The 288,358-nt window shown below is 36.8% G+C and overlaps 9 protein-coding genes and 5 long non-coding RNA genes across 14 annotated transcripts in view; 6 read left to right on the top strand and 8 right to left on the bottom strand.

Moving 5' to 3' along the window:
• The window catches only part of LOC135071414 (uncharacterized), a 6,573-nt gene extending 599 nt beyond the window's left edge, over positions 1-5,974 (bottom strand). The window contains exons 1-2 of the mRNA XM_063965204.1: positions 5,921-5,974; positions 1,034-1,130 (exon numbers count right to left, since the gene is read on the bottom strand). Of these exons, the coding sequence (XP_063821274.1) occupies positions 1,034-1,130; positions 5,921-5,938 (115 nt within the window). The 5' untranslated portion in view covers positions 5,939-5,974. The remainder of the gene's footprint in view (positions 1-1,033; positions 1,131-5,920) is intronic.
• Positions 5,975-8,051: 2,077 nt separating this feature from the next.
• On the bottom strand, positions 8,052-9,146 carry LOC135071413 (uncharacterized). The gene is made up of 2 exons (XR_010257241.1): positions 8,913-9,146; positions 8,052-8,214 (listed from the first exon to the last, which is right to left on the bottom strand). It is a non-coding gene; the product is annotated as an uncharacterized LOC135071413 (long non-coding RNA).
• A 23,406-nt stretch (positions 9,147-32,552) lies between these two features.
• On the bottom strand, positions 32,553-49,304 carry LOC135088441 (neurotrophin 1). Its single transcript, XM_063983253.1, has 8 exons — positions 48,680-49,304; positions 39,541-39,903; positions 38,531-38,714; positions 38,053-38,242; positions 35,897-36,046; positions 35,114-35,284; positions 33,707-33,830; positions 32,553-33,617 (listed from the first exon to the last, which is right to left on the bottom strand). The coding sequence occupies exons 1-8, from the start codon at positions 49,163-49,165 to the stop codon at positions 32,571-32,573; spliced, it is 2,715 nt and encodes a 904-aa protein (XP_063839323.1). The 5' UTR covers positions 49,166-49,304; the 3' UTR covers positions 32,553-32,570.
• A 5,736-nt stretch (positions 49,305-55,040) lies between these two features.
• Positions 55,041-222,190, bottom strand: LOC135071317 (uncharacterized). The gene is made up of 8 exons (XM_063965110.1): positions 221,806-222,190; positions 62,811-62,964; positions 60,088-62,563; positions 59,402-59,588; positions 58,798-58,970; positions 58,130-58,355; positions 56,944-57,271; positions 55,041-56,570 (listed from the first exon to the last, which is right to left on the bottom strand). The coding sequence occupies exons 1-8, from the start codon at positions 221,969-221,971 to the stop codon at positions 56,192-56,194; spliced, it is 4,089 nt and encodes a 1,362-aa protein (XP_063821180.1). The 5' UTR covers positions 221,972-222,190; the 3' UTR covers positions 55,041-56,191.
• On the bottom strand, positions 72,275-72,985 carry LOC135088440 (uncharacterized). The gene is made up of 2 exons (XR_010261040.1): positions 72,886-72,985; positions 72,275-72,659 (listed from the first exon to the last, which is right to left on the bottom strand). It is a non-coding gene; the product is annotated as an uncharacterized LOC135088440 (long non-coding RNA).
• On the top strand, positions 150,208-151,058 carry LOC135088434 (probable palmitoyltransferase ZDHHC24). Its single transcript, XM_063983248.1, has one exon. The coding sequence runs from the start codon at positions 150,219-150,221 to the stop codon at positions 151,056-151,058; it is 840 nt and encodes a 279-aa protein (XP_063839318.1). The 5' UTR covers positions 150,208-150,218.
• A 1,608-nt stretch (positions 222,191-223,798) lies between the features above and the next one.
• Positions 223,799-225,599, bottom strand: LOC135071412 (THAP domain-containing protein 2-like). Its single transcript, XM_063965202.1, has 3 exons — positions 225,426-225,599; positions 224,951-225,131; positions 223,799-224,134 (listed from the first exon to the last, which is right to left on the bottom strand). Exons 1-3 carry the CDS (start codon positions 225,503-225,505, stop codon positions 223,865-223,867), a joined length of 531 nt encoding a protein of 176 aa, XP_063821272.1. The 5' UTR covers positions 225,506-225,599; the 3' UTR covers positions 223,799-223,864.
• Positions 225,600-230,050: 4,451 nt separating this feature from the next.
• LOC135088438 (uncharacterized) lies at positions 230,051-239,677 on the top strand. The gene is made up of 8 exons (XM_063983252.1): positions 230,051-230,930; positions 233,202-233,298; positions 233,507-233,611; positions 233,691-233,797; positions 235,786-236,020; positions 236,178-236,288; positions 236,639-236,824; positions 237,142-239,677. The coding sequence occupies exons 1-8, from the start codon at positions 230,140-230,142 to the stop codon at positions 237,886-237,888; spliced, it is 2,379 nt and encodes a 792-aa protein (XP_063839322.1). The 5' UTR covers positions 230,051-230,139; the 3' UTR covers positions 237,889-239,677.
• LOC135088439 (uncharacterized) lies at positions 233,908-234,473 on the top strand. Its single transcript, XR_010261039.1, has 2 exons — positions 233,908-233,979; positions 234,275-234,473. It is a non-coding gene; the product is annotated as an uncharacterized LOC135088439 (long non-coding RNA).
• A 684-nt stretch (positions 239,678-240,361) lies between the features above and the next one.
• LOC135071316 (histone H2A, sperm-like) lies at positions 240,362-241,842 on the top strand. The gene is made up of 3 exons (XM_063965109.1): positions 240,362-240,401; positions 240,608-240,830; positions 241,659-241,842. The coding sequence occupies exons 1-3, from the start codon at positions 240,362-240,364 to the stop codon at positions 241,840-241,842; spliced, it is 447 nt and encodes a 148-aa protein (XP_063821179.1).
• A 1,078-nt stretch (positions 241,843-242,920) lies between these two features.
• On the top strand, positions 242,921-263,768 carry LOC135071315 (pseudouridylate synthase 7 homolog). The gene is made up of 18 exons (XM_063965108.1): positions 242,921-243,437; positions 243,957-244,167; positions 245,081-245,222; positions 245,610-245,730; positions 247,276-247,464; positions 250,442-250,616; positions 250,925-251,113; positions 251,340-251,675; positions 251,915-252,026; positions 252,082-252,158; positions 252,778-252,919; positions 257,506-257,663; positions 258,665-258,837; positions 260,461-260,617; positions 260,698-260,926; positions 261,603-261,700; positions 262,577-262,736; positions 263,388-263,768. Exons 1-18 carry the CDS (start codon positions 243,139-243,141, stop codon positions 263,750-263,752), a joined length of 3,333 nt encoding a protein of 1,110 aa, XP_063821178.1. The 5' UTR covers positions 242,921-243,138; the 3' UTR covers positions 263,753-263,768.
• Positions 255,338-255,626, top strand: LOC135088475 (uncharacterized). Its single transcript, XR_010261047.1, has 2 exons — positions 255,338-255,392; positions 255,473-255,626. It is a non-coding gene; the product is annotated as an uncharacterized LOC135088475 (long non-coding RNA).
• Positions 263,769-264,416: 648 nt separating the features above from the next.
• On the bottom strand, positions 264,417-266,595 carry LOC135071314 (zinc finger protein 572-like). The gene is made up of 3 exons (XM_063965107.1): positions 266,334-266,595; positions 265,087-265,172; positions 264,417-264,563 (listed from the first exon to the last, which is right to left on the bottom strand). The coding sequence occupies exons 1-3, from the start codon at positions 266,593-266,595 to the stop codon at positions 264,417-264,419; spliced, it is 495 nt and encodes a 164-aa protein (XP_063821177.1).
• A 12,595-nt stretch (positions 266,596-279,190) lies between these two features.
• Positions 279,191-280,326, bottom strand: LOC135071411 (uncharacterized). The gene is made up of 2 exons (XR_010257240.1): positions 280,244-280,326; positions 279,191-279,698 (listed from the first exon to the last, which is right to left on the bottom strand). It is a non-coding gene; the product is annotated as an uncharacterized LOC135071411 (long non-coding RNA).
• Positions 280,327-288,358: the final 8,032 nt, after the last annotated feature.

Below are 288,358 nucleotides of genomic sequence, written 5' to 3'. Positions count from 1 at the left end.
TCAGATTATAATTAAGCTTTTGCTATTGATCTATTGATCTGGATACAGCCTAGACTGCACTTTGTTGCTATTACCAGGCCTGTTCATCTCCGCGAGTTTGCATCGAAAACAAAACACGCACGATGGCCCACCTACAGGATACTATTCGACAAGGCCTCACATACGAGCGAACATTGACTCACGCACGCGTATTCTTGTGTATGATGGAAGAAAATAAAGAAAATGGTGTACTAAATACTGTGCAGTATTTAACTGCCTGAATAATAATAAAAACACAGAATGTCATGTACTTTTTTAAGTTGCCTAAAGACACTGAGAGGTAAATAAGTAGTTAACATTATTCATGCTAAATCATGTATTTCCTCCGCCATTTTCCGCAGTTTCGCACTTCACGTCACATCATTTTACCGAAGTCAGCCCTATAGCTTCGGCGCAGTGCCGATCACTGGCGTTTGTCAACAAAATGGTGCTTGACTCTTGAGACAGGCTAAATTACACCATATTATTAATGACATTGAGCATTTTTTTTTAAATACCTTCGCGAAGTAAAACTTCTGTACGTAGTACTTATTATTATTCTGTGCTAGTACTTGCAACTCATCAATGTCACAGCCTTCTTCTTCTTCTTCTTCTTTCCTATGCAACCGCTTTCCCCGTAATCCTAGCCCTATTCTTTAGTTTTTCAGGCATTATTACTTAAGGGACGGTTCAGTTGATAAGCCATGGTCCTAAGCTCTAGCCTTTTTAACTCATAATCATTTATATTTCAGGGAGCTCTAGGCCACCATCATTCCCTTCTTGCCTTCCCTTATACATTCTCGTAGTTCTGTTTCAGTCGTCATTTCAGTCTCATAGTCTATCCGTAATACTTTAAAATGCCGAGCGACGACCTGATAAAGGTAACAGGAAGGCGCTGGATGCAGGCCGCTACCAACCGTGCGATGTGGAAGTTATTGGGGGAGGCCTATGTTCAGCAGTGGACGTCCTGTGGCTGAAATGATGATGATGATGATGACGACTTTAAAATGCTTACCATATGATAGTCCAGGGCCTGGCAAGGGTGGATTGCCAGCGCTGTCCGGCCTCGCCGAAGCCAGCAGCACCAAACAGCTGGCGCAGATTATTAAGATCTGAAACGGGACAGAATAATATTTTCTTATATCCAAGTTGATTCATGTATTTATCGATACTAATATTATAAAGCTGAAGAGTTTGTTTTAGTCCAGTCAATAAAGCATTATAGATGGAAAACTGTAGAACACAATTTCTGACTTCAGGACTTTATTTAGACTAGTTAGGAGGTGAACATAGCGAAAGTCCCCGCCCTTAGCCCTTGAGCCGACGGGGAGAGGGGGGTTTAAAGGTGCCACTTTTCGGTTTTTCGCTTAATCCTCGAAAACTATGCGTCCTAGTGACATGACTACTATGAACCAAAAAAAGCATATTAAATTTGCTACAGGTGAGATAGTCAAGTTTTTCTATAAATTGTATAGTTTTCGCGGCATCTGCTCTAGAAGGTCTGTAATATTGGAAATTTTATTTTTGTCTTACATGTTTCCATCAGGAGAAAATCGACTAAATCAACATTGAGCTAATATTCTAGACATGCGGGAGCATGTTAAGCCTAGTGCCAGGGAGGGGACTGCACCGTGCGTATATTTAGACGAACCAATTGGAGCCACTTTTGACTCCACATCACTCAAAAAGTACTGTGCATTAACACTTTAAATTTGGCTCATGTGTTGAGACTTGCAAGATAAACATCAGCTTCAAATTTCATAAATATACCTCAAACTGTTCTTTAGGTATTGACGTCTAAAAATCTACATGGCTGACCTATAAGACCAAATTCTAACCACTTCCAGATGACCTCGAAGGTTCAAATTTGGCATCCAGATAGGTAGTTGTGTAAATACAAAGGAACAAATAAAAAACCAGTAAATTTTAACATTTCACAGGTGATAGATAGATTTTAGTGGCTTAATGTCGATTTTTGAACGTCAATACCTAAATAACCGTTTGATGTATATTTATGAAAAGACAATGCCGGAAATTGGCGTCTTTTTTTTTTCGCGCGGCCATCGACCAAACCTTGTTTTTTGATTACAAAATAGTGTAATAAACCAAACTTACTATGACATGTATACCTCTAAACTCAGTCTGAACTGAGTTACGAGCATTAGAAGTTTGATGATTTTCATACTAGATTTGCTTTTTGCGCGCAAGTTTTGTAAGAAATTGCAACAAAATAGTGACATTGTATGTGTAAACAAACAATACCATCCATTAAAGGCTCCATATATCAGTATGCAGCAGAATCAGCGCAATAAAAACATAGCGCAATGTTTTGTCGCAATTTCTTACAAAACTTGCGCGCAAAAAGCAAATCTAGTATGAAAATCATCAAACTTCTAATGCTCGTAACTCAGTTCAGACTGAGTTTAGAGGTATACATGCCATAATAAGTTTGGTTTATTACACTATTTTGTAATCAAAAAATAAAGTTTCGTCGATGGCCGCGCGAAAAAAAAAAGACGCCACCTTCCATACAAAATCTGGCATTGCCATTTGAAGCTGATGTTTATCTTGCAAGTCTCAACACATGAGCCTAATTTGAAGTGTTAATACACAGTGCTTTTTGAGTGATGAGGAGTCAAAAGTGGCTCCAATTAGTTCGTCTAAATATACGCACGATGCAGTCCCCTCCCTGGAACTAGGCTTAACATGCTCCCGCATGTCTATAGTGTTTGCTCAATGTTGATTTAGTCGATTTTCTCCTGATAGGAACATGTAAGACAAAAATAAAATTTCCAATTTTACAGACCTTCTAGAGCAGATGCCGCAAAAACTATACAAGATATAGAAAAACTTGACGGTATCGCCTGTAGCAAATTGAATAAGCTTTTTTTGGTTCATAATATTCATGTCACTAGGACGCATAGTTTCCGAGGATTAAGCGAAACACCGAAAAGTGGTACCTTTAAACCCCCCTCTCCCCGCCGGCTCAAGGGCTAAGGGCGGGGACTTTTGCTATGTTCACCACCTAACTAGGCTAAATAAAGTCCCGAGGTCAGAAATTGTGTTCCACGGATTTCTCTCTACACCGTCGTTAAGGCATTCATTGACTGGACTAGTTTGTTTGTTTACTTGAACGCGCTAATCTCCGGAACTACTGGTCCGATTTGAAAAATTCTTTCAGTGTTAGATAGCCCATTTATCGAGGATAGGCTATACAACATCACGCTACGATCAATAGGAGCAGAGCGATAATGAAAAATGTGGCGAAAACGGGTTTTCACGCGTACGAAGTCGCGGGCACAGCTAGTTTAATTAATAATGCGCTACCGTTTATTCAATACACGTGGCGGTATGCTCTATCGATTTAGTGATACTCTACTTGTACTATTTACTTATCCTACACATACTTCTACACCATAAACATACATCAGTAGATTGATATCAAATGTTTGGAAAATATAAATATTAGAATAAATTAAGCAAAATTTACGCTTTTAAAAAATCGTTTGAGCCTTATTAGTGACATAAACCACTTGACCGTACAAAGGCAGCTTGAACGACTTAAAAGCTCTTACAAAAAGCTTTGTCCTTGACAGTTCCAACTGGAACTAATGTGAAGGCACGACGCTAACAATATAAACTTATTAGTAAACAGTTTCCCTATGGCATGGGGATAATCATTTATGCGTCTTATTTTTTAAGTTGTAAGGACTAATATCGCATAAAACATGTTTTCTGGGCTGTGGACATGTTTTGGTATGCGGTAGTGTAGAGAAACTCAAAATCTTCGCTTTTTAACGATTGCCGGAAACGCCTTGACATAAGTGATAAACCGGTTTAGTATAAATTGCAATAAAACTTGTGTCAATGTAAAAAATATGGGAAAAAATTAAAATTAAAACCTTACCTTATTTACAACAACCTTGCTGTTTGAATTTTTTTTTTTTTATGCATAACAAGGCAGGTATTTGACCACAATCGCACCTGATGTTAAGTGGGATGCGGTCTAGGATGGTACATATCTGCCCTGTAAGTGCCTATTCACTCTCGCCTTGAAAAGGCCCGGATTATAGTTTTCGGGAAAGACAGCAGCAGGCAACGAATTCCAGTCCCTAGCTGTTCGCATTATAATGCATCGAAACGCTTAGTGCGAGCTGGTGGAATGTCAACAATTTTATGACATTTCATTTTAGAAGCATAGAATAGAAGGCTTAGATAGAGATCTAAGCCTAGAAACCGACGCATACTTGTCAAATCAAATCAAAATCTTTATTTACTCACACCTTCACCACCAATCACACCTTTGGATTTGCTGCCGCGTACCTAATCAAAATTGTTAAACAATCGTTCTTATGTATCACATACAAATAACCTTCAAAACCTACTTCGTTAAAAGGTTCTCAAGGCCCAGTAAATGTCACTTGTAACTCAATAACTAGAGCACCAGTGCATATTGGGGTTAGGGTTGGTAAGATAGGAATTGTATAGGCATTGTCATCATAATAAATTCCAAGAAAAATATGTCACTTTAAAATTTTGTAATTGTAGTTTTCAAAGCTCTACAGAGTTTAATGAAACAGTTTTCGATGATGGCAAGCATATAGGAGACGTGTATGAAGATGAACTACATGAAAATTAAGAGTATAATTCAAATTGTTTATGCCTGGTTCCTTGTAAATACAGAACAGGTCCAGCAGTGGACAAACGATGGCACTCTTCAGTAAGATGGAACTTTAATATAGTCCTTGAGTGCATACGCAAAACTGACTTGAGATAACGATGACCATTACAGTCGTTGAAATACATTCTTAAATTAAAATAATTCCGTGAAATATTTGCGGTGAAAATTGCCCAACAGTTTCGGTATGCTGATACGAACCTCGCCATTGCTGGACTATTGTGGTACACCCATTCACAAGCATATTTCGCCCACAAGGGGTTAAAGGGACTATTTGTAATTTGTGCAATAAAAAATACTTTTTTTAATGGTTTTGCTCTTATTGTCATTTGTCAACCCTGCGTGGTTATTTAATACCATTGTCCAGGTTTGACCTCAAGCACCATTTTGAATGTACGCTGTTGCTAAGTCAGTAATAGTGCACACGAGTTCTGTGTGTCAGTGTCTGGTATCAATTATTTATTGGGCTTATTAAAGAGCCAAAGGCGTGTTGTTTTATAATATAGTGGAAATACGCCAGTTACTTGCGTTGGATATTAATGAGATTTGCAAGCAGTTAATAACCTACGGAAAATGTCAAAGATTAATATTTTGACTCTGATTGACATGCACTTATGACCGCATCATGGGGTGAGTTCGTAAGATTAAAAGTGTCAAATAAATTGACATTGTCAACCAGTAGAGTTCCCAATTTCTGAAAATAAGCTGAAAACATCGTTTTGGGATTTGTGTCAGAAACTTGACACAAAATTCCCAATACTCGCTCAGTTGTTAGTATTGGAAAGTGAAAATTACTTGTAATTTTAATGCAGGTCCAATAAGGAAAGTTGTTTTATTGAGCATGCTACAAAAGGAGGATAGTAAAGTTATGAAATGAGAGCTTTTTTTGGAGTAGGTGTAGTTCTTTATGACATAGTAAAATCATTGAATAATTCAATGTTTTAAGCTTGTTCAAAATAATGTTTGATAGCGAAACTACAAAAGTTTTACACTTTACAACTGAATAATGTAAACAATGCTGAATTGTTTTTAATTTCAAACCATTCTTGTCAGTCAACCACAACCAAATATTGTCAGTCATCTCTCCCTAAACTGCAATAGCTCTTATTTCATAAACACATTTTGTAACTGGCGTCATATGCGGATTTTTATTGACTTGCATCATACCACGTGTTGACTTAATTAATATTGATCAGTCGTTATTGTTATTGATAATTCACTGACCTGTCTCAACCGAAGCATGATGACTGCGGCGCGCGAGTGAGCAGGCCCTCGCGAGCGCGCCGCTTAAATCGATGGATCAATCGAGCGATTTATTTGGCGACCGATCGAGAAACAAACGAGTGATACGATATTATTCACATCGAAATTAACCTAAGCTGAATTATTCTTCAAACGATTCTATTTTTCAGCTTTAAATCCACCTGCAAAATTACAAGCTTTCATTGTAAGCTAATATAAAAAGTTATTTAACTTCAAATCTATGCATCATGTAGGGTAGAGTAAATTTTTGGACATAAAGACTACAATTTAGATTTCTGCGACATTCAAGTCGGTGTTTTATGTAGCAAAATGAATAACTGTTACATGCGAATGAGTTTTCACATTTTCAAATATACCAGCGCTCTACCTTTTCTAAATGTATGGACTATCGAGTTTTTGTTCTAGTATCGGCTTGAAAATATGTTAAAATGGTTTATTAGAATCAGCATAGCACAGGCTTTAGTATTAGGGAAATCTAGGTGCTTATTTTGAAACGAACGCTCAGAACTGGAGATTAGAACCTGCGATTGCTTTAATTTCAATATTTAGAACAATTATAGACTGCAGTCGGTGCTTGAGTTTCTATCATTTCATAATACGGTTCGTAAACAGCATGTAAAACTTCCTGTTGAGACACTCGCAAAATTAAAACATACTTTCTATTTACTCATAGATACATAAACGATATTTACTAATGTACACACAAATCTTCTTTCGCCACTTATTCTTAGCACCAGCCAATATGTTGTCCCGAAGTGGTGATAGGGCAAGGTATATTGGGACATGTAGAAGTACCCTGAAAAGGGCTTACATACTAATAATATCATCAGTTTCTGTCGATTCACGAATAAGTACCCGACAGTGAAACTGCTACGTCTAGATAAGATATGACCTTGAAAAGTCCGTAGCCTTTAATAAAACGTTTAAGTTCGCGATGTTTTTCATACGTTTGTATGATCTTCCTAGTAGGTACTGGGACGGCACTAAGAGGTAAACACTAAACGCCTTTGGTATCTTATGCTGCTTGCGTTGTTGATTTGCAACACAAATAGTGTATTTCTGATTTGCTACAACTTATACCAAATAACATGGGTTTGTAACTTAAAAAATTAGATATAATAATACTGTGCAAAGTAGGTACGTTTGTGTACAATTATAAGAAAAAAATGGGTTCATGAAATCCTGTTATAAATAAACGGAGAATTTCATTTACCTACATCACTTTATTATGTAGACCAATTAAAATCAATGTAAACTAACGGATAAATAGCAAATACATCGCGTTTTTAATGTTTTAATTGTACTCGTTTTCTAAAAATTTCAGTATTCAATAGCTTTTATGCTTCCAATTTAGTCTTATATTATCTTCTTAGCATAATTTCAAAAAATGTATCTTACTCGGACTTAAAGATTTAATTCAAATATATTAAATGCATTTAATACTGTTTTACTTATTTACCAAATTAAAATAAAGTAATCTAATAACACCCGCGCAGCTGTTCTTTCTACAATTTTGTGTGATTGATTGCTTCCTCAACTAATACGGACATGATCCATGGTGTAGTTTACTCTCAAATCCTATTCCAATTACAGAAATCAATGTGCATCACTCAGAATACAGAACAAACCAGAAGGAGTGTTCGATAACATTTCTACGCGGCAACTTGTGTCCAAAATACTTCCCCTCCCGCGCCCCTCTACCCCCTTTAGTGTTCCTAGCGCCGTGTGACACCCCCATTTTTGGGGTAAAATTATGTAATTTTTTAAAGAGATGTTAAACAAGTAAAAAATAAGTAAGTGAAATAAGTACACACGGCCAGTGTTAACTATCCATTTCCGTTTTTGCTCTCGCTCTTATCAAATGGTGATTCTTTGCGATAGAACGAGACGACATGACTGGCCATAGGCATAGATAGTACCTACCTACCTATGAATTTAATTTTTACTCCGAAGTAACTAAGTGTAAGATGATTATTTATTTCTATTAAATAGTGTAATATATGTACTATATTTTATGTAGGTATAATATGTTATTTAAAAGTCAATTACAAAAGTCGAATATAAATTTTAGAATGCCAAGTAAAACAAAAAAGAAACTTAAGGTTCTTTATTATGTAAACATATCGACAACAAAACATTTGTTTACGGCGCAGTAGTGCTTTTAGTTTAACTTTTCTTGGAGTCAAAAACAGAATCCAAATCAAAAACATCACCAATACTTAAATTTGATTGCGAGGCAACTCTGGCTGTGTATCCTGAAAAAAAATCAGAGTAAGTATGTAAGCAATAATTAATTACTTAAAATTATTATTAAATATACAAATATTGCTGCTGCTGATCTGTTGATACCAATGCCTTACTTTTGAATAAATGGGAAAGTATGAAATTCACGATAGTAATTTATTATCTCCTCATTATTAGGGAGTAATATTATAAATTAATTCAATATATTGAAATCAAATCAAAATCAAAAATATTTATTCAGTTTAGACCACAAGTGGCACTTATAATTTAATTAATCAGGTTGTCATGTCATGGATGAAATTACACTAAAAACTAATTAAAACAAAAAGGATGGGGAAAATATTCCATTATTCTGTGGTAACGCTAACAAAATTAACGCGTGAATTTTTTATAAGTAGACAAATGTAATCTATATATATAAAAATGAAACTCGTTTCGCGTTGTCACGGCATCACGTGTGAACGGCTGAACCGATTTCGATAATTCTTTTTTTTAAATGTTTGTGGAAGTCCAAGGATGGTTCTTACGGAAAAAAATATTAAGAAAATCTCTACGCTAAGGCGGTACGAAGTTCGCCGGGTCAGCTAGTTCAATATAAAAAAGTAGGGTAAAATATTCCGTTGACCTGTGGCAACACTTACAAAATACAACCGTGATTTTTTTTGAAAATTATTATTTAATTAAAATGAATTGGAAATGTGCTACTTACGGATAAAACATGATCCCATGCACTTTCTTCGTAATTCCAGTAGCATTCTTACATGTTGGAACGGCACAAGACGGCATAATTTAATTATAAAGTGTCAATCTGACGGATATGTAAACAATGCGCGCGCCGGCCATTGACTGATTGCTCTAAAGTCAAAGTAGTGCGATTTGGAGTACTTTATATGAATACACATTTACGCCCGTTGACGGTTTCTGGTTTGTTCCGTATTCTGAGGTGCATCACAGCACATCATCCTAAACATTTTTGTTGCAACATCAACCCTATCACAACTACATAAGATTCAACTGTGTTCAACTTGACGTGCCGTCACGTACATCAACGTAAACTGTATATGCGATTCGTTAGCAACGTCCCTGACCCTAGTTAAGCTTCCTTACGCAACAGATCGTTGCCTTTTCCGCTGGGGCCATAGCAAGTTCGCTTGTTATGTAAGCTTGATGGTTGATGACCAAATGAAGGCATGCTTCCTATTTTTGGCCAATGAGTGATATCAAATTCACAATAATAAGGAAAATAGGAGAGGCGAGAATAGCCCAATGGTGTCGGTGTCAAACTTGCTGACTCTGGATAAGTACGGGGGTTTGAAACCCACCGCTGCTGGATGAAACCACTCGTGACTGAAGCATATTTAGCTTAGCACGAGGGGTTAATGGGACTATTTTATTTTTAAAAGCCAACAAAGCCGAAACTGAAATGGGCTTTATACAGCTGTACAATTACATGTAGTCCAGTCAATGAATGCCTTAACGACGGTGTAGAGAGAAATCCGTGGAACACAATTTCTGACCTCGGGACTTTATTAAGACTAGTTAGGAGGTGAACATAGCAAAAGTCCCCGCCCTTAGCCCTTGAGCCGGCGGGGAGAGGGGGGTTTAAAGGTACTACTTTTCGGTTTTTCGCTTAATCCTCGGAAACTATGCGTCCTAGTGACATGACTACTATGAACCAAAAAAAGCTTAATTAATTTGCTACAGGTGAGACGGTCAAGTTTTTCTGTATCTATTATAGTTTTCACGGCATCTGCTCTAGAAGGTCTGTAATATTGGAAATTTTATTTTTGTCTTACATGTTCCCATCAGGAGAAAATCGACTAAACTAACATTAAGCAAACATTTTAGACATGCGGGAGCATGTTAAGCCTAGTTCCAGGGAGGGGACTGCACCGTGCGTATATTTAGACGACCCAATCGGAGCCACTTTTGACTCCTCATCACTAAAAAACTACTGTGCATTAACACTTCAAATTTGGCTCATGTGTTGAGACTTGCAAGATAAACGTCAGCTTTAAATTTCATAAATATACCTCAAACGGTTCTTTAGGTATTGACGTCTAAAAATCTACATATCTGACCTATAGACCAAATTTTAACAACTTCCAGATGACCTTGAAGGTTCAAATTTGGCATCCAGATAGGTAGATGTGTAAATACAAAGGAACAAATAAAAAACCAGTAAATTTTAACATTTTACATTTTTAGATAGATTTTAGTGTTCTAAATGTCGATTTTTGAACGTCAATACCTAAAGAACCATTTGAGGTATATTTATGAAATTTGAAGCTGATGTTTACATTGCAAGTTTCAACACATGAGCCAAATTTGAAGTGTTAATGCACAGTAGTTTTTTAGTGATGAGGAGTCAAAAGTGGCTCCAATTGGGTCGTCTAAATATACGCACGGTGCAGTCCCCTCCCTGGAACTAGGCTTAACATGCTCCCGCATGTCTAAAATGTTTGCTTAATGTTAGTTTAGTCGATTTTCTCCTGATGGGAACATGTAAGACAAAAATAAAATTTCCAATATTACAGACCTTCTAGAGCAGATGCCGTGAAAACTATAATAGATACAGAAAAACTTGACCGTCTCACCTGTAGCAAATTAATTAAGCTTTTTTTGGTTCATAGTAGTCATGTCACTAGGACGCATAGTTTCCGAGGATTAAGCGAAAAACCGAAAAGTGGTACCTTTAAACCCCCCTCACCCCGCCTGCTCAAGGGCTAAGGGCGGGGACTTTTGCTATGTTCACCTCCTAACTAGTCTAAATAAAGTCCCGAAGTCAGAATTTGTGTTCCACGGTTTTCCATCTATAATGCTTTATTGACTGGACTAATGTAGCGACACCAATAATAAAAATAATTGAACTATTGATAGGATTGCAATACACAGACATAGGTACTAAGTTATAACACCTTCGAATTCAGAATATTCAATGAGGATATAAATAAAAGGCAAAAAGAAGAATTGAGGCCTTAATGGGTTGGAAATAATGATATTCTTGTTCCATTCAAGACTCAAGATGTTGATGCATTTTAGACTTGATTTAGGTAAAGATAAAACCTTGTGCATCAGAGACGCCACAAAAAACCAGACGTTTCTAATCAAGCAGCTTGCAACATGCACTTTCTGGAAGTCGTTGCAACATGCAAATCGCATTAAAGAAAACACTGGTCAAGCGTAAACTGCTGATTAGCTAGTAGCTGGTATCATCTTGTCAGGTTAAACTAGCTTGATGACATTTATAACATTGAAGTATTATGAGTGAACTATGAATTAAATAGCTAGCATTTATCTACTACATCGATCAATCTAAGGCTAGGTTGCACCATCTTACTTAAACTTTAACAAACGTCAAAAATCTGTCAAACTCCATATAAAACACACCGGTTATTGTTATAGTTACGGTCAAAGTCAGGTGGTGAAACTCAGCTAATTTAGGTTTAATTTTATTTTATCTTGGCATCTATTTTATCTTGCTCAGTCTTTCCACGTTCATATACAGACGGTGGCACATCTAGAATTAAACACTGTAGCATCTTATTAATATTATTTGCACTTGCAACAAATGTATCGTATGCGTTAACTTCTTGATATTTTCACCTTTTCATATTTCTATTAAATGACAATCAGGTTACAATAATCCGATGTACCAATTCGTCAAATTTGAGTATCTTCGACGATTTTAAAACTCAATCATCTAGACTCAATCACTAGGTAATATATCAGAGATTATTGTTATCTTAAAATCGTTTACCATTCTGCAATGAAGATCCCTGAAATTGAAAGCGGATCAAAGTTAGCACGCGGCATACCGGACCTGACGGTTGCATTTCATGACTTAGCGCTTTGTTGCGCCAAAGAGATCGTCACGGTATACAAAAGTCAATGTTAACATTCGAAGCTGATAGATTCTTAGGCTGAGTTTGCTCACCTTACTTTGACCGTAACTTTAACAATAACCGGTGCTTTTTAGGGTTCCGTACCTCAAAAGGAAAAAACGGAACCCTTATTATATAGGATCACTTTGTTGTCCGTCTGTCCGTCCGTCCGTCCGTCTGTCAAGACCCTTTTTCTCAGGAACGCGTGGAGGTATGAAGCTGAAATTTATATCAATTACTCAGGTCTACTGTCCCTTGAAGCTGTGAAAAAATCAAACTTCTAAGCCAACGCAATCAAAAGATACAGCCGTTTATGCCGCAAATTTTCGACACTTGCAAGGGAATCAAAACCTACAGGGTGCTTCCCGTGAACTCAGAATCTTGAAATTTGGTACGAAGCAACGTCTTATAGCATAGATAAAGGAAAAATTACGAAAACCATAAATTTTTAGTTACATCACATAATATATTTTTTTTAATAATTTTAAACTTACTACCCATTTCCTCATAAACGCGTAGAGGTATTAAATTGAAATTCATACCAAATACTCAGGTCTATAATACCTTTAAGCTGTAACAAAATCAAACTTCTATGTCAACGCAATCAAAAGAAACAGCAATTTAAGCTGCATATTTTGAAACTCGCAAGTACTCGCAAGGGAATCAAAACCTAAAGGGTACTTCCAGTCGACCTAGAATCTTGAAATTTGGCATGAAGCAACGTTTTATAGCACACATAAAGGAAAAATTCCGAAAACCTTAAATTTTTAGTTACATTACAAAATATATATTTTTTAATAAATATAAACTTATTACTTTTTTCCTCATGAACGCGTAGAGCTATCAAGTTGAAATTCATATCAAATACTTAGATCTAATTGCCTTTAACCCGTGAAAAAAAAAACATAGTTATGACTCGATTGTCGTAATGAACGAACTTTGTAAACCTTGCAGGTTTGTACGGAACCCTCGGTGCGCGAGTCCGACTCGCACTTGGCCGGTTTTTGTATAGATTTTGACAGATTTTTGACGTTTGTCAAAGTTAAAGTAAGATGGTGCAACCCAGCCTTAGTGTAAAGAACCTCATTATCAAAAAAATACAACATAATCATTTAACTAGAGTCGGAATCCAATATAGGGTAAACCGACAGTCATTGGACGCTGCCAGTCATTGGACAAAACAACCCTTGAATTTTCTTAAAATGAATATTCCTTCAAATACAATGAATATTCCTTCAAAAAAACGCCATTTTATCTCCATCAGTCGGAATCTCTCAGTTGTTGAAATAGAAATGCTATTTTTAATTCAGTAAATAACTGTCCAATAACTTTCTTCAGTGTCAAATGACTGGCAGTTTACCCTACTTTGGCAATTTTATTTTGTACATTATTTAATCTTTACATTATTTCACTGTGCAATCAATCAAATTGATCGGTCTACTTAAAATAACTAGGGCATTAAAACATTCGTATCATATTAAGTTGGTCATATTCGGGGTGAATTTTGCCAAAATCTACGTCATTTTTCTTTAATCACATAATAGTAGGTACATTTTTTTAGAAAAATGTTTAGCCATTATCGATTCTCAACAGACCAATGACACCTATGGTCGTTGATGACACATATGGTATGTGCTGTTGACATAACTGCACCCATTTAGTAAAATCTACAATAGGACAATTCAGATGATTTGCTGTTATGCCAAGTGCACAGAAACTGTGTTTAAATTATAGCTGCAACTAGCACGTGTATTGGCTCTTTCCCTTGCGATTCATTATGATTTTTGTTTATAACTTACACATCGTAAGTTTAAAGGTAGTTCAATATATCCGACTATCGGTCGACGAAAAATCGATGGTCTGCGCCTAGGCTTACCCATTTGAATCGATCACAATCACAAAATAAATAACCGGCCCTTTGTGTTACGGCATCAATCTAATTTCGATTAAAATTCGAGACATGTCTAATCAATTTTACAAAGTTACAATGTTTAACTGACCTTGCATTACATTGCTAAAACCAATTATAATTTAGATTCACTTTTTAATAGTAAAAAAGCGATCATGGTTTCGAAAAGCTTTGCTGCCTATTAAAATTAAATCAGTGCGTTTGGTAATATTTATTAGCGTTCATTGTCGAAACGAAGGGAAAGTCTAAGCTTATCAACACTAACATAAAAGATATAATATCTATGAACTGTTCATTTTCTATAGTCCATGAATTCGCTTGGAAAAAATATGGTGAAATTTTGCCATGATTTTCAAAAGCGCTACTTAATTAGTCAAAAAATTATCTCTATTTAATTTATTTAGTGCTAACGTCGATGGCTTTTAAAATCTAACCTAGTAGGGTCTAGATTTCGAAACACTATTATTTCTCTTATACATGCTTAGGTCTACACTATTTCAACCTTGGTACCTATCGAGCTTTATACGCTGTATGTTGTCCGCTTTATTTATTTATGATGAATAGAACGGTAGTACCAAATACATGTATAAAGCACAGGTGCGCCTACGATATGGCTTATTGTTACCAAAATACAGGGTGATTTTGTTATCAGTATCTGGTGTGGCGTGTAAATAGCCACACCAGGCGGGATCTTAATCGGAAGTCCAAATTACGTTTCCCAAATAATTTTGCCTGCAGAGGAGAAATAGTTGGTCCCACTAACCTCTGAGCCAATCTCGGGTCCCCTTCCGTCAGCTCGACCACTGCTGGGCACCGGGACACTCCGGGATGAAGATGGATCGGCTTCACTTCCCCTGCAGGGGGTTCAGGTCACGAGCAATTTGGGCTTTGAATGCGTAGGTGGTTTGCGTAGATGCGTTGTGCGTTATGATGCGATTTGCGGGAGATAACAGTGCGGTTTTTTCACTCGCGAGACTGCGAATATGTGCGTTGCGATAAAGTTTTTACGGTGAAGTGTGTCAAAGCTTGACGTTCAGAAACGCCAAGAATGACCACAGAGATGTGGAAACCAAACAGTTTTCTACCTGCAGACAAAACTATTTGGGAATTAAAAATAAAAATAAAACTGCGTACATCTGCGTAACCATACTCCCCGCCTTGGAAGTTCGCAGAAACTTTCAAAAAACTTACTAATGTGAACTTAATACGTTGCAATCCTTGCAGTGCAACGGTGTAAATTCAAAGAAAACAAAAACAAATCAAAAGAACTCAGACCTCGAGTCTAATAACTTAACAATAAACAATTAAATGCGTTAAAATAAAATATATTATTGCGTAGGTACTGGGTACAACTTCACGACAGGACGTTTAAAGTTACCATATTTGGTCCTAACCATCGCTACGCGAGTGACACCATCTGTACCAGGGTACACCTCGGTGATAACCCCTAAAGGCCAATTAAGTGGCGGACTATCGTCTTGACCTAAAAGTACAACCGTGCCTACCTTGACAGGGTTGTCATGAGTAGCCCATTTCTGTCTGACTTGCAACGTGTGCAAGTACTCCAGGCGCCATTTTTTCCAAAACGAGAGGATCATATTGTCCAACAGTCGCTTACGCTGCACTAAATTTAGCCTGACATCCGTTAAATCAGCAGCGGGAAGAGACTGAAGAGGATTCGACATGAGAAAATGCGCTGGTGTAATTACCTCTGGATGAGGATCTGCCGAGATGACATTTAATGGGCGTGAATTCATGACACATTCGATCTGAATTAAAACTGTTTGTAACTCTTCGTAAGTGAGCAACTGACTACCAATCACCCTATATAAATGCGTTTTCAGAGTCTTAACATTAGACTCCCACATTGCGCCGAAATGTGGAGCACGCGGTGGAATCATCTTCCAGTCAATGCGGTGGCGAGCAAGTTCACCTTTCAATGCGGAATTAAATTCGTCTAATTGAGCCTTTGCACCGACGAAATTCGTGCCGTTGTCCGAATATAAACAGGAAACTGGACCGCGGCGCGAAATAAAACGCTTAAACGCGGCTAAGTAGGTGTCTGAAGATAAATCCGACACTAATTCTATATGTATAGCCTTTGTAACTAAGCATACAAATAGGCAAATATAAGCCTTTTGAGCATGCTGACCTCTGCGACGAGAAAGAGTAATGCGGATGGGACCGGCATAATCTACTCCGGTGTGTACAAATGCTTTGTTCTCTTGCACTCTGTATGAAGGTAGGTCAGCCATTCTTGGAGTCGGGTGAGCAGGATTGACTCGAAAACAAGAATTGCACTTCCTAAAGTTGCATCTAACTGTAGTCCTAGAGTCTAGAATCCAGAAGCGCTGGCGTAAAATAGACATTAATAACCCAGGACCTGCGTGGCAATTCAAAACGTGGTAATGCCTAATTATCAAGTTAACTACATGATCGCGTTTAGGGAGAAGGACTGGATGTCTAACTTCAAATGGTAAATCAGATTTGGAAAGACGCCCACCGACGCGCAGGATACCTTCTTCATCAATGAAGACTGCCAAATTACGCAGCTTTTTTGACGGGAGTTTATTATTTTGAAGAAGGGCTAGTTCTTCTGCGAAATGTACAGCTTGTACAGCGCGTACAACATACTTCTCCGCGATGATCAAATTATTGATGCCTCCATCAAGCGGAACTCTTTTAAGGAAGCGTAAAATATACGACACAGTCTTAAGCAACTTATCCCAGACAGAAATGCGTTGTGCTAATTCATATAACACTGGGACTGTACGTTGGACAGAAGAAGCAGTAAATGCGCTAGCCTTATGTTCAGGTAAATCCGTACATTCAGTAGGAGAAAAAGATGCGAGAGGCCACTCCGATGGTAGCGATTGCATCCATGTGGGTCCTTTCCACCATAAATCGTTATTAACGAGGTGAGAAGGTAATAAGCCTCTAGAGAGACAGTCACTCGGATTCTCTTCTCCTCTGACATGATGAAAATTATCTGGAGATATATTCTCCTGTATTTGCGCGACTCTATTGCTCACGAACACCGACCATCGATGCGGTGACGAGCGTATCCACGACAATGCGATCGTAGAATCAGAAAATGCGTATATATTTGCGATAGGAATGCGTTTGCGGTAAGTATCAGCCACAAGTTTTACTAACTTGGACATTAAAAGTGCTGCGCACAATTCTAGGCGCGCGAGCGTTTGAATCTTTGTAGGCGAGACCTTTGATTTGGCACATAATAATCTGACCGTTATATTTTCCTGATCTATCGTCTGCACGTAAACAACACAACCATAACCGTTCATACTTGCGTCGCAGAAAGCAACGATATTCACAACAGAACTATCAGAAACCCCAATATGACGTGGAATTTTCACAGTGGAAACCAAGGGTAGCTCTTGTATTAATGCAGAAAAACGTTGTACTATTGTTTCGGACGGTGTATCGTCCCAGCCTGCGTTACTAAGCCAAAGCTCTTTAATAAGTAACTTGGCGTATAATATAACCGGAGCTATCAAACCGAGCACATCGAACAGGCGGGCCACAACCGAAAGAATATTCCGTTTTGTACATTTCTCAATCATCTGAGATGCTTTAAAATGGAAGGAATCATTTACTGGATCCCATGAAAGACCAAGGATCTTAGAAGAGACATTGTTTCCTTCTGAAAAGTTTATAGGACTCCGGTGTGACTCAGGGAGATTCTCCAATAAAGTACGAGAGTTACTACACCATTTGACCAAGTCAAATGCACCGGACTTGAATAGCGAGATCAATTCTTGCGCCAAACAAGCGGCAGTCTTCTCATCAGGAACAGAATGAACGAGATCGTCCATATAAAACTTAGTCTCAGCAATACTAGCTGCGACAGGATATTCTGCGCTCAAGTCAGACGCTAGCTGTCGCACAGTGCGCATAGCTAGGAACGGACTTGATTTAAGCCCAAATGGGACGCGGTTGAATTGAAATGTGCGGATAGGCTCATTGCCATGAAAGCGATACAATATCTTTGAATATTTGCGATGGTCATCAATAACACCAATCTGCAAATACATTTGTTTAATATCAGCCGTAATGGCTATTGGAAAAAGTCTAAAATCAAGTAATAAAAGAAACAGATCGGCCTGTAAATTAGGACCGACGTGAAGAACGTCATTCAAGGACACACCAGTGTGCGTCTTCGCGCTCGCATCTAGTACTATGCGCGGCATGGGTTTGTCAGGTCTCACGACGGCGTGGTGTGGAATATAATATCCCTCATCAGCGTTATCAGAAGTAACCTCAGACAGGTAATCGTTATCAATATAATCCTGGATCACCTTATTATATTGCTCTTGCAACGAAGGATCCTGTTTAAACTTCCTTTCCAGGGCCATAAATCGTCGCTGGGCGGGAGTGCGAGAATTGCCTAAGTTACTAGGATCTTTGGAGAAAGGTAAAGATACGCAATATCTACCGGTGTCATCTCGCGAGACAGACGATGCGAATAAATTCTCGCAGATCGTATCTTCCTGGCTCAAATAACCTTTGACCGGTAACTCCTCTAATTGCCAAAACTTATGTACCATTTCATCTAGCGCCAATGCTGAGAATGAAGTTGCCATATTATTAACACCTTGACTACCTCCCATGAGCACGTAACCAAAAGCAGTAGATAAAGCTGGCGGAGCTTGTGAGCCAGAATCCACTCGATTTCCCAGATAAATATACGGAAATAGTTGCGCTCCTAGAACTAGGTCTATATTACCAGGCACATTCCAGGTAAGATCCGCTAACGGCAAATCATTCAAATACTCCATGCTACAATTCTCAATAAAGTGCGAAGGCAGTTGATCAGTTATAGAATCTACCACTAATGCCTGAATTCGGTATTTATTGTTCAAAACAATGCGCGACTGAATCACCATGTCCACGTATCCACGTATTGGTCTCGATGATGAACCAACACCCTTTACGTATGAATTCGTAAGTGGAATCCCACCAAAAACATTCTGTAAAAAACTAGCCAAGTCTCGATGGACCTGCTTGTTTATCTCTAAAAAGTAATGAAATCTAGACAAAGTCGTGCCAAGTCTATGGTTCTTTACTGCAATTTCTTTATTATTATAGTTAATGTTGTGTGACTTGGCCGTTGAAGGGTACAAAACCAGGTGGTCCATGACACCATTGCACCAATCTGTCGCCAGAACCGCTAGCCATTGACGATGGAAAATTGCCACTTTGAAAACGTTGATTCAATAACCAGTCAAGTAGGCTTGATAAAGCTGCGTATTTCAATAATACTTTATGTATGATTATCTTATAAAGATTGTTCAACGGCCAAGTCACAATACATTAACTATAATAATAAAGAAATTGCAGTAAAGAACCATAGACTTGGCACGACTTTGTCTAGATTTCATTACTTTTTAGAGATAAACAAGCAGGTCCATCGAGACTTGGCTAGTTTTTTACAGAATGTTTTTGGTGGGATTTCACTTCTTTTTGTAGAAAGTGGCATAATTATTTAACGTATTTTCTTTTCAAATTATCGACATTTTTTGTACGATATTAAACACAAATAAACTAAACGACCTTTAAAATTGACAACAAAGCAGAAGTTGTTTTAATAACTTAACCTTAGCCAACCTCACCATAAACGAAATCAACGAAATTCAAATATTTACACAACATTCAACTTAATCGACGGGGGGATCTAGAAAGGAAAAATAATCTGGACACCGCGGTGCAGAAAAATGACGCTCAAAGTGCTAGCGCCATCTAGCGGTGAGCGGTATAGGCGAACACCACGGTGCCGGTGTGGCGCTAGTAGTATTGTTTATGAATGTGGTGTTACTCCAGATCTTCAATTTTCCTAGTTTTTATAGTTTTCCCTTTATGTAGTCATTAAACCCTAACTCTGTACCAAATTTCAGCTCTCTGAGTTTATGGGAAGTACTAGTTCTATTTTGATGATCATCAGTGAGTGAGTGTCATAAATGCGAAACTTTGCTTTCGCTTAACTTTGAAACTAAATGACCTACAGACTTGAAATTTTGGATTTTAAGTATGTGATTATAGCTTACTAGATAACGAAAATTTCAGCGTTCTGGTCTTATCCAAAGGTTCTCAAATAGAGGCCTGAAAATGCGGCGAAATGGTTCCAGTAAAGGATGGTACGGCAGTGTTTGCTACGCGCTCGACTTGGCGGGGGCACTGCCGTGCCCCCAGATGACAACTAAATTCAGAGATTTGCAACAATCGATTGTAATTAAATTATTCTGAGAGCCATTATCTATCAAACATCGGATAATGCGTTTATAATTGTTAGCATTAGGCTGCATGGCATATACTTGCGCGGTTGAAAGTAAAATTGTAGAAGTAGGCTTTAATTTAACGCTAAAAGACAGCGAAGAACCGCCTTGCGGTGGCTTCTCATTCGAAGCTGCGCTCCCCGCAGTATGGGTAAGCTGCACGGGTTCGCGACTCACTGCGCTCAATTCCGGGTTCGAGTCCATTGCGGCGGAATAAACCGGTGCGGAGGTGCTCATGTGCACAGCATGCGTATGCGTATTTTTGCGAACATCATTACTCGTCTCAAAATGCAAAAGTGTATTATGCTTCTTACCGCACTGCTTGCAAACTGACGTGGATTTGCAATTAGTTAACGTATGCAATGCGCTAAGACAGTTGACACAACTATTTTTGGATTTAATAAAATCAAACCTAGCTTGCGGAGAACTTAAACCTTTGAATTGGTTGCAGTTGTAAATTCTGTGGTTGCTATCGTTACAATATAAACAAGAGCTGTTACTATTATTTGCGTTGGACATAAAAGATTTATATAAAGTCTCAGCTGGTTTGTTCGAGCCGCGTGTGTTCGACTGCGAATTCGAACTATTGAAATTATTAGAAAGCGTCATAATCTTAGTTTGATCTTGCATGAATTTTATAAAATCATCTGAGGTGGGCAACTCCTTATCTCTTACTGAAAATTCAAAGGCGTGAGCTGTTTGCCCATCAACCTTGCGTAGAGCACAATGGAGCAAAATAAAATCAGTCAAATCCTCTATACCTAACTGTTTTAGAGCTGCGACCGAAGAGGCATATCGTTGTATGAAATTATCCAAACTTCCCGCAGATGATGTACAAGTTTTGGAATCTAAGATGTTGCTTAAGTAATGGATGCCTAATCGACGCTTGTCCTGATATTTCTTTTCCAGACTGTCCCAAAGTACGCGATAGGTATCACCAGTCGGAATTATGCCAGCAGTAATTCTCAGGGCATTATGCGTAAGTTTCCCTACCAGATACTGCACACGCTGCGAGTCAGTCAGCTGGGGATTATGATGTATATTGGCCTTGAAGGATTCATAGAAAACCGGCCATTTTTCCATGCTACCATCAAATGACGGAATGTCAATAGGTGGTAATTTGATCTTATGAGTATGCGTTTCCGGTTTTGATGACGCGGCTGAAGAGGCACTCATCTTGTTCCTCATCCGTTTGATGAGAGTGTATAAATCCTCAAAGGCTATCATTGGGCTATAGTCAGGCACAGCCGATGCGTTTTCTAACAAGCTAAATTCGTTTATGCTGTCCACCATGGACCTATAAAAAAAGTCGGACGGATTCTCATCAACAAAATACTGTGACATTAGGATACACCAGCTTGCCTGTACGTACAGGCCGGCACGCACACATTCACACCCTGTTACACCACTTCGAGTGCAAACTTCACACAGTTGACACATTTAAGCAGCGAAAAAACAACACGAATACGACATGTCTTGTGTGATGAAATTGTGTAAAAACCGTTCTGTTCGAACAAACAAAAATTAAGGAATCACATTTCACAGGCAAAATAATAATCCAATCACTTATTTCCCGACATTAAAATATTGAAATTAATTTAAATCAAACGTCATTCACTCGAAAAAATAATACGTCAAAGACCAGTGTTCTCAGTTATTTACGTGGGAAAATTACCCGAAATATGGGAAATTAATAATAATTTTAGGACTTTTTAGTTATTTATTACGCATACTATGGAAATAAAATAATTTATCATAATAATTGTGTTTTAATGGGATATATTTTCATAGGCAAATTTGATCCTTCCCAAAAATGTGGAACTGCAAAATTCAAATTTTCTTACATTGATTTCAAGTCAGTGTCAGGTTGTATGTTAAAAAAAATCTATCAGAGATAATAATAATATATTGATGATGCATAAGATTATGATTATAATGTACACAAGATTCGTAATTTGTAACTGCGTGAATCATTTTTGATCAACATTATGTACATAACTACATACCCTGACACACTGACTTGCAAACAATGTAAGAAAATTTGAACATTGAAAATTTCGCGCCTACCTCATCGCATTCACCTTTCATCATTTTAAAATGGCACGGAATAATTCTGTCTACATTTCCAAGTAACATCTGCCGATCTATGTTTTTCTTAAAATAAATGGGTAAAATGTTTTGGCTAACATGGCATCCCTAAATTCACTCACACAATAGACAAACGCCAAAATTTTGCGTCACAGTTTTGTTGTAGCGCGAGTTCCGTCCGCCTTTTTTTATAGGTCCATGCTGTCCACAATAGCCTCAAATTTGGAATGTAATGCGTCAATAGATTCCGACTCGATCATGAAGTGTTCGTTTGACCGAGTATCCACAAATGATGTCACTTTTACAGAAAGCTCGTAAATGCTGTTCACTTTCTGAAATATCGCGTCTTTTTTTGCGTGAAGAATCTTCAATTTACGTTGAAAATCCTCCATTGTGCGTATTTATTAATTATAAAAGTGCGAAACAAAAAATAAAAATATCAAAATTATTTACGAATATGCGGAATTGCGAATATGCGGAATTGCGAACGTTCGGTCCAAAATTGTACCCAGAATAACCTCAGGTTCCTTAACCGTACCTATTGAAATTATAATGCGTAACAATAATGCAATAACCCCGAAAATTATTTGCGATAAAATTAAATTTTAAAATCTTAATTTGAAAATTTTCCAAAGATGTCCGACAGATGTCAAAATTTGGAATTTTCTAAAAGTTCACCAAAATTACGTGAATTTCATGAAAATTATGCTGCGAAAATTGCTGATGCAATATCCAAGCTGAAGGACCACAAAACTATGGTGTGGCGTGTAAATAGCCACACCAGGCGGGATCTTAATCGGAAGTCCAAATTACGTTTCCCAAATAATTTTGCCTGCAGAGGAGAAATAGTTGGTCCCACTAACCTCTGAGCCAATCTCGGGTCCCCTTCCGTCAGCTCGACCACTGCTGGGCACCGGGACACTCCGGGATGAAGATGGATCGGCTTCACTTCCCCTGCAGGGGGTTCAGGTCACGAGCAATTTGGGCTTTGAATGCGTAGGTGGTTTGCGTAGATGCGTTGTGCGTTATGATGCGATTTGCGGGAGATAACAGTGCGGTTTTTTCACTCGCGAGACTGCGAATATGTGCGTTGCGATAAAGTTTTTACGGTGAAGTGTGTCAAAGCTTGACGTTCAGAAACGCCAAGAATGACCACAGAGATGTGGAAACCAAACAGTTTTCTACCTGCAGACAAAACTATTTGGGAATTAAAAATAAAAATAAAACTGCGTACATCTGCGTAACCAGTATCCAATTTTTTTTAATAAGCTCTATAGAACAATTTAAAAATACAACTTTATCTTAATTACTGTTAATCGCGGTATTTTTCGCGAAAAAAATTATTGAAAATCTAATTCGTGGGTGCCCATATCTTAATTTTTCAAGGTTAAGGCTTATTTTCGCGTACAATTATGTCTATTAAGCTTTGTAGAAACTGTGTGTACGTATTTTTCTATTATCGAAGCAAGTTATCCACGTGAGCCAATTTTGAAACCGCGCGCAGCGGATAAAAATAATTAAATATGAAAAAAAATTTTTTTTTTACGTAAATCGATTATGTTATCGAGTCGCTCCTAAAAATTTGGATACTGATAACAAAATCACCCTGTATAGGTAGACCTCCTTTAATCGTGTCACTTCTTAGTCTTATGCCAATTCTCTCCAATGAGACCCGGAGTCAATGTCGTCCGTTCCCGGTTTGACAAAAAGTATGAAACGGTAAAAAACCTTCTAGAGTTAGATGCAAATTAAACAAACTGACCTAGACCCCACGTCGGAACCAATCTAGAGTCAATGACACAAATTGCAAAACGACAGGTTGAGGAAAAAATAATCGAGTTTTTCATATACTTAAAACTAAATATTTTTAGTAAGTAGGTACATTTATAAGCTCCCTTCTACAAATTACGGAAAAAATAAAATAGAATATTATTTCGATAAACAAGTTATTACGTATTTTGGTACCTACTTCATAGAGCTTTAACTTGGTAACTGATATGGACAGTGACCTTAGATGCCTATTCTAAAACTACACTTCCCCACTCAACGTAAAATTCAATGCAATTTCTTAATTTTACATTAACTAAATTCAGCCTTCCACAGTGAACATTCATTTCATCATAGAAGTCTAATATGCTCTACATCTAAAATAAATGATGCAATTGTCATATTTTTTTTATGCTAGACAAGGTAGGTATTTGACCGCAATCGCACCTGGTGTTAAGTGAGATGCAGTTTAGGATAGTACATATCTGCCCTCTAAGTGCCTATTGAACTAACAGATGATTTTCATCTTATCACTATCGACATACGTACACCAAATAAATGCACGAATAAAAAACACTGCCACAAAAAACAGTCTGCCGCTTGCGCTAGCGCCGGTCGTTACATCAACGGCGACAACGCAGCTGCTCCATTTCGATCTATTGCTGCCAAATTACATAAAGAAATACCCCCTCGTAGAGTTGCATAAATAACATTACCTTTGTTGGCGTTGCGTCAAATACAACCATTGGTTGTCCACAATTAGAACCGTGCAGAAATCATATTTGCTCAACTCTTTAATTATTTTACATTTCGAAAATTTGTCGCGGCAATTCGTTATTGATCACGATTCCTCAATCGGACGACATTTTGAAGAAGTCCAAGGTCTTAATGGAGTTTTGGCCCGAATATTTTGGCTATAGCCTTATTCCTTTTATACCCGGACGACAACTGTGGGTTCACACATCTGAAGAACTTAATTGTGCAGGTTTTCATAGATCTGTAATCTGACTCATTCAAAAGATAAGTAATATGTTTTACCGACCTAATGGAGCGGAAATCAGTTGTTGCCAAAGCCTTTCTTGCGAGACGCCTTTGCCTAGAAATTAGTCTAAAAATGTATTTTTTCTATTTTTACGCTGTATTGTGATCGAGTTTCAGAATACACGTTTCATCAGTGTTACCAATTTGAAAAATGATGCTATTGTAGCAGTCTCGCTAATTTTAAATTATCAAAACCATTTACCTACTGCAGATGATTTAGTTCATTGTTTTCTGTTTGTATTAATATTATAAAGAGCTGTGGTTTTCTGAATAAAGAAAAATCAAATAAAAAATGTAATGAAAAGCTGATTAATAGTTTTGTGTGTTTTTTATACCTCTGCGGCTGAAAACTTAGCGACAACTAGTAAAAGCTCCAGTATCTAATTACTCGCATTACCTACAATACAGGTACTCAAAGTACGGGATTTTTTACTAAAATTATCACTTTTAAAATATTGTTGTTCTCGACTGTCCAATCTTCTACGTAGTAGGTAGGCCTACTTCCTTGAAAATTACACAATAGCCCATATAAACCAACACACCTACGTATGCAACATTAAAAACTTTTCCTACAACCTGCTGTGACGTAAAATGTATGGGCAAAATCAATTAAATGGCGTGATAACCGCTTATCGTGGCGCGCATCTTAGGCCTACAGGTTTAAAGACACAATTTTAGATATTGGTTCGGTTTTTCACTCGAAATTCTTGTTAATTGCTTTTCTATCTGAAGTTTGTACTAGACTTCAAAATAATTGGCTCACCCTAATCCGCAGAGCTTAAAGCTGGAGACCTGACTAACGTTACTTTTATAAGTAACAAACACCCAGTTTACGTGCCCCCTTAATGTGTAAAAAGTATCTAAAACTCGAGTAAAAAATTTGCTTAAAAAAGCACCAAAACATTTTTTCCGTGTACGTAGTCGATGTAAGTAATAAAACAAAAACATATTTTGTAAAACGGCGCTCGCTAAGCAAACTACTGAAGTAATCGCTTTCTTCTTTCTTTGCCGTGGTCCATTCAACAGTTTTTAGCCAAATGACTTAGTGACCTGTACGTAACCGACATTGTATTGATATTTGTATATCTAGCTAACGCTCTGGTTGCCGTTTGACTATTTTGTTAATAGATCCAGTGTTGCACGCGCCTTCGTTTTTCAATTTCTCAGCTGCTCTAGTTGACCTGTCGGTGTAATTCACAAGCTTTTGCTATTTGCTTTCTTTGGGAAATATTTTACGTATTCGCACAATAGTTACAATCATAAATGGTGAGAATAACGGTACAAATATGTTCTCATTTTGATTGTAGATTTACTTTAAACACAATTTGAAAGAGAGAATCTTAAACTTCTTATAATTCACACAAGCAATAGATAAAGACAAAATAAATTATTTTTAAATGCAATTATCTACTAGCTGCCTAATTTGTTGTAACAACTGAAGATGAATAATTTTGCAGATAACAAACGGATAGATAAAATAATATAAATAAAATCAATGAATCCATAAAAATAAGCTCTGTTCCTCTATTTTCTTACAAATAGATACCGCTAAAACTTTCCACTTGGACCACAAGTAACCAAACAAAGCGGCAATTGCAATCGGCCGCAACGATCGACCGAGGAGATAAATACGATCGGCCGCCGCCTGGCCCGGTTCAGTCAACCGCGCGCCGTGATGTCTCTGCCACGATGCGCGCGACCGTAGCCCTCCTCGCAGTCCTCCAGTGTTGTGACATACGCGCCATCAAGGTGCCCGTCGTGTGGGACAGTGACAGTGCAGTGAATAACGACGACCACAAAACCTCCGCGGACAAAATCCAACCCCAAAACCTACAGCAACCTGTGCCCATTGACTACTTCCAGTACACAGCCAAGAAACCACAGTTCGCAGTCGATATCGCCGCCTTCCATGGAGTCAAGTCACCTGAAAACCATTACAAAGCATACCCTATTAGTCCCTACACCAATCAAGAAAAGCCTGAACTGGGAAAACATCTAATACAAGATGCAAAGAGACCTGTATTTCAGCAGTTCCAACAGTACTTGAATAACGATGAAGATACTAACAGTTACGTCACACCGGCCTCCACTAATTATGATGTGTTCCATCCGTATAAAGCTGAAGAACCAGGATTGCAAGAACTTTACAAGGACCCCGTATTAGATAAGATACGAAACGACATACGAGACAGTAGTCAACGATTGCAGACCTACGAAAACGAAGCTGGTAAGCCTGATATTGCGAGTGACGAATATTTAGAGAGTGCAGAAAAAACTGATCGTAAAAAAATACCTCAAAGGAATATCCCCGCGCCATATGAAATTCATAGACCACAACGCAGGCCTATTTACTACAGACCTTTCCCCAGAAATCCTCACAGGGATCATGTGTTAAATCAAAGGTTTAAGCATCCTTGGAATCAGAATTTCGTAAAAGTTCGGCCACTTCACTACCAACCATTACAAAATCATCTTCAAAGACTGAGACAGCACCACGCTCTTACATATGACGACGAACGAAATGAGTACCCACAAGTCCCCATTCAGCAACATTATGAAGAGCCTTCTGATGGTTATGATATTTATGAAAAGGGTAAAGCAAAATATGTACAACTCAGGAATAATCTAGATGAATCAATTAGCAATGCCGTAAGGGAAAGTCGGCCATCAGCGCCGCAAAAATTAGAACTTCAAGCGAATGACAGCGAGCCAGATGAAGAAGATGAATTTGTGCCTATTAAAAATTACGCCCAAGTGCGGAAAACTGAAACCACAAAACACTTACCTAAATCAGCTGCTTTTGATGATGCTGATAGTTTTGAGGAATTAAAAAATGCTCCTCGATTAAGAGAAGCTATTAAAAGTACGAAAGCTCAGACGGTTTATTCTGAAGAAGGATATGAAGATTCAGCATACGATCACGCCGGAGAGCAAAAGCATGCTTCTGATCACGAAGCTCATGCTGGATATCTCAAAGAAAAAGAGTTAAGTAGTGGGAAATACAAAACACCTTCAGTGAGTGCTAGCTATGAAGATGGACGAGGATCTGCTTATAAAGATCAAGTTTTGGATGGTAAACAATGGGAAGATGATAAAAAAGATAGCCAACAACAAGAAGAAGCTGAAGATTATTCTGAAGATGAACAAGAAGCATCCATAGAGGCTGATATTTACCGAGACGGGCCTGTGAGAAAAAATAACGATCAAAGAAATAAAAGAGAGGACGACTCCACTAGTGGCGTCGATGAAGCAGCTGATGATAAAACCAATAATACGTCTCAACACGATGTAAACAAACGTGAAACCAGTGATTTCAAAGTTCCTGAAATCAATCTCAATTCTACTTTTCTTACCGAGAAAGATATTTTAGAAATAGCCAAAGAAAAAATTGTGGCAAAAGATGACTTGTCTGAAAAATATCCATATTACTTCAAAGATTTTAAAGCTATAGGTAAGAATTCACCATTGAGGTACGCTGAAAACCTCAAAAATATGCCGAGAAAATCACAAGGTGGAACAGAATTTTATGATTCAAGAACACAATTTGAGTGTCCAGAAGTTGACGATGATGTTGACCCTATTCCTGAGAAATTAAAAAAAGGTGGGCACCCAGACGAAGAAGAAGGAGAGGCTTCCGATGACAATTTGCCAAAGAAAGATAAGAAAAAAGGGGATCCTCACGCAGAACGACCACGGCTTCAAGGCTTAGGTGACAAAATCGATTGTTTTAAAGCAAAATATTTTGGCGAAAATCCGCTTGATAGTCCATTTTTTAAAGAAGACATTATTGCAAATCCTGAGCCTATCACTCTGCCAACCACGTCGATTTTCAAATTAAAGAATAATAACAAATCGGATTCTATCCTGGGTGTGGCATCAAATAATATTCTTGTTGGTGCTGAAAACCTTCGAAAACCGAGTGCGGGTGATTTATTTACCCTTCTAGATAAAGTCAATGATAATAAAAGTAGACTATTAGACTCTATCTTTAAAGGATCAGAGGAGTTAAAATCTTCCATTTTACCTAAAAATATATCTTCTCTTATCAATAATACTTCAATCAATCAACAGAATAACGTGTATTCTGACGTACTACAAAATATAAAAAATAACTTGAACCTTCCATTTAATAACTCTGATGTTTTACACCATTTACAAAGACAAAATGCAGACCAAAATTCTACTGCAAATGTAACGTATGGTTCTTTCAACAATAAAGAAGATGTTACAAAACCAAATTCACATTCAAGAAAAAAGCGCGCAACTGCTCCTTTTGTATATGAACCGTATAAAATAATTAGAGATGTCCAAATCCCTGATTCTAAGAAAACAACGACAACGAGCAATATTAGTCCACTTATCAAACAACTACAGGCTAGTAAAGTAATTGATGCTGTAGTTAAAACCAACAGTGACAAAGATCAACCAGTAAAACGAAACATTCGTGGTCGTACTTATAAAGATATTGGAAGAAAAGATAGGGAACAACATACCATAAGTGATAATACTGAAACTGCTAGCTTTGTCGACGTTAACGTAGATAAGCGCAGAGGTGAACCAAGGTATGAACTCAGGCCCGTCAATCATAAATCTCAATATTCCCCAGTTGATAACAAAAAAGCAATGTCTGTTGAAGATTATGAAGCTCAAACCAAGGAAAAAATCACACTTAAAGTAAATGAAAACAATAATCAAGAAATTATAAGAGAACCAAAAAATAAAAGACCTTCACCGCGGGCTGTTTACGATATCTCCAGATTTCTACCTAAGAACGAAGACATACAAAATCCAGCCGCATCGAATACAGTACGAACCACTGTTGACCGCATATCTCCTCTCCCTACCAAACGAACTGTTATGGAACGACAGTCAGATGACGTAATAGATGACAGCGAGAGTGAAGAAGACTATGACGACGAATACGAAGATGAAGAAGAAGAGGAAGAAACTCCTATCTCGACAACATCTACGACTACGACTACAACAACTACGACAACCACGACCCCTAAACCTGCCTTTAGAAGGAGGATAAGATCAACCACTACAACAACTGAAAAAGAAGAAGATATAACAGAAGAACCTCCTAAATTAAGGTTGGTGACTAGGTTTAGGAATACACCTCGTCAAGAAACAAAACAACACACTACTGAACCACCTTTAAAACCTAAGAAATACATTGATGACGATGAACATCCCAAATATCGGGAAAAGAAGAAAAAAAGTTCGAAAAGCACTTTGGTGACTGATACCAAGCGATATGGTGATGGTGATGATGATATGCAGAAGGAAGAAATCGATGCATTAATTGGTGTTAAGCATGACATGGACGACTATATGCCACTCTATGAAAAAGAAGTTGCAGTTAATAAAAAAGTGAAACCAGATTCATCTGACTCAAGTGAAGAAGACAGTAGTGAAGAAAATGATGAAGATGATGATGATGAAGACGATGAAAATGAAGAATATGATGAAGATGACGATGAGGAAGAGGAAGAAGAAGATGTGAGACCAGATCCAAAACTGACTACAACAGAAGCACCGAGAAGAACACTTGCCAGAACTACCGATGCTCCACCTTCTACAACTGAAACACAGCTTTTAAAACAAGAGGTTAAACCTGTTGTAACTAGAAAGAAAATAGAAATTCATAAGGAGTTACCAGTCAACAACTCTTCCCCACATGTAACTCAGTTTAAACAAGACATCAAAGAAGTTGAAATTATTAAAGAAATACCAAGAAAAGCCATAAATAGACAGCCAAATAAAAATGTTGAATTATTAGATTTGTATAAAGATGACAATTTGGCTAGAGATATAAACAAACTAGGGGCAGTGGAAGTATTCAAGGAAAATTTAGACCTCGTAAATGGTCCCAAACATGGTGGTAACTACAGACTTGCGCCAGATTTGAAAGAAGAAATAGAAGATGTAGAAACCTCGTCTATCCCAACTGCTAGAAGAAGGATACCTAAAGTACCTAAAGATGCTGAAGCTTCTCAAACTGAGCACAAGAAGCAAATAGAATTGGATGAAGACATTCCCAATAAAAGTCTTCATGGTGGTAATTTAAAATCAGTGAGTGACTTAAAGCGGTCCAGAGGTAGGAGTGAAAAACTTGTGGAATTATCACCAACAGAAGCATCCCATACCAGATCCATGCATGGAGGGAATCTCAAATCTTTACAAGACAGAGATAGAAATCGTTCCAGAGGTAGAAGTGAGAAATTAATTGAACTTAATGATGATCGTGATGACGACGATGACAGCTCTATGCATGGTGGAGACTTCCAATCATACGAGCCTCAAAAGAGCGGAAATAGAGGATCTAGGTTACATGGTGGTAATTACAGAAGCGCTAAGTTAGTTGCGGCAGACAATGAAAAGGGGGAAACTAAACCTTCTCGGAATACCAATAGGGGTTATAAAAATGATAGGAGTAATGCAGCTGAATTACTAAACAGTTTTGCACAGGCTGCGCCAATTCTTACGACTCCTCCAGCGTACATTTTAGATCCCAGCAAACGAATGTACTACTACGTAGATGCGTAGTTATTGTTCTGTGTTATTGGATTTATATTTAGGTTATGATTATTAGAAAGTGCCACGACATAATAATTTCGTATGACTTTTATATGACAAAAGAATGTGAAAGTTTTTATCGAAATTGAATCGATTTATTTTTTTAATTTGTTGTAAAGTGCGAAAGAAAGCTTCTGTGATAGATTAAAATTTTAATTATAACTGTTTATATTTAATAATAATTGTTAATGTCTTATTTAATTTTGATTCGAATAAATGTTTTCTTATAAAATGTATTTTTTCTTCATTTTTTCTCGTATCTCTTCAGATTGTATTCGTTTTCTGCAGCTAAACAATGTATTAATTCATATTCTACCACAAAGCCAGCTTATTAGCTTACATAATACTTGTGGTGTTAGGCAAAACGTTTACCAATAAATTGCTCCAGAATACCACTTCATGATTCGAACATTCAACTCGGTAAAAAGTTCATTACACTTTCACTTTCGGTGGCTTTGTTGGCGCGAGATTAAACTAAATGTATTGGGTCATAATTAACTTCCAAACTAATAGTGGTTATGAAACTCAATAACAATTCTCATTCAGACAGTTGAACAGGAAGTTAAGAAATAGTCATTCTGAATTTCATAAAATTTATTTAACTGGCAAGTCTTTCATCCTTACACTATTTTTATTGAATTATCTTAAATAAATAAGAAATAAATTAAATTAAATAATAATAATTTACAATTTGGTTTGATCGTGAAAATCTTACAGTAAAATTCTTAAAGATGTAGGTATTAACTAAAATTGATATACACATGTTGTATTATAAGCTACTTAATATTAATAATAACTACTATCCATTATTTATGTTTCTTTCTACCAGCTAAATTAGCTGTTTGCACATTTCTGGGAGGTGGGTTGTTTATTGGCTTCCATTCAGACTGTACTGGCGAAATGTAACTGCCCTCGTTGTCCTCTCTGTCTATTGATTCGTTGTCAATTTCCTTTTCATCTTCACCGAAGAAATCTATTATTGGGTGGTAATTATAATTTACTCTCTTTCCATTCGATGTAAAATTTTCATTGATGACATTGGTTTGATCTTGAGGCCTAAATGTTGTCGATATTAGTTCAGTCGTCACGGATTGCAGCTTAGGGGCTATTGTGACTCTTTTTGGAGGAAGATTATTAACGTTTATAGTCGCTTGACCAACATCAGGCTCTTCTGACTCTTCATTAAAATCTTCCATTGTCTCCAAATGACTGTCCGTGAAAGATTCTACAGCTGACGTTCCAGATGACAACAAATCGTCAGGCCCTGAGATTTTCTTTCTAATCGGTCTTCGGCTTGGTCTTACTGGTCCCCTTTTAAACTGACTGCCTGTAATCTTGTATTTATTTGGAGTCTCCTTGAGGAAGGTATACGATCCAGGCCCAGATGGTGTGGGTGGTTCTAGGTAACTTGGCAATGTTATTGTTTCAAAATTATTTGATGCCGCTGGGCTTCTGGCTGATAGAGGTCTTTTTATATTTCTTACTGAACTAGCCTGATTGAAGGAGTCGGGAAAGTATGTGTTTCCGTAAGAGTCCATGGGGCTTGAAGGAGGGATACTGCCGTTGTCTTCGTTATCATTTAGTTTGGAATTGCTGAATGAAACTCCAGAGATTAAGTTATGAGTGTCGCTGAAAGGTGGGAATGTCTCTAAAGGCTTCCCGTGAGTAAACGGTGGGCTCTTGCTAACGCTTGGTCTGTGGATGCTAGATTGGACTGATTCAAAGGCGTGGTTTCCATGCTCTGACGACAAATCTTCAGGAACATTTTCAGCCGAGGTTTCATGTACACGGTGGCCCACTGGAGGGAAAGATACACTGTAGCCCTCTATGTGGCATGAGCAACACGTTGGCACCTGAAAAAAAAAAGTTTATTTAGTTTATAGGTAGATACCATAACCATGATGCAATGTGTTCTGTCAATTGCGAAAGATTAGGTATATACCTTAAAAATATCCATGTGTAGCCCATTTTGTTGATCCCAGGTAAGCAGTCGGTGGTAATTGTAAACTTGTACGCACTTAGATTTGAAATTGTCAGTTAAATAAGTGCAGGACTCTTTTGGCTTTCTGAAAAGAAAAAACATAAATAAATAAATAAATCCTTGGACAATGAAGAATGTTCACTAATTTTGTTTTTTAGCTTTCTGTATTCTCTGTTAAAAATAAAAAATACACGTCAAAGAATTATTTCGATACGTCAATTAGTTTCCAAGATATTGAATTTTAAAAGTGCGGGCGGCGGCCGTCCCGCCATTTTATGCGCGTGACGTCATATTACAGTGACTGGCTCATATTATTGTATGGGTGGAATATTGCAAGCTGAATTAAGACCCACTTCCAGGCAACCAATTAAGCTGAAATTTCGCTAACACGTGTGACTTGGATGACCATGCAATATTATGATGACATGGAGCTGATCTGATGATGGAGCTGGAAGGTGGTCATAGGAACTCTATAATAAAACGACTTAAATGCATCGAGTTTGGGCTCGTTCGTTTTGTATTGATGAGTATTTTCATTCTATATAGTAATCGGGGTCTAATGATGGAGCTGGAAGGTAATTCGCAATAAAACGACACAATCGCATCAAGTTTGGGTTTGGTTCAATTTTAATTTTTGTGATGAGTCTGGGTGTTAATATGTATGATAAGTTTGTATTTACAAAAAAAAATGTATTTAAGTATGTTTATATCCGTTTTCTAGTGAGCGGACACTGTGAATGTACGTCACGCGGGGTCACGTGACCGTCGGCGGGACTCAATATTTAAGCGAACTTTGAATGCCTATAAAATCATAACTACTGGGTATTTTTGAATGAAATAAAAACTAATGTATTTGTAAATGTAAAAGCTTAACTGTAACATAGGTTTCAAGTGATTTTGCATACCTAGTAACATTCTCAATTTCACACAGCGCCAGCTAGGTGCTAGCTTAATGGATACATATTATACATAGTAACACCCAGACCCGTCACAGGAATTAAAATTCATCATTTCAATTTCTGCCCGGCCGGGAGTCGAACCCGGGACCTCTCGGCATAGTAGTCCGTTCTGAACTACTACACCAAACGGCCGACAACATATTTATGATACGAGTTTTTTCATGCAGTCACTGCCAGTTTCTTAACGAAGCAAATATACATAAACTAATTGAGCCTCAACTAAGTAGTAACAGTACTCAGTGAAAACTTTTAACTTATTACAAAATTGTCTCTACATATTTTTAATTGGGAAAATAGTTCTTAACGAAGATACTTTTCAACCAAATACCGTTCATCGATGGATAAGACGGTATTGATCTTTTGCATAACAAAGCATCACAAAAATAAAGCCAGCACCACAAGTACTCACAAGCACTTCTCCAGCCTTAAAGTCTGGGTATGTTCCCCAGTGTTGACGATGTACTTCCATTGGCCAGAGGTGGCACGCGCTCGCTGCGGCCGCGCATACTTCACCGTGCTCGGGCACATGAAGCCCGCCTCGCCCGCGCTCGCGAAGTCGCGGTTGGCTGTGTCGCCTCGTCTGGAAAAAAGTTGACAAATTGTCATGATTATTGCTAGATAAAGTTACATTCCTGACAGTTAACCTCGTTCCGTATACTATTGCAAATTTTGAGGAGCTTGTTCTATAATACGAGTAGATTTCCAACAAACCGTTTAGAGAATGGATACCCATATCACTGATTTTAATTTTTGAAATCAGTTATTATAAGGTCCACGCTGTCCCCGGTAGTAAAAAAGGGCGCATCTAACACCAAATCAGGACGGAGAAAAAAATGTTAGATGCGCCTTTTCAACTATCGGGGGCAACGTGACAGAATAACGCAGTCTAGACTTTTTATTCTGTAATCACAACCTAATATTATGATAGTGTAAGGTCGTCGAATAATAAAACTAGATTCCGGAAAAAATGCTCTGTATACATTTAATTTGAAAAATCTGGAGTCTGGAGCTTCATTCTCAGTGCTCTTGGATACCTATCTTCCAATCCGACTAAGCCTACTCATTAACATCAAACTATCGTAAGGTTCATTAAAAGCTTCATGCTTTCTTCAAAGTTGAACTGCCGTGGTTGATATTTATAATCTTCAGTTCTCGCATCTGACTTCAGCTTCTGTTAACCAATTATATTCACCTATTGGACACCAAGTAGTGCTCAGCCGTGTACTTGGCCTCCTGGGCGGCGGTGACTCCGTCCACCGCGCCCTCTCCCGGGTCCCGAAAGTCGGCCAGCAGCGCGCCGGCCGCTGCCTTGTTGCGCCGGATGGACTGCACTATGGCTTCCCTGGAACAAGGACCAGATGAATGGACCCATTCGTACGAAACACAAACAGTAGTTTAGCTGGTGGGTTTAACGGGACTGTAATCCACGGGCCTCACACATCGCGATAACATTCGGGCGACAGCGTAACGAAGTCTTGTATCTATGAAAAAAAGCACCGAAGTATACGCTAATACTTGGCTACACATATCGTGATAGCGCGAATCTTCGGGTTATCGCGATGAGTGCGGCCGAGGCATTAGGAATTTGTGCAATCCAAATTCGAAAATATTGACTTGAGTATGATGTTTTCTTGGGAATTTAAATTTATGATTTTTTTAATGCATAACAAGGCAGATATTTGACCACAATCGCACCTGATCTTAAGTGGGATGCAGTCTAGGATGGTACATATCTGCCCTGTAAGTGCCTATTCACTCTCGCCTTGAAAAGGCCCGGATTATAGTCTTCGGGAAAGACAGCAGCAGGCAACGAATTCTTATTGCGTGCCTTTTTTTAACAACAAACAAAATCACATTATATCTAAGAATCCCATTGTTAGATTGCATACGTGTAACCGACTGTAGATTCTTCCTGCATTTTTTCTACGATAAATTGTTTATAAATTTTAATAAGCGTATGTTATGTAAAGCCACAAAAGTACTTCCTTTTTAACTTATTATACATACGTATGGTTCTTCCTTTTACTGAAATAGTAATTTTACGACAAACCAAATTCTATGCGTGTCTTGAACTTTGGTCGGTACCTACTTCATAAAATAAAAGTTAAACGTCTGCGTGACAATTCAAAACCACTTTGTCGTCCATTTTAGTAGAGACAATAAAATATGACTGTGTACTTTCTCACAAATACACTATAGACAGTCATTTACACGCCATTCAAGATATTTATCTCCGTGAGAAAGTAAATAGAAATAGTAAAGCTGTTTTTAAGCAAACAATAAGTTGGCAATGAAATTAAACGCTTTGTAAGACGCTTTTGAGCGCGATGACTGACCAAAATTACTGGACATTATAAGCAGTCACGAATATTGTTGTAGGTGGTATTATCGTATTATTCGCACTTGTGACAATCGTTTTCCAATCAATCGTTCAGTTAATCAACCAGAGTTTGTGAGCTAAAAGGGTTTTTTTTGTGCTACAACAACGGAAATAAAAACACTTGTTTCAGACTTTACAAAACGCAATAGGCGTCAATAGATATTACCCTAATCGAATCATATTTATCCTCAGACTGACGGTCTCCATCAAAGGACCTTACTCATGCATTCAAGAAAGGTCAATTGCTTACAGAAGAGAAAACCTTTTCCATTGCACTCAGAATGAGCCTCTATGTACAGTAAGTTATTGCCACAGTAAACACTCCCATAAACACGAACTGATCGCTTTGGTCTGATGATGCGACTCCTCAGTGCGATTCGAGTCATTTGCGAGCACTTTCGCCTCCAGTCCGGTGTTTATGCCATCATTATACTCGTTGCATAACGGTGACCTTCGCTTTTCATAGCCAATGAGGTTGAAGTCGTAAAATGACCTATTGTGTAGAGCTTAAAGCTTTTTTAAGTCGAGCTGGCATGTTGAAAAAAGAAGAAAAACATTAAAAAATGAAAGTTTCGTATAAGGAAACTATGAAGGCAGAGAAAGAGAGAGAGAAAGTCACGCATACGTTACTGTAGTCTAGAATAATATGCATGCATACATTTAATATTTTGGACATAACCTAAAGGAAGGAATGTGATCTATGAACCCAAGTTACTACCGCCACTATTATCCACAGCAGATAATATGACCCTCTCGAATTTAGCAGAATGAAAAAAGTCTATTACCCCATCAGATTCTAATGTGGCAGGAACATTATAAGTATTGATAGAAAAAAAAATTGGGTCTATTCTCGCCTTTCGTTCCCACCGCTGCAACTCCTGTGTAGCCAGGCTTGACTACTAATAAAAACCCAACCAGTGATGGTCAAATTAAACTGTTATGGATATAAAATAGTAACCAAAACTTACGTCGGATAGTCTTCAGCGTGCAGACAGAGTGTGTTAGTGAACAGCTCGCATTTGGCCTGGTCAGCAGGGTTGGGCAGCTTCCTCGGCGGGGCGGGCCGTCTCCTGCTGATGGGGTTCAGGGTCGGCTCCGCGGTGGTGCGCCGGGCTAGAGACGGCTTGGGCGGGTACGTGCCTCGGCGGATTAGGTTTCCTGAAATTATAGGAAAGTACTATCTAAAAAAGTATGCTAAAGACAATAAAACAGCATTCATTTTGGTCTTAGGCTCCATGTCAAAATATTTTCATATTATGCATTACGCCTTCAGGTGTTATAGCTTCCTAATGATAAGATCACCTAAGTAAATTGTGCCATTTTGATTTGGCGTTTCTTCCATTTATGGTTACTTAAAAAAAAGTAGGGACATAATAATATCATTGACACTTGTTTGATGCTAAACTTGGTGTTAATCTTCGTGACATTTAATTTTTGTATCCAAACCTTTTCTATCCACATATCTATTCAGAGCCCTCAGCTTCTCGGCCACCGGCAGGTCTTGGGCGAGGGTCTGGTTGGTAGAGTCCGCTGTCAGGTCCAGGGTGCTATTGTCGCTGGTAATCTTGCTGCCGACTGATCTTCCTCGGATTGTTGGTGCTTCTGTCGTAGACGACTTGGTGACGTTCTTCTGGAATGTTAGAAATTCATATGATAGATTTGGATGCGAGGATTGTGATAAAATTACAAATAAATAATGCTGGCAAATTTTATGTGTTGTATGAAATTGGATGTACTGAGCACAAGTAGAACAAATTGAAAAAGTCATAAACTGAGCCATCTTTTTTTGAAAAGATTATACCGACGTATTTATTACGTGTTTCTTAATTCTGTCAGGCCTGTAATCTGTAGAGAGCATGTCACTTTCTCAACTACTTTTGATTACCTATAGGTATTATTTACTAATGATCAAAGTCGCACAGCGTGCTATGGAGAGGGCTATGCTTGGTGTTTCTTTGCGAGATCGAATCAGAAATGAGGAAATCCGTAAACGAACTAAAGTCGCTGACATAGCCCGACGGATTAGCAAACTGAAGTGGCAATGGGCAGGGCATATAGTACGCAGAACTGACGGCCGATGGGGCAGCAAGGTTCTGGAATGGAGGCCGCGTACCGGAAAACAAGGTGGACCGACGAGATCGTAAGGGTAGCAGGGAAGCGCTGGATGCAGGCCGCTATCAATCGATCAACGTGGAAAGCATTAGGGGAGGCCTAGGTTCAGCAGTGGACGTCCTATGGCTGAAATGATGACTAATGATCTGTTGAACTGTATGATCCAGCAGACTTTGTAAACTACTACTGCAATTGAGATCCCGCTCAATGTTGACTTAGTTGTCATCTAAATCACTAAGCTGTACTGACATACCTAATGATCTTTACAGTACAATTGCCTTCAAAACCCAGTCGGTTTTGCTTTCAAATCACACCCGATCACCTGATAGATTCCTCATACTTACTTCATCTGTTTTATTGTTTGCTGTCTCAGTGTTGTTCAGTTTCGTGTCATTCGCAACTGTTCTGTTGTGATCGTGTGCTATATCTTTGGCTTGTGTTCGTGGAACGATTCTGCGGCTGCGTTTAATAATAGTATTAGGTGTTGATTTAGCTTTTTCTGTCACTGTAGTGTCCTCTTCGTCTGTGTGTGTGTCTTCTGTAAACGACCTGCGCAGGAGTTGTGCAGCAGGTGGCATGGAAATGCGGACCTCTCTAGACTGTTTGCCGGCCCTGTCAGCGCGACGAATGAGGTTCGCCATGTCTAGCAGTATTGGTAGCATGAGGTCTGTGGTTGTGTTTGCGTTGTTGCCGAACATTGACCTCACCTGGAATGATAGAGTTGGTAACTTCAGTATGATATGTTGTTTGATTTTTTTTTTTATGTAATAGGAGGCAAACGAGCAGACGGATCACCTGATGGTAAGTGATTACCGTCGTCTATAGACACGCACAGTCCCAGGGGCGTTACAGGTGCGTTAGCTATTTTGACCACTTAAGTTGAATGTACAGTCGCGGAATGAAAAGGTTCGTCACCTTAGTGTCGGTTTTCGCTTGCACTAGGTACTGTAAGAGTCAAACCTGCCAACATACCAGTGCAAGAAACAGTGCTGCTAACATTTAAATAAATGTGACGTTTGCTAACGAAGAAGGTTTTGCTTATTTTTCTGTCCCATCAGTGCAATGTTACAAAATGTATTTTTTTTATTTAATAGAAATAATAATGGCAGGTTGAACCAACAAGAAGGTTTTAGTTTATCAATCATAAAAATTTTCTTGACAAAATAAATGTCAAACAACTTTAATCTGAATAATTTTGAACTTTACTGACTAACAGTTAAAGATTATTTTGTCTATCTCGAGATTATTCTGTAACATAGTTTCAAAAGGTAATATGTGCTCGCGATTCGTTGAAGGAATCAATTTGAAAACTGACGAACCTTTTCATTCCGCGACTGTACATGTAGGTATTGATAAGTAGTGGGTTATGTTTTAAGTAGTAGAAAGGACGAACTGCTCGTAGGTATAGCTAAATATAAATATTTTAGCACTTTTAGATCGAAACACAAAGTTTGAGATTCACACATCACTCCTCAATTCAATTATGTAATATTATTATAACAGTATTCAAAATTACATGAAGTGAATTGAATCACATCATTTAAAACCACACAAGGGTCAAGGCAATGAGAAAACCTAGTCCTAGTTTAGAGATAACTCTTTACTCCGCGGTGCACAAAATTGTTCTTAGTGACCTTTGATGATATCATGTTAATTAATTTATATCTGCCATTATATTTAACTGTATTTTTAACATTTAATTGTAAAGACAAACACACGAGGCTGTAGACGTGGACAATTCATTAACACACGCACTTTAGTTATAAACAATTTATGTTATTTGAAAATTTTGTAACATCCTAGATGTACCTATTTAAAGATGCAGATAATTTTATAGGAAACCACACAATGTGGGAAAAACAAAAATAATAGAACACAAATAATCCATAATAGTCTCTACAAAAATTTGATTAATGTTACCTACACTAAGGCTGGGTTGCACCATCTTACTTTAACTTTGACAAACGTCAAAAATCTGTCAAACTCCGTACAAAAAACACCAGTCAATAGTCACGGTTAAAGTTAGGTGGTGCAACACAGCCCAAGTATCGTCCATTACTTATTCCAAAAATTAAGCTTAATTGGTGATATCCAAAACACAGCAACAGCAAGGAATGCAAATGATCTCTCACGCCGCGGATAATTTGATAATAACGTTATAAATGAAAGTGATGTAACTGTAACGGCCGCTCTGCATCTCGGAAACCATGACAAGGGAAAGTTTAAACCGAATTATCGCGAGTAGCGCCGAATTAATGTGTTAACGAACAAAATACTGCATTACCGGAAGTCTTATAACGTGTCCGTATCGAGTGAGATGTTAGATTGGCCATCTTGGAAATAACACAGCAATTTTTATCGTCTCGATCTAAGCAAATTACTTATACATACAATTTAGATTTAAAAATAGGTATATCTTTTTTATTCATCTGACCGTATTGGGATCTGTTGCGTTCAAAGCAATTTTTTTCTAAATAGACTTATTGACGCAATTCACCAATCAATTGACGTACTTTTTAAAACTGACAGAACGAAACTCTACCATAGATTCTGTAACATTTTTTCCATAGAGTTTGATTTTTGCAAGTGACACTATTTTGTCAACTTAATTAAACTACTTTTTTCAATTACAATGCAACCAAAAATCTTAATTTACAGGTAATCTAAAATTAATTAAGTTTTTAAGACCAGAATCAAGTGTCTTTTGGTGTGGTTTCGATTGTCAAATAGTCTATTCTATGTTAACAGGCTGCCACTATTATTTTAATTGTCTTGGTCCTAACTCCTAGTTCAGTACCTATGGGACAATGAAAGATATTTTCTGTTTCATTTACCTACCAGCATTTAAATCTTTACATTCGTTTCATCATCATCATTTCAGCCATAAGATGTCCACGGCTGAACATTTAGGCCTCCAATATTTACATCAGTTTAGTTCACCACATTTTAAAAAGTATTTAAATTGTATAAAAAATACGATTGTCAAAATGTATAATGCATTAAAATAAATTAATTACAAGCTCATACCCCAATTAGAGTTAATCGTTGAGTATGTTAACAACTTAACCAATAATTTGTTTCCTCTCGGAAACTGAGCGCACGCGATATGACATGCCTTCCGTCAATTTATAATTGACATGCTAAGTTTTTGTTGACAGGTTTTATCATCGACATTTTACCACTCAATTAAAGATAATTGCTAATCACGATTAGTTTAATTATTCACAAATCATAAAGGCGACTTTAATAACACAGTAAATTATGATTATTTTGTTGTAGTTGTTGCGATTTTAGATTGTTCAAAAGCAACTACAGCCTGTCACAGTTACGTACAGGAAATAGCAATTTCAATGATTCAAATGTTTAGAGTCGGAATTGTGATAGATAAAAAATAATTATGTCCATCAACCACTTCGGTAGCTCTATTATTACTTTATTTCATAAAGTTACGTGAAATGTAGCGAGCTAGTTAAGACCGGTTCATAATATAAGGTAGATTTAAAGTAGGTAAAATTATACAAAATAATAGTATTGTTCAAACCATAATCTTTATTGCACTCCACACAAAACCGTGAAATGAAAGGAATTTAAAATTGAAAGGACATAATTTTATTTATTTAGGTGGTCAAATAAAAAAATGTTAAGTAAAAAATGAGATAATTGAATTTTTATAGAGTTCACGGCACACAAGCTTACTGTACTTATTTCTCTTATGATTGAATCGAGATATCTGAATCTGGGCTGTTTTTTTGTCCCGCGTATATTTTCACGCGTATTCTTGGCGATATCGAATTAGAGCGCAGATTTGCAACATAATCGTGATACACTTTTTGTGGCCAGCATTGCGTTTGGGATGTTATGTTTTCTAAGCCAGGGTGACGATTCTCGAACAATAGACATCTTAGAAATAGTGTTTTTATCAGTAAAAACTACTTAGTAGTGACATCTGAACTTTTCATGACGATTTAGGCATCTAGTAATTAATAATATAATCTATTATCTTTTCGTCATTTAAGTAAATTATTTTGTAGTTTTGCTAAAAAATAACCGAAAATAATAATGTTGCAATCCTACCGATTAGTCGTGCTATTGGCAACTAGTCTAAAAACTGTCAGTTCGTTAGTATTTATTTACAAAGAGCGTTAAATTGTCGTGTTAAGTATGACCTATTTGAACCCCTATCGGACAAAAGAAACCGCGGACAATAAGCTAGCGAAATACACTGCGTGACATAAAAGAAACTCAATGTGAAATCAATGACGATAAAAAAAAATCTGTAAACAAACGCTTTTTATAGTTAAAAAGCTATTTTAGTATCATTTATCGTCATACACACTCCTTGAACCAGTAACCATTGATTTACCGGAGCAATTTTTTGTTACTGTTGTTGATGAATGTTTAGTGCACCACAAATAATATGTGCTAGTATCTATCTAACTAAGCTAACGTAATAATATGACTGGTAACGATTAGAGAAGATCGGTGCTTAGTGAGCTCGATGACGTGCATTTCATCTTCTTTTAAAACAAATTGAAAACTTTTGAGATAATATTGATATCTTACAATGGTTTAAAGGGTGGAATTTTGTAATGCCACCTGGAGGGAAAGTACTCTTAATATTGTATATAAAAAAATTACTCAAAGAAAACATTCCTTTATTATTTAAAAGAAATAAAATTGCATTCAAAATTCCCGATTTTTTTTTTTCGAAAATTCACTACCATACCATACAATTTTCTGTAAATAATTAAAATGATGTTAGATTTCATGGTTTTCCTTTCATTTGATTTATCAAGTTTGTTAGAGAGATTTCATCCTTATACTTAACCCTAACGATCGATGCAATAAAATTACAGGGTTTAATTTTTAACAGATTTTAGTTGGTTCGATTCCTGGGTATGGAAGGCAAATTTTTGAAAATCTTTAAATGCAGTTCTATTTCTTTTCAAAATAAAGGAATGTGTTCTTTGAGTAAAATTTTCTATCTACAATATTAAGAGTACTTTCCCTCCAGGTGGCATTACAAAATTCCACCCTGTATACTCCTCAAATACACCGTATGTTCCACTCTAGACTCGAATCCAGAATCTATGACTCGTGAGAGTTAGAAACCCGGAGAGAAGAGGAGCTGACATATTTCAATTTGAAACCAATCAGCCGGGCCAGGATGCGCGTGTGATAAAATCTTATCGATGATTTTAGACGACAAATGTATGGGCTTATCGCGTAAAATCGATAAAAAGGCGTGATAAACGCTTATCGCGACGCGTAACCTTGGCCTACAGATTTCCGAACCGAAGCTGTGCAGAGATGACATGAAAGTACCAAAATCTGATCTTCGTTCGTTCGTTCGTTCTTTTCAGCCGAAAGACGTCCATGCTGGACAAAGGCGGGAGGCCTTTGTCCGGCAGTGGACGTCTTGACCGGTCCTTCGCCGCTCGCATCCGGGCACCTGCCGCGACCTTCACCAGATCGTCGGTCCACCTAGTGGGAGACCTACCCACGCTACGTCTTCCGGCTCGTGGTCGCTACTCAAGAACTATCCTTGCAGCGGCCTGATTGGTTATTCAAACACACTTCTCCTCTTCAATTTGGTGCAAACTTGGTCTAGCTCTCTAACATTCGAGCATTGAAATGTTACGGAAGTGTAACGTTAACATACTTTAATTCCACGACATGCTGATTCCTAGACACGACTCCTACGGATATATTGTTACAAAGTTAACGGCGCGTGCGCATTGCAAGCCGATGATTTCATCGGCATTAATTATACTCAATAAACTAATTTTATTGGCGTCGTTTGAATCACGGGCATGACAATGTTCATAATTATTTAATTATCATTTGATCATAACCGGTGAATTCAGTTTATGTAAAATATTACTAGATCATTGCATATTTATGTAAAACAAATTACAGTGGATTAGAAAAACACTACTTTTATGCACTACACTAATTTGCCAACTATTTATAGCCCACTGTACAAAGTATTTAGACTGAAGATTTATTACTATTACTGTAGTCTAATCATAGTTGTTTTAGTGTGTAATTATTATAACATAATCTACCTATCATGCCAAAAAAGATCTAGGAATAAACAAAAATAAAAACTTAAGTATTAGAGCACCAAAATACTTTACGCAGTTTCAGTCTCCTATTTCAAACAGTTTAAACTGACTCTACAGTAGATGCACTTACATAAATTGTAGTTTTGCTTAGTATACAAAACTGCAGTTAAATTTAGCTCGCTTTCATCAGCTCGCGATGTAAGGAATCCGCTCTGACATAGTCCACTGGACATAAAGTATTTCTCGAGTAACTGAATATTTATGGGCCGCGAGAGAACGCGGCCTGTATCATTTCATTGGGCAATTAGGCTTCATACGATTACTTTGTTAGCTGCGTTTTCCGATGTAACAAATGATATTAATCTTCATTAGTTAATTACATCGAAGTGACTTTTCATAAACAAAATGCTGTCAGTAGTCGCGTTCTTCCAAAGGGCTTTCATTGACATGATTTACTATAGTACCTAGTTTATCTTATATAAGTTTTTTATAATTATAAGTTTGTGATGCAACTCATTACGCGAAAAAAACTACTTGCAAAAAGCATTTAATTTTAGTTTTATGACCTTGATAGACGATTATCGTCGTTGGAGATCGAACTAGGGTTCTCTTGAATCGGCAATTCGAAGCCAAAACCATTGGCGACTGTTACCTTGATCGTTTCAGTTGGTTAATGCGAGTATACCTACATAATAGTAGGTATACGAGTATTTAGGTACCCTACTTTAGAGCCAGTGATTTCCTAGATCTTTATTCATTTTATATTTTCTCATTAAAATCGTCTAATCACTTCAGCTTTACAAAGACACTGAAGCTACAATAAATTACATACTTAAAACGCATGTTTTTATCGCACGTAATTGTAGTTATAACAAAAGGTAATTTTCTAGTCTCAGTGAAAATTCTGCCGCTGATGCATTTAAAAAACTAATAATCCAAAAGCATTTTCCGTTCACATGGATAATTGCGACATCTTTTGAAGAAACAAGCAAACAAAAAGTTTGAGCCGTGAGAACTTTGTTTGCGGAGTTTGTAGAGAAATATTAAGTGGAGCATTTTTGTTGGCCTACAGTGTAGTACACTTTCATTAACAGGCTGTAGTCATGCGGTGTCAAAGACTACGTGTTATTTGTTTTCTCGGGGTTACACGTTTAATAAAATGTAACAGTCCAGTTTTTTGGTACAAACGTGAGGTCAGCATTTTTGAAGTCAAATCTTAGTAGTTTTTTTATATCTTTTTTTAAAACCATAATAATAACAGCAGTGGAATGAAAACGAGCTCGGTCTTCAAAATATCTGCATAAAATTTTTACAAAAAAAAAAAAACTCATCGTCTGATTTTGCGGTTTTGGTACCTGCTTTTCAGGGTACGAATTGGTAGGCATTAAAAAAATTCATAACTAACAACTGGGGATAAAAATAATGAAAATAACTGGCTCTATTATAATCACCAATAGTTACAAAATTTAATTATCTCTCGTTTTATATCTAGTCTCGATACCAAACAACTCTCTTCGAACCGTCGAAACCTACTTATTAAAATGGCTTCCGAGATTAATTTATTACATCAGTGTTAATTTAGTTGAGTGAGCTCTAAACTCGTTCTGACAAATTATATCAAAGTCATCTGTTACATCATTTTATACATAATAGTTTAATGATACCGTCGATTTTCTCATATCTACATAATAATTTGATCAGCATCCAAACAATGCTGCAAAAAATTTATGGCTTATTAATTACATTAATGATATTTTTTTATTAGAAACAAAAACTCTACCTACGTTTATATTTATGTTACTTACATAACTTACGATATTGCAAATATAATGATAAATTAGACATGGACTATACGAATGGATGGAAGTACACATTTGTGTTTGGATGTACCAGAACAGATTGCTTATTGATATTATCAGATAAATTACATTCAAAATACTTTACCAACAATCGAAACGGCTTAATAGACCAACATCGTACAGATAACTCTTGCAATAAAGATACTATAGCCCATCTTACATGGCGATTACACGCGACTTTGCGTTTACGGCCGATTACTTTCAAAATTTTATATGTTCGCGAATTTTATTTCCACGAAGTAAAAGCTGCTTACGCAAGCGGCTACTATGTGTCCTGTAGTTGAAAATATATACGGCGACATGCTCTCGGATTGTTTCTATTGTGGAGTATTACCTACCTACCTACCTACTTATGTAGTACTTACGAGTAGGTCTAGGTGATATGCAGTTATTTTAAAAAGTGGTTCACTTTAGTCAGCTTTATATTGCTAGATTGTCATGTGATTTTTCTGGTAGTTAAAATTAAAATTCGGGATAGTGTATGGTGAGAAAACATGATTACATGTAGGTTATTTTACCATATTAATAATTCTCCTACAAAAATTGGGACATTTAGCGTCCCTATAAAAGGTGAATTAGGACTCTCATCTTCTACCCTTAGATCCTTAGGTACCCTTCTATCCTGCGCAAATTAGTGCTAGCCATTTCACTGCCTCAGCAGTATGCTAATTGCCAATGTTTGATATGGAAAATTGGGGCTTTTAGCGTCCCTAAAAAAGATGATTCAGAACTGGCTATCTACTACCCTTAGATGGGTTCTGCATGTATTAGAGCAATTGGTTAGCTAACGCTAGCCAACCCCCTTTCACTGCTTCAGCAGTATGCCAATGTTGGATGAAATACAGTTTATAACGCGTTTCTCAGTCAAAATGGAAACTAGCTGATCGTCATTGTAACATCCAATGAGGGATATCAAAGATTGAGGTCACCATTGTTTATTGTTTGCATGCGATATAAGTGCTTTCTAATAGATAATGAAATGAGAAATTAGTAATTAGTTCTTAATCAAGGTCCTATAAAATACGTTTAACGATGCGGCTTACTGGAGACTTGGGCTTGATTAGAAGGAGGCCTGAAATACAGGGTGGCCCTAGTTTAAGCTCCAAATCGCACATTCAGAGCAAGAATTGTTATCTTTCTTTATTACTTTAATGTACCAGATGAGTGTCTAATAAAATATTTTTTTATTTTTTATTAGAACAGCAGACAAGTTCAAAGCGGTGTATTAAATGAACAGTTGTCAGATATTTACTGTGAAAAGCAAGTCAAAAACACATTTTTGTGCTTTAAACCTATGGAGTTACTCAATCAAGTCAAGATTATAAGAAACTAGAAGATCTTGAAACCACAAACGACTATTTCAACTGAACTATTCCCAACTCTCGTTTTTAATACTGCAAATTTTGTGTAGTCTAGATCTGTACTACTACTCGATTGCTAAGTAATAAATTCACACTAGAGAACCCTGTAATAGTCGATTTTCAGGATCGACTTGCTTAAAATGTTGAAAACTTGATGACAAATAACAATCAAAAGTATGAATAAAATGGTCTTACCTGTGCAAGATTGAGCGGCGCTCTGCCCGGAGGAGTAGTGACCTGGCTGGCCACAAGCGACGCCAGCGCCGTCCTCTGGCTTCCCGACATAGCCCTGATGATGGGCAGGATCTGTGCGAACTTCCCCACGTGATCCTTCCTCTCCAGCGCCCTCAGCACAGCCTCCTTTATCATGCTCTCCTTAGACCTTATCTTATAAGCTGGTTTGTACGCCTTCTTCGTCGTAGTCTCGAACAACTCCTCCAACTCCTCAAGGGCCACATCGTCCTCAAAGGAATCCAAGTTATACTGCGGCCGGTGAGAATTCGTGACACCAGTCGGCTTCACTATCCTCACCGGAGGCTTCACGAACGTCTGGTAATGCCTCGACTCCTGCGCGATCATCACCTCATCATCACTATCCGAAAATTCGAAGTCTCTCAAATCATCATCAGCTTTCAAACACGAAACAACGAGCAGAACTAGAACTAGATTTTTACACGCCATTGTTAATGTTTTTACTAATATTGTTTATATCATAATTTTTAAAGCACTAAAATTCACATGTTTTGGAAGAACCGCATTATTTTTCCGATGGTTTGTTTGAGGGCGATGCGCGCGGCGCTTTCCTTGCCTCGGCGCGGAGTGAGCGCGTGCGCATACTATACACGCACACAGGCGCACTCATCTCATATTTACAGGTGTCAGATGCTGCCGGAACTCGCGACTTTCACCGCTGGGTCACCCATCATCGGTCACATTTTGATAAGTCATCTACTTATCGTCATCATCGACAATGGCCCTAACAATCCCGTTGCGTAAAACTATTAAAGAGTTTATTAACTCGCAACTTTAACTTTGCACCTCTTCTATTTGCTTATGGACAAAAATGTGCCTTACCTCTTCGGCTACAATGCCAGGTATAATTTCAGCTGCAGCAAATAAATGTTTGTTTGCAAAAAGTAAGATGCGATGATACTACAGTTTTCGTACGAAGATGCTTTCACAGATTATAGGTGTTATGACATTGTTATGAAAGCTATAGAGGTCGAGTTACGGCACATTACATTTTCCAATAGATTGGACTTTCTTCGCTTTGATTCGGTATGACCAAACGTGTTTTTTGACCGCAAAGTAAGTTGGTCAGTAGTTATATCATGGCCGGTATTGTTCGGCCATGTATGCCTACGGACTTTGATGTGAATAGCAATGACTTGGCGATATACCATTATATAGTATAAACCTTTGTGTATAACGTTAACGTTATCGTTTTCTTTGTGAAGCTTTTAGAAAGCTCTATTATTATCTTCATATAATACGACTTTATCTATTTTGATTGACTTCTACTTACTTGTATAATTACAATATCTTTTTAGTTCAAATAAGACATGAACAACTATCTGTTTATTGGTAGATGTTATCTTTTCTTCATTTGCATTATGCATTGTGGAGCTCATTAAGACTTTATTATTCTGGGCAAGAATCGCTATCTACAGCAAATTATGAAAAAGGTGACTGTATTTCTTCCGCCACTTCTTCTCAACACCAACCCATATGTTATCCCGAAGTGGTGGTAGGGGCCTGTATGAGCGCGCTGGAAAGGGCCTCAGTCCAAAAGCTTTCGACTTTGTGTTTTTTTTTCTATGAAGGCAAGCAGTGTGACGTCCATCCACAATTTTTACCGACGACATCATAAAGGTAGCAGGAAAGCGCTGGACGCAGGCCGCTACCAACCGGGCAACATGGAAAGCATTGGGGGAGGCTGTTCAGCAGTGGATATTTCATAGTCCTGATTACTACCTGCTTCAAAAACATGGCTCGAGACAGAGAAATATCGCAGAACGGTGTCAATACTCGCACTAAATTGATTGGTTATTATTACTTTCATATTCTTAGTACTTAATGGTTTCTAGGTACTTTCATATTTTTAGTATTTTCTCGGGTTTATTTGTTTTCATCGTTTATCTAAACTTATAATAAATCTGTAGAGAGGTCAATTCTGTACATGAAATATATTTTCAAAATAACTATCAGGGGGTGATTAGTGATCGATACTGATGCCAAAAATGCAATCAAAAAATTTTTGTCTGTCTGTCTGTATGTTCCTTAAAGAAACAAAAACTACTCGACGGATTTTAACGAAACTTGGTACAATTATTCTTCATACTCCTGGGCATGTTATAGTATACTTAGGCATTTCCACGGGAACGGGAATTAGCGGGAAAATCCTTTTGTATGAAAAATCTAAACCGCTTAAGTTAGACGCTTGAAATTTGGCATGCACCTTAGTAAACTTAAAGCTTAGTTACAACAGGATATTGCAAAATTCCCACGGGAACGGAAGTTAGCGGGAAAAAACATTTGTATGAAAAAATCTAAACCGCGTAAGATAGATGAAGGGGGTAAAACGGGATCCACGCGTACGAAGTCGCGGGCGGCCGCTAGTACGTTATAAGTCCATTGGCTGACCACTTGACCAGTGTCACCGAGTTCTTTGATAACTGTAAGTATATTTTTGGTAGGTACATATTCATCAAGTCATGCAGTCTCCATTGTAGGAGCATGACCCTTTCTAATTTACCAGAGGCAAATTGAGGAATATGTTAAAACTGTATAAATATGTAGAAATGAAGATTAATGTATAATGCAAATAAAAATATTTTAACATTACTTGTTTCTGTTGTATAACTTTGAATGTAATTATTGGGCTCTTAGCTAATTAAAAGTAATTTTAATTTTAATGAGTTTAGTTTATCTTTAAAAATATGTCTGCTTATTTGAGTTAAAGAATACTGTTCTAATAAAGAATAACCTATTAAATTACTTTACTAACTGCTAAATTTCTCTTTGTTACACCGTTGGTTTTCTTTATTAGTAAATAAATAAAATGTTGTGATCCTATACTGGCATAGACACTGGTCATTTCCCACGAGAAATTGCTTCAATCGTAATCGTGTGTATTTCTTAAGGTTTGGCCAAACCAACGCGATCACACGCGATCAGCCGGCGTACAGCGATGGATACCAGACTGAAATGCATTGATCGCTATAACGCGTGCAGCCTAAGTGCGCGATGGCGATCAGATGTCGTGTATGAATTTGTAGCGATGAGTTCACATCAAAGCGTCCTGTTTTGGTCGCGGAGATCTACACGCGCAGTGATTGACATTTGCCATCGCCAACGCCGGCGCGAGCTGAACGCGCTGGTTTGGCCGAAGGTTTAATGATTCTTTAGAACATTACGAGTCAATCAGACCGTGGACACCGTACAATCGACGATAATGGTTCTTCTCGTTGCAGTTTATACAAGTGTACACTCAAACATGTAATAAAATTAATTAGATTTATTAATAAAGAAATGGTTACAATTCTGTAACTTATAAACACGTCTCGTCTCAATAGTCTTTGTTTGGTTCTGGGTTTTCTATATTAATGACTAGCTTTCCGCCCGCGGCTTCGCCCGCGTGGAATTTTGTCTGTCACAGAAAAACTTTATCGCGCGCGTCCTGTTTCAAAAATCGGGTTAAAAACTATCCTATGTCCTTTCCCGAGACTCAAACTATCTGTATGCCACATTTCATCAAAATCGGTTCAGTGGTTTAGGCGTGAAAGCAAGACAGACAGACAGAGTTACTTTCGCATTTATAATATTAGTATAGATTTGAGTTGACGAGTATTTAACAACAAAAGTCGAATCGCTAACAATACAAAAGACACTAACTTGTATGAGTATTTTTTACTTAATACTATTTTGCTCTACTTGCAGCCTCACCGTTCGGCTGATTGTTTTAAAATTCTATAAAAAAGAGAGTCCACCAATTTTATAACTTTTTTTATCAAGCAACAATACTTTGATAATAATATTACAGTTGCATGCTTTCCAAGAAATCACATACTACAATGCATACAGTACCATGGGAACTTCCGTGTGACTTACACATGGTATCACGCTTTCCTATCAATTAGAGCTCGTAACTTTTTGCCGCTAAAGCGCCATAAAGTCATAGACTTATACCACTGGCTCTTAACTAGTATTAATTGTTACTCGTAGCTATTCAAGTTTTGTCGCTATATCAATTAAATATTTGAAATAGTTTCACACAAATTTCGCCTACTTACTTGTCATATAATAATGTTAATATTTTACTTCTTAACTTGTTATTACCACCTATTTTATGATGCGAACTATACTGCCTATTTAGCATGATGCAGATTTCATGATACATCAATTAGTTCGTCACAATGATCATCACATATGAAAGAGTAAAAACTATCATCTACTTATGACTGTAACCTAGAGTACCCACTGAACGAGTGAACAACTGAATGTAGAGCATAAGTACTTACTCGTATCATTTTGATTTGTTTTAATAATCAAAATACAATTTAAAATTAACTGTGCCCATAACTTCCCTTGGCAGGACCTCCAGACCTAGATATTTGATATCGCACTTGCATATCAACACGTCGCACTGGACTATGGCGTGAAAGCTCCCATTCTTCCAAACAATCGATATTTACTCTCCAGTGGGTTCAATTGAGAAACGATATTTTCTAAATTCACTTACGTTTTGATGTGCTGAGAGCCCCCAACAACGCCAGGTTTCTGGCATGCATAATCACCTGTTATTTTCCAAATTTACTGAACCTAAAAAGTAACACACTTTTACCCATTCTACGGGACAGGAAAGTTCTTGAGTGGCGACCTCCCACTAGGTGGACTGACGATCTGGTGAAGGTGCCTGAATGCGAGCGGCGCAGTACCGGTCTTTGTGGAAATCCTTGGAGGAGGCCTTTGTCCAGCAGTGGACGTCTTTCGGCTGAAACGAACGAACGAACCCATTCTACGAATATGCCTCTAGGCATAACAATGTAACAGAAAACGCTATAGGTCCTAAACGATGCACTATGGTGCAACACTTTCATTGTGACCGCAGCTCCTGCGCAGCCAGACCGCGCAATAATCCCAAGAAGATTTGTTTGCTATCTTCACTATACAGGGCGTTTGCTTTCATTTTACCTACATAACCTAGATTTTAAGCAATTTCAGACTATTTTCGTCACAAAAAAGCACTATTTTAACTACAAAGATGCTGCAGTGCTTAGCTAGATGTCCCGTTAGCCGTACAAGCAGGTCACAAACGAAATTATGCTAAGATAGATGCTAAATTATTTGTTCTACACAACCTTAGGTCCCATAACTTTTATTCAAAATGTTTTAAGCCAAACAAGTTGCACAGCCTGTATCAGTAATTGCGTCGCAGCGCACAATGCTTCAATCACAAAGAAAGTAACTGTCATATCGTCAAACCGCAAGCTTTTAATATCAAAACGATTTCCTACTTACTGGCAATCAGCAGCTTGTGTAGTTTAAGAAAATCATTACAAATTCAATCTTGCGACTTCATAAATAAGAATCACAGACCATGTTGGGAAACTGAAATTGAATTGAGTAACAAGATGAACAGGAATTTCAATTTATTATTTGCCATAAGTTAAGAAATTATTAAATTCTCGTTTCGCAGTTACTGCATTCTTCCACGGCTTTTGCTGTGGCGGTTAGAATTATGTAATTTTTAAATTGACTAACAGTAACTATTTCACGTATTTTTTAAAGATTTTAATATAGTCTCATGTAATGTTACGGTAGGTTAAAAAACAAAATATCGGGACTATTCACACCTCTCGGTCCCACCACTGCAACTCCTGTGTAGCCAGGATCTACAGCTTGACCGCCACAAAAACCCAACCAATGAAGGTCAAGTTTGTCCCGGGGGAAAGTTAAACTGTCATTGGACCCGCAACGAAATTAATCAGAAGAACATAGGAGGAGTTCGAAATTAAGGTTCGACTTCCCTCCATTGCAAAGCGGATGACAGGTGACAAACAAAGGTTTAAAACCTTTAAACCTTTAAGAAAAAGATTATGCACCACGGACAATAAATTAAATTAAGGGGGCCTATCTTATGAGCAATTAGCAACTACCTGCCAATAATATTTTTCACAAAATCGCTTAAAAGCACGGAAATTTTTCCTTGTCGCGACAAGATCGGTGTAATAAACGGTAGGTTAGGCATTACTTAGTAGGTACTGAGTTACTAGAATGCGTGAATATGTCCTTGATTAGCCAACGGTGGGCCACTCTTGTCCTTAAGTCTCCTAAGGATCGAGTGACGATCCTATTTTTTTAACGAAAACTCCCACTGTCTACTTACCTACTTGAGGCACTTGAGGTTTTGTCCAATAAATAATAGTCGTTAGTGATAAGAGCAGTTTCTTCCTACGGATTGAAGGTATTCAATGCAAGTTTATCAATGTCATTCCTTTTGGGACGTAAATAATAATTGACATCAATTTGATAAGGATTTAATAATACACAAGTATAATTTTTAAGAAATCACTATATTTATAATAAAATAGATCTTTTACACTTATAACTAAATCAGGATACAAAATCCAATTATATCCTACATTTTAAAGACTAGAAAGTAATATTGAACTAAGACACAAAGGCTAAGAAAAAATATGGACGTGAAAATTGAAATTAAACTTTGATATTTACAATAACACTGTTTCATAGAATATAGCACCATTACGATCCCTCCATAAAAATACAAAAAATAAGTACAGCCGTCAGCACATCAAAGTTAACATTTTTATTGCAAAACCACACCTATCACAACTAAATAAGGTGCCCAGTGTTTACCTTGATGTGCCAGCCCATATATTTTAGGTATAGGTGTATTACGCCTTTTGGTTTTGTTACAAATGTGTTTAGTGAGGCAAAACGAAAGGCAATTAGTAAATAAAATATGTAGTATATCTTGCATTCAACATGTAAATAACTTTCTTTTACATAAACTATTCATACGTAAACAGTTCCTCAATATATACATTTAAACAGTTCTTTCATTACCTACATTATTTACAATACATCTGTGCGATAACATGAAACTCAATACTGTTATAAATTAACAAAATATGTACAAAAATATCAACACTAACTTGTAAGTTACAGAATTTCAATTCGATTGAAATTGAAACTTAAAGCCTAACTGTCATGTCGCACTGTGCCGCCAGAACGTGAGAAAATAATCAACTCTACACCAGTGCTTGTGTTTTGGGAAGTTAAACCTAACGGTGCGGCCATGCGACGCGCTGCGGTGAGGCGCATATTTCTAGGGATATATTTATTTATTTATTCAGATATACCCAGAAGCCTGCTTCTTCCTTTAACTAAAGTTAATTCCCAGTTCTCTAAATCGCTGGTCTTTTCTCAGCTGAACTCAGGTACACCGAAACACAACGCGTCAAATGGCTGCACCCAAACTTGTCACAGAGAACAACCAATCGTTCGCCAATCAACATCAAATCAAAGAATTATATCCCAATAAACGCATGGCATTCAACAATAAAATCTCTGAACAAACTGGTTTTCTTAGCTAACACACCAACTGCAAACGTACAGCTGGTAGTCACTCTTTCAAAAACCACATCAGGCGAACTTTTAAATACCGCAATTAAAGCAACCATACTAAATGTCACACTCAAATTCTGACACTCTCTTATTTCTACCATCCGGAGTCATTTGGAAATGGCTGTCCCTCGTCCCAATTCGCGGGAAGCCATTGAAACTGTTCCTACTGACTAAAGGGTTCTCTCGTTCCCTTTCTCTGTGAAAACTGGAGGTGGAAAGCTTCCCATCTTTTCTCTCTGTGAAGTTGGGGTCACTGAAGTTTTCGGGGAAGGTGCGTTCGTTGAACTCTCCGTCGGAGAAGTTTCGGTCGTTGAACGGGACGTCCCGAATGCCGAAGCCGCCCATCCTGGGTGTCCCGATGCCAAATTTGTTGCGGAGCTCCTCGTCCCGGAAGTTGAACGCTCGGTTCTCGAACTTGGCTGGGCCTTTGGTCAATCTGTAAAAAGGGAATTGTTTTAGTTTGTTTTGTAGCAGAGTTAAACGAGACGCAATAAATTACCAGCTTGAAGTGGTCTAGATTGCAAAGGCTACCTCTAAACCTCAGTACTTTTGTACTCGTAGGTATAATATTGTGTTCATCTTTTTTATTCTTGGTGATTTTATTTCTGCGCCATCTAGTCCTAAACTCACAAACTTGTGCTGTTTTGCAGAAGTGAGAATTTTTTTGCAGCACCGTCAAATCGTCATGTTCACCCCAAGTTATGACTTGCTCAATCTTACTCTTGCGGTTCAAACGCGTTACAGCACTTACAGCTCATTGGATTTTTTAAAATATGATTGACGACTGTACTAAAGAACTCAATACTCACTCTCTAAACACCCTCCTTTCCCTATCATACTCCGCCGACAGTCCCTCATCATCATTGATGATAGCCGACGGGTCGCTATACACCGACGACTCCTGGTAGAACGAGTCCAGGTCCACGTAGTTCCCTTCAGAGGGCTCGTTATCCAGCAGTTCTGCTAACTGCGCCTTGAGGGCAGCGAAGGTGGGTCGCTGGGAGGGGTCGGCGTGCCAGCAAGAATGCATAGCGCGGTATAACTGTGGCTTGCAGTGTGGAGGCCGCTCAAGACGGTAGCCCTCTGTTACTGCTGCTAGCACCTCGCGGCCAGACATGGCTGCGTAGGGCGTTGACCCTGGAATAGAAAAATCATAGAAATCAATATGTATAAATCATTAGGTCATTAAGTTTCCGCTGCAGAAGCACGACCCTCTCTAATTTACCAGAAGTAAATAAATGATGTAGCCTATATTCTTGACGCTAGCCATACGGTTTGGGGAGTCCTGTTGTTGTCACATATTTATCTGCTAATCGCCTTTTTTACGTTAATAATCCTCGGTATTTATTGAAAAAGGCTTTCCGGTCCTGTCAGAGGTTGGGTATGGTATTATCTTGAAGAGCGGTTCATCGTCATAAATAATGGATTGATGTTTGCATATTTGTTCCTTAGTCGTTTGAAGTGTCAATTTTATAGCCGTCATAAACTCTGCTCATTCATTCATCATGACACAGGTTTACAAACCCATAGCTGTTTTAGCACACAATCCCCCTTTTCATAAAAAGTTACACCTAGGATAAACCTTGGATTAAAATGACATTTCCGAACCAAATGACAATTCCGAAGAATAAGTTCTGAATGGGCTGCTAGTTAAGCGAGTTATACTAACCTAGCGTCACTATTTCCCACAGCAGAATCCCGAAGGCCCACACATCAGTATGATGGCTGTACACGTTATACAGCAGTGCTTCAGGCGCCATCCATCTGACAGGTAGCGCTAAACAAGCGCACAGGCAGGGCGCTACTTAATTTAGGAATACTCGTATACTAGCCTAGCGTAACTATCTCCCACAGCAAAATCCCGAAGGCCCACACATCAGTGTGATGGCTGTACACGTTATACAGCAGCGCTTCAGGCGCCCTCCATCCAATTGGCAGCGCTAAACAAGCGCACAGGCAGGGCGCTACTTAATTTAGGAATACTCGTATACTAACCTAGCGTCACTATCTCCCACAGAAGAATCCCGAATGCCCACACATCAGTATGATGGCTGTACACGTTGTACAGTAACGCTTCAGGCGCCATCCATCTAACAGGCAGCGCGGAGCGAGCGGCCCGCGCGGCGGCGCCGGCGCACCGAGACATGCCGAAGTCGGCGATCTTGCATAGCTTGTTGTGGTCTACTAATACGTTGCGCGCTGCTAAGTCGCGGTGGACGATCTGGAAGGAAATGAAGTGAGTTTCAGTTTTACAGCAAATGGTTTTGTTAATAAGAAAAGGTTTTTAGGGTTAGAAGAAAATCCCCATAGAAGCATAAAGTGAACCGTACGCTGGAATTTTGTAATCCAAAACCCGCGACAAAATGTATAGGATGTTGAATAATTTCAGCCTCTATTACTGACAGACTCAAGACTTTTTTTCCAAGCGGACTCTTCTGTATTTTGGAGAAAGTAAGAGATACTTTGGACTTTATTCCCATCCAGAAAGTCTTTTTGGTTCTTGAAAATAAAACATGGGGTCATCAGGTCATGACCATGCCATCTGAAAAAATGTAAATTTCAAAGTAGGTAGGTCTGAAATCTCCAATTACCAAAGACTCCTCAATCGTCTGAACATTAAATAATGTAATATTAAGGAAGTTTTAAAGGCAAATCCCACTAACCCCCTTAGAAGCGATGTAGTCCATGCCCCTCGCCACACAATACGCAAACACGGTGAGGTCCCGCGAGGTCAGTGCGCCGCTGCCGCTGAAGCGGTCGGGCCGCGATCGGCGCTCGCGCAGATACGTCAGCAGCTTGCCGCACATCACGTACTCCATTATCAGGAGGTAAGGTTCTGGAATGAAAGCAAATATCGGGGATAAAACGTTATAATCGTCATCAGGTCAATTAGGCCATGATTCTGAATTGAGATTTTTAGCTTGAGCGTGCTCATCTACTTCAAAATTCTCAATACAGAAACCGGGGGCTAGTCTCTCTACTTCAGTAATACGACCCTCTAATTTAGCAGATACAAATAGATAATACACTTTTTTATGTAACGTGCTAGATATATCTCAATGGATAAGTTATGTGCATTATCAGATCATTTAGTCTCCACTGCAGGATTTGACTAACACATTACGTTGGCCAGAAGAAAAGTGGCTTGATGTTTGCTAATATCTCCTTTATTCGGTCACCTTTTAGGATATCCACAGGGAATGTGCAGATGATCCAATGAAGTCTGGAATCACACGGCTACTACTACATTAATCACTTGATTAATACCTTGTTCAGTGCAGCAGGCCAGCAGCGTGACGACGTTCGGATGCGTGCCGATCTTCTGCATGATGTAGATCTCGTGCAACAGTTCCTGCTTCTCCTTTTGCGAGGCGGTCTCCTTGATGCTCTTCACGGCCACCAGCCGCGTCAGCCCGTCGTGCCCGCTCAGGTCGTCGGCTTCGGCTTTCCACACCTTAGGAGGCAAGGTTTGAAATTGTACACATAACATTTCGTAAAGTTACATTTTTCATTTCTCTAATGTTCAAAATTCAAGTGAATTATGTAGTTATTTTTTTATTATTACACTAGCTTTTGCCTACGGCTTCACCCGCGTGGATTTCGGTTTATCACAAAAAAACTTTATAGTGTGCGTGGGATTCGCACCGCATAAAAACCTATAACAAACCATCCTAACAAACGTTTCTTTATATAGTCTGGTCTGCGAGCACGTAGAATTTTGTCCAATGAACCCAAGCTACCCATCCTTATCGCTCGCATGTAATTATGTTGCTGTCGCGCTTGCACACTCACTGCGGGCGCCCGTCGCACAGTCGCGACAGCAATATAATTACGCGCGAGCGATAAGGATGGGTAGCTTGGGGTCATTGAACAAAATTCTACGTGCTCACAGACCGGGCTTTAGCATGATAGAATTAAGGATCTTAAAAAAATAATGTAAAAATTTGACTCACCTGCCCGAAGTTACCTTGACCCAGCAATGTTTGTAACCTCAACTTATTTCGAGGGAACTCCCACTTTTGGTCAGGCATGGTCGGCGTCGGCAGCGGCGGCCGCGCCACTGGAGTGATCTGCGACTCTTTCTTGATGTCTCCATCGTCGAAGTACCCTTCGTACTCCGTGTCTAGTTCTTTGGTCTTCTTATTCAATACATTTCTTAACACAAATATTATAATAGCCGCCACTGGAAGGAAACCCAGTCCAGCTAATACATAAGAAGCCGTGTACGTCTTCTCGGCTTCTATCACGACTTCTTCGTTCTGCGTGTTTGGATCTTCATCGGCATCATCTTTAGTTGTATTTACAGTTAGTGTTGATTCGTTAGAAGTAGTGAAGTCTTTAGGAATAAGGACTGGTTTGGATTTAGATTCAGATGATGTTCGGGAAGTGACAATAAAAGGTTTGAATGTAGTTTCAATTGTTTCTGTAACTTGAGTTTGAATTGTGCTTGGTGGAATGGGGGATGTGGAAGGTGGTAAGGAAAGTAAAGGTGTTGTATCACTTGAACTCAAAATTGGTATAGGCGTGGTCGATGTGGTCGTAGAGGTGCTAGTCGTAGTCGTAGGTCGTCGTCTTCGTAGAATATTCTTAGGTCTTATCGCTGTACCAGTCGAGTTATCGTAAACGTTTTGTCGATATAAATTAGCTAACCGCTCTGGAAGTTTAGTTGGTTCTCTTTTTAATTCAGTATTCCTAGTCGATAGTTCGCTTGCTTGGGGCAAATCTGGTGGTTTATAAGTCACCGGATTCGGACTAGGACTTGCATTGATAGAACTTTCGGTTGTCGTGGTTCGTATTCTGATTCTGTGCCTTTGCGGTCGAGCTGTAGTGGTCGTTGGAGCTGTCGTAGTAGTAGTTGAAGGTGATTGTGTGGCAATCGATTGGGTGGTTGTATCAGTATCATTTAATACAATAGCTTTAGGCGTTGTTACGTTCGTTTTTGTTTCAATACTTTCGGCAACCGTGCTGTTGTCATCTTTATTCAATGAATCCGTTAGATTTTTTCCTTTCATAGATGACGTGATCGATACTGATGTCACAACTGCAGTGTAGACAGATGTTGATGCTTTTTCAGTAGTAGTGTTCACGGCTACAAATGGATTTTCTGTGCTTGATGAAGCCGTTACTCTAGCTGGTCGCCTTCTTATATTGTAGTAATTTCTAGTAAAATTTCTGGGAGCAGGTGTAGTTGTTTTGTTACTTAAACTAATATCCTTTGATAATTGGGTAACATTTGTTTTATTAACTACATATTTAGCTAAAGTTGTGCTATTAGTACGATTACTATCTTTTGTTTTATCTAAGGTACTTGGTGTGACATTTTGTATTATAGGATCAGTAACATTTAGTTGCGCTATATTTTGAGCCTTCGTCGTTGCTTGAGTAGTGCTTGAATATTTTTTATAAGCATTTACCAAGCCTACATGTCTAGCTGGTGCTGGACCTTTGACTGTGTTTCTAATTTTGTTTTTCTCTATGATATTTTTTACTACAGAGACATCCATATCTTCATTTATTTCTTCTTCGTCCGCGCTGGTATTCCTATATTTCTCTGTAGCTGAGTACCTTGAGTTGAACTTTCTTTTTTCTGTAGGAGCTAATATAAAATTCACTGACTTTGTTGATGCTGATAGAGATGGTGAATTTGTTAAATTGTCATTAATTATTTGTCCACCAAGTTTTTGCCCAAAGAAAATGAATGGCGCCATGTCTTCAGCAGGCAGTTCAGATTCAAGAGGCCGAAAATGGTTATAAATCTCATCAGACATAAACAAAGTATGATTTTCTTTATCTTTTTCATTTTCAACTTTTATAAGTTTTGTATTTTTCGCGTCGGTGCTATTTGCTATTGTATTAGTTTCTGGCTTTTCTTCTGTGCTGACGTTTTGAATTTCTGTTGTAACTTCTTTTAGTTGGCTGCTGATTGGTGTTGTGGTTACTATATTGGTTATATTGTCACTCACTTCATTACTGCTTGTTGTTTTGTTGAGATTTATGTTTTGAGTAACATTTTCAGTATCTGAATAATTGAGTAAATATAGTCCGTGATTAGATTCATCTACTTGAAATTCTTCTTCAGGGTCTAACTCAACTTCTTTGTCAAGTCCTTCTAGTTTCTCCGGTGGTACATAAACTACTCCATTTTCGGTGACTGATTCAGATACTGGCGTAGTTTTGGTATTGTTAAGTAAATCTTTTCTTCGGTTGTTCATAAAACCGGCTCTGTTTCTGTTTTCTTGATATCCTTTGGGAACAAACAGATGCCTTATTTCGTGCGGTTTGACCGTTTGTCGGATCTCCTTCGAACCGTCGGTGGTGATCAATTTCAGCGTTGGGGTTGGTTCATTGTTTGAGTTGTCTAAAGTTATCTTCTTCACTGTAGAGCCATTTGCATCACGTATTTCTAACTGGGCAAACGTGGTGTTGGTTCTGGAAAACAAAAAAGCAGAGAGTTTGAATTTTGAAGACATATTAGACTATTTTAAAGAAGGAGGTATTTAGGTAACAAAATTATGGGGCTAAAATAATCAATTATATTATTACATGGCATCACATGAATCAAAATGTAGTTGGGCATAACAATGGAACATGATGACGTTAACGCTATCTGATTATACCTACATAGAACGTGATACGAACTCTTTGCAGAGAAAAGTTGAGGGGAACTGTTCCTTACTTATTAGCCTTGTGCGCCAACGAGGCCAGAGTGTTGATGTGTGTGGCCAGCCTGCCGCTGAGCAGCTGTCTCCTTCTGGCAGCGAGCACGGACAGCAGCTGTGAGTCTCTCGTCGCGTTGACGCTACTCTGGGTCGTGGTCCGCCGGACGCCTCCTGAAATTAAGAAAGGGTTAATATTACAGATTTTGTATTAATAGGTGAAGCTTTAAAAGAAAATACTTTATTTGCTATAGATGATTAACGTCTAAAAGATAATGTTTGCCATACATATACGAGTAATTGGAATAGATTTTTATGCATTAAGCAATGCGTAAAATTAGATTCATGGCCATCAGATGAAACCCTCCTTCTAAGTGTGTATTGCAATTCCTTCAGTTTTGACACCGTCAAAATAAAACTATGTTATTAATTGTGATTTTGCGCAACTTTCGTGCCATACCAATCAGCAAGATCAACAGTCAACAACCTCAATCATCGGAGACAATAGACGATAATTATCGAGTAATCGCTAATCCGAACGGATCGCATGACGACCGCGACATAACGAGCGCTGCGCTAATCGCCTCTAATGCGTACGCGCAGCCTTCACCCACAAAGGTGATTTTTGTGAAGAATATTTTCATGACTTATGGTAATGTATTTTTTAAATATAATTTACATACGAGACAAAAATAATGTATAAGATAATTGCAAAGCACATTATGTTAACGTGATGTCCAAGAGAACGGCAATTTTCGATTGTGTAATCTGTTGTCGAGGTTTACTCATTATTTAGGTACGAGCATCAAATTTTTCAAAATGTGTTTAGATGTGAAAAAGCATCTTAGATTCAATGTCGTTATCATGGCCGTCGTCACGTTCGCTTAGAAAATCATGTGGCTGGAAATTATATTATTATAAAATTTCTGTTAATTAACTTAATAATCAATTAAACTGGCTGCAGTTAATAAAATGCTTTTAGTAAATGAGATTCAAAATTAGCTGTTTATCTATGAACTCATTTTCTATTTACCGTTTGTGAAGTTAACATAAAAGATTATCTACAATAAATTAATAAATTAATTTTCAATTTCAATAATCTATAAACTCAGTACAAATTGCAAACCACATGTAATTTTATTATATTTTCTACTAGAATTAAATCTAACCGCAGCCCGACAGTTTCTCTAGCGTGCGCGTGATTTCTCTGCGCGCGCGCCGGTTTTTGCCGCAATTAATACTATCGGCGATTCAGATCAATTATTCGGTTCAATGTATGAAAAAAATATTGGGAATGAGGAATACGGTCTTCACTTTCAAAGCAGGCAGAAGCTATTTTCATTTTGGCTGTTAGCTCGTGGAACCTTAGGGAAACGTGGAACCTTCCACGAGTTCCTTAGTGGTCAAATGAGACCACGGTAATCGGTAACAATTGGTCGCCAACACCGCAAAGGGGGCGAACATCGTACAAACAGTCAAAAACTTTGATAAGTATACAAAAATCTTCCATTCTTCAGGCACCGTGTCGATATTTTCTCTCCTGTATAATTTTATTTAAAAAATGTTCGCTTCTTGAATTGAATATATTTCTATTGTATCTCGATTCGCGGGTAGTTGAAGGGATAGTTGAGCTGTGTAATTACTTTTTTGGTGGCAACTAAAGGTGTAAATTCAGTGGCATCTACAATGGCTCTTGCAGTGTCACAGACACAGGCAATAACTAGGATCGTTGATAACAGAGTTAAACGGCCGAATACTGAAACGCCATTTAAATATTTGACGGCTTCTCAAATAGTTAAGCAGCTCCTAAACTTACATTTCGCATACTCAAAACAATATCTGAGCAGTTCTCAATTTTTAAGCACCTCTCAAATTAAGTTGCACTCAAACGCCACTTAAATGAATTTTCGCATACTGAAACGCCATTCAACGCTAAGCATTACTCAAACAACTGTCAAATCGTCTTAAGCAGCTGTTAAATTTGAGAGTGCTTGCGCGGTATCTTAAATCCTATTCTTATACCTAAATCGACCTAAATAGTGGTAAATAATGTGTGTCATCGTTATCATTTCTTTCGAGCCTCGAGGAAATACCTAGATCTAATCGCAGGAACGCAATAAGGCTGAACGCTATTGAAAAATATTATTATAATGACATGCAATTCCGAGCGAGGTTCCGCGTCCCTAAAGAAACGGTGTTGTATCTGGATTCATAATTTGGAAGCTCTTTGAAACCCCTCACCAAATGCCATACAACCAGTGGACCAAATACTTATTATAACCCTACTATTCTACGCAACGGGAAGTTATGAACGTGTACTAGGTGATATCTTCCAAATCTAACAGCCAACTGTGCATCGTATAGTGCACGAAGTAACAACCAAAATAGCTGCTATGAAATCGCATTACATAAACATGCCTATTTCTGAGGAATAAGGGGACATCGCATAGCAGCATTTCCAAGAGTTGTTGAATTGATTTGTCAATTTGATGCTCTGTCAACAATGATAAATGTCAATTGTGGTTACGTTTCGGTCCACGATCGCCACTTAATAGATTTCAACAATAAAAAGTATCACCTTTAAAATTATTTTTTTAATTCAATAAAAATGCAAGCATTATTTTTTTTTATATGATAAAACAAGATTTATATTTAATAGAAACTAAAAATAAACTGTTCTATGTTAAGTTGATTGAGTATATTTCCATAAAAGACAATACATAACCAAACGATGCTGCGTGTAATGGATAAAAAACGTAAAGTTATCATTTGTGTAAATGAAAACATACTTTTTTTGGTAAATGTTGCCATTATGGAAACATTTGAGAAGATTTGAGAGCTGCTTAGCTGATCACGGCTTCAAATCCGTTGAGTGGCGTTTGAGAATACCATTTAAAATTGAAGGATACTTAAATTTAGGAGCCCGTCAGCTGAGTGACAGATTTGAGTAGTGTTTCAGTATTCGGCCGAAAGTCCCTTCTAATTGCACAAATCTACCAATCTGACAATCAATTACGGCTTATTTCAGTTCTGACATGTCGCTGATGAAACTAAGAATCATGTTGAAGTGATTTCAGCTACCAGTTTGTTTGCCGCACCTAGATATTTCGAAATTAAGAAGAGATACTAAAGTTACTTGTCTTAATACTTTATGTTATCTGTGCTGGAGTCTAAATGCCAGTAAAAGTATTTCATGTTCAGATTTTAATTATACAGTGTTGAACATACATTTAGATAAATCGCCCACATGTAAAGGAATGCATAAACAAATATCAAGGATACTTAAATGGTAGCAAGTAGATACTTAAGTATGCGCTTATGATTCTGATTTCTGGCCTTCACTTTCGTAATGAAACATCTAAATAATGATCATTGTTTCAATGTATCTGAACACACGTACCGTGTACTAATCGAATTCACATCAACAAATAACTGCCTGTCAATAATGAATAACGGTGTTCTTATCTAGATTCAGATAAGGCCTTAAATCAATTTTGAATCGATAAATGCGCGTCAGTTTCATCAGCTTATCTTAAGGCTGCCGTCCATCAACGCGCGAAATCGATGCGTAATCGTTTCGCTCTCATATTGAAGTATCAGGCTAGTGTTAGTGGCTTGCTGATTGCAACTAAAATTAGGAGTGAAGCGATAATGTACTCACTAATGGACGCCAACCTTTATGCAACAAGTGATGTAAAAATATGTAACCGCAAGTCCGCAAGTAACGGCAAATTTTATCATGGTTAAAGAAAACTTCGTGGTTTATTCGCTTAATTATAAAGGCACTAAATTACTTATTTATTGCATGACTAACTTCTTATCATCGATTGCTTTTTGGATCCGATAGCACGATCAATACCTTGATCCTGGATGGAACAGTTAGATAAAATCTACTGTTAAACTCCTGAAATTAAGATTTTGGGTTGAGAAAAGCGTGTGCCCAGTGACATTAATATTTAACAAGCTCAGTGTAAGTTAAGCCTAGGCGCAGACCACCGACTTTTAGTTGGCCGATAGTTGGGCCCGATTTTAATTTGTATGAAGTAGGTATCAGCCGATTTCAAATCGGTGTAATGTGCGCACTTTCATACATGTCCATACTGATTAACAGCCCAGGCTAAGATAACTGTTAATCATTATTGTCTTTATTTAACGTCACCAGGCGATCCAGTACAATGCAATTGTCTACTAATTGTAAATGCAATTGACATTTGAATAATACCTGTTTCCAATTCTAATTTGTAATGAAATCCAGATGCATTTCTTCATACCTATGTGCCTCTTTCTGACATTATTTATATAGTTAGACGTTACTATTATGACATAACGGGTTACAGTAATTTATACTGTTTATTGTTATTGTTTCACCGGCTAGCTAATGGGTGCGACGTGCAAATGGCTAGCGGTTTTTTGATAACGATTAATAACTGTATCTTGTTTGTTACCGTTGACCTTTTCGTTCGGCTTTGTGAGAAGTTAATAAGGCTTTAATTCAAGTTGTAAAAAAATTTTGATCAGATAAAATTAAGACTGGTAAATAAAATCCTTAAACAACTGATAAAATCTCTTATCGTTATCATTTTAGCCAATTGCTATCCATTGTTAGATGCCAAGCAATGCCAATTGCCATGATCTCCCGCTTCTTTCATCTAGCTACTGCTACTTCTATATTCTACACCGACAACATCTAAATGATTCTAGAAGTCATCTGTCCATCGAGATGGCTCTGTGATCATTAGCTAAAGCTTGTGAGAGCATTGGTCGTGGAATGTGACAAGTATCCTTCGCTAAGAGATTGTTATTCTCAAACATATTTGATGTTATCGTCCCAACGATCAAATCACGAATAGGGTTTCTGCTCGAGCTTTCTCGAACTCGAGAAAACTCGAGAAATTTGGCTTCATTCGAGACGAGAAAAAAATTACCGGAGCTCGAGAATTCTCGAGTTTCGATTTTGAAGCTTTAATATTCTTGAAAGCCTATTTTCTTAGACAAAAGTTAGTTTTTAATTATTTATTTAATAGGTTAACGTTGCCCTTAGACTGGCCTAGTCTTTCCTTTTTTAACTGATTTGATTTGCAAGTAATGATCTCAATCGAAACTAAGTAAGTATGTAATAATGTTCACCAACGACTATGCTATATTTATTATGTACTAGCTTTTGCCTGCGGCTTCACCCGCGTGGAATTTAGTTTGTCACAGATCGACAAAAAATATAGCCTATCTGGGTTATAAACAATAATACTGTAAAGTTTCATTAAAATCCGTTCAGTAGTTTTTGCGTGAAAGAGTAACAAACATCCAGACATCCAAACTTTCGCATTTATAATATTAGTAGGAAGTAGGATATTTAACTCTGACTGATTTAAAAACTGAAAAAATTGTTATAACTGTCTGTTAGGTTAGGTACTCGTGCCTCCTCGTAAAGTTTATTCAAGTCGTTATCTTTAAGAAATTTAAACATTTATCAAAAAGTTTTTTTGGTTTATAAAAAAAACTATTTATCGTAATTTTGCTATTTGGACTTGTGTTCTTTGGAAAACAAGTGATTTAATTGTAGCTCTAGACTTTTATTGTTATTTATCCTTAAAGTACACGTGACTTTATGACTTTTGTTATGATTATTAGTTAATATTAATTATGAAAGAAGATTTTTTTTTTTGTTACTTTCCTCACCAAAGTAAGTGGTACTAAATTGTAATATTGGTTGTTGAGCAATAAAAGTAGGTATATTAGATTAAAAACCCTCTGTTTTTATTAAATTTGAACCGCTTTCAACAGTTTTCATTAAAAGACTCGAGACCCGAGAAAACTCGAGACTTTGGCCTCGAGAATTCCCGAAACTCGAGAAAAAAAATAGGTCGAGAAATCAGAAACCCTAATCACGAAAGATAAACGAATTCAAATCAAACACCTCAAAGACAGGCTCATTTCGAAACCAATCTTGAGATCCATTCATGAATGTCAGCTGTTGTCAGCTCATATTTTTTAATTACCCGCCCCTAAGACATTTATTACTCGCGATATTAGTAGATTAGAAATAATTACAAATATAACGCCTTTTAATTACAATGTAATGTGTTGTAATAAATGATCATTGTTTAAGCGAAGCTGTCGTGTCAAGGTTGAGTGAAATTGATTTTAGTTGGTCTTGCGTTGATGATTTGAATGGCTGTAGGCAATTATGGTGTGTCGTCACATAGCCCCATGGTGCACAGTAGCGAGCATTATTAATCAGCCAGTACATTAGACGGCACAGATCGTATCGTCCATTGGTGTGAAAAAAGTATTAATTATTGTTATTGTTACAAAAATCCGATGTTGTTCAGCCACATCATTGACGTTAAAGATGACTGCAAAGCAAATCGAATGTAAAATAAAACGATGCAATTGTCCACACATCAAATTTTTCAGAACCAGCTGGTTCTGAAAGTTTTGATGTGTGGGATTAGTTATGTTTCCATGTTTAGCGGTAAAATCACTATAACTTGGTAATTAAGCAAGTGAGCTTTCGCGTTTATGTTTATCGTTGACAGTAGATAACATTATTGTTAGAAGTCAAAGTCAAAGTCAAAGTCAAAATTTCTTTATTTGTTTGGACTAATAAATAGTTCTTACAAATCGTCATTTTGCTCTTAAGGAGCCTCTACATGTCTCATAATCTTTTTACCCTACCAGCGCTTCGAGACCAACATTTGGCAAGTGCTGAGAAGAAGCGCCGCAACAAACTCAGTCACCACTGTCTGCCGGTTAATATAAATAAATAGAAATAGTAGTAGTAGGTACATTCGATTCAGGAGCAGTTCACTGAATTTACCATGCATTCTTGTATGGTGTATCTTATAAGAATGGGTATACAAGATTGCGTGGTATATTAAACAAGGTAGTGACGTGCTAATATCTAGACTTACATATACTAGTAGAAATGGCTCGCATACATAAATTTGAATAACTTGGATTGACCAGTCCCCGAAAGCAGCGCCTGTTCACAGACATGACGAGTGAACCAGCCATCGCTTCACTCGACCATATTAGAGGGAATGTAACGACCCGCCTCACTACGCCACCACCCCAGAGACATTTTAGTGAGAATGACAATTCCAAGTTATCTCTTTAAAATAAAAAACTAATAATAAAGCTAAGTAACAGTCCAGATTGAGAAGCATGACACTATAACATTTGAGAAATTATTATGAGTTTATACATTACTTTTCATTTTAATTCTTTTTAGTGCGAGCATGAGAGGACCATAATCCTACTCCCAGGATGACTTATCATTAAGAAAATCTCGAGTTGTATAATAGGCTTTTTTAAGCATGTGATCTTTAACTATATCTTTAAATTTATTATACGGTAGCTCTTTATATTTATCAGGGACTTTGTTATAAAAATGGATACCTTGTCCCATAAAAGAGGCAAACACTTTATTAAGTCTAAAAGCGGGTATAGCCAATTTATTTTTATTTCTAGTGTTAATTTGGTGAATATCACTTTTCTTTTTGAATTCAGTAATATTTTTTTGAATAAATAGAATACAGTTTAAGATGTATTGTGAAGCGGCCGTGAGAATGCCAATTTCTTTAAACAATTCTCTAAGGGATGCTCTTGCTTTCATTTTATACAAGTATCTTATCGCGCGTTTTTGCAAAATAAATATTGTTTCAAAATCTGCAGCTTTGCCCCATAGCATGATTCCATATGACATTAGGCTATGAAAGTAGCTAAAGTAGACTAAGCGAGCTGTTGAAACATCGGTTAATGACCGTATCCTTTTTATTGCAAAAGCCGCTGAGCTGAGCTTTCCCGCCAGAGTTTCTATATGGGGGCCCCACTGGAGTTTTGAATCCAGGGTAATTCCCAGAAATACAGTAGAGTCTACCAGATCGATTGCATTATTATTAAGTTCTATTTGAGTACTAACTGTTTTTACGTTAGGCAAAGAGAATTTTATACATTTTGTTTTCTTTGCATTGAGTTGTAAATTATTTGTAGTGAACCAACTTAAAACTCTTGTTAGTGCATTATTTACATCGTCAAAGTTATTTTTACTTCTGTCGATATTAAAAATCAAAGATGTGTCATCAGCAAATAACACGATTTCGCAAGAGTCCTTAACAAAATATGGTAGATCATTAATGTATATAAGAAACAAGAATGGACCCAGAATGGACCCCTGCGGAACTCCCATTTTCACAGGTGACCCAGAAGACAAAACACCATTTATGTCAACTTTTTGAACTCTAAAGTTTAAATAGGATTGTATTAAATCCAAAGCCGAGTCCTTTACCCCATAATAGTGCAGTTTGCGAATTAGCGTTTGATGTTCTACGCAGTCAAAAGCTTTTGAGAGATCACAGAAGACCCCTAGTGCATTTTGAGAATTCTCCCAAGCCTCGAAGATATGTTTAAGTAGTGCAACCCCAGCATCGGTGGTGGAACGACCCTTGGTGAAACCATATTGTTCACTGTGAAATAGTTTATTAGAGCCAAAGTGAATCATAAGTTGCTCCTGTATGATTTTTTCAAAAATCTTGCTCAGAGCGGGCAAGATAGAAATGGGTCTATAATTGCCAGGGTCGGTTTTGCTACCAGACTTAAATAATGGCATTAGTCTACTATGTTTCATGAGGTCGGGGAAGATTCCCTTCTCTATGCAATTATTGAATATTATCGCTAACTGTGGGGAAATTATATCAATAATGTGTTTGACTATCTTGACAGAGATGCCCCAGATATCAGTTGTACTCTTTACGTTTAAAAGATTAAAAGTTTTAGTGATATCTAATGGAGTAATATGTTTAAAAGAGAAGTGCGAGTCACAGGGTGTCACGTGGGTTTTCAATATTTCTTCGGCCTCGGAGGGAGATGACTTTAAGTTGGCAGTTGTTGCTGAAGCTATATTACCAAAAAATTTGTCAAAAGCTTCCGCTACATCTTTATCTGCAGATATCAAATTATCGTGAACTTTGAGAGAAAAGTCATTATCTTTTGGTTTTACTTTACCAGTCTCTCGGTTGATAACATTCCAAGTTTCTTTTATTTTATTACTGGCGTTCCCTATCTTGTCCCGAATATAAAAAGACTTAGCCATGAAGCAAACTTTCTTAAAAATTTTTGAATACTTTTTTACATGCTCAAGAAAAGATATACTATTATTATACTTTTTCATGCCATAAAGTTCATATAACGTAAGTACCTGGGTCAAATATGGCCACCTTAAGGTTTGGTATGCTTTTTTAATAATAATAAAGCTAAAACAAGAAAGTTTTAGCACTCATTTCTAAAGAGTGGTTATTTATCTTTACAAAAAAGGCAAAAAAATTTAAATACTTCAAATGATAAAAAAGTATTTGCAACATTTTTAAAAATATAGAAATTGGCCATATTTCCGACGGGGGAGGTAAATATGCCCATACATGTGGCCATATTTACTGTATGAATTAGTTAGTTTAAAAAACTTCTAAATAAAATGAAATAAAAATAGTTATTATATTTTAATAGAAGATTTATTTAAAAGATATTCTTTGGGCGATATTCATTACAAATAAGGAACTAAGTACCTTTACAAAAATTTAAATTAAAAGATAAAGTCAACAATGAGACTCAACAAGTCTTTCTTAATTTTAAACTTAAAATGCTAAGTATGCTAAAATCTTCTCTTGTTCAGGGTTAAGAAGCGGTTTCCGACCCAATGTAGATTTTGTCACCTCTTTCTCTAGTAAATAACGCCTGAAAGTACGTCTTGGCTTATAGTGCTTTGAAGCCGTATATATTTTCATCTTACCGCTTTTGATTGCAGTTAATGCTTGTTTCATTGATGCTTCTGACCAATTACCTCTAATCCCTTTAGATTTATAGCGTGCCATGGTCTAAAACAAAAAAAAGGTTACTACTTACTTAATATCGGAAATATGGCCACACGGTGGCCATATTTGCAGTCATTCATTTTTTACGTTTTCATATCAGGAATGAAAAACTCATTATTACTTTGGTAATTAAACAAAGAAATATCAAATTACAATCGCCACACAAAATCATAATGTGATTTACAAAGATTCTTAAATTCAAACTAACAAAATACAGGACAATACTTACTTGATGTTTTTATAACCTTAAAACTCGTTTCCATTTAATAAACACTGGGCGACTAGCGGGCGCGCGGGAGGAGTGACAGGTACGCCGTTCGGATACACGCTACACTAGCAACAATTTATGGTCGCGTTCAGGTTATTATAATATTTCGTATTTGAAATAATGGCATGTGGCCATATTTTTCGGCTGGCCATATTCGACCCAGGTACCTTATTTCGACTTTTGTATATTCCCTTGGTAGCCCAGTCACTAAACTTTGATTTGGTATTTGGTTTTAATGGCTTTACCGTAAAAACTTTGTCATGTTCGGTTTTAATACATTCGAAAAGGTTATTGTAAAGAGCATCTGGGTCTCCCTGCACATACGGGACTAACTGCAATTTATTTTCAAGATTATTTTTAAAACGTTCTAGACGACTAATGGTTACAGGTCTACATACGGCATTTTTTTTACTTTTATTATTCAAATTATTACAAATAAATTCTACTTTAATACCACAGTGATCTGACGTAAGATTGTGTATGACAGCTTTATTGTCAGGGACACAGCTAGAGAAAATATTATCTAGACAAGTAGCTGTGGTTTCCGTAATTCTAGTTGGTTCCTTAAATTGACTAAACAAGTTAAATGACTGAAAAAGGGAAAGTAGTCTTACAGAATATGATGATGAGCTATCTAGTAAATTGACGTTAAAATCTCCACAAACTAAGACCTTTTTGTTGCTGTTACAAGATTTATTAAGAGCATCCTCAATAGCCGCTTCAAAAATACCAAAGTCCCCAGAAGGGGGTCTATACACACATACAATGATGTAACTCTCAAGCTCGACACAGGAAATTTCGACAACACGCTCAACTGATAGCCCTACTACATCTTTGCGTTCTTTATATTTAATATTATTATTCACAAATATTAAGGAGCCTCCGTGAATGGCAGACTTCCTGAAAAACGCGCTACTTAGCTGATAATTATCTATATGAAAAGAGCTTTCATATTTCTTTAGCCAGTGTTCGGTAATACACATTACATTAATATCAAAACTTTTTAAGAATAGCTCTATTTCTAAGACTTTGCTGGCCAAGCCTTGAATATTTTGATGAACAATCTTGAATGTTCCGGGCTTGGCCTTTGTCGAGTGCCTCAGTTTAAACAACTAGTAGTAGGTACAGTCATAATATTGTTACTATTTACATACTGAGATATCAAATTATTAGTACCCTGACTATCAGTTTTATGAATATTACATTTAATATTGTATGCAAACAATGAGGCTAATTTATTCTTAAATTTTGTAGAGAGATACATTGTATCTACAGTCAACTTAAAGCTAGAAATAAATTTATTTACGTCAAAAAGTAAAAGTGCGTCGCTATGACGATAAGTCAAGTTATACATAAGTATATTTAAATCAAATATGTTCTTGTTTATCTTATTTAGATTATACCCTGAATTTACATAGGGTAAAGTACACAAAATTATCTTAAATTTTAACCTATTTTGCAAATTTAATAGTTGGTCAATATTTTGAATTATACTCTTTTTATCTACAGAGTAACTATTACCATACATTATAATTACATTGGAGTTCTCATCTAATTCTTGGTTTTTACCAATTTCGTGAATTATCTCTGTCAGAAACCTGCCTGGATAGCAATAATTCAAGACCTGTGTATTCAGGTGCTCCCTGAGCATAGAACCTAACCCCTGACCAAGCTGATCAGAATAAATAAAGGTTTTCCCTCCATTACCGGTATCACTAATTTTTTTAAACAAGGCAGTTTCATTAGTTTGGGATTCAATGTCCTGCGCCGGCTCAGTTTGAATAGACTTTGGTATTATAGTGGGCTGAATATAGAGAATATATATAGAATATAAGATGTGTATCTTTTGATTAAATTAATGTTTATTTAAGGTACATAAAAACCACCTTTATAGCAAACAAATTAATAGTGATTGTGACGAGGGTCTATGCATCTATTTTAGTATGAGTGGAATCCTGGACGTGACCAGTACCTATACATTGCAAAGTGAACTTTAGTAGGGGAGACCTAGGAGAGTTGTGACAGAGGTGAGTTGTGACAAGGACGATTTCTCCTTACTTAATATAGTTAGGAAGCTGGTAAAAACGTTTGTTTGTCGCTTTTAAGACGCTCTTCTTGACTAAGTACCTGTGGGCGGCGCTAGAGGCACGGTTACGTAAATATGATGTCTGTGTACAAAAAAATGCGAAAAGTAAGTTTTTCGTCAAAAATGTATATAAGTTTATATCATGTTTTAGTATAATGTGCACTGTTGTGTTATTTTTTCTCAAGCTGCATGGTTATTCAGGTCTCAAAATGTAGCACTGATATTTTGTGTGCGCATCGTGTTTAGAAAATAAAAATTATTATTCGAACCAAGTCGTCATTTTAAACACCTAGGAGAGTTGTGACAGCCTGTCACAACTCTCCTAGCTTACTTAATTTTTCTGATGGGCCATTTCCGCGATGTTTTTAGATGTTTTTTTAGTAGGTTCATAATTTGTATAATTTCCTGCTGCTACTTTTTTGATTCTGAATGCATAATAACTATACATTAATGCCATATAGAGGAACTGCTTGCTGGAGTCGAAATATAGGACCTAGCTTATTAGATTAGATTATTATTAGATTAGGTTAAAAAGGGTTAAAGTTTAAAATAATATGCTGCCTGCGACCTCTTACAATCTAAACTTGTCAAGATTATTAAGAAGAAAGAGGCTTATCAAGTAAACCCAGAAAGCGAAGCTCCGTCTATGGATTATACCACCGCCACTATTTTATTTTTACAGAAGAGGAAGAAAATATATTAAGTGACTATATTAGCTAAAAAATATAATTAGAAAAAACCAGGGTGGGAGAAAAATGAAAGCTGGAGAAATGTGGCTCAATCTGTGCAACGACATCCTATAACTATTTGTTTTAATTGTTACTAAAGGATGATTTAAGTACTTTTTTGCTAAAAAATCATATTCGATTGAGTATTATGGTATTTTTATATCTAATAGACGAAATACAATGCTGTAACAACTCACCTCGGTACCTGTCACAACTTACCTCGGTGCTAGGAGAGTTGTGACAGAGGGAGTGGTCTAAGATTTTGGTAATTTTCTTAGAAACCCTAATACTTTAGTTAACTTTGGTGATTGTTTTGAAAACAGAAGGAACGGCGCTACATTAATTTGTATGATTCATAGCTGTGGAATGTTTTTTGAGCGAGATATGGCCCCTAAAGTAAAAATTGTCACAACTCTCCTAGGTCTCCCCTACTTTATTGTTATTAAATGGGATTTGTGATAAAAAAAGTGTGATAGTTTAATGCTTGGCTTAGAAGAACAAACAGTGGTGAGGTTTGTGTGTTTTTTGAATAGTTTTGGGAAAATTGTCTGCATTTTCCAATCGGTTGTGGGTTTGCTTAGTTGACAAATAAGTAATGAAAAATTATCGACTCCCTTTTCAATTTTTTTTATTAAACACCTTTAGCTTAATTTGAACTTAAAAAAACTCAACATTAATTGTGTGTACAAACACAACAACCTGACAACACAAATACGACAACAAATTCGAACTGACCTTTTGCAAAAGTGATTTCTATTGAATAGACCCTCCGCAATATGGCTCAAACCGATTACATTGTTTCATATAAACATCAACTCCATTAAGTTTATCATCGTATACATCAGCTGCTTTTGCTTAACCGATTTAGTTAAGCATTTAGCAGTTAGGCATCTGGTTGCCCAACTAGGCCTACGTCTGGAGTAGGTAAGAGGTTCTAGTAAAAGGGTCCGAAGGCTGGGAAAATTTACATTTCGCAATCCGATCCGCTAGCCGGAGCGGTAAGAACGCGCTTTATCAATTAACTACAAAAAATATAGTCTATATACATTTACATAAAATAATGCTACATAAATACTTCTTTTGTGATGCGGTGATCAAGAATCACGAACATTTTTATTAATTTGCCAGTGATCATAATGAAGGACTCAAATTACATGAAAAATTAAGTATTTAGTACATTTAAGTATAGTCCTTAGGTCCACATACGATGATGCAGTTATTTCGAAATATCGTGCTAATTTTCACCCCGAACCTGTTCAATCATCAAATCATAAATGCATGTGAGGAAAGTAGCAAACGAGTTCTTTTCAACCGATGATAATGGGCGTTTGTGATATTTCCCCATGTTACAAACTCACATTTTTTTTTCTCAATATAGGTTATCCTGTCATTAAATTGGTCATAAGAAAATAATATAAACACTTTTGTAGCACAGACGTTCCGTGCAAGTAATTCAAAAAACAACGTTTCATATAAAAGTATCATGCAGTATTTTAGCCGCCAAAGGTTACCGTTTACGAACGTCTACCTAAGTCCTAAGTGGAGCGGATCCCAGATGCCTTTCGCTTGACCAAGTGACCGATGCATTGCTTTATTTACTCTCGCACGCTTACAAATACTACTCGTAACTTAACTGTGATATAGGTACTGTAGTAAACTGAGCCGTTAAGTCGCCTTTACTTGAGAGAAAAGGGTGTTTAATTTAGATTCTCCTTTATAACCAGTCTATTTTGAAGAAAAGGAGCGAATAAATATTGGGATCCTTGACAAACCAGAAAAGTTGCAGATATTTTCCTGCTCTTTTAATTTAAGAAATTAATTAAAAAATCTGTCTCTTTTATTGGGTCATTTCACAATAAAAGAGGCAGAGAAAAATAACATTTCCAAGAGGAGTTTGTATCATCATTATCTAAAATTTTCATGATACTCAACAGTTGCATTTGTTTAAAAGGTAGGTAATGATGAGCATGTGACTCTTCATTATCACTACATATTATAAAACAAAGTCGCTTCGCTGTCTGTCTATCCCTATGTATGCTTAGATCTTTAAAACTACGCAACGGATTTTGAAGCGGTTTTTTTAATAGATAGTGTGATTTGAGAGGAAGGTTTGTGCGAAGCAGGGGCGGGTCGCTAGTTTTCCCATAAAACAATCCCCAACACCTCGGCTTACTGGGCAAATCTGCATTCTTACAACATTAGTAAACGGTACAACAATAAAACGACATTCCCACACTGTTCTCCATAGCCTTTCCGTACAAAACAAAAACCATAGACTATTGCAGAACTGAGCATTGTCTGCGGGACAAAATAAACGTGATTAGCTTGGGCAATGACTCCAATCTAATTAGTAGATTTCTTCTGTAGTTCGATATCTAATGAGTGGATCGAACTGGTGGTAATGTCATAAATAGTGTATTTTCTAAAAAACAGTTTACTTTGTCTTGTTTTTTACTTGTGTAATACATTTTACAAATTCTAAGAGCAGATTTTTGTAATAAATAAATTGTTTCTCCTATTTTTCAAACAAACAGAAATGCTTGACGTTGTACTGATACTTATTGAGCATAATAACCTAACCAGTTTTTGTCCAAGGCTTCGCTCGCCAACCAATGACACCCCTCCTTCCCCTTTTCACCCTATTATGGGATGCAAAAAATTACTGAAGTGGCGAATGAAACTCATTCATTTTATGTCTTTCCCAGGGTCGCAAGCTACGTAAAACATCTTGATACCTAATTTAATTTAAACTGGTTCACTGGTTATGACGTGAAAAGGAACACGTTTCGTATTTAGAGATTTGCTAGCTTGAATCTAAAGTGTAAAAACTTTTCAGTTCTGTGGTGTAGACACATGAAAAGCAATCTAGTGCAACCAGTAATTAAATTATTCCATAGAAATTATAACAATATTTATTTTATTAATAGTTTATCACGTCATAATGTGCCATACGCGCAACTGTATGTGTGTATGCGCACGCGCCGAGGTCGTGTGGGGTAACACGGCCCCATTGCCGGTCACTGCACGCTGCAGTAGAGGCTGCAGGTGTTGCTAGTGAGGGAAGATTGTCGATATCGATTGGTGATCAGGGTAGCAGGGGTGTGCGTAGGGAGGAAATCAAAATAGTCGATAAAAGATGAAAATTGCACAGAGCTGTTAAGATGAATGTTGCCTATCATTTAGAAGGTAGGCGCACCTTTAAATACGAGTAATACTAAGCCCCGCCAGTGCAAAATACATTTAGTAAACATCAACTAATAAATCTAGATTCAAAATAATACATTATGCTCTCTATCAGTTATGATGTCAATAAGCGAATTTATATTCTAGGAAAGTATGTACAACAATAACCGCACACAATGATACATTTCTATGATCGATTTTGAAACCTTAACGTAAGAAGGTAAAGTTCGAAACTCATTGGAAAAGTTTTTCAGGATTTTATGATCTTTTCATTTAATCGATGCAATGTCTAATAATTATTTTTATCTTTACCGATAAAATTATTTCACATCGATGCGTGTTCTAATGCCAATTGGGCACTCATCACTAAACTAACGGTCCGCATGGCTGGCCACCATTGTGCGATTGTGCTCACTGAAAATGCACCGCGCATACCTATGCAGATCTTATCGCCGAAACTCATAGAAAAACCGCACAATCTCGACCTTACAGCACTCGGAATAGACGCCAATAAATATGACATTAAAACGAATCTGCCTATGACCAGACGACAGCACACCAACCTGAACACAGCAGCATCTTATTCCGTTTTAATAAGTACTATTTTGCTGCAAAAATGTATAATTTGATGTGCTATGGGACTGTCCATGACTCATCTCGCCATAGTCACGAATCACGAAAGGGTTTCTTGAATTGCAGATGGTACGTCCTTTGAAACAGACCCAAGGTGACTCGGCAGATTAAGTATAAAAGGTTGCTGTTTAATTGACCTAAACGATGGAACGATTGAAAACAGTAATAATTGAAATATTTATCATATAGACGACACGACTTAAGATCTAGAGCATTTTCTATAGAGAGTCCATAGGTAAAGTAAAATAATTACTGAACTTAACGCCTCTATGTCTAATGATTAGAAAATTGGATCTGATAGTCCTGGATTCTATTCGTATGGAGATACCATTTGTGATCTCTGTTGCAAACCATAAAATAAAAGGATATTAGGTTATAATCTTTCTTTGGATATTAGGTTATAACATTTGCACACCGGTACAATCCCCGGTAGAACATAATTGGAACTGACTCAGATACTGTATACCTGTATTATCATGACATTTTGTTCTGCAAATAAACTTATTTGATTTGATTTGATTTGATTTGCTTTATTGTTTTGTACATTATAATAATAATATTAACATCTTGAACTAACACGAGGAAACGAATTTAATTTACATCTCGACATATTTCACGATAATTGATAAACATGGATCCAATGTCATTGATAAATTCTTGAGCCTACCAAGATGTAATGTTTACACGTATATTTAACAGCATGAAATTGAAACCGTTCCATACATATTCATAGCGAATTCAGGAAGCAACATACACGTACATTTCCTGGTACTTCTTCAGGAAACACGCATTGTGTATACAATGATGCAAACGAAAACAAAAAATAAGCATACAAAGTCTCGCTAACAGTTGGCTATGTATGTTTTTGCTGGGCAAATAGAAGCAGACGGTGAATAGGCTTTAAAGATTAACTTTTTATGGCTTTTTACTAACAATAAATAATAATTTTAATTCAATAATTTAGTGACTTCCTGGTCCTTTTGTTTCTGGTCCTTTCCTTAAACGACATTTGAAAAAGCGTCACTTTATGATGATTGTATTAAGACTTTAAACCTAAGTGGTTATTCAGTCTAAATATAGGTACGCAATGTTCACTAATTCCCTAAAGTGCACCTATCACATCAAATTAATTGATCACTCGTTAAACTTTGAAGCCTGACCTACTTCCAGGATAATTAAGACATAAAATACCCACAATGTATTACCACGAAAAGCTCATTGACTTTTACGTCAATTGAACGTCAAGCGAAACGAAATGCGATCTCCTAAATGTCGGTAGAAACCTGCTTTTGCGCAACTACGAGTAACATTAGCATCAGATGCGGCTACTTGAACGCTCGCAAACTGGACTGGATCGAATCAGATGTTATCTTATAATTTATAGACTGAGCTGTCGATAAGACAGTAAAAGGAAAGTTTAATTCTTCTCAGTACTATCAGGGAGATAGTCTCGGCTAGCCAGCGCTTTAGTTTAAGCCTGCAGGTCTTTGGGAAACAGGGGTACTTTACGAAACAGTAAATCTATTAATACCACTTGTGTATTTTTGCAAATACTTAATTGTTTTTTAATAAATAATCCTTATTTATGCCTCAGCCATAATTAGAGTCATAATCAGCGTGGGACGTCCACCCACAAGGTGGACTGACGACCTGATAAAGGTAGCAGGAAGGCGCTGGATGCAGGCCGCTACCAACCGTGCGATGTGGAAGTCATTGGGGGAGGCCTATGTTCAGCAGTGGACGTCCTGTGGCTGAAATGATGATGATGATGATGATAATTAGAGTTCTTACACGTATTTCAAAGAAAGATGATCAGGCTATTAAACTAACCGCCAAAACAAATAGAGTTTACAGTAACACTCTCTTCCTTCATTTTCGTTTATGCAGCGTAGTGTAATGTAATTATTTTATTTTTATAATGCATGGACGGAAGCCTACCTACATAATTCCTAGCAAAAGTATTCGAGTTCTCATCAATTTTGAAAGTCTTGACTGCATCATACGTCAATTTGTTTTCTAGATAGCTTCCGCTATAGCTCGTTAATTACCTACCCACTATTTTTAATTTAACTATTTTTTCTTCATTCAAATGGCAAAGCATCATAAATTGCACAACTTTCGCGGAATCTTGATCATCAGAATATCAAATTTTGCGCGGTTAAACATTCGCAAATAATTAACAAAACAGTTAATTGCGAGCGATTCACCACAAACACGTCCAATTACTATAGTTACATAAACAATAACCAGACTGTGTCCAATTTGTAAGCAATCCGACAATTCTGGTTCGTATTTTAATTTCATGCTGGATGGTTTTAATCCTAAATATATTTTGCAATATCGAAATTATTCCTTGCCAATTATTTCTGTCGTTGCAAAAGTACGTGGCCATTTGCATCTACCGTCATCCGTTGCGCGGGTCTATATAGTAATCTAACAACAATTTGTACTTCCTCTACAGAACTATTATTACCATGGCCTGATGAGTTGTCGTTCCCAATATATTTGGGTTCAGGGCTATGTAATTAATGGAAGTACATATCAATCAATAAGTGGCATGGCACACGCCTTATCTACTGCATGGTTATTACTGATTTTCACGTGGGAAACTGAATGATAACGCAAATATGATCTATTAAATATACAACGCAATATCAAATACATAACTAATTGCTATGCTTTGACAGATAATCTAAATATTGTCTACGCTAGGAATTATAGTCAGTCTATGGGTTAAACTGAATCATTTTACACTGACATGAAACTAAATGAAAAAACTTTTGTTGGATCCTTTATTAGTTCCAAATCAAATCGGATGTCAAATGAAATCATTCTCATGTCAACCGGATTCGTACGTGATTCATTCATACGAGTACAACAATGGACATTCAATGGACAATAATGGACATCAACCTTTTATTGTACCAGTGACAAAATACTACATTCGGTACGTTTCATTTCGTTGTTATCACAAAGCTACATCTTAACTTTAAAATAATCAATAAGTATTTATCCTAATTTGAGCGCTTTAAATATGTTTTGCTGAACGATGCAAAAAGCTCCAAAAATACGTAAGGCACAGAAAATTTCACCGCTTCTTATTACTCAACCCAATCGTTTCATCGCAGTTATCTAATAAATCCATTCCCGAGAAAGTAGCTCTATGTCTGAAGCAAGCTCGGCCGAAAGTGATAGGTGCATCGATTGACTGCAGCACACGTAAGAGCTAAAGCACACGACACGATGCGATGCGGCGCCGCACCGCCAAAGATTTCGCCGTATCGCGCGACGCGGCGCTCACCACGTGCCCGCCACAGATATAGTTAAACGATTTTCAAACGTCAAATGGCAAAGATCGGAAATAGTACCCGGCATTGATGGCAGCGCCATCCTACAAATGACATGCAGTGTTTTCCAACGGGGTAAAATTCGGAACGAGCGGTCCGGTATTGACGGTGGCGCCCCCCTGTCATTGTAGGACATATATATTTTCTATGGAAGATGACGCAGCGACACCGCTCCAGCGTCCCACCGCCGCCGCAACGCATCGTGTGCTTTGGCTCTAAGACTTAGAGTCTAAGTGATCGGTGCATGGAGTGCAGCACACGTAATCCGGTGACCTCAACAAATAACTATCCGCCGACATATCCCGATAGCGGCGCGCGTGCGTTATCAGCACGAACAACTTGCATTAAGCCTTCTAGTAGAGTTCGCAAAACGGTCACAATATTATTATTTAATATTGTTTTTGCTACAACAGTTCTTTACGGTTTCGCGGTTTTGGGTAAAACTCTCTTAGATACTCAGAACAGAACACCAGAGTTAGATTTTCTTAGACTGAAATTCTGGAATCGGTCTCTTGCCACATAGGCAGATAGTGAAAAAAAATTTTTTTACTAAGTACCTTAAATAGTTTATACCTAAATATGTGTGGTACCTAAATATGTGTGTGCATTACAGGTTCAATCATACCGAATATGATTATAATTGCATTCTTTAAGTCACATCAAGCCATCGAGGTTTGATTAAGCTATGTTGGACGGCAATGACAAATCCGCTAATGGATAGAAGAAAATTCAGTTGGATTTATCTAAATTTCAGAAAAACGTTTTGTACCTATACCCTATCATTTGTTTTGTGACGTTTCTGCCGACGCTACGTGTAGGGTGGGTAGGGCAACATAGCGGAATGAGTGTTCTCCATGCCCTATCGCCTCTGTGGCACGAACTTCACGCCTGCGCCCGCGCAGGGTCTACTTACACGCTGTGATAAGTAACCTGTTGTTTTTAACTTACTGATGAAATATATAATGATAAAAACGTGTATTTTAATGAGAAATAGTCATGAGAATAAAACTATTTTTACAATCACACACGTCATGTCTAAGTATGCCCTTTGCGAATTATAACTTAAATTTTTGACTTGGTCATCACTTTCTATCAGTTGAATTGAGATACAGGCCAACCAAGAGTTCCCCCATTGTAGAGAAAATAAGAAAAACAACAGCAAAGGAGAAATTAATCAGAATTAAAGTTAAATATGAAAAATTAGGTAAGTAGGTATCTACTTTATTTACCAATGTATTTACGATTTTAAATGTGCTCCCAGCGGAACTCCAACCCCAAAATCAACTATAGATGCCGTAAGCGATCTGTAACTGTAACCAACCCATCAGGTGATCATTTGTTAACCGTATTACTTACAGAATATCCAGAACTCTCTCACGAAACTTTAAGCTCGTATACAATTTGTCGCCTACTGATCATCAGCTCCTAACTTTGTTTCTCACCCACAGCAGCTCGCACACAATAAATTAAAGCAATCGGGTGCGCAAGCGCTTTGCTTTCTGGTTCGCTTGCATAAGCCGACGCAATGTAAGGCATGTGGGCGCTGAAGTAATGCAGTTTAGGTATAGCATTAGGTAGTTTTTGTATTAGGAAGCTTGTAGTTTTGATTTTTTATGGAGCAGAACGATTAGCGCAAGTATTTATTAACGGCATAATTTAATGAGAAGTACCTACTAGTTGTGGTTGCACCTTAACAGTGGCGGAACTTTTTTTAGGCAGCCGTTTGGTCTAGAAGTTTGTGCCAAACTGCAATACCAATGAGTTCGAATATTTTTTATCAAGTTCGAATACCAATGGGTTATAAGTTTCTTATAACATGTATTTTATTGCAATAAATAAATAAATATTGCAGGGGTAAATGGTCAGTGTGATGAATGCGAGCTTTTTGTACCTATCTGGATATACCTTTTGTATTGTATAAAAACTATTATTCATTAACTATGAACATTGCGAAACTTCTGGCCCAAAGCTAAAATTACAAAATTACCGCAAAACAGCCTACAGTATTATCAAAATCCTCAGTTTCTGATATCAAATTACAATTACAACCGCGGCGAATGCAACTGTAACCTTTCGCATCGGACTAACTCCGCCCGGCTAGGGTGACCATCTGTACTGAAAAATCGGATAAAAGCCGGACATTTTACAACATGAATTATAAATCCTACACAAAACGCACGTTTTACAAATTACTATGAGCAAAGGGTAGATATTCACATATTTCATTCGCTAAAAACTGAATCAGTACAGAAAGTGGAAAGTCCTCACGTTATCATGTTCCTTAGTTATGTCCAAATCTGACTCTGTGTGGAAAGTGGAAAGTCCGCACAAGACATGTCCATTAGTTGTCCATGTCCTATTTTTCTGTTCTTTAAGTTATATTCGTTACAGATGCAAAGTACTTACTCTGCTTTCCTCCAGGACTAATGAACCTTTACTACTTGGGTTTTGGTGGTGGCTAAATTGTTGATCCTGGGTACAGACTACACAAGACAGTGTTAAGAACGAAACAAGAGGTGTGAGTAGTCCTATTATGTCCGGTTAAATCTCATCAGCTGGTGACCCTACGCCCGGCCAATATTCTCGCTTCAATAATTGAAAAGTGTCGAAACACACCCGACAGCTGTAGGGAAAGATCATCTTGAGGGGTCGGGAGGCCGCCATGGTTGTTTACAACTGAAATGTCTTGGCATTGATGTGTCAATACAACTACAAATAACGAAAAAAATCTTATTTGAAAATGCACAACTAAAATACTCATTAAATTGTACAGTAAATTCTATAGCTCTTTCTAGTCTAAGGAAATTGCACAAAATCTTATATCTTACACATTAGTTAAAGTAGTTCTTTTGTAAAATTAGTTATTAATTAAAAGCGGACAAAGTTGTTATTCTAAACACATTAATTTATGTCAGAAAAAGAGAAAAAATCCTGTAATATCAATTTAAGCTTGAAAATTCTTTTTGCGCATAGCAAAACCAGCATGTTTTAAATATCATTCTACATAACTACGACTACTCAAAAGTTCACCTCACAACCAATACAAACAATCCATTCTCTCTAATGTTCTTGAACTAATAAGTTCGCAATTGAACTTTTTACCTTAACAGATCCGTACCAGCAATAATTCCTATTATTAAGACGCATACTATTTGTACCGCAATTATTCTTATACATACTAAAAACACATTTCCGCTCTCGTGTAAGCAGCTCATTAGAATCTCAAGCAAATAACAACACAACTTTAAATAATTATTAGATATAACTGTGTTGATTTATGAAGCTAAGCGATTAGCGATTATCTTGGACATGAGAATATTATTGCCATGTGACCGGAAACTAGCCATTTCGAATTATTATCCACTCATTGTTAAAATAAAAATAGAAACATACAGACAGATACTTAACGTAAACTGACAAGCGCAGGCTCTGTTATAAATATAATTCAAATTGACTTAACATTATACCTATTTTTTATTCAATTAGATATGCAGGCAGGTTTTAACTGACATATGATGTTAAACGTACAAACAGATATGTTTTACTTTTGTAAGTGACCTATAAAGAATGCGTCATTTTATTTAAAGAAAATAAGGAACGAATGATAATAATTTGTTAAATTTTTTCTCACTTTTAGTATTTGTGCTGTAGTATAGACTTAGTTTTAGAGTCAATTTCAATGTTACAGTGTAGTTAATCCTACATTTTACTACACTTACAAAACTCGTAATGAGATGTCTTCTTTGATGTCAAAATACCAAACCCATGCTTATTGTCATCATAATAATTCAGTTTCTGAATTTTTCAACTACGTCATTCATCCAAGTCACTGATGCGGTACCAATTACACCTACTTAGGTGTTATTACACAGCCTCACAGTGACATGTGACATGTCAAGCGTCGAGGCTGCGCTCGCGCAATTGCCCGCGACCGGAAGTGGCTGTCACGCGATCCCGCTGCGCTTCCGATGGCCGCGGCTATTTTGGGCGGCCCAAAACTTTCCACGAGGCTGTTGTCCTCTTCGTTTTAAAAATAAACAAAGGATTGAATGTTTTGGCTAAAAAAACATTTAAAAAAAAGTTATTCTACTTCCTTGTTGTTTTTAAAGACGTTTTAGAGTTGTTTATTTGAAACTACCTACTTCTTATTCATGTCTCGCGTGAAATACTTTTGTTACAAAAGACATTAATGTTTTGGTTTGGATTTACAGCCGAATTGGTTACCCAAATCAGAAAATGACTATAATATTACGGAAATTACTTAGATGGGTCTCAGGACTTATTATGATAAAAGCTATGTAACTAAGAATACAACCAACTCTATCAAGCTAAACAACTAACCACGTATATTTTAAATGCTTTATTAAGCTCTTAACTAGTATTTTCAGACACTACAAACGTTTGCTAATCGTTGATCTAATACCTAATCTTAATCGATGCACTTTAAACGACAATAAAAATCACAATAAATGTGCTCTACATACATTATGCAAACGAGAAATAAATTAACTTTTTAATAGCCTCAGAATTGCGTATTTAACGAATTTAGATAGACTTAAATGTCTCTAGATCCGTGATAAGAGGCCAACATAATTCACTCAAACGTACTTCATTCACTTCTCGTATTGACCTTTAAATGGACATACAGACCGACAAATACGTATTTCATGGTGATTTGTCAATTACTGACATTATGTGTGAGCGGCTCTCTAAGACTGGGCAGTATCACATTCAAATAGATTAGAGGTGCGCCTACATTATTATAGTTTAGATTTGAGGCCCGTATTCTGAAACAACACCAAAGTATGAATCTATTCTCAAGAATGAGATCCAAGCCGGCAATTGGTCTATTGAAATTCAACCTTAAACTACATTAATCTATGAAATTACCACTTAGCTTTTCTTTAGAGTTTTCTACAAATAAAACCCAAATCACTATCACTTGATCCAAACCTTTAATATTTTCACCGAACTATTAATATTTTTTTTTTAATTTAAATTATAAGTAGGTAGTATTACAGAAAAAGATTCAATGTAGATTGCAAAGATTGAAGCTTATCATTGCTTAAATTTCAATATTTCGAGGATCGTTTCGTAATACGAGCCTTACCATCGAGTCGCGCTTAACACTTCGTAAACTATAATTTGATCAAAATTATCGACACATTCACTCGAAGGTGCCGACATAGCAATTAACAACTATATGCCCATTAATGATATATTCATGTTCAATGAATATTATATCCGTATTGTGAAACTATCTTTATTCATACCCAGATAGGTGTCAAAATTGTTTAGCACTGTTGCCGAGAGTGCATGATTTAACGATGGCAATTGAGTATGCAAAACGGTAGTGAATTCCTTGTTCCATGTTTATGATATTTCGCGTATATGATTGTTTATTATTGCATAAACAAGGTAGTTTTAAAATAATGGGTTACGGAAGAAAGGACATAATATAATTGAGGAGAAATACGTAGATGTAATAGATGTATGTGCACAGGTAATAAGATGTTAGAGTTATCATAATTACTCAGATCTTGTAGTCAGATTTAGATCTAAAAGTTAAATTAAAAATCTTAATTTTTTTCTGGGATGTGACAACTTTTTTTATTTTATTGTTCACAAAAAGATACACATCAATACATAAAGATACGCTCGCCAAACTGCATTTCAGTTTGTTGGCAATAGTTCTCGTCCTTATTTCTAAGGCTCAGTTGCACCAGCTTACTTCAACCGTTACCATAGCAGTAACTGGGTGTTTTTTGTATGGAGTTTGACAGATTTTTGAAGATTGTTAAAGTTACAGCCAGATAGCACTGACACTGAAACAAGCATGAATCCTATTCATATTTGAACCATTTAAAAAGGTATACCTGCAGCTAATAACATCCTTAACAATTACAGTGGTATTTTATTTCGTTAGATAATATTGAATTACTGCTGAATAACTTATAACAATTTATATTTGACATTACAACCAAATATATCGTGCGTGGTTATTTATTATTGCCATCAAATAGCGTTCGCATTAAAACCGAGTCGATATATCAAACGAATGAAATAAGCAAACAATATATTACGGCTGCTAATAGCTCATACAAAGCAGCCTTGCAAGAACAAAGGTTTGAATAAATATACATGTATGATTAACATACGGTTTGAAGGGTAGACGGTAAAGATCGCTGCATATTCGATCGTTTAGATTCCAAAGATAAACTCTGTAGAGTTTATGGTTCGTAAAGTGAGCCCTAAATAGAGGGTATGGTAAATCATTGCCAAATTGAGATCAAATGTTAGGGCTATTTGGTAACTCTATTTGTATGATGCAATGAGTTGAACCTTTTATAGAAAACGCTATTTTTTTCTGATAAAAAGTACCTAGTTAGTTTTGTTTTAGAGATTTCAATGTTTCAATAAACTGAGCATAAATTGTAATTTCAGTTTAACTCAATCATCTATTTTATGTATGTATTTATTTATTATATATTTTATATATTATTTATGTATGTAGCATATTTGTTTTTGTTTTTCTTTCCTGCACTAGAAGTACCGCCAAACAAATTTCTTTTCTGCTCAACCCAAAGGTAAACTGGTCGAGAATGCTTTAGTGCATTAAGTTCGCCTTATGTACAAATTTATTTTGGCATAAAAGTTTAAATAAATAAATAAATAAATAAGTAACGAAAAATTTAGCTTTTTTTAATAAAAATAAGTTCTTGTAAAAAAAATATCACCTATGCTTAAGTCATTGAGTTATAATGTACTACGTACTAGAGAAGACATGTCAACTAGACTGTTTCTGGCACGTAAATAGGTCCACGGACCGAAATTCAATTAGTATGTGCTCAGCGGTTGCTGTGACAACACGTTTGAGTGCAGTTTTGTTTTTTGAAATATGCCATCCTATAGACGAAAATACTGTTCAAATAATTCCAGATACATATTAAGTAAAAATCAAGGAATGACTTTTTACCATTAAGTTGTACATTTATGCACTTTAAAACACTCATTTAATTTTAATTTGTTAATTACAAGGCGGCAGCCATTTTACGAAAATTTCAAAGAATAAAAATCGCAGAATTGACACTGACGCATAAATTAGTATACGAAAGGAAGGTTAAATACAGCAATAAAAAGATTTTTTTAAAGATTATAAGCACTTTGTATTGCACAAATTACTAATAGTCCCGTCCAGCCCCTTGTGTTAAGCTAAATAAGCTTGGGTTACGGGTGGGCTCACACAATAGTCGTGCGGCATCATGGATCAAACTTGTTTGAATCACACTGCTGTTGTTCGTATGCGACTGGTTAGTTAGTAAATCACCCTAATTATTGACACCTAGCTCACGAGATAGGCTAAAATTATAATAATTGTACAGTGTGTCTGGTCACCAGTGTCCGACCCGTTAGGGCGCAGTAATATGATCAATTTAATCGACAAATTCAGTATTAAAAAATTACAGCTATTTTATTTTTTTTAGTTTCTGAGTCCGGATGGATTCATTTATTTACCAAATCTACCGATGTACAGGACCTATGAGTATAAAAGTGATTCGTTCGACAGCTGAAAAAGTAAGCAATACGTTGTCATCAAAAGCTTCCATTTAAATTTCTTAGAAACACTTGGTAAAAAAAAAATGATGCTTCTTTTTAGATTTTTCAATGTTACAAAAAACTAGAAAGTTTTACATTTTTAGATGCACTAAGTCATTACCTAAAAACTGATATACCTTGGCTTTAAATCAACTAGTCTAGGTGCTAGCTACACAGGAGATGCAGCGGTGAAAAGGAGAGGTGGGAATAGTCCCGTAACTTCTACCTCACAGCTATTATACGTGTACTCAACCACTGAGATAGTTAACAATAGAGACAATAAAATAACTGAAAGTTTCTGACTTTCAGTTATTTTATTGGTTCTGGAGTGAAGGCGTAGGTCATCCCTAGCTTTGTTCCTACCGTGACGAGTGGGAATTTTTCTAAAATCTCAAGATGGACTGACTGAAGATAGCAGGAAGACGCTGGGTGCAGGCCACTATCAACTGGGCGATGTGGAAATCATTAGAGGAGGCCTTTGTTCAGCAGTGGACGTCCAGTAGCTAAAATAATGATGACGATGTTTCCTTACAGTATCCAATTCAATAGGCAGAAACTAAACGTAAACGAAGTGTCGCCTCTGTAATGGTATCATTATCTATAACTCATAATATTTCGTGCGCTGTTGGATGACAGTTTTAAACTAGAGATGGGTAATTTTTTTATCGAATTAGAAAATACCAGTTAACGATTCTCAAGGCGATTATCGATTACATTAGATTTTAATCGGGAAAAAAATAATTAATGGCTTAAGAATCAGTATGAAGCCCATACGCACTTGTAGCACAAGTAACACGATTAGCCTCAGTCCCCTCAGTTGTGAATTCGGAATCGCCAGTTGTAATTTTAAAATCGCATCACAGAGTGAAGTAACTAACACCAAAAAACGGCAGAGCGAAGTGATTTCGAATGTTTCAACTGCTACGTTTTGTCACTTGTCTAGGAGGGCTAATTTTAGTCTAAGGGAGGGGTAGCTTAGATTACATTACAGGAAACGCACAATATAATAAAAGAAAATAATAATAATAATAATAAATACTCTTTATTGTACACCACATAAAAAGAAACAGAAAGAAAATAATAAGAGAATAATGTAAGTAGCTGAACCTTTTTGCTATTGAGCACCATGAAAATTTAACACAATTTAGCCGATTTGTTTATTTTCACAATCGTTTCACAATGTCTATGATGAGGCGACCGCAGGAACGTCACTATTCGTGCAATCCTATCAATGAAGTACGACATTTTCTGGTGCAGATTTTATCGCCATAAATTATGAAACTTGATAGTCATGGATTTGACTGACAGCTGTCCGTCAAATTCCCGCCCCGCACCCCGCACTGTACATATTTTGTTCGCGATGTCTGTTCTATACGTAGTAATATTACTTCAATGGCTTAAGTCTGGATTTTTTTTTATTTGGGTATTAAGTTAAAATCATTCAGCATCATAAATGTATATAAAAATCAAAAGTAATCACAAATATGCCTATTAATGGCCAAATCTAGTCATCACTTCCTAATAAAAGTTGGCATGTGCCTGAAATTAAAATCAACACATAGTACATAGTATGTACTACATACCTACTTAACTTTTTTGTGTTGCCATTGAGACTTCTTGTTCTAACTCCGGCCTTAACAAAGAGGTTAGCAAGAAATGCAAATGGTGGCCGTCAGATTGAAATGTAGATTGTGTTGGTTATCTAGACGTTATCCCTGGACGGAGGCACAGCTTCGGCTTGCGACAACCGTCATTGTTTGAAGGATTAGGCAAATACTAATACTAAGTGCAGACACTAACTAAGCATACGTGTCAATCAGTATCTAGGTAAGTATGAAACTGAAAATGTTTGACAGAATGAAAAGAAAAATCCATTTCCTGAAATGGGAAAAGGATTACTATGAAAATTACCAATGGTGAAATGATTTATTTATTCGTTAATGGCATTATCTGCCAGATAACCTGGGCTACACAGAAGATTGATGGACTTAATTGATTTTATTGGTAGATTGCTGTCTTCCCTGTGAGCAATACTTTTCTTACCCGACCTACAGCAACAATATTTTCCAAATATCCCAATTATACTATGTGACTGTCCCATAATTGTATTCATAATGGCATCATTTATAATGTAACAAGTACTCAATGTCAATCAAATTAAACAAACAACAAAGATAATAACATTATGGCATTACCGCCCACTGGCCTGCGGTCCCACGCCCACGCCCCAGCATTCTTGGCCGAAGAATTTGTCATTGTCATACAATCAAATAAAACGTGTCAAGTATCCCTAAATTAAAATTATAAGGCAGTAGCAATGCAGTGTGCGCCATTTTACATTATTAGTATATATTTTTATCAGACTTCGATAAACGAGGAAGTTAGTAAAAGTTATGTATGAGGTTTTAGGTATCAAATACTAGAAATTAATTTTAAACGATGAAACTGTCAAATAGGCCATACCTACCGACACACAGTGTGTTATGGGACTGTATAAACGGACATTCTCATTGATTTGATGAAACGTATAGAGCTCAGTTATACAAACATGATAGTAAAACTCCCGTTTGAAAATTCCACGTAGTTTTCGCGGTATCAAAATTCAAAGTTACCTTTTTTTTTACTTCAAAATTATGCAAAAATATTCTCACTCGTTAACTAATAACATTTAATTCAGAATTGTTATAATACTTCATAGAGCTCTTAAAACTACACGTAATAAGCGTATTAAGTGCTTCGTAAACGCATTCAGTTAATTAGGAGAAATGATTTTAGTGATTTTTGTTTTTATTTTTTTTCTCAATTATACCTTAATATATGCAAACATTTTTAATTGCAAGATATAGTCTGATATTTAATCTAATTGTATTAATAAAATCAGCTTTAAACTCCGTGATATATTTGAGAAAAAACATAAAACGTCTTTATAAAATTTTTACGAGTCTAGGGTCGACAATTTTGGAAGGAATAATTCATGTCTAAAAAGTTTCAAATCCCGCCTGTTATGTGCATAGTGTTGAAGGTTCTAAAAAGTCACATTCACATTGTTTTTAACCGACTTCAAAAAAAGGAGGAGGTTCTCAAGTCGAGTCTTTTTTCTTTTTTAAAACTCTTATATTAACTTAAGTTGTATGTAAGTAACTAACTAAAAAAGTATGTAAACAAATCTAGGAAGTCGAATTTATCCTACCTTTAATAATTTTCTCATCGATTTGAAACCTATGTAAATCAAATGTCAATACAATAATTTGGTACAATCGAGCTGATGATATTTAAACATCCAAAAGAAATATTGCTATTAAAAAGTGATGGGAAATTTACAATTCTATATGGCGCATATTTTCAGCTTCCGCTTTTAGACTTAATAAAGTGTTTGCCACCTTTATGGGACAAGGTATCCATTTTTATAACAAAGTCCCTGATAAATATAAAGAGCTACCGTACAATAAATTTAAAGGTATAGTTAAAGATCACATGCTTAAAAAAGCCTATTATACAACTCGAGATTTTCTTAATGATAAGTCATCCTGGGAGTAGGATTATGGTCCTCTCATGCTCGCACTAAAAAGAATTAAAATCGTGCTATGAAAAGTAATGTATAAACTAATCTAATTTTCTAAAATGTTATAGTGTCATGCTTCTCAATCTGGACTGTTACTTAGCTTTATTATTAGTTTTTTTTTTCTCTAAGAGATAACTTGGTATTGTCATTCTCACTAAAATGTCTCTGGGGTGGTGGCGTAGTGAGGCGGGTCGTTACATTCCCTCTAATATGGTCGAGTGAAGCGATGGCTGGTTCACTCGTCATGTCTGTGAACAGGCGCTGCTTTCGGGGACTGGTCAATCCAAGTTATTCCAACTTATGTATGCGAGTCATTTCTACTAGTATTTGAGTATGTAATCTGTAAGTCTAGATATTAGCACGTCACTACCTTGTTTAATATGCCACGCAATTTTGTATACCCATTCTTATAAGATACACTATACAAGAATGCATGGTAAATTCAGTGAACTGCTCCTGAATCGAATGTACCTACTACTGCTATTTCTATTTATTTATATTAACCGGCAGACAGTGGTGACTGAGTTTGTTGCGGCGCTTCTTCTCAGCACTTGCCAAATGTTGGTCTCGAAGCGCTGGTAGGGTAAAAAGATTATGAGACATGTAGAGGCTCCTTAAGAGCAAAATGACGATTTGTAAGAACTATTTATTAGTCTAAACAAATAAAGAAATTTTGACTTTGACTTTGACTTTCAATTTGATTTTTCTCAAATATATCACGGAATTTAAAGCTGATTTTTTTTATACAATTAGATTAAATATCAGACTATATCTTGCAATTAAAAATGTTTGCATATATTAAGGTATAATTGAGAAAAAAAATAAAAACAAAAATCACTAAAATCATTTTTCCTAATTAACTGAATGCGTTTACGAAGCACTTAATACGCTTATTACGTGTAGTTTTAAGAGCTCTATGAAGTATTATAACAATTCTGAATTAAATGTTATTAGTTAACGAGTGAGAATATTTTTGCATAATTTTGAAGTAAAAAAATAGGTAACTTTGAATTTTGATACCGCGAAAACTACGTTGAATTTTCAAACGGGAGTTTTACTATCATGTTTGTATAACTGAGCTCTATACGTTTCATCAAATCAATGAGAATGTCCGTTTATACAGTCCCATAACACACTGTGCGACATAATGATGTAAGTGTGTACTTACTTATAAAAAGACAATTAAATGGAGCACACATTTCTTTAAAAAAGGTGTAAACAGAAAAGGAATGTATTTGACTATTAAACAATTTCGCCACAAAATAATATTTTCCATAAAAACTCATTTTATTTATAAACCTAATAATTTCCACCAAGTTCAAATTTATTGTGATTTATTAGCTAGATTCATTAGCTAACCAGACAATAAATTATATTACTTATTAATGACAAATCACTGCCGATTAAGAAATAGTTTGAAACAAACGCAACGGATTAATTTGAGACCAGATTGCGGGTATCGTAAGAAGCAACCGCTAATCTGTATGTAGGCCACATAGTCCGCTCGAACTAGTCCACCGAAGGTTGCTTTCGAGAATTAGGTGCCTCATTAGCAAACGACACACCCAAACTAGTTAGTTTACTTAGTGGATTGATCGAAGTAAAACTTATCTTTATATGGACATGGGTAAAATGATTTGATATTGCAAATGCTCCAAAGTACACATTGACTGACTATGGAAACTAGTATCCAACCATACCAGACGGGCTAGGATGTGCCCCGTGATAAAATCTTATCGACGATTTTAGGCGACAAATGGGCTTATGGTGTAAAAACCCAAAAAAGCTTGTAAAATCGATAAAATGATCTGATAAAAGCGCATCCTAAGGTTTCAATGCATGGCTAATAAAAGAAGAATTTCTGAATTATTTCCTCTCTAGATCACCTAGTAAACTGAAGTTGGCTAACATTAAAATTAGCTTATTCCAAATTGCTTAAAGTAAATGTTGCGACTAAAATGGGAGCAAAACTCATCATACCGTTAATACCGTTATGCAAATACATGTCAGTAGCATTTTCGAACAATGCAGCCAGTTATGAATATGCAAAAACTTTTCGCAACCAAAGGGCACAGAACAAGGTCGGGTCTTAGACTACAACCTGGAACGGATAAAATCGAGCAGTCACGAGCGCTGATTGATTGCAATCCTTACTCGATCGTTTATTCGATCATCGATATTTCTTCAGTCGATTTGTCATCGCAATTGTTATGAATTGCATGATGTGAAAGAGAGCTATTACTTTAATTATCGCGCGAGCATATTTTAAACGTTACATTTGGTTTAGTATATAACATATTATGTATTTACTGTAACTGTTTTCAAAATAATTAGTAAACACGGATTTTTTTAAATTATTATAACAGTATTATTAACATTGTTGTTGTAGAAATCGGTGTTTTCACTTTAATAATTGATTCGCCTAATTATTTTTTATTATCAAGAAAGTAAGTGACAAAGACTGTAATAATTAAAGAAATAAATCGAACCAAAAATCATTCCCGCTTCCTTAAAAGAAATTTCGCATGACGTCGCCCGAAGCCGTGTGCAAAACATTCGTCATGCTAGATCAATATACATTATAATCATAGTGCCCAAACATGGATTGACCCGGGCTATTAGTGAACCAACCTCGTGAACCAAGCCTGGCCAAATTGGCCATAGACCAACACAAATTTAATTTAAGGTAACCATTTGTCACGATCAGCTGTGATAGATTAAGTTCTAACTAATCTTTGAATGCAGTTCTATTTCTTTTCAAAAATAAAGGAATGTTTTCTTTGAAAAAATTTTTCTATCTACAATATTGAGAGTACTTTCCCTCCAGGTGGCATTACAAAATTCCACCCTGTATATGCGTGGTGAAAGTATGTACCCGTTTAATATATTTTGGCCTAAGCCTAATCATGATATTGCATCAACACGTGTAATATTTAGTCGCCCACGCAGAAGTCACGCTAGTGTAAAGTCGATTAGTCATTTATATGCATGATTTAGTGGCACGAGTCTAAATCAGCTCGTTTAAATTATTCCAAATTGACAAAAAAACTACATGAATACCAGTTATAGATAAAAATCAGTTGATATCGGTTGCTTTTTTAAGTATTCTAGTATCAAAAATAGCTTAAATAAACAAATTATTTGGTTCAGTTTTTTTCCTCACTTGTTCAGTCAGTCACCTCTTACCGAGAAGAAAAGTCTCATAGCAATGTTTTCATCTGAACAACTCTTAATACCTACATAACTTTGCGGTTAATGTGGTATACAGAAATAACACAAGTTAAGACAGATTTTCCTTTCAGAAGATTTTTTGACAGCACGTGGCAGGGTCTATTCCGACCTCTCGTTCCTACTGCTGCAACTTCTGTGTAGCCATAATTCACATGTAATGGAGCTGTAGATCCTGGTAATCAAAAACATCTGCCCAATATTTAAAGCACCTCTTTTCTCTGCACCAAAATCCTCCAAATTATATTAATATTATGGTACTCTCTGTCCATAAGTGGTATAATGATGGTAGGGCAACAAGACGGTCTGATTGCCCTAACGCGTGTTTCTGGAATGGTGAAAGACGTTGCCTCAGATGTCGTTCCGATTGCGATAGGTGGTGGAAACGCTTACGTTAATTAGACCATTGGTATGACATCAGTTTAAAATAACTTGGAAGGTACACATAATTTGTTGCAATCATCATTAATGTATCAGTAATGTAACACATGAAACCAAGCAAGAGTTTTTACCTACGTTTGAGATGCATTCATACTTTACCGTGAAAGAGATATACTCATAAATTACCTACCTAAATATGGACTTGGAAGGGTTTGACACAGACCGTCCCATTCGCATTCCGTCATAAATGCAAAAATGGCCTAATTTGCGTTCAGTCCAAAATGAAAAGGATGCCATAATTATGGTAAATTAATTCGCCTTTTACAGTCAAATAACTATATTGTGCAATAAAGTTTTAAATAGATAAACAAAAAAATTAAAACACTTTTCCTCTCCGTGATAATAATATGAATATTATTCAATAGGTTACTTATTAGCTCGTCTTAGAAACAAGTGAAAGCTGATGACCATGATTGCTATATAAAGCTATTCCCAGGTAGGTAATGACGACAGTCGACTAATAAACACGCTACTCGTGTATTTGCCACCCACAGGTTATTATGCACTGAGAACACCAAGAGAGATCTTATGTATGTTTCAGAAGACTCAGCTATTCCAGACAACATACAAGTAGACCCTTATTATCTTGGTCATAAAGTAAGGAACCAAACCCTTGTGAATTTTGTTGAGGGCATGTCCAAGTGCACCCAAATTCTTCCATCGATTACAAAGCTATCCCTTGACCATATAATTTTTAGGTTACTTTCACACACATGCCTTCATGGAAAAACAAAACTTTCTTTCATGTTAATAAAAACAAAATGTTGTTGTATCCCCTGTATCTAACTGAAGAAACTTCAATAACTTAATTCGCTTTTATTATATGCTTGCGATGATATTTGATCCTTTTTTATAAAAAAAAATTGTCCTTGTTTATAAAAACAAAACGTTGTTGTATCCTCCTATTTCATCTTCAATGAGTTTATTCTCTTTTATTATCAAGGTGGTCTAATTGTGCGCATCGCATGCGCGGGTGACGCCGCCACCCAGTCTCGTTAAATATTAATTCGCAGCCCTGGGAACTCCGCACACGACGCGACTCCGTGAATGATGTTCAATGCGAGATTTATTTGTCCCTGTCACTATTAGGGCTGCCACATGTAGAGATTGTTGTGTTGTCAATCTTTATGCGGTATAAAACAAAGCCGTGCACTTAGATCTTTTAAAATACGCAACAGATTTTAATGCGGTTTTAGCACTAGTCTGATTCAAGAGGAAATAGTTTATTAAATCTGGAAATTAATTTAATACTTTACTGAAGATAATTAATAACTTACTACTGGTATGTTACAGAAATAATGTATCTATGTAAAATATTGTACATAAAAAATGAATGACAAACATACGCAGCTAAGGATAAAGATAGAGTAACTCAATCTACAGGAATCAAAGACTTTACATGTTTCAATTTTTGGGAGTGTAGTACGTAGTATGTACCTACCTAGTATTGACACACATTATGACACATGACCCTGCCCACTCTAGCAACTTGTAGAACGCATAATACCTACTTTACGGGTTTTTTTAATAGAAAAAAATGTGTCAATGGCCATCTTTTGAGGTCAATCAGATCAAGCTTTTACAAGCCCTTAGCGACGCACGCGCATAGATGGCAGGCTTCCAAGTACACACTGATATAGACCACTGCATATTTGTGCTTTGAGGAAAACTGCTCAACCCATATGTTCTAGAAAATAGCATTTGAAAACATGGCGTGTGTGGGCGAAAAGCTCAGAAGCGACTCAACAGATCTAAAAATTCACTAAACTATGTTTCTTCGAATTAATTTATGGTTTAGTACTAAAATAGTTAAGTGGGACTTCTTTTAATTGGCCATGTGTCCAGGGGACAAAGAAAATACTTACTTCCTAATGATTTTGAATAATAAATAATCCATTTGTCAAATGAGAAAAAACGTTATACCTAACTAGATCTTATAGAGTCATGGCGTACTTTGAAGTTGTATCTCACCCAACACAAAGATCTCAAACGAAATCTTTATGGAGACATCTATGGTTTTGTCATTCACAACATTAACAAAATGCAGATCAATAGATCAGAAACACGAAAGCATTGGTAAATCCCCATTTGTATTTTTTAACTTATTTAAATTGTTTTTTCCTCAACTTATCTTAATGAGTTTAATTTTATGCATAGGTCATTTTTATTCTAAAAGAATACTTTCTAAAATAGTGTAATGTAATAAGTATTTAGCTTGTATGTATACTGTAAAATTACCCCCTGATGAGTGATAAAGATGTGATTGAGTCCCACGGAAAATAAATTGTCTTCGAACAGATCAGAAGGTTTAGGAAACAGCCGAGGTACTGCCTAACTGGATGTTGAGATATTTCCGCACATTACATTCCACCCTAACATTCCGTTCCCGGTAATACTCCGGAATGTAGGAGCGCTCTGCGATGTGGGAACCCTCCGGGTAGAGGAAATTTATTGGAAATATCTACTGGTCAGAAAAAGACATCTAATAACACTATTTCCGATCAGAGGAGAGAGTTTGACAGATTTGAAAATACTGAACCTCTGCTTAATTCTACTGGTAGCATCTGTGGCAATTAGATTTTCGATGACACTGTAGGTATAATACTTAGTGTCATGTATAAATCTTGCTAGTATATTTACCGTGGATCTACCGGGCAGGGCTTGACAGTAGAACCCCGGGCAGTACAAGGAGTTAGGGATACTGAACTAACTAATGGATACAGGAGTAAGGAAAACAGTGGCGATCACAATAGATCGGTACCGGTACCTTCATAGAACCAGAATAGCCGCACAAAAAAAAGTGTTAGGGAGTAGGTACTGCAGATTTGACGCAGATATGAAATTAATTTGGCACGCGCTCACGTCGATCCGTGGTCGGTGTGACCGCACGACGACAGCTTCGTTAGCCAGCAGGCCTCAGGAATGGGGGCGTTTCGGGCTCGGCTTTCAAACACACGTAAACCGCAGACTTTGGACACACATGTTAAGTCACTCGGAAATGTAACTAGAACATTATTTTTCAATTGAAACCATCTACTATCTATGCAATATTTGCCCATCGTATGTACGATAGAATATGTTGGAAACTTACTCTCTCTCTCTCTCTATAACCATTTTTAACCGTATTCTGGCAAATAAATGATTTTATTTTATTATTCCTTGATCTGGCAACAGCCTTCGACACTGTCTCTACGCCCATCTTACTTCAAAAGCTTGAATCTGTTGGAATTCGAGGAACGCCGCTAAAACTATTCCACAGTTTTTTGAGTAACAGAAGTCAAACGGTGAAAATTGGTGACCTAAACAGTTCTGAGCGTCCAATCACTTGTGGAGTCCCACAGGTGATTGGACAGGCAGTGTCCTGGGGCCAAGCCTGTTTCTTATCTACATAAATGACTTATGCAACTTCAAACCTCCCAATGGCAGCGTTTTCTCTTATGCCGACGATACGGCTCTCATATTTAAAGGGAACACTTGGAATGAAGTGAAACATTCTGCGGAAACAGGCTTGGCTCTTATATCATCATGGTTACAAGTCAATCTTTTGACTCTTAATGTCCACAAGTCAAAACTCATAACCTTTGGAATAAGGAAAGACCACCTACCAGATTCAAATTTTAGTCTAAAAATTCATACTAATAATTCTTGCATAGGCTCCAACACCTGCCACTGCCTAAATTTGGAACGAGTGGGCCACATAAGGTACCTAGGCGTTCAAATAGACGAAACTCTATCATGGAACGAACAAATTGCCCTACTATCATCTCGTTCGCGCAAGTTAACGTGGATCTTCAAAATTCTTCGCAATGACCTCACCACAAAACTGATTAAGTCTGTCTATCTAGCACTGGCTCAATCAATATACAGCTACTGCATACCAGCGTGGGGTGGCGCAGCCAAATTAAAACTCATAAAACTTGAACGCGCCCAAAGATCGATCCTCAAAGTTATGCATAGGAAACCCTTCCGTTATCCAACCGAGACATTGTACCAGGACTGTGGAGTCCTCACTATCAGGCAACTATTCATACTCCACGCCACTCTTTACAAACATTCAACTCTTACTTACGATCGATCTCTCACCCTGCTCAAACGTAGATCAGACAAAGTTTGCAAATTACTACCTTGTCATACAACGTTCTCCCAAAGACACTTGGAATTCCTAGCATCACACTTGTATAATAAACTAAATAAGCACTTAAATATATACAGCAAATCAAGATACGAATGTAGAAATGTCATTCGAAACTGGTTACTTAAAACTAATTACAATGACACTGAAGCTCTATTAGTAATACCGCAATAAACAATTAATGATAGTAGTATCCAACACAACTAATGTTACACACACACACGAGCTCACGCACACACACACGCACACACACACACACACACACACACACACACACACACACACACACACACACACACACACACACACACACACACACTTATATATAAAAACTTACGCATGGGCACTTAGCACTTAACTTTAATCTTTTTGTATTGTAATATCTTATTGTGATCCGCGGGTGGGGGACCTGGAGGCCTGAAATACAGGGTGACCCTAGTTTAGGCTCCAGATCGCACACTCAGAACAACAATTGTTATCTTCCAAAATTTTTAATGTACTATAATGAGTGTCTGATAAAATAAACAATTTTTTTTTTATTATTATTATTTTATTTACTAGCGGCCGCCCGCGACTTCGTACGCGTGGATCCCGTTTTATCCCCTTTAAATTTTTCCTGAATTTTCTTTACTATAAACCTCACGGAGCCCGAGACCTTTCCATTTATTTACTAGCGGCCGCCCGCGACTTCGTACGCGTGGATCCCGTTTTATCCCCTTTAATTTTTTCCTGAATTTTCTTTACTATAAACCTCACGGAGCCCGAGACCTTTCCAAAGAAATGCAAAACCGTGGAAATCGGTTCGTGCGTTCTGGAGTTATAGCGTCAGGGAGGAAAACCCGACTTATTTTTATATAGTAGATTATATGCTATGAGGCGCTGACAAGTTATTTTATTTTAAGGCAGGCAACAGTACAGTCATTGTCTAATAGTTCGATCGTACTTCGTAACACCCAAAGTTTAGCGACGATGGCCAAACGGTGAAGGTGGCTCCTCAGATCACGAACGCGGGTTCGACCCCAGCCGCCGCTCGACTATTGTGGTGATCACAACTCGTACAAGCTTATCATGATGGGATACTGGGATTATTAGTAATTTGTTTTTTCCAAATTGCTCATTTTCTTTAAAAAAAAACAACATGACTCAGGTTTTTTGCCTAGGTATTTGCTGAGCATGCCTCAATGCGCCTGTTCTAGCAGCAACATCCACAGTTTTAGTGGTCAATAGGAGCATGTATCGGATTTCATGGTCCACGTAAAAACGCGGACAATACAGCCGGATGCCACGGACCAGCGGTCCAAAACGCTCACAATGTTCCATACGCGTAATGACACAAATGTCATGTAATCATCATAAACGGAAAGCGTTTATGTACACGTTTTTGTCTCTGTTTATTTCATACATTTTTGTGTAAAATTACTGTTAAATACAAGTACGTCTCGCAAATTGAGGGTTCAGTGCCCTACTCTCCTTATCCTAAAAAAAACTAAATTTTTGTAACTAAAATCATCATTGTTTAGAATCCATCATTCATTATAAACACATAAGAATATTATTTGTATCAAGGACACGCTAGTTATAAAAATGCAAATTTTGAATGATCTAGTTTAAGTATGCTGTATTATGCAGATAACTTAAGCAAATGCAAATATGAACTCAGTTTTTACATAATTCACCTCCTAAATATGAATACCTAAAAAAACTAAATCCGATCACTTCTGAGAATCACTTCATAGCAATTTAAGAGAACAGTTTCACAACTTCACTAAATATTACTGCGTTTTATTGGAACTTGACATTTTCAAATGCCAACAAACGCATAAAGATGCATAATACCTACTAATGAGTGGGCCAACATAAATATTCATTTCGCATTACAGTTTCGTTGTTACAAGTAGATAACTACTACAATGGTAATTGTTCTTTAGAGATAGAATGGTAATGGTTATTCATAAAATTATCCTGATATTTATGATATCACCATGAATATGATCAGAATTGTCAACAACTTCGAGTGTAGAGTCTCCAACCTTCAGAGGAGTGGGTGCAACACGGACATTAGACATGATTTTTGTCTTGTCCATGTTCATTCTGAGGCCCACTTGTTGAGAGGCTCTACTGAGGCCATCGAGCATTGTGCCTAGATCCTCCAAGGTCTCAGCCATGACTACGATATCGTCCGCGAATCGAAGGTGGGTGATGTGATCGAATCAGAAATGAGGAGATCCGCAGGAGAACCAAAGTAACCGACAAAGCTCGCAGAATTGCTAAAAATCAAGTGGCAGTGGGCGGGGCACATAGCTCGTAGAGACGATGGCCGTTGGGGCAGGAAAGTTCTCGAGTGGCGACCACGGGCTGGAAGACGTAGCGTGGGCAGGCCTCCTACTAGGTGGACCGACGATCTGGTAAAGGTCGCGGGAAGAGCCTGGATGCGGGCAGCGCAGGACCGTTCATTGTGGAAAACCTTGGGGAGACCTTTGTCCAGCAGTGGACGTCATTTGGCTGAAACGAACGAATGATCAGAAATGACACTTTAACTGTCATTTAAGTACCTTATTACGGTCGCCTGGTCTAATAGTAGCGGCATCGAATTCCATTGGAGGCAAATATTAATGTGTTGAGCACGATCTAATCTCTAAACTAAAGTCTGAAGATTCTAACTCGAAGTTACAAGATGGTTGAACCAATTACAGGATCTATCAGCACGGAAATTCATTTCAGTAAATGGCATTCCATAATAAGTACCGACGTATTGTTTTTTTTTCGGCATCCTTAGTCAATGAATATATTTCCCATTGAAATCAACTTCCTTGATTAATATAACTTTTCCGAAAAGGTTAAACTGTATTACCTAAAACATACGATTTATTTTTCCGGTGTACAATACACAACCAATTTTACTGTTTGTAACTTTGTAGATTTGACTGACGTTTCCTCGGGTATCCTGTTTTACAAAATTCTTTCAATCAGTAAGTAACTAAATATCGAAACATGCATAACCTGAACTTTTCGTGTTTTATTTTTATTGACCACGTTGAACAGAATTTATAATTACTCGTAAATAATAAATTCATCTTGAAAGCATACTTATTTTAATCTGGTTGAACTCTGATGCCGAGAATGCATTTAGGGTGACATTACAGTTAACCCGCACTCTGCTTTCAGTAGTTTAAAAATCTACTCTATCTATATGTGGGCAGGTCTCCCACTAGGTGGACCGACGATCTGGTATAGGTTGCGGGAGGTCCCTGGATGCGAACGGCGCGGGACCGGGCTTTGTGGAAATCCTAGGGGGAGGCTTTTGTCCAACAGCGGACGTCATTTGGCTGAAATGAACGAACGACCTCTATCTATAATCAAAGAAAACTGATAATCAAAGTCTAAAAGCGAGAGGCGATCTCACGACAGAATCAGATCTTTTCTCTATAAAGAAGACAGTTGTGAGCAAAGTTACTTTCAAATTAAAAGGTGAAGACGATGAAGAATAACTAGATATGATGGCAACTAGATGAAATATTTTTAGTTGTCTTTCTTTTATGAAAACACAAAAAACCTTTCGCAAGCCAATATTTAAGCTGACCAAAATTGTAAGCCACACTAAAGAGTTGAAAATACAATGGCATATTTTAGGGTCTCCTTACAAGCAACTTAAGCTCACAGTCACTAACCTAAGCCCAGAATTAACCTTAATCCGAGTGTCGTGTGTAGAACCGATACTATCTCGAAGACAACGCAACAACACATGTATTTTAAACGGCTGTTGACATTTGAACATCTATATATATATAAAAGAAAGTCGTGTTAGTTACTCCACTTATAACTCAAGAACGGCTGAACCGATTTAGCTGAAAATTGTCAGGGAGGTAGTTTAGAGCCAGGAGAAGGACATAGGATACTTTTTATCCCGTTCGAAATAAAAAAAAAGTCTGCTTATTTATTGCCATTAAGGCGGAACAAAGTTCGCCGGGTCAGCTAGTAGGCTATATTTAGACGTGTAGTAGGTTTATTTAGTTTCTATAGAACACACGATGTACACGTATGTTTACATAAAATAAGTGTCAATATTTGGTTAAAACTTTACAAAGGAACAGTGACCCCTGAGAGCTTACTCAAAACCGATAACAAGAAGAAATAAGGTGAAATGGTGGTGTGCAACTCAATCTTAGTGATTATAATAATTCTATTTACGGTAGCGAAATGGCAAATCTTTTAAGTAAAGTAATAAAAGTACAAATGTAGTAAACGGATATTAAACTTAAAGAAAACCGGATACCAACACATAATGGCGTAACACATCCTACGGTCTAAACGAGAAAGTTTTGTTTCCCGCCCACACTGTTTTCCCACAGACAAATAAATTAGAGGCCGCCCAATTAGTAGCACTGCGAAGGAAATCCTCCCCATTTCCGACCGAACCAAACGTGTCTAGCTTGAATGAGATGTAAAAGCACAGCAATAGCTTATCAGGCTTCACATTTTTGTTGCAGAATAGCATCTATTACAACCGCTTAAGATAGCAGTGTTAAGTTTGACGTGCTCGGTGTACTTTCACTACCAGAAGTTGTGATTGTTGAAAACTCACGTGAATGTTGACTTTTAATTTGCATCGTTTACAACGTACCTGTAACAAGAAAATGTAAATTAGTCATACTAATCGCGCTAATAATTTTGAACATTCGCTACTAAATTAGAGAATTGATAATAATCATCAACGAAAGGACTCTCTCTTTTAGTGTGTGGGATGTAACTACTGATGTAATCTATACTTATAATAAATCTGTAGAGAGGTCAATTCTGTACATGAAATATATTTTCAAAATAACTATCAGGGGGTGATTAGTGATCGATACTGATGCCAAAAATGCAATCAGTAAAATTTTTGTCTGTCTGTCTGTCTGTCTGTATGTTCCTTATAGAAACAAAAACTACTCGACAGATTTTAACGAAACTTGGTACAATTATTCTTCATACTCCTGGGCAGGTTATAGTATACTTAGGAGTATCCCACGGGAACGGGAATCAGCGGGAAAATCCTTTTGTATGAAAAATTTAAACCGCTTAAGTTAGACGCTTCAAATTTGGCATGCAGGTACCTTAGTACACTTAAAGCTTAGTTACAACAGGATATTGCAAAATTCCCATGGGAACGGGAGTTAGCGGGAAAAAACATTTGTATGAAAAAATCTAAACCGCGTAAGATAGATGAAGGGGGTAAAACGGGATCCACGCGTATGAAGTCGCGGGCGGCCGCTAGTTGTGAATAAAAAAAACACAAACGAATTTTTATCAAATCGTAAAGGATTCGTCGCCATTTACACAACAGTAGAAAAATAAAAACAAATGAACGATTGCGATAGAATGATGACGTAGTTTTAAAATTCATGTCACTTTTAATTAGGTAAACTTTTTTTTAGATTGTTACTGATTTTAAACGCATTTATTAATTTAAAGTATTGGAACTAGGTACCTACTTATAAAAAAAAGATTTGAAACAAGCATATAATCTATGCTTACCACTTAGATCATAATATTTATTTTACACAATGAAATCAAAATATCGCCATTCATCTAAGTGGAGCCCGCCACCTTTAGTCACGTTTTTCATTTAAGTTATTGGTTTCAATAACACTATTCCTTATCTCGACGATTAAAAATAATAATATAATTAATAGAAATACTTAATGAAATCTATTGCAATCGACTTGCAATATGAACTACCTACCTACTTTTAACTAATGCTAATAGCACCTAATGTGTTGATTTGAATGCGTTCAAGGTACAACAGAAATGTATACAGTAGGTTTAGATGTCAAGCAAGGCCAGCGTTGCCTAGGGTTGCCAACCGTACTATAATATATAGTATTGTACTATATTTCGGGTCTGCGTACTATATACTGTTGAAAAAATATATAGTACGCAAAAATACTATATTTTCAACACCGACAAATCTAACAAACAAATCCTTCATTTAAAAAAAATAAGAACGCGCCTTTAAAGTAACTTTTAACTGTTAAGATGGCTAAGTCATATAACCTATTGCGCACGTACCATTTCCTTTGATGAGGTCCGTGAACTTACCCGATAGGCGATAGCGTGTATCCGAACGCTTGCGTAACGAACTTCATCATTTCAGCCATAGGACGTCCACTGCTGAACATAGGCCTCCCCCAATGCTTTCCATGTTGATCGATTGGTAGCGGCCTGCGTCCAGCGCTTCCCTGCTACCTTTACGATGTCGTCGGTCCACCTTGTAGGTGGACGTCCCACGCTGCGTTTTCCGGTACGCGGCCTCCATTCCAGAACCTTTCCGCCCCATCGCACGTAACGAACTGGTCAATGTCAAATTGACAACGTAAATTTTAACGTCGTCAAACGATATTTTGGTCTGCTTTATTTATCGTCAGAATCGTTTTCAACTAGATGTTGTTATTTCTTTTGAAAAGTTGAAATCTTATATTTAGGTATGGAAAGTGGTAGTGTTAACGAAAGTGCGTCAAATTCTGTTGCGTGCGCCGCTAACGCCGATTAAAAAACGAAAAATACCAAAGAGACTCCAAATAAAATAAACCGGAGTGGGAAAGAGAGTATGACTGGATTACTGAAGATCCCCAAAATATACAGTGTGAGTCACGATAAAGTGCACATATGAAAATATGTGAAACTAGACCTATTTTTTTCAAGAAAAAAGAGGTCAAAAAATTTTTGAGATTTTTTTTCTTCCAATTACTTCTCGTAGAGAAAACGTAATAACTTTTAAACTAAGAGGTATGTCCTGATAAAATAAAAACAATAATAATGCTAAATAACAGGCGATACTAATAAAATACATAAAATACCCAGAAAATGCCAACAAATAATAAAAAATTATACTTTTTGAAAAAAATTCTGCTTTTAAATTCGTGTTTTTTTGGTTATTTGATCAATTTCTCCAAAAAATGCCCCTATAACAGGTGGTTTTTATTGCTTTGTATTATTCTCTATCGTATTACTTTTGTAAAACTAAAAATTGCATGTCTCTATCCTTATCACAACATATTATGTCAATTTTAAAATCGGCGCTAGAACAACGTAAAAAAGATATTTTTTTTGGTTACAAAACAAAAAAAATGTTGCATTAGAAGCAAAATCCCCCCCACAGAAAGTTATGGAATTCAAAAGATTTTTTTACTATTTCTTGATAAATGTTTAGACTATCTTAATAAATGGTTTGATTTCAGTGAAAGCAATTGGTTATTTAAGATCCAAAAATTAAATTTAAAAAAGGAGGTTTCATTTATTGACTGTGAGACAATATTAGAACTTCTAAATTTACAAGAAAAATTATTTGAAGTAATTTCATTCCTGCTCTCTATTCCCGCCACTTCGGCATTTACAGAAAAGATATTTTCGGTTATGAATTCGAAGTGGTGAGAAGAAAGAAACAGAAGTAGTAGTGTATCATTAATAAAAAATGAGCTTTTGATTTATATTAATTTAAAAATTGAATGTGACAAAGCATATGACACTTTTATTTTATACAAAAAACTGTTACACAGCGCAAGAACTGCAAAAAAATATAGTTTTTATAAAAATTAATGATTAAAAAATGTATATTTGTCTATTTTTTGTTTTTCGAATAAAATACTATATTTTTTTAAATGTACTATATTTTTCTACACCTCATTTTGGAAAATACTATATTTCGCTGATGAAATGTTGGCAACCCTAGCGTTGCCAGACGTCCCGATTTTTAAAACAAATTTAAATGTCCCGCGCGGGACAGGCTCGGTCCCGCTTTTCGGAGAGAGACACTCACTTCACCAGACTATTGTTTGAAACGCCATATTAATCTAAAGAATAAAACTTTTTTTTTTCTTTTTTTATTCTAAAGACCAATAACGATAGAGTAAATCTGATTTAAAATATTACTTTTTTACTAAAATACATTTTCTATGGCTACTTTTGCTATCTATTGTCACGTTAACGTAATTTTAAGTCAAATAAAAAGATAAATATTTGAAAACCTTTGATTATATAGGTACGTTTTTTTACTATGTCCCGCTTCTGACGGAAGAATCCCGCTATTTTCACTCAAAAAGTACCAAAGTCCCGACTTGGCGAAAAAAAAAAACTGGCAACGCTGAGCAAGGCTTATTGTCATACATAGGTAATTTCGTGCGTTGTTTCATACAATTTCAGTGAGTAAACCCATTTCAACAAGCAAATTAGTGAACTCTTCCGATCGAAGTTCTTAGATTCACTGTGTTGTTCCCGGTTTGACTTGGATATTTTTTGTTAAGCAGAACAAGGCAGTTATTTGAGCGCATTCACACCTAGATAATGTTAAGTGACATGCAGTCTGGGATGGTAGGTAGGTAAGTAAGTTCACTCCTACAACCTATTCACTCGTCTTGAAAAAGCCGTGCTCATCAACTCTGTGGTGGAAAAATATTCATCGATATGACTTTTTCGAAGATAGAAGTCGTAGTTAAAGAAACCAAGTATATCCAACTCTGTTAGTATGGTTCTACCATATCTACACCAATTACAATAAAGGCCTATCGTTAACGGCTGTCGCAGCAAAACAATGGGTTGTGACACGATGACGCAATGACGCAACGCGTGCGTGAGTTTATGCGCGCGCGCAGACGGGCCTACTTTTGGGAAATTGATGTCAATCTTTTACTTTGACATCGTCTTCGTTTGTTTATATTATGTCAACACCGATCGCCTGGGTTACTAACCTTTTGGATAGTGACAAAACTTTGAATATTATAACACAAAAGGTTTAATATTAATTCTATGGAGATCCATATCGCCAACATGATATTTTATGTTGGTTCAAAAATTTATAAACTAGGACTCCATTTATAATAATATTCTTTAATAGCTGACCCGGCGAACTTCGTACCGCCTTAGCGTAGAGATTTTCTTAATATTTTTTTCCGTAAGAACCATCCTTGGACTTCCACAAACATTTAAAAAAAAGAATTATCGAAATCGGTTCAGCCGTTCACACGTGATGCCGTGACAACGCGAAACGGGTTTCATTTTTATATATATAGATTGTCTGCTACTCGAACTAAAAAGACCGTCCAAACTACATAGTAATGTGAAAATGACCTGAAAAAAGAAAAAATCTAAGAATTCCTGAAATTAACTCTGACTTAATGCCCGTTACATCATCAAAGAAAATAACCTAAGTAAATAAGCACGATAAACATAGCACCTAATGACTAATATTGTTCTGTCTCTTATATTCATTGTCCCATAAGTTTCTTCATCGTTCTCAAACGAGTCCACAGAATATAGGTCATGTCAGATCCTTTGTTCCACCGTGTAAATGCAAAGTGCAAACAGAACAGTCCAGCTATCGTCGCGCTTGTAACGTCTGAATAGGCTGTCAGCGATGAGATGAGAGGTACGCCCCAATTGTGTACGAAGTATGCTGTGGAAAAAAATTAAGCAGTAGGCCCACTTATGGTTGTATTGGTTACGTACCTACCAGCCTTTTTTCCATTTTTTTTTGTATTTGAAGGTCCATTACAAAAATGATGGATTAATTATTTTTGATTTTTAAATAATCATATTGTCTCTGTAGTTATTGGTTAAATGGTCTACGATCTAGCAAGAGTAATTAAAAGTTCATTAAATACCTCTAGTACTAACATCTACCGTGTCTTTACTAGTGTAAGTTATCATCATAGCGTAAATCACGATTCACAAAATAACTTTATTTCAAACCAAAAGCATATTTTCAGATCCCTTACTAGATAATTTTTTTGTTCTTCAACATACTTTTAGCCATATTTCAACCCGTAAATATTTATTTTTGCGATAAAAGACCAGTCCTTTTAGAAAATTTCTTTTTGTATACCAAAATTGATTCCGCTGTTTAGGCGTGAAAATGTAACATACACAGATTAACTCTAAAATAATATTAGTCCAAATATTTAGGTATTGATAACAGCCTAATGTGCGCGGGAGTTGCCGCCGGCGCCGCGTCGCGTGACGCGCACGAATTGGGAAAGTGGCTCGCCGTGTCATATCGCGGTTCAGGAGTTTTATACCGCATTGTTGATGTGCACTATTCATTACTTAATATTTGTAGCCGCTCACTGACAGTTGCTCGGACAATGTAAGAACGTTTTAATGTGCCTAAAAACCAGAAAAAGATGATTGCATTTGCAACTAAGATCTTCACGGAAGTACTTCCTATATGGGGCACATAGTAAAGAAGTCTAATTAGAGGTGACTTTCTATTTTATTTCTTTGGGTGTGCGGTTCTGGTTTACGTGAAGACTTAAACTTCCTTCTAAAGAAAGTTGAGAATCAATAATTTTTATTTGATCTCCCACCAATGCAATGGGTTAAACTTGTATAATGTATGAAGTCAATTACTGATAAAAAGTAGTCTGCATGCTTCAACATCATAAATATCAGTATCGCAACTCTTGGTAGATAATAATCTTTGCACTACAGTAACATCTAAACAAAATAAGCATTGAGTAACATTAAGTCATACTTAAAAATATTACTTTCGTTGCTGATTGCTCCACTTGTAATTTGCATGCGCACGAGTGTCGAAAGGCGATGGATCATCGTCGCGATGATCCACATAGAGATCGGTTTCCATGATCGATGGCCAATTACTTTGAAGGTCAGTGTGCACAGCTGATTAATAGTTTGTTTAAGATCGTTTGCGAACAATAAGGTTTTATTGCTTTATAAACTGGTCTGAACAAGTTTTTTTTTTCTTTGTGTATTTTTCTATTTAGGATAATATTATAATGTTAAGTGATGGCATTTGTATTAAGGTATGTATATTTTATAATGTAGGCAAATACATTTAATTTATCGTGACGTCAATTTACCTACATGCAAATAATAAGGTGCCATTTCTCCAAGAAATACAGCATTTTAACAACCATTTCATTTTAACTTTCAATAATTATGTATTTATTTTGATTCAGCTTCTTAAAATTAGCAATTTGAAGATTTAAGTAAATAATTCGTAGGTTCTAATGTATTGGATCTACAAAATCTACATACAGTAGGTATACGGAAATTGGTATTTTTAATCCCTTAGCACGACCGACACACATTGCGAACTGTGACGTAGTTCAGACCTACGTATATCTTGGAGCTCTCATCTCAAATAATGGCGGCTGCGTAGATGAAGTAAAACGTCGTATGGCCATAACCAGAACTGCGATGGAGAAGTTAAGGAAGTTATGGAGGAATCGCAACATTACCAAAGCCACCAAAGTTAGACTTGTGCGAGCGCTTGTATTCCCCATCTTTCTTTACGCAGCAGAGACATGGATAGTACGCGACTTGGAAAAGAGGAAGATAGATGCCCTAGAGATGTGGTGCTGGAGAAAGATGCTCGGGATATCATGGACAGAGTTCCGTACCAATGTGTCCATACTCCAGGAGCTCGGTGTCACTCAGCGTTTATCAACCGTAGTACAGTCGCGCATACTGCAATACTTCGGACATGTCTCGAGGCGGGATGACAACTCCTTAGAACGACTGGTCGTCTAGGGCAAAGTCGAAGGAACCCGATCGCGTGGCAGGTCACCAATGCGCTGGACCGACCAAGTGAAAGCAGCAGTAGGAGACGGCTTATGTGACTGCACCAGACAGTCTGCCAATAGAGAGAGATGGAGGGAGATCGTGCGGAGAGTTGTATCCGCCTCTACAACCGATGTAAACAACGCCTCAACGTGACCACGACCGCTCTGCCAAGAGCGTAACGACTAAGAAGAAGCACGACCTAAGCATTGGCATATCAACGAGTGCGCCATAAGGATTTTAGTATTAATATTTGTCTTTCGTGCTTAGCTTGTCGGCTCATAGAAAAACGTCCTATAGATCACAGTCAAAGGTCGACCGATAGCTCACGACCAAATCAAATCAAATCAAGTCAAAATCTATTTATTTGCTTGATAAGCGGTACAGCAGATATCAATATAAAAATAGTTCGCACAAATCACCACAACTGGCATGCAAATAGCTTACAACTACTTAATTTACTCAATTTAATAGATACATGCAACAAAAACAGGAAACATGTGGGTACATACTACTGAAACTTGAAAGCATCAAAGTATTCCCTAATGGTTTAAAAACCCTTCCCAATCAGCCATGATTTTAATTTTCCTTTAAAAACATTTAACGGCAAAGATTTCATTTCTTGACCACCATGACCATTGCCACACCATGTAGGTAGTTGGTACCTGTTACTATCTTGTAACAGGCTATCAAAACAGTAGCCTTACCAATGTCAACACCGATTAACTGCAATAAATGCCACTTGCTAGCGACTGCTAACTGCGGCGTCGCTCTATCGCCGCATACCAAGCAGGTGTTAGTGGGTTACCTCTAATATATTGCTCAATGGATATCGGTTGCGAAATTGTAACGTAAATGTACTGGCTGTAACTATTGTACACATATCATTGCAATTAATTACCTAGCTACTTATATCTTTAATTTTCAGTATTTTTTGTGTAATTATTTGCAATATCGGTTGGGTATCTATTTCAGAAATATTTGATATAGTTTTGACATATTAAAGTTACACTTATATCGAGACATTAATTACAATCTGTTTTTATAATAATTGCCATATTTTCGTATTGTAAGATTTTTACATCATATAGAATTTACAAAAAATATTGTTACTGACCAGCTGACAATCTATTGTTTATTACACACACTGCTTAAAGTAAGTAACAAGAAAAACAATAAAGTTAAAGTACGGCTAATGAGAAGCGATACCAAATGTAAACAAACCCAATGTCATGGTCATTTGGAATAGCAGGGGTTTGATTTTGACATATTTTGGCGGGAGAACGAGACATTACGACAAATACACAAGATGGGAAGAGACAGAATAGATTGTCAGTTCGAGAGTCGAATCGACCTTTTGTATCGCTGCTAGTTGGCTGTACTTTAGTGTTAATTAACGACATTGTCAACCACTCGGCCTCTGAACCTTTTCGCGTTATCGTTATAACTCGATGACTTACGACCCCGCGAACAAACAAAGTAAACAAACCTTACACAATTGGTCACACAAACTTATGAAACTCTTACACATGTTATACAATCCACCGAAAATTCACACAAATTGATATAATGTCGCTGAAGGCGCCCGCGAGGCCGAATGAGCCACAGCCCGCGAGAAAACAGCCAGGACATATACATAAAATGGCATTCTATTTAGACTAGTTGCTTTTATTAGATTGAATACATTTCAAAAGGAAAGTGCCACTCTTGACAGGTACTGATTTAGACACAACACAACAGTCCTTGGTCATATGCACAGGAGATCTTAGCAGAAATACAACGAAGCATTTTGCTACAGATTTTTTGAAATGAAGGCCTCGGGACTATTTCCACCTCTAGTTCCCACCGCTGCAACTCCTGTGTATCCAGGATCTATAGTTTGACCGCCAACAAAAACCCAACCAATGAAGGTCACGTTTGCTCCGGGGGGAAGGTCTGTCAATAGCTCTACTATTTGCCTTCTCGGAAACTTATGCGAACCAGTTGTGTTAATACAACAAGTAACGTAGACGTAATGTGCTTACTGTTTAATTCTGGCTGTGCATGTGTATGCACCCTCAATGTCAGTCGGCGGTGTACTAGGAACGTTGATAAATAAACAATGGGATAGTTAGGTACGCTTTAATTATCGCTTTTGTTTCAAATTAAATCATTGTTCAAGACACTTATTGTTATTGGTATCTGCTGGTTCTTTGGAGAATTATGTATGGTATTAAGAATTAACCAATTAAGTAGGTAATCTGACATTAACTAAAATGCAATTAATAGAAACTTAGGATTCAGTTCCATCAGAGTATGACTAAGTCTAGACTAAAACCGTTACGTTGCATTTAATTTTAAAACCTTCTTTGCTCAATTTTTACACTTGTTACAATAATTTACCCGATTGATTTAAAATGTTATAATATAACATGATAAATTTCACAATCACCTTGCATGTTAATGCTCTCATAGTTAATTCAACCGTTCTTCACGAACCATATTATTATTCTCTTGAATACATATAATGCCTCAACTGATAAAACAATAAATGAATTAATGATTGCTCCCATGCCCGCTGGTCAATTGATTGTGATCTCGAGGCTAAACAAACATAATACTTGGCAATGAACACCCATAACCTGCCGGCTGACGCGCGTCGGAACAATCACTTACATCGTTGGGTGATTTGCCAATATTATCTCTTATCACGGCGATTATTTAAAATAATTTAACGTGGGAACTTTTATATATATGTTACGGTTAATGTGATAAATTGAAAATTATTAATAATAACCGGTTATTATGAATAATTACCGACAGTCACGGTAAAAGTGATAAATTAATCACATTTAACAGTGATTATTTAATAATTCAACCTTAGTACTAACAAATTTCATAAAAGAGAACAACATCTTGTGTACGTGCTCGTGTACAGTCAAACTTTTGAACGTTTTGATATCGTATATTAATATAATTTGGCATAATGAGTTTGGAATGTTTCTTGCATAATATTACTTTTCCATGGTGCCTATAACATAATGTTTTGATTTAAAGTGACAAATAGGTTAAGGTGCGGCGGGGGTGGCCCTTGGGCCACCCCTAAGCCGCCTATTTAGTTTTATACACACATAAATGACCTCATATTAATCACATTTACCAAATCATGCGGTAATTATTCATAATAACCGGCGATTATTCATAATTTTCACATTTATCACTTTGACCGTAACATATATAACTAGACACATATCCTAGCTATATGTTATTTATACGGGTCTTCTGCCCTACAATTTGATATACATAATATAACATAAACATAATTGAACATAATTCAGTGTATTTTATACTGCGTGACATGAGATGATGATGATGATGAGTTCCCATTTACAAAGTAAAATCTCTTCAACACAGCTATTACTTCAAGACTCATTTTAGACACAAAAGGTAGTTTACCTAGTTTACAAGACGCACAATAGGGCTTCGTCTAGACCCAAGGTTCAGCTCCAAGCAGTTACGGCCAACTCAGGCGAACAAATTGCTATACAGCGCTTTTACGACTATTAGCTTAGAAGTGTTCTCTATTGAACGGTTAGGTCGTAAATGGCGTAATAAAAAACATAAAATATTGCCAAATCTTTAAATAATTATATTTTATGTTATAAAGGCTTCCGTATTTGGCAATATGCTTTTAATAAAAAAGAAATCAACGCGCTTTATGGTAAAAAATGTTGTAAAATCCAATATTCATAAATCATGGCGGACGGTTTCACGTTTATAGCCTGACCAGGAACATAAAAACCCTGGCATAGAGGCGCGTCAATTGCATTTGATAGTGCAACACTGAGTACAGTCGTACCTGTGTTAAATTAATAGGCTAACTTTATGTATCAGAATTCAGGATTACGGGCTAATTTGATATTTTCATAAATTAACGAAAAAATATTATTATAGGTAACCTGGTTTAAATAAATTAAATGAAACCATCAATCGAGTTAGTATGATTTATTTTATTATTCATCAATAATCAAATTCAGAACTTGAATATTCAACTGCAATGTCTGCTCATGAACGCTTCAAACTCGGTACTTCTTTCCCAATTCCATAAAATTCAACACTTAGAAAGTGACAAAAAACTTTAAAATAGGTATTTGAAACAAACCACAGCTAATTTTCATAGTGGACTGTACTATATGATAAACATGTCAGTCAATTTGACAACCTTTGTCGGAAACATTATTCAATGAAAATATTGTCCGAACCCTTAGTATTTCTCTTCGATAAATACTTTAACACATTGTGAACCACTTTTCTTTCACGACTATAAAAATATTTTAGCAATTTAATTCACCAAATCAATTGCGCACATTTAAAATAAAGTTTGTTTACACTTTGACAGCAATAGACTGACATGCAAGGTGACATTTCAATGAAGTTTTCAGTTACTGTTGCCATTAAAAGAAATTAGTACCATTAGTTTTCCGCAACATGGCGAGGGTTTTTATGTTCCTGGTCAGGCTATAAAAGTAATTGTCATTGTGACCATGAGGAAGATGATCTGTAGGAAGAGGTTTTCGTATCTTAAAAATTTAAGAAGTAATTAGATTTATCTTGATATCATAAAGATAAGATAAAATAACAAAAACTTTATTAAACACAAAAGAAAATTAAAAAAATACATTTATTTTATCTTAATCGGGACTAAAACCTGCTAAAACTACAAGACCAACCAACCAGCCGTATCTACCAACAGACCAGTTTTCTAACCGCATTAACATCTCGGCCGGTTTTCATCGAGCACGACACTAATCAACCAAAGCTGGCGACCAGTGTCCTTAGCCCTTTTACTTCCTACATACGCCCTTACCATGCCAGTAGAATGCATCTATCGGTAGACTTAGCAAAATACCTTACTTTGTTGAGCGACTTAAATTCCAGCATTGCTCTACAATGTAGAGCCTACATTCTGAATAAAATTGTTAAAATATGAACGTAGTACCTACTTAAAATGTATGTAAATATCATACCTCATACGACTCATACGCATGACAGACGGGGTGGAATGATAGTAGAGCCAGCTATATTTTGGAGGTGTATAAGTGCTTTGTAAAAGGCCTACAGACGATGTAAATCAATTTTTCAAAATGTGTAAATGAATCCAAATATACTTACGAGCAAAAGTGTGGAATCACTCTATTGTCTTAAGAACTGAATGACTATCATATGGTAGGTACCACTTTTATTTATCTTCTATTAGTTCTTACGATCGCTCGAAACGCATAGGGTGATTCCATACTTTTGCTCGCGAGTGTAATTTCATGTGTATTTCATCTGCTTTTAATTTCCTAACACAGAACATAACCTAGATAACTGCTAGAACTATTGAATGTATTAAATACTGGACAACTTGTCATCGCGGCTTTTTTATACATCGCACATCACATTACGCACATTTAATCTACCCATTCATCTGATGAGAAACCGGAGATCAGACCAACACAATTGAATGTCCTTTGCCTTTCACTTCCTCGCCCTTCCGACCCTACGCGGAATGCTAGGCGTATGTCGAGCAAGGTGTGTGGCTAACCTAGGGTTACCATCTAGACGTTCGAATAGTCCTGCGGATATTCGAAAGTTTCGGTTACGGTGACGGATATCTATAACATCCCTGGTCCTGATAAAAAACAATATCTAATACCTAACATTTATACCACTACAACTACGCCACAACGACTAAGAGTGCCCGACTAAGGGTGGATTCAACCAAACAAGAGTAAATATTAATCTCAGAATAAATCGTCAGTTATTCGACATTATGACATATTTCCCATACTGAACTGTCAATGTTATACCAGGAGTTATTCTCGGATAAAAGTTTGGTCGAATCAGGCCTAAGAAGAAGAAAAACATCTAGGTAGGTACCTATAATATAGCTTGTTCTACTATTTGAGGACTAGATGTTGGTTGGTCTGGTGATGATAAGTAGTTGTAATAAATAAATCGTTGTATTGTATGTATAGCAAATTATTTTTTATAATAAAAATTATGACAAAAATAATTTGCTAAAAATCTGTCATTTTAACATGCATACCTACGATAAGGAATTTTACAAATTAATAAGATTCAAATTAGTAAGATTTTTAGAGAGCATGTACTATTTTATTTTTTATCGGCTGAAATTCGGAATATCCATAAAGCCCGGAAAATTCAGAAGGAATGGTAACCCTATGAAGGATAGAAGGGATTGGCGAGGTCACATACGACCTAGTGTTTATGATTGAGTTTACGTTAATGGAATTGTGTGCTAGTTTAGATTCTAGTTCTTATAACATGTTGGGAAACACGTTGAGGTAAATTGCCTTGTCCGTTAGCAATTAGTTAGTTAGCAAATGTTAAAAATGACACCTTTTAACGGATATGAGTTATCGAAATAAAAGTGCACGTTTAGGTAACGTTTTGTAGCAACAAATTAAAACCAGTAACAAGTTGCATTGTCTAGACGTTTTAAACATTTTTAACTTGATAGAAAAAAAACATTTTATTGCCACTTGTTCCTTATTTTCTTATTATAAACCTGATTCTCTTCTGTTTTTCCTGGAGTGTTCTCCAAGAACCTAGATCATGTTTTTTTTTGAAAATTTAGGTTGAATACTTTAACCAAACGGGAGGATTATGTATTCAAAGTGATTTTTCGATTTAAGTCCAACTGTCTAAGTTTTTTTATAATAGTATTGAGGTAAGAGTATTATGCAGCTTGTATAAGTAGTAATAAATATTATTTTCTATCACAATTGCCTAAAACAGGAAACATGTAACAGACGATGTTTTGTTATTGATTAACTTGAATAATGAGTCTAGATGTAAGTGTGTACCAATTAGTGTAAAAATAAAAATAAAGTATCCATCCGAATAGAAATGATATCATATTTAATATCAGCTCACTTTAGTGGCACGTTAAATGGATTTATAGACCATAATCAACAGCAATCTACAATCTAAACCATAAATTGGAGGTGAGCGACCCGCAAGATGGCGCGCGGATAGACTATCGCATTTCTAGACTTTCTGTAGACCATAATATAAAGATATTGAATACCTACTATAATTTAGTTTTTGTTACAACATATTAAATCTACATTATGAAACAAAGTTGCTCCGTTTGTAGGTACGCTTAGATCTTTTGAATCACGCAACGGATTGTAATGCGATTTTCATAAAATAATTATTGAAGTCCTACTTAATGACAAAAGTAATTACCCTAAAACTAAAAGCAGTTGCTTCAATGGATGTCAATCCTTATTTTTAAAGATTTAAGATGAACAAATACAATCAGCATCAAATACCTACTTCTTGATCAAGAGTGGCCAAAAAGTTCAAGCCAAAAACTCATATATACAACCTAAGTCTCTCAACAGGTTCATTTCCTAGGAAATGGAAAGTAGCCCTGATCACTCCCATACACAAAGCTGGTGATAAGACTGAGCCATGTAACTATAGGCCAATTTCTCTTCTGTCTATATTCTCCAAATTATTAGAAAAGCTAGTAAACAAACGAATTGTCAATTACTTAGAAGACAATAATTTCATTCCTGAAAGACAGTTCGGTTTTAGACGAGGAAAATCTACAGAAGACGCTGTACTGTTATTAAGCAACACGGTGTCTGCGGCTTTGGATGAGAACAGGTCATGCCTTGGTGTGTTCCTGGACCTCGCCAAGGCCTTCGACACCGTGTCCATACCAATTCTTTTACAAAAGCTGAACTGCTTAGGCATCAGGGGAATACCTTATGACTGGTTTTGTAGTTATCTTTCGGAGCGTTCGCAGTGCATTCGGGTTGGCATGAACTTCAGTGATTACCTCCCGGTAGAATTCGGAGTTCCTCAAGGAAGCATCTTAGGTCCGACGTTATTTATAATTTACATGAGCGACCTCTTGGACCTTCCTTTAGACAGAGCTGACATTATATGTTACGCTGACGACACAGTCATCCTCTTCCAGGGTTCGTCCTGGACAGAAGTATACAAAACAGCAGAGCAAGGTATGACGGTGGTTGCCGACTGGCTTTGTAAAAATTTACTGACTCTTAACGTTACCAAAACTAATTATATAGCATTTTTTAAGACAATAGCATCGCAACCTCCACAATCCATAGTACTAAAATTGCACACCTGTAACATAGCTTCACAAGTAGAATCAACAGTTTGTAAATGTCAATTAATAAAAAGGTCCGATAGCATGAAATATCTTGGTGTCATACTTGATGAAAACTTATCATACAAAAAACATATTGCAAACCTGTCAACCCGAATACGAAAGTGCATACACATAATGAAAATTCTCCGTCACTCAGCGCCAAAAAGGATTATATTTCTTGTCTACAAATCACTATGCCAATCGCTGATGATTTATTGTATTAGAGCCTGGGGAGGAGCATCTAAAACTGTCATAATTGAACTCGAAAGAGCCCAACGTGCGGTATTAAGAGTGATGCTGCGCAAGCCTTTTAGATACCGAACAGACCAGCTGTACAAAGAGTGTAAAGTTCTTCGAATCCGTCAACTATATATTCTGCGCACCGCAATATCCATGCACAGCACCACTTTGAACTCTGACAAATATGAACTCTTAAACAAACAACGCGTATTCAAAGTTCCAACCCCAATCATTCACACTTCTTTTGTAAGACGCCAACCATTGTTCCTCTATCCCCACATCTATAACACCATTTGCCACCAAGTAGATATCAGAAACACAATTACTAGCAAAGCCAAACGGTTAATAGAATCCTGGCTTTTAGAACTGGACTACGACCAAACAGAAGAAATCATAAACGCGTCATACTAGCTAACTATTCTAAAACACACACACACACACACACCACACACAAACACACACACACACACACACACACACACACACACATATTCGTTCGTTCCTTCGTTCTCACTACCATGTTGGATTATATAATTTTAAATAATACAATTTTTATGTTATTATTATTAGTTTTTCCAAACCAAAGCTATGTCATGTCATTAATATTGGTTTAGAACAGTTTTATATATTTTAACACATTATAAATGTTAAGCCTAATTAACTAGTATAAACATGTCCGTCCTATTAAGACCGATGTCATTATTTTTAAGGTAATTGTTCGTATTGGCCGCTGCGATACAAGCTTTGTGCAGAGACCGCCAGAATAATTTGTACAATGTGACATCTTTTAGTAATAAATACTTTTTTACTTTACTTTAAAGTTGACAACACAACCTCCAATTGTAACGAACACGTGTTGCGCACTTTTTGACTCAAAAGTGCGCAACTTAGCCACGAATATTTGACGCTGACTGTAGACGTCAGCACGAATTTTGATAATAATTTAAGAACCCTAATAATCATACTCGTAATTCTATGTTATTGATCACTTCATACCTACATAAGTTATAGCTAATTTGATCACAGTTCGGAGAACGGAGGTAATGGGCGGGCAGTAGCAGGTCGAAAGGTCGGAGGTAATGGTGCTAATATTCCTAAATAATACACCGAGGCTGATGCAGAGCGTCCTATTGTGTAACGTGTTATTTTGCTTCGCTTTTAACAAGAACATTTTACCACAAACTATAACAGTAGTGATAAATGGTTAAACGCTTACGTTCTTCTATTAGGTAAAAGTTTTAATATTTAGTCTTTAAATAGCATTGTTACTTTTATCAAAACTCAGTAGCACTGAATGGCACAGAAATGAGGCAACAATGCTATTACTAAATACTTCTAAAAGGATGACATAACTGTCCGCAATCGGCCGTAGCTCGTGGAATCGTTAACCGCGCCGGCTCAAACATTGGGGCACGTAATAAAACAAAAGACGTCCTAGGCGAAACCGCAAAAGGCGCTGTAGTCGTCAGCTAAAGTACCCGAAAGGGTGCGCGTACGTTGAAATCTAGGTGATTCAGTCCAGCAGGGTTAGGATGTGCGCCATGATAAAATCTCATCGACGATTTTAGAATTTTCGACGCTACGAAGACTAAGTTGCAACATCTTACTTTAACTTTGGCAAACGTCAAACATAAATGTCAAATTTCATACAAAAAGCACCGGTTGTTACGGTTAAAATAAGGTGATGCAACGCCCTATCTAAGTGTACCCCGATAAAAGTGTATCGTGCGTGGCGCGCATCCTAAACCTACAGACCTACCCCGGAGATGTATTTTTTGACGAATGAATTGTATACTATATACTAAGACTTCATCGTAATTCGATTGACTTATTACCTATTTTATATTTAAAATTAAGGTGGGCTATGGCTAATATTTTGGGTTTTCTAAGAAGCACATTTAGCAATATTTTATCACTTTCATGTCGTAATAAAAAGCCATTTTTTTTTATGCTATAAAACTTCTTCACCATCATATCGCCAAATATACTCGCACCCTAAGAGTCCCGTAAGCACGATTACGATTCGTGCAGCCGAAGACTTCGAGCAAATGCGCCATTAGGCAGAAAACCGCGAACGCTAAAAAACCACACGCAAGGTCTATGACCCGTCTATGGCCAGATTATGAAAGTTTTTGTCTATCTGCGACCATCCATCATGTTTTTGCTCGCAAGATAAAAAGTATTGATTATAATACTATCAGCATCAAATAGGTTTTAAGTAAAACGTGATGAAAAACGGTGAAGGGAAATCTTGTAAGGTAAGAATTTACGCAGTCAACCTTTGCTTACTTTTTCCGACTGTTTGTTTCTTTTTCATTTCTAAATAGATTTTTTTATTGTTATAATCAGGTACCTACTTGATAAGTCTTAGAAATCCTCCCAAAAAAATTGTTGGTGCATTAGTTTATGATATTATTATTGTTGATACTACTTGATACCACTGAAGATGTGTAAGTAGATATAGGCTAACTAAATCCTCCATTTTCCTCTGGTAAATTAGAAGGCTGTGCACCTAAAGTAGAGACTAAATGACCTGATGATGACGCCAGAGAGATACGATTGATGATGGTTGTCACAAAACAGTCCTTATTATTGTGTCTATTTTTTTTAATAATAACCATTCCCAGGAACAAACAATAAAGTACAATAAATAACCCTTATCTGCTATCTAGATCAACGACACTTAAATCAGAAGCTGTCAACATCAATTAGCTCTTGCACTTTCCTTCCGGAACACATTTAGATAAAGTAATGTAAACTCCAAATTGGGTTAATTGTGCTAATGTTAAAGACATAATCGCTAACACTCATGTAACTGCGATTTTGCGGACATTCATGACGTAATGATTTAATTTGGGGCAATTTTATTAGCACTTATTTTCATTTTAGACTGAATTCTTTCACTAAGTCTGTAGCGTCACAGTAGAAATGACTCACTTATGAGTCAGGCGAAAGGAAGTTTGATATTATGAACGATATTACCGATTATGAAAACAAAGATTGATTTGATTTAGTAAAGAGCATAACAACTTGCACAGCAATGTAATACAGTCGATATTGAACATTTGCCTCTACTCTTGATGACAATTTAGATTCTGCTGCAATTTAATTCACTGTCATACTAACAACTATTTATGAGAAAAATATATTGTTAAGTCCCCAAGAAAGCTATGCTTGTGATTTATTTGATGTACTTTTTGTTATCTAAATTATTTGTAAAAACTAATTTGTATTTTGTTGCTGTACCTAAATAAATAAATAAATTTGTAAGAGTGGGTTTACAACAATAGTCCAAAGATCTAACTAACATCCTCTCGAATCAATTGTCCCATGCTTGCACGGTTATTGACGCCATAAATTATGGTTGCTGGTTTTCAGTAATCAAAATAGAATTGCGACGTAACTAGAGTCAAGTCATCTCCATTTCTTCAATTTCGCCGTCATTCAACCACAACAAACGATTACACGCAGGCAAAAAGTTGAAAACCAGGAGAAAGCCCCATAACTCACGTAACAGTAATTTTGGATCCCACAGATTTGCGGTTTAGAGCTGTTTTACTTTAATCCAATTTACTTCTTTCTTGTTGTATTCATTAGACCTGCTAACACTGTAAATAGATGGCGCTGTACGTCTTCTATTTCGCGTTAGCGAATTATACACTGGTCATCACAAAAATCGACCCACCTACGTTTTACAGGAAAACTCGTTTTTACTGACACAATCATGGTGCTCCAACAATATTGGTGTTATTTGAAAGCCCAATAAATATCCTTAAAGAAAAACACATTTAATTTCCTGATAAACGATTAACATATATCCCAACTAATATTATAAATGCGAAAGTAACTCTGTCTGTCTGTCTGTCTGTCTGTCTGTCTGTTACGCTTTCCCGCTTAAACCTCGCAACCGATTTTGATGAAATTTGGCATAGAGATAGTTTGAGTCCCGGGAAAGAACATAGGATAGTTTTTATCCCGGTTTTTGAAACAGGGACGCGCGCGATAAAGTTTTTCTGTGACAGACAAAATTCCACGCGGGCGAAGCCGCGGGCGGAAAGCTAGTGTACAATAAATGTGACTTGAAAAACTTGAAAAAAGACCTCACTTTGGGCTCACCTCTGGAATCAATTAGACCAATTTTTATTACAAGGTTTATATTGACTTCACTTGTTAGTATGTGTGGGACAAATCTTGCAACTGAATTTAAGACCACTTCTCCTCAACCGATTGAGCTGAAATTTGGTATACTTATGTAAGTACGATGACAATGCAATGTTATGGTACCATTGAGCTGGTCTGATGATGGAGTCAGGAGGTGGCCATAGGAACTCCTAAACGAAACGACGGAATCGCATCGAGTTTGGGTTCGTTGGATTTGTCTTTTCGAGCAGCTTAGTGCTAGATGATGTCCAGGGTCATGATGATGGATTAGGGAGGTGGCCATAGGAACTCCTAAACGAAACGGTAGAAACTCATCGAGTTTGGGTTCGTTGGATTTTTCTTTTCGAGCAGTTTAGTGCTAGATGATGTCCAGGGTCCTGATGATGGAGTCAGGAGGTGGCCATAGGAACTCCTAAACGAAACGGCGGAATTGCATCGAGTTTGGGTTCGTTGGATTTGTCTTTTCGAGCAGTTTAGTGCTAGATGATGTCCAGGGTCCTTATGATGGATTAGGGAGGTGGCCATAGGAACTCCTAAACGAAACGGCAGAAACTCATCGAGTTTGGGTTCGTTGGATTTGTCTTTTCGAGCAGTTTAGTGCTAGATGATGTCCAGGGTCCTGATGATGGAGTCAGGAGGTGGCCATAGGAACTCCTAAACGAAAAGGCAGAAACTCATCGAGTTTGGGTTCGTTGGATTTGTCAGGCTCGTCCGCGTCGGTGGCAGACTGACGTTCGCGATGGGGCCGCATTGAGCGCATTAGGCGGCCGATCAGTGGCGAACCCAACTTGAGGGTAGCCCACCGCGGTGTTGGACCAAAGTCTAGCCTACGGTGGGCTCACTCTAGTGGGCCCAATCGAGGGGGAGTACGGACGCGGCCTGAGGGCGCCACGGTAGGCTCGGACCTCGGCTCAGGCCGTGTCCCGGGGACGGATTGGGGAGAACCGGCCCGGTACATGTCTGTACCGTCCGAAATGAAATGCAGAGCCTCGTACTCGCCGGCGAGTATGGTGTAACGAGCTACTGTGTTGTGGAGTAGTTGGCGTGCTTAAGGCAGTGATGTCTGTGTTCAGAAATTCGGTAATAGGATCGTCCGGGTCGTCTAGGGCATGCCTAGGTCGTCGGTATTGGGCAGCGACATCTTTTTGGGGTGTATACGTGGCGGCGCTAACGATAAGCGGATTCTTGTGGTTGATCGCTTTATCAAAATAGCGGCGAGAGGCTTCTTTCATAAAGTGATCAATCGATGGGATCTCGCAATCTCTATGGAGATTCGTGTTACGCACGAACCACGGGGCATCCGCAGCTCGGCGTAAGAATTTGTTTTAGAGGGTCTGGAATTTCTTAAGGACTGTGCAGGAAGTGTGAGCAAACTGACTGTCGTAAGTCAACACTGGACGGATGCAGGTTTTGTAAATTGTCAACTTATTTCTAAGTGACAATTTACTTTTCCTTCCAACTAGGTGGTAGAGTCGGTGGGTGTAGTGGTTCGCACGGCTCAAGACGCTTCTGAGGTGCGGAGCGAACGATTATCTCTGGTCGAGGGTAACACCTAAGTACTTGGCCTCACTCTTCCAAGGAATAGTTTGGTCAAATAAGGTGAGATGGGTGGGGGACATTAGGACGAGTGCGAACCGGAGGACGTTTCACAGACAAAGCCCTAGAAAAGTACACTGCTGCACTTTTTTCGGGATGTACCTCGATACGCCACTTCCTGAACCATTCGCCTAATTGTGTGACTGCGCGTTAGAGCGCCAAGATGACGTAATACCGATTACGTCCGGACTTGCAGAGTGCGGTGTCGTCCGCAAAGAGGGCTAAATCCGTATTCGGATATTTGGGAATATCATTGACGTACAATGAAAAAAGAATGGGTGCTAGATGATGTCCAGGGTCCTGATGATGGAGTCAGGAGGTGGCCATAGGAACTCCTAAACGAAACGGCGGAATCTTATCGAGTTTGGGTTCGTTGGATTCGACTTCTCGAGCACTTTGGTGCTAAATAATGACCCAGAGATTGAGATACAACTAAAAAGTGTAAAATAAAATTATAATAAAAAAAAAACTTTTTTAAAAACAAGCTTTATCCTGAAATGCAGTTGTACTAAAACGTAAAAAATAATTGTATGCTTGGTTCAAAGAATTTCGAAAGCTTGTAGCGCAAACAGAAAAAAAGAGAAATAAATTCCATGCGCGATACAAGCTTTCAAAATTCTTTGAACCAAGCATACAATTATTTTTTACGTTTTAGTACAACTGCATTTCAGGATAAAGCTTGTTTTTAAAAAAGTTTTTTTTTATTATAATTTTTTATGGTTATAAAACCAAATAATGATCTCACGTGTCCTCTTTAACAGATGGGTAGCGATTAATCCCAACTTAACAGTTTTATAGCTATAAAAGTTGGCTCAAGCGTAACTACCTATTTTTTGAAGAAGTGACTCTGGATTCTTCTACAGACACATTTTTGGGGTAAAAACCTTTCCTTTAATGAAATGAAGATTAGAACTAGGCTTTTAAATGGTAATATAGTATAGTAATATTGGTGGGAAGTGGGGATGCATACGTTTGAAAGTGCTTGTCGCGGGTGGGTCGATTTTTATGATGACTAGTGTATTTTCAATTTTTCTGTTAGTAACTTGTATTATGTCTTAAGTGTTTTAGCGAATGTGCGGTACGTACTTATCAATTGACCAACCATCGTTCACGAGGTATTATTTCGCACAAAAATTATTCAATTTTCAAATTATATTCTAGTTAGCAAACGCTATATCCTAATCCCTGTCACGAACGTTCAACAATGAAATTGGCCACTTAAATATCACTTAGCACGTCGTGATTGATCGTTTGTCTTACATTAAATTAGGCTTTGTTGTACGCGTAATAAGAATGGATCATTATATCAATAATCGCGCTCTATTATACTGTACGCTAAACTGAGGTGGCAAAACGCCACAGAGATACGATTTTTTTATCTATGAAAATTATTTCTACCCTGCATAAAATTTGAAACATATCGACCGTTAAATTGAGGTTTTTGATAAGCCAGAAGCTATCTCTCGTGTCAATATTAAATATTAACTACACTGCTTAAATATGTATACATGTAACTAACTGTTAAAGGTAGGTGCTTAGATGCATGTCACTGTGAAGTGTAGATAATAATATGTATGTATATTCTTGAGCTTCGTAATTAATATTGACTTGACTTAGTCTAAATGTTTGTCATAATCGTCTTAATAATCAAGTTGCAATTAAGATAGTAAACTTGCATGAAATTGTGATTTGTTTTCCTGTATTATCTTAATCCCATTTAACTGAGTATTATCTTAATCCACATTTAACTGAGTTTATCTTAATCCAAATTTAATTGATATTGACGAATGGTACGAATCACGATAATGAAAGGATAATGTTCGTTACGGATCATCGGTAATACAAAGCCAATAAAGAAGACATTAGTTATCGGGCAATTCCTATTATTTGTTATTTATAAACCAGATAAGAGAGAACTTTACACAAACAAAACACACTCAAGTCTCAAATCTACATGAATACAAAAATATTAGTAGTAAATTGTTTTAAAATTGCACCAAAGTGCTTTTTAGTATGTACTAAATGTTGCAATTGCAACGTTACCGTACCTGATACGTAGGTACACTAAAATTTAAATATACGACTAATAGGTATAAAACGTCTCGAGCATCGGACAGAAATGCTTGTGCTCATCACAATAACATTTACTCCTAGCGAGATTCGAATCTTATGAAAAACAATTAAAGAAGTTTCTCACTCTCAAAAGCTATTATTCCATCTCTGAATTTTTTAATGAAAATATTATGTAATGGTCTGTCTTTCTATATACAATAATAATAATAATGTCTGAATTGTCATCATCATCATCATCATCATTTCAGCCATAGGACGTCCACTGCTGAACATAGGCCTCCCCCAATGCTTTCCATGTTGATCGATTGGCAGCGGTCTGCGTCCAGCGCTTCCCTGCTACCTTTACGATGTCGTCGGTCCACCTTGTAGGTGGACGTCCCACGCTGCGTTTTCCGGTACGCGGCCTCCATTCCAGAACCTTTCTGCCCCATCGGCCGTCAGTTCTGCGTACTATGTGCCCTGCCCATTGCCACTTCAGCTTGCTAATCCGTCGGGCTATGTCAGCGACTTTGGTTCGTTTACGGATCTCCTCATTTCTGATTCGATCTCGCAAAGAAACACCAAGCATAGCCCTCTCCATAGCACGCTGTGCAACTTTGAGCTTCTGTATAAGGCCTATAGTGAGAGGCCACGTCTGAATTGTATACTTTTATAATATTTAATTTTATAATTTTAATGTTTATTTAATTTAATTTTAGTTTGACAAATAATTCTCTATTTCAATGTTATTTTTAAGTTTTTGCAACGCCTTCACTGGGCGTCACATGTACAATATTATGTTCTTGTCAACCCTTACCCATGTGACATGCAATAAATAATTTGAATTTGAACCCACAACTGCGCTGGCGTCACTGTCAAATTGCTCGGCACAATACCTAATATCTTCAGTCGTATCTCTATGGCGACCTTTTCCCTTTCAACCAAACATCACTAACCTTTCCAGGCCAGCCATCCCGAATCTCTCCACACAGTGCAATAGAAACCTTAACACCTCCTATTAGGGTTAGTCATCGCATACCGATACCGTAAAGGTTGTCGATTAGAAAGCTGTTGTCCTTGCGAGTAAAAGCTCCCGGGGTGAAAGTGCCGGCGCGAGCGACCGTTTGTAAAGATAGCTCGGATTAACGTCTTTTTTAATACGAATGATAGATGGATTGGAATGAGGCCTGTAAAAGAAGAACAGAATAAGTGGGATCACTTGAATTTTCTGGACGATCATGCTGCTAATAAATGTAAAATCCACGGGCTTAAAGCTAATTGTGCGTGGTTTCGTTGTTAAAATCCCATCCAATAAGTTCGGAAGACTACGATGAGACGACTATAAAGAGTTTAAAGAAACTCTTTACTTTAGTTACAAATAAAATGTTAAATTCGAATGGCGACATATTATACTTATAACTTTTTCATGAATAGGTACTATTTAGGTACACAAACTTAATTTTCAGATCTAGAGAATAGAAAACCCATACAAACTTTATATAAAATACAACTATTCATGTTTGGGCGACTAAAAGTAGGTCCGTAGAAAAAATATTACATAGTAATAAACTATAGGCAATTCATATTAGACATTTCTCCTTCGTTTAAATTGTTAACTAATTTCCATGACGCGCCTTCTTGGCAAGACGTAGTAGTCTTAGGTACAATGAGATATAGGTAACTTATGACGTGCATTCAATTACAACTCTATTATCATCAATCACCATTAATGAAATAACTTAATACGCGCAAATTCCTCAATAAATACATCCAATCGTTGTTTATACGTTTCAATTGCGCATATTAATACCAACTCGATAAACCCGTTGTAAGTTGTTATAATCCTAAACAAATAAATTGTTAATCATCCATACCGGTTTCATCTTCAACTAATAATAAATTCAACTTCAACTAATAACAATTAATAATAAATTAATGAACACATTAACAGATCTTATCACCGGCTGACAGGTGATGATAACGATTTTGGGAAATTAAAAGCATTAGGTATTTTCTCACAGGAAATTATATGTTATTTATTAGGTGATATCCAATTATAATTCAAAACTATGGACAGAAGTTACCTACGTCTGATTTATCACTAGTCATAATTAATATTAAGAAATTATAATATAAAACCTGTTAATCAATATAACGCTTTTATTAACTTGATTTTCTTTTATTTTCATAAACCTTAATTACCTAGATTAATATTTAAAACTCCATAGTGTGATAGGCTATTCCATAAAAATTAACTACAAACTTATGAAAAATAAAATATTGTCATTTTCATTCATTCATTAGTAGATGAAGCTGTCCTTTGGCATCATAGGTATTTGGAATTATGTATTTGCATTTCTATGCAACAAAGTTTCTATACCACTGTATAGAAACTTTGTTGTGTGTGTGTTATGTGTGTCTTGATAAAATGCACATACACACGTGCATGCACATTTTTTCCGTCGATAAAAATAGGTCTGTTGCACCTGTTTTCATATGTGCACTGTATTATACATAATACTGAACACAGTACACACTGTTGTCAGAAAAATCTAAACGCGAAATCTTGTGTGCTTGCTCTAAAGTTGGTAATCACAAGGAAGGCTGCTTCCGGCAGCCGCTTACAATCAACAGTTCCGTGGTTTTTGCCTAATTACTTAGAAGCTGCAATTAAAAATAAAGTAAACACTACCTTAATACAAGTGAACAAACCTTTTGTTCTGATGGGATTTGATCGAGACAGAAAATAAGTGCGCGACGTCACATTATGGCTGAGTTGATAAGAACTTTTACCGTAACTTTAACTGGTGTTTTGTATGGAGATTGACAGACGTTTTAATTAAATTAAGCTGATATTGTATCGTTTTATTATTAAAACGTTCGTAAAACGAGGTAAGATACACTGCAATGGCCCTCTTATGCGGTTCCCATAATAAATGTTATAAAGCAACAAAAATAGAATAGTTTTAGGTTCCTGACGACTGTACCCATACATTTATGTCCGTAGGTTTATATAACACTCGCTACGTCATATCCCTTACATTAACGGATATCTGTACGGAATCTACTTCATTCCTTAGAACATGGAACAAATCAATTATGTACATGCAAATAATCGCATATGAAAATCGGCTGAGTTTTCCCACACGTAAGTTCCTTGTTTGTACACGATTATTGAATTAATGGAACAACTACACAAATATTTAACTCTCGGAGTTTATAAAACCTTCTCATTGGATTTCAAAAATGTTGTATGTGTATTTAATTTAAAAAAGGTATTTTCGTAGGCAAACTCATCTATGCAAATAATAAACCTGTATTATTATATTTTAAAACAGTAAACAGGAAATGCTCTAGGTCTCAGTGAAAAGTTATTGAAACAAGCTTTCAAGCTTTTCGTTACCACTGAAGTTTCAGGCTATTGCGTAATTGCGTGTAAACTAACGAATAATATCCAAAATGTTATACCTAAATGATATAAGTAACATGATGTTAAAATACTTTATTCTAGTAACTAGTGAAATTGTCCATTAAAGGCATCAGCATCCCTTTCAATGTCACAACAGCGCAAAAAGCTTGACCATACAAACCAAAACGGTCACTTCCTTCCATAATTTCCTCACGGCCTGTCTATAAATATAGAGATCCACAATGAATGGGCCGCATGACCTCACAACACGTGGTATAGCAAACAGAAACCGGTCTCCCCGTTGACATTCGGATGACATACCACATTCTTGGACGACTCAGTTCACACAAAACATAAACGATTTCGTTTATACTTGTGATACCTATATGAAATTAAGACGCAGATCGTTTTTGTAAACAAACTCTTTTCTGCAAACGGTTCACGCATTTTTTTTTTCGATAGTCATTTGTCAAATTATTCTTATTTAATAGTACTTACGTCGCTTCTTGGCGGGAATCTGAAGCGTCATGTTAGCGGTTTTGTTTTATTTCCTCAAATTCGTGTTTAGGCGACTATTAATGTGTAATAATGGTGGGTTATTAACCATTGAGTGTTCGTGAACGTGCATGAGTGTGGGCGAGTGAAGCAAAACAGTGCATCGTGATTCTTCGGGTTCTCTCAAGTTGTCCATAGGAGGTCTCAGTAAAGCACCACAACTTTACTGAGACTCAAAGGGTGGGAAGGGGTATCATCTATCATCCTTCATTATATCATTACTTGATCTCATTTTGTAACTCGTATCACTTATAAACTTGAAAATGGCAAAAATCAAGTCGACGTCGACGTGTATTGCCAACATCATCAAAAAAGAAGAAGTACTTACGTCACTATTTATCGACATTAGATTTAGTATTATACTCAATGTCCTGATAAATTTTGTGTTAGTTTGCTTAAGGATGACGAATTACAAAATAAAATTAATTAAGTTTATTTAATGGCAAAGATAGATCGCTTCAATTAATAAAACAAAACCGGTTATAATATAGGTAAGTGTATTATAATATAAGTGCAGTTTCCCATATAACTGCAAATAATACTATAAATGTTCTAAGGTCAGCTAGTATTTTATAAACCTAACGAATAAATCGCAAAACCTGTTGTCAAATTGCTCCACAGCGTAAAATGTCAGCGCAGCAGGTGTCAGCAACTGTTTGAAACATTTTTACTTATTTTATTTCACAAAAAAATAACAAATGCGGTTTGGGCAATTATCTACATTTAGGAATAGTAATTAATTTTGTAATTGCTGGATTTGATATTTACAGCTACGAGTTTCATTTTGAAACAGAAAAGAAAAAGTTGGTTTACTTTTGGCATTTATTCTGATAATGGATGTGTTATGATTGTGTATTATATGATGAATAGTATGTTAAACTATAATGAGAATTAGAGCTATAAAAAGTTTGACAGTGTAAAGGAAATATCAAACTTTTTCATCCAATATGCACTTTGCTTTTAAATTGCATAGGTAAACAGGAGGTATCTTTTTTCTTATAAGCACTTTATGATTTCCCACAATAAGTTTATTTTGTGTAGTCTGACACTAGAGTTGATACCGAAAGTCTGTGAAAAGGAAATGACTGAAAATTATGAAAAAAACTGAAGTTACAATAAAATTTTAACTGCTTACACAGTGTGCAAAATATTTAAAACAAATGCAACATCTTACACAATCAATCTCGTGGGTAGTTGTCAGTCATAATCACGCCAAATATCAGTGATGATTAGATACTTCAACTATAATTAAAAACTCAATTAATATTAGCATAAAACTAATAAGTTACCGCATCTATCGGGCCCACAAATGGCAACCGGATTCATTGTTAAACCAACTTTTACTTCCTTCGTTACGTGAATGAGTGAAGTTAACGGCATAAATAATGCGTTCAAGGTACTATTTACGCTATCATTGGTTAATTAAGATTTCCACGATAAATTATTGTACACGCATAAGTCAAATACTATACGGTACGCATGGTACATGGTTGTAACTTAACGCTAGGCTCGCGTTTTCTTCTATCGTGTGGGTTGTATCGAAATAAATTCACATCCTACGAATTACGGAAGAATATCTTCTTCGATAACATTATTTACACTTTAGATAACTTATCAAGTGGAAGATTTTTCTTAAATACATACGTACGTATTATATTCTAATAACAGCACTAGCCAATATGTTGTCCCGAATTGGTGGTAGGGCATGCTATATTTGGGACATGTGCGTGTTAATAAAGAATTCAAAGGATATTTTCATACTTACTTAAATTAATTCTTTAGCCCTAATATTGTGAACTGTGAAGTCAATAAATAATACAGACAGTACTACATCAAATTCAACACTGGAGGATCTTATTTACTTAGTTGGGGTATTGAAAACGTATAGTTTGATATGCTTTTTTTTTTAAGGGACGCGCGCTGGTAGCTTGAAGAGCTTTTCCAACTTCACCGGGCAGAGTGGCGAGTACAGAAGGTACTCTAGCCGTTTGGCGATCGTCGGTGCGCGTGCCGACGAGGACGAGTGTGGGCTTCGCGAAGCGTTATATGCTATAAATTGTACATCACACTAACAGCAACATAAGATGCCACAAAGTATATTTTATTTTGGATTACGATACAATCGATCCATTAATAGATACGATGCTAAATCCACGTCACGAAAGTGTCGAGTCATCGATCACGGAGGAAATATTTATTCGCTGTAATTAAACATTAAACTCAATCTACTCTGTTGGTTTAATTGATTATTACGTGGCAATGAAGGGTTTGGTTTTAATTTGCTTTTTATTACTTTTTAATGCAATGTTTTATTGAGGGTAGTGACGTAATGATATAGGGTTTTTAACTGTTTTAAATTGTAGTGAAATCAGTAATGTGGCACGGTTATTTTATAGATGACACTTAATAACCTCAAAAAATACCAATAATTTTGCCCTGTACTTGGTCAAAATATCTGAATACGACCTATCAGAAGCAGTAATGTATGCTTGAATTCGAATCGAGTTCGAGCTTCGTTCTGTAAAGCGGAACTTTAAGTTATAAATATCAAATAGGTATTGTAAATATTTATCTTAATATTTACAAATACCTATTTCGATGGCTCCTACGTATAAGGGCGAAACTGCCGCTTACGCCTTTTTCCAATTATTTAAGCAATGATTTCACTTTGCTCTAATCTATAACATCAGTAAGAAAAAAAAAATTTTTTTCCATTAGATACAAAATAAAATTTTAGGCAAATAGGCGTATGTGCAAAACTACGCCACGTATAAAGCCCAATCATACGATTCGTCAATCTATACGAGTAGTTGCTTACATAAACATATATTTTTTATAATACAAATCTTAAATAAAGCCATGAAAATATTTAGCAATTTGTTTTATTTATAAATTATGACACATTATATAGTTATTTAATTTTTAGCGTTAAGAGTCGCATCTCAAACTAATTTGAAAATTATAAATAACTTGAAAAAATCGAACTGCCTAAGGCATCGTGGGTTCAATTCCCGCCTTAGGCAATTCGATTTTTTCAAGTTATTTATATTTTTTAAAAATATGACACATTATGTTAAAAGACCTAACTAAATCTCGAGCACAGTATATGGGCGTATTTGCGTTAAAACGTAAAACGGTACATTAAACGACTTTTTCTAACTGATTTATTATTGATATAGCACATGATAACAATTAAAATAATTACATGCATAAATAAAGAGAGTAATCGCTTAAAATATTATATTTACGTTGTCATTTAAGTCTCTTTACGTTGAACAATATACATGAAATTATAGAAATATGCCGACGTAAAAGGGCAATGCGTAAAATCTCAAAATATATAAGAAAAATATAAAAATTGATAACAGCAGTAGCAAAAGCATTACATGTTAAGGCTAAATGTGAAATTTCATTAAATTCGTTTTAGTAGGTCAGAAGATATGACCCAAAAATATGGTTCTGGCCACTAAAATGGCTCTCCTGTAAAATTTACTTTTTTCACTTACGCCAGTATACGTAGGAGCCATCGATTTGAGCTTCCATAGACATCCGATGCAAAATGTCGAAAGTGTAGACTTTTATGCTTGAACATGATTGGAAATGCTTTAAAAAATATAATTAGCATCGCTATGTCATATAGTTTTTATTGGCGCACCCAGAATTTTTTTTTTCGAAAATGTATGGGGATGAATCGAAAAAAAATAATATCTCCGCTCTCACAATTGGCCCTAATTCTTTTTGGGACATTTATTTATTCTATGAATTATTTACAATTTTTTGATATACTGCATAACACGGCCAGAGGTGCGAAACATTTTTTTAAAAATCGTCGAAAATTCAAATTTTAAATTATCATAATTTCAGCTTAGTTTTGACTTAGACGTCCATAAAATATGGGAAAAAATTAACATCAACACTATTTAAAATAACTATGCCGAAAAACGAGAAAAAATATTCAATTTAATTACTTAGAAACTTATAAGTACCTACTTAACTAATTATTTTGTTTATGTTATTTAATCACTTTCTTAACTACAACAATAACAAAATCTTTTTTTCATCCACTGCTTAATCTATTTGCAGATTAAAGTACCGCATCATTAGTTTATTACTGACAATAATGAGGGTAGTTAGTTTAAAGTGTATTTATCTAATATAAATATATAAAAGGAGAAACTGGACTGACTGACTGACTGACATTTCAACGCACCGCCTAAACGGCTAAACGTAGGCACTTGAAATTTGGAAGGGACGTAGTTTAGGTACCGTAGAGGTGCACTAAGAAAGGAATTCGCGAAATTCCCACGGGAACGGGAATTAGCGGGAAAATCCTTTTGTATGAAAAATCTAAACCACTTAAGTTAGAAGCTTGAAATTTGGCATGCAGGTACCTTAGCCTTTAACTATGGACGTCGGGTCTCAGAGGCCCACCCCCCTTTCCGATTTCTCGGTTTAAACACCTTCCCACCACGTGCTGCTCTCGACCATCTCAGTAGCTTCAGTTTTAGCTATGTTTGGACCGAGGAGGCATAAAATCGCGTCTTCCGGCACTTATTACGTGATTAATAACCATCCAAAATTTTGTCCGGGCCTGGGAGACCCGATGACTATAATTTCCATACAAACATACTTGTATGGATGTGACTTGTCAACGATTTTTTTTTATATTATATTATTATAATATTAAGTAAATTGCTCTAGTTTAAGAATACTTAATGGCAGAAAGTATCTGAGTACATCAGCTATATTATTAGCCCAACTATCTAAAGAACATTTCAGGAGTAAGGTATTACTTGTAGACGATTCTTCTTTTGAGTTTAGATGTCTTAGAATTCACCATTGCTGCAGATTCCGAATCTGAATGGTGTACATTTTGTCTATCAAAGCTCTCAAGGAAAGATAACACATGCCTGTAGAGATAATTTGTTTTTAGTGTTCTAGGCCACTGTGTATTATTTTAGTTACTTTAACCCTTGTCAAAATGTTTAATTTAGGTCCTTCAGAAATTTTGTTCATGTTTTTATGTTACATGGTTATTAATTAGCAAGGAAAAAAATATTACTTTCATTTATTAATAATCGACTGTAATCAAGGAGCCTATATGTGATGGCAAGTCAATTAACACTGAAAATTGTCTAAGTTTTTTAAATTTGCAAAAAAGTAATTAAATGATGGTTAAAATTTGATTACATTTACCACTAAATCCTTTATTAATAGTTATTAGATATATATCAACTCTTTAATAAATGCAAATTAATTCAGATATGAAAATAAGAAGAATTTTAGATAGGGGTCTGTGAGACCCGACATCCATGGGAGTGTGATTATTTTTTCACGTCCATAGTTAAAGGTTAGTAAACTTAAAGCTTAGTTACAACATGATATTGCAAAATTCCCACGGGAACGGGAGTTAGCGGGAAAAAACATTTGTATGAAAAAATCTAAACCGCGTAAGATAGATGAAGGGGGTAAAACGGGATCCACGCGTACGAAGTCGCGGGCGGCCGCTAGTGCTATTATATTTCCTGCCTTTTTCTTTAGCTATTATCAACATTTATGCTAAATGTAAATAAAAAATATACTTTATGTCAATAATTAAAACTTTATTTTAGGTTTACAATAACAACAACATTATTATACAAATTATTATAAAACAGGTAAAAATATTTTTGTGTTTGTCTCCCTCAATGTCATATACCTATTGCCACTTTGAAAGCTTGAGTGATAATAAGCCAAGAGCTTTTAGGGGCGTAAACTTTTTATTTCTCAATGGCTTTTTCGTTATTTCTAAAAAATAATCTACTGTTTCCGGCTTATTCAACATATTTTATGTATATTCAATAACTGAAGCCATATTTTCCTTTCGATCTTCCTTCAATTTCGATACTGCTGCAAACACTATTTCACTGCACTCACCATCCAAATCACCACTTCTTCTTTTCTTTTGCTTAGTCCCTATTCCCTAAGTCTTCAAAAGGTTTGCGAGGTAATTTTTTGGTCATAGTATCAACACATGATGGCAATTCTTCGTCATGAACACACGATGTCGATGCTCCGTAGCTCTGAATACAGCTTGGCCAATCAATTGTTGTCTCAAGCCAATCTTCGTAGATCTTCCGGAACATGGCGGCATTCCGGCCTGATAAACGCCAACGCTTATCGACGGCTTTTGCAAATTTTCGGCAAAATTCGCGGAAAGTTAAACGGTCTAAATCTGATAAACTGAGATTCATTCGAGACAACACTTGGTCGAACAAATATTGATAGTTGTTTAGTTTGTTTTCACTTTTTAAAATAACAAACAAATCTAAGTTGGTACAGATATTTTCCATTTTAGCGTAAGTAGTTACTATTTTCACTCGGAAGATCAAAAGCACAATGAATTGCAAGAAAGTTTAATAGGAAATATATATGCACGTTAATTGCCTTACTACCCTCATTAAATCATAATTTATTAACTACCCTCATTATTTTTTTTTTTTTTTTTTTTTTTTTTTTATGTGATAGGAGGCAAACGATTATTATTGTCAGTAAACTAATGATGCGGTAATCTGCAAATAGATTAATCAATGAATGAAGAAAGATTTTGTTAATATTATAGATAAGAAAGTCATTAAATACCATAAACAAAATAATTAGTTAAGTAGGTACCTATAAGTTTTTAAGTAAGTAATTAAATTTAATACTTTTTCTCGATTTTCGACATAGTTATTTTAGTTAGTATGGTGTTAATTTTTTCCCATATTTTATAGACGTCTAAGTCAAAACTAAGCTGAAATTATGATAATTTAAAAATTTGAATTTTCGACAATTTTTAAAAATATGTTTTGCACCTCTGGTCGTGTTATGCGGTATATCAAAAAATTGTAAATAATTCAAAGAATAAATGTCCCAAAAAGAATGAGGGCCAATGAGGGTTTTCGCGATTGAAAAATCCGCCAGAATGAATTATTTACAATTTTAAAACGCGCAAACCCTCATTGTGCGAGAGCGGAAATATGTTTTTTTTTTTCGATTCATCCCTATATAAAATTTTCGAGAAAAAATTCTGGGCGCGCCAATAAAAACTATATGACAGAGAATTATAATTTTTTTAAAGCATTTCCAAACATGTTTAAGCATAAAAGTGTACACTTTTGACATTTTGCATCGGATGTCTATGGAAGCCGAAATCCAGCCTACAGTGTGACGTCTGGATAGCGTGGCATTTGGTCCCTTTCTACCCGCAGGTGGCTGCGCAACCGCGCCATCTCGCGCGTAATCGCACCCTTTGACCCCGCTCGCGCAGGGTTGACACTATGTTGAAGATTGCTAGCTATTGTTTTGTGGGATTTAATTGTGGACAGGCAGGAAGAAGGGTGTTAGTTCTTATGGCGTGATAAACCTCTGATTCTCTTTAATTTACTGATGAGTACCAAATAAACGTCATTTTTCTTTGAAATCAATGCGGCTGACGATACATTAAATTGGAGTCCTTAAAGGCCTGGTTAAATTGTCATTAATGATTTTCTTTAAGTAACTAATAATATTATATAATCTCCAGCAACATCCAAAAGAGCTGAAGATCTTTTACGAGTGTTAGGTTAATTATTTATGAGGATAAGAAGAGTGAATGTGAAAGGCCTTTATGAAAAAGTTTTTGCAACTGCAGGATTTTACATAAAATATTTTACTTTAATTGTACCTACTTTACCTTACTTTTAAAAATCAAAGACCATCCACTCTCTCAAAAAAATATATGAGAGAAAGACAACATCTACATTTATCTCTAACTAGCTTTCCGCCCGCGGCTTCGCCCGCGTGGAATTTTGTCTGTCACAGAAAAACTTTATCGCGCGCGTCCCTGTTTCAAAAACCGGGATAAAAACTATCCTATGTTCTTTCCCGGGACTCAAACTATCTCTATGCCAAATTTCATCAAAATCGGTTGCGAGGTTTAAGCGGGAAAGCGTAACAGGCAGACAGACAGACAGACAGACAGAGTTACTTTCGCATTTATAATATTAGTTGGGAAGTTGGGATTATCTGGTAATAAACTACCAGACTTAAAAAATAAAAGACCATCCAACTTATGTGAAAATTTGTGGCAGCCCTACCTAGATCATAGATGAGACCCTATGATTGTTAAATTCCATCTGCACTTTCCTATGATCCGATGAAGTAGATTGCTATTGCGTCCGCTTTGGCGGCATTTGGGATTCTGTAAGCGGAATTGAGAACGCTAATGAAGACATGCGAAATGCTCAATTGCATTTTAATGAACCTAATGACTTCATCATTAGTTTGCGAAACAATATTCTACATGTTCGAAGTTGTGTATGAGGAGATTAAGACGTTCGCCCTACGGCGTCACGATGCGGTTGTATGAACTCGCAATTCTAAGCATAGTTTAATTGTTCGAAGCAATTTCACTTGTGACAAATGATAAATGATGTACCTGTATTTGGAAATAAGGAAGGAGCTATAACGACCTGTACCTTAACTCGTGGAACCCTATAAGTGGTTGCATGAGACCTAGGTAACAACTGATTTCTATTTTGTCTCGAATTTCTGGTAGGTACTGGTTTACTTGAAGGGTTAGGTATTAAGAAAAAAAACAACCCTTACCTGACTGCTGACTACGTAATTCAATCAGCCTGTGAAGACCCTTTTTCTCAGGTTAGACATGCAGTCAAAAATATTTCCCAAACTTGACACACACCATTATCATGATGCTCATGACATTTGACAAGTAGCAAGGTCTCATTCTCATAGCACGCACTAATAAATTTGAAAATGTAAACTCTGTAGTTACATGACGAGTGTCTTGTCGAGTTAGTTGCGGAACTTGACTTTGACCGTGTGTAACTTAACTACGATATTTTTGAAACAATAGTCTACCATTTACTTACTAAGACACATATCGAAGGCGCATATGATCTAATGTTGCATTTCTACCTTTGAACCTTATGTTTATAGTTTATAGGTACTTAAATCAACTGAAGTCAACAACCGATGCAGAATCGACCTCTTCCTATACTAAATACTTCCTGATCATAGCTAATTAGATACTGAATGGATCATTACATAAGTATGATCGTTCAGCTGAATAGAGGGCGCGTCGTGGGAACTCGATACAACCGATGCTCGAGTAACGATTACGAATGAATCGCTTTTTCAATCGGTAATCGATACTGCATAATGTGGCCTGGTTATAAGTTTGAGAACGTGGGTAAATTAGAAAAAAGCTAGAGAAGAATTAGTCGCTTCCACTTAAAAAACAGCGAACAAAATTACTCAATAGTTTTATGTAAATTATACTTCTATTAAAACATAGCCTCAATCCTAAACTCTGGCCGTAATTGTAAATTAAAATTACAATAACTTGAAACTGAAGTTAACTGAACTCATATCAGAACTGTTTCTTTACAGATACAGATTGAATCAGCTAGGAGAAGACTTCTCGAAGAATGAAGATCGTCAACACAATAACCAGCTACAAAAGAAAATGGAAGAATTTGGAACAACAAACCACGCAGTCTGCTCAATGAACGGACGATCTGAAAGCTTTGAATTCAGTGTTATTATGGATTACTTCATATAAAGCAATGTAAGACAATGATAACTAGGTAACAATCAAAATTATGAAATTGGCATAGAAAAGTGTGTAAACCTGTAGATTATCAACATTTAACAGATCAATAAATCACTATAACAAAATATTTCTAAATAGCTTTTGTTCTAACTAAAACCCATATCTTGATAAACAGAACTGTTAGTTAATTTACCAGAAAAGTATTATTTGATATCGATCTTGATAAACTTGTTTCACAGAACGATATAAAAAAAAACAATGAAATCTCAATTATAAGGTCATACGAAAGTAACATTAACTTTGTTATGATGTTTAATACCTAAAAAGTAATGATTACCTATGTCGTCAGAACACTATATTATGAAAGCATATAATAGAGGCTGTTGCTGGCAGTTTGGCCAGCAATCCTCTTTTGATATTATTTATGGCTTTTTTTTTATATTGTTTTTGTTTTTTGAAGTTACCTTTTGTACTCTCTTTAGTGCTGTATAAATTAGTCTTAAGCAAAATACACTGTTCGGCCCTTAATTGGAGTTTTTTTCTCAAATTCGTCAATAGCTTCTTGCATAATTACCACCAGCAGGCCTATCTCATCAATATAATACAGTCCACTCGATTAGCCTTTCAACAGAGGCAACAGAAACCACTATTATAAATATATATGCATTAAAAACATTAAAAGGTATAAAGATTGAGGTATTGAGTATTGAGATATCAATCATACTAATAGAATGCATTTAGCTTATAAGTACTACCACAGGTACTACTAATACCGTTTAGCTTGTCACTTTTTATATTTCTTAGTTAAGAAATCATGTAGATATTGGAACTTTCAAATATTAATAAAGCCATAATCTCAAACCAACATCTGTTTCCTTCAACGCAGGTAATTGCTGTATCGCAACGTACCTTCAACCCATAATTGTGCCCATAACATCGTCCTGACGATAAAATCGCGCGACCAAAAACTTGCGTAAGCGCATATCGGCGGTTGGGCAAGCTACCGGCGATGAGCGCGTCACGTACATGGGGCTTATGGTGTACTAACAATGGCGTGTTGCAACTCAGGTGGCTCATGTATGAATGTATTTGGATTGGGCGTAACGCCTTGAGAACATAATCCGAGTTTGGTGGAAGGTTTGGAACTGTACTTTACAGTTATGAGACGCGAAATGGATATAACATCCAATATCCTTTCAAAATTTTGCTTGCGAGTAATGCCTTCACGAAATCGATCAATTTGTCATACAATTTCGGTAAAGATTTTATTTTTTTATTTATAAAAACTTCTAAAGCTTCCATTTCCAAACGTCAAAACGAGATGAGGGTTTCAATAGAGTTGAGTTTTTACTTTCTTTATTACTCAAATCAAAAGTGTACAAAAGGTAAATAAGCCTTGTTAAAACTGTTTCTTTAGAGATAACAATGCGATATTAAAAAAAGAACTCATAATGATACTGGTTTTATGATGCCCATATAATTGCCATCATAAAGGTAGGTACTTGAACAGAAACAATACCGGACCAAAACCAAAATTGGACCGTAAATAAACCATAATTCGGGTTACGTGATCAGTGCCTAAGCCTGGTCTCCACTTTCTCCTGATCGCGCCGTGATATACAGACCATGTGAACGCGGGTTTACTATTGTTTGAACGCAATTTGCGATGGCCGTTATGAATCATGTGAATTCTAATTTCACTCTTAGATAAGGTAAGTTACATAAAATAAGTTAATGAACCCGAATTGGCCTATAGCTTAGAATATAGCGAGCTCGATCGCGTGCACTTCAGGCTTGATTCAATCAATGGACTAAAGTAAGTTAATGATGATGGTACTTTGAAGTTTTAGAGAAAACATTTTTTTCATTCCGTGATTATATCAACATAATTATTATAAAAACTATTTAAATGTAATTCCCATTAAATACATGCATTAAACTATCAACCCAGGGTGGGCTTCGAACGGGTGGAATGCAAAACCTTCCTCTTGAATCACACTATTGCTGAAAGCTGCATTAAAATCCGATGGGTACTTGAGCGTACAAACAGCGGGAGCGACTTTGTTTTTTACTATATTAAGAAATACATTTAACAAGCAAGAGTAGGCATATAAACGCACAATAGAAAGCCACTTATCGTAAACCATCCATAATAGCCCAGTAGCAGCATTACATAAATAACTAGATTGATAAAAACTCTATTATTTATTTCCCAAGCTAGACGAACCACATCGGCACGTCGATCTGTGCTTCTTTTTTGGGAAAACTCACAACTTTCCATTATAAAACTACTGCTAAGGGCATAGGACCATACGGACGGTATGTTATGTAATTTTATTATTGCGGAGTTACTCAAGGGACTATAATTGGTCCGCAATCGTATGTCGTGCAAATACACATCAAAAGTTATTTCTAAAGAATAAAAACTTGTAGTTGAAGTATGTGGCTTACGTAAAACACACCATACAAAGATTTTTCTAACATGAACAAAGTCTTCAGGGAACCCGAAAACATGTCTTTTTTGCTAGTCAGTCTTAGTAGTAAATCGGAGCTCTATTTACCTGTCAGTCTTTAGGTAAACCGAAATCATACGCAACCGTCTTCTTTTGCCTAAAATAATCTTATAGCTGAGAGAAACCCTGTGAGACAATTCTGACCGGTGTGTGCAGTTAGTTCAATAGTAGATTCATAACCTCCATTGGCATAACGTCTAGTTTGCCTTTTATTCAGCAGATCATTATTCAAAAATCTAATAGGATTATGCATTGAAGACATAAGCCGGCTAATGACTGGACACTCCCTTGACATTAACAGTCTCTTCAGGCTTAAAAAGTTAATTTATCTTGCAAGTTTCGTCACTATAGTCCACTTTCAGAAGCGTGGATATAAGCGTAGCGGGCAGCGGGAAACAGAAGCGGAATAGATTTAATGTTTATCCAATATTGAATTACAACATTTTTTTCCAACTAATTCAGTGTTACAGTTTACAGTGCCCTTACATTACAACACTGCATGTGATGTGTACCTTAAAAAATCCTAGAAAAAATATTTTAAATTGAACGAAAATGAAATAAAAAATGGCCAAGAACTGAAAATAATGTCACGAGAAAGGGAATAATGTCGATGAAGAGGCATAACTTCATGAAAACTCTCCGCAATCGCTACCTCCTATACATGGACATACAACCTTATATTTAAACATAATAAACATTGCGTTGACATTTAGTACGAGTACACTCGTATCTTAACACCATTAGAACATTTCAGGGGCTATTGTTCTATTACCCCATCGATCATAAGCCATACTAAGGAGACTCTTATTCTCTAATGGACTTAGCAGGTATTATATTATGTTGCCCAATATTACAATTACAATAAGACCGCAAATACTGTTGCAGCCATGTATTTAAAAAACGAAGACCAAATGATAACTACGGCAGCATACACAATAAGTAAAAAAACTTTATATCATGACTGAGACAGATTGGTAGGTATATGAATTTTGTTTTACTATTACTGATGAAATCTGTTTGCATTAAATACTACTTGCACTAGAAAATGGACAGGTGTATCTATACGAGTAGATAATAACGGGGATTCATATACAGCAGACGAATAAATGTAATGTATCTTTCCTTTCCTATCTTTTCTATCCTCGTTCCTTGGTATAACTGTGTTCCGTTAAAATATGTTCCCGCTGTTACAATTTTGAAATGTAAATAAGGTATTAATTACTTCACCTGATATTAGATTCTAGTCTTTAGCGTAATTATGAATAGCATTTGCGGACATGCAAGTTCTTACGAAACAAAGGCCCGATTGGGATCAATAGATCGGCTTCGATACAGAGCGGTTACAAAAGAGATGATAGACGATAATGAGTGCTAATAGGAAGATGATATGGACCAGAGAACGACAGAAGCATAGAAGGGAGTTTCTAAGAAGCTAGCGTAAGTATAAAAAAGTATAAAGAAAACGCTATCTATTGGTGAAAATCGTCTGAAAATCCGTCTAGTTAGTAGTTTTTTTTAGTGTATCGCTAACAGAGACAGACGCGGCAGAGGACTTTAGTTTATTCCAATCGGTTACCGTTTTTAGTCCCTTATATTCTTCAAATATACAGATCATTATGTAGTATAATGAGATTAATTAGGTATGTTTCTTTCTTAATTTTACATGCGTCAACAACCCATCAGTGCGCTTACAATATTATTCTATCACAATATTATAAACTAGCTTTCCGCCCGCGGCTTCGCCCGCGTGGAATTTTGTCTGTCACAGAAAAACTTTATCGCGCGCGTCCCTGTTTCAAAAACCGGGATAAAAACTATCCTATGTTCTTTCCCGGGACTCAAACTATCTCTATGCCAAATTTCATCAAAATCGGTTGCGAGGTTTAAGCGGGAAAGCGTAACAGACAGACAGACAGACAGACAGACAGACAGACAGACAGACAGACAGACAGACAGACAGACAGAGTTACTTTCGCATTTATAATATTAGTTGGGATTGGGATGTACGCAAAGCTAACATAAGTAAAGTTTGCACACATGCTTCTGTATTTTCCGTTCACCGTATGAGCGATGATATGCGTTGCGATGAGCTATTGTCATAGCTGGGCTATTGAAACAGTACTTATCAGGTTGAAGAGACCTAATTAAGATGATGGACCGTCAATCTGTGTGGACTGATCTCGTTACAACATTGTCTTGTTAGTGGAACAATATTAGTCATTAGCTAAGTATCGTAAGACATCTAAAGTGGTACAGTCCTCGCCATTTCACATTGTCAATATTGCAAACTACTACAGTAAACAACCATTGACGCTGAATTGAAATAACTCTGAATTACTAAGTTGTAATTTTGAGTCTGACTTTGTGCTCCCTGGAAGGTTAAGGTAAGGTTACTCGTAATTTACACGAACTATATCAGCTGTCTGTGTATTACCGTTCTGATTGACTCTAAGGCAGGGTTTCCCAAACTATGGGTCGCGACCCAGTGGTGGGTCGTGAGGGAACATTGAGTGGGCCCTGTCTGTAGAACGACACACCACCCTACAGATCCAAGTCCTTTATTTAGTCATATTGTTAACGGTTAAATTTCCTATAAGTGGGTCCCGAGTTTGGGAACTTGTATTAGATAATTCGTAGCCCAGACAACTTTGGGTACCACTGCTCTAAAGTAATAACATCGAATCTCAATCATATTTCAATTTGTTATTATTTGCTCTTACGCCATCATTTGAAAGTGGATTCTTATTGACCTTTCTTAATAGCTTTTCTTAATCGTCGTAAGTACACTTTTATCGTTTACCTACCGTTGTTTTGAGGTCGCTAAGGCCCATTACGCGGTGACAGGCAAAGGGCTCAAATGTCAGAAGCGTGCGCGCGCGCAGCGATTTATACGTAACGATTTAGTGCTCATAATAGCTTTATAAACAAGTGAGGTATCCGTGTTAATCATTACGGAGCGGAAACTCGAGAAGCCATTTGAGGGAACGGCTTTATTCTATGTAGGGGAAAGGCTGGCAAATATTAAACCAATTGGAAATTAATCAACAATCGTGAGGTAAAGAATAGACTAATAAAGGTTCAGCCAAACCAATGCGATCAGCCGGCGTGCAGCGATGGCGATCAATGCATTTAAGTCTGATCGCCATCGCTCCACGCCGACTGATCGCGTTGGTTTGGCTGAACCTTAATGTCGAAACTATGCTAAGATAGTCATAAATTTACTGTATAATTTTGACCAACCTGTCCATCCTGTGTCTAAAATCATTTGAAAATACTTGCCGGTCACTGAATTGATTCGTCGAAATATTTTGAAAACATACCTGAAAAAGATGAAACAATAAATAAGTCAACGTCATCAGAAATAAATATTGGTATTGCAGACATAAGAGGTAAATATAAGTAGTGTAAATAGATTTTTTTTTTATTTATTACCTAATTAAATCGTATCCCGATTTGCTGTTAACATCCATCATCTCTAGACTCAAAGCAGATATTATCTTTTGAAATATTACACCGACACAAGACTTATTGCGATCTAAATGCTTTCATATTTTCCTCAATAACTTATCGCAATAAAGTATACAATGCCGCAACTTTCTGACTTTGTTTCAATTCTGCAACCGCAGTGTACATAGGATATCAATATCATGATCAATATGCGGTCTGCCGTTCCCATTTCGTTTCCTACATTTCATTACGTGCAAATAGAAATCTAGGAAATGTAATACAGTAGAGATATTTGTTTGTTTAGTTGATTTAGGTTACGAATTGAGGTAACACAAAATAAATTAGTACTTCGTAATCATCATCATCATCAACAGCCCTTTACAGCTGGACTACGAGCCTCCTCCACTATAGTTATATGGTTTTGCCATCGTCCCCATTTTGCTTGGCAGGCGGGTTGGAGATCGCAGTTTAAAAGATTGATGGCTTTCAGAGAGCGCTGCTGCCCGTTCTGTTTGATATGTAGTCCCTAAGTCGCTTCTTACGACACCCGCGGGAAGAGTTGGAGTTGGTGACAAATGTATTCTATTCTACCGTCACCACACGGCTTGTAATAATAGCACAATATTATGTAGATGCCAGAAGTGAATGCCCTCAGTAAGGAATTCGTAAATCGATACGCGATGACTTTATGAGTGTGTCGGTGGAATACAGATTGCTGCAGATAGCTATAAACTAGTCAAAATGTAAATTCTGCTTCCGTCCGTGGAGTTTATTCAAGAAGGTCGTTTACAACAAGGACTTTAATAAAGTATTAAAACCTGAAACCACTTTTTTAAAGAAAGAAAATGAATAGTCATAGAGTGGTGACAGCTTAGACAGCTTACATGAAAGTCAAGAAGTGTCACAGATCATATTGACGTTACATGTAAAAGTGTGTGTTATTTTATTAATTATTATTTTACGCTATAATAAGGAATAATTACTGCCTATAATAATATCTTAAAATAATTTGTGAAGCGCACTGTGAAACCGAATATTGGAACCATTAGATTAACAGAGTAATAGAAACAAACAAAACGATAATGTCCTCGAAGTCAAAGTGGAAAACATTGTTTTATATGTTGGAGAAGCTTCAGTGCTACAGCTTAGTCTTCTTCCTCACGCCTTGCTACTTCATCTTCCACCTGATCATAGTCCGGCCTCAGATCGTGGAAATGTACGAGTTCGGGACAGCACGACACTGGTTCCACATCATCATGTCGTCATTTTGCTTCATGAACGTCGTTGGGAACATGTTTATGGCCATATTCACTGATACCAGCTTGAAGATGTTTCGAAGACCCATACATGTGGAGAGAGATGAGAAATACTCGTATTGTGAATTGTGCAAGAAACACCAACCACCGAAGAGCTGGCATTGCGACCGCTGTAACATCTGCATTCTTAGAAGAGACCACCACTGCTTCTTCTTCTCCCGCTGCGTTGGACTGTACAACCAAAGATACTATCTTCTGTACCTGATATACATCCTCATATCTGTGGTCTACTCAACCTACTACGACTACTTCTTCATCTCATCCAAATATGAAGACTACGGCTTCATATTGGCAGTAGTTCAGATCTTTAATCCTGTGGTCAGACTTTTGACAGCAGATGCGTTAGGCATCAAGGAACTATACGTATTGTTCTTTATTCTAAACCTGGTACTTGTGTGTTGGATAACTTTACTTGTCTGGTTCCACGTGAAAAATGCAATGGCAGGGATTACAGCGTATGAGTTTAAAAGCCAAACTGTAGACATATCCAAGTGGAAGACCAACATGTTGATGGTGTTTGGAACAAAGTGGTATTTAGCGATTTTCTTTCCGTTTGTTGATAGTCCTTTTCCAGAAGTTTGTAGTGAAGAGGCAAAAGTGTCGTAAGTAATCAGTATCGTTGCTAAATAAATATTGTTGTAACCCTAATGCAATTTTTATTCATATCCTTTTCGTATTTCATAAGCTGCAAAACTTTTCATCAATGTGTATCATTTATCATTAAAATAATGATCCAATTGTATCGATAGTCCAATTTCAAAGACGGCCATTACGCCATTTAATACAGCTTCTTCTGCATCGATAAAAGCGTTTATTCAAATAATTAGTTGCCCAATAGATGGCGCAATCGATACAGGCTGTGTGCCCTGATGACCCCAGCCGAGTTAATTATTCAAACTGGAATTGAAACTTCACACTTTCACCAAAGAAGACTATTTTTAATTGAGTTTAACGCTAGAGTAGTACCTCTATAGTGATTGATTTCAGTGTGTAAAATAAAGTCTATGTATAAATAGAGATACCTATGCCTATAGTTACAAGGCAGCAATTTTTAAAGCCACTGTGTACGTGTGGTCTGGTCACCCACATTGCATGCTTAATCTTATATAGTTCCTATGTCATTAACATCATAACATTGTGACCATGCTGTGACCTAAGAATAAGCAATAAATGCCTCAATTTAAAACTCATTAGCGGGTAAGAGTGTTATAATTACAGCCAACACAACACTGTATACCCTCTATAACTATGCCACACGTAACAGTTGCGTAAACATACGACGAATGCAAATATTGAACGACAGGAAGACACGCGTTCCTAGCCGCTGTTGGAGCTACTCATACATTGAATAATAAATAAATCATTATATTGTTCCAAGCAATTGAATTATACTGTTACTGAAGTAAGCAGAGCCTGTACCTACGTCAGAAAATAAACATTTTGTTGGGAAAATACACCAAGATGCTACTGTGTCTTACGTCTTATCATTTAATGAGCATCTGCTATAGTAAAATATTAGCGAATACCTAAATAAATACATAAAATTGGGTGGTATTTACAATCGACAGCACATCATCCGACTAAATTTTTATTGCAAATCGTCCATATCCCCTCTCACACAACTAAATGCCGTTAATGTTTTTAATGCAGAACAAGGCAGGTATTTGACCGCAATCGCACCTGATGTTAAGTGAGATGCAGTCTAGGATGCCCGGATGGTAACATACCACTCACAGGGCGAGTTCCTATTCACTCTCGTCTTGAAAAGGACCGGATTAAAGTGTTCGGGAAATACATATGAAATTAGATGAGAATGTGCTGGCTGTACTTTCATAAAATGTGTAGCTGAATCAGTTTGTTTGTTCTAAAACCTCTCTTAATACTAGGCGGAAGCAACACACTGTGTAGTGTAGATTTAATTGGCTAAATTAGAGGGCTAATCAAGCACGTTGTCACCTGCCACGTAACGCTTACGCAAGCGCAGCGGACACGCGCATGCAAATGTGTTGCAATTGAACACATCACTAGTGAAGTCACCCTCCGGATGTGACCCCATCTCTAGCCCTCTCTCCGCCATACTTTTTCCTACTGCGAGCATACTCTTTTGTAAATCCATTGAGAACAATTATTATACATACTTATTTAAACTTTCAGTCTTTTAATTATTACTTCAGGTTATGGGCCCAGCCCCTGAAAGTAAAATTTTTTGTAAAAAGTTTAATTCCGAAAAGTACCGCGTATTAAAAATAGTTGAGGTTAGGTTGCCGCAGATAGTTTTCTTTCAGCTTATTTCAGCTAAAAGTACAATTCAGTTTCCGAGGCAATGTCGACAAATACAGTTCACATTGACAAACTGACCGGGAGAGAAAACTACAACACATGGAAATTCGCCGTAAAGTCATACCTCGAGCTAGAGGAGTTGTGGGAATGTATCGAAAATGAGGACGGCGTGGTAAATCCGAAGCTAGACCTGAAAGCTAAGTCAAAAATAATTCTGCTCGTGGATCCGATCAACTACATACATATCCAAGATGCAAAGACTTCAAGACAGGTATGGCTAAATTTACAAAACGCATTTGAGGACTCTGGTTTGACCCGAAGAGTAGGTTTACTCCGAGATTTAGTAAACACGACCTTAGATGGATGTTCAAACGTAGAAGAGTACGTAAATAAAATAATTACCACAGCTCACAAACTGAAAAATGTAGATTTTAAAGTCGACGATGAGTGGTTAGGAACTTTAATGTTAGCGGGTTTACCAGACCAGTATAAACCAATGATTATGGGTCTTGAAAGCTCCGGTGTCAAAATTAGTGCAGATTCAATTAAAACTAAATTGTTGCAAGAGGTCAAAACGGAATCTGATACTACAGTATTGTACACAAAGCCAAGAAACCCCCCAAAGAAATATAGTAACCCCACTAATAATCAGAATAAATCCCGAGGACCCCGTTGCTACAGTTGTAACCGATATGGACATTTGAGCAAAAATTGTTTCTCTAATAAGAAAGATTCTTCAAATGCTAATAAGAATTTTACTGCAGTTTTTTCAGCCAACACACAGAATGACAATGATTGGTATGTGGACTCTGGCGCATCCATGCATATGACGAGAAGATCTGATTGGTTGTATGCGGTAAAGACACCTCCGATACAAAGTATAAAGGTGGCCAATAACTCTTCAGTCACTGTACAGAAGATGGGAAATGTGGATCTCAATCTCTGCTGTAATAATGGTAAAAGAAACACTGTCCAGGTGAGAGACGTTTTATTTATTCCTGAGCTCAGTGCTAACTTGCTGTCGGTTAGTCAGCTAGTGAAGAATGGATGTCATGTCAACTTTCATAAAACTGGCTGTAATATTTACAATAAAGAGAAACAATTAGTAGCAACGGCGAGACTAACCAACAACATGTATAAATTGATTATTGCTGAAGGGAATGCATATGTTACTACCACTGATAGTTCTGAAACATTAGATGTTTGGCACCGTAGAATGGCCCACCTGAATTACAATGATGTGAAAAAGCTAGTAAATTGTACTGAAGGAGTGAAAATTACAAAAATTGATAGTAAAGCATGCATACCCTGTATAGAAGGAAAGCAAACTAGATTTTCTTTCAAAAATGAAGGCTCAAGAGCAACTTCACAACTTGAGGTCATACACTCAGATCTCTGTGGCCCCATGGAGTGTGCTTCAATGGGAGGAGCCAAATATTTCATTACCTTCATCGATGATTTCTCCAGAAAAGTCTTCGTGTACTTCCTGAAAAATAAATTAGATGTCAAAACTGTATTTCATGAATTTAAATGTGAAGTAGAGAATGAGTTGGGGAGAAAGATAAAGATTCTTCGCACAGATAACGGCACTGAATACTGTAATAAAGATTTCTCAAAATATCTTACAGATTCTGGCATCAAGCACCAAACGACGACGCCGTACACACCTGAGCAGAACGGCCTAAGCGAGAGGAAGAACCGTACGCTAGTGGAACGCTCCAAGTGCATGCTCAGTGATGCCAATCTGCCGAAGATGTATTGGGCTGAAGCCGTTAACACCGCTGCATACATTACAAACAGATCCCCATCTCGAGTACTGAATGACATAACACCGGAGGAGAAATGGTCTGGGAGAAAACCTAACATTAGCCACATGCGAGTATTTGGTTGCAAAGCGATGGTTCATATACCTAAGCAACAGAGACAGAAATGGGATGCCAAATCTACAGAAATGGTATTTGTTGGCTACTGTCAAAATACTAAAGGCTACCGATTACTAGACACGAAGAAGAAAGCAATTTTGAAAAGCAGAGATGTTATTTTCATAGAAAATTCGAATTTGACTCAACTTACCAAAGAGCAAGTCACCGAAACAGCTTCATCAAAGTTTGATATAAGTACTCCGAATGTAGTGACTGAAATATCGACTCTGGATGAATCTAGCTTGACAAATGATGCTCATGACAGTGACAGATCTATGTCTGAAGATGTTACTTACACAGATGCCAATGACAGGACATATACACCAAGTAGTGGCGAGATATCTGATGAGCATCAACATGTAGTTGAACAGAGCTCGAATATCACATTGAGACCAAGACCAAGGAGGAGACCTGTACGCTATGATGACTCCGATGACAATCTTCATGCATGCCTGGCTATGTGCGATGATCCGACAAGCTTGGAAGAAGCTTTATCATGCAAAAATTCAGAGAAATGGATACAAGCCATGGATGAAGAATACAAGTCACTGATAGACAACCAAACCTGGATCTTGACGAAACTGCCACCTGAAAAGAAAACAATACCATGTAAGTGGGTGTACAAAACAAAACAAGATGAGAATGGAAATATAACTAAATACAAAGCTAGATTGGTTATAAAAGGCTGTGCACAGAAGAAAGGAATAGATTATGACGAAATTTACTCACCTGTTATAAGGTACACTTCACTTCGATACTTACTTGCGCTTGCTACGAAGTATAACCTGGATATTGACCAGATGGACGCCGTTTCCGCATTTCTTCAGGGCGATATTGAAGAAGAGATATTTATGCTGCAGCCACCGATGTATGAAAATGGAAACAGCACCGATGTATGCTTACTGAAGAAATCTCTGTACGGCCTGAAACAGGCAAGTCGTAACTGGAACAGAAAATTGGATGGTACACTTAAAGAAATAGGACTTTCTCAATCCTCGATTGATCCATGCATCTACTACAAGATTGTTGGAGAAAATGATATAACATTTGTAGCTGTTTACGTAGACGATCTTATTTTATTCACCAACTGCAAATCTACAAAGGACAACCTGAAAAAGAAATTATGTGAAGCATTTAGCATGAAAGATATTGGTGAATTGAAATACTGCATTGGATTACATGTTACAAGAGACAGAAAGAAAGGTATTATGTATATTGACCAGAAGAAATACATACAGGAAATATTACAAAGATATGGTATGTCAGACTGTAAACATGTCAAGACACCGATAGATCCTCAGACAAAACTACCTTCAACTGGCCAAGAAGAGGCAATTATGAAAAATATTCCTTACCAAGAAATCATTGGATGTCTGCTTTATTTGTCTCAAGGCACAAAACCAGACATTAACTATGTTGTAAGTTACCTAAGTAGATACAATAACAAACCGGAAATGAAGCATTGGGTAACTCTGAAGCGTGTATTGAGATACTTGAAAGGCACTGAGAACTACTGTTTGTCTTATAACCAAAATAGACATGAAGAAATAGTTCATGCTTACTGTGACGCAGATTGGGCTAACTCTGAAGAAGACAGACGCTCCTGTACCGGCTACACCTTCATCTTTCAGGGAGGATCTATATGCTGGAACTCGAGGCGTCAGCCTACCGTTGCGCTATCAACGACAGAGGCAGAGTACATGTCACTGTCGGCATGTACTCAAGAGGCTGTGTGGCTCCAACAGCTCCAACAAGAATTCTGGCCACACCTGGCGTGTCGCCCTATTGTCATTTATTGCGATAACCAAAGTTGTATTAAGCTTTCAGGTACCGTTGGTTACAATAGTCGGACGAAGCACATAGACGTCCGACACCATTTTGTCAGGGACAAAATCAATGAGAGGAAGATAGAGGTTCAGTATGTCAGTACTGAAGAGATGGCTGCCGACGTGCTGATCAAAGCGACTCCACAAGCCAAGCTGCGCTACCTCTCCTGCAAGATGGGCCTGTGTTCAAGGGAGGATGTTGCAATTGAACACATCACTAGTGAAGTCACCCTCCGGATGTGACCCCATCTCTAGCCCTCTCTCCGCCATACTTTTTCCTACTGCGAGCATACTCTTTTGTAAATCCATTGAGAACAATTATTGTACATACTTATTTAAACTTTCAGTCTTTTAATTATTACTTCAAAATGTCGCGCGCCAGGAAGACACGCGTTCCTACTTATTCGTCTATGTACTGGACTGGGTATAGGTTACTCAATACATACAGGTGCGTAGTAGGTACTATTGGTAGAGAGAGACCCATTTGCTTAAAATGTGTGTGCCATGTCATTCACAGTTAGGAGTTACTATTATTATCTAACTAGCGGCCGCCCGCGACTTCGTACGCGTGGATCCCGTTTTACCCCCTTCCCGCTTTTCTGTTGAAATTTTTCCTGAATTTTTTTGCTATAAACATCACGGAGCCCGAGACCTTTCCAACGAATGCAAAACCGTGGAAATCGGTTCGTGCGTTCTGGAGTTATAGCGTCATGGAGGAAAACCCGACTTATTTTTATATAGTAGATAGTAACGCACACATTTTAAGCGTAAATTTTCAATTACAACGACATTTTTATAGCTCTATTATCAAAATAACAATGAATTCGCAGCTCTCCAGAAAATGAATGACCGAATGAAGTTAGTAAAAGATGATTCTCCTATAAGGATTGAACTGAATATTGATCAGATTTATTAACTAAAATCCTTAATTTGTGTAAACATGCTTTTTGAAAGCCTACTCGTAATTACAAAAAATGATATTTACTTTTGTGACTTATGAAAACGTCACTGTAATTGTCAGAACGATTCATAGTTCTGGCATGCGCGGACGCACGCGTCAACTGCACCGTTACGTCGTCTATGGCCCTTCCATTGTTTGATCGGCGTCTTTGATCAATATACCTCGATGGCGCTTCGATTTGATTGGTTTGATGCCGTAACATTTTATTGTAGCCATGAAAAATTTTTGCGATTTAGTTTAAAGTAAACACCTACAGTTTTATTTCAGTTTTTTATTACATACTAGCGGCCGCCCGCGACTTTGTACGCGTGGACCCAGTTTTACCCCCTTAAGGGTGGAGCTCGGAAATTATTCGATTTTTTCTTAAAGTAAAAACCATCCTTGGACTTCAACGAACATTTCCAAAATATTTAACGTCCTATTTTTTTGTGTAAAATATTCCATTTGTCGAAGAAGGCTACAGGCTACATAGGTACCATGATGCTACTAATAGGAGCATAGTATCATAGAGAAATTACGGCGTTACAAAGTCGCGGGCACATACGTCACAAACTATACTCATAATTTCATCTGATTTAGGAAATGTAGTAAGAACACTCATCCAAAATTAGTCATGTCTCCAAACTTCATGGCTCTCTCTTATGCATAATTAGCCATCAATAATAAATGTAAAGCAATTTCCTCAAAAACTTGTCCTAATTCGATGGTTACATAAAACCAATTTGGTCCAGTCAAAAATTGTTTTAGTTATCGACCGGTCGTGTAGGAAATCGATTTGAACAATTCGTTATACTTAACTTTCGTTCGATTCCGGTTTCGGTCATAAGCTGAATATTAATGGGCCCAGATAGCTCGTGTTTGTGATTATTTGAGAGAAATCTGCAATTCTGATGGATGAAACCCGGAAATATATTATCGCATACATTGACCTAAAGATTAACAGTAGATAACCTTGGTATAGTATTTTTGCGGTAGCTTGATGTTTGTGGAATGATTTCACTACATAAGAGTTATAACAGAGTAAGAAATTAATATTATTATAACACTTCATAGCGGAAATACTGCTTAAATTTCATCATAACACCTTATTCTTTCTATTGATAACTAGCGGCAGCCCGCGACTTCGTGCGCGTGGATCCCGTTTCACCCCCTTAGGGATATAATTTTGCAAAATCTCGTCTTAGTGAGCACCTACGTTCTAAAAAAACCCCAATGCAGAGACTTCTACCACAGGTAGTTTTTTAGGTTTCGCGATGAGTGAATGAGTCAGTGACCTTTCGCTTTTATAGATATGGATAGATTTATCAGTAATGTATGGTGTCCGATCAATAACTGTTAGAAACAGGCGTCCGAAGTGGAACGCCACATTTTGGGGTAGGTAATAAAATTGTAAGAATCAAATCAAGTGCTTCGACTTCGCCCTTCTGTCAGATGAGGCTTCAAGCGTGCCCTTTCGCGTTGCACAACATTGCATCGTTGTTCCGCCGCTGCTCGACATTCGTGCGCGGCCACAATTAATCATTTTCGCGGATAACATCCTCGCGACCCGCGTGACATTTGCGGAGGCACGGTTTACATTTAAAGCTGTACTTACTTTTCAATACAGCGGTGAAAATAAACGAGCAAAGTAAACATGAAAGTTGTACCTTAAATACACACTAGCTTCTTATAAGTGACTAGCGGCCGCCCGCGACTTCGTACGCGTGGATCCCGTTTTACCCCCTTCATCTATCTTACGCGGTTTAGATTTTTACATACAAATGTTTTTTCCCGCTAACTCCCATTCCCGTTGGAATTTCGCAATATCCTGTTGTAACTAAGCTTTAAGTTTACTAAGGGACCTGCATGCCAAATTTTTAAGCGTCTAACTTACGCGGTTTAGATTTTTTCATACAAATGTTTTTTCCCGCTAACTCCCGTTCCCGCGCCGTGAGAATTTTGCAATATTCTGTTGTAACTAAGCTTTAAATTTACTAAGGTACCTGCATGCCAAATTTCAAGCGTCTATCTTACGTGGCTTAGATTTTTTCATACAAATGTTTTTTCTCGCTAATTCCCGTTCCCGTAGGAATTTTGCAATATCCTGTTATAAATAAGCTTTAAGTTTACTAAGGTACCTGCTTGCCAAATTTCAAGCGTCTAACTTAAGCGGTTTAGATTTTTCATACAAAAGGATTTTCCCGCTAATGTCCGTTCCCGTGGGAATTCTTAAGTATCCTATAACCTGCCCAGGAGCATGAAGAATAATTGTACCAAGTTTCGTTAAAATCCGTCGAGTAGTTTTTGTTTCTATAAGGAACATACAGACAGACAGACAGACAGACAGACAGACAAAAATTTTACTGATTGCATTTTTGGCATCAGTATCGATCACTAATCACCCCCTGATAGTTATTTTGAAAATATATTTCATGTACAGAATTGACCTCTCTACAGATTTATTATAAGTATAGATTTCACTCTCTTCAGTATGTCACAAAAAAAAACGATTAGCGCGCGCTCTAACGTTTTTTTGCAAAAGCCTTATTTTTTTTAATTTCCTATACATAAACTTTCATTCACTTTCTACTACCCTCTTGCAGATTTATTTTGAATAAGGCTTTTTGTTATTGACGTGAATAAACTTAAGTAAATTGCATTTAACTCTATGTCAAAGTTATCTATAGTTCGTAGTTCGTGTTATAAGAGTACACTAAAGCATTTCGGTCCTCGCACGTTCGTGAACCAAAGCAATCCATTACGAGCAGTAATTATGAACGTTTAGACTCTAAGAACATTAACCATTTAAGCAGTTCTCATTACAGGATAGAAATCGCCAGGAAATCCTAGGCAATTTGCTTTACATTCGATATTTATGCTGCAAACACTTGTATAATGATACAGACATTTGTGTCCTACGGCAATAGGAAATAGCTTGAATATTTCGTTCGTTCGTTCGTTCGTTTTAGCCAAATGACGTCCACTACTGGACAAAGGCCTCCTCCAAGGTTTTCCACAATGAACGGTCCTGCGCTGCCTGCATCCAGGCTCTTCCCGCGACCTTTACCATATCGTCGGTCCACCTAGTAGGAGACTGGAGAAGTCTTTGACCTGTGTGTGTTGCCAGTGATGGTATACGGATCTGAGACGTGGTCGCTTACTATGGGCCTCATAAGAACGCTCAAGGTCACCCAAAGGGCGATGGAGCGGGCTTGAATATTTACATAGGATTTTTGGTAGTTTTCTAAAATGGTCTCCTTTTTCTTTCCAAAGGTATATTAAAAAGTTACAGCTTTTCGAGGGACAGCTTACGTCTAAATAACGGGACTATTCCAATTTCTCGTTCCTACCGCTGGACTCTCCAACTCCTGTGTAGCTAGGACCTACAGCTTGACCGCCAATAAAAACCCAACCAGTGAAGATCAAGTTTGTCCCGTGGGATAGTGAAACTGGCATTGGACCCGCAACGAAATTTATCATAGGAGGAGTTCGAAGTTAAGGTTCGACGTCCCTCCAAAGCAAAGCAAAGCGGATGACAGGGGACAAAACAAAGGTTTATTAGTTTGAATGTGATTATAATTGCACAAGACATATCAAGCTAGATCCCTAATATTCATTATCTATACTATCTATACTAATATTATAAATGCGAAAGTTACTCTGTCTGTCTGTTTGTCTGTCACGCTTTCACGCCTAAACCACTGAGGCGATGTTGATGAAATTTGGCATAGAGATAGTTTGAGTCCGGGGTTTTTGAAACAGGGACGCGCGTAATAAGGTTTTTCTGTGACAGACAAAATTCCACGCGGGCGAAGACGCGGGCGGAAAGCTAGTCTCAAATATATTAACAATCAACTTGTGTCCGACACCTTCCACCGGTATCCACAAGTACACGTTGCGTTGAAGTATTGTGCTTACATAACTTTCCCAAGTATCTACTAGTACACATAACATACTAGTATGTTATAGACCATAAATCACAGGCTTGTGAGCTATTGGGGACTATTACAGCTGAGTTAGCGGTGGAGTGGAAAGTCGAGAAATAGGTAATACGTTACGTGGTTAACTTTACTACGGGTTGTAAACGTAATTTGCATAATAATTTAAAGATAATATTGCTATATAATATAGTTGCTCGACGGGTAACTGGCAATCCTGCTGTTCGTTCGTTTCAGAAAAATGACGTTCACTGCTGGACAAAGGCCTCCCCCAAGGTTTTCCACAATGAACGGTCCTGCGCTGCCCGCATCCAGGCTCCAGCATCCAGCTGTACCGCATACAAAAGTAACTAAAAGGATATCTCAATAAAAAATGGTGCTGTCTTTCCTGAACATTACAATCCGGGCCTTTTCAAGGCGAGAGTGAATATGCACTTACAAGGCAGATATGTACCATCCTAGACTGCATCTCACTTAACACCAGGTGCGATTACGGTCAAATACCTGCCTTGTTATGCATAAAAAAATCAAGCACCTTAATTGCATGGTAAATATTCATCTCATACTTTCTACCACGCTTCAAAAATATCCAAAAAATATTTACAGTAATATTTTCTTCCTGACAATAACAAAAAAAAACTGTTTTCCCACACTAAACCGTTCGCAGCATGTTTGCAGCGTCACCATCGCCTCGTCCAAGCCTGTTTCATTTTAAGAAAGCATTTTAATTACATAAAATTTAACACCGTGTAATCTCCAAGGCCGCCTAATCGATTTTTGAATCGATTAAATCTATACAAGCGTGTTAATATTGCATTGTTTACGACATTAATGGATCCGAGATCAATTTTCACCGGCCATTGTAATAGTATCGTATATTTCGACAACGATTACGTTTCGATCGATCTTCTTCATCGATCGTTTCGACAAATAGATCCCGTGATTACATCATGAGCGAGATGAGAATTTGATTCAGTACAAATGGAGTGGTAAAGTGGCAATGAGTATGTTAAGTCATCTCAGTAATAACAATAAGAACGGTATTTCACGCTTAGTGCACACGGAAATTATAAATGATCCCAAGTTCTACTTATTCAATAGTCTGGACATGGAAATAGGCAATCAAACCACGAGAGATTTATGATTTATTATTTTCAGTTATTTAAAACTCTAGCTAAAACTTTATGGTGGTAGAAAAAAATAGTATTATTTGATTCAGGACCAGTAAGTAGCGCAGAAAATTGGTATTGTTAAGAATTTTGTATCGTAGATTTAGTTTCAGTAATGAAAATAGATCCTATGTAATGTAGCCTGACTCTTTTTGGGCATATTCCCATATAAGTTAGAGATTTTTGTAGGCTAACTGTAAAAGGACAACAAGTAAATCACTATAGTATTATGACATTTATTTCACAATACTAGGTCGAAACTAGTGGCTGTTCAAACCTTCAACTTCAAAAACTCATAACAAATGAACCATCACCGTTAAACTTTACTCCTCTATTCACCTTTCATCAGTAGGTTTTTGTAAGCTCAATTGGCTAATAATTAAGTAAGCTAGCATTGTCTTAAAATCTAACGGTCATGTAAAGCGATTAGCAGTTGCAAGCGGCCATCTTAACGCAATGCTATGACAACACCGACTGTTCAACATCTGAATCGTGTGCTTCTGATGCTAAACAAGTTTATAGTAATTACCAAACTGGTGTCTTAAAACAATATGGCTCTAGACTCTAGAGCCATATTGTTTTAAGACACCAGTTTGGTAGCCAGTTCTCTAGAGTCTACAGAATCGTAATAACGAAATTGCTGAAATTTACTTAAATATTCATGATTGTAAAATAGTCTAGTGCTATTTCAAATTTTCGTTTTAAAGATTTACATCTAGTACATAAGTTTGTACGTATAAAATCGAAGGTTTATTCTTTATTTTTAGTTTACAAACATAGTAAATTTATAGACACAAAATTTTACTAAATTGATGAAATTGTTGTTTGACAAAATTGTTTTACTGTTATTTTCTTGCTAAAAGTTATCTTTTTTAAGCGATACAGGTTTCCAACAGACGAACTATACTCCCAAAGCGGCCTCTTATCTGTAAGAAAGCTTTACGTCTTACAAGCTATTTTAAAACTTCACAGAAACTTACCTTTTAACCCAAATACTCAAAATAAAAGAAGAATCCTGAGTGTAGCACCTATGGCTCATGTAAAAACGGCTTATGCAAAAAGACAGTTTACTGCGAAATCCGCTGAAATTTACAATAAGATTAACAAAACCCTAAATATACATGTCGAGACACAATATAAATGTAAGAACATACTACAAAACTGGCTTCTAACAAAAACTTATGATGAAATTGAGAAATTAATTAAAAACAGTGATCATTGAATCTTACTAATGTTATAAATGCGAAGGTTTGTATGGATGTCTGGATGTTAACATGTTTGTTACTCGAAGGCTGCTGAACGGTTTTTGATGAAACTTTCCTTTACTGTTGTTCGTGACCTAGAGTGGCATATGGGCTGTAATTTGCGACGATCTGTGACAGACTAAATTTCATTCTGATCCCAAGAACCACATGCATTTGTCCGTGTTTGGAGTAGTGGTCTTAATTGCACCGATCCCAAGATTTTACTCGTAGGGTTACCCATCACGCACACATATATACCCACACACACACACACACAGTGTCACATAGCCTTACTTTTGAAAAATACCTTATTATGAAATAAGTAGCTGTTTGTTTATAAAACTAGTGAATGTAACCAAAACTATTGAATGTAACCAAAACTATAATGATATTATCTAGCGTTGTTCTAGTACTAGTAATACGTACTTGTGAGTTTTTGTGGCTTGTTTATTATGTATCTTTGTAACTTTAAGAAAGAGCGGGGCCTCCTAACACAGGTATTATACTTAAAAGGAGTCCCCAGCCACTTGCAACAATTATGTTAATTTAAAAGATACTGAATAAATGTTTTTTCATTTTTTTTCATTTTTTTTGTTATTTTGAAATTGTTACTGTTGTTGACATGAGTTCTCCCAATAGCAATTTCATAATTAAAGACTTATTGCTATTACTGAGGTGCTCTACACATACTAATAATACTTTACACATACCTATAACACGAATTTCTTCCTTTTTGATCTCTTGATTAATAATTTACATTAAATAGTGCAACAAGGTACTAAACCAACCTGGCCTTTGATAAGTATTTCAGCCGCATTGCTGCCGATAAGCAAATACCAGCCCAGGCGAACGCTGCGAGTTGCACTTGTTAACGCAAGTGCTTCGGCCTTCGCAATTATATGTAATACGCACCTCAATAAATAAATAAACAATGTGGTGTTCATATTTCTTGAAGTTTAGTAAACTTTCCTTAACTTAAAAAAAAACAATTAGTAATTCAATTGGAAAAAAACTCAGGTTTTTAAGGGAGTGAGTGAGAGAGTCAATAAAAGTTAAACCAGTAGGTATAGTTGAAGTTTGCTTTAGAGGAAATAAACTGCCGTAAAACCGGCAAATAATTATTCAGAGGATACACGAATTCAAAGTTAAAGACTAACTTTCCCTTTTCCAGTGACATTAGGAATTCCAGTTTTTGATTTGTAAAGTTACCTTTACTTTAGAACCTCTGGATTACCAGAATTGAACTATCTGGCTATTAGCCTATTAGACCGACGTCCGAGCATAAAAGCTGGAACTAAAGCTTAAAATGCAGATGATATAATTTGTCATCAAAGATGGCTGCTAACCGAAGACACTTCACGCTCTCGCCGTGTCGCCACCATCATGGCACACAGCAGTGCGGATACGGTGACCTCAATGAGTCGCGAAATGACGACTTGGGACAGAATGACCACGCCAACTACAAAACTACCCATAAAATTACCTACTAACTTTTTTCTTTACATTTAATTCTATAAGCTGTACTTTTTTTTATACACAAAGAGGAAACTCTTGGCCAGCATCTCACCTGATGTGAAAGTGATGATCAGGCCGAAGGAATCCTCAACTACAGTAAATTGGCTATCTTACTTCCAACTATAGTGCATTCAATAGAAGAGAATAAAGTATTGTGACTGTCGACAGATTAATTGAAAATTCAAAATTAATTAATAATTACCTAAATTTTACGTTAATTAATCGTTTTCAGTTTAAATTCAATGTCAAGACATTTCGGTTTCAATAGGAATTCACGTTATAAAATATTTTGCTCTTACAGGTGAGTCATTTATTGTCCTTTTGGTCAGGTCGAGGTAAAAGTGAAACCGCAAATTATTGTTTATAAAACGTTTAGCGCCAATTTGGGAAGGTTTCCAATACTTTTGTCTTCTCATACCTAAAATAATTTAAACACAAAAAGGAATAATTGACAAAGAAATGTACATTTCGCACCCTTCCTGGAATAAGTACGCAAGTGAAAAATGCCAACTTTTCAGGAGCGTAAAAAAACTGTCCTAAAAATTTATTACCATTATTAAAAATATGTGTTATACATCAAAAGATAGCTAAAAATGTCTGTGAGGGGCCTATGTATTTATATTTAAAATACACTTAATAGGTTTTGAGAAAAACTTAAAAAAGAGCGTTGCGTACTTATTCCGCGAAACATATTTTAACACTTGTTGTTGTAATTATGAATATTGCATTGTTGACATGTAAAGGAATACATGCTGTTTGGTATTATTGCAGATAACCACTTATTGGCGTTCAGATTTAGTCGTGCATTCAACGTGTAAGTGTAGTTTACGTAGTTTTTCCTCGAACTATTTGTATTGAAATAAATTCGTAAAAAGGATAACGTACTTTTACCTTGTGAAAAATAACATTACTTATGGTAGTATTTAAAATTATAGCTTTATTCAAAATCAAAAAGTTACAATATTTTTGCATTACTATATTATAATTTTCGGAAATTGCATTTTTAGGGAGAGACGAGCTATCAAAAGGACTAATGCCCGTTTTCACCATCAATCCCTAATTTGTAAGTGACCTCTATGGTGATACATAACAGGAATTTTGTTTTTATAGGGGTCACTTAAAAATTTGGGATTAATGGTGAAAACGGGCATAAAACTCATTTATTTTTGCAAGTAGGCTTTTATAAAGCACTTTTATAGTTTTACACACTCCCCAGTATTAACCCAACCACTGCTTCAGGACATTTTTTTTTACGGAAGCGGTAGATAGATATTTTGTAAAGTTACCATTTAAAACAGAAAATCCACAATCACCATTTGCAGACACCAAACCGAGGAATGAACTGCCGTTTGCAGTATTTGCGGACCAATACGATCTACAATCTTTCAAGAGGAGACTCTAACACCTTAAAGACAATCAACGCACCTGTAACTCACCGAGGAGCGGGTGTCTATGGGCGGCGGGTAATCACTTACTATCAGGTGATTCGTCTGCTCGTTTGCCTCCTTTCCCTTAAAAAACCCAAAAACATAACCACACAGAGGTCCGTTCAGTTAGAAAGAAAGTTGCAGAAATCACCCGACCTGAAAAAGATTAACGAACACACAGAATTTTTTTTTATAAAACAAGGTACCTACTTGAAAAAGAAAAAGAAACAAGAATGACAGTAATACTTACCTCATCATGCGGTTGTCTGGAATAATACGGAGACAACTCGCGCACGATTGTATTTGATGCTTCGTGTTAAGATTCGATTTATATTTCACTGAATAACGAACTGCTTGTGAACCAACCCACAAGCAGTTCTCAGCTGCAAGAAGACCCTAGAAATATTATAATGAGATGAAACGTGTTTGCTTCATAGATGACATTATGAAGATGATCTTCAGATTTATGTGACAAAAAAATGATTCGGATTACCAGTGCATTATTTGGAGACCGAATTACCGAAGAGTACCGATTTCTATAAAATAATAAAACAACATTTTTATATCAACGACCTTTTATCAGGAGCGGACTGGTCAATTGAAGCTATAATGCTATAATTTAATGAGAACTTACAGAGCAGATAATAATACATCTGATATGACCATCCACCAGGTTACACTTCAATACTATAATGCGAACAGGTCGCTGCCTGCTGCTCTCTTCTGAACACTATAATCCAGACCTTATAGGCACTTACAGGTAGATCTTATACTGCATCTCACTTAACATCACATGCAACTGCGGTCAAATATGTACCTTTTGCTACCTAGTTCTGCGTTGAGTTTATGAAGTCAACAAAAGATCAGCTAGTGCTAAAGTAGTTTCATGAACCTTGATGGAACAGTCCAAGCATTGGGTATTGAATGGAATTTGAGGACAGATTTAAATACAATGTGAATATACCACAAATTGCAAAACCAATCATGAAACGTAATATTTTATCTGATACATCTGATCAAACTTTTTGATCCCCTTGGCTGGAGCTTAGCTCCAAGTACAGTCATGGCTAAGATTCTAATGGAAATAGAATAGAAAGTATTTATTTGTTTCAAAACAAAAACTTTGGCTGATAAAAAATAATAAGGATAGAAAGATAAGTAACTCATTAAAAAAAGATTGGATTAAGATACGGCAGGATTTGATTCATATTGACAAAATACAGATATAGATTGGTATAGGTAGAAAGAAAAAATACGTCAGCATCATCATTTCAGCTACAGGACGTCCACTGCTGAACATAGGCCTCCCCCAATGACTTCCACATCGCACGGTTGGAAGCACATAGTATGCAGAACTGACGGCCGATGGGCCAGCAAGGTTATGAAGCGGAGGCCAGGTACTGTAAAACGCAGCGTTGGGACATCCACCGACAAGGTGGTCCGACGACCTAATAAAGGTAGCTGGAAGACCAGATGCAGTCCGAGTAAAAATACATTAATTATAATAAATTTAGCGATGCCTCTGTGAGTGCATTATACTGCAGCCGTTCACATAAGATCAACTAGATCAAGGCTGCTCAACTACAGGCCCGCGGGACACAGTGTGGCCCCCAAAAGAATTTTAAGTGGCCCGCGCATGTACAGTTTGAAAAAAAAAAGCACCAAATAAAAAATCCCGCCGAGCACAGTACAAACTTTAAGATCTCTCTGAAGTTAGCTGCCAAAAATGTAGGTGACCCGTCGTTAACGACTGAATCCACTGTTTGGCCCGACTCTTCAAAAGGTTGAGCAGCCTTGAACTAGATGAAGGGTTTGAAACGAAATTAATTGCTAAAAAACTCAAGTGCTCTCTGAAACCTGTTTTTCTTTTACTTCGTCTTGAGCTATGTGCTGCTTTAAGTAAACTGGATGAAGCAAATGACAAGGAATAATGTGAAGAATACCAACCTCACAGATGTTCGCACACTATGAACAGATTTTTCTATTGTGATCGCCTTGCTGTCTGGAGAGACGTATAGGTGGAAATCTCGTATTGTTGCAAACCGCGTCGTGGAGATTGTCGAAAACGTTTATATTAATACTGACATCATGTTAATTCACAAGAAAGCTGACTCAGCTCCACATTTTGGATTATCAAGGCGAAACCATTGGCGAGAAAATAAGTACACAGATATTTCAATTGTGCTAAATTGAATGCTACTGCTAAAGTAAGTACCTAATGGGAGATTTACCAGAACAGCAAGTTACTCAATCTAGACAATTCATGAACAAGGGAGACGATTTTGAAGGACCCTTTCAAATTTTGATGTCCAAGGGAACAAAACTATAGAAGCCTATAATATAGTGACATTTATTGTCTGCATGACTACAAAAGTTACCCACATTGAACTCGTTGGTGACATCACTTCCGAATCCTGTAAGGTTCACTTCACACTCGATCAGCCGGCGTGCAGCGATGGCGATCGATGCATTTTGTCTGATCGCCATCATTGCACGCCGGCTGATCGCGTGTGATTGCGTTGGTTTGGCTGAACCTTTAAAGAAAGAAAGAACTATTTTTATTTGGTCCAAAACTTATAGGTGCTTTTATACGCTTTGTTGAAGAGTGACCGGACCTGTGAAGCAACCAGGATAGAAACTTTGTCTGAGCCAGGAGTTTCATAAGGCCTGGAATAATAATGCAATTTACTGGACAAATAGGGTCAACACTAGGATATAGAAGGCACTTAATGGCACTACATTCCAGTGGCAAGTCCAATCTGTGGAGGTCTGCGGAAAGCTGGCATCCGGTCGATCAAGTACCACCTGAAAAGAATACTGACTGCTCATCATACATACGAAAAGATGGCAATAGTTTATCAAGTTGTTGCATTTTTAAACGTCTGACCATTATGTCCTTTTGATGACAATATTCCTTAAAATACAAACTTGTGTCATTTTATAATTAGGGACGCACCGATTGTTGCTTACTGCTTTGAAAGACGTAAAGATACATACCTTGTCACACTGGCAATACACGCAGAAGCTGATAAATGAACTCATGCGGCTCTGGAAAGATGAATATTTATCACGATTACTACGATAACGGTTCACTGAAGAGAGAGACAGAATTTTAAATGGATCTTGTACTCATAAAGACCGATTATTTTACCACCATCATTGGTATGTTTTTTTGATAAACACACAGGATCTGATAGTCTTACAAGGGTATTTAGTGCAAGAAGTAGTGGTTCGGATACTTAAATGACTGAAACTAAGTTAATTTGTGCTTTGTTAATGACTAAATTACATCTAAATAAATGTATCAATATCGGTATAAAACACAACATCGCCAAAAGTTTCGCGTAATAATTAGGCAACTAGACTTGCACAAAGATAATGTACGTAGAAAATAACGTATCAATTGTTATGTATTATTATTCGAATAAAAGTTTCGTGGAAGAATTAGGCATCTAGACTTGCACAAAATTACCAGCATAATGTGCACAAAAGTTTCGTGGAAAAACTAAGCAACTAAACTTGCACCACGATACCCACCAAATAATATCCTAAAATAAGTATGCAACAATAGATACGCGAAAATATTTTTTAAAGTCTTCGTGGAAGATGTACGTAACTATTAATATTCTATTATTCATACGGAACTTTATTAAACAATTAAGTGCAAATGTATTTACTTCGTTTTTGCTATGGAAATTTAGATATTTTAATGTTGCAATATTTTACATATTTGTACATAATTTCTTCATTTTTAAGAGAAAAATTATGAAAAAAATTGACAATATGTATTACCTCCTTCTTGATTTTTTAGTGCAATAAAAAAAAAATCGCACAAGTGGACTTGCATACTTATTCCAGGGGGGGTGCGATTTAAGGATTTTTGCCCAAAATGTTTGGCGTTATCTTTGAAGGACGAAACACAAAAGAAATCAAAATTTGTTTTTACATAATATGAATCCTTTTTGAAACATATTGTTATTACGAGTATAATATAATAATAATTTTTGTAAACCCATAAACCATTTATGATGGCATTTTTGGAACAGTTAAGAAATATTTCTTATTTGGCTACCTTCAATTATGTTTTTACTATCTTTAAATGTTTGAAACGAAATGAAAAAGTCCTTGAAACCACAGAAACAGATGCTGCATTGATGCAACTTTTGCTAAGAACTAAGTTAATCTGTATGAAAGACCGAAATTAGTTTACTCGCCTCTCAGCTCGGCATCGGTTCATCAAGTCAAGCACAATGACACCTTATTATACGTACTGTAGAGTCTGATACCTACATATTATTATCTAAAAATCAATTTCTTCTTCATCACAATGATTCACTGGATATTACACATTTCAATTATGATGTTTTTCTGAAAATAAATATGACTCCGCGCTGTAAAGGGCATGTTGAGCTATCGATCAGACCCCAGTCTGACTGTCAGACCCCCATGTTGCACATAAATACTTATGGTTTGTGTGACCTCAATAGTTACATTGATATTGCACGATGGAAGATTTTTTTCGTATTTTATCGTCGTTTAGATGTTTCAAGGTCTGCTCTACATACAAAAGTACATTTCAATTAAGTTACACTTAGGTAAATTGTGAGTCATCATCATCATCATTTCAGCCACAGGACGTCCACTGCTGAACATAGGCCTCCCCCAATGACTTCCACATCGCACGGTTGGTAGCGGCCTGCATCCAGTGCCTTCCCGCTACCTTTATCAGGTCATCGGTCCACCTTGTGGGTGGACGTCCCACGCTGCGTTTTCCGGTACGTGGCCTCCATTCCAGAACCTTGCTGCCCCACGTGGACGTGGACTATGAGAAGGCCTTTGATTCGATTGAGACGTGGGCAGTGCTGCAGTCTCTCCAGCGGTGCCGTATCGACTATCGGTACATCGAGGTACTAAAGTGCTTGTACAAAAACGCCACCATGTCGGTCCGAGTACAGGAGCAAAGCACGAGGGCGATTCCTCTACAGCGAGGCGTAAGACAGGGAGATGTTATATCTCCGAAACTCTTCACCGCGGCATTGGAAGACGCTTTCAAACTCCTGGAATGGAAAGGATACGGCATAAACGTTAACGGCGAGTACATCACTCACCTTCGGTTTGCCGACGATATCGTGGTCATGGCAGAATCGCTGGAGGACCTCGGCACCATGCTCGAAGACCTTAATCGAGTTTCCCAACAGGTAGGCCTTCGGATGAACATGGACAAAACGAAGCTTATGTCGAACGTCCATGTTGCGCCCTACCCGGTGTCGGTTGGGAGCTCGATTCTTGAGATTGTTGACAAGTATGTCTACCTCGGACAAACGATCCAGCTAGGTAGGTCCAATTTCGAGAAGGAGGTCAATCGTCGAATCCAACTCGGCTGGGCAGCGTTCGGGAAACTACGCAACATCTTTTCGTCCAAAATACCCCAGTGCCTGAAGACGAAAGTCTACAACCAATGTGTGTTACCTGTGATGACTTATGGCTCGGAAACGTGGCCCCTCACTATAGGCCTTATACAGAAGCTCAAAGTTGCACAGCGTGCTATGGAGAGGGCTATGCTCGGTGTTTCTTTACGAGATCGAATCAGAAATGAGGAGATCCGTAAACGAACTAAAGTCGCTGACATAGCCCGACGGATCAGCAAGCTGAAGTGGCAGTGGGCTGGGCACATAGTACGCAGAAATTGTGAGTAAAATGGCTTAATTTTAAAGTCTATGTGGTTATTCAGTAGCCCCTCTATTACTGTCACCTGCGGGTCAGGCGCTGGCCGTACCTTAGTATGATTTTAAAACCACGACTAAGTTTACCAAAGTGGCTATCACGACTTTTGTGAAACTATTTCGATATTGACTTACAATAGTTGGAAAAGCGTTTATTAAAATAAAAAGGCGACTGTTTAAAAATGAGGTAAGAGAAACCAATAAAGTCGGTTTGAATCTATTTTTCTATTCTGATACATTTTTGATATTTTAACAAAATCGTCCTAAATAAGCTGAACGCACACTGAGAGAGATATGGTATTTCTTGCTTTCACGTAAAAGTAGAGGTTGCAATCGAATATTCGAATATTCGAATATTCGAATTTAGATTCCAAATTTAATATTCGAATAGTAAATTAACACGTATTCGAATATTCGAATATTACAAAAATTAACAGAAAAGATAGAACGAAGACAACTTAGTGTTTGCAAATGTGGTTGGAGGCATCAAATACATATCACCAACTAAAAGAACTAGTCATTGATGCTTCCGACTTCATTGGTGAACAATAAGTTGTCTTGCGAAACCAAGATTCCAAATTACCTGAAAGAGACAACTTTATTGAGCAAAGTCAGCTAACGATGCTGAAGACGGCGGACGGTAATGTCAACAAAAGCCGAGGTTCTGGGTGAGATCGAAAAGATTTATGGACAGCTAAATACCTCCAAACCTGTTAATAACTCAGCAACAGATGCAAGTGCTAGGTTAACGCGACACTATACCAAAGACATCCCGTATATCAGCCTATACGAGAATAGGAAGGCTCTCAAACAGCTAAAGAACAACAAGGCACCGGGTGATGACGGAATAACCTGGGAGCTTCTGAACGCTGGTGGAACACCGAAACTCGTCCCGTCTTACTCTAAAGAACAACGCCAGAGGTATGGGATAGAAGCGTGGTGATGCTTTTCTTGGACTATGAGAAGGCCTTTGATTCGATCGATACTTATGCAGTGCTGCAGTCTCTTCAGCGGTGCCGTATTGACTATCGGTATATCGAGATGCTGAAATGCCTGTACATAAAACGCTACCATGTCGAGCCGAGTACAGGAGCAGAGCACGAGAGCGATTCCTCTGCAGCGAGGCGTGAGGCAGAGAGATGTTATATCTCCGAAACCGTTGACCACTGCTTTGGCAGACGCTTTCAAGCTCCTTGAATGGAAAGGATTAGGCATAATTACCTTTCAATCACTCAGCTTCGGTTTGCTGACGATATTGTGATCATGGCAGAATCGCTTGAAGACCTTGGCACAATGCTCGAAGACCTTAATCGAGTCTCTCAACAGGCAGGTCTTCGGATGTACGTGAACAAAACGAAGCTTAGGTCCAACGTCCATGTTTCGGTTAGAGCTCGATTCTCGAGACTGTTGACAAGTATGTCTTCCTCTGACAAACGATTCGGCTAGGTAGATTAAATTTCGAGAAAAGGGTACATCGTCGAATCCAACTCGGCTGGGCAGCGTTCGGGAAACTATACAGCATCTTTTCGTCCAAAATACCTCAGTGCCTAAAGACGAAATTCTTCAATCAGTGTGTGTTACCTCTACCAGTGGCACACGGCTCGGAAACGTGGCCTCTTACAATAGGTCTTATAAATAAATTCAAAATTGCACAGCGTGCTATGCTCAGGGTTTCTTTACGAGACAGAATCAGAAATGAGGAGATCCGTAAACGAACTAAAGTCGCTGACATAGCCCGACGGATTAGCAAGCTGAAATGGCAATGGGCAGATCACATAGTACGCTGAAATGATGGCCGATGGGGCAGCAAGGTTCTGGAGTGGAGGCCACGTACCAAAAAGCGCAGCGTGAGACGTCCACCCACAAAGGTGGACCGAATACCTCATATAGGTAGCGGGAAGGCGCTGGATACAGGCCGCTGCCAAGCAGTCATTGTGGAAGTCATTGGGAGAGGCCTATGTTCAGCAGTGGACGTTCTATGGCTGAAATTATGATGATGATAAGAATTTTATAACTGTTTTAAAAACTACACTCGACGTCAAATAAATCGCACCTCCCGCGACAAGCATTTTCAAACGTACGCATTCCCACTTCCCACCAATATTGGTACCATTTAAAAGCCTAGTTCTAACCTTCATTTCATTAAAGGAAAGGTTTTTACCCCAAAAATGTGTCTTTAGAAGGATCCAGAGCCACTTCTTCAAAAAATAGGTAGTTACGCTGGAGCCAACTTTTATGGCTATAAAACTGTTAAGTTGGGTTTAATTGCTATCCATCTGTTAAAGAGGACACGTGAAATCATTATTTGGTTTTATAACCATAAAAATTGGTCTAATTGATCCCATAGGTGGGCCCAAAGTGAGGTATTTTTTCTAGTCACATTTATGGTATATGTTATTCATTTATTAAGAAATTAAATATGTTTTTCTTTAAGGATATTTATTGGGCTTTCAAATAACACCAATATTGTTGGGGCACCATGATTGTGTCAGAAGAAAATCGTTAAAGTTTGCGTCGCGGAAGGTGCGGTTTATTTGATGTTGAGTATATATTGTTAAATAGTTAAAATATAGTTCCTAAAGCAATAAAACCAGCAATAAAACATTGATAATTTAAGTACTTTTTATTTTTTTTGAAAGTATTCGAATATTCGAATAATATTCGAATATCACTGAAAAAATATTCGAATATTCGAAATAGAAATCTATCGAATATTTGCAATCCCTACGTAAAAGCGAGAAATAAACTACATCTTTGTTTGAAGATTTTCCCAGACTGAAGATTTTAAATCATTCAATCAATCGTTCGCATACCTCAATCAAATCGATACGTGTATAAACACTGCGATTTAGGCGACACACTGTGCCTCTACATCTGTAGGCCAGTAGGCACCAAAATATTATAGTACATAAGACGACACCTATAAATTAATGTAAATAATCGAAAACATTTAGTTTATTTCAATTGACTAACAATGTAATATCAAATAAAAATCTTAGTTGGTTAGATCACCTCTTGGAAGTTAAACGAATAGTTAAAATTATAGGTTCAATTACGTCGAAAGCGATAAATAGTGCTCTATAAATCAATGCTGACATAGAGTTATTACCGCGGCTAATCATAGTGTACAATATACATAGTGTATAATAAGTTATGCTTACTATACATGCAAGTACTAAAAAATAATGACTTCATTGTGTACGTAATCAACCTGATTTATTTTATCCAATAAATATATTACATCTATTTACATAATGTACTAAACACAGATCCAAAATGTTAGTAAAATAAAAACGTAAGGTAATATAGCCGTCTATCAGAGGAAGGCCTATTTTGGCAGGTCTTAAGATTTGTCTGCCATCACTAACGTGATCTTGGTTAAAAGGACTTTTACAATTTCAAAAAATGCAAGTTTTTACGACTTAGAGGAAGGTTAATAATAACGCATATTATTTAGCAGAAAGGATGCAGGCTGCTTGCTACCAACCGGTCATTATGGAAATCATTGGTCTGGCCTATGTCAGCAGCGGACGTCCTATGGCTGAAATGAAAATGAATTAAGTCCTGCGTATTGTCAGGTCTTGGCCATACAAAATATTTGCACGAGTAAAACATCCAGTTTAAAACAAGTGAAAGTTGGGAACAGTTATGTCACGGCAATTAGTACCTGACAAAGACTCGTATGGACGCAGTGATATTCTTAGACAAAAATGCTTTCTTTTGTCCCACACACAACCGTTCGAATCGGTACGTTGCTATGCTATACATAGTAGACGTAGATGCAGTGGTCACTCTTTCTACGAAGTGTATTTTTTTTTTGTGACAGGAGGCAAACGACACGTGCAGACGGATGAATGAATTATTCCTTCTCAAGAGCTTTACATAATTTTGTAACGTCCTCTGTAGAAGTACCTCTTAGGCTGTGTTATCTTACTTTAACTTTAACAAACGTCAAAAGTCTGTCAAACTCCATACCAAAAACACTGGTTATAGTCACGGTTAAAACAAGATGGTACTACTCAGCCTTAGTTTCCTGTTTCAAGTTACCCATCGTTCGTTCGTTCGTTTCAGCCGAAAGACATCCACTGCTGGACCTAAAGATTTCCACAAAGACCGGTCCAGCGCCGCTCGCATCCAGGCGAGTTCCCGCGACCCTCACCAGATCGTCGGTTCACCTAGTGGGAGGCCTGCCCACGCTACGTTTTCCGGCTCGTGGTCGCCACTCAAGAACTTTCCTGCCCCAAGTTACCCATAATTGCCACCAAAAAAGGTTTTAATTTTAAAATCTTTGCATCGCAAGTACCTGTTCTATCAAGTATAGTCAATTTTGCTGTCACCATCAATAAAAAATATTGCCAACGATAAGTCAAAGAAAATCTATGTCTCATCTCGATCGATCGGGCCAAGCAAATGAAAGATACACCTAATTATGGTATTCATTTTCGTTTATGCTTTTAAAAAAAGCTTTTTCACGAACACTTGTACCTACAAGATCCAATGTTCTTACTGTTCACCACTTATATCATGAGCATGGTCTGTTAGACCGTTATGCAATAGTCTCGGTCGAAATATTATTCTCATTCGGTCTGCACGTGTCACGGAGCAATATGTCAACATTATATTAATAACGTATGACATAATTGTGACGAATCATCAAATTGTTTGGCTGTAATTAATGTGGAGTGAAGAACATATTCACTCACTAGACGTTTATTAATGGTCGCATTTCACGCACAAAACAAATGTTTACTCTTAAGAAATTGTTATAAATGGTCACTTGGATAGATATTCTTTATTGTATGCTACACAAAAAAGGTTCTAACATGAAGAGTGGGAAAGATTCAATATTTAAGTTGTTATGTATATGACCATATTATTTTCATGTTTGTCTTTCTTTAAGTATTTTGTCCCGCTCTTCAGTGTCATCAAGAAATGAAATTCTTTATTTTACGCTACACAAAAATGGTTCGAACATGATGAGTGGGAAAGATTCAATATTCAGGGTGTTACGTAAATGGGTATATGAGCCAACACTAGCCACCACAAATCGGATTTTATATAATTTATTTTGTATGAAAATTAAAAAAAAAATGATGATATCAAATTTCTGACTTAACCATACCATTTATATGCCCATGTTAACATGGGCTAGTGTCGACTCATATACCCATTTACCTAACACCCTGTTTAAGTTGTTATGTATTTATACAGCCATATTGTTTTCATGTTTGTCTTTCTTTAAGTATTTTGTCCCGGTCTTCAGTGTCATCAGGAGAAGAAACCAAAGAGATTTTAAAGATTTATAGATATTTTCTGAACAAACTTACTCCGTTTTAGTTTTCCCCAAGCATTCAGGTGAGATTGAGCTCATTCGGGGATTCTTTCAAACCATTGGTTAAATTACTTTTTTTTTTCATTAACGGAGCTCCAAAACAAGAAACTATCGAACTTTTACATTTTCTGATAGAAACTCGCTACTTCAAGTGTGCAAATTTATAAACACAGGTGGCGTAATAATTTCTACTTATTAACAACTTTTCACTTTACGATTGTAAGTAACAGTTTTCCTGCATAAACATTAACATATGACGTGTTTATTGACCGTACTTACACTTACGCATTGTTAAAATTGAGGTAATTACGTTTACTACTTGTCTTACGTAACGTTTCGGTAATTACCACTTGAACATTTGATTTGCAAATGCAAGTGTCAATTTGGTGCTGAAGTTATGAAACGTTGATGTTTGTCACGGATATAAAACACAATGCTAAGGGCCACGAAGGGCATCGCTGGGTTTCAAATAATGGATAATGATCGGTCATTGAATAACTGTGCAGAGAATAAGCCTGTAGGCACTATAGCTTTTTCCAGCAAAAAAGGGGCAGTTTCGTTCTGTATACCTATAATTTACAAATTATCTTTATTTCTTCACCAGGAAACCGAAGAAAGACCCAGCTAGGGCGCCTCTGTCATTGCAAGGTAGTGGTCGAGGTCAATAAACCCAGTCCGTTATCACAAAAGAAGAAAAAACCTTTTATGCTACTTTCACGTAAGCTAAAGGTAAAATGTATTATACAATTAACCAGAATCGCCTAAAAACCTCAATATAAATGTTTTTTTAAAGCGTGTTCTCTTTTTATACCGACTGAGCTATCTTTTACCAATTGTGTCAACAAAACCAAACGGCCGCTTAAAGTTTTGCAACAGTCTGGTTTCCTGCCGCGCATGTCTATCCCCGCGTCAAAAGAACGACAGCTGTGATGTTCGTGTATCGATCAATTCTATCGATAACATTTCACTTAACACTACTTTCTATCTTATTTAACACCAAAGCACTCGATAGCTTGATTTTATAACACCTGAACAGATGCACTCAATAGTTGCAATTTGACAATTTTGTTTTATTAAGATGTTTATTTCCTCTTAAAGTGCTGTAATAAGTAAACATAAAGACAGGACTGATATTTTATAGATTTCGTATGGAAATTTCCAAAAACACAAAGTGTGACTTACTAAATGCCTGCCACATTATAGGTATAGTCAGAGTATAACTATAAAAAAATAAATCCGGGTATAATAATCGTGTCATCATTAACATATGTCCTCGATGGGACTCTAACCGGCAACCATAGCAGCCGTTCTAGTTCGCTACGCAAAGTAGACCTGTGTCAATCTCGATAAAAATTCTTTCGAAGCGCAGCACTATGGTAGTAAGTGGGTCGCCACAGTCCAGTGGGCGGTAACTAACCGTGGCGAATGATATCGATAGATTGGTCATGGTACTGATAAGGCTTATTGGGTCTGAAAAAATGTGTGAATGAACCCTTAGTGTAGGACCCAACTGTCGGCCGCGTAACTTGTCCTACGATGTGTTTCGCTATGAAAAAATCATTGAACGTGATCGTGAAAACAATTCCAAGTCGAAAGGTTCAGCATAACGTCAAAAACCACGTGATTTCAGCTGAAGTGACATCACAAACTTAAAAATACTGTAAGCATATTAGCTGAACTTTTGTCGCCATACTGACCGCAGATGTGTGTGTCTCTAAGCTAAGTATAGTAGGCCTACCGGACTTTCAGTCGCTTAGCAAAATGTGTTGCTTGCTAAGCAAAGTACCTAACAGATGCTACATGGTCTGCATGCATGTAAGGTCAGAATTACGCTGAACGCCACATAACTTCAGCTAATGTGTTACATATACGTGATCACAATAGATCCCTGACTATTTTTTAGCTTAGGATAAAATTACTATGAAGATAGTTCACTTTGTGATACCGGCACCAAATTTTAGTATGTTATTACTATGCCTACAATATTGACTGATAAAAAAACAACAAAGCATCAACAAAAAATCACCCAGAAAAACCGCCTCTTTGCTTCAACAATTAAGAACAATTTATCATAGCAATGCGTTTGACAGTAAACCACGCGGAAGCGACGTCCGCGCGTGACTCGTACCGACACAATTGACTCACATTAAACGTTGACGATATCACATCTTTTGGACAAAATGATCGTACAATTATGCGATTTTAATCTTAATCTTATAAGTGACATTGAAACACTCAACGGATAAACTGGACCTTCAACTACTATGAGTTACTTCTTGAAATACAGCACTCCCACTTGGAAAACAGTTGCTATAACTGGGTAACTACTCGTAACGAGTTCTTTAAATGAGTTTGTTATACTCGTAGAGACGTACTTTACACAGAGCTAAAGAAGGCGCCAAGTTAAACTCGCTCCTACATACCTGCACCTACTCGTATAGTTAGACAATAACCAGCCCATACAATAGAATAAAAAAGCAGATTAGTGTTTCACAAGTCGCAAACCGAACCCCGAAAGGAACTGCAGTTATTGTTAGTTTATTCAAATTGACACCGCGGCCGTTTCTTAAGATCCGCCTATCAAAATATTACATTGTTTCCTTAATAAAGGTCACGAGCCAAACCTCCACAGGTCAGAGATCGATAATCACAACAAACTTTCCCTTTATGCTTTCGTTGCACCAAATAATTACACCTGAAGATTCAACCTAAACTAATTTCGAAATAACATGCACGAAAATTTCAAGAATGACCTTTAAATATTTAAATAGGTATGTGTGCAATTATTGAAATTACAATGTTAATGCAGTGGCTAGCAGATCTACTTTTTGGTGAATAGGACCAATTTCACTTGTGAACAGTGCGTGCTACCGATCTTAAGCAATTGTTTACAGTGCGCTGCTAGTATCTTGCTCTTATATTATAACCTGAACATATTCATTAGAATTTTGAAAACAGGTTAGTAGTACCACAAGGTCAAGTTTTAAAAGAATTTTAAGCGTGCGAGTACGCAATCGCAGATTTAAAAATAAGCTATTCTGAACCAGTTAAGTGAATTCTACGAGTATTTAAAGTGAGGAGTTTCACGTGAAACATTTCATAATTCTGCTTCGTCGTGCGGCAACTCATGCGCGAACGTAACGAGGTTGGTGCGCCCGCGCATGTAATTACGATGATACTGCTCCGAATGTCACGCTTTTTGTCATCTCACGGATCACGTGACGGGACACGTTCCCATCACTATTTCTGACAAAAATGTGTGTTAAATTGAAGATGTTATTGTCAAAATATTTGTTACCCTTCAATGAACAGACAACGGCTCATCAAGCTTTACAATGTGACATTTTATATGTAATAACTACCTACAATTGTATTATGTACGATTTTCTTGCAACAAAAATTCAATAACCAACCAGTACAAAACGACAAAAATAAAGTTCGGAAAGTATAACTTTGACTTGTGGAACATAATCCCGCAAAAGTTACAGCTAGGTGGTAAAAAAATATATTCAACAATTAATAAAATCAGATACGGAATTCGAAATAATTTTACTAATCATGAAAAGTATTTCCAAACCACCTGGATCTCCAACCAACAACATAATATCGCATTGCATCCAACTTTGATCATAAGCCCACGCCTCATAAAAGCATAGAATCTCGCCTTGATAATTCGACAATCTACGTGCTATATGTCAATCAATAAACTTTATTTACATCGTTAAACATAATAGAGGTCTCTAATTAACATGACGGAACAGTAACAAGGTTGGAAATCTCTAAACCTGTATTACACAATTCAATGACTATCAATTGATGTTGCTTGAGGCCTAATATCTTAATATTCGGTTGAACGTTTAAACTGTACAATCGGTTTGGCATGTGGGTGTTTATTATTTGATTTTTATTGTTAATTACTTTGCCAATGGCTATAATAAATAACATTTTGTATGTTATTAATTAAAGTAAATATAGTACATAAGTGAATGGGCACTTACTACAGACAGATAATATGTAACCGCCCCATACTTCTTTTATTGGTTTATTAAAATAAATACAATTTGATAAAAGATTATGAGACATTAAACGTTATTCAAGTATGAATTAGAATTATACAGGGTGATTTTGTAATCACTATCAAATGTTTTTAATAAGTTCTATAGAACAATTTAACAATACAACTTTATCTTTATTTTTAAACGTAGCATTTTCGCGAAAAAAAATATTGTTAATCTAATTCGCATTATCCTTAATTTTTAAAGGTTAAGGCCTTATTTCGCGTACCATTTTGTCTATTAGGATTATATGTTGTTTTCTTTACGTAAATCGATTAAGTTACTGATTCTGAGTCGCTCCTAAAAATTTGGATACTGATTGCAAAGTCACCCTGTATCTGAACTCAGCCCTAAGAAAAGATTTCAACGCGTTAGAAGTTGAAGACACAGTGCCAAATAAATAACAATATTTTAACTCAATGACATAAAAGGATAAAATGTGTGAATACCCAAAGATGTATTCGAATGACGTCACAATATTATGAAAAGAAATAAGCTATTCATCGAACAAAACGCAATAAAAACAACACGACAGTTTCGTGGAATGATCCTCCCACTAATTTAGAGTTTTTATCAAAGTCGTGCCCAAGGTGAGTGGCCTAGGTTTTTGCAAAACTATTGTAACGATTCAAAACTTTTTTTATGGTTAACAATTAGTGTTATTGTTGATAGATTTCAATGACATTCCTAACGTAGGTTAATAAAACTAGCTACGTAGTTCTCGTAAAAGTTGTAAGTACTTGCATTTGAGTAAGAGTTACGGTTACGAAATCACTTTCAAGCCGACTTACTCGTAGGTTTAATTTTCAACAACATTTTATCAAGAAAATAACTTATTCACTGTCAAATTACTTAAAAAGAAAATGATAAATGGTCACCAGGGCTTCCTAAACTGTGCGTTGCAACACTCTAGGACAGAAAGGGAATCACAATAAAAAAGGTTTACTGACCTAGACCTAGTGTTTCAGACTTAGTTCGTTTAAAATTTTTCCTCAAGAAAAATGCTTTCGTATTTTATAGTCAGTATGAAACATCAGATTCTCTAGTGAACTTCTCTATGTGTAAATAATGAACCATTTTTCACATCTCTTAAATGGGGTCAAATTATCGAAGCAAAATCTATGACAGATGACATACATTATCTAAATGCACATGACAGACAAGTTAAATGATTCGTAACAGTAATACTTAAAAAAAGATATTTCCCACACATTAAAAAACAAGTTTTACCGCAGTCATTGAAGACGGATGTTTATTTATACAAATGAGCGACAAACATTTGCCGTCCATTGCATGATTGGAGGCATAACGCTGACGTCACGAGCGAAAGTGACACTCTTCGGCTCGAAACATATAACTCGACATATTTATTGGGGGTCGGATTTGCATAAAGTCGCGGGCGAAGACCCCAATACTAGGGCTGTCAACAATTTAATCAAATTTTCAATTAATAAAACTTACAAATACCAGAAACTTAATATTTAAGGCTTGTCATTTTTGGTTATTTGCAATTTGGACAGGCGCTATCTAAACTAACTTTTTACCACTACAAGTTGTTTTTTTATATTGGCAACCCTATGTAAACGCATATCAACACGCATTTTTCCGCGCATTTGAATGAAAATCCAAGGTTATCTACGTTTCGCTGAGAAAAGGTAAAGTTATTGTTCTCAGAGTAGGTACATAGTTGCAGTTAATGGCATGTATAAATCACTGTAGTACCTAACTGGCACTTCTTAAAACGGCAACGTTTGTAAATCCTTGTAAATGATACCTAGTTTGTACAAAAACACAACAATAGTTAACATAATAATTAGGTTCCGCATCCGAAATATGAATAACATGTGTAAACAATAGAATAGATGTTTTTATATTAATAACAGCATACACTGGACGAACATAAGTACCTATATTTATTTACTTGCCAGTTAAAATAACTGTACAAGTAGTCACACGTTTTATTTGTAGGTATACTACTTTATACACGAGACCAAGAAGCGCAGACCACCGACTTTTAATTAGCCGATAGTTGGACCGGGCTGTTGATCAGTATGGAGATTTATGAAAGTGCGCACATTACACTGATTTGGTATCGGCCGATTCTTCATACAAATTTGAATCGGGCCCAACTATCGGTCAACTAAAAATCGATGATCTGCGCCCTTGCTCCTAGGCAAACGCCCGGTTTCTTAATTAAGACAGTTTGAGTATCAGCTAATCATGTAAAGTGCAGGTTTGACCCCTATCTTAATAAATCTTTAAGTTCCACTGTTTTACCCAGTAAATACATATTAATTTGATATTCAAAGATACCCAAGTTAAGGAGTGTGGGAAGACAGACTCTGAAAAAGAATTCCGCTTTTTTGCATTTCGCATGATAACTTATTCTTATCTTATCAAATCTCGCACACGCGTTGCCGCAACCTACTATTTTCCTCTACTAGAGACTCACCCTCAGAATTTATTTATTTTTAAACTTCTTCTTCTTATCGAGTCGACAACAAACCTACACAGTGTCAGCCCAAAACTCCGCCACAAGAATGGCGTTGTCAGCAGAATCCTCCTGAGTGCAGTTGCTCGGGCACTCAGGGCACGACATCAGGTGCTTCATCGACTGGGGAACAAAACCGCACCTGCACTCCATATTTGAGCCATCCAAGAATCCCCACCTGACCAGATATTTTTAAACTGTACTTAAGGTAGGTAGGTAGGTAGGTAAGTCTGTAACTGACTTAATGCATTAATTTCAAAATGCGTTTCAGTACTTACTAATTTTTTCAGGTTGAAATACTTATACTCTTCTCAGGTCATGTCGTCATCACATGCAAATTTTGCTTACCTGAAAAGAAAAAACAAATTTAGAAACATTCGTCATAAAAAGTAAAAGCTTATTAACCAAGAGCAGTGGACGTCTTTTGGCTGAAACGAACGAACGAACGAACCAAGAGCTAATGTAATGTCACTGACTCTACATTTTCACTCTTTAAAGTAAAATTTTCCTCGTCATGTTTGTTACAACCTTTTTAGGAGGATAATGTTAAGCTGTTAAACTTACTGACCCCCATTAGTAAAGTAGTAAGCTAAGAGACTATTCACAGGTTTCACACGTACTGTTAGTTCAAATTAAAACACGGTTAAAACTATTTAACAAAAGGTTATTGATGCGACATTGCCGCGGCCTCGTTTTGTCTAATACTAAAGGTTGGTATGTATAGTCCACGACAATATACTCTAGCAAAATATAGACGACTAACATTGACGCTAAATTATTTATTTCCCTAGAGATTTGCTCAAATTAATTTGTGGCTGCAATGTAAAATAATATGCAGATCATTGTGACAGTTCAATGTTTTATTACAGAACATTTATACCACATTATTTTAAAGAATGCCAAAATTTATCAAGCCGATTGTACATGTACACGTACAAAAACGTGGGAAGGCTCCGCATGCAAATTGAGGATTTGATCTGTCATGTCCGCTAGAGGTCGCCCGTGACAATAGATCGATGTGTGGGCTCACTTGTCTTCGTTATTTGATAATCCATCTACGTTGGGAACTTGAGACCACCACGTGGTCTAATGTGGGCACCAATGATATCATATTGTAAACATACGTATTAGTACTAATTTTGTCTATGACACTAGCCTAACATGCAATATTGACTTCGCTATTGCAATACAATATTTACAATTACCGAGTATTACATTACCAAGTATATCTTGCTTCAATATGTTTATTCAACAGCATATCAGACTGTATATTTTTGTTGCAATCTCACTCTTATTTCAACTTCATAAGATTCACATATCAGCTTGATTTGCATTCGTCCTGACATTAGCGCATCAATACACAGCATACTAAATAAAGTATTTCCCAGTAATTTTCCGAAACGGAAAACGAACAGCCAAAATGCAATGTTAAATAATAAATAAATAGATTCAGGTCTATAAGGAAACATTATAATAGAATTCTCATTGCAAATGCGTTTCACAAAGCCTTGTAGTATGCAAATGTTTGTCTAAACGCAAAATACTTGAAGCCTGTGCTAAACGATGCCTATTTAGCACAGTAGATTGGAACAACCGCAAGCTTCCTTGTGCTAAGTTATGCAAGTGATATTGTAAGCTTTATTTTTCTATTAACTTTCTAAATTATGCGCTAAAAGCTGTGTAATTATGTCATATTGTGACGAGTTAACCATTTCAAATCAACTTTATTATCGTTATTTGTTATATCATTTTTTTCTAATTTCTTCAGATATCCTAACTACTATACGAGAACCTTTATTCTTCTGTGATATTTTAATTTGACGTTTATAGACGTTACAAATGATGTCACAGAGGAAAATAAGGGTTCTTTACATTTTCGGCCTGGACAACTTTTCGACATCGCGTTGTAAAAGCTGGAAAATATTTTTGTTTGTATCCTCGCCTAGATGTCACATTTCACATGCCAAACAATGAAGTAGGTAGGAACTTAGTTATAACTGGTTGCCGTGCTGCATTTGATTAGACCAATTACCAAAAATAATTTATGCTAATCAATTAGTCGAATATTTTTTATCATTAAGCTTTAATAGTCACTCCAGCAACTAGTTTGGAGATTAAAAAAGACAATTTACTTCGTGGTTGATCCATTACCAAACTGACGAATGCAAAACCTTGGTTGTGAAGCTGCGATGATAAAAACGTAATGAAACGTTATGTAACTGACATAGTTAACTCAGATAGACGAACACGCGAGGTGGCTAAGGCCCATGCCATAATAGCTTGGGTTCTAGGGACACAAAGAAATTATGTGACATTTTCTCTATAAAAAAATACAAACTTTAATCTAAAACTAGTCTATAGTCTTTCCGTGTAGCCAGCGTTGGGAGTCGTATAGGCAGAGTCCTCAATATTTTGCTTCTTCGTGCTCTTCCAATGAAGACCGAATAAATGACGGCGATGAAAAACGTTTCCTTATTTCTTCCTCATTTATGTTACGATTGTAAATAATATAAGATCGACTCGAATAAATAAATACCTAATACAAATCTTGTTCTAAACTATGCAACGGCTAGGTGACACGCTCTAGACAACACACAATAACTAATACAAGAATTTTGATAAAACTTTACAAAATAGCATTAGCCGAAATACATGCAGGCGAAGCTAACAAATATGTTATTTTGTTTAGAAAACCAACAGCGTAAATATTTCAAATAAATAAATCAAATTTTTATACTTAACTAAGTAACTACCAACCTACCAAGAGTAAAGCGAAGTCTAGTAGGTACTTACATGTGACCTAAGCCTTAGGAGTGAATTCATCTGAAACTAGCACTCATGAAATTAACTATGTCATGCGATCTCAGGGTATCTGAGAAGCATTTGGTATTGCGTATGCTGTCATTTTAGCATGCAATTTTTGATACGTTTTTTAATTTTGTTTTAGGCTCTATTTCAATGAATTTAACTTTAGTTAATAATGATGAAAGGGGAAGCTAAATAATATTTAACTACATACACAATTTCAATCCTAATGAACATACCCACAGTGGAAACCTTAGCAACATGTACAAAACGATCATTATGCTACGTAGTTCTACAATATCCGCTTGAAGTGTAATTCTGACATCAAAACATGTCTATTTAGACTAAAAAATCATATTTACAAAAAAGACACAAGAGCAGGATCCTCTTGGAATAGAAGAGCAAAAAGCGGCTGAAGAAGATAATCGCGCCTTCACGACACCATAATTAGCCGCAATAAAAACAGATTTAAGCCGAAATCTGCTTTAAGCACGAACACCACAAGGCCGCTTGCAATTACAAAGCACACGGCCGAAGTTAAATGAATGAATAAATTAAACTTTGAAGAGTTTACACAATCTATGCATTTTTACCAATCATTTTATTTTCCTCGCTCCAACACTAAACTAACAATATTTAAGGTAATGTGTGAAATCTTCCAATAAAATGTACTCACATTTTGAGCAATCTACCTAAGGCCATATATTCGTTTTCGATGGAATAACATTTACCTAATATCTAGAGAAATTACCTCTTAATATATTTACATATTTAAGTAAAGATTTCAGGGTCTTAACTACTAAGAAAATAAACACAATAGAAAATCAATATACTTACCTACTACACTCAGCGGCACGGAATTTGGCCCAAGCCTAAATAATCAGATATGAGGCCAAATAGGTGTTGTATGCCTAAGTTTCGTGTGACTTGTGAACAAAACATTTGTTTTTGTTAATTTAAGAGGCTAGATTCATAAAAAAAATCTTCTGTTTAACTTTTGTGACTCTAGAACCGCATTTCGTTGTTGTAGCGCAAAGAGTACGGGTAAAGTTTAAATTCGATATTAAATGTTGTAATGGTTGGGCGTTTTGTTTCTTGTTTTTAAATTAATCGTAGGGTTATTCTCGTATCCATTATTTAAGAATAATGCCCATTACTCCAGCTCAAGTTGCTTAAATAGTGTTGCTTAGAAGTCGAGGGCGTATGCAGCGGGAGATGGCAGAAACTTTAAATTTATCGCGTAAAAACTTAAAATATGCGTTAAAAAGGCATGGCCAGATCGCCCTTTATACAATAAGACCAAGAAGTGGGGAATTAAGGTGTATGTCAGCGCGCGATGACCGGGTTATCGTACTTGCAATATCAAGAAATCGGGTTCTCAGTACGTTTGAGATACGCCAGCGTTTACCATCAGCAGGCCCAATGAATGTCAGTGAGCACACAATAAGAAGAAGGGTGGAGCAACTTAACTTGCATACTTAAAGACCAGCTCAAGGACCAGAACTTCTCCGATACCTTCGCGAAGTGTGACTTAGGTTTCGTAGAGAACAAGCAAATTGGACACAAGGCCAATGGATTAAACTCTTTATGAAAACTGTCTGTTTGCGTAGTAACTCTTCTCCGCACCTTCTCCATACACTTCCACGGCCGTCTGGAGCTCTTAAGGTGACTCTGCAATCATCGATCCATACAACTTTACTCCATTAGTCTAACGTCCAATTTGCATGTTCTCTAGAAAATGTAAGTCGCACTTCGCAAAGGTATCGGAGAAGTTCTGGCCCTCGAGCTGGTCTTCGAATCTGCAGGTTACGTTGCTCCAACCTTCTTCTTATTATGTGCTCACTGACATTCCCTGGGCTTGCTGTTTGTAAACGCTGGCGTATCTCAAACGTACTGAGAACCCGATTTCTTGATATCGCAAGTACGATAATCCGGTCATCGCGTGCTGACATACACCTTAATTCCCCACTTCTTGGTCTTCTTGTGTAAAGGACGATCTGACCAAGCCTTTTTAATGCATATTTAAAGTTTTTACGCGATAAATTTAATGTTTCTGCCATCTCCCGCTGCGTACACCCTCGACTTTAAATAACACTATTTGAGCAAATTGAGCTGGAGTAATGGGCATTATTCTCAAATTATGAAAACGAGAATAACCCTAAGATTAATTTGAAAACAGAAAACAAAACGCCAAAGCCTTACAACATTTAATATCGAATTTAAACTTTCCCGTACTCTTTGCGCTCCAACAACGAAATGCGGTTCTAGAGTCACAAAAGTTAAACAGAAGATTTTTTTTATGAATCTAGCCTCTTAAATTAACAAAAACAAATGTTTTTATAACATGTCACACGAAACTTAGGCATACAACACCTATTTGGCCTCATATCTGGTTTTTTAGGCTTGGGCCAAATTCCGTGCCGCTGAGTGTATTTAGGGTTCCGTAGCCAAATGGCAAAAAACGGAACCCACGTGGTTTCACCCATGAATCAACGCGTCCACTACACAACTCCCTATTCATTATTTCTACACTTCTAGCTCATAGCTAATACGGGTATTGAAAGGGAAACTTGATGGTAAAGTCACTCGACCATAAAAAATTCAATTAACAGCACAAAAAACCTTACAACACTTTGGACCCTTTCGACAACGATGGTGAACGAGAGTGTGACTTGGGAACCATATTGCAATGTATAAATAAATAAAACGTTAAGGTTGTCAACTTGAGATATGGATCGGAGTTTAAAATTCAAGACTGCATTACTTCACATTATTTAATGCTTGATAAAGTGCCATCTACATGACACATACATGACTTTTGAAAAATATTTTTGTAGTTTCTTCAAATTTCTTAGAAGTTTAGTAGCTCTACTTTTTTTGCGAGAAGCAATTTGTGATTCTGTGATTTACTCTAAAACATGCGATGTCAAGAAGACACTTATTGAGATGGAAGTTAGAAACTATTTTTTAAAGATTCTCCAAAAAAGTGTTTTCGATTACGAAAATAATTTTAAAAATAGAGTTCAAGTAGGTAAAAAGTTGTAAAATTATTGCAACTAATCAGTAAACAGTATAAAATAAACACAAATCAGGCATATAAATCTTGCGTAACTACGAATGAGCATAATAAAAGCAATTGCCACTGATTACCGGATAACACATGCTATTTAGGAACTCCTAAGTAAGTACTCTCACTTAACACCAGGTGCGATTGCGGTCAAATACCTGCCTTGTCTAGCATAAAAAAAAAAAAAAAAAAAAAAAAAAAAACTTCCTATTGTTTGACCCCGGAATAAGATGTGCTTAACATAGATGATAATAATAGAGCGTTAAATTTTTGTTTACTAATTTCACGCTTAAATTGCCGGCAAATAAACAAATGAAGGTCGCTTCTTTACATTGAAGGGTTAATTCATGGGCATGCACGATAAATTAAATGCCCCATCAACACTGTTATTAAAATTAAAATGAAAAGGGAAAATTCTGAGTCATTTCGATATTTGAATTTCAAACTAAATAAAAACAAGACACGATCGGTAAAAGTGAGAGTTAATGGTGAAGTAACTGGCTGTAAATGCTGTGATTTGATGACGCTAAAAGAAAAAGTAAAGTCTGCATACATAAGTGGCAACAACCCTAAAGTTTTTTTGAGACGAAGTAATCCGTAGCGGAGTTTCGGAACGTCTCGCTTCGCAATGTTTGGCGAAACATCACAGAATATAGTCGCTGTGAAGGCCGTCTCTTCTAATCTTTCATGTTTTCACTTATCAACTAATTAAAATAATCTAAAACCACGAAAAGAAAAAAGATAAGCAGAAACACTTGTACAGTGTTTACATAATTATCTAAGAAAAGTTCATATTTATCTTTATAGTTGTAAATAACTGATTTATTTTCTGTAAATAGTTACAGCTTTTAGAAAGCACCTAGAATGCATGTCTTTCCCCAAGATGGATCATCACTCAATGCAAAGAACATTGCCTTACAGCTGGCAATACATATAATTGTATACCCTTCCATGACGATTAGTTTTTACAATAAAAGTTAACTTGTAAGTATCATATCATTCATGGGACATAACCTGCTCACACTCCCTAAGCATTGTAATTTATGTTCCATTGTATTAAGTATCTTAATAATGAACCATTAATTAACTTCAATGTATTAAACAATAATTAAAGGGCATCTAACGAATGGGACATAAATAATCCACAATTAGCCAATGACTAGCTAATGCTTTGCCATTTAGCGTAAAATTGCACCGAAATGAGTCCTAGTTACTTTTGATTAAATATGCTCAGCTGAACGAATTTGCATGAAGCTGTGATGAAATTAAGGCTGTGGGCACACGATAACACCTAACTGTCCATGATAGAAGAATACGAGATATAATAAAGTATCTATAGCTTTACTACCACGCATAGATTCAAATTGTGTTGATAATGTTAGCTTCCTAAACCCTCTAGAACAGTGGTTCTTAACCGGTGGTCCGCGGACCACTGGTGGTCCCTGGAGACATTCCAAGTGGTCCACGAAGACATCGTTTTAAACAAGTGACGTGACGTGATGAGTCGAGTCACCACAATGCAAACGGCGCACAGTGGGCGAGAAATCGACCTCCCCTTTCATAGGATTTTGAAAAAAAAATAAGTGGTCCCTGTCAAGACAGAAATTTGGTAAAACGGTCCCTCGTGACTTAAAGGTTAAGAACCACTGCTCTAGAACATAGCCGGGTAAAGCGAGTCATGTTCCCATTCATTAGGTAGTCATCTCATGCATGCTGTCTGATAGATAGGTATAGTTACCATCTGAACAATAAATTAGGGTACCTTACCTGCTAATTAGTGACAATTAATATCTATAATCCAGCAGTGCGCATTAGTGTAGACGCAGCCTAAACAAGAGCAGAAGACTAACGAAATAGAAACTTATCCCAGCCTATTATTTGCTCGTTATTTTGACTCGGTATTTGCTCACAAAATTACCGATTGCTAACAGGTTGTAATAAAGCATTCACGGTAAGTTATATTCAAACGCTTTGAACAATTTCGCCATTTTGATGTCGCCAAATGGAGCCAGTTAAATGTGCGTTAAAACAACGCAATTTAGACTAATATTTTAACGTGACTATGATCTTGAACTATTTTTTTCTTTCTATGCTTTCATATTATGATGACTGTCATATTAATTTATTGAAACAGATGTTACACATTATGGTAATTACGAAATAACTTAATATGTGCTAGATACCATATTAGTTATAATAGCACAGTCGTCAGAATATAAGTCTATGAATTTTTATTGCATTAAACTTATATAAACCCCTCTCTTTTTGCGTCGGGGGTTAAAAAAATAGCACCTATTACAGATGTCACAGAGATTACCTCGATGCGCTGTCATCTCTCATACGTCACATCAAGCTAACCATTCTGGTCTCTTATGTACTTGTAACATGGACGATTTTGCAAAAAAATGTAGTCTGATGTGCTGTCAACTGTACATAAATTGTAGGCCCACACAGGAAGGCATATTATTTTGTCGAACCCACAACTCAAACAAGTTTCGTATTTATTTTAAGATTCCAACTTTAAAACAATCTGATAAAGTTTACACGCCGTAATTATTACTCTTGACTTGAGAATTTTATAAAAAACACATTAATACATAAGATCGTAAAACTCGATATCATCTAATGGATCGTGTTCACAAGACATTAAAATAATAAGCCAAGTAAATAATGTTTTTAGACTTATGATTACATTTTATTATGTGTAGGTATTAGGCAAGTGGTATCAGTAATGTCAATGTAAGAATTTTTTTAATATTTATCAAGTCACGTTTAATTCTCAGGGACATTAAAACTGATTGTTTATGGTTTTTAAATTGGAAAGAATGGAAATTGAGAGAAAAAAACAGACCGATCTCGAACGGGCATTAAAGGACGACAGTACCTACTCTTGGCACCATTGAAATTGACAGCTTATTAGCCACTATCATTAATGAATCGCATGTTACTTTATTAAGCCATATATTAATTCATTAGGCAACATTTGTTGATAAACTATTTATGACTAGTGTGAAACAAGTTTACCATAAACACAGGTTTCTGAAACTTGGCCGTCCACACTTGCTCTCATCTCATAGCGGGGAGCACGGTATCATGTATCATAAACAATGCTTCATCACCTATGTTTATGGACTGTTTATAAACTGTTTACAGAGATGATGAAACATTATGAAACATTGTTTATGAACAGTTTATAAACAGTGTTTATTAACAAATGTGCCTAATTAATTAATATATGGCTTAATAAAGTAACATGCGATTTATTAATGATAGTGGCTAATAAGCAGTCAATTTCAATGGTGCCAAGAGTAGGTACTGTCATCCTTTAATACCCGTTTCGAGATCGGTCTGTTTTTTTCTCTCAATTTCCATTCTTTCCAATTTAAAAACCATAAATCATTTTGAATTAGACATACTTACTCGTATTAAAACAAACATTGCAGCTGTTTTGATGTTAACGCACTTAAAAAGTAAACATTTTACTACACGTTTTTACATTTTTCAACCATCGCATCTTCTTTGTTGCGCAAAACTTGAAGGCACAAGGTTCGTGACCCGTCAGAAGTAATTAAATGAAGCTACCTGATCCAAACAAAGATTTTTTCCAGCGTTTCGTGATCTAACATTATCTTTGATTTTTGTAATTAAAATATCGGCATAATTGACGGCAAGGTTAGTTTGGGTTGGAATAATGATTAGTATTATGGAAATAAGCACGTGCAATACGGTCATTGAAAACGGTCTGGACTTAAGATACCTTCAGATTCTTCTAAGCCCTTTACCTTGCTTTGAAAAACCATTTATGAACTCTTCTTTTTATTCCAAACTGCACTGGGTTTACTTCGCTTTAGAAAGCCAATGGCCAAAACCTTTACAAATAAATATTATCCATTTTATTGGGAATGAAATTATACCCTTGCCATCATCCATGTTGTTGTCTCAACCAAAATCGTTACCTGGCCGCTACTTAACCATCTGACCACTATGTATACTCAAAAGGCCAAAACCATTGTTTCGAAAATAAAACCTGTCCCACGATGTTATCGTTGAACGTTTTTGAACTAGCCTATCCGCACACCCATAAAGGCGTATTACAACAAATAGTTCTGTGAAGTGGGGATTATCTAAAACGATGTTCGTATAAGTTTTAGTATGTATATGTTTACAAAATTGCCCATGCACGACTGTTTGTACGGCGGTGACCCACTTGCAGGCGCGACCTTCTCATCGCTTGAACTCTCAACTTAGAAGGGTGTGGGCCAAGTAGCTATGATTACGCGGATACTGAAATTCCATCTTTCATGAAATAAGCCTCATACTGAAATGAAATAGTTTATTCAGTACATAGGTCCTTTCCAAGGCACTTATACACGTCCCAAATATACCTTGCCCTACCATCACTTCGGGACAACACATGGGCTGGTGCTGAGAAGAAGTGGCGGAAGAAACTCAGTCACCTTTGTCTGCCTCTTTTTCAATCTAATAATGTAAGTACCTCTCTTATAGTCTTGAGAGCATGCCTCTACATAATCCCTCATGGAAAAGTGAACTAAGATCTGATTGGAGCCATTGCAACGGATCCAAGAAGACTGAACACACACAATATAGCTGGAGAAGCTGACAGGCTGACTCCCAGATAGTGTTTAATAATAGGTAGGTAAACTCAGCTATTAATATCAGACAACGCAACCAAGTCTAGTCTAGGGTATCCACCAATCGTCGACTATACTGTCTTCCGCAACCAGTATTTCTTTCATCTTTTGATCGACTCTCTCTTCTTTTACCCGAACGATATCTTTGAATACACTGTTCTATTTTAGGAACTTGGTATTGACACAAGCAGAAACGTTTCCTTACCACTTGGACCACCCACCACAGCTACCATGAATCGTGGGTTGTGCATTTACGCCATTTTAAAGGACGCGCTAAGGCATTACCTTCTTATTCTTGGCCTGTACTAAAGTACTTGGAATCCAATAAATCGTAATAATCGATAATAGCTTATTACGAACTGTATAGAAGCACAATGATTAGGTACTGGTTTTATTAGAACTCCAATTTAGACGTAAGTGAACGTAAAATTATATCAGAAATGTGTTGCATTAGTGTTGAACTTGTATAATGATGAACGGAAATGATGAAACAAAATTCTGGAATAAAGTTCTATGACCAGTTATCAAAAACCAAAATTGTACTATAATTGTATAAAATTTTTATGTACTTATGTAGGTACCTAATTATTATTTGAAAAGACGACATAACATCGCACTAGCATTTTGTTGATAGACTGCAGTTATTAACTAAGGGGTAATACAAAAGCAATTCCCAAAGCCATCCAGCAATTTTATGGCACATTGTAATCAACATCACACATAAACACAGCAGTAATAACTTGACACGTCATTTTCATAATAATACCACAGAATAATAATAAATAATACGACATGCACTAACCGCATCCATATTAGCGTATGAATAAATACTTTAGATATTTCAATATCCAACAATAACAACTTCAGTAAGCGTGTGTGACAAGCAAATTGCCCGTATGATGCGCGAGGGTCAAGGTTCGCTCCCAGGTCGCGCACGATTAGGCACAAATAGATAATTATAATTAACAGCTAAATGATGGGTACTAACGCTTCCTTATAACATGCATGTGGGTTTTTATGTGGTCCATAAGTTTGGTTATTAAGGTTGTTTTTATATTTTTGTATGTAAGTTCCGTGTCAATTAATTTAAAAAATAAGTCGTGTCTCCAACTTTTTTAGATTTTTTTGGATTACACGGTCCAATTAGGAAAATGTATGTATTTAAGCAGCAGAATCAACACTTTTAGTTCGTGCGCTTTAGCCAGAATCATAAATGTTTTTATTTAAATTAGTTAATAAAATACAATCTTTAAATCAATAATTAAAAAGCAAGCGGAAGGTCGTGGGTTCAATTCCCGCCTTAGGCAGTTCGATTTTTTCAAGTTATTTATAATTTTCAAAAAAAAAATACAATCTTCCTCTATTTATCCGACTATGCCAGAAGGTTATTTAATTTATGTAATAAATAGCTTCTGGCATGGTTATTGATTTAAATCTAAGAGTTTAGAAATACCTTTCATGGGTGTAACATACTCAAACATGTCATTGTCAAGATGTTTTATCTACCAACTAAAATTAATTTCTCCAGCACCAATAGCCGATAACCTTTAATTCTTAAGTATGTACTTATGACGTGAATGATCATTACATAACCAATACGATTTCCATTCCATATAGCACGGATTTTTAAACCGGTTATATGTATAACTAGCTGTGCATGCGACTTCGTACACGTGAAAATAGTTTGAATAATATTTCCCGTATTTGCAACAATTTTCTTTACTGCTCCGCCAGTCCGCCCCTATTAGCTGTAATAGGGTTATATTATACTAGCAGTGCCCGCGACTTCGTACGCGTGAAAATCATTTTTGCTCTGCACCTATTATTACTCGTAGCGTGATGGTATATTATAGCCTATAGCCTTCCTCGATAAATGGGCTATCTAACACTGAAAGAATTTTTCAAATCGAACCGGTAGTTCCTGAGATTAGCGCGTTCAAGTAAACAAACAAACAAACAAACTCTTCAGCTTTATAATATTAGTATAGATAACTTAAAATCGTCCTCGATAAATGGGCTATCCAACACAAAAATATTTTTTTCAAATCGGACCAATAGTTCCTGAGATTAGCGCGTTCAAGCAAACATACAAACTCTTCAGCTTTATAATATTAGTATAGTATAGATGATATTGTGTGTTAAAAATTAAACTGCGTAAGGAAGCCAATGAAGAATCGTGACTGAGGATTCTGATTCGACAATTAGGTAGTTTAAAAATAACTTGTTAAAGTAATTAAGCGAAGAAGATCTTGGCTAACTGAGCCTTGTTATTTACAAAGCTTCCAAATCCGTGTTGTGCGCGTCATAATTTTAAGTTTAATTGTTTCATTGATCGAAGTAAATAAGCTTAAATGGCAATGAGGTGTTCTACTCCGTAAAGCGTGATGGTCATTGGAATCAAGAAGTACCAAAGTCGAGACTGCATCTTGATAATCACAGCATATGAAACCCTTGAACAGCTTGAAGCTAGAATTATGTGGGTTTTTAAGAAAAGTTATGTCTTGATATTATTAATTTTAAAATGTCAACCACCGTTGATAAAAGTTGGAAAAATAACCCTGAATCTGGCGTAGCGTGCATTTGAAGAGATCTATTTTTAGTATCATACACGAAACTTGGCTATTTGTGACGATGAATCTATAAAGTGGCCGTCAAAAAAAGGAAAACCGTTTTCCTATAAAACCAGATATTCAAATGACGCACACACCCACAGAGTTTTCCGAAAACAACGTAGGTGTTGACACTCAGCGCCTTTGTTCCGTACAATATTGCAAAGCAAACATCGTAAATCCATTCTGAGAACGTCAATAAACCAATAAGCAAGGGTCTACTCCGAAAAACAGTCAACATTTATATGTACATCTCATTTCATTTTCAATAGATATGAAAGAGACGGCTATATCGAAATCGAATTTCAGAGTAGGACCTTCGATTGGTTCGAGCTAAAGCTCACATTATGGGCAAACAAGTAAACGTTGAGATGGTCATGTCACCTTTAAAGGACAGATCAAGAGTGAGATTCTTTGCTGATGGGTAATATTTATAGTTGTTTGCTGTACTAATATTATGAACATGATATTGTTAATTTTAAAAGAGTATAATTATTAATTACTAGAGTTACTGTTGGTTGTGAATTGTCATCTACTAATATTAAAACTACAAACTACATATATAGGGCTGTTACGACCCATCTGGATATATCGAATCCATCAGTCGAGTCGCCAATCTTGTGGCGGAGTTTTGGGCTGACACTGTGTAGGTTTGTTATCGACACGAAAAGAAGAAGATCAGTCGAGTGTCCAGCTCTCTTAACTACTGAACTAAATAAGGCGACAATATTAGTTGTATTATCTGAGATGCAGTCTCAGAATCTCAGATTTACAGTAGATATAGGCTTCTTCAAGGCAGAGTAAATAGTCACTTGCAGGGCATGTATCATCCTAGACTGAATCTCACTTAACATCAGGCGTGATTGCAGTCAAATACCTGCTTTGTACATACATAAGTGCCACTTGTGGTCTAAACTGAATAAATATTTTTGATTTTGATTTGATTTTGTTCTGCATAAAAAACATCAGACTACATTTTTGTTGCAAAATAACTCTATTTTATTGCCACTACATAAGATGCGGAAGACGTAACGTGGGCAGGTGGTCGCTAGAAGAACCTGGACGCGGGCAACGCAGGACCGATTGTTATGGAAATCCTTGGGAAGCCTTTGTCCTGCAGTGGACGTCAGTGCTTAGTTTAACATAGTCTCGTTTGTACATAACATTCAATTATTTTATTTTCATATTCTAGTCGCCTTGTCCCCGACGACCTAGCCACAGTTTGTATGACCTGCGCACGCGTCGGTGCCATCCTCGAGCTCTATCGACCTGAATCTGAGATGTCAATCATTGTTCCAGCGAATGATTGGTGGCTTGCTAATTGCTGTTTAACAATGGCCGGTAATTATTTACTTTTCATGACCTACTTGAAACAATGTTCATGCAACTCAAGGGTTTGTATCGCTAGTGATTATGGCACATATTTTATGATTGACTTTAGTCAAGAAAAATTGTCCTACAATTTGTTAACTCACTGTCGAAAAGAGTGGTTAAAATACCTACCATGCCATCCAAGTTTTGTTCCATTATCTACGTTTATAAATGTTCACTTTTCTGAATATATTCAGCATACTAATAAAATGGGTGGGCCATATACAATTGTCAACTTATTCACACATTAATAAACTCCAATGCGTTTTTTAAGGAAATTCGCATTAACCTCGTAATAATGTCTGGTCCTCCCTTTGTTCTCGGCCGCCATATTTTATTTAAATGTGCTTGCGTTTTCACAAAGAAAAACATACGGCGCAGGCGCAAGCAAGCATTCCGAGAAGTAATTGGATTAATGTGGGGTAGAGCCGGCCTGGCATGACAATGCGGCCTATCACTAATGCACAGCACAACCGAAGCAGCCAGTGCATTAGTAAAACAGTTGGTCAAGCTACAAAAAGTTATCCTAGTTATGATCATCGAAGGAAGACCTGACTGAAATCTCACTACATTGATTTTATTTCTCTTAGAATCATTATATTGAATACCATTTCATCATTTTAAACTTCGACTAAAACGAACATTTGCGAGTGGCAGTCTAGCATACCAGCTGACTTTACGTAAAACCTGAGTAAATAATATGTATTACTATCTGAAGGACGATAAAACCGTTTGTGACCCCTTTAAAAAAATGATAAAATATTTTTGTCTAATGCAAGAACAAATCGTGTTAGTAGAGTACGAATTTTAAAAAATAAATTGAGTACGTACTGTAAAAACAATACTGGAAATATCCCCATAACAAAAGTCTATTTTCCCTATTTATTTTTCATTGGAACAGCAATAAATCACATACGTGCGGTTGAAATGGTTTTCAAGGTTTCAAGATGTTTATCGGTTTTCCTTGCACTGTGACTAATGTTAGGTATTCCACACACTTGCACATCTAGACTGCCGATAAATTGATGCTTCTTACCTACTGATTACTCCATTTTAGTAGGAATCGATGTCACTGGTTTACTAGAAAAAGGCAATGTTAGAAAACGAATCTAATTGTTTGAACTAGGACGGCGAATGTTCCAAATATGTAATTTGTTGCGTTGAGAAATTGTAGGTTTAACAACTAGCATTACCGCAATTGTTCAATTATTTGGCCCAAATGTCAGACATGAAGGCTTCTGCGAGAAACTTATTACTTTATCCACAATAGCCACTTTTTCTATTATTTCTGTTCCCCAATCAGCTTTTTACTAATATAGAGGACTGATGCCCGTTTTCACCATGAATCCCTTTTAAGTGACCCTTTTGGTAACGTATAACATGGATTTTGTTTCCATAGGGATCACATAAAAATTAGGGATTGATGGTGAGAACGGGCATGACTCTACCATATAACTGTGATACAGTCAGTGTGATATCCAAAGTAGCCAAAAAGTTCGCAACATATCTTTGTTAGAATTAGAATAAGGTGTGGTGGTCACGAACTTTTAACGCTGTCTGTACATACTGGTATATTGTATGTAATTAATATTGGTATGTGTATGATATGCAATTGAAAGTTACGTCCCCTCGTGAATGCGTTACTGCTAAACGGTCACGAAGGCGCATTAAACTATTAACCGAGTTCATTAAACAATCAGGTCAATTAATATGAGCTTCAGATTAACAGATGTACGCAATACAATTAATTTCGATGCTTTTACTTAATTAATCACTTATCCATTACATGATTTGACCTTAAGTACTGGCAGTGATACCAAACATTTTTTTTAGTTAGAAAAAGCCCGCGAGCTGGTAGTGATTCAAATTCAAATTCAAAACGTTTATTTGCCAAAAACACAGTAATACAGGGTGACAATATTAATTTGGAAAGATTAGATTGGAAATTAAATTAGGTCGGATAAGGTACTTTTGGAAAGCATTGGGGGAGGCCTATGTTCAGCAGTGGACGTCCTATGGTTGAAATGATGATCTTCTTCTTTTCGTGTCGACAACAAACCTACACAGTGTCAGCCCAAAACTCCGCCACAAGAGTGGCGTTGTCAGTTGCACTCATCAAATCCTCCTGAGTGCAGTTGCTTGGGCACTCAGGGCATGATGATGTATGAAATGATGATGATGATGTACTTTTAATACGAGTATGAAATGTATGAATTGCTATTTATTTATTAATTTTAATTAATGATCATCAATCGTGGAAATAAATAACAAAAACCAAAAAAAGTGTACATCATATACGCCTACATTACACAACCCAATATATGTAGGTATTACCAGTATTACTATGAAATCAGTAACGTAAGTTTATATAAAAAGAAAAACTTGCGAACAGAAATATAGTTAATTATTAAATATTAATAAGGTTAATTTAAAAAAGCAATTATTAGAAGCTCTTACTTTTATACTCCTATTGTGTTTGAGAAATCGAGAACTTTCTTAGGAAAAGTTTAAGTGGCATTAAAGCATCGTGACGACAGCTTTTGCTAAGTGAATCTTTTATGTATTGTATAATTTTCACTATTCATCTTCTAATCATGTTTTTGTGTTGCAAACCATTTAAATCTTAATATCTCGTTAAGAACCATGATAAGCTTAAATTGGGTAAGTTAAGGAAAATAATTTTCTATCAGCGAGAAATCGACTTAACTATAGATATGAAATGTACTTTTACTTATCTTATATTTTTGCCTGCCATCCGAAGCACGGAATTAAATTCAAATTTTCAAATTACTTGTAAACTTTTTGAATAAGTTAATTTAATCAGGTAATATTTTAATCAAACAAGAACACTGACTATAGTGCCTTTACACTACGTGTGACCTATTTAAGTATCATGTTTTAAACCTAGAGTTCATAGAGCAATCTCAAACTCTGTAAGTAAACCATTATTGAAGGCGTTAACTCAGCACGCTTTCAAGACACCACAATGGATAAGATCCTTGCCCAAAAAGAAGATTTTATGGTGACAATATCAATGTCAATACTTCTCAACATTACAACAGTGATGCTGTTTATAAAAACGAATCAGCGCAAGAAATGTTGGTGCCCTCAGTTTTGATCGGGTCCATATTCGGTTGCATAAAAAATATTGTCATAATTTAAGAGTGCATAAAGTTTTTTGGCATACTCATCATTTCGCATAACGTTCATACAGAATAAATCATAAAGGCATATTTTTTTTGCCATAACCACTTTTAATATAATAATATTTTAGTATATATTTTTTCTGTATTCTTGTTTTTTTAATAACGATTTCTAGGCATAACATTTATTGGCATCTAAACCAATGCCATAAATATTACCATTCATAATATACAAAATACCATAATGTTAACAAATATGAAATATAAAAATGTTATACATATAAAATATAAGTTAGCAAGCATGCAAACAAGCATGCAAGCAAACAGCAAGCATGCAATCAAATAGCAAGCACGCAAGCATACAAGCAAGCTGCAAGGAAGCAAAGCATGTATGCAAGCAAGGATGCAAACAAGCAAGCAGCAAGCAAGCATGCAAGCAAGCAGCAAGCAAGCATGCAAGCAAACAGCAAGCATGGAATCAAGCAGCAAGCACGCAAGCATGCAAGCAAGCAGAAAGCAAGCAGCAAGGAAGCATGCATGCAAGCAAGGATGCAAGCAAGGATGCAAGCAAGCAAGCATGCAAGCAAGCATTAGGATTGCCTTATCTCCGGCGCTGCGGGAAGTGCGGTCCTTCCGCTCTGGCGTAACATATACCCGGCATGCCATGCTCGCTTCCGCAGCTTCGGCTTGCTGGTCGCCTTCGGCGACCAGCCTCAGCCGCTCCAGCTCGCACGGCTGCCGGATATATGTTACAGCGAGCGAGAACCGCACTCCCTCCGCGCCTCCGGCTTTTAAATTACACTCTAGTATAGGGCAGACTAGTACCACGTGGAAGAGACCACGGCCAGTCGGGATCTACATAATTCCAGACCAGGCAAGCTTAATGTTGTAAAAGAAATGTGGACTGTGTAATATGTGCGTTATAATAGATAAGAGGGATTCGAGATCAAACAGAATGTATTTTCACGAGCTTATGTTTTCTAAGAGACAGGTCAAAAATTAAGAACAAAAATGACAATGACTCAGAAAATTAAGTTTTTACAAATCTATAGGCCGAAAGAGTATAAGGGTGGAAGGAGGATCGTTCGCAACATCACAAATATATAATTATTTACTCTTCAATGTTGGTTGCTCTTATAGACAATGTTTATGACTTTAAATGTTATAAAGAATCAAATTATATTTATAGTATTTTATTAAAAACAAACTTTATGTATATAAAAATTATGTTCTTTACATTTATGATTATTTAAATTATGGTATTGAAAATTAGAGAAAGTTATTATTATGCCTAAGAAACCATTATGCATTTAGAAAACTATGCATATCAAAGTTTATGCGAAAAAACTTTATGCAAATACTGTTATGCCAAACTAAATTATGATGAAAAATGTTATGCGTCTGAGAGGGCACCCGTTTTGATCAACACCATTGTTTGAGCCAACACTGTAATCTTGGACGTGTTTGACGCGCCAGTGGCCAACATTAACGAAACAGCGCAAAAAAGTAACTTTAAGTATTGTAACCAAATGAGTTTAAGCAAAAACTCACATAAAAATACAAAAATATTGGCCCAGTTTTGTAAGAACACAGAAATACTAATTAACAGTAATTGCCCGAGATTCTTTATGATCATCTTATTCAAGGATGCCAATTACCCTATGACAAGACATGCCCAGAACTCATGCTTTCACTTGAAAGTGAAAGAAACATAAACAGGTAATTACACTAACAGTGTTTATGACTGGACCCTTTATTAATTGAAAAAAATAATAGCTATGGCACAGATTTAGCAGTTGAATACTACGTCACTTTGAACGGAAACAAAAATAGTAAAAAAATACTGTTGATAGTTTTTATGAATAAGGTTGAATTATGAGATTTTTATCACTTTTATAAGAAAAAACATGAGTAATAATGACTAATTTTGCGTAAGCTTAATAATAACCTTCAAAGGCTCGCACACGCCCACAACCAGCATTGTCTCAATTCATAATAATCAATTCGCCAATTTAAATTCGTTTTTACGCCATTCCAAAATTTATAACACCTATACAGTTTCCACAAACTATTAACTATAAGTGTAATTACTAAGTATTACCGATTAAGCACGCCTGCTTAGGGCAAGGAATGCAGATTTTGCGAGAGTTTAAATACCTCGGGTTGAACAAACCATGTATACGTAGGTGCCAAACCCTGAATGCTTAATATTGGGCGTTGCACAAGTATAAGTATAGTAAGTATACTTAAGTATAATAATTTGGATTAAGGCGACACAATGATGTGACCTGAGGAGTTTATGACGCTGTGCATTTATGGTGATATCAAATGTAAGCTTAAGCAAACATAAATCAATGCTAAATAAAGCAAGATTAAATTTACATTACTTTTATAAGCAGCAGAAGCTGATTGGAATAATCTAAAAAACTCTTGCATTGTTACTTACTCTTGGTGTAAATGAGACAGAGTATCAGGTACAGTACAGCATACTCTTATTATTTTTATTATTATTGGTTTTTGGGCCTTCATTTGCGCCAGCTCGACCAGGTTTGATCAATTGTGGCAGCGCTTGTGTTTAGAGTTCACTGCTTAGTCCCATCCCAACTAATCCCAACTAATATTATAAATGCGAAAGTAACTCTGTCTGTCTGTCTGTCTGTCTGTCTGTCTGTTACGCTTTCCCGCTTAAACCTCGCAACCGATTTTGATGAAATTTGGCATAGAGATAGTTTGAGTCCCGGGAAAGAACATAGGATAGTTTTTATCCCGGTTTTTGAAACAGGGACGCGCGCGATAAAGTTTTTCTGTGACAGACAAAATTCCACGCGGGCGAAGCCGTGGGCGGAAAGCTAGTCTATAAATTTCCAGATTCTTTGGAGCGTGATATCTGCTATCTCATCCGGGTGCATGATGTGTCGCCCGAGATGGATACTTCTTTTGCTCATAAGCGGGCCGCAAAGAACATGCATGGCCGTTTCTTCTTCTGTATGGCAGAATCTGCACAGAGCATACTCTTAACCAAAATTCAAACTTGCATCACTGTTGCCAAAAATTATAAACAAGCTACTTGATATGATTTCAAGCAATTTCATTGATGATTCGATAACTAACACAGACGAGTACAAAATGTACGCATCTTATGTAGTCCTAGTAGGTACTCTTTTGCAACGAAAATTAGGTAGATTGATGTGTGTGCTATATAGTTTAAACATAGTAATTTCCTCAATCAAAATGCAGGCACTTTAAAATAATTGAAATATCATAATTTCATTACCCATAACCATACAGCATCATCCTTACATAACGCATCATAACGAACGTAACTGCTTCCAATGTAATTTGAACTCGGAAATAACATGTTAATACCGATAAGGCATTATGTTTGTTGTGGTTTACAGAACAGTGATGGTGGGCCACTTAATTTGTAAGTATAAAAAGTCACTTTCAGCCGATTTAGGGCTGGAGCTTAGCTATAGAACAGGTTTAGGAGATAATAATATACTCGTATAGAGAATGTAATAATAAATAGTATAGTATAGTCCATACGAGTAAATGATAGTTGAGGTAAGCTTACAGCTATTTACACCACAAAAGATCTGTGAGCCAATGAAAAGAATAACTTTCACACTATAATTAAATCGAGTAATTACGGTTAGTTGGAACTCTACAAGTCGACTTTGATAATTAAAAATAATGTCAAGTATTCTAGTGTAGTCATAATATTTTAAATAGAGCCGAAAAACTCGCTCATAAACCGAGATAAAAAAGTAGCATAGAAGAATAATTAAAGCAATTCCACTCATAAACCGAGATAAAAAAGTGACATAGAAGAAGAATTGTCATAATTTGTACGATTATTAGCAGAGTATCAACCCTAAATCCTCACTAATAAGCTAATAACGGCTTACGGCGCGCGCGCAGCTACTTTCACTGAAAGTAAAAGTGGACAAGTCGGTTCTGTTTACCTTTCTTCGGAACAGTGTTGTACCTTTTTTATTAACTGGATCTGTTGCGTGGCGGGTTGCGTCATTGGATGGAGGCAGAGGTTTAAAGTGATTGAGGTTTTGATAAACAATAGGGTCCATCTTGTTGGTTAAGTTATATAAAAATATTGTTTGTCTAGCCTATTTTAAGGGAAGACAAAGATAGTGTTTAGAACCTAGTTCTTAAATAAATAATGAAAGACATTATCTACTTCTATGGCTACTTACAAGCAGGTACGACGAGTAGTACATAATCTCTTACCTGTAACAAAATTTACGATTGAAAAATATATAACTTACAAATATAAACGTATAATTGGCACACGGTTTACGTCATAAATAATAAACTAAATAAGTACTAGCCTTCGCAGCTGTAATTGATTACGATTAATGATTCGTCTATCAAACATTACGACTGAGAGGTTACTCAATCTGACAATACCAGGCAATTATAAAGAGTGAGTCCCTTTAATTAACTATAATATAAATTAAAAACCCACGAAGAAAATAAGCAGAACATTTAGATATTGTGACGATTGTACGTGTACATGAATATACTAAGCATATAAAATAAGTAACCGTACATAACTCTAGGTAAATAAAGGCTGATCATGCGAAACACCAGGTCCATTTTTGGTTTTTGTGATGTGAAACTTTCATTGTCGATGCACGTACATTGAGTAACCCCACACTGTCATACTCATATGAAAGAATATGCTAAAAATATGCAAAAACAAAACAAAAACATGTGACCTATATGTTCGTTGTCGAACAACAGTAATCCGCAGACAATCCGTCCGCACAAAGGACAGTGAATGGAGCGATTTCACTGCAGCAGGCGCAGCGAGCAGTGACGAGTTCGGCCGATGGAATGCCGTCAATGCGAACTGGTCGTGGAAACTGCACGATGCAGATATGCAGCGATGGGGCTTTCGAGGAAGTAAGCTGTGAAGAGCTTTTTTGAATGTTTTTACAACTTACATAAAGCACAGTAAAAACAGTAAAAAAATTAAACGTCAATGTAATGGCACAACATTTTCTCACACATAATTTGTGAATAAATATGACTGTAACTTGTTTTGTGAGCCATATGCCCGCTTTCACCATCAATCCCTAACTATTAAGTGACCCCTATTATACCATATAACAGGCATTTTGTATTCATAGGGATCACTTAAAAATTAGGGATTGATGGTGAAAACGGGCAATAAACAAATAAATCGACCGACACACCGTTATTAGTCATTCAATAACGAAAATATTTTCCTTGTCAGATGCTCATGCTAAGGTTTAGAATTTATACCTAATACGTCACAACCGGTCACAAAAAGATGTTGGAATTATTTGAAATTTGGTGATATGATGTGATTTTTCTTATGAATTATTTATTTGCAACGAGATTCTTATTTTCATTTTTAGAGTAGGCAGAAACTAGGCAGAAACTGTCACATTATTTACCACCCCGAAGCCAATCTATAAAACAAATTATCTTGTTTCGATAATTGGAGACGACTCATATAAGGCAGGCATCATTTCCATATCGATAGCAATCAATTACAGTAAAATTACACAGGTTTTAAATTAATAGTTATTTGCCGAACAAGGCATTGAAACTAAATATTTGTATTAAAATATTAGTTAACACACCGTTGTTTAGGTAGAAACTGTGATGTTTGTAAAATTTTAAGTCAATAAGCTTGACTTATTCATTCGCAAGCCATCACAGGTCGCGGAATGCCCATAAATTAAGCACCAACAAAAACTCCACAAACCAATGATGAACAAAATTGATTACCATTCAAAGCGTATTCGAAAGAAATAATTTACAATTTAATACGGATGAAGCAACAAAATTACCATCTGAACATCCTAGTTGAACAAAAACACTCACAAAAAGTTGAGAAAATATCATTATTATAATAATTGTAACCATACTAATTTTATATTAGATGATTTATGGTTGACGTAGAACCAATTACAGTGTATGGAGATGAAATTACATGAACAATTTGATTAAACATCGCTCAGTTGAAACCTGCAATTTGAAAAGATAGAGCAGGACAGAGTCATACGTGTGAACGGTATAGTTATATGTATCGCATTGCGTCGTCCGTCACGCGTTGCGCCCGCGCACTCGAGAAAGCAGCTGGGAAAAGCGCAACACTCGATGCACGCGTCTGGGCTTGATTTATTGGTAACATAACTTGAACTTTATTACGTTCAAAGAAAGTACAATTTGGATTAACCGAAGTATACTATATCATGTAATTCTAACCGCTAGAGACGATGAATACAGTTCCTACATGAGTACCAACTTGCTTAGTTACTTTCGTTCTTACAGTGAAGTAAAAATGCCTGTCAATATAAAGCAGTCAGTTCTATTAGATATGTATTTCATTTCAAATAATCAAATACAGTTTCCACGTACTTTCTCACCAAGTAACGTAACGTAAGTAGGTATTTTCCACAAAAACCATTTTCTCACATTCTGAGAAACAATGAGTATATAAGTAGTAATAATTGTTTGTTAATAATATAAATTATTTTAATGATTATAATTAATGTACGCTCTGTATGAAGTGGAACGTGAAATTATATTATTTTGTAAGTACTAACGCGTTGAAGTCTTTTGTATTGTGTTAAAAGTATTGATATCAGGAGTTAGTGAACTCAATATTAAAGTGTTTAGTTGAATAAATGGATACTTTACTTGTATTTTTGGTATATTTAACTAAATTTTCATAAAATTATAATCTAAAATTTGTTACACGATTATCTCGTTTCAATGTACCCAAATTACCATCGGATGTAGTGTCAAAAAAATATTAATTTAATATGCATAAGGCTAGAAACTATAGGACGTCATATTCGTGAGACCGCATTCCAACATGCAATTATAAAATACATTGAAACTTTCTCGGTGCCTCCAGAACTTTCGTATAAAGTTCGAGACCGAAGAAGGCCGCGCCGGATCAATGTCAAGTCGTTGTTTACTACCAAAAACACAAGTCGGTAATAAATACTCGTACAGACATCAGTACATCAAGGTAAAACTGTGACTCTTATGTAGTTGTAATACGTGCGGTTTTACAACGAAAGTTGTACAATGGGAAATAAATTAAAACTTACAATGATATTACAGCTATTTTTAGTCAATCGTCTGATATGGTAGCAGCTGAAGATGCCTTAAGTAGGCTGACAGTCAGACTAACTTTTGCCTTCGGATTCGCCTGATTTCGCTCTGACTAAACTGAAATGTTCTTCCAATAGGTGCGATAGTTTTCAATACTAATTTTAGGTGTGAAAACATTTCAAACGGGCGGATTTACTTTTGACATCAAGTAAAGATCAAAACAAAAAATTTCAAAAACGTTTTATTCCAAAACCTCATTCTAAACATAATGCCAAAAACAACCTTTACAATTCCACAATCTAACCACCGTTTACACGTAAACGCAGCTTATAATGATAAACAAACCAGTGAAAACTGCACCTTGTGCCGTTGCGATAGCGACTACTGCTTAAATAATTGGCGGTGGCTACAATCAGATGTTATCAACAAGGCTGGGAAGAGGTAGCCGGTACTCTGAGCCTACATTGTTAGTTTTTGCTTTGATTACCTTCAGTACTAAGATAGACCGTATCTCACGATGTTGTTATATAAATTTGTCATACATCCATTATAATATGCAAGATGGGGTAACGCTGCGTAACAACATTTCGTAAATGCATTTAACGCGAAATATACGGAAATAATGCTACCTATTTCGTTAGCATTAATCATGATTACCAGTAACTTACAGTGCTACTACTACTCGTAATTGGAATTCTACATTATAACTGCATAAAACAATATCACAATAACAACAGTATTTTTAATTAAATATAACTAAATTTTCAAATACAACTTCAAGGAAACAAATTAATATTATTATCAACTCTAACTTTATAAAAGCATGCCAATATTCGATTTATTCCTCAAAAATCTTTATAAATGAGTTTAATGATAAATGTGTAATTTACCACAAAAATCAATTATCCGCAGCTCATTAAAATCAAAAAGATACACAAAGCTTGATTGCATCAACGACTTTATATAAAAACTTCTTGACGTCTAAATCTGCGGTTTGGAACAAAACTAGAACCTTGGAGTGACCTATTGAAGCCAGCTATTATCACCGGTAGAACCAGTACTGGCTAATGTATGCATTTGAAAGTGAAAACTAGATCTAGATGTAGTTTGGAAATATGCGATTGAAGAGATTGTCGATCCTTGATCGGATGACTTTGTCTCTTATGTAGGTTAAATATTTGTAGAGAAAAGATTTCACGAAGAAACGAACTGTGTATTATAGCTTACTTTAGGTGCTTATAGTTTCACCTAATTTCAAATCACGACTGCCCTATTTAAAAAAAATAAAATAAATAGTAATAATAATAAAAAAACCTCATTTAGATTTTAAAATTGTAAAGTAACAGTGACCCATACCTACCAATCCTACTATTGAAAATGAAACGTAATAAGAAATATAAAACGTTCAAACAAATGTTTACACGATTTTAAACACGAACCAAATGACTGGTGAAACGTATTTTTTATGTTCGTATAATTTTACTACACACTCGTATGTGTAATTACTCACGAGCAGTTACTCGAAAGGCCTCGCCGGAGCCTTGTTGGCGCGCTCGAGACGACCAATTACTACCAATTAACTACGCGTTTTCCAATGCAACTGTTTCGCGACTCGAAGTCATGTTGAAAAATTAGGGAATAATGTTCACGATTGAGTTGCGATATTTTAGTTAGTATAATTTACTTTAAGCAATTAAACCTACAATCAATCAGGTAGGTATGAATTGTTTTTAATTTTTATAAAAGTGAACTTCATTTATATTGGACCGGAAAGAGCAACCCACGATTATAGTACTTAGTAGTACCTTCATGGAAAAAGATGTTTTATGATAAAAATCAATAATTTGTTATATTAGTTTCCCTCTGCGTGCTTTGAAATAAAACTAATGAACGGCACTGCTTTTTGCTTATCCATAAAACGCATCATATGGTTTTTCTCGGAAATCATTAACGTACTACAAAACAACATCGAGTTTGAATCTTCAGCATCATCGCTCTATACAGAACCAAAATCATTAAACCTAAAAGATTGTTGACCTTATCCATGGGTCAAATAAAGATCAAGAGCCAAAAATAAGACCCTTGTCCGCAATTTCTGATTAATCTCACCCTAAATGGCAGATTAAATGCCTGTCCAAGTCTGTCCGAACTTCTCAAGACCGAAAACGAAAATAAAAGCAAAACATTAAAAAAGCCAGTTGAAAACATTCAGTATCAAAACAAGATTGACGTCTGTACACGAATTAGTTCCACGATAAGATGGTGATTCATTGAAAAACAATGTTTTATGTTATGACATAAAAACGGAGCTGTTTTATAGTTCACGCTAAATTCATGTTATCGTTTAGTTCTTATCAACTTTGTCATTGAAGGTACGATTTACCTACCTCAAGCAAGGACGGAAGGACATTAATATTCTAGATACCTAATACATATCTTTACATTGTAAGAATGATTCCTAAAGTATTTCGACTCATTACGACATATTATTACGTTACTTTAAAATTAAGACATCTAGTTGGTTGTATGTAGGTATTTATTTGATATCGTAACAGATATTTTTATTTCGGCTACTGTGGTTACAATCGAATACCAAACTGAGTAAATATGTAACATGAGCCAGCTCTGCAACTAAAACTCAAACATTGATGTAGTTAGTAAAGATTTTCTGATATTATGTGTTACCAATTCTTATATCGAATGCCAACCGTTAGCCTAGGCGCAGACCACCGACTTTTAGTTGGCCGATAGTTGGGGCCGATTTTAATTTGTATGAAGAATCGGCCGACAGCAAATCGGTGTAATGTGCGCACTTTCATACATCTCCATACTGATTATCAGCCCGACTCGACTATCGGCCCACTAAAAATCGGTGCTCTGCGCCTAGGTTTATTATTAATTTATCGACTTGACCATGAACTTCATTGTATGTTGTAAACATAAACCAACAGATAAATAACAAAAACACATTCCTCAAAAAAGACGTCTGGAATCACTCTAAAAGCGTGTTGCATATGTTACGCAAATATTTTTGATGATAAACATGATTTGAATATACGCAAATGTAAATCAATTTAATAAATCTGAATGACTTTGGACCTAATGCCGATATAACAAGGAAGATTCACACTTTTGACCAAAACAACATTGTTTACATAGAATAACTGCGCCATAGAATGGTCATTAACATATGGTCCAATAGCTATTAGGATATTTAAAAGTCGTCGAAGTTTATTTATTCAATTATCTATGCTGTATTAACTGAGGTCGCATCTTTAATATCAAACTCGATGAGCCTCCAGAAGTGTATAGCATGGCTCAATCAATTAAGGTAACGTAAAAGACTCAGAAAAGTGTAAACAAGGAATAATTTTACAGAAAATGGTTTTGGATTTATTTTCGTCATTGTCATTTGCTTAGATTAGGTAAATAATAGAATAATAGAGTCTTTTTAGAGTTTCGTTTCATTTCGAGAGTTACATAGTCTAACAAATTAACTAAACTACTATGAAAACTACTGGTACTACGAGTATATTTTGCATAAGAATCTTCGTATTTATAAATTTATGTACATACTCATATTATACATTATAATATTTTTAATTTGTAAAACTGAACGTGGTTTCTATTTCACATCCGACGGAGCGCAGCCTTCATATTAACTAGCTGATTAACATATTAACAGTGGGTCATAAAAGTCACTTATTTTAGTTTTAACAGCCGAAAGACGAACTCTACAATCGAGTGCGAGTTAACCTTTAAAGTACTGTCTCTCTCTATTCAAAGTCCTAATACAGAGCCTCTTAAAATCATAAATAAAGGTCTGCAAAAGTTCGGGCTAATTTAATTAAACTTTGAGGTTTATCATTCGTTACATACCAAATTCATCACTTAACGTATACATATTTATAATACACTTAAAATGCACGAATACACACACCTGGTTATATTGAAGTAGTTAATTATAATTCAAGTATGAGCATATGATGTGCTCAGTACATCACCAATCGCCCACCATTCAAGAAACAATACTAAAATCTGGCAACGGACGAATCGAGACTCTACATTGAGTACTCCGTACAATTTTGTCGTTATATTGTCATTTGTTTTAATTTATTATAAATCAAATAAAGTTACAAAGAGAAACTGAAATGTAATGATAACAGTATAATCGTATGTGGCTTTATTATATCGAAGCTTGTAAAAGGGAAACTAACAAAAATATTGCTATTAATTAAGTTGCAAATGTGGAACTACAAACTACATGAATCAATACAAATACAGACTAATCAAATCAAATCATTTATTTGCATTACATGTGTGGTTTGACAGTTGGTAAATGGTAGGGTAGTACATCACATGCACCCTGTAAGGGTAGGGTAGGACTATACAATATACCCAGGAGACCGGCTACAGTGTTTACGCTACAGTACTATCCCAATTTTTTTAAAGCTTTTTTTCTTTGGTGCTAGCCAGTTTTAAATTCTCATAATGTTTGCTACCGAACCCTAAAATGAAACAGAGCCGAGGCTGCGTATTCATATGCGTAGGCGCGCGTTTTAGACTGTTAGCCTGCGTACACATTAGCCAACCGCTTTATATGCGAGAATGCGCAGACCGTAGCGCCAAATGTATCGACTTCGCAGCAGGTTTAGCACATTCATTCAAGTTTGGGACTGTAAATCATAGAATATTGCGGTGATAACGGCCGATTAGATAACAAACAACAGCAGGTGGTGGCTACTTAATTGTTGTGCTAAACGAAAAAGGGAGTAACTAAAAAAAGTCCTAGTTATTAAACAATTATTAACCTACATTTGCGTGACTTTGTTACCTAGTATTCAATACAAAATAATGTGTGAAATACTCCAATAACGGTTTTAGGAACTGTTTGCAATTTGGGGATTTAAACCGCTTATTACGCCGACCAACTGTTTTATACGGAAGTAGTGTCTGGCCAAAGGTATATTTTGGGTCGCTACTAGTGCATGGATGAATTCCTACTTAAAATGACAGTATTTAATGCGTTATTAGACTAGCAACTTCCTACTTTTTGCCAACGGTTGCGGTTTCGATTCCCACAACGGACAAATGTTTGCGTGATAACAATCACAACAGTCCTTCCTGTAAAATGCTTTTTAACCGACTTGAAAAACATGAGGAGGTTGATAAATCAGTGAAACTTAGCAAATCATTTAAAATCCACAGGAAGGTCTATTATCAGAATCAAACTAGACGATTGGGTGTGGCGCGAACTTAAGTCTATCATTCTTACTTGCCTTGAGGCAATCTCTTATAATAATCTGAGTATGTTTTCCAATGCAACCTTATTGTTTGAATATGACTCCGCCTCGCTACACGTATGCAGCATGAACTGATGGGCGGATCGGAATGCCTTTGATGGCGATTTGGCGGTGCATTCGTTATTCGTCGTTTGCATTAGAACAATATATGACTAAGATGTCTGATAGCTTTGTACTTGCGCGCAATGTGAATAAGGTAAGTTACTGAGACGTTTGTAATTCTGATTCGGTGGAAATCTCTGGAACTATTCAAAAACAAGACTACTAATTCCTGAATTTAATTAAAAAAAAAGGTATTTCTGTCCCCAACTTCGTCCGTGACCGTGAACATTTCGATCTGTTACAAAAACTTCATCTTCTTTATACCTACCTACATAAATTTATAAACATTGGTTCTAATTCTACGTTTACGGTTTAGTCAAAAGGTAACAAAGAAAGGATCAGATTTCATTAATGTAAAGTTTTTCTAGAAATATAGGACTTAGTGAGGAAAGCTTATGAATGGTCCTTCTTTGACGACCCAAATCAACACCAGCGTAACGTGAGTGAAACAAGTAAAAAACGACACCTGCCATAACTGATCTAGTTCTCCATGACCAAGAGCAAACGTTTCCAAATCTTTTCCAGCGCTAACGCCCTTCCACAACTCACAGAGGAAATTACCAAATCGCCATTCTGATTGTAACTAAAACCGTTCAAGTTAACCTGGCTAATTGCGCGAGCGCACATGTAACCTAACCGTAACAAGCACGCGATTACAAGCCTTGTCGCCATCATAATAAGACGCACAGTCATGAATATGTAACGTATGTTTAGTAAACTTTACGCAATGTCGTGTTAAAAACAGTGCGCGGGAGCCGTAACGCCTCAAGTGACTTATGTTTTTAAACTATCATAAAAAATTTTACTAGTCTTATTTCATTCGCAATAAAGTTGATAATGGAATAGATGAAAGTATAAACAATGAAATGGGATAGCACAAATCAGGTTGTCAATTAGTGAAACGTAACATCAATGATACATAAATGCTCGTATACATAAATCACATTAACAACTTGTTCGAAAAGTGTACGTTGAGTGACCTAAAGTAACGCAAAACCGGAATAAACGACTACAAAGATCCTTGATTAGAAATAAATTAATTGATTGACGCTAATCAATAATATCACTTTAAAAACAATTAACTTAACCGAAATATGAAATTAACTAGTGTTTAAATATTTAAACAGACGGAAATGTGGTCAAAATTGCAAAAGAAATCATCTTTGTCCAATGCATTGATTTAACCCAATTAAAATACCTTCTCATAGAAGAAAACATCACCCGAATAATCGAAATAACGAAACCAATCAAAAAAGCAATCGAATTAAATCATGATACAACTAAAAAACCTCAATTGCCGATGTAATAGCAGCCATTACCAACGGCCTAAGCGCTTGCGTCGAAAACCCGACAAAGGCCAATGAAAACGCTCCCATGCGCAGGCGCAGCGCATTGTTCTGAGGAGGAAATGGCGTCCCATTGTGCGACTGAATGAACAGGAATAGTTTTTAGATTCTATAGGTTTAGGATTTGTTCAGTTTACATTTTTCTTTATCACCCACCTGTACCAATTTTCCACGCTAAGTTTTATGCAGTAATTTTATAACATCCTGCAATTAGGAAGGCCTACAAACATGATATTACTAACTTTGTTTGCTATAACATACAACAACAAAATCATGTGTGTTAATGTAGTGAAAATGCATAGCGAAAATTTCAAATATTATAAACAGCAAATGCATTCACAAGACTTGATAAAATGGGGTATAATGATAAGCCTTGAGGTACCCTTCGCAAAGTTGATGCATGTATACTTCAATGCAAAACACATTTCACAATTATTTGTGTTTTTTAAAGAATACATTATTATATCAACATACAAATCAATACTTTTGCTGTCAATCCCATTCTCAGCAAAAAAAATACACGATATGGTCAAGGGTAGATATCGAACGCATATAAAAAGTCATAAAGTTTTGCAACTTTTAGAAAATGCGTGAGTGTATCAAATGGATGTACAATAATGTTCATTATAACAGTTATTTTTTGGAGTTTTGCAGCCAATTATTATAACGTAGAATAAACCTTACTGAATAACCCGATATTTCGTCATATAATTTTCATACTTATTCATACAGTCCGAAAACAATCGAGGCAATAAAAACCAAAATACTCTTTATGCAACCGATACTGCCTTGTGTATTCAACAAGCCCTTGGCCAGCTTATTGACATGATGCGTATCCAACTTATCAACAATGCCTGATGGATTAAGCGAAAATGATTTCGACACCTATTGTATTCGTATTGTATCTCCATGTATTATACGAAAGAAATTGTTTAGCAGCTCAAGGCTTCGACCTTGTTGATATTCGTAGACATATAAGTAAATGAAGCTCAACCATAGCAAATAGAATCGAAGTAATTACTAAATCTTGAATGAATGTAGACTGTGAGTTATGCGATGACCGCAGACCGCGAACCGCGGCGAATGTGGATGTTATGAAATATGGAAATGAAATTTTACGGGCACAATACAACAATGAGATTGCTGGCGTTTTTCGCAAACTGTCGATTGCTATTTGTTTGGTTGGTCCCAAGAAAGTATGGATGGACGCCATATCAAAGTTTAAGTCAGCAATTCAACACAGTAAAAATCTAAATGCGTATGCAAAAAATATGCTTATCGTTGTCTTATAAACGTACTCTGAACTTATTAATCAAAGGTTGAAGTTAATAACCGACAAGAACTTTAACATATTTCTCTATAAATCAAACAAACATCAATTAAATATTTTGTATGACATTTGTCAATTTATCAAAAAGCCATCCTGATAAAATCTACACTATCAATGTGTCTGAATTTACAATCTGTACCGGTTTATAAAAAGTATATTTATTATATGGTGGTTTTCTCACAGGAGGATTTTCAATTTGTTAATGTTCTCAAACGAAATCACTTGGTTTGAGGATATTAGCAAAAGAAATCCACATGTATGCAGTCCTCATGTTATAGTTTCCAAGAAAACTATGGCATAACAAATGCCTAGGACAATCCATGGAATGCAGCATGTATAGAAAGCCAAGACAATGAACATACATGAATTAGTATGAATATGTATTACACATGGCAACGCACAGCGCATGCGTTGCGGCCGCTGCGCGCGCGCCGCTTTTGTCGAGCGTTGCGGAACGACCATTGTTGGCGTGGAAACGAAATGCTCGGAAAAAGTATTTGGTTGCGTAAGGAAAAGGGTAAAATCTGTTCCAATTTTATTTGTCTTTGGATTTATTTGTGGGACAGTATCGCTTGTTTTGCAAGATCATTTAGCTTAGGGATAAAGATTCAAGTAGTTACTTTATAACACATGACGCCTTTAAAGGTATGCAGTTAAGTTTATTTGATATATAGGTGCGTTTCCAATAGGTGTTTAAACAGGTCCGTATGCTTCAAAGTAAAAATATTGTTACAAAATAATAAGTAGGTATAAACAAACGCAAAGACAGAATTAAAATTCACAATGTTTACCGAAATGTTGGCATTTTCACGATCTTGGCTCAAAAATACTAAAGTATCAACAAATATAAACCTGTTTCAAATTCGTCATTTGAAAAGGAGAGAAAAATGTTTGTAACAAAACACAGAGACATAACAACAAACGAAACAACGAATTGAATTAATGTATTTAGTTGCATAAAGTCTAAAAACCAAAGAGCTAAAACTTCTTTATGCACTGATGCCATCATTGTATAATTGCTGTTATGTAAAATTGCATTAGTTTCACATTTTGATCATATCAGTAACATATGCATGCATGCATTACATTGAAATACTGTCTGATGGCCTAATTTCGATGAAGCAATATGTAAATTCATGATAGAGCCAGAAAAACGTAATAAGTTTTATCCATGGGGGTCTGGGGTTCCAAAAGTGGATCTATCTTCGAATCTTAAGGCTTTAGATGGATACTTTGAGGGCAGTAAACGTGAAAAAAAAACTAGAAGAAGTAGATGCCCACCCTGACAGACAAATGAACAATGAAACCTCACCACTGGACGATGATGATGATGATCACTTATTAGCATTGGGAATATCTACCTACCTACAGATCACCGCACGAGCATCATGTTCATGACCAACACCTAAAGATGTGTTGTTGGTTGTTGGTAGATCGTTGTCAATAATATAAACAAAAATTGCCAATTCAGGAATTTAGTCCTCAAAATTTCATGCGCTGACAATAATTTCATAAGTAGTAGCAGTAGTAGTATCAGTAGTCGCTTTTTCATATTATTATGCTCAAATTCTATTTAATATTGATTTATTATGACACTAGCGGCCGCCCGCGACTTCGTACGCGTGGATCTCGTTTTGCAATATCCTGTTGTAACTAAGCTTTAAGTTTACTAAGGTACCTGCATGCCAAATTTCAAGCGTCTAACTTAAGCGGTTTAGATTTTTCATACAAAAGGATTTTCCCGCTAATTCCCGTTCCCGTGGGAATTCCTAAGTATCCTATAACCTGCCCAGGAGTATGAAGAATAATTGTACCAAGTTTCGTTAAAATCCGTCGAGTAGTTTTTGTTTCTATAAGGAACATACAGACAGACAGACAGACAGACAGACAGACAGACAAAAATTTTACTGATTGCATTTTTGGCATCAGTATCGATCACTAATCACCCCCTGACGGTTATTTTGAAAATATATTTCATGTACAGAATTGACCTCTCTACAGATTTATTATAAGTATAGATGTATCAGCAAACGTCGACAATAAATTCCTTATAAGATGATAAATGACTTGATACAAAACTTTAAAATGTGCTTTAAGCCACTGTTAATACCTATACAAATACTTCTTCATCATTAACATTTTGAATGAATAACGATGCGCGTCATTTTGCTGACGTAGAATATCACTTAGTTATGTACCTACTTGCTATAAAGAGGGTAGTAGATAAAAGTATAGCATACGCAGTCAAATGTCAAGTGACTAAAAGTTATTAAGAAATCGGTCTTAGTTGTGTGCCTTGGAAGAATTTCATCATGAGTAGTTTCTTGTTTGTTTAACTCGTCGTGGCAATTGAAATTCAATTCTACGTTTATTTCAGACAATTTTTCATCAGAAAACAAGGCGAAGATATGGTCTGCCTGAGTCCATCCCTTCACAGTTCCATTGATATTTATAAACTAGCGGCCGCCCGCGACTTCGTACGCGTGGATCCCGTTTTTACACCCTTCATCTATCTTACGCGGTTTAGATTTTTTCATAGGTACAAATGTTTTTTCCCGCTAACTCCCGTTCCCGTGGGAATTTTGCAATATCCTGATGTAACTAAGCTTTAAGTTTACTAAGGTACCTGCATGCCAAATTTTAAGCGTCTAACTTAAGCGGTTTAGATTTTTAAATACAAAAGGATTTTTCCCCTAATTCCCGTTCCCGTGGGAATTTCGGAAATTCCTTTCTTAGTGCACCTCTACGGTACCTAAGCTACGTTCCTTCCAAATTTCAAGTGCCTACGTTTAGCCGTTTAGGCTGTGCGTTGATATGTCACTAAGTTAGTCAGTTTCTCCTTTTATATTATTTAGATAAAGCAATTTGGTTCTAGAAATTCTACGTTCACGTATGTTTTCATGAAATTGAAAAAGGATGCAAACTATCACCAATGCAGCAATGTAGATATTTCCATAAAAGTAGGAATTTATTTTTAAGTTGTTGAAATTAATGTCATAGGTAGGTACTGCGAATGTCTAATGTATTTGGCCGTTGGCGTAAATACCTAATATGGGAATCAGAGGGTAATTATTAAGAAGCTTTATGGATGACGACACATCAAGTTATACAGTAACCCCCTTACTAATTAAAGTTACACGCGCGTTGAACACTTATTTAAAGTAAGGATTAGAAATGGCACTTTAAACTACTTTTCAACGTGTGTGTAACTTTTTATTAGTAAGGGATTATGCCTTTTATATTAGTTGTTTTAGAAACTGTATTGCAACCAAAACAGTCTGATGGTCTCGACTGAATAGTTTAGTACCTTCATACAAGCCTTGCAGAAAATAAAGGAATATTTCTCACATGCCCTCAATAAAAATTAATAAACGCGACAAAATGCGATATAGACCACATTCCTGCGTTTCTGCACGCGGTAATGTACAAAATAAAATCTGAATTTAAAGCACGTATTTTTCTCAACGCTATGCAAATTGAAAATATTTTAGACTTTAAATTGTTGTGTATCTCGTATAACTCAGGTAAAGATCATAATTTATGAGGGTCCTGTAATCAGTATACACGGCATACCTAAAGGTAAGGTTTAGAATTTGATAATATTTCTTGTTTTAAAAGAAAATGCTATACCTAATGTAGGTACGGACGACAGCACATCAAGCTAACACAGCACAGTGGCATCATATTTCGTTGTAATAGTCTGTTTTGCAACATGAACGTACTGTGTGCCGAGTGTGAGTTCACATCAAACGGGCTCAATAATAGTGAGCGCGTTTAAAAAAAAATGAAAATTTTAGTTTTTGAACTTTCCCGCTAGGGGCGCTGTACAATCCGTCATACATTTAATGTCATTTTTTGACGCGCTCACTAGTGAACGCGTAAGTACCTCCTACCCTAGGCCTAGGGTCGCCACACACTTTTCCGGGAAAATCATTTCTTGTTGTTGTAAGGGCGTCATTGAATAACATCTGTATCAATATTAAATTTCTTAGAACTGAGCACACTTATTGCAATCTAAGGTTGGTAGGTATCTCATGTTGTTGCAAAAAAGCACGTATTGCAATTGCTTTGTTGCTGCAATTGTCAATGTTGAATTAGATATGCTAGTAGGTACATAACGATACATATCAAGTTTTTGCAATTGGTTTGTTTTAAAATCAGCGATTTTTTCGGGAAAATTGAAAATTTTCAGAATATTTTTTTATGATATTTAGTTAGGTACCTATTGAAGATTTCGATGGATGCAAAATTATAGGAATCACATCACTCGAAAACATTTTCATCATCATCATCATCATTTCAGCCACCGACGTCCACTGCTTGCTGCTTGAAAACATTTTACAAACAAAAAAAAACAATATAACTGAAATCATAATGTAGATATGATATGATATACACAGCAGTTGATCCAATGCAAGCAAAAAAATGCCAGTGCATACCATTGTCTTACGACTGTACAATGTACCCACATAGCTAACTTAAACATGTGTTAATACTCGTATTGTACAAACAAAGGTTTGTTTACATTAACAATGCTACCTTGTACAAATTAAAAAGTACAATCCCGCGTTTCCGCGGATCCCGGAAACGTTTGAAGTGGCAACCCTGGCAGCCTGGCACATTTTCACCCGCGCTTGCGCAACCCACCTGGCAGAAAACCTTTGCCGTCCTTCCTGTCTCCTTGCTCCTCACCCCTCGCCACCTCCTCCGACACCTCGGCGTCCGTGTCCTCACAGCTCCCATCCCGAACCAACAGAACCGCGCATAAACACACTAGCGTAATCCTTAATAACTCCCGCATTTTAATATGCATATCTACACTAAAATTCCCATTTTCGATATCACACCAACCTAACAGTCACATTTTAACGCTCCAATGGCAGAATCGACACGCACATTCGGTAAACACATTCACTGAACACAAAACAGCATTTATCGTGAGTGAAATCGTATTGTTTTTCGAATTTGAAAATGGAATGCTGCAGTAACGGTATGCGCGCGCGCCGCTCGATGGTGGCGGAGGTACTGGCGCGTTCGCTCCCCACCGCGCGCGCCGGCGGTTTCTAATGCCAAAGATAAGCTATCAGAGAAAACTGCGGTGGTTTGCTGCACTGTTTTTCAAACATACCCACCTTTGCTATTAAAAAAAAGGTACCGTATAAAACGGTAGTTTGGGTTGAAAAACTATGCCTTTGAAACTTTGAACTCATTTGATATACTTTTTTATTTTTAGACTATAAGACGCGACTTCGTTCGTGTTCTAAAAATTTTAAAACTATTGTTTTATTATAATCCGTTCAGTGGATTTTAGGTAGGTAATTGCCAGTTAGATTTATAGATCAATTTTTATCATGTTTTTCTGAATAAGTAGGAATGAAGACTTTTAGGAGTAGGGAAAATGTAATAAGCCTCCTCTTTTGTCTTTTTACCGGACAAAATTAATGTTATTGCATTTATTGCTTTGCATCTCTGTACCTAACCATTGATAGTCTATAAACGATAACAAAACTGTAATTTTTAACAGATACAGATTTTTTTTGACAAATACTGCGGATAAACAATATCTGTTAACAAAAAGGACGTTTACTTGTTGAAGGAAGAAACACTCACCGATATATTGTACATGGGTACAGCTTCACAAGACAACCTCCGCAGGCCGCTCTCCGTCAGGTAAAAGTCACTAGCATCAAAGTGCTCGGAGCAGACCGCACTAGACTCTGTGGAGTTCCAATCTTGCTCACGGTTAACAGCCACTTCCCATTTCTTCCGCCTAGCTTTGTCTCGGTTTGCTGCACTGTTTTTCAAACATACCCACCTTTGCTATTAAAAAAAGGTACCGTATAAAACGGTAGTTTGGGTTGAAAAACTATGCCTTTGAAACTTTGAACTCATTTGATATACTTTTTTATTTTTAGACTATAAGACGCGACTTCGTTCGTGTTCTAAAAATTTTAAAACTATTGTTTTATTATAATCCGTTCAGTGGATTTTAGGTAGGTAATTGCCAGTTAGATTTATAGATCAATTTTTATCATGTTTTTCTGAATAAGTAGGAATGAAGACTTTTAGGAGTAGGGAAAATGTAATGTAAACAATCTTGTAGATTTCAAAATAAATATTATTTAGTTGCTGATACCACATAATTAACACAATAGTATATTGTATAAAATTTATATAGTTCACAAGTAAAATCCAGTTCTCAACATCAAGAATAATAATTATTAATAATTCTTGATCCAGGGACAGCGAATGATGACTAGATAGTGAGAAATGAGATAACTAAAGCTTCTTTCTATTTTTGAGTCATTTAAACTGATAATATTAATTGCTTTATAACTTACAGCTACCATAACACTTAACTAAAACACAAATTATCTTTTAAGAGTGAAATTTTATATCAAACTAGCTTTCCGTCCGCGGCTTCGCGCGCGTGGACTACATTATCTACATATTTTACGGAACCCTATTTTTATCCAAAATAAAATTTAGCCTATGTTACTCGTGGATAATGTATTTTAGCTTTCAAATGGTGAAAGAATTTTTAAAAACGGTCCAGTAGTTTTTAGCCTATTCATTATAACCAAACAAACAAACAAAGTTTTCCTCTTTATAATATTAGAGTAGAAGTGTAGATAAAAGCAATGAGTAAAATTAAAATCAGTCAAAATGTCAATTATTTTACCAAAATTATTATTATCAGTATCACTTATGATCCTAAATCGACATCAACACTTTTAGTTCCATTTTCTTTACGGTTGTGTTTGATCAAATGTTTGACGTAGGTCCTCATTTGTTCCAACTTCTTCCGTAGCCTTTTCTTCCGTTGCCACATGAGGTTCAGTCTCCGTTTTCTGCTCTCTGCAATGGCTTCCAGTCTACGCACTTTGTATTTTAACTTTATGACCTCTTCTGAATCTGTAGGTTTTATGTCGACTGGTTCTACTTCAGAAATTGTGGCTTTTAGAGGCTGGCATGGCTAAAAAAGAGTTGATAATTTCACAAATTAATATTAAATTTTATACTAGTCTAGTGCAACAGAATAATATAATATTATGCTTAATACTGATAAGGTACTTATATTATTGAATTTAAAATCTTCTTCAGTATTTTTCTCTTTCACTTAGAAATTATAAACAACACCAGCTGTGCCCTGCAGCGTACCCGCAGTAAAATATAACCTATGAGTTATACCATTTAAACGTGAAGAAGTAACAAACATACACACTCACAAACTTTCACCTTTATAATAATAATTTAAAAAAAATAAAGCTTTTATTTCCACAAGCATTTTGGTTACAACAGTGGCGGCGTAGCATAGGTTGGCACCCCCCCCCCCCCCCCGTCATAATATAAATTATAGCCTAAGGCACCCCAGAATGGCACCCCCCTGTCATGACATCACGACCGTCCTTGCTATGCAGATGCGTCAGTGAGTACTAATCTGCGCGACTTGTGTCACCCCCTGATGCTTGGCACCCGGGGCGGACCGCCCCCACCGCCCCCCCCTTACGCCGCTACTGGGTTACAATAAATTAAATTGATTAGAAATATATTTTTTTTAATTTTTGTGGTACCCTGTATGGGCAAAAGCCTCCTCTTTTGTCTTTTTACCGGACAAAATTAATGTTATTGCATTTATTGCTTTGCATCTCTGTACCTAACCATTGATAGTCTATAAACGATAACAAAACTGTAATTTTTAACAGATACAGATTTTTTTTGACAAATACTGCGGATAAACAATATCTGTTAACAAAAAGGACGTTTACTTGTTGAAGGAAGAAACACTCACCGATATATTGTACATGGGTAGAGCTTCACAAGACAACCTCCGCAGGCCGCTCTCCGTCAGGTAAAAGTCACTAGCATCAAAGTGCTCGGAGCAGACCGCACTAGACTCTGTGGAGTTCCAATCTTGCTCACGGTTAACAGCCACTTCCCATTTCTTCCGCCTAGCTTTGTCTCGAGGAAATCTGTAAACATAGATTAATGATAAGGTTATCTTTATTGTTATGAGGTCATGATAGCAGTTTCATTCAGTCAGTTCTAATTCAAAGAAGTAAGTTTGGGTCAGAGGGTAGAGGGTCTGACTTACTAAATTCAATGATCATGAACAATTCACATAGCTGTTTAAAAATAATGTTATAGTAAATTTTAAGCACAGAGAAAAGGCATGTTTGAGGAAATTTACAAGCTAGCAAGTTAACTTATCATTTCATAATATGTTAAAAAATACAATGTTAATCATGTTACCAGATAATTATTACCTGTGAAATGTAATGCCGTCTTTATTTTTTGAGAATTTTCCCGAAGTATTCTTACAATTAGCTACAGCACATGTGACCATTATTATTATTGTTTGAAAATTTCACAGAAAAGAGCTATCCATGAAATAAATTCATCAGAATTCAGAAAATAAACAAACAAAAAACATAACCCTCCTTCTGCTTCTGGCGCAGTTGGGTAAAAACAACTGTCAACTGTCACTGTTACGAAAGTGTCAAAGTCAAAATTGTTTTTTTTTATCTCATCACAGACTAGGCATGGAACATTTCATGAATAGCAGGTGAAAAATCATATGAAATGAATTTCATTAATCACACCTGCTATTTTACTTCACATAGACTGCTATAATTTCACAGTCAACGAAATCACGAATCACATGAATTTCATTCATTCATTCGAGCGAAGTTCGTGAGCGCAGCTCTGCGAAGCGACCGAGCGAGTAAGAAGGAATGATTTGATCATGTGCGTGTTAGAAAAGGACAAGAGATGTGATGACGGACGAAACTGGTCATTTTAAATATGAACTTTAAACTCAAAGGTGTAAGGTTTAGATTTCCTTGTCATGATTCGTGTGATTTCATTAGATAGCAGGCAGATGAAATGAATGATTTTCATTAGTCGCGCGGTTATTAATGTGCTGTGAAACTGTTTGTTTTTTGTTGTGCGACATAAATGAAACAGATATTGTTACATTTCATATTTTAGCTAATTAGCAATCCTTCATCATAATTCACATTATATAAAAGAGTTACATTAAAACACTGCTAATAAAAATCATTGCCTGTGAAATTTCGCATGTGAAATCATATGAAAAAGAATCATCATTTCATAGCATGAAAATGAATGAAAAATAGCAATCATTTCCATGCCTATCACAGACAAAAAATACTTTCTATAATATTGAGATTATATTTATTATAATTAATTTATCAGAATAATATATTCGTGATATAATATACCTACTAACCATATTGAATAAAATCTACATGTACCAAAATAGGTAATACAGGCACAGTTTTAAACAAAACATTTTATGTGCGCTAGAGCGGTACCTACTAATGCTTTGAAACCGGTATAAAATAGCTTGCAATCGGTTTTGTAATTTTACTCGACGTGTAGAGGTTGAAAATGTTTCCAAACGATAATTATACTTTCCGTATTTAAGCACAAACAAACAAAAAGGAATTTAATTCGCGTCGGCTTCGAAGACTTTTCGTATGTTGCATTTTACATGGTGTGATGCTGTTAACGAAAGTAAGGGTTCAAGGTTCAACGTTTTTCAAAATGCGGTTTCTACGTAAAACTTAAGGTAGGTAGGAAATATTTATCTACTTACCTCTATCTTGTTTTTCTCCTAGACTTAAAAAAATATGTAAAAATGGTTTATGATGTTCCAACTACCCTTCAATAAGTAGGAACTTTTAGGATTTTTCAATGATTCCAGCCTAGTGTTCCCGAGGCCTATAGGCTTTTAGGCTTTTTTTTAAGGCTAGCCTATGAATTAGGGGCTACAGCGGGAAAAAAGCCTAAAAAGTCTTTTAGGCCTTTAGGCTAGGCCTTTTTCATAGCCTTTTTTGTCCACCCGATTACTATAGGGTTTTAGCCTTTTTGTAGGCTAGGCGCATATTTAAAAGGCTTGAAAGGCTAAAAAGCCTATAAAGGTTTTTAGTCCTTTAGGCTAGGTCTATTTTATTTATTTTTAACCGACTTCAAAAAAGGAAGAGGTTATATTCGACTGTATGTTTTTTTTTTCTATGTATGTTCACCGATTACTCCGTCAATTTTGTGGACCAATTTTCAAAATTATTTTTTTGTTCGATAGGGTACACTTCTGAGGTGGTCCTATTGTCACCAAGTCAGGATCTGATGATGGGATCCTAGGGAAATCGAGGGCAACCCTCAAATGTTATCGGCACGTAATAAACTTTTTAAGTTATTCAAGTATTCGCTCCTGGAATTAATCATGATCTCATAATTATTGATGAGCTGATGATAGAAGGTAAAACTACTTAATGCTTAGGAGTTGGAGGATAATTATTTAAATATTATAGGTACAAATATACCAATAGTTGTATTCTTTCATGTTTTTAAGGTGGGCTGACGGTTTAAGGTCTTTTTAGGTTGCCGATATGTTAACCTGTATTTTGTAGGGAATATTATTTTACACTAGACATGAAGAATATGGTCTCAATGTACTGCCTAGCTTCGGTGTTAACATCAAGGTAGTAATTAGTTAACTAAAAAGCAAGAAATAAGTTAAATTTTATAAAAAAAATATATATAAAAAAAGAAATTATATACTTTGGAAACAATGTATAACGTTTTTATTTAATTAGAAAATAAATGCAATACAAAAATACTTGTTTAATTCATACGAAGCCATAGCCTGAATAATGGCTATAGCCTTATAATAAGCCTACTACTCGAAAAAGACTTTAGTCGGAAATAAAGCCTAAAAGGCTATTTTAGGCCTACAGGTTTTTTTAAAACCTATAGGCTTTTTATAATGAGTAGCCTTTTAAAAGCCTAGTAGTCTATCATGGCCAAAAAAAGAACTAAATAGGCTTAATTTTAGGCCTAAAAGCCTATAGGCCCCGGGAACACTATTCCAGCCCCCTAGACAAAATGCAAATTGTGACAATAATGTCGAAAGATGGTCGAAAAGCCTTTTTTAGGGTTCCGTAGTCCTGACAAGAACTGGAGGACACGTAGTCCTGTATGTCTGTCTGTTCGAGGTTTTGCTTGGAAACTATTGGCACTAGGGAGCTGTAATTTGTAGAGGTAGTTATGTATATTTAATTTTATCAGACCGACAAAACGGTAGAATAAAATTTTGAAAAAAAAATGTTGGGTAGCTCCCCTACATGTAAAGTGGGGATGATTTTTTTTTCATCTTCTACCCCATCGTATGGGGTATCGTTGGATTGCACTTTTAAAATGGCTTAGGGGTTTATAGGACCTATTTTCGATTTAGGAAAGTGCCAATTTTTGTCCGAGTAGGGCGTCCCCCCCCTCTAAAAACTAAACTGATGGCTTAAAAAATCTGGAAAAATTCATGATAATAGTGCTTTTTATGAACTTTCAAGGAAAGCTATAGCGGTTAAGATACACCAGTTAGTTCAAGAGTAATAGTCATTTTACTCATGTATTATAACATTTCATACCTAATAAAAATTCCTTAGAAGAAATTATTTAAAGTGACTTTAGATGAAGAGTAATTGCTTGCTTCTGAAATATATTGTGTTAACGACGGACAACTACGAAACCCTACACTGCGCGTGGTACCTACGACACGCACTTGGCCAGTTTTTTAGTATGGAGTTTCAATGGATTCGATTTTGGATTTGATCTATTTCTAGACCCACAGTACTTATTACTTACAGTTCAAGCTAATTAATCATAAAACAATATTATTTTCCGTTTTGTTTTTCAAATCCATAGCGCTTTTAGAAGTGGACAAGTGTGATATTTCCTACCATGTTATTTAACATCAATTACTGTCTTTCACCCCTTACTACTTTTGGATAGCTTCATTATTTTTTCACTACGAGTAACGGTTGGTGCGATCGTCACGCCCACGTTTCACGGACATAATAGAGACATCCAAATTGAGGGTTTGAGCTGCAACGTAATGATACGATTGGAAAACTGACACGTGCTAGTGAGGCGCTTGATGACTTCATTGTCGACATCACGATGTTTGCTACAAAATGTACTTATTCATACCAACTTATTGCAAAAGTTAACAGCTTTAACAAATGTTCTTATTATTTGTATTTAGTAGGTATAAGTAGCATACTAGGTATATTAATATCATTTTATATAATTAAGTAGGAGAATTTACGGATCAATCTAAAAGAGAATCAAATCATATGTTTTATTTATTTATTTCATAAAACAATACAAAAACTACAAAAATGCAGTAAGTTTGACTTGGGAGCACCAATAATACTATAATTCAATTTATATTCACGTCGTGAATATTTCCACTTCAAACAAATTAGGTAGCTTAATTCTAAAAAGAATTCTTAAGTTTTAGATGTTTTGTTAATAACTATGATTTGTTATATAAAATAACAAATTATTCCTAACATGAAATAAGACCAAAATATAATTCTTTAGAAAAACTTAGCCTTCGTTCATAGAACTTTATTAACATAAAGCAGGGGTTGCATTGTTAAGAATACCTCAACTGAGCAATAATATTTACCTTTTTCTTAGGTAATACATATAATAACGATTTATTCAATTCGTACCTAACTACTTCTTTATAATCTGATGTTTCTGAACTGAGAATCAGATTTCCATCTGAAAAACAAACTGAATGCATCATAATTATTATTGTAAATAATGAAATGTGAATAGAAATTAGGTTTGAAACGTTATTTTCTCCAGCCAACGTTCTTCCTGTACTTCTTAAAAGTATTCCTTTTTCTACACAAACATTCTACCTACAGTGAAACAATGCCTACAAAAACAAGTCTTCCCTTCAAAAGGAAATGTGCCTACTTTATATTGTCACTTGAAACCTTTTAAAAATGTATGCGGGCGTATCACAGCTGTCCATAAAAATCTGACAGAAATGTACTCGTACTAGTTTTCAATAATGAATAGGGTCGGGGTATATAAACGAGGTGCAGACATTTTTTCCTATCATTCGTTTTTGAAATCACTTTCGACGTAAAGACGCTCACTATGATAACCAAATTTTTGCAAAGCTTCGAAGATCCAGACAAACCATTTTATGGTCCAAATTTTTGGATCTTAACGAAAACTGGCTTGATACTACCTGAAAACAAAATAGCAAAAGCATTATACATCTTGATGCATGAAATTGTTGCATTTTTCGTGTTTACTCAGTACATGGAGCTCTACATAATAAGATCAAACTTAGATTTGGTGCTAACTAATCTCAGGATTTCTATGTTGAGTGTCGTCTGTGTTGTTAAAGCTAATACGTTTGTATTTTGGCAAGAAAAATGGAACAAAATCATCGACTACTTAACTGAAGCAGATAGCGTTGAACGGTACAGCAACGATCCAGAAAGGAAGAAAATCATTGACAAATATACAAACTACAGTCGTAGAGTGACATACACCTACTGGGTATTGGTTTTTATCACCTTAGCGACTACGATTGGATCTCCATTCATTCATTTCGTATCTGCATCATATCGTGAGAGCCTACGCAATGGGACTGAACTATTTCCTCATATCTTAAGTTCCTGGATGCCCATCGATAAGAACCATTCGCCTGGTATTTTTATTACGATTGTGTGGCATTCTACTGTAACTTCTTATGGAGCTTTGATAATGTCATCGTACGACACCAGTATTATGGTCATCATGGTTTTCTTTGGCGGAAAGTTGGATGTACTACGCGAGAGATGCAAGCAAATGCTGGGCACTGGTGAAGTTGAACTCAGCGATGATGAAGTAGCTGCCAGAGTCCGAGAACTCCACAATACTCATGTTCTCATCATGAAGTAAGTACTTTGATATTAGTTGAGTGGAAGTAGGTACATTACTTAATCAGCATTTTCAGCCTACGAAGCTATCCCCTAGACGGGGCAGAGGGCGTCCACAATAGTCCGGAATCGCTTTCGGACTTGAGCTTCGCGTTTGATCTTGTCATACCTTACATATTAGCCTTACAGTGCGCGCCGCCGCTTCAAAATTGTTTGGGGCGACCACGTTTGCATTTTCCATTCTAGAAGCTGCTTGGAAATGTGTTCGGGGCCCCTTCCTCGCCAACCAACAGTACTTCGACTGAACTATGCAGTAGTGCACTCTATAAATCATAATAAACTAGTCTATCTCTGTAGTACAGAGAGAGTCTGTACTAGTAGCTGTACTACCTAATAGTTATAGTCTTGTCTATTATTTTAATTTTATTGTTGTTCCTGTCTAGCGTCTAGTATCTCGACTACTAACTCGTAGTTTAATACTATTCAACTACCTAATAGTTAATAACGGCTTACTTGATAGATCTCCTTAATTTATACATATACCTAGTACATTATCTCATTTAATTTTGTCCATGGTGTGTGGTGTTATAAAGGTTTACCTAATTTTTTAAGGTCCTTTTCCTTCAACATTTAGCGGGAGTTTTGCAACGGTGAGGAGTCGATGTTATGCTTTGAACTCCACCTATATTATACTGATTAAATTCGTTGCGGGTTTCAAAATAGGAGGTAAGCAACCTCCCCGCTCCCGGCACTTCTCAACCTTCACTGGTTGGGTTGGGTTTAAAATTCATTGGAGTCCAAACTGTAGATCCTGGTTCTAAAACAATTACAATGGTGAGAAATGTATCTCCATCCCCAGTATGCATTATATACTTGTAAAAGTGATTTTTTAAAACCTAGGTATTTGCAAAAAATAAATGGGTTTTATGAGTTTTCTTATCATGTTTCAAAGTTCAATTGCTAATTGAGACATCTTACTATACAAAGGCTGGCCTTTACCTTGGCCAACGCATCAGCCTTGCCATCCAGCGTGGCAATGTGGCCAGCCTTTTGGGCACCTTCCCCCAAGGGAGCGACTTAGATGAAATTTTTTATTAATAAAGCTTGTATACAGGGTGTTAGGTAAATGGGTATATGAGCCGACACTAGCCCATGTTAATATGGGCATATAAATGGTATGGTGAAGTCAGAAAATTGATATCTTTATTTTAATTATTTTAATTTTCATATAAATGATTTTACATACTAGATTTGCTTTTTGCGCGCAAGTTTTGTAAGAAATTGCAACAAAATAGTGACATTGTATGTGTAAACAAACAATACCGTCCATTAAAGGCTCCAGACATCAGTATGTAGCAGAATCAGCGCAATAAAAAAATAGCGCAATATTTTGTTGCAATTTTTTACAAAACTTGCGCGCAAAAAGCAAATCTAGTATGAAAATCATCAAACTTCTAATGTTCGTAACTCAGTTCAGACTGAGTTTAGAGGTATACACTATACATGCCATAGTAAGTTTGGTTTATTACACTATTTTGTAATCAAAAAACAATGTTTGGTCGATGGCCGCGCGAAAAAAAAAAGACGCCAGCTTCCATACAAAATCTGGCATTGCCATTTATCACAGAATATGATTACCTACTCGTATTAGATCAAAACTGTTTTATTTTTTTTGTTTAAAGTTTGTACTTGTTGTAAAAATATGTTTATTTTAATAATAACTAGCTGACCCGGCGAACTTTGTTCCGCCTTAATGGAAATAAATAAGCAGACTTTTTTTTATTTCGAACGGGATAAAAAGTATCCTATGTCCTTCTCCTGGCTCTAAACTACCTCCCTGACAATTTTCAGCTAAATCGGTTCTGCCGTTCTTGAGTTATAAGTGGAGTAACTAACACGACTTTCTTTTATATATATAGATTACCTTTACATAAGAATTAGGCTCAATAATCGTATTAACAATTTGATTATTTTAGTTGTCTGGATGATGAGAAACACATTCACTACTACGATCCAGTTTTGTTGAATCAGTTTCATAAGTGACCCTACTATAATACTATTTATTATACCATATTTTATTATGAAACAAAACAATACTTATTACCCAGCAGAAGCTACAAAAATTTTATCGATATCGTCCATACTCTCATACTCCCAGCAGTTAGTTAGGCGTACACTATCGGAAATAACTATAGAAAACAATAATTAGACACTCCCAAAAGTCCCCAAATTACAGGTTTGATAATCCTACCACTTATCAACGTTTATTAAGTGTTTTTATTGTTTCAGACATTTAAGATTATTTGACTCCGTGTTGTCGCCGGTTATGTTTGTCTATGTGGTGATGTGTTCTCTGATGTTATGTGCAAGTGCATACCAACTTACTGTAAGTGTAACCTAGAAGAAATTAATTTGATACATCTTACTAGCTAGATGGGTACTACATCTGTACCTTCAAATTACCGTCGAAAAATTATTTAGTTACTTACAACAAGTCTGATTGTAATTTCATGACCATGATGTATAATGAGATAATTACTTCTATTAATATTATACGTTTAACACAGTGAAAATACGGTTTTGATGTGTTTCAGTCTGCCACTAACGCTGCTCAGAAGCTTCTAATGGCGGAGTATTTAATTTTTGGAATAGCACAGTTGTTTATTTTCTGTTGGCACAGCAACGACGTTCTTGTGAAAGTAAGAGACTATTTGCAGCCTAGTAAAGCACTCTTATCACTAAAGTCACTAAGTTTAATAGAATATTCAACCATTCCAGTCTGAAAATGTGATGCTCGGTCCCTACGAAAGTCGATGGTGGGATGCGAATGTTCGCCAAAGGAAAAGTATTTTGCTCCTTGCTGGCCAGCTGCGAATCAGCAAAGTGTTCACTGCGGGGCCTTTTACTAACCTGACTCTTTCTACTTTCATTACGGTTGGTACAGATTTATTGCCGCATTACGCTACGATAGTGACGATAATTATAGCCTATACGATATCAATCAAACGACATGTGTCATTTTACTTGAAGTGTGCAGTGCTATGTAGGTTACCAAGACTATCAGTAGGTAGGTAATAGGTTACATAGGTTCCATCCAATAGAAGAATCATTAAATGTTATATTCCACTTTGCCTACATAAATTAATTATAATTATTGTTCATCAAAAAATAGGGTGGGTAGAGGGTGATTCCAGCTCGATAATCATCCAGTTTCCTAAGTAATTTACTGGTCTTAATTTGTTGCTAATGATTTCTAGTATTACCCCTTTCAAGGAATAGGTCCTGTATCCCTGTGACTCTGTATATTAATTTGAGAAATAATGTACCCTTCTTCATAATGTTATATTGCATTTTAATTTCAGATTTTAAAAGGAGCCTACAGTTACTTCACTTTGCTTAGAGAATAAAGAAAAAGAAATGTAGCAAGCAAAACACCAACCGAATAGGATTGGTGACGTAATCAAACACGAATTTCATAGATTGCACATTAGAATAGAATAGCATAGAAAGTATTTATTTGTCTCAATAACATTAGCGTTAATTAAATGTCTTATAATGATACTACTGATATTTTTATTTACGCCTCTCATTCCTTGATTTTATTTCATGAGTTCTATTGATATTCATAGATCGCAGTAAATAATATACAATGTTTTATGATAATTTAGTGTTTTTCTGATGTAAAATAAAATAAAAATAAAAACTTTTAGCCGACGCACGCTCCACGTGCAACGAGTACTCAATTAAACATCATATCAATGCTATCTAATAACAGCGTAAAAAGCGTAGAATTTAAAACAACTTAAAATAATAATAAGTCTTTTTTTATAATGTATTTTTATTTTTGATAAAATTATCAAAAATAAAAATACATTGTAAAAACATATGAATAAGAGATAATAATAATAATAAGAAAAAAATATTTTTAATGTTCATTACTCATGTCAAATTTTCAATACATTTTCTTATTAATAATAATCAATTGCAGTGTCTAAATAGTAAATAAATGAATAATACAAATAGAAATAATGTCAATTAAATAAATTAAGATAAGTCAGAACACTAAATTATGTAAGTTATTTTGTCAATTTGGACTTAAGTAATTTTATTTTTTCCGAGCCTAGTAACGCCATCTAGCGATTCTGTTACGCGAGGCTTGTACCAATGTACCAATGTTAAACGTAAGTTCGTTAGCCGTTGGAAATAGTAGCCGTTGGATACTATTTATGTAGAAACATACCTAAATACTTCTTATTTGTAAACATACCTACCTACCCTACTACATATTATTATCTTAAATTTTTATCTCTAACGGCAACTACCTACATAAGGAGTAATGTCCAGATGTCCAAAAAAAAAATGTTTTTTTTTCAACGTTATTTTTCAGGCCAAATAAAGTGTTTTGCAACATGACCTCGGTTCTCCTATCGTATCGTTTTAAACAGAATACTTAATACGCAAATAAATTAATAGTCGCCAACTATTGCCCATATTTTGGAATTTTGTAACTTTAAAACCGGTAAACCGGTTTCATCATAGGTTGCTTCTTAGGTACGTCTCTAGTCTGACTATGGAAAAAAAACAAACAATCTTTCTCTTTCTCAAGCAGCACTTCATCTTTCATTTTCTTTCTAATTTTGTACACTTTCTCTCGTATGTTCAAGTTTAATTTAAATGTAAATAAACAATTAAGTCTGTATTGAGAGATAACATTCGTGTATAAACAACGGTCGGTTCAAGAAAGCACCCGGGAGGGTTCAATAAACTCCAAACGTCAGGACTATACTTGACATTTCTTCAGAATGGTATTGGTGTTTTTTACTGTGAATGTTTGATGTTTGACCCGTAAAAAAAGCAGTGCATTGCCGTGTAGACTCAGCCCGTTTGCTATGGAAAACCAAAACCCTCAAGAGAGATCCGTTCCGATTCAATATGTTCGCGGATCCAGAGCGTTTCGTCAGTTCAAGAATCCACCTCAACCGCACATGTGTATCCAGGATACTATAAAAGACACGACAGAAAAACTATTCATAAACGTGTTGGGGTGGCAGAAAATAGCTAATCCAAAGCAGTACAATGATCCTATCCCATTGTATGGAGGAATGCAGGTGGGTGAAAAAATTTGGTTGAAAGGCAGCTTTTGTCTTAAATCGTGAAATAAATCATGATTTACACTGGGAATTACATACGTACTTTTATAACAGTCTATAAAACATATTAATGTAACTCTTATCTGACTTTAAAGACTTCATTTTCAATTTTCAGGTGCCGCAAGGCTGTGGACCAAACAGTAATAGGCCTCCTCTCTTAGTATTCGCAGTAATGGTAAATCCAGATATCTTGAAAGCAAATGGCAAGAATGCAACTAATCCAACTGTAAGTGTTACATTGCAGTATCCATGCCAAGTGGTTAACTAAACTGCACTACATGTGTCATGCTTCACTGAATCTGACTAATGCAGCTAACCACATTTTTATATATTTTAAAAGAATGTCTTCAATAAGAATATGACTTAATTTTCACTGCTATTTCATTTATTTATCCCTCATCATAAACATTTTTATGATAACAGCACTTCAGACTTCCCATTTGTTATGTTATTTGCTCTTATTACTACTGTTTAAGACCCTACAGTGTTTACCTCAATTTGCCATCATTTGTAACAAAACATTGATAGTCATTTAATGATCTACATCTTAATATCTCATTTTTTCACATATTCCAGGACAGAGAGGCCCTTGTGAGCCTCCTTTGTGACTTTGTAGAGGCCATGAACCCGGGTCTGCTTCTGACTCGGAGTCCTGTTATCCTTAAAGACAGGGACCTCGCTGGGGAGCTAAAAGATGTGTGGCTCGCTGTCCAAAACAAACGGGAGCGGGAAAAGGGGATGAGCCAAGATGTTATGTATAAGGTTTGTAAGTTCAATATAGGATTTGTAGCTACAGGATAGCATTTCTAATGGAATAATCATTATTGCTTCATATCTAATCAGGTTCATATCTCCATTATATCTAATAAGGGAAGTCCCATTCCAAATCTAATAAGATAAGAGGAAGAAAGGGGATTTTTTTATTTACAATAATAATAGAAAATCATTAAAATATCCTATGCAGTGTTACCTATGTTTATGTTTGCTTATTTAATTATCTTATAGTTTTCAATTATCTTAATTTTATATTTTATTTAATTTTACAATGATTTTTAACAATTTTTTATATCAATTTACAGGTGTATGACATTGATGGAATTGGCAATGAGGACATCAATGAAGAAGATAAAATGAATTCAAAAAATTGTAAGCAAAATGACTGTGGCTCCCCCAATAGATCACACAGTGACAAGAAGAATGTTGTTAAATCATCCAAACAAATTCTAATGAATGCTGGACAAAAGTCTGAATTTGATTCGGGGATGAACAATTGCCAACTGAATCAGAACCATCCCAGTAGAGACAACAGGTGCAGCACAACACAAGCAGACACTACGTACTGCACCCCGGTCTACGGCCAGATAGTGTCGAGCAGAGAAAATCACAATCAAATCAATGATATACAACAAAAATTTTCATCAAGTGAAACGACAAAACCCTCAAGCTCCTTTAGGAAAGATTGGAATCCAGTTCATGGTAAAACCACTGAAGGCTGGGATGAATTTTCCAAACGTAACATATCCTCTATAAGCAAAGAAGGCGATGTGAAAAAACAGAGGTACATCAAAAACGAAAAAGATAATAAGCAAGTGAGTAACGGTAAGTCTCAGTACGATTTCTTTCCTGTCTTTGACAATAAAGCTGTTGATGAGGGTTCGGACTCCAACGAAGAAAGCAACACTCCTGAAAATAGTAAAGAACAAGAATTAAGTAACGAGGACAATTCTAAAATAATTTTAGATGCAGTGCAGAAGCTAGTTCTGCAGCCGACTGATAACAAACTATGTGATAATAAGACAAGTGCTCTCAGCTCAATAAGCTCATAATTTTAAAGCTTTTACAAACAATTTTGTATGGCAGGTAAATTTGTATCGCTTAGATGCTGTTTGTGGGACATGGTATATTGTAATTATGATCAAATGTGACAGCAATATGAAATGTTAGCACACAACTAGTCAGATTCTTTTTGAATAATGAATAAGCAGTTTTGAATTGCTTGTTACTGACCGTAAGTAAATAATTCTTTAAATAAGACAGGTAAGAAAAATGATACTGTTGTTTTCACAGAATGTTTGTGTGAATTTTAAATTCAGATATATACCTTAGGATTAAACTTTGCTATGTTTGATACAATTTGACGAATGATGGTGGATTTAAGCTATTGTGCATGCAGTGTGAGAGTTTATTTGTTTACATGGTTGTGTATTTTCATAGGATATTTGCGTGAACACGATCAAATTGACGCGTGACATGTATTTATTGATGATGCTAAATGAGTGAATTTTGTATATTGCTATATGTTTCATTGTTGCCAATTTGAAATTTAATATTTTAAAGTTGATACATTAATGAACAAGATTGATATAGTTTTTAAAATGTATTGCTCATTAAAATTCTAAACATTTCGCTAACAATTTTATTCAATAAAAGAAACTTGATCTCACTTTTTATAATAACGTAATCCTGTTGTGTCTAGATGAATGTCAAACACTGCCAAAATGAATACCTTTTCACATACGTATTTGCATAAATTGATTTAGATCTAACTTGAAGTAAATCTCAAATAGAGTTAGTAACCAAATATTGTTAGGGTAAATTTTATAATGGTTGTTTAGTCAGCTTATAATCCAGTGTAATTTTAAGTTATATTCAAATGTGCAATTTTTTGGTTCTCATAACTGTTTATTTTGTTAAAGTATTTTTATATTTGTATTTGCTGTTATTGTGTACATATAATTTTTATTATAAATAAATTAGTCTCAATGTGCTTTATTTAAAACTTTTGCTTATGTAACTTGTGGCGTTTGGAGTAATATACTCAATTTAATTTGCATTATGTATCTGATTTGTATTACTTCTTTTTACTCCAAGTAAATATTCCATGCACAATGCATAAAAAACAGATATTTATGTGTATTTCTTAAAAATTATGTATATTTTTCTTTAATGTAATTGAATTTTAATGTCACATTGAGTAAGTACATCATAAATATTGATTATTATTAATTATATAGTATATTTTAAAGAGTGATCTATTTTATTATAGTTTTAACTGCACATTATTACTAGTTTTGTCAAGCAGTTCATGTATTAACGACACAAGTTGCATTTATTTTGTGTAATACATATTTTTAACGTGCTACCTTTAGAGTTAATTTTGTAATGTAAAGAAAAAGTATTCACGATTTCATTTTATAATAGCTTTAGATAGGCAATTTAATTTTAGTATTTTTAGCATTTATATTTTGCCCATGCATGGCAGTGATTAAATTGTATTCAATAATGTTCCTTTTCTACTAATTTTATCTCGAATATTTTCTAGATTGATATGATAGTATTATTATTGAAAAACTTATAGCAGGATAACTTCACTTTTTCTCAAAAGTTGGCAGCTTTATACAATGAGTTAATATTTAGATCAAAGTTTACAAGAGATTATGCATATTACTGTTGTAAAATATAAATACCAGATCTACTTTGTATGGAAATAATTAGATTTTGTGTTATACTGTATCTTGGAAAATGTAACTTTATGTACTACATATAGAGGATTTCAATATCAGATCTCTTGTTTACATACAGTATTCAAAATTACATGTCATTTACAAGACTGGTCTTAGTTGTTTTATTTCAGTAAATTGTGTCTACATTCGGTTTGCATATTGCATTTGAAACAAGGTCTATAAAATGGAAAGGAGAGAAAAGTACAGCCGATTCGAGCGAGGATGGATGACTATTGGATATGGATAGTTACTAGGTACCTTTAAACCTAACATGCGGTCGATCAGAAGACTAATAGCATTTCGAAGTTTAGGTAAAGCATAAAATAATATACCCCTAAAAGGAAATACGAAGTTCATGCTAAATAGAAAAAAGTACAAGAAATGTAGGGTAGGTACATTGGATTGTTAACCCTACCCTACGCTAAGGATTGGATGTAACTCGCTGACTGCGCTGACGCAACATCGTGGGGAAAAAATTCGATTATAATATTATAATCGAATAATTATCGTGATTTTTAGGACACCACGGCACGGATTCAAAATGTCATAATCATGTTTCCTACTTTTGTTTTCAAACACGAAGTTTTTTGGGAATAGATTTTCTTAAAATCGATTTACAAAGACGCTCGTAAGGCCTGCCCTAAGCTACGTACGTAACGGTTAAAAAAGTTGAGCAAGTCAAATGACTACCCACATTCGCGTCTATTTTAACACAATCAGAAATAAATCGAAAAGGATTGCTGGGCGATTGCTTATTATAAATTACGTTTTATAATTTCCAACGAATTAAACAATAATGTCTGAACGTGGCAACGGCAAATCTAAGCATCAAAATGGTAAAGTACAACAATGAAATTCATATCACTTTCTTAAATCATGACTAGACTTTTATTTTTTTGTACATTTGTACAGACGACAGCTGGCTTTAGTGCAACAGAATAGTACGTTTTTTTGCACTATAAAAGCCTGTATTTACGACTACTGTATTTAGCTTGATGTGCTGCCGTCTGTACCTACCCTAATAACTAAATTTGATCTGCAGTTGTTGCTAAGAAGATTACTAAAAACCGAAAGAACAAGACACGCAGCGAGCGTTCGGGACTGAAGTTTCCCGTGGGAAGAATTCACAGGATACTGCGACACGGGCTCTATGCTCGCCGTATAGGCTCCGGCACTGCGGTCTACCTCACTGCAGTACTGGAATATTTGGCCGCCGAAATGCTGGAGCTGGCTGGTAAAGCTGCAGAAGAAAGTAAAAGGACGAGGTATGATGTCATTCCTTATTTCTTTCTCTAATTATAATCGGAACCTGTTAAATACCTACATTACGGTAATTATAACATTATCCTTCCTCAAGTCTCTTTTTATTTGCAAACTGAAAAAGGTAGGTCCAGTGTCATTTGTTTGGAGGTCTTAATTAGTAGGTAGATAATTTAAAATTCAAAACCTTACTTACCACTGTTGTAATAATGTTAGGTAAGTATCTACAGTCAGCGTTAAATAATTCGAGACTCGCAAAGTAGCCAAAAAGTTCGCAACACGTCTTTGTTAGAATTAGAATAAGGTTGTGTTGGTAACTTTTTGGCCACTTTGAATGTCACGAACTCATAGAGGGTTAATTCCTCTATGCACGAACTATTTCATCATCATCATCATCATTTCAGCCATAGGACGTCCACTGCTGAACATAGGCCTCCCCTAATGCTTTCCACGTTGATCGATTGGTAGCAGCCTGCATCCAGCGCTTCCCTGCTACCTTTACGATGTCGTCAGTCCACCTTGTAGGTGGACGTCCCACGCTGCGTTTTCCGGTATACGCGGCCCCCATTCCAGAACCTTGCTGCCCCATCGGCCGTCAGTTCTGCGTACTATATGCCCTGCCCATTGCCACTTCAGCTTGCTAATCCGTCGGGCTATGCCAGCAACTTTAGTTCGTTTACGGATTTCCTCATTTCTGATTCGATCTCGCAAAGAAACACCAAGCATAGCCCTCTCCATAGCACGCTGTGCGACTGAGCTTCTGTATAAGGCCTATTGTATTACGAACTATTTGATGCTGACTATACTTACAAATCGCATAATTATTTTTGCAGAATTATGCCACGTCACATACTACTGGCCGTACGAAATGATGATGAGCTAGACAAGATGCTACAAGGAGTCACATTTTCCCAGGGTGGCGTGATGCCCATCATCCATTACCAGCTGCTACCGAAGAAGACTGCAAAGAAAAATACAACAAATAACAACACAAATACTTCTTCCCAGGAATATTAAACATTATGTAGTTTTTTCATACTAGATTGTGGTAAAAATATTATTTTACCTGATCGTGTTCAGATGAAAAATGTATGTGGACACATTTTCAGTCATTTTTAGTCATCTTAATTTCTCAGGTTTTATAAGTTTTTGTTATTTTTATCAAAATGGAAAATAATTTTGTTACGTTACACATACAGAAGCCTAACTAAACATAAGATTTAATTTTCACAGTTATTTATTTTATTTTTAATTATTTTTTATTACCAATTTATTAATTTGTATTACTTATTTCATTAATTTGTATTTTATTATTTAGTACTTTACCTATAAATTAGTTTGAGATAAAGTTTTATTTAAAATCAACAAACTTTTTATTTATGAAAATTCTGTACCTGGCTTTATTAATCTAAGCTGGCTGTAGGCATACATTTATCTAGGTTAAGTAATAAGTACCTAAAACATTTTCTGGTATCTGCGGCCGATGGGGCCGCAGGAAAGCGCAGTGTAGGACGTCCACCCACAAGGTGGACCGACGACCTCATAAAGGTAAGCAGGAAAGCGCTAAATGCAGGCCGCTACCAACTGGCCATTGTGGAAATCATTAGGGGAGGCCTATCTTCAGCAGTGGACGTCCGTCCTATGATGATTGATGACTGAAATGAAAAAAAAAAAAAGAAGACTACTTATTGCCAAATGCCATGATAGCCGAACGGTGAAGGGGTTGGAGTGGCCGACTCGAGATCCGAGGAACGCGGGTTCGAATCCCACCGCGCTCGACTATTGTACAAATTTTTTTGTAATTTTGTACAATAGTCGAGCGCGGTGGGATTCCAAATCAAGATTGTAGGTTGCTCACCATGCATTTTTGTATAAGACCCGGTTTCCACTTCAGGTTTCCACCGAAGCAAAGCAGAGCGCGAAGTGGAGAAATGGGGATAACCAATCAGATTTCAATATTTCCACTTCTCTCTCCTCTCCGCTCCGCGCAGCTCCGTGAAAATCCACCTTATAGAAAAAAATATTCAGATTATTTCAGAAGAAAAGAATCAAAATTGTGTGCCATAGCTTGAAAAGTTTTCAAAATCAATAAAAAAAAAGTTTGACATATGTCCAATGTCTTGTGTTGCGGCGGTTTTTGTATTTTATTTTCCTGTTGAATGAAACAAAATTGGCAAAAGTTTTCTTTATTTTGCAGTAGTACCTATGTGTATAAGTTATAAGCGAATCAGTTGTTAGGCTAATTTATTGTAGCATCGTTTTTAGGTTACATTGTGTTAATTTATTTAAGGTTAGGTTATAGATTTAGTTGAAATGAACACCGAAAAATCTGGGGTGTGGATACGTGGTGATCGTAGAGGCCGAGGAGGTCATAATAATAGAGGTTTTGCGCGAGGGGGCAATAGAGGTCCTTGGAGGGGCGGTAAGAATTTCAGGGGGCTTGGCTACCGAGACGATCGTAACTTTAGCCATGGGAACTGGACCACGAACGCAAGTCAACAGTGGAACAAGCCTCGGCGTGAGACGCCAGGCAAGCGACTGGCCGAAGACGAAATCGGCGTGACGAAATACATTAGCGATCATGCAGGATTCAATGGCATTATCAAAATGAGGTAAATGACAAGTTTCAAACCCTGTTATTATAACCCAAAAGTGTTTCGGTCCATAGTAAAGTAAGGCTTGCACGGTCCTACACATAGATGTTATTATCATTTATCAAGCCAGAAATGGTATACAAAATATTTACTGATTGTTCTCTGATATTATTGGCAGGTAGTTGCTAATTGCTCATAAGATAGGCCCCCTTAATTTAATTTATTGTCCATGGTGCATAATCTTTTCTTAAAGGTATTAAACCTTTGTTTGTCACCTGCCATCCGCTTTGCAATGGAGGGAAGTCGAACCTTAATTTCGAACTCCTATGTTCTTCTGATTAATTTCGTTGCGGGTCCAATGACAGTTTAACTTTCCCCCGGGACAAACTTGACCTTCATTGGTTGGGTTTTTGTGGCGGTCAAGCTGTAGATCCTGGTTACACAGGAGTTGCAGTGGTGGGAACGAGAGGTGGGAATAGTCCCTGATTGTTCTCTGAATTTCGTATCATGATTCAGAATTTTAACGTATGATTACAGATATTCAGATTTCCAAGTGTCGGAAATAAACGAAAAAGGTGAAATAGCCAAACTGACAGATCTAACGCCTCCCGAGCCTCCGGAGGACGAGGCCGTGGACGAGGACGAGGACCTGCTGCTCTCCAAGTACAACCTGGAGATACTGCCGCTGGAGACATGGGACAGCATCAATAAGCTCGTCCTCACTAAAGACACGGATGAAAGCATTGAAGTAAGTTGCATTGCTTATTTATTTATTACAATAACATACAATATAGTTATTTAATTTTTAGCGTTAAGAGTCGCATCTCAAACTAATTTGAAAATTATAAATAACTTGAAAAATTCGAACTGCCTAAGGCGGGAATTGAACCCACGACCTTCCGCTTGCCGGGCGACTGCTCTTCCAACTGAGCTACTTAGACACTGGATGAACCCGTCGAAATTTTCAAGTGTAATACGCTGTTACGGCCAGCGTTTGTTTCATCAATGTTGAGTATACCTACCCTACATCTAACAGAAATATTGTTGCAAATATTTAACTGTCAGTTAAGATGAAACAGCTCTTTTACATAATTATTTAATTTTTAGCATTAAGAGTCGCATCTCAAACTTCAATTCTTCAAGTTATTTATAATTTTCAAACATACAATATGCTACATATTTTTTTTAGGGCTGATTTTTCAATCGTCGGATAACTTTTAACTGAAGAATAGTTTGGCACATTGACTGAAATAGCATGGAAAATATGTCAAAATGAAAAGTTTATTCTTCAGATAAAAGATATCCGACGATTGAAAAGTCGGCCCTTAATGTAATTAAAATATACTACAGCAGTGTTAAGCTGGTATTTATCTACAAATCAAGTATTTATGCTATTACAATATTGGTTTATTACATTTGGCTGTGAAATATGCAACAAACTGTACAAAAATTGTTGGTTTGTCTTGATTTGTCATATGGTAGAAAAGATTCTTAAGGCTTCCTTCTGATACGTTCTGCCAATTTAGAAAACATTGTATTTGACAACATTCCTAATTACCAATCGGAAATGTACCTGGGACTCATGTCAAAAGTAGTATGATACTTTGTAGCTCTTTATTGCGTCTTTCCTGTATTAAACATACACTGGGTTTGATTTTCAGGTTGATGCAACCAACATGTCAAAGGAACAAAGAACTAAAATCCATGATGCTGTCAAAAAAGCCTTTGGAGAAAGTATAGTTGGCAGCACCATCAACATTGAGGATAAGAAACTACTCCGCTTCACAAGATATAGGAAAGGAGGTAGGATTTTATCTATCTTACTATTATAAAAGAGAAGGGATATTCACTTAGGCTAGGTACAAAATAAAATTGAAACCATGTACTAATGAGGGTTTTCGCGAATGAAAGATCCGTTAGATGGCGGGACGTGGATGTGGGGTCTGACTGCTGCGTGATTGGTGAATTTTGACATATCTGTCACTGTCATGTCACAAATAACCAATCATGCAGTATTTGGACCTCGCGTCTACGTATTGCCATCTGGCGGATTTTTCATTTTTTTTTTTCATTCTCAAAAACCCTCATTGTGCACAAAATCCATGACAGACTGCCACGCCTAAATAACTTTACAGAAGTTATTATTTGTTTCTTGTTTATACTTTTAGACCTTTTGTTCTTGATTTTCAGTACGCATAGACAACAGAATAAAGTGGGTATGGCCAGGGGAGTATGTTCACTTCATAGTATACAAGGAAAACTGTGACACCATGGATGCGGCCTCACGAATTGCTGAGAAGCTGAGGTTAAAGTAAGTATAATTATAATTGTTTGTTCTTTCATTTCAGCCGAATAACGTCCACTGCTGTCAAAAGCCTTTCCCAAGGAATGCCACAAAGACCGGTCGTGCACCGCTCGCATCCAGGCTCACGCGACCTTCACCAGATCGTCGGTCTACCTAGTGTTCTGGCTCGTGTTCGTGGTATAATAATAATAATAAGCCTTTTTATTCTGAACTTGGTTATAAGCACAAGTGCTAGACAGTATGTTCTGTGTGTTACTATAATATACTGAAGCTCAGTTTGCCTCTTGGTATAGGCCTCATCCAACGATTTCCACTGGGACCTGTTGTGCGCTACCCTTTTCCAATGGTGTCAAACTGTGAGTAACTTTTAGGTCGTCTTCCCATCTTGTTTGTTGGCGTCCTTTACTTCTCTTTCAATAGTCGATGACGCTTTCGCGCCATTTTTCTTCTGGATCTGGTCTCTTTAGCTTATTACGTCGACAACTTTTGTTTTTTTTCCCATGTTTGTACTACACCTCACTCTGTCCTATTTCTTTATTCCTATTAAGCGTCTCTCCATGGCTCTCTGGCATCGTTCCAACTTTTCTCTGTGGCATTTGATGAGGACCCAGGTTTCGCATCCACATTGTATTGAAGACTTCCTTTTTTATTTACATGCCTAACTTTTTGGATTTCAAGTATAAAGTAAGTAGTTAATGTTAAATAATAGATTGATGTTGCATGTGATGTGATTAATACATTTGTAGAACAATCCTTTTGTGGTTAGAAGTTTTAGCAATGCATGAAGTTTCTTTAACAAGCTTTGATTGATAAACAGGCAGGAAACGCATTCCACCAGAGATATGCGAGGATGCGGTAAATAAAGCGATCCTATTGGTTCTTTACAAACACGTCCTTCGTTACGCATCCTGAAAATGCAGCCTTAGGGTTGTAGGCAATCGTAAAAATACGCACAAAATGAAACAAAGCATTTGTTTATGTATTTTTACTTGTTTTATGGAATCTTTTACAGTACCCGGCAAAAGGTCTTTCTAAAGGTCGATGTGTAATATTTATCGCCGGGTATTGTACTTGTTTTATGAAGAAACCTTTTACATTTCTCATGATTTTTTCTCCTCCCTTGCGCAGTTGCCGACACTGTTAAATATCCTTGGACATTGGACATAGCACAAGCTTTGCTTAGTTTGGATAGTCCCAAACTAAGCAAAGCTTGTGCTATGGGTACTAGACAACGGATATAAACATACTTAAATACTTTTTTTTTGTAAATACATATTATACATAGAAAACACCCAGTCCAATACAACAAACAAATATGTTCATGCACACAAATGTTTGTACTGTGCGGGAATCGAACCCGCAACCTCCGAAATAGTCAGTTTCGAATCACTACACCAAACGGCCGACTACCTATGTTGTGTTGGTCTATCGTCGCCTTGGCTTAACTCTCGCCAAAATCAAACAGCCTACTTCTTTTTCCCCTTTTTCATCTTTTCCCCCTACACCGCCTTATGCTACTGAAACAATGCCTTATTACATCACATCTTCCAGCATAAAACCTTCAATGGTGGGCTACGCGGGCAGCAAGGACCGGCGCGCGGTGACGTCGCAGTGGTTCAGCCTGCGCAAGGTGGCGCCGCGCCGCGTGGCCGCCGCCTGCCAGGCGCTGCGGGACGTCTGCGTCGGCAACTACAGCTTCAGCGCGCACAACCTGAGGCTCGGCATGCTCAAGGGGAACAAGTGAGTGGGAAACTTGTACATCAATCTTACGGTGGCATATCGACGTTATAAAGCTGCTCGAGAGGTTTCTTGCGAGTTTACTCGTTTGATGCGCAGCGAGTAATCTCAAAATGTCGCTACACGCCTTCAAGGATTCGCCACACTGGTTGCGATATATGGTCAGCTCAAAGTAATCATACATGCGGGCTGCATTCACATTGACCTGACCGCATCCAGTGTGAAAAATCATACAATCTAAAATTGTACGGGATTCGATATATGGTACATGACCTCCATTGGTGTATCTAGGGTTATTTTCCAGGCCTAGGGGGGAGGGATTAGTATCATAGCCTACGAGTGAGGGAGGGGGTCACTAAAAACTAAAAAACTAAAACTCATTAAAACTCATTTATTTCTGTAAATAGGCTTAAAAAAAGCACTTTTACACTTTTTTTAAAAAAAAGTACTTTTACACTAGACCATTCTGGGGGGGCGTTCACCAGACCATTTGGGGGGGGGGATCACCAGACCATTCTGGGGGAGGGGGGGCTATATACGCGCATGATGTCCTCAACGGTGGGTTACGTGGGCAGCAAGGACCGGTGCAAGGCAGCAATCTCACAGTGACGTATCGACATTGTAAAGCTGCTCGCGAGGTTTCTTGCGAGTTTACTCGTTTGTTGTGCAGCGAGTAGCGTCAAAATGTCGCTACACGCCTTTAAGGGGGGGGGGGGGGGATTAGTATCAGAGCCCACTAGTGAGTACAATCACAATAGCCCAGGGCACCAGACCATTTTTGGGAGGTATATACTTGCATGAAGCCCCCAATGGTGGGCACGCGGGCAGCAAGGACCGGCGCGCGGTGACGTCGCAGTGGTTCAGCCTGCGCAAGGTGGCGCCGCGCCGCGTGGCCGCCGCCTGCCAGGCGCTGCGGGACGTCTGCGTCGGCAACTACAGCTTCAGCGCGCACAACCTGAGGCTCGGCATGCTCAAGGGGAACAAGTGAGTGGGAAACTGTACATCGGTCTTACGGTGACATTGACGTTGTGGAGCTTCGTGAGGTTTCTTGCGAGTTACTCCTTTGATGCACAGTTTATAGGGATTAGCAAGCTGAAGTGGCAATGGGCAGGGCACATAGTGCGCAGAACTGACGGCCGATGGGGCAGCAAGGTTCTGGAATGGAGGCCGCGTACCAGAAGGCGCAGCGTGGGACGTCCACCTACGAGGTGGACCGACGACATCGTAAAGGTAGCAGGGAAGCGCTGGATGCAGGCCGCTACCAATCGATCAACGTGGAAAGCATTAGGGGAGGCCTATGTTCAGCAGTGGACGTCCTATGGCTGACATGACATGATTATAGGGAACAAGTGAGTGGAAAACTATGTATTTTAAAAGTTATTTAGCGCTTAACTGAGTCAATGCCTGAGGTGTGAGATCGGCACGGGAGGGTGTTTTTGTGACGGTCAAACGTCAGCGAGACTTCAGATCTCCTTCAAATTTGTATGCTCTTTCATGTCATAATCTTAGATTAATAAAACCTAGATGGATAGTCTTCATACAAACGCTTCGTCAAGAGTGAGGCAAAAATCTTATGTCATTAGTGTCAATTTTGTTGGGGAGTGTAGACAGTGAAGGCGATTTTCCCGAAAGTAGGGAAATTTTTAATACGTTTTTAATTATTTTATAACTAACAAAAACAAAACGCATCATGTACTTACTTATTTATTGAATTCAAAGTACCTACTTAATTACAATAAGATAAATCGACTGAAAAGTCTCGATTTCATAAAAAAGGAAGTGTATTTGTACGGCGAACAATTGGGAAATAAATTTTCTTGTTACTGGTATCATTCCCGTATTTAATTTTTAAAGCCAAATTCAAGCAAAATACGCGTCGAATCGTAGTACTTACTTATGAAATGTAACACTGGTCACTTTCTTTAGTTTTTCTGATGTATTTAGACACCCTTTCACAGCACAAACCGTGTTAATTAATTAAAAGTCGTCGGACGTGTTTACCAATTTTTCACTTTGACGTTTACGAGTAAGCCATTCTGGCTTACTAAAATCTGCCTCACCTTTCGTGCACTGACTATCTATCTAGGTTTTATTAATCTAAGGTCATAATATTGTCATACCGCTTCCATACCTCACGCACTGACTCAGTTAAACGCTATATGCATAGTATTTTTACGATATCAATAAGAAAAGCAAAATAGCAGATACCAGATTTCTTCAATATTGTCTACTGAATCCCGTACAATTTAAGATTAAATGATTTGGAAATAAATAAATAAATAAATTTGTCACACTGGATGCGGTCTGCCGTCAAGTCAAAGTGAATGCAGCCCGCATAATGTATGATTACTTTAAACTGACCGTAGACCGCATCTAGCGTAGCAAATCCATAAAGACGTGTATAGATAATGTGAGCCTGCTCGCAAGGTTACAAACTTGCTGTGTATCAAACGAGTACGTGACTATTCCCACCTCTCGTTCCCACCGCTGCAACTCCTGTATAGCCGGGATCTTCAGCTTGACCACCATTAAAAACCCAACCAGTGAAGGTCAAGTTTGTCCCGGGGGAATGTTAAACTGTCATTGGATCCGCAGCGAAATTATCAAACGAGTAGCATCGCAAAGTCCATACACGCTCTAAAACATTGCTTCCCAAAGTGGGGGGCGAGGACCATCTGTGTACTTAAGTATAAAAAACCTGCGACCGCTGAGAGAATTCATTCCAGACTGCTCGATACGACAAATAAATAATCTTGACTGGAAGAGGGGGGCGCGGAATTTTTGGTATTGTCGAAAAGGGGCGCGTCTCAAATAAGTTAGAGAACCCCTGCTTTAAAGTTTAAATACTGTCATTCACGCCTCGAAACCGCTCAAATTGAACGCTCAACAAACACCAATATCTAAATAAGAATTTAAACAACCTTTTTTAAACTTATCCGACGCCTCACAGCATATTATTAACACGCAGACCTGCTTAAAGATTCCGCATAGCGCTGCGCAACGTGACCGCTACCGACGACGTCGTGGACAACGCCTGCCGACTGCTGCAGGAGAATGGATTCATCAACTACTACGGGCTACAGCGCTTCGGGACTCGCGTGGACACGCCCACTTATGAAATCGGACGAAAACTGCTGCAAGGGAATTTCAGAGAGGTTAGTAGACCAGTACTCAGTTACTAAGGTTGTTAGTTGTATGACAAGCTTCCCGACTGCTACAGGAGAATGGATTCTTCAACTACTACGGGTTACAGCGCTTCGGAACGCGCGTGGACACGCCCACTTATGAAATCGGACGAAAACTTCTGCAAGGCAACTTCAGAGAAGTAATAAAACCATTACTAAGCCATTAAGGCTGATAGTTGAGATTTGAGATAGCTGGCACATTTTAGTTAATGGAATTTTGTTAAGCTATTGTGTTTGTTTGTGCACGATAATAACGTAAACTCAATCTTATTTTCCAGGCAATAAACTCTCTTCTGGAAGAGCGCGAAGGCATGCTTCAGCCGGCGCTACAACGATACCACGAGGCCGGACCCATCGCAGCACTCCAAGCGCTTCCAAGAGGCATGTCTGGCAGCGCGCACGTCGAGACACGCCTCATACGTGCCCTCGCCAAGGCGCCTAACGACCTGGTGGGCGCGCTGTCCAAGGTACTGTCGACCTTACCGCCTGCCACACAAGGCGCACACTTGTATGGCCATGAAGCAGGCCCATCGCTTCACTTCAGGCGCTTCCAAGACGCGCTTATTCCGCGTCCTCGCTAAAGCGCCCAACCAATCTGGTGGGCGCGCTGTCCAAGGTAATGTCGACCTTACCGCCTGGGACACAAGGCGCACACTTGTATGGCCATGAAGCAGGCCCATCGCTTAACTCCAGGTGCTGCCAAGAGGCATGTCTGGCAGCGAGCACGTCGAGACGCGCCTCATACGTGCCCTCGCCAAGGCGCCCAACGACCTGGTCGGCGCGCTGTCCAAGGTAATGACAACCTTACCGCCTGCGACACAATGCTCACTCTTGTGTAACCACGAAGCCGGACCCATGGCCCATCGCTTCACTCCAAGAGTCCAAGCGCTTCCAAGAGGCATGTCGTCCGGCAGCGCGCACGTCGAGACGCGCCTTATACGTGCCCTCGCCAAGGCGCCCAACGACCTTAGCCTTATTCACGAAACAAAACTTCAACAACAACAAAACCCTGAGTTGCGATCCTATCGAGTAATCGTTATATCAAAAAACATACGGGTCGAATTGAGAACCTCCTCCTTTTTTGAAGTCGGTTGAAAATGACCCTTGTGAATACGGATTTAGAAATGTTTTTCAATGGGACTACTTCTGAACGTCAGCGAGATCTTGATTGTCAAAATACGTGAATTAGGCCACTGGTGGGCGCGCTGTGCAAAGTACTGTAGACCTTATCGCCTGCGACATAAGACTCACTCTCGTATAGCCATAAGGCCGGATCCATCGCCGCCTTACAAGCCCTACCACGAGGCATGTCCGGCAGCGCGCACGTCGAGACGCGCCCTGGCCAAGGCGCCCAACGACTTGGTGGGAGCGCTGTCCAAGGTAATGTCGACCTTACCGTCCGCTACATAAGGCTCACTCTCGCGTGGCACGGCAGGCAGCGTGTATTTCGAGACACGCCTCATACGTGCCCTCGCTAAGGCGCCTAACGACCTGGTGGGCGCGCTGTCCAAGGTAATGTCGACCTTACCGCCTGCGACACAAGGCTCATCCTCTCGTGGGTACAATGCGGCTAGCATTGACATTACCAAATTGCAAAGAAGAATCTCGAGTGAGTCTCCAAACAGATCCATAACTTTACAATAAATCTATGCATGCTCCATACCTCACCGTGGAACAAGACGCAAGTTAGCGTAATATCTCTACATTGTCGATACCACCAGCTCGCACTAAGCGTTTCGTTCTTTTATAATGCGAATAGCTAGGGACTGGAATTCACTGCCTTCTTCTGTCTTTTCTGAGTATTGTAATCCAGGAATTTTCAAGACGAGAGTGAATAGTCATGTATGTACTGTTCTAGACTATATCTCACTTGACATCTGGTGTGATTGCAGTCAAATACCTGCTATGTATTGCTGAAAAATATACACATTATAATAAGGTTATGGTCATTTATCAATATTAAGCACAGAGCGTCCTAAGGCAATTATAATAGGTTGGGTTCGAGGAACCCTCGCGTACTTCTTAGCACGGGCCGATCTATGAGTGATATCCACGAAGTCACGCCCAGTATTGAATGCTAAGTAAACATAAATGCTTTATCCTCACCCACTTTAACCCGCTTCCATTCCAGCTGGCACGTAACACTCGCTTACTCTACCTGCACTCGTACCAGTCGCTGGTGTGGAACCGCGCCGTGTCCGAGCGCATCGCGCGCCTCGGCCTCCGCCCCGCGGAAGGAGACCTGGTGCCTGCGGGCAGCGAGACGCATATAGGTAACTATTGTATAGATCAGGGTTTCCCAATTTTTTTTTGCCAAGGAACCCTAATGGATTATACTTTTCCTAGCGGAACCCCCGCACTACTCCGCCCGCACGCCCTGCCCCTCCCTTGTACGTAAACAAGTCGGTGCGAGCGAACAACGTCGGTCACGAAACGTGGGATAATATTTTTACGGAACCCTTGCGGCCTTTCCAAGGAACCCCAGGGTTCCGCGGACCACCATTCGGGAACCACTGGTATAGATGACCCACGCTGAACTGTCCCACCAAACTCAATGACAGGGGGGCGCTACCATCGTTCAACTACAGTCGTGGTCAACTAATTAGGGACGTTATATGACTAAAACACAAGACCGTCTCTCCAGTCCGAAAAAAAAATCTTCACGAGGCTTTGTAGCTTGTGCCTATTAATAACAAGTAATTTGGCTAGTATTCTAAATATTTAAAGGCCAGAAAAGAAACTAGCTAGTTGCGATCAATATTTTTAAAATAAATAAATCATTGCCACCTACACATTTATTGACCTAGGGATGGACAACTAATTAGGGACACGTAACACTTTCACTGTAAATGTAAATAAATTGGAAATTATTTAAGTGTTTATTACATAAAAAGTTTTCATTAATAAATATAGAATACAAAACAAAATCATCAAACGTATTTCTATAACCAATATGGTTGGTTTTGTTGGTTATAACCATTTGACATCGGCGCTGCATGGATGCAATCAAATCATTACAGGTTTTTAGAGAAATATTATTCCAAACACCATTAAATGCCACGAAATGCTGATTTTTAGTGCCAGTACGTTGAGCTGCAACTTTTTCCTTCGTTTCATACCATAAGCTCTATAGGGCTTAAGTCTGAGTTGTTTTCGGGCCAATCTAGTACCGTCACTGACTGTCGCGCTAGAAACGATTAAACAGAGTACGCGGTATGTTTTGGGTCGTTATCGTGTTGAAATGTTCATGAGACTGGTAACACTTCTTCAGCATACGATAGCATCGTTTTCTCCAATATTTATTTGTATTGGAATTGCTCAAGTTTAACTTCAGTTCTTTTTATAGGTTACACACTCTATGTCCAGAAAAACAGCCCCAGATTTTTATATTGCCGCCTGTATGTTTCACCTGCTTCTTCGTTTACTTTGGTATCATTTCGGACTTTACAAGTCGTCGCACGTATTGTCTGTCATCGGATGAAATAAGATTTATCTTGATCTCATCAGAAAACAGCACATTTATCCATTGAGCAAAAGCCTAATGTCCATACTTTCTTGCAAACGCCAATCTTGCTTCTTTGTGTTCCATCTTCAGTAGTGGAACTTTTCGAGGAACTCTTCCTACAAGCTTTGCCTCCACCAGTCGCCTTCTGACGGTCCTCGCAAATACTCCAGCAGTCGGTTCTGGTCCAAAAATCTCGCTCCTGATCAGAACGGAACCCTTAAAGGGGTCTCTCTTTGCGAGAGTGACCATTCTGCGATCATCTTGTGGGGTTGTTTTTATTGGCCTCTTCCTTCTAGGCATACTTTCTGTGGTTTCATGATTTTGAAATAAGCCACTGCATCGTAGATTCATGTTTTTGGAACATTTCAGATGATCTGCAATTTACCGGTATGGCCATCCACACTGATAAAGATTGATTATAACTTAGCGCATTGTTGCTTTTCTTTCAGCCCATTACCTTTAATAATTTACTCGTAAGATAAGAATATCGCTTTTCAAATTGACGCCGAAATTACAAATGAACAGAATAAAAGTTATTACTTTTTATTTTTTTTAATTTAGAAGGAAAAACTTGAGCGTCCCTAATTAGATGGCCAGACCGTCCGTACCATAATTACCGATTCATGTGATTTGATTAAGATTTTTTATTAAGTTAGTAAGTTTTTTTGTTGTTATTATATTCGTTAAATAGAGTACTTGATAGTCAATATGTTTACAAAGTAACAGCCAGTAATATTTAATGAAGCTTACAATAATAGGATAATGAACACTTAGTATTGCTTAGTATTCTATCTGTCCCTAATTAGTTGACCACGACTGTATATGGTCTCCAACATGGCAAAAATCGGAACCAGCGATCCGGTATTGACGGTGGCGCCCCGCTGTCAATGTCATGGATAGGACAGTTCAGTATTTTGGAACTATAAAGTCAAATCAAAGTCAAAATCTTTATTTGAATAGACTATTTAAACAGTACAGTCCTCTCAACTTAAGCTGAGAATTGCATTTGTGTGAGTGCACACCGATAGTGTAGAGTGGCAATCGGCTTGAGGCGCGGCGCGTCCCGCGCATGGTTTAAACCGGTTTATACTAGTTTATAGCAAGCGGCCTGACGCGCGGCGCGTCCGCCACGCGTCACTTCCCTGCCGCTCACATACTTCACTTCACCCCCGGTACTGGTAGCAGATAGACGTGTAGTTTTATGTGATTGTGTTCGAAATATTAGTGAAATGGCTCCTATTGTAAGTGAATTTCCTGTACGAAAACCATTAAGCAGCCAAGTGAAAGAAATTTTATGCAAATTGAATAATTATTAACACAGGCTCTGACTCTGATGAGTCATCAGACGAGAGTGAAGATGAAGATGCAATGAGCGGAGTAGAAGAGTTATAAGATTCAGTCATTATGAGGTCGAGAATTGGACAGTTGGTCACATTGTGTTTTATGGACTTCCTTTTAATAAAACATTAATTTTATTTGTATGTGTTTTACTACCTGTACTTTTGGCGATCACTCACACAAATGCAATTCTCAGCTTAAGTTGATAGGACTGTACTTACAAATCGTCAAACTAAAAAGAAAAATAGAATAGTTTTTATTTGAAAGAACGACATACAAGCAGGAAAGACATAGGTACATAATGAAAGAGATACTCAAATAGACAGATAGCTACTTGTGCCCCTCTGACAAAAAGGCACCCGCTCAGCATACATCAAGACCGCGCCAGGGCTTGTCTCGAAACTGATTTTTAGCGGGGGCCCCTCAAATAAATAAGAGTAATAAAAAATGTTCTTAAGGAACCTTTTTCTTCTTCCTCGGTCCCTCACTGATGAGGATCGCGACCACATTATAGTGTTCCTCCATAGACTGCGGTCATAAGCTGTGTGGACCGCACGATGCAAGCTTGCGCCCACCGTCTTCCTTACCGCGTCTGATGAGTGATGACGATAACCGTGCATGATGACAAAGAACCTTTTTACATGTCTCATAATCATTTTACCCTACTATACTCAACATCAAATAAATCGCACCTTCCGCGACGCGAACTTTGAAGATTTTCTTTTGACGCAAACATGGTGCCCCAACAATATTGGTGTTATTTGAAAGCCCAATCAATAAACTTAAAGAAAAACACATTTTTTTTTTTTTATAAACAATTAACAGTACCATAAATGTGACTTGAAAAAAGGCCTTACCTCTGGGATCAATTAGACCAATTTTTGTGGTTATAAGTCCAAATAATGATCTTACGTGTCCTTTTTAACAGATGGATAGCGATTAATCCCAATTTAACAGTTTTATAGCCATTAAAGTTGGCTTAAGCGTAACTACCTATTTTTTGAAGAAGTGACTCTGGATCCTTCTAAAAACACATTTTTGGGATAAAAACCTTTCCTTTAATGAAATGAAGGTTAGAACTAGGCTTTCAAATGCAACCAATGTTGGTGGGAAGTGGGGATGCATACGTTTGAGAAGTGCTTGTTGCGGGAGGTGCGATTTATTTGATGCCGAGTGTATATAGCGCGTCCAGATCAACATTTAGCAAGTTTTGAGAAGAAGCGCCGTAACAAACACAGTCATCACTGTCTATCGGTTGAAATAAATAATGTTATTTCGTTTCAGCCAAATGACGTCCACAGCTGGACAAAAGCATTCCCCAAGGATTTCCACAATGATTGGTCCCGCTGCCCGCATCCAGGTACTTTCCGCAACCTTTACCAGATCATCAGTCCACCACACCGTCTTCCGGCCCGTGGTCGCCACTCGAGAACTTTTCTGCCCCAGCGGCCATCAGCTCTACGAGCTATGACATCTCACATTAGCCAAAACCTTATCTCTAAGAACTGGAGAACATATTACTACTGGAGAATAATTCTCAAATGTCTTTCGAGCCGACTTTGATAAATGATTAAAACTGTATCATGAAAAATGTTTTACCAAGAATCGCTTTTCATCAAGAACATCGCTATCATAAAGTGGTCGCAATTCTCAATTCCTTACCAGCAATATTTGTCGTAAAAGTAAATTGACAACCCTTCATAATATAACACTTTTATGGGCTATGCCTGAAATAAATACCTTTTATTTTATTTTATTTTATTTTTTTATTTTAATATTAAAGTAAAAGTCAAAATTTCTTTATTTGTTTAGACTACATGTCTCATAATCTTTTTACCCTACCAGCGCTTCGAGACCAACATTTGGTGGAAGCGCCGCAACAAACTCAGTCACCACTGTCTGCCGGTTAATATAAATAAATAGAAATAGTAGTAGTAGGTACATTCGATTCAGGAGCAGTTCGCTGAATTTACCACGCATTCTTGTGTGGTGTATCTTATATTAATTTCATTACAGTTACAGAAGAGATGAACGACGGCGAGTTCGAAGATGAAGATAACAATGAGAATGAATCTGATGCTGACACCAATGACGCCTCCGAAGCGCCTGCGGACAACGATAACGACAGCTCGGACAAGAGAGACAAGGACAAAAATAACGATGAGAAACCAAAGGTAATTTTTACGTTTTTTTATTAAACACTAGCGGCCGCCCGCGACTTTCGTTTTACCCCGTTATGGGTGGAGTTTCGTAAAATTCTTTCTTAGCGGATGCCTACGTCATAACATCTACCTGCATGCCAAATTTCAGCCCGATCCGTCCAGTGGTTTGGGCTGTGCGTTGATAGATCACTATGTCAGTCAGTCACCTTTGAGTTATTTAAATTTAGATTTTTTATATGGATTTGTGTTGGTTACAAGACAGTGTCAAGTAAAATTACCACCTCAGCGTGCTAATCCGTTGGGCTATGTATGTCAGCGACCTTAGTTTGTTTACGCATCTCTCCTATTTTTGAATCGTCGTAAAGAAACACTAAGCATAGCCCTCTCCAAAGTACGCTATGCAACTGAGCTTTTTCATGAGGTCTATAGTGACAGGCCACGTTTTGGAGCCATATGTAACACACACTGATTGTACACTTTCGTCTTTAGGAACTGAGGTATTTTCGACGAGAAGATTTTTTGTGATGGGCAGGCCATATAAAGCTCGCTCGCACACTCACTGCGGGCGCCCGTCGCACAGTCGCGACAGCAATATAATTACGCGCGAGCGATAAGGATGGGTAGCTTGGGGTCATTGGACGAAATTCTACGTGCTTGGCGACCGGACTATAGTACGCAGAACAGGGCACATAGTACGCAGAACGACAACCGGTGCAGTGGGGCAGCAAGGTTCTGGAGTGGACGATACGACACTGAAAGTGCAGCGTGTGAAGTACACCCACAAGATGTACCGACGACCTCATAAAGGTAGCAGGAAGGCGTTGGGTGCAGCCCGCTCATTATGGAAATTATTGGGGGAGGCCTATGTTCAGTAGTGGACGTCCTGTGGCTGAAATGATGATGATGAAGTAAAATTATATTTCAAGTGAATATTTCTATTCACCAATCCAAACCCAAGTAAAGCCATATAAAATAAAACTGTTAAATATGATTTTTAATGTATCTCACTGCAGGTCCCCGTCAAAGTGCTGACCAAGGAAGAGGCGGAGAGCGGGCAGTACACGATATTCGACGTTATAATGCCGCTACCAGGGTACAATATCGACTACCCGCCCAACATGAAGGACTTCTATGAAGAGGAGATGGCGAAGGACAACTTGAAGCTGGATCTGAGGCATAAAGTGAAGTGAGTAGTTTTTAATTTGTTTATGAACTTAATCATACCATTTTCTGATTTTACGATAAATATAGGCTCTGTTTTTTAATTAATTAATTTTATTTATCTGCAGTTAGTGATGCCACGAATGTTCTTTGGTTTTTATTGAACTGAATTTTCCTTTTTAACTAAAATACGTCCACTATTAGACGCCATTAAAGAGTTCGATCTCAGAGTTTCACGATCCTCTCTTGAGAACTCCAAAGAGCATGATCTTCGAGTTTCTAAGTTGTAGCGGTGATTTATTTGGAAGATATAACAAAGGAGTTCATGGTCATTGCTATTAAGTGGTACCAGTTGCGCTGTTTGAATGTGGCTGGCGGGTTCCACGGATCATAGAGATTAGGGTGGAATGTGCACATCTTCGTGAATCTTCGATTTTTTTTCCGCTCCGGTCATTTCGCAACCTTGCTGAATTATTCTTCCTTGGATTTGTATAGAATTCCATTTGGAAGCCATCGGAAACTGGTGCAGCGGCGCTGCGCTAATCTATACTTATAATAAATCTGTAGAGAGGTGAATTCTGTACATGAAATATATTTTCAAAATAACTATCAGGGGGTGATAAGTGATCGATACTGATGTCATAAATGCAATCAGTAAATTTTTTGTCTGTCTGTCTGTCTGTATGTTCCTTATAGAAACAAAAACTACTCGACGGATTTTAACGAAATTTGGCACAATTATTCTTCGTACTCCTGGGCAGGTTATAGGATACTTAGGAATTCCCACGGGAACGGGAAGTAGCGGGAAAATCCTTTTGTATTAAAAATCTAAACCGCTTAAGTTAGACGCTTGAAATTTGGCATACAGGTACCTTAGTAAACTTAAAGCTTAGTTACAACAGGATATTGCAAAATTCCCACGGGAACGGGAGTTAGCGGGAAAAAACATTTGTATGAAAAAATCTAAACCACGTAAGATAGACGCTTGAAATTTGCAATGCAGGTACCTTAGTAAACTTAAAGCTTACTTACAACAGGATATTGTAAAATTCCCACGGGAACGGGAGTTAGCGGGAAAAAACATTTGTATGAAAAAATCTAAACCGCGTAAGATAGATGAAGGGGGTAAAACGGGATCCACGCGTACGAAGTCGCGGGCGGCCGCTAGTCTACAATATTAAGAGTACTTTCCCTCCAGGTGGCATTATAAAATTCCACCCTGTATATTTATGTGTTCGATAGATGACACAGTATGGATGTAATTACCGATCGTACCATTATTTAACTGTTGTAGAATTGTCCATTCATAAATTTAAAGCACATATCAAAAGCACCTTAATGAAAAAGGGCTACTATAAAGTTGATGATTATATAAAAGATAAAAATGTTTGGAATGTTTAACTACCTAGCTCGCATCAATACTTATGACTATAATTTGTATATTTTAAAGACTGTAAAACCTTGAAAAGGAGGCTGACAATAGTGACTGAGTTTCTTGCGCTGCTTCTTCTCAGCACTGGCCTATTTATTGTCCCGAAGCAGTGGTAGGGTTAATATTGGGACGTGTAAAAGCGCCTTTTTAAAGCCTATTTGCAAAAATAAATGAATTTTATTTTATGAATTTTTATTTTATTTCTGTATTCTCCAGATGCTACAGCATGTCTGGCGCGTACCGGCACGTGGCGGTGCGTCCGTTTGATGTAAGCTGGCGCAGCGTGCGCTACTCGCAGCCCTACGCCGACCTGTTGCGCTCCGACCGCGACCAGCTCACCGGCCGCGAGCTCACCGGCATCATCGAAGGTACTGTTACGCGGGGAATTGAAATTAACTTTTTTAAAAAAACTTCTTTTAATTAGAACTTGAATTCGGATTAATTATCCGGGAGCAACCGCCGACTATGGGATCTGAGCACGGACTGACTACTCGAAAGGCTGAGAGACATGGCTTTGGATCCCAAACTGCTGACATGGCGGGATGGGCGGCCAGGGCAGCAATAAGGGATACAAATACCGGATATAACAGTACGCAGCGTGCGCTACTCGCAGCCCTACGCCGCTTGCTGCGCTCCGACCGCGACCAGCTCACCGGCCGCGACCTCACCGGCATCATCGAAGGTACGCAGCGTGCGCTACTCGCAGCCCTACCACAGAATAATAATAAGTACTACGTACAGATCCTACTAGGTGGACCGACGATCTGGTAAAGGTCGCGGGAAGAGCCTGGATGCGGGCAGCGCAGGACCGTTCATTGTGGAAAACCTTGGGGGAGGCCTTTGTCCAGCAATGGACGTCATTTGGCTGAAACAACAACTACGTACAGAAGTTTTACTTCGCGAAGGTATTTAAAAAAAATGTATGCTCAATGTCATTAACAATATAGTGTAATTTAGCCTGTCTCAAGAGTCAAGCACCTTTTGTTGACAAACGTCAGTGATCGGCACTGCGCCGAAGCTATAGGGCTGACTTCGGTAAAATGATGTGACGTGAGGTGCCAAACTGTGGAAAATGGCGGAGGAAATACATGATTTAGCATGAATTATCTTCATTAATAATATTAACTACATATTTACCTCTCAGTGTCTTCAGGCAACTTAAAAAAGTACATTCTGTGTTTTTATTATTATTTAGGCCGTTAAATACTGCACAGTATTTAGTAGTTTCTTTCATCATACACAAGAATACGCGTGCGTGTGTCAATGTTCGCTCGTATGTGAGGCCTTGTCGAATAGTATCCTGTAGGTGGGCCATCGTGCGTGTTTTGTTTTCGATGTAAACTCGCGGAGATGAACAGGCCTGGCCCTACGCCGCCTGCTGCGCTCCGACCGCGACCAGCTCACCGGCCGCGAGCTCACCGGCATCATCGAAGGTAATAATCATCATCATCATCATGTCAGCCATAGGACGTCCACTGCTGAACATAGGCCTCCCCTAATGCTTTCCACATTGATCGACAAGGTGGACCGACGACATCGTGAAGGTAGCAGGGAAGCGCTGGATGCAGGCCGCTACCAATCGATCAAGGTAATAATAATAAATAATAATAAATAATAAATCTTTGGACAATTTCACACAGCGCCAGCTAGCCCCAAAGTAAGCAACTTATTGCTTGTGTTATGGGTGCTAGCTTAACGGATATACTACTTATAATATACTTTTTTTTTAAATACATACATATTATACATAGTAACACCCAGACCCGTCACAGAAATTAAAATTCATCATTTCAATTTCTGCCCGGCCGGGAATCGAACCCGGGACCTCTCGGCATAGTAGTCCGTTCTGAACCACTACACCAAACGGCCACCAAACGGTACGCAGCGAGCGCTACTCGCAGCCCTACCAGGCCTGTTCATCTCCGCGAGTTTACATCGAAAACAAAACACGCACGATGGCCCACCTACAGCATACTATTCGACAAGGCCTCACATACGAGCGAACATTGACTCACGCACGCGTATTCTTGTGTATGATAGAAGAAATAAAGGAAATGGTGTACTAAATACTGTGCAGTATTTAACTGCCTAAATAATAATAAAAACACAGAATGTACTTTTTTAAGTTGCCTCAAGACACTGAGAGGTAAATAAGTAGGTAATATTATTCATGATAATTCATGCTAAATCATGTATTTCCTCCGCCATTTCCGCAGTTTGGCACCTTACGTCACATCATTTTACCGAAGTCAGCCCTATAGCTTCGGCGCAGTGCCGATCACTGACATTTGTCAACAAAATGGTGCTTGACTCTTGAGACAGGCTAAATTACACCATATTGTTAATGAAATTGAGCATACATTTTTTTAAATACCTTCACGAAGTAAAACTTCTGTACGTAGTACTTATTATTATTCTGTGGCCCTACGACGACCTGCTGCGCTCCGACCGCGACGAGCTTACCGGCCGCGAGCTCACCGGCATCATCGAAGGTACGCAGCTTGTGGCGTGGAAGCTGTGGACTAAGTCTAGGCGCAGACCGATAGTTGGGCTCGATTCTAATTTGTATGAAAAACTAGCTGACCCGGCGAACTTTGTTCCGCCTTAATGGCAATAAATAAGCAAAAAAAATTTTTTAATTTCGAACGGGATAAAAAGTATCCTATGTCCTTCTCCTGGCTCTAAACTACCTCCCTGACAATTTTCAGCTAAATCGGTTCAGCCGTTCTTGAGTTATAAGTGGTGTAACTAACACGACTTTCTTTTATATATATAGATCGGCCGATGCCAAATCGGAGTAGTGTGGCAATGGAAAACGCATATTACGAAACAAATCCTAAATAATGATAACGGTAACAATCCCGTCAATAATAATTATTATGGTAGTGACCATGAGAATTTAAAACAATAATTATTTATATAAATTAATTTACATAAAACAGCTGAGCTGCAGTCATATTAATACAATATACATAATAAGAAATACAACCAAATTAATCAAGCAGCCAGTGTTTGGTATTTAGTTCAGAAAATCTACGAATATTATTATTAAGTGTTAATACTGTTCTACTCCAAAACTAAAATTATAATTTCCCATTTGTCCTTGCTATAAAAGAAATATAACCTATTTTATCTGATTTCAGATGGCAAATACAAAGCGTTGCTTCTAGAAATGTCTCTGCCGGCGAGCTGTTACGCCACCATGGCTTTGCGGGAACTCCTCAAAGTGGACACGTCGTGTGATTACCAGGCGATGCAGAACAACTATCACAGACGCAAGAAGTCGAAGGACAAGACTGGGGAAGCGGGAGATGAAAATTCAGAGAATAACTCCGATGCCAATGATAGCCTCAATATGAGCGGGGAGAACTCAGAAGTGAGCAGACAAGAAAATGCAGAAGTTACTGGAGACGTAATGCCAGAAGCGAGCGGGGATGAATCATTAAAAAGAAAAATGGATGACTATGTAGATGTAGCGTTGAAGAAAGTTAAAACAGAGATTGAATAATAAAGTGTTTTACGTATTTTATGTTTTATTTTTCAGAATACATACACAGCTCAGTCAATTTATTTGCTACAACAAAATGAAACAATGCTTTATTAAATTTAAATGATACCTTTATTCATTACAGATAATAATATTTACAAACAATAGTGAAAGCCATAGCTTTTCATCATTGCTGATCAATCCTTATCCAAATCCGTCCGTCAACTGTCAAATTTTAACATGTTTTTGGTCAATATATCTTCAGTTTTCGATGTTTTTACATTTTCATATTGTTTATAAGACTATTTAAACAATTTAAAGTGAAAACTGAATTCACTTTGACAGTAGTAATCCGGATTTGGACAAGGATTATGGGAAACGGGCGTAAGGCTGTAATACATCAAAATGACTAGATTATTGACTAGAAATGGGGAGGTAGGGCAAAAGAAACCATTTGGTTCCCAGGTAGAACCATTTCCGATGTTAAAATGTATAAATTATAAACTACATGCCCGGACATACATACATGCCTATCGATCTTATCAAAAGATCATAATTAAAATAAGCAAATTAGGGTTGTGGGCATGCCCACAGTGTCCACAACGGTGGATCCGCGCCTGATTATAAATGTAGTAGAATACATAAATTATTTCTATGAATCCTGAACGTCGGCCTCTTATCTAGTCTACGTAGGAAAAGGCAGCCTCCGAGTTTTATACCGCTGTATCTGTGCTTGAACGGCGTGTGTATGTGCATGGGTGTGCGAGTGTGCGCGCAGCTCGCCCGGCGTTGGGAACGAGCGTGGGCACCAGGCACACTTGTGGGGCTTATTCTGGAAGAACAAGAATGAGGGTGTCACTACTATAGGTGAGGCAGCCATAAGTAAGACAACGCCGTTGTTATTCGTGCTAAGTGTATTTGCATACATTTTGCAATGCATTTTCAAGAAAATAGGTAAGTTTATGAACTACCTATAAAAATATAAATGTATTTTTTATTTCATTCATACCCTGGACTTGATTGCAACAAAGGCTCTTTAGTAAGTACAGTAAGTAAGATTTTTAACCCATACCACAGAATACATCTTACTTATTATTACTTTTTGTATTAAAAAAATAACAAAAGAAAACGCAGCGACATCTAGTGACCTGAAAGTTTTTACCCATTATAGAAGTTTAAAAAATGAATAGCTTCATTTGTTTAATTTATACTTTAGCGAATTAAAGTGTTTGTTACAATCTAATTTTAATAAAATAACCTGAATTCTGTGCAGCAAAAAATCCACAGACTAAAAAAAATCAGTAAAAAATAATAATTAAAAACTTTTTTTGCCATAAGCTGTATAGTATTATTACCTTGGTGTGCGTCATTCGATGATAATAGAGATTGGAGCTGGCGGTAAAACATTTTCCACATTCGGGACATTTGTGTGGTTTTTCACCTGCAAAAATGATACAAAAGTTAGTTAATTTTTAATTAGTATGTTGCTACAAATTATATGTTTGTGTTTGTGCCAATCGCAGATCTATACAATATTTGAAGAAAACTGAAAATTATTTTCAAAACATAACTTTCCAAGTTCATGTAAGAAGGCATTGTTAAAAATTTTCAAATTAGTTTTCTAACGTTTCTTTGCCTGACTTTATTTTATTTTAATGTTTGATTGCTTGATTTAATCAAGCCGGTAGGTATTGTTTTTTTTTATTAACACTTTCCCGGACAGTAACCCAGACACAAAAGTTTAATTGTAATAAATGCTAGATAGCAGTTCACTGTCCAGAAAGTGTTCAAGTGAGTATTATGACCGTTCATTGTAGAAAACCTTGGGGGAGGCCTTTGTCCAGCAGTGGACGTCATTTGGCTGAAACGAACGAACGAACGAGTATTATACGATGCAAAAATTAAATGAGTTTACCTGTATGTATTCGACGATGCGTGTTGAGGGAGCTTGACGTACTGAACCCTTTGTTACAGACGTTGCAAATGTGCGGTTTTTCGCCTGCAAGAGAAAATTATCAAGATCAATGATACCTACTTTGATATTTTAATAGAAAACTCAGTTATTTAATTAGGTAAGTAATTAACTAAGTTACGATTCAATAAAATTGGAAACGTTACCTCAGTAAAAAAGTTTTGAAAGCGCGTAATGTAAAACTTGTTTCGCTTTTGCTTCAATGTCTTATCATGATACTTTAGTATTAAAAATAAATTATAGCGCGATTGTATAATTGTTGAAAATTGCAACAATACCACAATGGGCATGGGTTCTTGAGTGGCGACCACGAGCTGGAAGACGTAGCGTGGGCAGGCCTCCCACTAGGTGGACCGACGATCTGGTAAAGGTCGCGGGAAGTACCTGGATGCAAGCGGCGCAGGACCGGTCTTTGTGGAAATCCTTGGGGGAGGCCTTTGTCCAGCAGTGGACGTCTTTCGGCTGAAACGAACGAACGAACGAACCACAATGGGATAGATTTTTAGTTAGTTGTGAGTGTAGTTAAGCCAAAAATTTTGCATTTCCACAACCTTAATTCCTATTTAGTTTTCGGACCAACTACGTACCTAAAGTGAGACGTACTTGATCTACAATTTACTAAGTACATACCAGTATGTGTCCGCATATGCCTCTTAAGTAGCGAGGGTCTGTCAAAGGTCTTCAGGCAGACGTCGCAAGGCAGCACATTCTTCGCGCCAACGTTTCTCTGCGGTATGCAGAAGCTCTCACTGGTACCGACCAGATTGGTTCGCTCATACAGCCTGGCTAGGTGACTGTTCAGGCCAGCTAGGAATTTTATGTCGATGATGCTAAGGATCCTGGATGAGCTAGCTTTGGTGGATAGGTCCAGAGGTTCTGTTTGGATGTCCATTTATGATGTTTTAATAGCAACAATTAGGTATTGCTTTAGTGCGTGTTATTGCATTTTCATAAGGTCAGGCGGTACTAAACTTGGTGCAAGGTCTTAGTGACCAGCCTAGCCTTATTTTAACTCAATATTTTACCTATAACTTTCTAAGAAACTAATCTTAAAGATGCTGTCCCAATGATTTGAACTGAAAACTTTAATATCAGTAAGTCGCAAAAGCTTTAACTTGCAAACTTTAAAATACTGAAGTATGAAGCACTTGTAACTGAATTTTCCAAATCACTGCTCAAACTTATGATTTCCTCTCAATTTTCCAGGTGTAACTGTGGTAATTCCTTACCGATTTTCCCTTAAATAGCCCTGCATTGACGCGTACAAATGACAGGGTGATATTAGCGGTATTAGGTTGTGTAACGCATCACGGCGTTTTGTGGCGCCAACAATGAGTTTATAGAGCACGCCACTAATCGACGTGATTTGACGATTTTTTCAGGTGTCACACTGGATCGGCGAAGGAGTTGGATGCGGCATGCTCGTTTTCAAGACACACTACGAATAGTAGCAGTGGGTAAGTAAGGAATTTTAATGGTTAATTACATAATTAAACTGGACTGCAAAGAAAAGGGTCTGGTTGAAAATCTTCTTTAGCTTAAAAAAAGCTTGAATTAATAGTCTTTGTTTCATGAAGCTATGTAAGGTAGGTACTTTTGAAGATATTGATGATTTTATAACCGAACCTTTCTCTTTCTGGTCCAGTACAGTGTTCTTCACTTTTTATGAATCTAATAGGTTATATTAGGTATAGGATATTTATTTTTAATGTTCTATATATAATTTATTTATAATCTCAGTCTCCAGTATTAAATCAATATTATTAGTCAACGAACTTTATATAACATTTATGTAAGCCTCTTCTTTGATGTTAAGCATGTAATGCATTATTCATAGCGGCCTAAATCACAAATAGGACAGAGAATAAGTAGGTACATAACTGTAGAAGGGCGACTGTAAAATCAATTTACTTTTTCATAAAATAACAATAACTCCCTTGGTCATATTTATCCATCCATGGATTGGGATCCTAAGTTGAGCTTCCCAATGCGTTAGGTGTAGGTGCCTACTTTGTTTAACTCTCTGATCATAGCATGATCTGAGGTTTAACTCGTTATCACTAAACTGATGCAGTTTAATCGGCTGTCGATTGATCTGCCTACGAGTAAATCATACATAGTTTCAGCCGAAAGACGTCCACAGCTGGACAAAGGCCTCCCCCAAGGATATCCACAAAGACCGGTCCTGCGCCGCTCGCATCCAGGCACCTCTCGCGACCTTCACCAGATCGTCGGTCCACCTAGTGGGAAGCCTGCCCACGCTACGTCTTCCGGCTCACATCATACATACTTCATGATTTTTCTCTATCATCAGAATAAGCAGATGGTTCTCTTATCTACATACTATCTCTTATACGGTATTTAACGTGGTTTATCGTCCTAAAATCATTCGACTTAGCACATCCAACACTCTTCCTCGCTCGTTGCGGTGTATTGAAGAAAAGGTAATCGCCTATAAAGGTGAGTCGACAACAAATATTTGTATTGCCGCTTTGTGAGAGGTGTATTTGTGCGGGATCAATGGGTCCCGCGCACAATGCGTTTGGGACACCGACGCAATTTGCTTATTGGAACGGTGAACATTAAAATACGATTTCGGTGGACATTTCGAGGGTATATCGTTTACGGTGGTACCGACTATACAATGCTTTCAATCCTGATATTATAAGATTCACGACGTTTTATAATGTAAGTAAACGAAATGTTATTAAATTTAGGTAGACTGAAAATCAATATTTTTATAAGTATTAGTACCTGTAAATGAGTTTATATCTTTACTTAGTCTGAAAAAATAGTCGAAAGACATTGTAACATACTGGAGCTTACCGATGTTGACTAGATTAAAGAAAATTACCACAATTTTTAATTGAATTTACGAGCAAAGTTCCTTAACTGACTGGCCAGGATGAAATTAGTTATTTATTTACTAGCGGCCGCCCGCGACTTCGTACGCGTGGATCTCGTTTTACCCCCTTAGGGGTTGAATATTTCAAAATCCCGTCTTAGTGAGCACCTATCTATTTTCTAAAAGGAACCCCCATGCAAAATTTGAGACTCCTAGCAATACAATACAAAGGTAATTGTTTGAATTGGCCGCTGCGATACAAGCTTTCTAGCTTAGTGCAGAGACCGCCAGAATAAACTGTACATGTGACATCTTTGAGAAATAAATACTTTTTTACTTTACTTTACTTTACTTTACTTTGTAGTTTCTGAGATTTCGTGATGAGTGAGTCAGTCAATCAGTGACCTTTCGCTTTTCCAATCGTCATAAAAGTTAACAAAATAGCATACCTAGTATAAAACATACCTAGTAATGAGATCTTAAATTAATTGTCAGCTCTTGTGTTTCCTAATCAGAATGATTAAAACAAAACTACCCTACACTTTAATCACAGCAAGCTGTAGCATCGTGCCGGGAAATGACGCCGCCATTTTGTGTCTTTGTGTGGCAGCTCAATAAAACACGCGTAATGTATCGTGCCATTAGCGGATTAAACTTTATTGCTGTACAAGCTTTTCGACTCGGCTTTACACGTTTTGTTCGCTGAATTTTAAATTAATATGTATTTGAAAACTGACTGAATTTTAGATAGCAATTTATGTCATTGTTCACCATTGTACCTTCAGCCAATTTTAATCAGCAAGGAACCCTAGAAGGAACACGTTCACGATTTTCTTATGATTTTCTTCTGAGATCGTCAGTGCATCGTTTAGGCACAGTTTAGGGGAGACGAGAAGTTTCTGGAGAAAATACAAATCTGTTTATTACATTTTTAACTTGATGATTTAAAATCTTAGGCAGTCCTCCTGTTTTATTCTACTACTTATTTAGTTTCAGTTCAGAGATATCACTAAAGAAATATCTTTTATTTCACTTCATTATTTAATTACACCCTCTTTTAAAAACATAAATGCAACATAAACCTATACTATCTATATCTATACTAATATTATAAATGCGAAAGTACCTAACTCTGTCTGTCTTGCTTTCACGCCTAAACCACTGAACCGAGTTAGATGAAATTTGGCACCGAGATAGTTTGAGTCCCGGGAAAGGACATAGGATAGTTTTTATCCCGGTTTTTCAAACAGGGACGCGCGCGATATAGTTTTTCTGTGACATACAAAATTCCACGCGGGCGAACACCATAAATTTAACCTTCGTCATTTCGCTCAAATAATGGTTTTAGCAAAAAAGACACTGAAACAATGCAATTTCATCGGAAAACAAGTTGTTCAATCTATTTTGAACTAATTTCGCTGGCCCAATTTCAGTTTTTTCAGAAAGTTAAAATAAATAATAAACATTGATAGATAAAAAATATTGATCCATTTTTAAAAGCAGCAATAGGTTGGACCTTTGTATCTTCAAAAGAGTCGAATGAAGTCATACAGTTCTTTATTATTGTTCAAAGGATCGTTACGCCCCCTACCTGAAGCCCGTGTAAGATCTTTGCTGCAGTAAAAGCCCGAGATATTCAAATTGGGACTTATTCAAATTCTAGATAAATCCGATTTGCTGCAACTTGTTAAGTGCCTTGTTCTTAAACTTTGCTTCGCTTTTTTGTTTATTTGCATTGAAATAAAAGTTCTGTAAGGTTTGTTTTGTTCGACTGGATTTTAGACAGTAAAAATAAGATGCGATTTCTTTTATAGGGTCCAATTTATACAACGGCTGTCATATTAAATAGTATATTTAAGTAGTAGAAAAGTTTTCGAGTAGGTACTAGATGAAAACTGCATTAAGCTCAGTTTTGTTTTTTTTTCTGCCATAAATAACTACTGTGTAACTACTCTCACCTTGAACTTTTCGACCTAGGAATATTCGTATTATCTAAAACCTAATTAAGTACAATAAATTACATTACTTTATTTGAAATGTCACTTCGAAGTTAATTAAACATGCTCTTTTATAATAATTTATTTCAAACAAAGTATATTCTAAGTACGTAATAGGTAGTAGTTTATTTGTAAGTACTTAGTATAGTCGTATTTTTATTCATATTATACTCTTAACTTACCTATTATAAGAATAATTACCTATATCCTCGTTTTTTGCTTGGGTGCATGCATCAATCACTACGTTATCTTGCCATCAGTGACGGTAGTTATATTTTTCCCTTGAATTGCTAAAAAAGAACAAAAATTTGCGAGATCTGACGCTTTCTCGTGGTATTCAGGTATCTCATGAAATTATCGGTGTGTATCGATGTGTATAAGATATCGATTGTGTCGATCGATGCATCGATTAAGCGTCCGATAAGTCACATTTACGGTACCTAACATCAACTGGGATCGAAGGCTGAAAAAGGAGAAAAAGAATAAATTAACTGTTATAAAAATTACAGTAGCAGTAGCAACAAATGCCCTACGTATCCTACTTATGTATGAGGATATTATTTACATAGAGGTAATTTTCATAAGGTGCCAAATATGTGAGTAGGTACTCATCACACTAATTAGCATCTATTAACCTACCTATGACTGACTGACTGAAATGTTTACCACCCTGTATCATCACTTTGTATGCCTCTATTGAGTATCGGAGTTCCAGAACCAACTTTACTATCGGAAAGCAGATTGTTTTAAATTATAGACAGCCGTTTGATGTAGATTCGAGTAGAGGAGTACCTACTATTCCAGAGGTCAGGGGTTCGATCCCCGAGCAATACAAACATGCACTGAAAAAAAAAATGTTTAGTTACTACTTAACACAAAAGAGTGACTTGCGTACTGAGTGTTAACCTATAACCAAACCTGGTGTAGCTCACTACAAAAAACATTCTTTTCATAGTTTGTGTGTGCATGAACAATGAACATTATTTATTTGTATGGTCTGAGCGTATAATATCCAACAATATTTATTATTTATTGAAATTAAAGGTTTCGCCTTCACGATCCACGTCAATTACTCTCTCAGCATCGCATGTCAGCCCGGTGATCGGTTATCTGGCCATCAACGGTGGTGGTATTTAAGCATTTTTCGTTTTAATTGCGTAAAAAGAACAGATGTCTGGCGCGGGGTTGGGACGGTTCTCGCGATATTCGTCAAATTACGCGTTGTATCGATCCGGTGGCTGATGCATAAATGCATTAGTCTGAAGATAGGCGCCGCGCACTATTGTGTGGTGCAAGTTGGGAGAGAATTGAACCTTTATTCAAAGGAAATGTGAACATTGATAACTGGATAAATCAACCCATAAACAATCCTATTCTTTAACCTTAACTCATGTGTGTATTATCTCCTTTTTTTAAATAAAATGTCCAGTGTCTTAGTAGGTCATTTGGAAGAGCAGTCGCCCGGCAAGCGAAAGGTCGTGGGTTCGATTTACGCCTTAGGCAGTTCGATTTTAAAATGTAGTTTAAGACTCTAACCGCTAAGAAATTTTAATATTATGTACTTTAATCAATTTTAGCCTTTTTAACCGTACAAGAATAAATATTTCAAATGCTTTATGTAGATAAGATACCTAATCTCTTCGGTGTACCACCAATAGTTTAAAGCACAGATAGGTGACATGTTTTAAGGCATGTTTTCATGTAAAGCTGTACTATTATCTATTTTTGCAAGCATTTTCCTAATTGGATCAACTAATGATTAGCATAAAATGTTGATAACTATGTCAAAAAATATTTTGGCTGTATTTTCAAAACCGCTGTCACCCACATCCTTGGGCCGCCCGCCCGGGCTCCGGCGCCCTAAATTTATTCTTAATAAAGCGCCGAGAGGCCAGCCGTGTATTTTTTTGATATCTCTCGCTTTGAGGATGAGACTTGGCAATCGCCCGTTATTTTCCTTTGGCTACCATACTTATGAATGTTTTTATTTCTACATCGATTCTTCCGGATTCTGTTTACTGTTGCGTTTCAATATTGGTCTGTAAAGCTAAGTCTACAATTGCTTTTTTTCGCAAAAAAGTTAGCCCTCTATAGTGTCCCTTTAGTGTCGTTTTTCTTAAAGACCAAAACAATTAAATTTTGAATTTAATAGAAAAAAAAAAACTATTTCTTAATCATGTAAGGAACTATTTAGGAGTGGTAATTAGAAAAACTAAAAGAAGAAGATAGTTCCGTACTGTATACTAAGATTTTCAACTCCTGTTTTTTTTACTGAATTTCTCCAGTGTATCATAAGCCTACAAGGGATTTTCGATCTGAAGGGCACCAAAAACCTTCCCCACTTACCTTTCATCCTAAAGGGTGGTTATTGTGCCTTATTGTGAAGGTATAACGGAGTCGTAATACGTTTTATTTGTTTACTAGCTTTCCGCCCGCGGCTTCGCCCGCGTGGAATTTTGTCTGTCACAGAAAAACTTTATCGCGCGCGTCCCTGTTTCAAAAACCGGGATAAAAACTATGCTATGTTCTTTCCCGGGACTCAAACTATCTCTATGCCAAATTTCATCAAAATCGGTTGCGAGGTTTAAGCGGGAAAGCGTAACAGACAGACAGACAGACAGACAGACAGACAGACAGACAGACAGACAGACAGACAGAGTTACTTTCGCATTTATAATATTAGTTGGGATTATGCTTTTTTATTACATTGTTGACGTTTAGAACGCTGTTGATCTGTGGGTTGTTTATGGGTACTTGGATGAGAACGTGGATGAGTTGAAGGTTGCACATAAAATGCTCGTAAATCAATACATTGTTTCTTATTACCTACTCCAAATAATTAGCTTCAATTTAAGCAGAGAAATACATCTTTAATTATAGTTATTGGTCTATGCCTAAAGTTTTGGCTGAAACGAACTATTCCTTAAAATATTTGAACTTATAAAAAGTGACCTTATATGTATGTATATAGGTAATATTGTGGCGATTAGATAACGGTTAAACATACAAAAGATGTTTGTATATTTCAGTTAGATACATACATTTTCAGCAATCTCTTGGCCGTAGACATACGTAAATAGACATGGCATACCTGGCCAGTATATTTTTTTTAATTTAAACAAATACAAAAAACATGTCCTAGTATAGTACATTTTGAAATATTATGTAACTCAAATGCAGTTTAAATCATCTCGTGCATATTGTGTTAGTAATTTCGGTAATTTAACACTAATTGCATAATTCCGGATGAAGCTCGATTCCATCTTCAGCCTGATCATGGTGAGATGCAGGCCAGATGCAGATTTTTTTTTTCATAAATTAATTAGTTATGAATGAAGTTTTTAAAACTGAATTTTACAATAATCGATATTCTATTTGATCAATAGGATGATGAAAAAAAACTAATGTCCCAATTCGTAAGCTTTAAACAAAAAAATATTTTTCCAAGTCGGTTGATTAAATTCCCTTTTTTCTTAGGTCACATTTAATATGTGTTATCTTTATCTTCCTCGTATGTACCTAATTAAATATCGTCATTCAGTAAGATTTTTGATATGAAATTGAACTGAAAACAATTAACGATAAGTATGAAGTAATCGAACTAAAATCCAGTGGAGAGGAAGGAGTTTAATAGGTCATTGCATGATGGTATTTTTAACATTTTGCAAAAAGCAAGTTACACGTTTAATATTATTGCGTTACAACGGAATGAACCCTCCTTTTCCCAGCTAAGAAACTAAAATAACTCCGGAAGGAAAAGCTTAATTACTAAGATTGTATCTTCCATTCCCACTGTTATTCCCCCATTCCTATACCAACAGCGTTGCTAGTGCTCTAATCCAATATACCTCGGCTACATAAAACCAAGATAAAAAGACACAAGAAAGCGATTGTATAAATTTGGAATTCTCTTGGAGAGCAATAAAATATAGTGGAGGGTCCAGGGTTTAGGGGGGTGGGCGTGGTCACGAGTGGGCGTTGGGCGTGGCCTCTATCTGTGTCAAGAGGCCCTGGAATTGTGGTTTTTTGCTGGAAGTGGAGACACTTGAAACATTTCGGGTCGATAGGTGCTTGGGAGGATAAGAGGGTGGCTACTTTGAGAGAGGATATTTTTCAGAATTTTCAGGGAAAAATACCAAACGTTAAGTTTACACGATCTGTAGGATTCTATTTAAGTTCCAATAGAATAGAAAAATGTTAATTTGGCTCACAGAAAAAATAAAAACTAACAAATTACAGAAAAAGCTAGGTTAGGTTAGATTACATCGGAGCTTTTTAGGTTAGATTAGTTAAGCAGGGTAGTTGCTAGGTACTTGTTGTGTTCAAACTAGCAACTAAGACTCCAGTGTCAATTTAGTTGACTTTGTTCCATAGTAGGTAACCTATCATGATGAGGCAAATACGTTGCAATCGTAAGGAAATAGATTATGGTTGTCTGGTAACACGTGTCTAGTAAGTAAGCCGCGGACCCGGTTATCTAAGACTTAGTTAAGGATTTGTCCATGACTTAGTTAAGGGTATTATTGACACAAAAAGACATTTGAAACTCTGAACAGTATTAAATTAATTATTTACTGTTGTTTCTTTCCTCGTTCTTATGAGATGGAATCCATCACATAACGGAATGGTCAAGTTTTTTTATGCATAACCAGGCAGCTATTTGACCGCAATCGCGTCTGGTGTCAAGTGGTATTTGACCGCAATCGCACCTGGTCTCAAGTAAGATGCAGTCTAGGATGGTACATATTTATCTGCCCTATAAGAGCATTTTCACTCTCGCCTTAAAAAGGCCCGGATTATAGTGTTTTGGAAATACAGCAGCAGACAGCGAATTCCAGTCCCTAGCTGTTTCTAGTTAGATAGCGAAGCGACAGGCAAAAGGCTTTAGTGACTCTAATTTTCTGTATTACGCTTATAATTACTAGCTGTTGTTGCCGTGCAGCTTCGCCTGAGTTTAGTCGCCTAGTGTTACTGTTATTTTGATGTGTAATCAATAAGTACTGTAAAACTTTCATCAAAATCCGTTCAGTAGTTTTGCGTGAAAGAGTAACAAACATCCATCCATCCATATAAAACATTCACATCAATACTAATATCCTACTAATATGATATTAATAACATACTTCTGTAACTTAATTTTCATAATCATTAGACTACAAATCTATCGGCAAATCAGCTTAACCACACGTTGCACCACAAAATATAATGTAAGCATTTTAATTTGCACGATATTGCGTGAGCTTGGAATTTTAGAAAATCCTGTTTTTCACAGAACATACATCGTTCGATTCAAATATTTCGTTTTGTATTTCAATTAGAACTCGAAAAAACCTTTTCTTCCCTCTCAAAACAGAGTTATGCTAATATGACCCCTGTATGTGCCGTCCCAGCGTATTTCATACAATTTTGTCAACGCAATAAAGGCGGTAATTCTTTCAATTTCATCATGTTTATTTAAATGAGGTTTGTATTACAGAGCGCGACGCTTAAATAATGTAGGTACGGAACATTCTTATTATGTTTTCACTTAAAAGTGTCCATTGTGTCAAGTCAATGTTAATCGTAATACATTGAAGAGGAGACTGCAATATTAATAAATCACACATACTTATTGAAGCATTCTTTTGGGAAGTAGGTAATAAAATACAAAGATGAAAACGCAGACGATCTTTGAGAGGATATTTCCTCTTGTACCTACCTCCCAAATGTGATCAAGAATGCTTTATGTGTTTAGATTTAGAAAAAAGATGTATTAACCTGTAACCGAACTTCAAGTGTTTTCATGTAGAAAATGTAATAAAATTTTATAACAAACATTTCACTTTAGAACGCCCCTTGTAAATGTGCAGTGAACAGTCACACAGCACGATCACACAACATAAAATTTCTACCCACTTTTAAAAGGTAAATCAGAAAGACAAATAATTGTCGATCGATTACATGATAATTATTGCTATCAGTATAGGTACTACATGGTGTGCTTGTAGCTTGGCATCCAGAGACACCAAGAATCACCACAGAGGCGTGGAAACCAAACCAAAACCAGCTGCAGAACGAAACTATTTGGGAACTTAAAATAATTTAAACTATGCGTACAATACATAATATGCGTTACCAAAAATGTTATGAATTTATTGCCAATAGGTATTCTAATGCTATTCTAATTAGTCCTAATCCTAATTAAAACTATCTTAATCCTAATTAATGTATGATAGACCGGGATGTGCCGGGATAGATTTGGTATTCTATCGTTCATGCAAAACTTTAATGAATATTCGTCATCATTATCATCTCAGCCTTAGGACGTCCACTGCTGAACATACGTCTCCCCCAATGCTATCCAAGTTGCCCGGTTGGTAGCGGCCTGGTAATCATAAGTGCCACTAGTGGTCTAAATTGAATAAAATATTTTTGATTTTGAATATTATGAACAAATAGTGTCTTCCAGACTTTCCAAAACCGATTTCGTGCACGTTCTCAATAAGCCAACCACTAGCATTCCCGTCTCGTGCCAATGGAGCCGCACTCCGCGTCGTTTTCCAATCTCCCGGGAGACGTGTCGGGAAAATCCTCTTTTGATTTATTTTTTAATTCACCATCTCATTTCAATTTATGGACCGCCGCATTTGTACCTGTCGCCGCTCGACATGCTAATGTTCCCGTAATTGATTTGTTGGAAACAAATGTGTTTTGAACTTGATGGAATGTCTGAATTGGTAGCATTTGATTTTTAAAACTGTTGCTAACGAATTTGTAGGTTTCTTTAATTAATTTGTGCTAAGATAGCTTGCTATGCTTAGTTTGAGACTAGTTTTGTTAGAGTATTAATGCAATAGCTGGGAATATCTAGTATTTAAAATTCATATTATTAGCCGACTGAATAATTTTACAAGGTCTTTACATAACCTTCAAAATGATCATTTGGTGCGGGACGGTAGTCTTATATTTTGTTACAAGACTATGAATTTTATGTGAATTACCCTAGAAAAAAAATCGTAATTTACATGAACAGCCTACAGGCTCTTTTCAGGACACTTTATACCTACAAGTTCCAAGATAAGACGTTGATTAAACAAAATTCAAATAGGTACCTACTTAAGTTTTCTTAAGTTGTATGAGTACTACTGCTACGCTATACTCGTACTTTTACCAAGCATTCTTAGCAAAGTACCTATTCAATATCACATTAATCTCTCATAAGAGAATGAATGAATCTGGATAAGTGTATTTCTGTTATACGAGTATATTCTGCTAAGTTCGAAACGTTGGTCAGTAATAAATATTTATTATTGAAGAATAAAGCACTCCTGCCTTTTATCCCCTGTCAATAGCGAATCTTGTCCACTGGAGCGTTTTTATGGCCTAAAACAGTGTTTGTCGTACCCTGAAACAATATTATCCGTGGGCGGGCGGCAAAAAGCGGAGGAGCAGATGATCTTCATTTAAATATTCGGGGACAGGGGCTGGGACTTTGAAAAACTGGCTGTGAACACACTGGATGATTTTGTACCATAACTCTTTACTTCTAGATGTTTAATTATTTACGTAACTGAAATACCTATAATTTTAGGGCGGGTGGAAAAAGTGCGGTTACTCATTCTGGTTACACTTTTCTACTTTTTTACCGTTTATTATTAACTAGTGTTTAATAATAGAGTACTGGCATAACTTAGTTGATCGGAAATCGAATGTAGACATTTCAAACAACGGCTCATAAAACCTAATAACGTTATTACTTACAGTCCACTATCAGATTAAAAGTAAGTAATTGAATGATGAGTGTTCTCGTATGTGTAATTGTGTACATTGGCCTTATATGGGAACAGTTTAAGGGATTTGAAGAAGACCTTTTCCCAACTGTGGGACAAATGTCCTACTAATATTATAAATGCGAAAGTTTGGATGTCTGGATGTTTGTTACTCTTTCACGCAAAAACTACTGGACGGATTTTGGTGAAACTTTACAGTATGATTGTTTATAACCCAGAATAACATAGGCTATAATTTATTACGATCTGTGACAAACTAAATTTCACGTGAGTGAAACCGCGGGCAAAAGCTAGTATAAAATAAAAATAAAACCTTTGGTCACACAGTTTAAGTTGAGATTTAGTTATTAACTTATAGCGAAACAGTCATAATGTCAAATGGATTCGATGAGAAAAACTCCCCCGTGGGCCCAGCAGTGATTATGCAGGCCGAGTCAATATCGCGGGCTCAAAGCCGGAGCGCGCCACTTAGCGCCGATATTACAGCGCTTACGAACAACGCGAGGAATCAGTGCCTATTGATGAACAATGTGCGACTTGAACATCAAGAATGAAATCATGAATAAGATGAGTGCCGGATGAGTGTCAAGCCAATTACAAATTGTATTTAGATTTGAGTTCTTGTGATTGGAATTGATTAATATCTAGAAACCTAGAACCTAGAACAATACGAGTTTAGGCAGTGTCGAGTTAAGGAATTAGGTATGTTTAATCTGTGTGTATCTACAGTTTTTTATGTGTGTTTGCCTACTTATAGTACTAGTATAGCCTAATGAATTTTACCTAATTCTGAGGTTTAGCCTCTGACGAGGATTCAACATTCGCTTAGCCTACCCACCATCAGAGTTAAGGAAAATGATAATTAAAACAACAAACTTGTAGAAAGAAAACAAACTTTAATTAAATAAAAACTGAAAAAAGGAAACTGTTCTTAAAACTAACACAAGTTTAAAATGCTCCACATAACAAAAATTAGAATAATATTTTTTAAAAGTTAGTACATTATATCATTTGCACTCATTTAACTTGGACTTTGCTGACTGTTGTGAATGTTAACAAAAACAAAAACTTATATTGCAGTGTTAACCTTAACCTAGGTTAGGAAGTAATAGCTTAAATTATTATCGCTTAGACTATCATTTTTCCCAGGACTTTGGAATTGATTAATTGAACGGAGAAGCAAACTTATCTGCACTGGTCGACAGTGCTGGTGAACGAATTACACGATTCTGTTAATAATGTACCAGACATTAATTATTATTGGAATTATTCAATTGCCGTCGGACGCCGCCCAACTTGTTTTTCTTCATGTCAGTAAATAGTTGCTACAACTTTGTCATGCCATAGCGTAATCCCATTTCTATAGCTATTCTCGTACCTTAATCTGAAACAAGCAGGGAAAACATTCAAATTAGACTATTCTTCAACTGTTTTCTAAAATATTTCTTTGGGCTATCAAAATCAACTAGCTCTGAATAAAAATTTCTTAGAATTGAAAGAAACATTTATTGCAAAAATAAGGACTGAATTTAAAACAAAAGTTACACGAGTCGAAAAGAAAATGGTAATAGTAAACATAGTCTAATAAGTAACATAGTTACGTTTGTTTATGATTATGATCGGGCACTCGCCCTTGAGTGGCAACCACGAGCCGAAAGACGTAGCGTGGGCAGGAATCCCACTAGGTGGACCGACGATCTGGTGAAGGTCGCGGGAGGTGCTTGGCAAAGGACCGGTCTTTGTGGAAAAACTTGGAGGCCTTTGTCCAGCAGTGAACGTCTTTCAGACGAACGAATGAACTCGCCCTCTATAACCGGACAGCACGTGGCAAGAACTGACACGTGTAAGGTCTTGTCACAAGGTTCGCGAACAGTGCAATAATTTTCCTCTTGTGGGAACCGGATCTAAAATAAGAATAAGCAAGCTTACCTAAAAAAAGAAACTAAAACTAAGGCGCTCCCGCTGGTGTCGGCTCTCGTGGAGCCGAGTCAGCCGCGCCGCCAGCCCCGCGGCCGGTCGGCGTCCGTAGACGCCGGCGGCCGCCACACCGGGCGCGGTGGCCTGCAGCCGCTGGCAGCACCCTGTGCCTGCAAACAAAACACCATTTAAAAGCAGGCCGGTTTTAACCTACAAGGGGCCGTGGGCACTAAAGGATCAAGGTCAAGCCCCTTTTCGTCTAAAAAAGGCTTTTTTGATGGCAGACAGTGGCCTCCTCGATCGGCCCGGGCACCAGAGAACTGATGCCCTTATTCACAAACATTACTATGAGGTCTCACAGTGCGCGTGGACGCACAGGGTCACGCACGAACCAATCACAGAGCTCTATTCAACGCTGTGAGTTCGATTTGCTGCTTTACTTAAGCAAGCATCGTTTGTGAATACGGGTGTAAGTCACTGAAATCTGCAAGATCTGTAGATCCTGGCTACACAGAAGTGGTAGCGGTGGGAACGAGGGTTGGGAATAGTCCCGTGACTAATCCGCAGTATTATAGTCATTGCCTGCAAATTTAACTGCTTGAAGGTGAAACGCTGAATATTCTCTGCATTAGTTACGCTTACGCCCTACGTTAATGTGCTAATCTGCTCTGCAGTTTACCACAGTACATTATTTATAATGATTTGTGACTTAAGATTAACCTATGCTGAAAAATTATCGTAAATTGGATTAGGTAACTGGATAATAAAATTAAGATATTAATGTCAATCTCCATTTTAGCGCAACGAAAACTACATTTTATGCTTCTTACCCGACTGCACCAGTAGGAGGATTATTATAGTAAATGAAGTTATACTGTGATTGACACACTGCATTGTACACGAGGAAGCCACGTGTTTTTTTTGCACGTGCTTCTTGCACGTGGAATTTGACAAGATGCTTTGCAAAATTCATGAATTTCGTGGATTTTGAAACACGAGTAGGTACGTACCATGTGAAAACACTATATTCGATAAATATATTTTTCACTCACCACACCGCTGCAGGTCACATTTGTAAGGACGCGGGTACCCTGGCTCGCTGAAAAGAAAACGTTGATTATAATACATTATTTTACAAATAATTGTTAAAGTGCGGCAAAAGAATGACCTGCAACAAAGCGTACTTTAAGTGCCATTCAAAATTTTACGAGCTCAAATGGAATCAAAAATCGCAAGGCTTTGTAGATGATTAGCATTCAATCAATCCCACTGAAGTCCATTCCACGCGGTTCCTATCAAATTAAACTTGAGGTGTTTTAATTAAAATGAAAACGATGATTCTAGGCACGGCCCCTTTGAGCGTCAAAAGACTTAGCGAGATTTAAAATTTAACCCGAAAACTTTCACGAGGGGCCCCTGAAGAGAAAGGAAGCGTTTGCAGTACAAGGGGACTTGGAAAATTTTAATTCAACAGCACGTGGCAGTTTTCGGGGAAAGTAACATGAAAATATGTAAATTTAGAAAAGGAAAATCACGTTTTTGGGTTTGTCATTATAAAAAGCAAGATTTTTAGCGATTTAGGCACTAAAATAACGTACGAGAACACGTGAAAACCGAAAAACAGAAATGACGCCACGTGCTTCATAATGATTCAGGCACCAAAATTAATGACAGCAATTTAACGCTCCCATCGAAAAGCTTTACACATTTTAATCATAATTTAGAGATTTAGAAACCAAGACAACGTGGAATCGTGTCAAAAAGTTCAAATAAAAAACAAATAGTAAAACATTGGCGTTCTGAAACTTGGGCGTAATATTTAGAAAAGCTGCTAAGCAGTTTATGAAATAAAATGAGAAATTGAAAGAGTTACACTGAAATAAAATTAGCCACGCGGTGAGCAAGACAAAATGGCGTCGTTACAAAATGGAGGAATGTATAATAAATGCAAAAATACTCACGTCCCGCGTCGGCGCCCGAGTGCGAGATGCGTGGGCGCACGGAGCTTTATATAGGCGCGGCTGGATTAGGAAGGTGTCAAAAGGAAGTAACTTTAATTTTGGTAATTTTTTGCGATCTACTATAATAATATTGGAAAAAGAAACTAAAGTTACGGGTAGAATAATTTAGACATGTTTTCAGTATTAATTTGGTAAATTTACTTTTCGGTATCGTAATACCATGATTTCGAAACTGTTTTCAATTCATAAGTGTTTTCTTATAGAGATTTATATTAATTAAGAGATTAGCTTTCTTAGGAATCTATGTTGAAGAAACACACTAAGTATCGACTTAGTTACCGAGTAGTTTGAGACACACTTGCGATATTTTTTCAGTCCGCCTTTTGCTGATCCAGAAAGTTATTCTACCGAGTCCTCCATTTTATTTCAGAAAATATCCGGATGGAGTCGAAATACTTTCCAGCTACAACTTACATAAATAAGCCCGCCATCTTTGCGCGGTGGATTTAATATCCCAGTCTATCCTGCAAGACAGATGTCCACCCACCCCCCCTTGGAAAATATATAACATTCCGGGAAAAAGGAAAACTTTTGGGCGGGGCTTCTAGGCGTGGTGGGGCTCCGCCTACCTCGGGTGGGCGGGGCGCGGTGGTTCTTCTATTATCCCAATTGCGGTTATGTAAATGAGTGGGGGGTAAATAATTACAGTGAGTGGTACATAAGTGCGGGTATATACGTCTCCTAATGGCACTCTGGGACAGGTAGCAATTTTGTTTCTGATTTATGCGAGTCTCTTTTTGAAGGAGAAAATGTTGGCGAAAATGGAAATTTCAGGAAAATTGTTTGTTGAAGTTCAGACATCATTATGGAACTGAGAAAAGTGTAATAAAAGCAATTTACTCGGAAAGTACACCTACGAGAAAATTTACATAAAGGGACGTTCTAAGATAGAGGAGAATTTTGGGCGTAACCAAATTGTATTCACTATTTTTACTAAAAGCTGAAATACATATATACATAATTACACAAAACTGAAACAACAAAACAAAGATCAAACAAGCCACACAGAGAATCCTATTCGTATAATCGTAATTTCATTCTACATTTTTATCAAAATGTATAAAGTTTTTCGTGCACTATCCGTATAGTTATCCGGTTATTCATGTCCGAAAACACATGTAAAGTAAGTATAGATTAAGTAGCATAAAATTGAGATTTAACTTTAGTAATTGAATTATTAATAAGTATCTATTTACAAACCGCATGAACAGTTTTCTTCTTAAGATTTACAAGATTTAAGTCTCTGATTTACATTTTCATGACATAATAACGATCATTTAGAAAATGAAAATTTTAGAGTTACGGCATTTCTTTAGAATTTATAAGAGGGTAAAATGAAAATGTTCGACGCCAGGCGGAGCATGTAGCGAGAAAGTACCGTCGAAAACCAATTTTCTAGTTAAATATTTGTATTTGTAATATTGTAAGTTAAATAAAATGACCTATTTAGCTTACATGCCAATTCTCTTTCTTTCTTTTCGTGTCGACAACAAACCTACACAGTGTCAGCCCAAAACTCCGCCACAAGAGTGGCGTACCAATTGATGGAAACAGACGATTTTATGATAAAGGATAACTTAACCAACTTGAAAAAATTATTTCAATATGATAAAATATCGATATTTTAAAACATAATTCATACTTCTAATAGTTCTAATATTTATATTATCTTCTAATATTAAATATGTTATGTACCTACTTGGCTGAATAATTAATTTGGGTTGCAAATTTTTTTTTTTTTAATGTGCAAGCAAATCGAAATAACCTCAAAATAACATGGCACCATGCAATTAAATGTCTCTTTTTTGTAAAATAAACCGTAACAATTAAAGATAAATTGTTTTTTGTCCATTTAAAAACTCTTTTGTAACGGTTTGTTGAGAAAAGCAGTAAATTAAGGAGCCACAACGACTCGGAACAAATAGGGGTCCAAACAAATGCAAATTTTTACCCACTAAACATTTTTTCGGCAGGATTTTAAAACAAAGAAGTACATAGTGAGTATGCCATACACTTACGTTCAATAAAAATACGATTTAAAATCGTATTTAATCACTGAAATTTTTATTCTTAAGTGTATTATTTAATGACAAATAACCTACAAAACAACCTATAGAAGATGAACAAAACGTTTTTGAGAACCTTATTTTTACAAATTTTATTTTCAGATAAATTAAGACTAATCTGAAAATAACAAGTAATTGATTTGGGGCTACTTTATTTGTTTTGCATTGCTTCACCTATACAGCCCCCTTAGACAAGTGGCACTTTTTGATCGAAAATCGAATCCGTCAAAACTCCATACAAAAGAGGGCTCTTCGACTATCTTTCGACTGGTTTGCGATTTTAAGGTGCACGTTGTCTAGACCCACTGTTTTTATTTAAAAAATAGCCAGATTTTATACAACGTGCTCATTTTGATTTCTATTATAATGACTACTTTCGAATACCATATTTTTTTTCAATTCAATATTTTTTTTTACTTATTTTTTCATAAAAATACACGTAAAACACCTTTGTGTAAAAAATATCAGCATATCTCATTATTTTTACTTAAATAATGAATGATTTACATCCCAACTAATATTATAAATGCGAAAGTAACTCTGTCTGTCTGTCTGTCTGTTACGCTTTCCCGCTTAAACCTCGCAACCGATTTTGATGAAATTTGGCACAGAGATAGTTTGAGTCCCGGGAAAGAACATAGGATAGTTTTTATCCCGGTTTTTGAAACAGGGACGCGCGCGATAAAGTTTTTCTGTGACAGACAAAATTCCACGCGGGCGAAGCCGCGGGCGGAAAGCTAGTAACTTATAAATGAAAATTATTAGATTAGAACCGTGTGTTAATTTTTGAAAAAAAAAAAACTATTATGATTGATGATATCTTCGAAAATCACATATTTAGGAATACATGTTCTTAAGACACTTAGTCTTTAACTAGTTTTATTTATAGAATACCTACAGGTACCCCTAAAATTTCAGGAAATCAAAAGGAGCGCGTCGTATAGATAGTTCTAATAAAAATGCAACTAAGTATGTATGGTAAAATATAATATAATGTGCAATAAATAAACCTCAAATGCTATAAATTTTAAATAAATAAATATACCAGGTATACAATAATAAGTAAATACAATAATAAATAAATATGCTAAGTATATAAATTTTAATATAATAGGATATAATATACATAACATACCAAAACTAAATCCTCCCAAAAAAAGTAGCCCTAAGTGCAATAATTTAGATGAAAATATAAATATAAGTATAATGAATAATAAATATTAAATAAGTATAGTAATAATAAATACAGATTAAAAATAAATTTGATAATTAATAATCATAGAATAATTAATGCAATAAATCTAAAAATCTTCCTCTCTCCTAAAATGCAGTGCCCGACAGGGTCCATAATTGTATCTTACCTTACCAATAACACCTTTTGTAAACATTATGGAAGCAATAAACTATTGAGTATTGAGTATTGAGCCTACTGTTATGACAGCGAGTACCTAATTCCTATCAAAACTATTAATCGAAGTAACAAAATTTTACTTTTAGGGTGTAATATAAATTTGATAAAAATCGTTTTCAAAGCTAACAAAATATGTTCTAATAAATGGCCCAATGGATATGTAACGACAGGCACATAGCAAATTCTATAAAAAAAATCAAAGTCACCAGTGCGCATTTAATTTTGTCCCCGCTTGCATCCAGCGCCCAGTCCCTCAAAAGAGGATCTGAGGGAAAGGACACTCCACCCACCTCCTGTTTTTTGTTTCCTTCGGGAACATATTTTATTTGCTAAGTGGCTGTTTTAAATAAAAATGCGGTTTGCCGGGACGTTAAAAAGTAAACAAGTTGGATTTATTCGTTCGCTTTTATCTCGAACAATGACGGTAACGTTGCCACAGATTGTAGATACCCGCAATGCGTAATGTTATTTTGTTTTCTGTTGTTACTTTGAGACAGTTTCTACTGATTTATTTGTACATGCCCAAAATAACTTCAATTTTAGAATATACACGTATTTAGCAAGTTGTTATTTGTTGTTGACAAAGTTAAAAAATAATTGCATTCAATAAATATCAAAATATTCGAATACACTAATACTTTACTTTAGGAAGAAAGAAATTCAAGTAATCTATTAATGCAGTTGGAATAACGTTCTTATGGTCTTAAGAAAAGAAATAACACAATTAGACCATGAAAGTTGTCTGTGTATCGACAACATTCCTAATAAGTATTAAATACTTACAAGGAACGTAAAATGTCCGATTTTCATGAACTTCATACGTGAGAAGGGCGCATTGCACATATTTTGCGTTTTTTAAAAATCAAAATCCAAATATAAAATATTTTATTAACTTTTAACCACTGGTGGCACTTATGAAATTGTTTTTTAAATATTGACTTCATATAACACTGAACAACAAAAATACATTGTCAATATCAAGTTACCTACATTGTAAGCTCAAGCAAAGTTATCCCTTGATATCACCTTCATTGTAACGTGCACTTCTACGGGAAAAGTAAAGGTAAGGTCGGGTCGGGCATCGAATCTTGTGCTGTTATTATCCATTATGCAATGCTTGATTGTGGCCACCAGACACGACCTGTTCGCGCACAGTGGGTTAGGTTTAAGGACTTGTGGGTAAAACTTTTCAATTTTGGATTTTCAAATATGTTTTTTTTTTAAATGCACAATGCAATAAAAATAGCTCATTTTGAAAATATGACGTGGCTAATATTTTATTTCATGCATTATAAATTTCTGGAATTTCTGACGATTTTAGTCACGTGAATATTATCCCGCGACTCCGAAACGTATTTGACTAATTTAATGACTGATTGATTATATTGTGTTCAAATAGCTTTTTATGATCTTATTTTCATCAAGGACGAAAAACAAACAAAGATAAAAATCTATAAGGTACTAGCGGCCGCCCGCGACTTCGTACGCGTGGATCCTGTTTTACCCCCTTTTCCAGAATTTTCTTTGCTATAAACCTCACGGAGCCCGAGACCTTTCCAACGAATGCAAAACCGTGGAAATCGGTTCCTGCGTTCTGGAGTTATAGCGTCAGGGAGGAAAACCCGACTTATTTTTATATAGTAGATAGCTGGAGAAATGATATTAATTTGTTAAATTTATTTCAGATAATGGCTTCACAATAAGAATCGTGATGGCAGTTTTAACCATCGAGAAGCATCAATCTCAATACGATTTTCAGGTCAGTGCAATTATCATGTAAACAGTGTTATACCTAATTAGTGATGGGCCGACTATGGTCTTTGCCGACTAACCGACTAGCCGACTAATCGGTTTTCAAATTGCCGATTAGTCGGCCGACTAGTCGGCAATGCCGATCATTCTAATACCTACTTGTCCTAAGAAAAATATCTAGATTTCTCAAAGAAATAAGAATATCTAGATTTCTAAAAAAATAAATATAACTTCTTGAGAAATGAGATTTCTTTAATTATGAGAAAAAATAAAAAGCAACATTACAATCACCTAACAGTACCTAAGGTAGATGTCATAATTTTCGAGGGCGGAGGGGTCAGAGGAGGTGACAATATGATCGCCTCCTGCTGGGCTAGGATGCTCGCCGTGATATTATTCTTACTTAACGATGTCAAAATGTATTGGCAAATTGCGCTTATCGCGGCACGCATCCCAGGCCCACTGATTCCTCTCCATCCTCCACGGTGATGGTCAGAAGCTGGGGGCGTGAGGGTACCCCCGCCTACATAGCACGGACTACCACCGCTGTCGGATAGGCAGGGCCTGCCAATTGCTGGCACAGACTGTGATAGTTGATGGCTTTGTCCGGATTCCCATAGTTCTTCACACTAAGGCGATCGACGGAGCTCAGGGGTTATTTATGTGGGTATTCCTCATCCTTCCGATGAGAGGAGCCCCACATAATCTACCACTTTCCCGCAGGATAGGTATGCAATTCCGTGCATTTTTCCCCGAAATAAAAGTGTCATAATTTTTATATGGACAAATTACATAAATTTTACACATTTTTGATGATTTCCTGGTAATTTTAACTAATCTTAACTTTGTATGAATTGCCACTGATTGCCAAAATTTT

Source organism: Ostrinia nubilalis, chromosome 4, assembly GCF_963855985.1.
Source record: "Ostrinia nubilalis chromosome 4, ilOstNubi1.1, whole genome shotgun sequence".
Lineage (NCBI taxonomy): Eukaryota > Metazoa > Arthropoda > Insecta > Lepidoptera > Crambidae > Ostrinia > Ostrinia nubilalis.
The sequence above is the reverse complement of the archived record's forward strand: the minus strand, read 5'-3'. Positions and strand labels throughout refer to the sequence as shown.

Bases quoted from the DNA above. Each gene is read 5' to 3' on its own strand.
- LOC135088441 (XM_063983253.1), bottom strand. From the start codon at position 49,165: ATGGCGTGTAAAAATCTAGTTCTAGTTCTGCTCGTTGTTTCGTGTTTG. The intron at 38,243-38,530 runs GTTTGGATACAA...CTATAATTTCAG, and splicing joins TAGATATGTGGATAGAAAAG to GAAACCTAATCCGCCGAGGC. The intron at 36,047-38,052 runs GTAAGTTTTGGT...TCCTTGTTCCAG, and splicing joins CACGCTGAAGACTATCCGAC to GGAAGCCATAGTGCAGTCCA.
- LOC135088434 (XM_063983248.1), top strand. From the start codon at position 150,219: ATGTCCTCGAAGTCAAAGTGGAAAACATTGTTTTATATGTTGGAGAAG.
- LOC135071317 (XM_063965110.1), bottom strand. From the start codon at position 221,971: ATGCATATTAAAATGCGGGAGTTATTAAGGATTACGCTAGTGTGTTTA. The intron at 58,971-59,401 runs GTATTAATCAAG...CTTTCATTCCAG, and splicing joins GGCCTGCTGCACTGAACAAG to AACCTTACCTCCTGATAATG. The intron at 58,356-58,797 runs GTTAGTGGGATT...ATTTCCTTCCAG, and splicing joins ACTACATCGCTTCTAAGGGG to ATCGTCCACCGCGACTTAGC.
- LOC135071412 (XM_063965202.1), bottom strand. From the start codon at position 225,505: ATGGTCACATGTGCTGTAGCTAATTGTAAGAATACTTCGGGAAAATTC. The intron at 225,132-225,425 runs GTAATAATTATC...CTATGTTTACAG, and splicing joins GACGGCATTACATTTCACAG to ATTTCCTCGAGACAAAGCTA. The intron at 224,135-224,950 runs GTGAGTGTTTCT...ACTCTTTTTTAG, and splicing joins TACCCATGTACAATATATCG to CCATGCCAGCCTCTAAAAGC.
- LOC135088438 (XM_063983252.1), top strand. From the start codon at position 230,140: ATGATAACCAAATTTTTGCAAAGCTTCGAAGATCCAGACAAACCATTT. The intron at 236,021-236,177 runs GTGGGTGAAAAA...TTCAATTTTCAG, and splicing joins CATTGTATGGAGGAATGCAG to GTGCCGCAAGGCTGTGGACC. The intron at 236,289-236,638 runs GTAAGTGTTACA...CACATATTCCAG, and splicing joins AGAATGCAACTAATCCAACT to GACAGAGAGGCCCTTGTGAG.
- LOC135071316 (XM_063965109.1), top strand. From the start codon at position 240,362: ATGTCTGAACGTGGCAACGGCAAATCTAAGCATCAAAATG. The intron at 240,402-240,607 runs GTAAAGTACAAC...TTTGATCTGCAG, and splicing joins CAAATCTAAGCATCAAAATG to TTGTTGCTAAGAAGATTACT. The intron at 240,831-241,658 runs GTATGATGTCAT...TTATTTTTGCAG, and splicing joins GAAGAAAGTAAAAGGACGAG to AATTATGCCACGTCACATAC.
- LOC135071315 (XM_063965108.1), top strand. From the start codon at position 243,139: ATGAACACCGAAAAATCTGGGGTGTGGATACGTGGTGATCGTAGAGGC. The intron at 245,223-245,609 runs GTAGGATTTTAT...CTTGATTTTCAG, and splicing joins CACAAGATATAGGAAAGGAG to TACGCATAGACAACAGAATA. The intron at 252,027-252,081 runs GTAATGTCGACC...GTGGCACGGCAG, and splicing joins TGGTGGGAGCGCTGTCCAAG to GCAGCGTGTATTTCGAGACA.
- LOC135071314 (XM_063965107.1), bottom strand. From the start codon at position 266,595: ATGGACATCCAAACAGAACCTCTGGACCTATCCACCAAAGCTAGCTCA. The intron at 265,173-266,333 runs GTATGTACTTAG...TCATTTTTGCAG, and splicing joins GCATATGCGGACACATACTG to GTGAAAAACCACACAAATGT. The intron at 264,564-265,086 runs GTAATAATACTA...TTGTTCTTCCAG, and splicing joins ATCGAATGACGCACACCAAG to AATAAGCCCCACAAGTGTGC.